This window comes from Gymnogyps californianus, chromosome 3 (genome assembly GCF_018139145.2).
Source record: "Gymnogyps californianus isolate 813 chromosome 3, ASM1813914v2, whole genome shotgun sequence".
NCBI classification, from domain to species: domain Eukaryota; kingdom Metazoa; phylum Chordata; class Aves; order Accipitriformes; family Cathartidae; genus Gymnogyps; species Gymnogyps californianus.
In genome coordinates, this window is record NC_059473.1 from 12,259,313 (window position 1) to 12,520,434 (window position 261,122).

Genomic DNA, 261,122 nt, shown 5'->3' on the forward strand with positions numbered 1-261,122 from the left:
TAAGTAAAGGAGAAAATACTGCTCCGGGGTGCAAAAAGACTGAAAATTATAAATTAAAAAAATTCAATAGTTAAAGTCTCATAAGAGTGTTTCATACTTGAAGTAAAACTACATTCCTCCAATTTGTGAATTTTCAATTTACAGTGGTTTCCATACACCCACACACAAACACTACTCAAGGAAAAATTATCTTCCACCATCACAATTAATGAAAGATGCATTGTAGTAGGCAATCCGTTTCCAATACAGCTAACCAGTCACTGACAGCTACTTAGATCCTTGAAGTCCTTTTTAAAATTAATTTAAGACAAATATTGAAACATAATGACCACCAGGACAGTGGAAAAGTCAGGACCAAGTCTTCAAGCCATCCCCTCAAATTTTAGTATTATTCTCATTTTCAAAATTACAGGAAAAAGTTTCCAGAGAAAATCAAACTATTAAACAGAGCTTCAATGGTCCACCAAGAAAGCCAGACCCAAACTTGGAAAGTTATTTGGACTTAAGACACTTATGCACATTACTTTAACAATTTAAGTGTGGATCTTGCAAGCGTGTCCAAATCTTAATCATTTCTTGAGGTTTTCTACTATGTACTAACATTAAGTTTGTGTAGGAACATATGTTATTTCTGTATTTCTCTTCAATATCAAATGTTTTGAAGCCTTTGTGTTTTTCCGGAGCAAGCCCAAGCTTCTGAAGGCACATTCCAGTATAAACATCATCAATAGGGTAAAGGAGTACCTGGTCAGATGCATTATTCAGTCTTAATGCCAGATCACCAGAGTACAGAAACCCACCGCCTCCTGCATATGGAGGATACGAACCTTCATAAACACTTTCTGGGATGTAGTACTTCAATTTTTTTTCTCTATGAGGTCCAGCATCTTTGATCACATCGCCTACAAATAAGTCTTTGGCTTTGTCCTTTGATAAGCTCTTCAAGTAATCCAGGATCTGATGGGTATTCACAAAAACATCATCATCACCCTTAAAAATAAACTGGACATCTGCGCAACTGCTGCTGACCCACTTAAGAAAAAGCACCTCTTTCAGAGTTAAATTGAAGAAAGTGTCTCTGTAGTTCCAGAGGAGAATGTCTTGGTGGGTTTCACTCTCAAATTTTATCATGTTTGAAAGATCAGGGAAATTATCCTCTGGTGGGGTCTGTCCAAGTAAGAAGACCCTTTTGACTGTCACATCCCCTGATTCTATTTCCTTGCCCCAGGATTCCCTAATTGCTTGCCTTCTATCAAAATGGGGTGTAAGTGACTTAATAGCCAGAAGCAGAAAAGGTTTATGTTTGCACTTGTTTGGCTGATCCATTAATAATGAATAATTTCTACATCTCAAATAAAGTAGAAAGTCTTTGAATCTGTCTGGCAAGTTTGCAAAGTCACTAACCTCTGAAGGTACCCACGGGTCAGGGTCACAGGAACTGAGAACACTCGAGTTAGAAACTAAGTTCTCTTCCACAGTCATATTGGAAAGCAAGGTCAGAATAGGGTTGTACAGCAGTTCAAGCTTCTGTTGCTGTTTGTTCCAATAAGCTTTGTGAGGAGTATATTTTCTCCAGAATTTGCTGCGTGGTATAATAACACGGCCTTTTGCATTCTTCTCTTGGCTGCCACTTTTTGAGACTTCCACAATCACATAAATAAAAATGTTTACCATCATCAGAATTCCCAGCAGCTTTAATCTTCTGCGTCCAACACTCATTTCTCATATCTGGAAAGAGAAAAAAATGACAGATTTTTAGCCTTCTTCCTATCAAGTTCTTGATCTCATAAAAACAAAAACTACTTTCAGATGAAGAATGTGCAAGTTAGTAGCCTAAAAACAGAGGTTACCTACACCCCAAAAAAAGCAAAAACTAATCTACCTCTAATACACACACACCTACAGCTAGTAGGGTTTGAGGTTTCATCAGCAAACAAGAAGCTGGTAAGAATGTAAAATTTCCATTTGCTACTTAGGAATTTTACATAGCATTTCACTGTGTGTCTAAATTAGCCAGCAGTTTTTGCTCCTCATTTAAATCTCCTTGAAACACTTGACTGTATAATAATTAGAATCTGAGCCCTCAGCTTGGCAAAGGCATGCAGAGAAACTTTTTTTCCTGCTAGTAAGGTGAGCTTAAGGGTATAGAATAAATTGCTATACGACAAGGTCAGTTATTTTTAAATTAAGTTTCAAGCTTTTATACTTGCACTCTTATACCTTCCAACTACATAATAGGCAGAGCTGAATTTTAAAGCATACAATTAGTTTCTGTCCATTTCACTTGGCTTTTCCTTGGGAGAGAGGCTGACAAAACTGGCCAGCTGCATTGCTGGTATTCAGATATCTACAGACAGAAAAGGACATTAATTTTGATCCCCCCCCCCCCCCCCCAACTGGAAAAGGAAATGAATGGCAGCAGAAAGTGAAAGTGTAATTATTCCTAGGAAGGAAAAAGAAACTGAAAACAAATCAAAAAAGGAGAGGTTTCCCATATATACGTAAGACCAGGAATAGTAAGTGTACCTCTCTTTGTTGTAGCAAATGTTATTCTGTGACCCATCTGCAGTTTTTACTGAGAGAGAAAATGGATCAATCTCTCTTTCTTCCACAGCTGTCAGAATGAAAGGTGCACAGTACAAGGAGCCACATGAAAACAGTGTGTTCCTCTAAAGTAGTGCTTATCAACCTGTTTACTAGCCCAGGGGTATATCAATGTACAAGCTACACAAAATTTAAGAAGCCATTCTAAATCGGGAAGTCAGACTAGAAAATAATTCAGAATGAATAAGAAAGTTAGTAAGATTACATTTAAGTCAGATATGGAACTCACTGTTGAAGACGCTTTCATTTGCCAGGAGTATAAATGGTTATTGGAAGACCAGAAAAACCTAATGAAAGAAAAGATTTGTAACCACTGTTAAAAGCCCAGCTGTAAACACTGCCTCAGAGGTCCTGAAGTCACAGAGCAACAGCAGTCAGGAAGGTACACTTGAGAAGCACACCTTGTACTTGCTGCTCTTTTCATTTTATTTCCAGCCATCACCAGACACCAGAGCTAGACTGACCTTTGGTCTTCTGGTTTGACCAGTCTTACTTTCTTTTACTCCTCAGCAAGTTAAACACAAAATTTAGTAAGAAAGCAGCAGGTAAATAATCAGTAATCTTTTTTTCTCATTTGACCCCTGGATTCTCATTAAATCCAAAGGGGGGAGGGGAGGAGTATTTTTGAATTTAAATAAAAAGCCACTCCTAGAAACAATGGACTACTCAGAGAAAAATCCCTATTCTTCCTTCATTTGACCTCATGTACCATCTGCTTATTTATCTTTGTATACGCTCAGGCCAGGATCTACTTTATTTAATGTCCTGTTCTCAGCCAGCTATGAAGTTTGCTGTTCTAATTTTAAAGTAGTGTTCTTCTATACCTCAAAGACAAAAACATACTTGTGGTCAGTTTGATGTGACAGTGCCATCATTTAAGCTAAACAGCTGAACTGTTAGAAAGCACTGGCTGGCCACACAGAGTTCAAAGAAACTTTATCTTCCTCTTTCAACTGCCACAGCAGCTTCCACTAAAAACAGATCATTATATACTATTTTTCTTCACTTCCCTTTCAGTACACACAAAAATACTGGAGAAGCAGCTGTCCTGTGTTTTGTACTATTCCATGCAGTTCAGCATGCACATCAGTGCTTATCTCTCCTGTCCTCTATAGCACTTCTCACTAGAACAACGAATGAGGTGGTATTTGACCTATGATCCCAGGAGTCCCAAGACAAGGGGGTCTAGCTAACAAACATAGGATTGTCAAGAGCTCAGCCAGAGCCTGATTTTCCAGGACATGTAGCACTACACAGCCCATCTGTCACAGCCCCCAGCTACTAAGCTATGAGTATGGATGCTTGACCTCAGACTGTTCTGAACACAATGAGACACCATTTGCAAAGACTTCATTTCAATCACTTAAAATCCTTCAAATCACTAAGTCTTTTGGGTAAGCATTCAAATTCTGTAACTACAAGATCTTCCTTAATCTTCCTGTTTTTCACTTGTAGCCTTGCAATCCCCTGCAGCAAATGAGACAGGGATCCTACACAGAAAAATCTCCATTTACTGTTAGACTTGGTATAACTTTTCATCAGAGGTATAACTTTTCATCAGAAAAAGTACAAGTCTGGCAAGATGACAGTGGTTCCATCACATAAAGCACGGTAAATGCTATCAGTCCCACATGTAAATACTTCCAGTATAATTTTCAGTCTCCTTTTTAAAAAGCTATCCAATATGGTGATAAAATTAATATTGCTGAGAAAAGATAAGTAACAAGTGACATTCAATATCAACACAAATAAGAGTTTTATAAGACACTGTCGTGGTTTAACCCCAGCCAGCAACTAAGCACCATGCAGCTGGTCACCCACTCCCCCCCAACTCAGTGGCATGGGGGAGAGAATTGAAAAAAAGTAAATTCGTGGGTTGAGAAAAAGACAGTTTAATAGGACAGAAAGGAAAAAAAAATAAAATGACAACAATAATACTAAAAGAATTAGAATATACAAAACAAGTGATGCACAAGGCAATTGCTCACCACTTGCCGACCGATACCCAGTTAGTTCCCGAGCAGCGATCCACCCCTCCCGACCAACTCCCCGCAGTTTATACACTGGGCATGAGGTCATATGGTATGGAATATTCCTTTGGCCAGTTTGGGTCAGCTGTCCTGGCTGTGTCCCCTCCCAGCTTCTTGTGCCCCTCCAGCCTTCTTGCTGGCTGGGCATGAGAAGCTGAAAAATCCTTGACTTAGTACAAACACTACTTAGCAACAACTAAAACATCAGTGTGTTATCAACATTATTCTCATACTAAATCCAAAACATAACACTATAGCAGCTACTAGGAAGAAAATCAACCCTATCCGAGCCGAAACCACGACAGACGTGAACATCCCCCCACAATTTTGCATGAAAGCATTCTTCTCTTCCATAATCAAAAGCTATCTATATGTGTTTTTATCAATTCGTTAAGAATGTAACTCATTAAGAATATCAAACCAATACTAAGGGCTACCAAGTAAAAAAGGGATAAAAACTGCTCTGTTAAAGCATCCTTTTCCTTAACTAGACAAAGACAGGTTGTATTAAACACTTATTCATAGTGTTAGATTGAGGTTCCTGAACTAAAAGCAATCAGAAGGCAATCAGACTTCAGAAAGGCTATTTCTATAAACTGAAATAGAATCCTCAATTTTGCAGTTAATATGTATTAGCTTTAATCATTTCACCTGAAGACAGGAATTGATAAAAGGATGCCAGTTTGGCAATTCCACATCAAGTGAACTGGATTTATCACAAAACACAGTATTACAACCCTCATCACAATGGGGGTGGGTGTGTGGGGTGGTGTGTGCTGCATTTGTAATGTTGTTGCTAGTGGGGGTTTGGGGTTTTTTGTTTTGGGGTTGGTTTTTTTTGGTTTTTTTTTTTTTTTTTCAAGTAAACACCCACAGCCCATGACTCAAGGCAAATCTCATTTCCTCATCTGCTTTGCTGACACTGCAGTGATTGACCAAAGTGCCAGCAGGATGGAGACTTTGTGCACTGGGCAGCTTGCTAAGGAGCAGCATCATAGAGTACAAGACAGCACCCATTTCCTACTTGCAGCTTAGCGACAACAATCTGGACAGATCACAAGAACTTTCCCCTATTCCAACAGCTTCTTCTATCAGCATTAATATTACAAAAATTCCCAGCTGCCTCCTTTGACTGCTGAGGATGGAAGATCTGTTAGGGAAGCCAAAAACAAACTAAAAGTGATCTGGTTCACAATTAAATCTGATGCTTTTATACTAGCTTTGCTGAAGAACTGAGATGAGCAGTACAAAGCAATACTCTATTTGAAAAATTCCTGCTGCTTTAGGTGTTAAAAAAAGAAGAGGCTAGAACACTTAGCTAGCTAGCATAAAAAGAAGAACACAAGAGTAAACACTATATATTGGTAAAGCAAATCACAGTACACACAGAATCTCAGGAACAGAAAATCCTGCAGGAATTTATTCCAACTTTAGTGGGTAAGGTGAAGAGAGTTACCTACACTCAAAGGTGATCTGATGCACAGGTTTTCAATGTCTGTTTTCAACTTCTCAGCTACACTGATATGAAGACCATTTTAGCAATCAGTTCAAGTTTGTATAAATCATCACATTTCTGCTTATGCAACTTCCAGCTGCACAGAGTTATGCGTCAGTATCACCGCATACATAAAGCCCAAAAGCCTTTAGAAAACAACCATGTGGCTAGGGAAAAAAAAGGGTTAACATTAACCATACTCTGGATAAACTAAGGTTCTGCTACAGATACAGTATTTGGAAAGATTGATTCTGCAGAAATGGGGGGGGGAAGGGAGGAGTTGCCCTTTTCAGCTCCACTCCACTCTTACACTTCACTGCAGTCAAAACTAAGGTATTGATAGAAGGGAAAAGATTTATGGAGCCACAAAAGCAGCACTGGGATCAAGAGACAAATGGAAAAGGCAAGCCAGCGGAACCTGGGAAGAAAAACAGGTTCACTGTGGGACCAGGCAGCAATCAATAAAACAAGATGAACCGCAACAGAAGAATGAAAACAGATACTACAAAGAAGCCATGAGCTACCAGAAAAGATTCCAAATGCCCAAAAAGTTCAAAGTCCAAATAACATTAATGCAAAATGGTGAGAAACTGTTCACAGGTTGTTTTTAAACAGTTTTATTTTATGCTTTATCTCAAGAGTGAATGCATTCCAAAAGCCTACAAGGAACCTATTCAGAAGTCTGTAAGAGTTGGTATGAAATGAGAATGAGAATCACAGAATCACTCTCCTGAGCTGGAAGGGACCCATGAGGATCATCGAGTCCAACTCTTAACTCCACACAGGGCAACCTGAAAGTTAAACCATATATCCAAGAGCATTGTCCAAATGCTTCTTGAATATTGAGTATGTGCACTGCATCCAGTTCCAGGAATTAATTACGCAAGAGACGCTCTTTTCTGGAGGCAAGAATTTACCCAAACAGGGGCCATGATGCCCCCTGACAAAAGACAAGGGTTACATCTGGAGGACGCCAAGCTCAAGGACAAAACCAAGAACAAGCACATCTAAGTGTACCAGCCCCTAACTAAGGGCACATGCGATACATCAGTTTGAGCTTCTCACATTGGAGTTAGGATCCTGCAGAAGAATTCCGATTAGCCCTGTTACAGCACTTGATTTTCTGTGACGACTTCACAAAATTAGTATGTGAAACAAGTGATGACAGTTTTAACTTTTTTTTTTTAAACTGATGCTACTAAGACATTGCTATGCACAAAAACAAGCCTAAACCTCTACTGAGGTTTAGCTGTAGGAGACAAAAATGCAAGAGGAAGAAGCAGATGTTGCAAAGAAGTGGCTAAAAACCCAAAGTATATTTAGAAGTTCAGAAAAAGCAATCCTCTCTAGGATAGAGACAACGAAACACAGTGGATTCAGATGGTGCACTAACTAGTCCTCTATAGCAAGATGTCAAAACAAACACACCTAGATTTGCCATCACTGAGTGCAGCCTATGATCAACAGGCCAATCAATCCAAACAGGAATTCTAAAGACTTGGAACTTGCTTCAACATCCAGATTTTGGCAAATGCTGGACATTGCCCTGAACTACGAAGTAGTTTTTCTTTCCTACAGTTTTTAAGCGAGGCACTACTTCATTTCAGTTGTAGATGTTACCATAGATGGTAAAAACCTTCAAGGTAGGACAGGCAGGTGCTCTTCTGGAAATACCATCAAAACAAAGGAGGGCATTGATAAGCATGAAAGCAAGGGGCAAATGGATAAATTTTGACAGTCAATCCTACCAATTTTACCAATGAAGCAACAAAAAAACTCCTTCCTGAGAAGTCAGACCAAGTTTGTATCTAACTGTCCTGGTTTCAGCTGGGATAGAGTTAATTTTCTTCTTAGTAGCTGGTACAGTGCTGTGTTTTGGATTTAGTGTGAGAATAATGTTGATAACACACTGATGTTTTAGTTGTTGCTAAGTAGCACTTACCCCAAGTTAAGTATTTTTCAGTTTCCCACGCTCTGCCAGCAAGCAGGTGTGCAAGAAGCTGGGAGGGAGCACAGCCAGGACAGCTGACCTGAACTAGCCAAAGGGGTATTCCATACCATGGAACATCATGCCCAGTATATAAACAGGTGGGAGTTGGCTGGGAGGCGCAGATGACTGCTTGGGCATCGGTCAGCGGGTGGTGAGCAACTGCGTTGTGCATCACTTTTCTTGGGTGTTATTTTTTTTTTTGTTATATTCCTTTTCATTACAATTATTATTATATTATTATTAGTTAGTATGAGATTTTATTTCACTTTAGTTATTAAACTGTTCTTATCTCAACCTATGAGTTTTACTTTTCTTTCCTCCTCCCCACCCCACTGGGAGGGGGGAAGGGGGAAGCGGCTGCGTGGTGCTTAGTTGCTGGCTGGGGTTAAACCACAACACTAACTTATTTCATTCTGCTTATATTCAACAAAATGCCCACTGAGTGTTTAAAATACCAGAGGATTAACTGCTTGCTTACATATTAACTGAGATATCATAAGACAACTTGAGGAACACCACTTTCCTAAATGAGTAGAACTTTCTTTTTTTCCAGGTTTCTATTTAGCAACCTGAGTATCAAAGAACCATATATTCATACACCAAATATTGATTATATTTGTTGACTGTTATTGATATTTAAGTTCCTAACCAGTGAAGTCTCTTACTAAGATGCCCAATTGTTGTACATTGAAGCTTCTTCTGCAGCATGCTACACGCTGTCTCAGTCTCTGTAGAGAGACAAATATCCATCCCAAGCTCCCCCTTGCAATGCAATAAGAGTACACCTATAGCATGAAACTGAAGAACAAGCCTTCAGAAGGCAGCTACAAAAGGGAAAGCAACTGTTACCTCATGTGTCTTAATACTGACAGAAAAGTCATCTTCCTTGCTCTTAAGTACTGAAGCACACAATAAATTATGCAATCAGACAGATTGCTGGTGACTATTTAAAACTTAACACCTAAAAAGGTATTACTTGTTATTGCAGGAGGGCGCCATCATTTCCCTTTCATCATTTAAAGGAGTAAATTTTAACACCACCACCACTGGGTACGATGCAACGCAACACTACTCAGCAAGCATCCTTAAAAGCTGTTTCAGGTCAGCAGGTAGGTTCACACAGCACAACCTTGAACAGCGCAAGGGTGTTAGCTTGCGTCCAAAAGGCAGCGTAGCCTGTGGTAGCACAGTGACCCGTGCTGCATTCCTCTGCACAGCACGGGCATACCCACAAACTCTTCCAGCAAGATGAAGAAAAAGCAGTATTCCTGTTTATTGCATAAAAAAGGAAGGTTTCAGGGAGCAAAAGACAGGTAAGACAACAGCCATTTTCAAGGTTATAGTTCTATTTAAAAAGAAGTTTAAATGGTGTTTCTAGATGTACCAAACATCAATTTCTTCACTCCAAGACCAGTCCTTTGCTGTTAAAACATTCTTCCTTTATGCTTTCACTTATGAATGATATCTATTAATCTCAAATCTCAACATGAAAGCTCAACAGCAGAAAAAGTAAGCTGTGACTACCAGCGAGCAGTCTCAACAGCAGTGTATCACACAGATTTGCAGCTAAGTGAACAACCCAAAGCAGAACTTCCTTAAAACAGCTTGAATACTTAGCATTGACCATTAACAATTCCCCTGGGAAAGGAATACCAGATAACATGATGTGGAATACCTCAGGTGGTGTTCCTTCCTACACCGCATATACCCACAAGAGCATTCCTGCACCAGCAAAGTGCTCCACAGCAGATGCAGCCACAGTAGCAAATCTGTACTTCAAGGCACTAAAGCAAACGTAGGCATGCTCATGCAACCCCAGAATGAAAGAACCCCAATATGTTTAACCAGACTACCTGCCTCAACCATTGCCTCTTGCAGCAGTTCCAGGCTGTGGATCCACAAGCAGCTGAACCGATCTAATTGCCTAACCCCTCCTTTTGATGGAGACTTTCTCCTCCTCCCTTTCTGACTCCAAGAACTCAGGCCCAATCCCTCCCTCGCACTGGCTCTGGTGCTCTGCCAGGCCTCTCCATAAATCAGTTCCCATCACTAACCCAGCAGAAAACTAACAATGACCAGAGATGCACACCAGATAAGCACCACAACAGCTACAGTGAAAGCAGAAAGCAGAGAGAAGAAGAGCAGATAGATCTCCCCTCTTCAGCAGGGATGACAACACACCAGGAACCAAGCCTTGGTTCTGGATCCATAATCCCTTCTACCCTCTAACAAGAGGCTACCTAGCATCATAGCAATGACAACATTACACTTACACCCTTGTGCAGTCAGTCATGTAATGCCAGTCTTTGAACAGATCATGCAGACGAAAGGTAAAACATCTAACTTTTCCACCTCCTTCAAGTCTGACAGAAGCCATGACCTTTAATTGCAAATACTTGTATCTTCTACTGAGGCCAGGAGTTATGCTGTATTTTCTAAGTGGGCTGAGTAACCTGTCTACATTATTTGACTGCCAAACCCAAGCATTAAAAGTCCATTTACTCACCTGGGCTGACAAAAGATAAGGTAATCCTCATTACCTGTAGGTATTACACCTACCACTCTACTGGTTCAGGACTAAACTATCAGGAATCTGGCAAAACGAAGCTGTAATTCAGGTACCTAACAGATACCACCGCCTTTCTCTCTTTGCAGAGACTAGCTATAACTGGGGCTACGGCAGACGTGGATCTCGCCACGTAACTTCATTTTGAAGCTTGATATCCCTTATAGCAGTTGTACATGCAGCACAACTTCTGGTAGCGCTAGCAATAGTGACACTACGGTTCTGAAGATAATAATTTTAAAATTATTATTAAACACATCACAAGCCATATGCACTCCCTCTAACCTCCTGTGAGATGCATCAGTTCTGTTCAGTGACTCAAAAGAGATTCCTGGATTGAGCAACACCACAGTTTTAGAACGTGAAGTTGTTAAGAGCCCCACGCTGTTATAGAAAAGTCTGTGCTACTTCCAGCTTTAAAGTACTTGAACACGCTATTTATTTTTCTAACTACACACAATCATATCTCTTTTTCCCCTCAGAACTTTACACAAGTCCACTTTTACACAATAGTAATTAAGAACATCTTAAGAACTGGCAAATATCAACAGATATCAGTATTCTGCTTCTGCAGAAGCATGTCACAGGGTTTATCACTGAATAACAGTAAGTGTTTTCTGTGTTCTTCAAACACCAGTCTGAAACAATGTTCCAGCTGGAGGAAAGTTACCAAGATAACACCACACTACACAAAGCATCAAAAAGTGCAATGAAATTCAGAGCAGTTAATGTTTATTTTAACATTAGTTTTAATTAATTGCATATACCTGCTTTGAGCCATCTTTCAACATTTTATTTAGTTTTGGGAGAAATACTATTCTTCCAATATTTTAATACCAAAAGACACCAGTGCAACCTGGGCATGGAATTTCAAGATCCAGGTAAATAGCAAGATTGGGGAAGGATGCACTTGTATTTTCCTAAAACGCAGCCTGAGGCATAAAGAACTATAAAGAGGATGAATAAAAGCCAATCTAACCTCACATTCTGTTTCCCACTAGTTATCTTCAGCATATTTGCATATTTTCCTCAAAAAAAAGGGAAAAAACCAAAACAAAACAACAAAACAAACCCACAACAAAACAAAACACAAAAAAACCACCGAAAAACCCCACACCAAAAAAACCCCAAGGGTACAGTGAGGCATTTCTCTAGTAATACTTCCGTGGTTTTCTGTAGTAAGGTATTAGAGGGCCAGGAACTGCATTTGAACCATGTTTAACAACGGTTATTGAACCTAATCTCACTTTGTCCTATCCCTCTTTGAACTCATTTATATTTTCAACTTATGAATTCCACTGGTGATGAATTCCTCAATTTTTCACACAGCGAGAACTTGGAATGACTTGCTTTTCTATTACCACACAAGAGGGGAACCCTCGGAAAACACAAAATAACAAAAAAATTACAGTTATTTTCTCTATGTACATTTGCCATACCAGCTATATAATGAACTTTTATCCGTCCTCTGTTCCTTCTTTATCACGACAAGAATTCCTAGTCATTTTATTTCTGGAACTATTTTGCATTTCTGACTAACCTTGTCTTCCCCTCCACTTTTATTAAGTCATTTTTGATACGGCAACAACAACAAAAAAGCGTTTAGTACTTAAAGCTCACAAATAAGAATTTGTGGAGACTTTTTTAGAGCTATACATCAACGGGGCGTGGTATAAGGTGCAAGTCAGATAGTATACTCAGTCTCGCTAAACGTAAGGAGAAAGAATTACTTCCAAAATAACCACAAAATTTGAGAAGGAACTCTTTCCCACACACATCTCAGGGTATTCCCATTAGCTTAGAAAGCTCTCATTTAAAACATCCACACATGTAACTGGTTGTCCAAGACCCTCATGTCAGTTGGATGATGCTGAGCTTTTGCCATTTAATTTTTTAGGCTTTCCTGATTTTTCCATCTTCCCCCCCCCCCCCCCCCCCCCGATTTTTTCATCATTGTCTTGTGACCCATATGAAGTCGGATCTTCTCAATTCAGTTTTCAGCACCCACAAATTTTACCACTAAAATTATCACAAATCAACACTTATTTTGGCTGTCTGGTAAAAAGATTAACTGGACCTGAAGCCTCAATGTTCGTAATATTACACTTAACTAACCCAGTTACTCCCAGACCATGCCCTAAAATTTAAGGGAATGAAGCATACACTGCACAGAATCATAGACCATTTAATCAATTTTGTGCTACACTTTAAAAGTTACTTTGCTTATCCATGCCATAACTCTTTTCCCAAATGGATTCTGGCCCTCTCTTCTGAGATGGACTGATGAAAACAAGTAGTAAAATCCTCATAAATATTAAAATCAATCTGAAACTGCCAGTGTGAGTGTGAAAGAGGATTGTTAGACAGTTGCCAGTCTTCCAATGAAACAAGCATTTTTGTGGTCATCTGCTCAATTCACCCTTTGCCTTAAAGGTATTGCTTCCTTGCTACTCACCATTTTCCACTCCACCTGACTCCATGTGCTCAGCCGCTTCACAAACTAGCTTTACAGTAGCTACAATAATAAACTTGGGCCCTCGTCAGCTCTACCACTGTTTTATCTTATAGGTTACAAACTCGGCAGTATCTTTTCAAGTCTGAAACTGGTACAGAAGGATTGAAGCCTCTTACATGAAAGAAAAAGATCTCCAAACTTCAAGCATTGGAATTACCCTAGGCATAGATAGTGACAAAGCTCTCCACTGTCCCTCCTTTTCTGATAGCCCATTTGTAGCCCTATTCCTACATAAGGGTTTTCAAATATGCTTTTGTTCTTGCTTTGAAATAATGCCTCTGAGCTTCACTGGTAGTTTTCAGAGAGTTCTACATTGCCCCTCCCCAATTACAACAAAAACTTCTGCAGCAGCAGCAATACTGGAGCTACCTAGAGACTTCAGGAAATGATTGCACCGTTCATTCTCAATTCATTTGGCACATCACATTTGCAGTCACAGGGATAAAAGCTTACACCCAGCTTCTAAAAATATGCTGAATAAACATATGTCTGCACACAGATGGGTGAAAAACCCTAGTTTCCAACTGAAATGGTGTTAAAAAAAGGAAAATATATAAACTGTTGCAACTTCCCCACACAGAAAACGTCTCACTCCATGTGGCATTTAATCCAGTATCCTACAGAAACTCTTTTACTTTTTTTTTTTTACTTAATATACTTAAGACAAACTGATCTAATGTACATGTACTATTCAATCCAATGGTAATTAACTGGTTTGAATAAAAACCTTTAAAATGTTGTAACATAGTACTCACAAGGCCCACTGTTTTAAACATCAAATGAGGCCCGCAAACTATTTTCAACAACCCGAACTTTTGCCATCAGTCAAGGAAAAACTATGGTGAAAATGAAAGAACATATTTCTAAACTTTGACTGACTTTATCAAGCGCTAAAGCAATAGTCCATATCTGAACAGCTCTGTTCTCATTCATTCTTATAGGAGCTACCATATTATGAAGGTGACATTCCAAGAAGCCTATTTGGATTATGTTTCCTATGGCGGTTGAATGCAGCAATTAAGGAACAGCCTTAAACAGTACGTAAGGTGGAAATCAACATCACCGTTGCATTTACTACTTCATAAATAAAAATGATTTTATAAAAACATCTCACAAACTTATTACACAACATACGAATCTTAGAAATGCAAGAGAACATAACTTTATGCTTTACAGAGTTTTAAGTGCAGCAGTACATAAAATACATGGCATTTTCTCTAAATACAATCTAGAATTGTAACTCACAGCCCAGTTTTGTGAACCACTGCTGGCTTGCAGAACAGAAGTTACTATTTTAACTACAGAACAGGTAAATATTTTTCTCCACTCAGGCTGATAGTGACTGTCATCTGGCACCATGTAAATACACACAAAATGGCTTTATTATGTCAGTTATACCATCTCATTCATTTCCTATGATCCACAGGGCAACTTCCAAATATTCTAGACAGCTGCTTCCAAAAAACCCTGTGCAATTACTATAGAAGGAAGGCACAAAGACAGTAAAGTCATCAGGCACCCCCCACGAGCTACAGTTCTGAAGTGAAAGAACAAAGCAAGACTCCACTTGCAGCCTCTCAAACCTCATCCAAGTCACAACCACAACCAAGTAGAGAGAACACGTTCCAACAAGGTTCTTCTACAGCATACGCCAGATTTGACCACACTCCATCACCAGGTCTCGCCAAGACTCCAAATCGCGTGGATTAAGTCAGTCTTCATTAGGTAAGAACAGAGTCCTACAAGCTTGTCAGTAGACAATCAGGTTATCATCGAAGCCAACTCTAGGTGCAATACAGACAGACACTGCAGCTATCTGAAGGGACCTGTGAGCACTACAAACACGTAAATTTCTCAGACTACTACTACCTAATGTCAGCAGGTTTATTCTCTGCAGAGTCTGGCTTCTCAAAACAATCAGGTAACACACAACATTAAAGGCATTGCTCAAAGCAGTTATGTCAAGATGAAACTCAAGAAGTTAACTTGTCAGAAGCTGCTACAAAAAGGTGGGGAAATCCCTGCTACATTAAAGTTTGTAAAAGCATAATGAGAATCCCAAACTCCCTACCCCTAATAGCCTACTTGACTGCTGTCCTGAGACTACTGATGTCAGCTTCCAACTGTGGTATTAAGACTGAATAGTCCTTTCATTTACTGCTGAATGGTAAGTTCTGAATATCAGAATCCCAAAGTCTTCAGAGTAAGTTATACTACTGCTATGTTTCCTGTCACCATTTTGACTAATTCCAGGTGCTTTCCCTCTAGCTCCTCAAACAGGAAAGAGAAGTTACCAGAATACCACCTTTTAAGGTACACTACTTAAAATAACATCTATGAAACAAAAGTTTTGTTGACTCTATATTGCTGCTTAGAAATACTGCAGCAACATCCACAAAGTTTGCATCAAGTTATCTTTATGAAGTAATTCAGGACAATAAAAACTTATTTTTAACTTCATTAAAACCAGTTTATGTGAAATTCCTGCCTGACAGAATACTTACAGATGGAAGAGATACCACCAGATCTCCACTATCTCAAACTGAACGCTTCCAACCCTGAATCAAACTGATAGTCACAAAACCTTCAACTGGAGAGTGATCTATTTTTTCATCCATTTTTAATTAGAAAGTCAGCTACCAGTAAATCACTCAGATCACCTCAACCCTGTCTATATTTTAAGTTATTATAGGTGTCTCTCACAAAAGGTCTGGGTTTAATTAAGAAGGTATTTAAATATTGTGTACCTATTGAATTCAATGCAAGTTAGGCCTAAATATTTTTTTACCTGTTAAAATTAAATCCTTGGATTGGCTGAAAGAATGTTTGATTCATATCTGAATTGTTTCAAGTGTCCCTATAGAAGATCAAGGTATATGCAAGAAAAGCCCTCCAGTCATTACGAAAAGTTTTCTGTAAACTCAATCCCAGGTTTAATGTATATTCCAATTTTCCTACTGGTATAAACTACTTGAGTTTGATCATGATTTTCTACAGGGATAAAAAAGCAACAGAGCTCCACATGTACACTACACTTACATAAGGCAATTTAAACCACGGCAGTGTCCTATAAATTAGTATATTGTGCTAATATTACCAGTCTATACTGGCATACCTGCAGCCACACTAAACATCTATGAAGGTGTTCCTAACTGCACGTGAAAAAAAAGTTGTGATAAAAAAAGTTTGGTTTCTTTGTTTAAGAGTAAAAAGGGTTTGGGTTGTTCATTTTGTTTTGGTTTTTTTTAGTAATTGAGACTTCACACTGACAACTGAGGGTAAGATCTCAACTTGCTATAAAAACTAATATTAAAGTTTAATACCTCAGTATTTGAGGGCCTGCGGTAGTGAAAGTGACTTGTTTTTCCCAATCCAGTATACAAAAAAAAAAAAAAAATAAATCACGTGTCATTCTAAGGTCAGTTCAAGCTTCAGAATTATGACATTGTGCAATTTGTTAGGAATAACCCACAGCTGCCAGTTTCTGATTTACGAACTTCGGGTTTTACGTACCTTTGAGAAGGCTTCAGCTTGAATGAAAAGTAAATTATAAAGAATCAAGAGAAGAGGTTTAACTGAGTGGCAGCAGAGAAATATTTCTTAGAAGAAAATTAATTGTCATTCATCACATCGATTACAAGTCAGCAGGTACAGTTCCATGGCAGTTTAAAACAGTTTCAGTCACGGCTGACACATTCCTGTAATTTATTCCTTCCCCTATAAACTGCACAGTCCCATCCCACCTTTGCACTGATTTGGCTGTGGTGAGTCAGTTCAGCGAGCTAAAGAGGACGATAAAGAACCTAGCAATAAAGCAGCAATTAGTTTTCAGCTGGCTCACGTCACTAGATTTGCTTGCCACTGTGCTGCACAAACATGAGTAACAGTGCAGGAGAAGAGGGAAGACTCACGAAGCCAAGACCACAGCAGATCCTATCATTCAGTCATCTTAAGCTTTCACATACCAGCACATTGCTGCTGCAGCCTGACACTACTGATCTCGTCTCCACCACAGAGGTCCCACATGCAGGGCCAGACAAGCACCAGCACTGGTCCACCAGAAGCAGCTAGCCTTTAGGCAACCTCAACTATAACAAGACACACCCTGGGGTTTGAATTTCTGTAACACTTTTTGTAATCAAGTCAGTTGGTTAGCTCTTGAACTAGCATGACCCACCCATCTCTGCTACTCCTAGTGTGGTCTGCTGTGGTACCTTCCTGTAATTATCAGAAAGCTAAAGGAAGTGGATAATGAACTACCTTCCTCCCAGATACTTAGCATGTGGATCAATGCTCGTTCTGGTAATAAAGAATGAGTAGGTAACAGGTTGAAAGCATCAGTTGGGTTTGCAATGGACATTTAAAAAGATAAAGTCTGCTGGAGAGGCACTGTCTTTCTACTTACTTTTGCACTGTATTTGAAATAAAAGAGGTGATTTAGTATACCTATTCCCAAACAAGACAATTCATCTCCTCCTGGCATCTCTTCCAGCCTTATCTTAAAACGAGCAATTACTACTGCCTTAATCATATTCCAACCACCTTTATGTCTGCATAGAGAGCATTCACTATTTAGCCAACTAACAAAACCGTCCTTTAAGCACCATACCTCAAGTCATCAAAATTTTACCTCTACTTTGTTTTCTCACCCACATTAGAGTGTCAGACATAAGCCACACTACTAAAAACTACATTTCAAAAGCAAGGACGGTATAACTTGGTGTGTCAGATGAGGTTACTGCCCCTGATAACCACTGCCCTTTTGGGTTAAAAATAAACAGACACTGGTTTTCAATTTGACTTCCACGAGTTGCTACCTTTGCAGCCAGTGGCTGGGTGATGGGATACACAGCTCGGACAGTAATCTTCCCTGCCATCTCAAGTCATGTTTCCCTGCAAGTGCTGAGAGGTTTGTCAATCAAAAGTCAATTCAAACCAAATTCATACTGTGAATATTCAGGTCAGAGTTCTGGGATCTGCCTCTGAATTTACAGTACTGAACTAAATAAGTGTTTAAGAATGCAAAACCTACATTTTAAAATGCAAATACATGAAAAGACTTTTGGCTTTAATTAGTTTTGGTTTCAAGTGTAATTAACAAGTACAGGGAAAAAAAGTTTTTCATCTTTCTGAAGAATTCATTTAAAGTTCAGAAAATCAGTGGAGTTGTAAGTAGGGAAGTTCATTTTCCTCCTTCAAACTTGCAAAAAGTAAGAAACTTGATAGGCTGGTATGAGATCTGTATAAGAAAAAGGGAACAATTTCTCCAGCAGTTTTAGGCAGCTAAAGATGCATATAAGTACCACGAGGATTTTGTAAAAGATCTTTAAGCAGGTTAGGCAGCTAACTCCCATTTTTATTAATGGCAGATAAGCACCTAACCCGATTAGAGACTTCTAAATCCAAGCAGCAACTTCTTCTGTACCTGTTACCTGCACACAAATGCGAAGTATCATCTTCTACCTTTGAGAGTGGTTTGAGTAATCAACTTTAAGCTCTTTTGCATGTCTTTTAATTGTTTTTATTCAAAAGCAAATCAACATTAAGTTTGCAATAACATTCTCCATCTCAAAGACAGCCTTCCATCACAATTTTCTAACATTCAAATATCAGATTAAAAAAATATCATTGCTCAAGTAAGATGAAACAGCTCTAAATTCAGGGTACAGTCTGACATTCAGCTGCACTGCTCCTTGAACTGAATTAAAAAAATCCCACCCTTCCCCAGTCCATGAATTCCCATATTTGCACAGCTCACTGTATTACATTACATATAACCCCAAAGACAAGCAGAGAGGTTATTTCTCAACCCACTTGGTTCCTCAATTCAGTTCACAACACAGCTGCACAAACAGCTACGCCAGTACAGCAGACCAGGGGTGCAGACAGGAGCACTGCTTTAGCCGCTATGCCTCAAAACTGCACCAGCCTACAGAAGGATGCTATCAGCAGGAAACCCGGTGCAGGCTGAATGACAGGTGTCTGTGGCAGGAAGCCGAGCATCCCACGTGCATGTGCACCTTGGCGGGGCACATAAACTTTCAATACCACACTGCTGCTGTGAATTTCATACAAATATGCATATCCGCTGGTGGTTCATAAACCATTGAGTCACTGAGAATTAATCTTTTATAGAAAAATAATAAAATCACCTCATCCACCAAAAAAAAAAAAAAATCAAGATTTCTTCCTCGTTTGATTTAGTTGACTTACAAATTAAGTGATTTAGCCAATTCACCCTCAGAGTAACTCTTCTGTGAGCTTAAGATGAAGCAGCTGTAAATAACTTCTGAAATTTAGCAAAGATGAACAAAACTAGTTCCAAGTTAAATGCTTTTCAACTCTTACTATTGTATTTCTCTCAAACAACAAAGCTTTCTTAACCAACTGCTGATGAAAGTGTTTCATCAATTCTCCCTTTAAAAATCTCAGCACCACACCCATCACATACTGGGATTCTTTTCCTTATTTAAATGCTAACTGCTTCTCATGAGACATTAATTCATTCTTTTGCACAGTTCATCACAAGACATTTCAATGATCCAGTCTTTTCACTGGGTTTTACATGATCTGGAGACTTGGGGAGCTTTACTTACTGTCTTTTAAACCCTAAAAGGCCCAATGAAATTGGTGAAAAAGATATAAGAGAAGTGCAGGATCGAGCCCAAGATACCTGTCAGTTCTTCCTAAGTAAAAAGCAAAATGTGCCTGAACAGATCCAAGATATTTATTCCCCAACTTTCAGTTAGCGACTTGTTCATCCTGTACTAAAATGATGGGAAGAGCCTGTATTTCATTGTATCATCATCATCATCTTTTCTTGGTTATTTTTTGCTGATTTTTAAGCACATAAGGACTGTGCAATGCAACTCTGAAGTAGTAGCAGACTGATAAAAACATCTAAATATAGGTATGTGAGGTCAGAACATGGCATAACAGGGAGATTACATTAGTAATTTTTGTTAACTGCACTTACAGGCACAAATTCTTCTCTAAACCATATGAAGCACTTGTCTGAATATAGCCTACGACGCACTAGAAACATCAAATACTAATCCCGTGATTTCTCATGCACACAACCGTAACAACTGCACCTTCTTCCTAAAGTAATTGTTAACACTTTTGGTTAAAAATGTTATTTTACAAACAACCATTAGGGATTAAAATTGGGTATACCTGAAAAAGATTTTAAAAGTTTAAATTTGAAAAGCAAATGGATGCCTACTTGCTTCAAAATTACTGATATACTTCTACTGTATAGTAATAGAAAATATAATAAATAGTCATACTAGGAAAAAAATCCCAAACTGACAACCTATGAAAGGGACAAAGATGGTTTCAAGCTTTTGGAAGGTGATCAATCCTAATGGCCTTCCAGAAACATTAACATGCAAACCAGACACGTTAAAAGCCTCGTTATTTTAATGAAATACATCTTTTTTCTATATTCCATGCTTTCTACAGAAACACTCCAATCCAACTAAATAAAACAGATTATTAAAATCTTGTTGCCACAATAAGTATACTCTTGCCAATAGCTTCCCCCCACTCCCCCACTTTGGCCTATTCTTGGCAAGTTTTAGAATTATACAGTTTAAGAAGCTTTAAGCGTGTGACAAACCTACAAGAAACCTACCAGGCTGTACTATTTAGAGTGCAAATGCTTCAAATGAAAAAGAAGAAATTAATGAGATTTTTACAGCAGAAAACATAACCGAATCCAGTAAAATACAGGGATCTGGAACGTCAACCCTTGATGCGTTTCTGACAGAGCTGCTCAGCGACTTTCCATCAAAACCCACAAGTCTGACAGCACACAGAAAAAGCCCATCAAGTAACTAGCTCTGTGAAGCTGTCTGAAGTAAAGATTTTACAAGACAATTTGACACGTATTTGTCAAAAATGAAGTCATCTGCTGAAAAAGAACAAGTAACCAAAGAAGCTGGCTGAGGATTTTAATTGATACTCTTCAATCTTTTTCCTCTCCTTTAGTTAATTTGGAGAAATACGGCTATACAGATTTCAGTCAAGTACATGTATCAATGACAAGCCATCCCTGCTTCTTCACTGTTGTGATAACGACAACATTGACTGTGGTAGGAGACATATGACTATGTCCCAACACGATCGGCACCGACATAGACTGTCTTTTAACACCACCATTTGTTCTCCAAGTGGTTTCACACAGCCAACAGGAAAAAATCACTATCAGAGCTAGTCCCACTACAAAAATAGCTGCACCAGGTGGCAGTAAAATGACAATTGCTAAGGGTCTTGGCACTGACAAGTCACCATGGAGGAGTACTCCTCTGAAAGACTTCATTCTCCAAGGAGTCTGATGGGTAGGGCAAGAAGATGAAGACTCAAATCCTGCTTTTTTTTCCTCCATATACAGTGTAACTTATTCATGCAGACAATTGCATATATTTGTCAGCACAGAATACAAAACCACTTTATCCACTTCTCATTTTTCATCAAAGCCTTTCTGAGCAAGCACTACTTTTATACTGATGTCCTCAGCAGCATCTTCATTACCCAGAAGTATTTAAGAATATTAACTACTTAAGCTCCTCCTAAATTAGGAGGAGCTTACAGGCAATAACAACAAAATTTTTGACCACCAGTGGTATTGTGTTCATTAGGAACAATCCCTAGGGAGATTAGTGAGCTGTATCTATTGTGACACAGGGCATCGGACGGCTAGCTTGCACTCCCAGTCATCTAATGCATGACCTTCAAAACAAGTCCCTTCAGCATTGTTACCTTGCCACTGTACCTCGTTTTCCATTTTCCTTGTCTGTTTATAGTACATGGGGAAAAGAAACAAGCAAAAATCCAAGCAAAACCAGTTTATAGATGGCATAATTTCTTAAATTCTAATTTTTGATCACCTTATGCAGTGTCTGTAGCTTCCATACAACAGTATTGCATATCTCAGGTAGAAATTCATACATTCAAAGCAAGCAGCAAAATCAGGGTTTCCTTTAAGGTAAAAGATTTTGACTCTAAATGACAGCATTATATTTTTAAGTATACGACAAACATTCTGTATTTTAATTCATCTCCACTGCAATATTGTTTTTTAAAGAGTCTATTCTCTTTTCAAGTTGTTCATGGCCCTGGAAAAAAACATTAGAAATTACATCTGCTGAACAAGAAAAGCTGATTCTCCGTTTTGTTTCCTCCATGCATTTGGTAATAATTCAGAGCTGATTCAACTCCTCCGGTGGTTTCAACAGGCACTAGGCTGGGTCACTAAGGTGACAAGGTAGCCGTGGCCAGCAGCCAGTTCCTCGGCTCGTCATTTGAACAAAGCACCAACTGTACCACTCACCGGAGTGTCATCTGCTTCCCCACCCGCACACACACCCCTCCCTGACAGCATGAAAATCTGACGCAAAAGCGGAACTGCAAGAAGAACATGAAACCGTTTTAAGCAACTTTAAAAGAGAACTACATTCGAGGCTGTCTCTCTTTAAGACAGGGGAGGAATAATTAACCAGAAATTTCCTCAAAGGAGAACGCTATAATCATGTTTCCTCAACAACTTTCAGATTACATATTTAGCATGTAATTTATGCATGCATCCTTCCACAGCCAGATTAAACTCTTCTATGCCCAAACTCACTGTGTTCAAAATAATTTAAAAAAAAAAAAAAAAAAACACCACGGGGAAAAAACACAACCAAATCAAGTAAACTCTTAATTTGCATAGTTAAAGCTAAACATTAGTGTTTAATAATCAACTCCAACAGCACCGAGCATTTTGGGAAGTTGGACTAAAGGGTTACTCAAGTAATTTTCACCATAAATTTTTGCAGGATGACTAATGAATTGTGAGCTGCAGTTTGGCCACAATCACAGAAAGTAACGTGAGGTCCCCTCCTGATGGGGTACAGTATGTCTCAGGAAGCTTAAAGGACTAAAAAGCATCATCTCTTGAAGGAGCACATATATTCAGGCCAGCTCTAGCAAAAATCATTTCCCCCCTTTCAGGTTCACCGAAGTCCATACTTTAGAGCCACCACCTCAACACTACACTGTAACAGCAAAATCCTAACGCTGCGCAGATATTCATAATTAACCTACTCGGTTACAGCCTGCTAATTAGCTGACCCCACGAGCTGTGCGAGTCTTCCAGCTCCGCCACCACCCCCGAAGAAAAACCCGACGGCCGCTACCGTGCCCGCGTTCTCCCCTCCAGCCAAGGAGAGGATTGCAGCAGCACCCAGCACTGCAGCAACCCTACGTCTCATGTTTTCTCTGGAAAAAGCTCACGGTTTCAGCATCAACTCCTCCTCCCCACGTTTTAAAAAAAAAAAAAAAAAAAAAGGGGACGACGACAAACATACGGTCATTTAACTCGGGTGAGCTGGCCTAAGTTTCATCCATGCCAACAGATTGCGCCTCTGCCTTCCTCTCACCGAGTTTGCTGCAACATGTGCCGGCTGCCGATGCTCCTGTGCGCCAGGGTAGAAATTTCGCGTCCGCGTGGTTTAACCCCACCCTTTCCACCGGCTGTCACCTCCCCCATCGGGGGGGGGGGGGGGGGGAATAATAATAATAAAAAAAAGCCCCCCAAAATCCCAAACAAATATATACGTCTACGACCGTTCGCCCCCCACCGTCTGCTTGTAGCTGTCAGTACACAAATAAGCTAGGGGCTACGGGGAAGAAACCTCACGATCTGGAAAACGAGAGGAGGGAAAAATTAAGTTAAAAAAATATTCATTTTTTTCTCCCGCCCCTCCTCAGCCCTCTTCGCAGCGCCGATCCCCGCCGCCCCGAGGAGGCAGCGCTGGCGGGGGCGGCAGCCGAGCCCCCTCACGCACGTACCTTGCCAGGCTGCCGCGGATCTCCGCCGGGGTTCTTCCTGCCGCCGCCTCCACATCCACCATGCTTCTGTCCGGCCGCGGGCTGCCTCTTCGCGGTGGGGGTCCCTCCCCTCCACCGGCGCCGGCCTGCCGCCCTACCACGGCCCCAGCGGCCGGCGGGGCTCCATGCCGCCGCCGAGCTCCGCCAGCCCCCGCAGCGGGCGGGGGCTCCGCACCTGAGGGCGATGCCGGGGCGGCGCCGAGGCAGCCGCGGAGGGCTCGTCCCGTCCCGCCGCCTCCCCGCGGGACGGCGCTCGCCGCCGCCCTCTCCTCAGGGCTGGCCGCGCCGCGCCCCGGCGGAGGGGCGAGCCCGCGGCAGCCCGAGCGGGGCTGGGAGGGAGAGAAGGGCTGCGGGGCGGGGAGGGGGGAGAAAAACAACCCCGAACGCAGCGCTCTGGGCTCCGGCAGCCGGGGCGGGGGGGCCGAGGCGGGCGGGCCGGCCGTCGGAGGGGACGGGAAGCGCCTCACTTGTTGCCCTGTGGCAGAGGCGCACGCCCGCCTTCCCGCTCGTCACGCGCGCCTTCCCGCTCGTCACGCGCGCGCCCGCGCGCACGCCGCCCACCAGCCAAGCGCCGCCGCGGCAGCAGCAGCCGCGCGAGCCCCGCGAGCCCCCCGCGGCTCGCACCGCGCGCTGCAGGAGAGTTGGGCAGGGGCGGAGGCACCGCGCGCGGCTCTCCCGCTGAAGCCCCGCCTCTGGCCGGCCGGCGGCGCAACGGATTGGCGGGGCGGGCGGCGCGGCGCGGCGTGGGGCCGGGCGGGGCACGTGGGACGTGGGCGGGGGAGGGGCGGGGGGGATTCTTTCGCCCCCTCTGGCCGCGGTCGTCCCCGCGGTTGCCGGACTGTCGTGTCCCGGAGGAGACGAGCGGGCGGGCGTAGGGGGGAGGCCTGGCACCGCCGCCTCGCCGGCCCCTTCCCCAGCAGGACACAGTCTCCCCACCACCCCCTCGCCACCCCGCGCCTTAGGGCACCGCGCCTCGCCACCCTGCCCAGCGCGGCCGCCCATCCCCGCATCCCGACCCCGCCACCATGGCGCCCGCCCGCAGCCCCGCCTCCCGTCCGCCATGTTTTCCCTCGACGCCTCACCCCCTTCCTGAGGTAAAACACCCCGAGAAGGGGGAATCGGTGTCCTCCGGGTGTGCACAGACACCCATAGTTCGCTGCAAAACACACCAGCGCTGACTGTCGGCACAGGAGGGAGGTGTCACCCGGGACCTCCCCTCCAAGAGGAGGGCGCCTGGTTTGGGGGCCGTTTGTACAGGGAGGGAGCAGCACTTGACCCGGCAGAAAGGCAAACACCAACACATTAATGTCTGCCAGCCTTGTTGGCGGGAGAAGGTGAGGTGGCGCCTCCTTCCCTCCCTCCTGCAATAATAAAAACATGTTTTCTGAGGTAAATACCTGCTAGTTTCACAGGCTGGTGGCCTCTGCAGTCACAGGGGCAGCTGGTCGTGGCTACAAAACATCTTGATGACAATGTTCATTCCTTTGTTTTTTTCCAAATAGCATCAAGCAAAAGAGGAAAACCTCCAGCCATGCTGAAAAATGCCGTTCCACATCACTTTTCCTTAATGTTTCTCCTTTTTAAGCAAGGTAGTTGCAACTGGCTCAGCTTTATGTGGTGGTCTGCAAAGCTTTCATTACTGAGTCCAGGAGGGAGAAGAAAAGGACTGGTTTAGGCTGTCAATGCTTCCCTTAGTAAATACGTTTCTGAGAGTTTCAAATTTTGGAAATTTGCCCTCCAGAGCTGATACTAATCATGCATGACTCACTCATTAGTAACCCTCTTTTTTTGTTGTTTGCTTACTTGCTAAGTTGATGAGACTACAAATCCTAGCCAAACTTCCCTATTGAAACAAACTAGAGATATCTCCAAGACCCAGGATGCTTACTGAAATAAAACATAAAAACGTGTGCTGTTACAGCACGGAGTACAGTCTTCAGTCTCGTTGTGTCCAGATCAATAGCAACCAGCAGACAGATTTACAGTTCCCATGGACTGTGAACCTCACAGCTTTTTGTTCTGTACAGGAAGAAAATGAACACATGCCATTTGTTTCTATTTTTAGCACCTGCATTCTCAATCCAATATAAGGAGAGGCCCAGCCAAAGCAATTATCTCAATGTCACCTGGCACAGTCATTTGAACACTGTTTTCACTGCAAAGGGAGAGGTAAGCATGTCCCCACAATCCACGAAAATACACATTTATGCACTTCCATTTTACAGCGCTCATTTTCGCCAAGACTCAGTAGCTGATATGCACAGCCATAAACGCGACTGGTTTGGTAAACAGCATGAGTATCCACAGCACATACCGAGCTCCCCATACTCTATGTCATTAAATATTGGAGGCCTGTAGAAAACCTGCAGCAAGCCTCCTAGAGCTGCTCCAAAATCTCATTCAGCAGTCTGGAAGGAACATCCCCATCCACAATGCATCGGGAGGGACACTGCATATTTCATTCCTCTTCAAATACTTATATATGTACTTCACGTTTGAGTAAAGCTGTCCTTTTCATTCAAGTAGAAATGTTACAGCAAAGGGAGGTATTACCCTCAGTCGGCAAGCATCTTTGTCCATTAAGTAACACAAGGCTCAAAAGGAGAATTAAGTGTCTGGCAGCCAGGAGCTTGGCTCCACTGCACGGGATATTTCATAACAATATGTTTTGAGATCAATTAAAAAAAAAAAGGAAAGGAAAACAAAAATGAACTAGAACAGTGTGTCACGTAACACTGGGTGCTAAGGAGCCTGGAAAAACACATTAAAGCTGAGAAGTTTGGACGATGGTGAAATGGTCTGCTGTCTTTGGGGGAAAGACATTTCTCCCTCCTCCCGGTCCCACACCCACAGCAGTGCCTGCTCCTCTGTAATCGCACTGACTCGACTGGTCACGGGGCTGCGTTGTGAAACCTTGAGGAGGGGAGGTGTTTTAATCCAGATGTATTCCCTGATCCAATTGGCAGCCAAGCCTCAAAAATTAGCTGAAAGGGGGAAAATACCTAGAACCAACATTGCCATCGAGCACAGCGTATTTTCAAACCACTGCCTAACTGCGATGCCCCCGCTGTGCTTGGTGCAGCTACACCCTAAAAACCCAGCAAGGGGTAAGGCAGGAGCTCACTTTCCAGCCCCGCTGCCCTGAGTGCAGGCGGCTTGACCTTCCCCGAATCTGTGCATCACGCCGGGCAAAGTGTTAAGCCTGGGGAGGTTTCTTACCTGATGCTGCTAGTTAACAGTCCCAGTATGAGTGAGCGTAGCGGCATCCCGGGGCAGGGGCTGCAGGGCTTCAGTGTGCCTCAGCCTGCTACAACGGCACGAAAACTGCTCCATCTCTAAACTCAAATCTCCTCTGTCAGTCATCAGGTTTAATAAAGTTTCATTAGCACAAAACAATCCCACGAAGCAACTCTCCCCCCGTCCTGCCATGACATCCTCCTTCAGGCTTCACTCCAAAGCAGCCTCCTTCCTCCTGCCCCATGCACTCTTGCTGGGGGCCAGGACACCTCCCCATATGTCCCTGTCCCCACTGGGGTTTAAGGGACGAGGCGAGCACGCTGGCTAACACAAGCTAACCAACTCCTTTGCAAAGCGAGGTAGTGGGGGAGCCCGCATTGAAGACAGCCCACCTTATTTAAACCAGCCTCCTTTCTACATCCCCCTCTGCCTGCACTGGCCAGCGTAGCGTCATGCTAAGCCCACGCCAGCACCCCATCTTTTTTAGAAGCACCTCGGTCACTCTCAGATTTATATGTATTTTATTTTATTTATATCTCTTTCTCCCTTTTCAGCAGGCCCTGTTGCTTACAGCCACCGAGACAGGAAAAAACAATGCTGTCAAGCGAGGATGCGAATCCACCTGATGCCCCGCCATCCCGTGTCATGACCTGATACAACCTTGCACATTAATTAATGGGAACTGGTTCCTAACAGCACCCAGACATGCTGTTCCCAAGCTTTCGCTGTTGTTGATATTGTTGCTTTGACAGGGCCTGCTGGGAAAGAGGATTTGGTATCCAGCTGTTGAGACAGGTAGTGGGATGCCAGAGTAAGGAGTAACCTCATAAAAATACACTTTTTAAAGCACTGACGATGGAGCAGACGCTAATTACATCTGCCAGTGTGACTGTCAGGGAGTACGGTCCCTGGGCCACCTCCAGCGTACACGGTAGGATGAAGCAGGACATGAGGGACAGCATCTAAACACAGATGTACAACCTCTGCTGGATGGCTGGTCGTGCTTGGGTGAAACTAAGGAAGCCCTGAAAAATTTGATGTTAAAGTTGTTCTGCGGTTTGCTTCATTAGAAAGGAAGCATGATTTTCATGTTTCAGGTCTGTAGAGCTGAGCTTTGTTACGGGCACAATAGTAAATTGTTGCTTTTTTTCTTCTCCTGAGAAAGAGAGCAAATGCTTTTGATTGCAGCTGTTGTCAGCGGCACATACACACTTTAATTTGGTCTGAATCTGGAATAACTTTTTTGCCTACATATTCAAAAATAGCACCTTCGCTCAGCATCATGATGCAAATTATTAGACCCAGTGTACAGCCCTTGCCAGGGAGTTGCAGAGCATCAAACATTTCGCAGGGGCCGGTTACAGGGAAGTTGTGCGTTCGGGGCATTGGTGTCGTGTCACTTGGTGACAGGAATTCTTGCTGCCTGAGTTTTTCCATAGGTAGCGTGATATGCACGACAGCCAGAAAAGAGAGTCTTTTAAAAGGATTCAAGTCTCATTTTTTATCAAGTTGAAAATCGTTTCTATTTTTTCCAGGGTATTTATTCATTGCTGTCATAGCAATTGGGTTCACCGGAATAAAAGCTGACTGGGGGGCTACCACATTTACAGCTATGGAAATGAGCTATGTACATTGGCCTTTTCTCTAGCATTTGCCTGTTAATTAATAATTGGTACATTGCCAGGAGCAAAGGAGAAGTAGGAACGAGTACCCAGGTTATAAAATTGTTGAGGTTATCTTGCTCTTCCTGTTTCACAGCAGCAAAGCAAGAGCGAGAGAAGTCAGACACAGCCAGGTTGCGGCGAGAAGGGGCCTGGCCGTGGAGTGCTCGCCCCTGGGGGCCGTGGGCTGCTCTCCTGGGGGAGCCACGTCGCAGCGCGTCCTGTCCCGCAGCATCTTCCAGGCTCATCGCAGCAGCTGCAGGCACGTCCTCCCCCAGCTACCAGAAAGCAGCAGACACAGGGTTTATCCCTTGAACCTGTGTATTGCCCAGGATTCCCAGGTACCTGCTTGCAGCCACCCTTGTGAACAAGGTCAGTGCCTCCTCCCCCACAGCAGCTCGCCGCGAAGGACCAGCACCCATCTCATCACAAACACTGACTAGCTCCTTTCCACGGGGAGTACCTGTAAGTCCAGCATGGCTGGTAGTCATTTACGTCATGGATGTGCTTGGCCCAGACCCCTCACACCGCTTCCCGTAATATTAATGACGTCTCTTAGCACCACAGCCCCTGCTCCAAAGCGTGGACCCGCCACCTGGGCTAAAAATGCTGCTGGCTGCAGGCACACACATACTGAAATGCTTCCCAGCCTCCCTCTTGTAAATACTCACCTACTTCTCCTGGATCAAATGCTCCCGTTAAGGCCAGCGTAACTGGAATTAATTTTCTGTGACGGACCAAAACTTATCCAGGACAAAGGTCTATCTGATTTTTGTGGACAGTCTGGTGTGGCTAGAGGACACCTGGAAAGCACGGGACTAACCTGAATGTGCTTCTGTGACCAAGGAGGATAAGAACACAAGATAAGAGGTTAAAATTTAAATAATAACAGGAGCCTAAAGATTGCTCCTGTGGCATGCGAGCACTTCAGCAGCAACCCTGATTTTCAATCACTGAAGATAAGGAAAAAAAAAAATGCAAAGATGACATTCAGTTGGAGCTGAGGCATCTCAGTTCCTCCAGGAATGAACCTGTTTTTTCCCACCCAAATGTTTGAGCCTGGAATTCAGCCAAGCAAAGAGCCTCTCCCAGGGTAGGCAAGGTTTGTCAGCAAGACTTGCCAGCGACATGAACACAACATTTCAGTGGTCTCCTCACACAGTCATTTTCCCCACTTTCTCCCCCCGACACATGCATGCAAACCAGCACAGCAAGAGCAACCACTACAGAGCTGTTTTGCTCCACTTCCCTTTGCTTTTGTGCCTTGGTGAGATGGGGGAGATGCAAGTGGTATGTTCAGCTTTGGCAAAACCACTCAAGTTGAAGAGATAAGCACATCCATCCATGTCCTCCAGAGCACCACTTTTTTTCTGGAGTGTTACAGCTTGCTTTTGCAGGCAAAGCGGGGCAGGATAGTGATGGCAGAAAGAAACTCTCCCCTTCTACGTTGTGTGCTGTCATTTGCAAGCTGTGGGCAGAGCTGCATTGTGCTTGTTGATTCACATTTGCCACGAATAATTGCTCCCTGAGCTGCTTGGATTAAAGTCAGTGTTTCCCTGCTCTAGAAGGACACACCTGCCTTTTTCAGACAAAGGCTGCAGTAACTATCAGTGTTTTCCTCCCAGTGAGGCTCCTTTTCCTTGCAGACAGAAGGCACAGCAGCGCAGAGTGCAGGCAAGAGGATGGAGAAGAATCCACTTGAAATTCAACTTCTGTATCAGCAGAAACCAGACAATAATTATTTTGCAAACAACAAAAAAGCACCCGCTATGTACAAAACATCTTTTTTGTGTCCCAGAAACGTGAGGCCATTACATCTCTCCTTACCTCGGTTCAGAGGCATCCCACAGCGTTTTGCAGCAAGACCTGAAGAGCTGCAAAACCGAAAACTACCAGGCAGTAACGGCTGCAGCCGAGCCTCTTCGAAGGTGAGAAAACTGTTTACACTCAGGAAGAAAAGTACTTGATCCACTTCAGCTGAACCGCTTCCATTTTGCTTTTGTTTTTTAGCAGATGCAGTTTTAAGCACCAGCAAAATCCCAGCTGTGGGAAAACTGCCAGTCCTCAGATGTCACTTAGATTTTTTAAACCATCTTCACCTCAGGTATCTCCTGGACAAGGCTGTGTGATTTCCCTCGGACTCTCACAGTGCCAGCTTGGGTAAGGTGACTTCAATTAAAACCAGTCCTGTATCTGGAAGGGTGCTGATGTCCAAGTTGGCTATTTCTGGGTGGCAAAGAAAACTAAGCCAACACCGTGCACGGGAGGTTTTTCAAGACACTCCCAACTGTTTGGGAAAGCGCTTGCAGCTGCCACCAGAGTGAAATCCTGCTCAGCCCACGGGGGTTGCAGACCAGCAATGGGGGGCACGGTGAGTGTTTTGCCACTGGGGCTTGGGGCTTGGGGCTGGCACTCCTCACTGAGGCCTCCTCCTTTGGGTGGCATGAGCAGAAGGGTCTCCAAAACCAGAGCGGGGAGAGTGGCCCTGTCTCAGGGGGGCAGTGGCGGCTCGCTCCTAGGGCTGCAGGGTTGGGGTGGGACCTAACTGGGCTGTTTTGAAGCTCCCCCCAAGGCACTTGTCAGGCCCTATCCAGAGGGAGATTTGTGCCAGCTCTCTGGGGACCCTGGCAGGACAGCAGTTACAAGCCCTTGTTTCTGCCCCGCTGCTCCCTGCATCCTCTGTGCCAGCCCCTGAGTGCAGGCACCCATCCAGCACATTAGGCACCCAGCTTGCAGAGCACCCAAGGGCCTCACTCCCAGCTGGGAAGCTCCTGTCCCGCACCATCCGGCTGCTGATGGCTTCTCACAGGCACTTGGGTGATTTCCCCCACTGGCTCGTCTGATTTCCCCCAGGCCCCGCAGTTCCCCTGTAACCTTTTTACATGTATTTATGCTCGTAAAAGCCACCTCGGAGGCCACCGGCCATTTGCTGTGCCGCATTGCTGAGTTACACACGCTCATTACCACCCGGACCTCACTGCACTGAGCAGAGGCCAGCAGTACCACCCGGGGTGCAGGACATGGCCCTTGGCATATCAGAATTACAATATATCAAAGAAGGAGATCAGAAAGCTTTTATCTTGTTAGTGTAGGATCTGTAGATAAACTTCAGAAATAAAAAACAGGGCAAAGGGAAATTAAATAATCCACATATCTAGTTTTAATATCCAGCCTCATACCTACGGGTTACTGAAAAATGACCTGGAGGGAGATACCTCCTGCATTAGGGACTGAGATCAGCAACATAATCAGAGTAAATGAAGGGTTTTCTTCATGCCGCTCGATGGAGAAATCCCTGACGTGGATGTGCTCACTATAAATAAATAAAACTTCAGAAACCAGCACGCAGCACAGATGAGATCTAGCTTTGTAAATTAGTAAACCACTGCCCCATGTACGAAATCGCTGCAGGTTTTGTGCCTGATACTGTACATATTTAACCTCTCCCATGTAAATAGTCCTCTGAAGTTAACAGAGCTGTACTAATTTGCAATGGCTGGGGATTAAGCCGTCAGGGTTAAGCATTTCTGCCGGCTCTGATTGCAGCACGTTGTAGTTACAGGGCTGTAGGTTGACTCGGAGATGTTCCTGCTGTGGAAAAAAACCATCCGTGGCCATTACACCATGTTGCCAGTGGCCCTGTGGTGCAGCCCAGGTATGAGTGCTCTCCCTTCACAGGCCGTGTCCTCAGACAGAGAAATCCTGCTCCTGCCCTGCAGAGGAGGGTGCAGACATTTTGTCGGATGCCGCAATGTAAAGCTCATTTCTCTCTTTCATTCTCATTGGGGACGTGCCAATGTTTTCCAGAGACCGTTTCATTACTATTATGCTGCTTGCAAGCATCTTAATTTAAATCACATTATAGATGCACCAAAGCAAAATGATCTATCCACAGCCTAAATAATAAACTGGAGTGAAAACATCCTTGGGCTGCAAGAGGCTAGAACAAGCACTAATTGAAATGTATAAACTTACATAAACATTATTTATAGAAAGGAGCTCGATTGTCAAAGGCCCTGAGAGAGCTGGAACATGGGAATGTGTGTTCTCCCCACAAAGAAAAATTAATTATGTAAGTTTATAAATTCCAGTTGCTTTGCTTGCTCGTCTCCTGATGTGCCCAAGGACTGCTTGAAAGGTATTTATGGTTCCCAGCCGCTGCTTCTTGATGGCATTTTTTAACCTTGTACTTCTGCCTGCCATTGCCTCGCAGGATCTTGGAGCAGGGGATTAGCTTTACACACTGTGTTCCTTGGCCATAGAAAAATGCAGATTTGTCCTGAGGTTCTGCAGTAGCAAATTTATTTTGAGGGGATGCCTGGAGGAGGCCAGGGCTCACCAAGCCACCAGCTATTTTGCGGAGGGTGGTGAAGTGGCTGCTGTGTTTTGGGAGCACGGTGAGAGCCCTGAGCCACTTGCAGGCGGCTAGGATCAAACGGACACCTCTCTCTGCTTGAGCCTGCCATCTCCTCCTGACGTGGCTTTGCTTATTTTTTTCTTTCACTGCCAAGAACAGAGATGCCATGAAGACTCTAATGCTCTACGTGGTTTGATTTGCAAGGCACGAAGAGTGCCACTTATTACTAAAATGCACTATATCATATAATTTCCTGGTAATGCTGTATTTGGCCAGGGCTGCCAACTGGCCAGAAACCTCAGGAAATATGGCAGAGAAATTATGTATCATCAAACCCAAATGATGAATGTTTCCTCCCAGGCTCCGCTCAAAAGCACTATGGCTTTGGGTTTTGTGCTGCGATTGCTGTTTTTCCCCCCATCCACCCCTGCAAAATGTCTCTCTTCAAGGGTCTGAGACACTTGCCGGCATCCAAAAATGCCATTTATTCAATTACTTGGTTTTACATATTCTCCAATACCATCTCATTACGAAAGCTAATGGCTGAGTTTCAGCACGGCCGGCCACTAAGTGAATTAAAATGTAAATTCCAAGTCACCTATGCTCAGAGGAGATAAGAAACAAGAAAACGTCTTTGGAGAAATATTTCATACCTCCCTGTTGGTCAATGTCCTCTGACAGCACCGCATGTCAGGGACCTCCCCTTGCGTCCTGCTTGCTGCGATAATGCTAAAGGCCACCTGCAAAGTGCCCCGGGGCCAAACGCCCCAGGCAGGCTCTCTTGTCCCCAGCTGCCCCAGCCCCCTCCCTCTGACATGCTTTCAAACCCGTTTTCCTGAAATTTCTTGCATTTCAAGATCTGCCTTGCTACCACCAAAAGGAAGGAGGAAGGGCAAGGCATTTGGGGGTTTGAGCGTGGGGATGATCAACCTCATTATGTCTGGGAGGAAAGCTTCATAGCACCAGCCTCTACCACCCACGGATTTTGTGCTGGGACAAGCAGCTCAGGTGATATCCCAAAATAATCCTACCCAAGTGGTACCAGCAGTTCAGAGGTGGATTTGCCCCAGGCTGAGGTTGTAGCTGCATCCCCCTTGCCACCCTTTCATGGGAGGTGACGCATTGTGTCCTCTGGGGACTCCGGTGGCCCCGGGGATCACCCATGGGATTCAGGCTACTGGGAAAAGGCATTTTTGTTGGTGTACCTGCGTCCCTTTTGAGGGAAGGGGGACTCATCCACAGCTTTGGTGAGGCTTGGCTAAACCATCGTGACCTTTATGGGTAGAAACAGCTTTATTTTGCTGCGCTGAGGGAAGAAAGCATCGATGGTGACAGCTGCCTGTCTCCCTGCGCCATCACCTTTACCTCTCAACACGGCGAGGGAGGCCCAGGAGTGCAGTTCTGGCCTCCATGTTGGATTAAACGGCACCCCGAGCCCTGCTTCCCTGGGATTTGCGAATAATTCAAGAGGCAGATTTTAACAGGCCCGGCTCCAAAGCGAGGAGTCATCGGCTATTTTTCTGGTCACAAGCCACATGAAACGTAACGCATTAAAAAGTCGTCAGTGGCTGCTGCGAAGGACCACTGCGTTCCCCCTGCCTGGCCATCGCTGTGAGGTACCGCCTTCTTAAAAAGGCTCCCTCTGTCCCCGGCACTGACTGAGCGCCTCTTTATAAATATTTGGAATAAATGAATAAACTGTTGAAATTCCCCAGAAGGGGAAGGAAACATTTCCACAAGCAATGTGTGGCAAGTGTGAGTCATCAGGTAAAACTTCTCAGACTTGCGCATCTACAAATGGCCGGTAAATATCTAAATCAGGAAATCTCCTCAGAAAAATGGTAAGCAATTTATTTTATCAATAGGTAGCAAAGAACTGAGAGAAGATGATCTCTCAAAATATCAATCAGTTTATCAAAAAGTTAAAGCACAATAAAATGTGGAGCTCATGGACTCCAGCAAAAACCCTCCCGTGAAACACAATAAAAGTACAAACATTAATTCTGATATTTACACTTGCAAAAAGGACCTGTAAGAAAGAAAAATAAAAGAAGAAATGTAAAATAAAATGAGACTAAGTAACCTGAACAATGGGAAAGTAAATCAACACCAATATAAAATAAGTATGCCTCATCATCTGCTGCTTTCCATGGCCCAAAGCTTCATGAAATACAGTGCTTGCTTGGCTTGGATTTGGAAAAACATGGTGTGCCTAAACTACTATTTTTTCAAATACAGATATGCCTAGAAAAATACTCTAAAAATTCAGCAGTTCTGGGAATACACAGACCAAGAAGAAGGAAAATTGCTCTAAGAAGAATTGTCTTGCCAAGCAGAGAGCGAGTGCAGGGTTTGCCAATTGTGTAATGCATGATTGAAGGCGACAGCACTTGCAGATATTTCAGGGAGCACCAGATCATAAACGAGTGGCAACTTGGAGGAATTCCCAGAAAACAAGCAGCAATTGCATTAATAAATTGCAGGGCATTTTAGCAGTGCAAGAGGTGACATCTGAAGAAGAACCAGCTGAAGGTTGCAACAACATGTGGCTGCTGCTTGTAAGTCTTCGGTAAGAAGCAGCAGAGCTTGGGATGGGCTGCACATCTGGAGTTGCACATCTGGAGTCATCACATGCACGGTGCCAGAGCTGCAGCAGCAGCCCTCGCTCACAGCCAGGCAAATCCACCATGGCTTCAGCAAGTTGTCACCCAGGAAAGCGGCAGCAAAACTGGGACCGAAGGAAATTGCTGGTGCTGCTGGGTGCTGTCCCCTGCCTGAGCAGCATCTACCTGGACGCTCCCTGCCCTGCCTCCACCAACACGATGCAGGTTAGATTAAATATCCAGACTTTGATCAAAACCAAGCCTGCCCCAGCCCAGTGGCACATGGCAGTCCCGCTCGCAAGTGGTTTTTAGTTGTTAGTAAACCAGGAAGGATGGAGATTGGGCAGATCGCAGGCAGGTATACCTGCAGGGCGACAGGTATGAAGGGGAGTTTTCTGAGGTTAAGGATACTGGAGCGTGGCATGAGTTGCGTCCCAGCTCCTTCCCTGGCTGCTTTTGAGGACCGGGCAGGGAAACCTCTCCCAGGTGGGACTCAGGCAGGGGCCCTCCTTCAGCCCTTTTTCCCGCTGCTTCCCCATCTCCCTCACTTTTCTCCTCTGGCTGTGCTGAGCTGCTCGTGTCCCTGCTGTAAATCTACAAACTGCCTGGCAGGCTTGACTGGCAGCTCGGGGCACGCTGCCATGTGGCTGCTCCCCTGAAGGAAGGAGGAAGAGGAGGAGGAGGTGACGGCCCTGGTGTCATACTGCTGGCATGGCTCAGCACACAGGCATGGGAGCTGGTGCCACGGCAGGCAGAAGTGGTCTCCAAAACAGGATGAGGCCCCTATGGCCAACAGGGCTGTGCTGGGATGATGGCTCGGACGGACCCACGCAGGAGGCCCGCATCCACGCATGGCCCCAGCCACAGCGGGAGCTGCCCGCCATGTGTTCGGGCTGAGTCTGGTTTACATCTGGGCTTTGCAGAAGGAATCTGAAATCTCTCCTGAAGCACGTAAGCAGCAGCTTTCATTTGCCAACACCACAGAGATATTTAGCAGGACCATCGATAGCAAGTAACGTCCATGAATCCCAACAAAAAGCCACGGGTGCTTGTGTCCTTCGCTCAAGTAAGTAAAGCAGAGCAGCTTTGCAGACCTCTTCTCCTCCAAGTTCAGCCAAAAGTGGCCAATAGGTTCAGAACTCTGTAGGGAGGGACAGATGGACGGACACACACATAAACCATCTCAGTAGGAACGCATGGTCCTGCTCAAGGGGGAAATCTGTTCTCCGTGCCCCAGTAGCAGCTGGGGATTACAGCAGTCTGGGGAAGCACAGCATCCTCTTTCGCTGCCCATGTCAAACCTCATGAAGCAGAGATGATTTTGCTGCCCAGTGACACTCCTGTGCCCTTACCAAGGGCCAGGCAGAGTGTGGTCCTCAAAACGCTCAGCTTTTTTTTCCTCGTTTTGCACAGCAGTTTACGAAGATCCACCAAGAAGAAAATCAGGATCATTAGATATTCAGGGGATGGAGGATTAGGAAGAGAGAGAAGTGGCCACTCATAAAAACATGCCCCTTTTTAACTTCGCACCTCTACTAGGAAAGTATCCAATTGTTTCCTAAATGACCCTGATGTTTTTTGCCTCAGCCTCCTTGCCTGGTTAGCCATTTCACATATTTATTATTCTTTGCATGAAATAATACTTCCTGGCATCTGTCCCCAGTTCGTTTCTCTTTAATTTCCATTTATAGCACATTTTCCTATCCTCTGACCATGTTAAAATAAAACAATAAGTATGTTTGACACGGTGCAAGTTACTTAAGATCATGATCCTTCTCTGACCTTCTTTTTTTTTTTTTAAACATGCTCTAAACTGCAGAAAAACATTTTAATGAACTTTGATGAAAAAGTAAGGGGAAAGCTCAGAGAAACGGCAACCACTCAGCATTTCACACCCGCGCCGGCAGCCGGTTATCCGGGGACTGGCCTGAGGATTGGTTGGTGGTTACAGTCCAGTTCCACTCTGACAAGTACCAGCTGGAGGGAGATGGGGAAAGCAAGGAGCTGTGGGCTGCGCAGTCCCTCCACAAGATGGAAGGGAGAACCAGGTGGCCGTAAGAGACGAGGCGGCAGTGGGACAGGCACGGGAAAGGAAATGTTAATTCCCAATGCAGTGATACAAATTGGCTTGAGTGATGCTTTCCCTTCTGACCAGGCAGATAGGAAAAGGTGCCCTTACCTTGCTCTGAAGAGAGAGTTTGCTTCCAAGTACAATCTGGCAACTCCACAAGCAATAAATTCACAAGGAGGAGCAATGAGGAGTACTTTAGTTATGGCACAAGAACTTTTATGTTGTCATCTCGGTACAAGCCCTCAATATAATTTTAGCTCAGGAGGAGGTTGCTTGTGAAGCTAAAATAAAATGGAAAGAATCAATGCAGCCTCCAACCAAATGTGTGTGCACACCTTCCAGTTAAGTAACAAAGCAAAACAGTGAGCCGGTATCATCTCCAGCTGGTCCGTCACCATTTTATGGACTATCGGGCCGTTCTCTGTTAGGGACCATCATGCTCCATACAAGCGGTAGACTGCTCAGAACAGCCCCTCCAGGTCCTCCTGCACTGATAAGCTGGTAAGCATGGTTATACATCCTGCTGTGACAAGGCCAACAAGGTTGCACCCCTGAACGGAAACATCTGAAACTGGAAACATTTCTGCTCAGTCCTCTTTAGCCGGTAGTGATTGCTCTGCAGTTTGGTGTCATGGCAGAAAGTTTGTGGGTGCCTACGACAGCCACAGCGACCTGGGCAGTTCAGATCGTGGTGCCCTGTATGTACCTTATCAGCCTCTGGAAGCTTTCTTCACGCAACTATTTTATCAATAGGGCTTTAACCTGCCAGGTTGCCACAGGCATTTTCCTTTTACCCAAATCCCAAGCTGAACATGCACACACTGGAAACCCTGGGTTTAACCTGGGGCTTTTTGAGGTCAAAACAAACATCATGACAAACAGGACTAAGAGCAGCCAAGTTAAACTGTGCTCTGACAAAGCACTGGCCTCTCAAACACACCGTGCAGCTTGGTGCCAGGGCTGCACCACTACAGCTCGAGAGCCGGAAGGCTGATGAGGGCGGACGCTCTTCGGGGAAGCAGGTCAGAAGTGGCTTTGAAGGCTTGCCAGCAGGTTGCTGGATCAGGCACTCAGCACATGCAGGAGGGCTGCTCCTTTTGGGAAACCAGCACCTCCCACTGCCCAAGAGATGCTCCCCTGATTGTCCCCTGGCTCCCCATGGCGTCGGTAGGTGTGACTGAACGGGCCAGCAAGGTTGGCCACCTCACACCCTTGGCAACCATTTAATCCTCAGCAGCATACAGGCTCACAATTACAGAAATGTATGTTTGTGCCTCTGCTCGCTGAACTCGCTGCACTTCATCTACTCTCCCGGGCTTTAAGTTCTAAGCAGGCAGAGTTCATGCGGGTGGATTTGTCCTACGTAGCCCATGGTTTGGAAGGATAAACATGAGTCCCTCCTAGCCTGCTTGTTTCTTCTGCTCATCTCTCCCCTGCCACAACTGGCCAATTTACCTTCGCTTTCATCCAGCCTAGTATTTACAGCATCTGGAAGACTCAAAAATTGACTGAGGGGAAAAAGAGAAAAGCTACGCTACACTCAAAGGCCTGATTACGCAAAGCTTTATGTGAACAACATAAAGGCTGCCGCCGCCTTGGAGAACAGGCCTGGAGGAGTGGACGGAGAAAGCTTCACAGTATGACTTGGCCCATACTTGGTTGTGAATGCATTGTGCAGTTATAACTGGGATTTAACAATCATTCCCTATTTTATGTGCAGAAACAGGAATTACAAAAAAGTACCGAGGGTCATTCGTTTTCTGAGTTGCAATCTCTTTATTTGGTTAAGTGGTCTGAGTCAACAAAGTCATGCTCTCCTCTATTTCCGAGAGTTTCTTCAGCATCTGGCTCACCTTGGCCTCATCAAACTCCAGACAGAGAAACTCCGATTCCTACAAAACAAAATTGCAAGAACAATAGTTGACAAAGATAATGTTTTTTCAGGCATACAATGGAGGCAGGATAGCGAGTTCTGGTTTGCTGATGATTTATGTCCTGTGTCTCCTTTTTTCCTGGTACCACTTAAATAACCTCAGTAGACCCAGAGCTTGGCTACACACCTACCGAGCGACAGCACTACGTGCTGGCAGGCCAGCCAGTGGCTGCCAAAGAGGACATAGGAAGGCTGAGCTCTGCCCACCTTTCCTTTCAATGTAGGCATCAGTTTGGGTCTCTCCTTAGCTGCAAACTTCCGCAAAACTTGTAGAAATTTAATTATATCTGAGACTTCCACTTTTCTTTCCAGTCTGGTGATCCCCAAAGCTGTCGCTTGCAGACACTGGGAACTGCAAAACGGTTGGAGCCACCGCACAAAGCTCGTCACATACGAAAAACAGATTTTATACAGGGGAAAACAAGAATCCAAAACACAGTCTTGTACAGGACATTCCAGTCTGGAAATTCAGGAGAGTTTGATACTCTCTTACACACGGGCTCTAGTGTGTAAACTTAGAAGCAAGTTAAGAAGCAGCATTGATTTGCTCTGAAAAGTCCTGCCATATCTTAAAAAGTAGTTATTCTCTGACAAGATCAATATTGAGATATAGTAAAAGGATCTTGTCAAAGGCCCAGAAAATAAAGAATATATATAAAACAATAAAGAAAAGATATATGTGTGTGTGTATATATATAAAGTTCAAATGACATGGAACTCATTAATAAACACCGTTGTGAAAAGGCCTCCTGAGATCTCCAGTCCATTAGCCTTACCTACTGGTATGTCTATAGTTACAAAGTACTTCCTATAGTGAGTCTGGCAGAAGAAATGTTTGAGATTGCCGGAGCATGACTGTGCACTAAAGGTCGTTCCAGGTGAAGCACCATCAGTGATAGAAAAACAAATTGAAAATATTTGAAAATGAAAGTGCAGCCAGTATGGAGGGAGGTTTCCTTAGGAGACATTGGAATAGTTTTAGCAATCAGAATCACTGTATATCCACTGAATTTCTGTATGTAACACAGACCCTGTGGTGCTTATAAAAGCAGAAGGGCATCTCCAGGTCTCATCTGTTTTCCATGAGACTAAAATTTCTATCATTATTTCAAAATACATTTTTTCCATGCAATTAGCATCTACCCAAACCACTGCAACTTCATCCTTTACATTTATGGAATTAATAGTTAATACACAAGGATAAAATCATCGGGCAAATTAAACCTATCAACTTTTACTAACCACATTTTAGGACTGTTACAAGCGTTTTCCCCCAGCCATCAGGAACAGTTTTACCTTTTACCCTCTCTCGTTCTCCCAAGGATTCATGGATTGTTTCATTTTTTGTAAGAACGAAACCAGCAAGTGAGATACGAACCAATATGCTGACAGAAGAAGCAAGGGGATCATTTTGTGTGCAACTATCACAAAAGGCACTGCCAGAAGAATGCTAACGGGAAAGAAATGAGGTGCCAGAAGTCAGCGATCAGGAAGCGAGCATGTGGAAGCGCATGAAAAAGTTGTGCCAGGCTTCTGCTGACATCAGTCACACAGGGAACTACCACAGTTCGAGGCAGAAATCAAAACGGTGATTTAAACCTTAAAACTTGAAACATTCTAAGAAGGAAGACCTCATACAATGACAGCAGTGTGCACTTTAAATTTTTTTTTGTCTTCAAATATCGCTGTCTCTCCCCTAATGCTGGTACTCAGGCACTTATCGTAGCTACACTGGATGAGTCAGTCTTTGTGAAATGTTTATTATCTTATCTGCTAATGACCAAATCAGCCAACAGACAAAGGTGCAAAGATCAAGTTACGTATTTAGTATGCGGGTGCTTCTGATTAGAGAAGGTTTTGTAGAATTAAGGAGTAAAGTTGAGTAATAGTCATGTAACTAAATATATACCATGTAGAATATACAGATGACTATTAGGAAAGGCCTTTGCCTGAGCAAGCAATTATGCTCATAAACAGCATCCTACTGGAAACTATGACTGTAGGTTGTGGGTTTTTTTTTTAATTAATCGTTCATCTCTATAATATTACTTAGTACATTCCAAAACATCACAAAAGTAGCATTAAACATTCAAGATCAATAACAACACAGATATGAAATCTAGGACTTGGAAGCAAGTGCTCTTGCGCACTGTTTTTCTTGTCCTTGACAATGGTTATTGACACGTCCTACGGAAAATACCTTGTATAAAATATCTCTGCAAGCATAATTACAGCAAAGCATAATTACAACTGGTCACTGTGCAGAAAGAAAATGTTTGGTGAGGAATTTGACAGCTTAACTCCATTTGGCAGTGAGTTTTCTTGTATTTTCCTATCTGATTAGGAGTGCACTGAAAAAAATCTAGGTCAGATCTGCCTGAAGAAGATGTGTTTGCAGGAGATTGCATAAGAAAGCCTGAACGAAACCCTGAAATATCTCTCTATACATTTGTCCTGGTTTCAGCTGGGATAGAGTCAATTTTCTTCCCAGTAGCTGGTATGGTGTTATGTTTTGGGTTTAGTGTGAGAATCATGTTGATAACACACTGATGTTTTTAGTCTTGCTAAGTAGTGTTTATACTAAGTCAAGGATTTTTCAGCTTCTCATGCCCAGCCAGCAAGAAGGCTGGAGGGGCACAAGAAGCTGGGAGGGGACACAGCCAGGACAGCTGACCCAAACTGGCCAAAGGAATATTCCATACCATATGACCTCATGCCCAGTATATAAACTGCGGGAGTTGGTCGGGAGGGGTGGATCGCTGCTCAGGAACTAACTGGGTATCAGTCGGCAAGTGGTGAGCAATTGCCTTGTGCATCACTTGTTTTGTATATTCTAATTCTTTTAGTATTATTGTTGTCATTTTATTATTATTATTATTATTATCATTATTATAATTTTTCTTCCTTTCTGTCCTATTAAACTGTCTTTATCTCAATCCATGATTGGTTTTTTTTTTCCGATTCTCTCCCCCATGCCACTGGGCGGGGGGGGAAGCGAGCGACCAGCTGCGTGGTGCTTAGTTGCCAGCTGGGGTTAAACCACAACAACATTCCTTGATTAGGAAGCACTGGAAAAGTCAAATCTCAAGCAATCCTTTAGTTAAGCCCTGAGGCTTTGTGAAGCATCGTGCTGAAACCAGATCACAGACCCTCGCTGGAGTAATCCATTCTCCACTGAAATGAGCAGAAACGGGCAGCATCAGCCCAACCGGTGCAACTGCTGCAAATCGGGACTGCAAAGCCAATGCCTCTTCAGCCCCCCAGCTAAATCCCCCCAGTTTCAGCATCCTCGTTTTCCCAGACCTGGCCAGAAAAAAGTTTTGAGCTCACTTTCACAGAAGAGCTACTGCAGAAGCAGAAGCTTTTCTCACCAACCTAAAATCACCCCAATATCTGTAACATGTTACAAGTCTTGTTTCACAGACAACATCTGAAAACAGCTCTCCTCTCCGTAAGCTTTCCTCAACACGTGTGCCACGGCCATGGGCTGACTTCTATCTTGACCTTTTAGGGAACGAGTAGTAGCACCACGCTACATAGCCCTGGGTCATAGTCCTCGACAGGATGAACTCCAAGGCCAAACTCCTGTTGACTTCTGTGGCTTTCCAGCCACAACTGTGCACCCCAAGTCACGTGAGCCCATCAACAGACTTCCCCAGGCCACGCTGTGCCCATGCAGCCTTTAAGCTCTGCATAAGCTGATTTTATGGCTTAATCACACAGCGAGTGCGAGCAGACAGGAGAAGACCAAAGCTCCCATCTCTGGTAGAGATGTTTTTGCACGAGCCTAAGGCATAAGGAGGCTCTTTTTTTTCCTCTTCAGGTTTTGTCAGTTCAAAGGAATGTAAATTGAGCAAAAGGACACTCTTGGATTACACTAAGTCTCTTCATGCCACTTTATAGAAGTGTAAGTGTACTCATAAACCATACTTTTATCCGTAAAGCAGCTAAAACTTTCCTATGTGGATTGGATGGTATCTAGTTATCGCACTCTCACATGGACCAACCTAAAACGTGACCGAAAGGGCGTAAATTGGGCTGCTCAGAATTGGGCTTTAGTTTTATTTAATGCTTTGTTAGGTTATATCCTCCACAAAGTTCCGAAGGAGAAAAAAGGAAGAAAAAAGAAGATGGAGCTGTGAAATTAAAACTTGCCATCGTTCCCCTAAGGTGTCCTCCAGGAGCAGGACAAATTTGGTGTCTCTGCTCCTTCTCAGCAAGAAACAAGGCATCCCTTTTGATATCTCCTATTGTTACAGAAATTTTCAGCCCACTTGGATCTCTTGTAGTTAAGTAAACCCAAAATGGAATGAGCTGTTCATTAAAAATAAACCCAGAAGCTAACAAACAAGAACATCAACAGGCTACCAAACACTCACTTATCCGAAGCCACCAAACACGCGATGACGGCACCATGAGCCCCTTCACCGGATGGGGATCTGCTGTGGTGAATGTTTCACACCCGAAGCATTGAGTAGCAGTGCCTCAAAGCCCTGAAGCACGGCACGCTTGCCTACGAGAAATCTGGACTTCAGCTGAGCCCTTCACAGAGATGGACGTGGTCTTTGGAAAAAGGCGCGCGTACGCACACGAGCAGGGTTGTTAGAGCACGTGTGTGTGCGAAGGAAATGGCATGTGCATCCCCACCTTCAGGTTGGAAAGCCAAGCTCGATGCTCTCAGAAAAGTGTGGGAATGGACGTCCATGTCCTGCGACCGTCTTGGTTTTCTCCCCACATGGTTTCCCACCCCTCCTCCCATTTCCCTCCTGAGCCTGGGCTATAAAAAGGAGCTGCAAAACAAACATCCAAGAAACACAAACTTCCCCCAGCCATGAATTAGGTCTTCTAGGTTTTTTTCTTTCTCAGGAACAAGAGAGAGCTGCAAAAATATTTATATGAGAGACTAAGAGAAGCACAACTTTCTGTATCTCAGTAACTACACTGAAAAAACCATGTATTTTTAGAAAACCAATCCTCACACATTCAAACTTAAAAAAATACTTTACAATTGTTCTCTATTGCATCAGTTTGACCAGCTACTTGAAATGGTTCCCAGCAACTTTGATACATCCAGTATTTTTAAGTTCTAGCCACTATACTGGAAAAACAAAAATAAACCCCTCTGAATTCTATCATTTTATTCATATTCATTTGCACTTGATTCGGAGACCTCATAAAACACTCAGCATTCAGGGAACTTGGTCACTGCCAGGACTGCAATGTAAGTTGGGGGTAAATTTGCTTTGGATCCCGAAGTGTCTTGACTAAGGCTCGTTCCACGGGCTGGGGTGGTGGCTTGGGGCATCTCCTGATGCACAAGTTAGGAAGTCAGCTTTGTTAGCAAACGGTGGTTGTGAGAGTGATGCTGGTACGGGTGCAATCAGTGGGGTGCCATGCCTCACGCTCGCTGGCCCAAGGACAGTGAAGGTTGCTACATGCAAATATTTGCCTACCCAGGTGGAAACACCTCGGACAAAGCTTTGAGAGAAGTAAGGAGAACCCCTTGCCAAGGGGTAGGAAACAAAATTTGCTCAGCAACTGAACAGATGCCAAGGTGTTGACGACAGCCTTAACAACCCACAACCCAGGTGGGTTCAGAGGACCAGGGACTTTCTTCCATTAAATCAGAGAAGTGCTGCCAAGCAGAGAGCTGGCCAGCTACCAGGAGAGCAGGTCTCCATGGTTCAGTGGAGGTGTCACGTGCAAGGGGAGATGGAGCGAACTCCACCTTCACGCAGGGCGCATTCTACGGCGTTCAAGGAACTGACACAGAGAGAAATGCAGGGTTTGGCCGGTTAGATACTATTTCATATTAAAAGCAATCGCATTTTAAAACTCTACGCAAAGAGAATACAGGCGATGCTGTGTGCCCATCCTCACCTCCGTGGATTTCAGACATGCCCGGAGTGAGCGCAGGGTCCACATCCCATGGGAACACGCCCACTCAGAGCTCCTTGAATTGGGGTCCCAGGGGCCACCGGGCTATGGGTGCCACTACCGAGAGGGGCCTGCAGGAGGAGAACTGCTTCAGATCATGTGGAAGTGGAAGAGCAGAGATGCCATGAACTGGGACCCATGGACCTTGTCCTGAGTGACCGGGAGGGAAGAAGAAACCTCAATGACACCCCATGATGGGCAGCCACCAGCCAACGTGCCAGGCCTACGCAGAAAAGCCTTCTCAACTTGATGTGGTGCTTGTAAGATCATTAATGGCTCTTTGTAAAGGAATTATCCAATCCTTAATTACCAGGAAAGCAAACTCTTTGGATAGTGAAAAAGCATCAGCTTCTGATGCCTGTGTGCAAACACAGCCAGCCAGGCAGCCAGGTACAGACATGGACTTCTGTACCCACACAGCTGCTTCCTGGAGCAATGGGAGTATCGTGGGTTTTTAGGTCTTACCCTTTTGGTACAGGCAATGCAGCCATTTGCTCCGCAGAGGTTGGGAGTCAATGTAATTTCATTGCTTTGGAAGACATTTTATTCTCCTGTCTTAGGTTTTGCCTTAGATTAGGACGTTTTAAATACTTAGCTGCCCCTTGCATAAGTGAAAACCAAATCTGTAATGTCACCAGAAACCAACTTGCCTTCAAACATCCTGGTACCTTTCATTGTGATTAAGAACCCATATTAATTTTCAGCCTTCCCAATTTTTTTGGTCATCAGAGACATTAAGTGATTTTGGAAGGGACTAGCTGATAAAACAGTTTTACATCCGCAGTTATGCATTTGCTTGCTAGCAAGGAAACCTTGTTAATTCTTATTAACAGTTTTTGATACTGCGGTAAGCAAAGTGCTTTACTTACAGAGGTTTTTTTCTTAATTAAAAGAATTGCGGAAGCCAGAATTTCAATAAAAGTTATTAACAAAAGTAGTAGAGGTCAGAAGTGTTGCCTGGTTTTTTGGGCTGAAGCCCAACCATTCAGTGATACGTGATTAAAATAAAAAGGAACTTACTTCTCCACTTCTTAGTCAGATGTGTGAAAGGGTGAATCAAAGAAATATCTAGCATGACATTTCCTACAGAAACGAATTTTGCTGCTTTTTAACAACTTCTGAGTTCCTCATGGCTAAGCAATAAGTAACAAATTTTTTACTACTCCATGTCACTTCCAGATCGCTGAATATTCTGCAGCCAAGCAAACCTCCTACCTCCTCTGTCAACCAGGAAAAACACCAAGTATATATTACGTAAGTAATTAAGTGCATCACTGGTAAGTGAAGACTCTGGAGTCATGACTGTCAACCTCTCAGCATTTTATGTTAGCTTGGATAGTAAAACCAGCAGGGAATACCTCCAAAACTCTATAATATTCTACCGTAATATGCCAGGAGACAATCATGTACAGTTTTCCACCTGAACAGCTGCCCCGGTCTCCTCTGCAGAAGAGGTGGTGGGCCAGGAGTCATTTGCAGATCGCATCTGGCTCACGTGCCGCAAGTCAGCCCACGCTGATCTGTGGTAGGATGTGCGCGGCAGCTTGGCAGGAGCCTGGGAAGAGATAAGGCGGCCCCCGTCAGCCCAGCGGGGTTTCACCGCTCCTCCGTGGACGCTGCCGACTTCCCAGCAAGCGCATCCAGCTGCAGGCACCCTCCTGCTGCAAAATGAGGCGCCAGGCATCCTGCTCAGACAGGCTTATTCTTTGCAGCAGGAAAAAGTACTGAAATATATAGAAGGACAACCTGCCTTTGGAGGATTTCAGGCATACTTATATGTCTAAATAATATATGTCTTATATACATACATTACAAGCTAACCAATAATTTTCTTTCAAACAGAATTATCTCTGTAAACACGTATCTAAAAGCCGCCTTTGACTTTTATTCTAAGCGCACTAAAGAAATTGTGGGCTTTGCTTACATCAAAGCAGCAGGGTTAGGGTTAAATCAGCGATGTATTAACACCAGATGAATATCTTACAATTCACAATACAAGCAAATTAGGTTGCAAACAGAAAAGCTGGTGGGGGGTAAATAAAATAATCCTGGAGAAAGCTGCTCGGCGTGGTGCGGTACAAGGAGCCAGTCACTAAGACATCATGCAAGCCTGAACTTGCGGTCAGCTTGCATCACACAGAAGCGAGCAAGACAGCAAACATGCATGGGAATTTAAAGCACACTCATCTTCTCCAGCAACACCCATAAGCAGAAACAAATGTCACTTTGTTTCCAAGGCATTAATTAAACAGAAAAGACAAAATACTGATTTCAGAGTAAATCCATAGCCTATCATTTTTTTCTTCCACTTTTGCAAAAAAGTATTAAGACATTGATTATCTGGAGTAAAAGGAAACGTATGCATGGGCTTAGATATAACGTGCTTCAGCAGCATGAGTTAGGATTACCAAAAAATCTTCTGGTTTATTTGAAAATGTCAACTCTCCCACTTCCTCCAAATTTGCTCATTCCATTTAAATACTATTCTAGTAAAACACCTGCAGGGACTACCCTGTAAGTAATATCCCACATCACAAGCATAATAATATTTCAACTGGAAAATCAATAATGGCCAACTACCTTATCAGCTCCCATTTTATACCCTGCTACCCTTACAGAGAGGTACCAGTGCTCCCTCCGGGTGCGCTTTCCTCCTTGCCGGCTCAGCACCAGAGCAGGTTTTGCCTGTGCCAGTACGATCCAGCTTCCCATTCTCACAACCAAGAATTGCACATTCTCAGTTATCCCTTTTTTTTTATTTCTTAATCACTAAAACATTACAATTGTAGTTGAAAAGAAAGTGTCTGGAAATAGCCAGTGAGGAAACCTAGAGAACTGGCAGAGGGGTAGTGCAGACCTGACAGTAATAACTGCACCTTAACTTTGCAAGTAAAAATAATACAAACCAGTCAAAGTCCTTTAGACCTTTTTTACACAGTGCTCCATCAGGGTCACTTGGCTAGTTTTTAAGTCAATAGATTTAAAGTACACAGTGGCTCCAGTCATTCCTCGACACATCAGCGCTGCTGGGAGCAAGGGGAGTGGAGGCAGCTCTAAAGCAGCGACAGCGAGCTGCCTGGAGAGCCCACTGGCTCCAGTGTTAAAAGGAAGCTGGCAAATAGCCCCAGTCAGTCATGCCAGTGACCCGGCCACTGCCAGAAGGTATTAATAGCATGCTCCATGTTAGAGTTATTTCTCTAACACGGACAGAAACAATAAGATATTACCTTCAAGGTTTAGCTGGACCTGCTTAGAGGTTTGCATGATAAAGAAATGCAAATTTTAATTTAAAAAAAAAAGAAAAAAAAAAGAAGAGAAAAAGAAAAAAAATCCCAAACACCCTCCCCCATCCCAAAAAAGACAAGAGAAACGAAATAAAAAACCATCCCAACATTACCCGAAATTCAAACTGGAAATTAGACACTTTTAAAAATAGTGCAAGGACACATTTTCCTTGGAAAAGGCACATCTAAAAGCCATTTTTGCAATGATGCCGCCAAGCTCTATCGCAGAAGCCTCCCTTCATTGTAGACTACTTACTCATTACCGTGGGAATTTGCTATCGTACTGTCCGATGGCAGAAAATAAATAAACCCTGATAAATAAACCCTGATAAACCCACCTCAGCATTATTATTACTATTACTTGCTTCCAAACCTTTCTTTGGAGGGCCTCTCCTTGGCACCTGGTGCACACAAGTCAAACGCGACTCACCAGGGCTGCCTGGTTAAGAGGTATTGGGTTTTGTTCTGCTACACATGGCTTTATGTGCAATGCTGTCCCACATCCCTCTTCCACGCAAACATCTGTGGTAGCTGCTGCAGGAATGTCAAAATACACAACGAGCCACACTTGATCTTCTTGTAGATCATCAGGCTGGAAGATCCCTCCCAGCACTGAGCGCTTCCTGGCTGCTCCAGGTTTGCTTCTCCAAGGAATTAGCTGCTCATGTTATTCCTAGCAGGACTGGGAGGGGAGTGAGACAGAAATGACCTGCGTAATTCATGCTAAAAAAAAATAATAAAAGATAATGCATGAGTTACCATGACAATGTTCTCGGAAGCAGGAAAAGATGACCTAAAAAGAAGAAAAATGTTGGATTTGAGCTTATTTTTTCTTCTTCAAAAATCAGGGTAATACCACATTGAACTGGGTGATTCATACTAAGTGGAAATATTTCGTGTCAGATGTTTATGACAGCAATTTATTTTTGCTGCTTAGATTCTCAGATTAGGAACACCTGATAAGTGGTAAAAAGAAAAAAAACCCAGGCTGCCACAAACCAGTGCAGGGCAATAAAAGTACGAGACGCTGCATCGAATCTTCTATCAGATTGCATCAATTGTGATCCCACTGCAAACTTCAGAAGTTACTTTTAGATTCATTAATATTCTGCAAGATACACTGGGGCATAAGGTAATGACAGCAAAGTCTAGATAATTCCAGAAAAATTGGAATGGATGGCAATCCATTGATTTCATATGACCACATTTCTGACAATACTAAATTCATTATTTTCAATTCAATTCAGAGCTATTTTTGCAACAAACCTATAATCATGGCCTTCAAAAACTCTAAAGTGCAATTCATTTCCATAATACTGTATAAAATAAAGCACAAATATTTGTAACTGAAAGTGCCTTCTAATTCTTCTCCATTATTTTGGTATTATATGAACCAAGAATCTCTTAAGCAAATGATTATTACATCCCCATAGAAAAAAAAAGTTAACCCGCTTGCAGATTTTTTAGTACTTTTAATGTAACATCAAGTCTGTAATATCACAGATTAAACAGATAAAGGATTGTAGAAATTGGAATAATTCCAGAAGCATAAGACTAGGTCTCTGATACTGCACAGCAAATGTAATGTCATTGCCTTTACGTTATGAATCTACTGAAAATAGTTCAGCTAGTATTTTACACCTTACATGAAAAACGAGTGTTTATGGATGCAGAGATGCACATGCTTTAACCTGCTGCTCTTTGTGTCTTTTGGAAGAACAGGTTTCTTTTCATAAAGTGTTACAGGAAAAAAAACCCCAAACCATATTTTAATTCGTGTAACTAATTAGAAGGAAGCGTACACTGTAGTTCTTACATGTTTCACATCAAAGAATTAACAAGAATAACATGGAATAAAAAATTAACAAGAAAAAAAGACAGCTTAACACTTTTATGCAAGCTTTATATACTTTCTATATGGCTATGCTGTTTTCAAACTGGTGATATTAACCTGCATTGGTTTCTGTAACTCTTCCAACTTCCTCTCTTTTTGATTTTTTTAAAAAATCACTTTGATTTGTATCCGTTTCCTTTTTTTTGAACTGCTTTAACCTTATGTATTCCCCATATCCCGCCCAGAGAGCGGCATCCTGCCCTGTGTGCTCCCCCTACACAAACTCTTTATTACAGGGGTTACTTATCCACGCTTCCACTTAAAAATATTATACCACAATGCGTAAATACAGAGGCTGACAATGAACAAACGGTGGACGTCTAACACGGGTAATTACCCTGCATTTGTGATTAGTGATCTCCTATTTCTTTTCATTATTGAAAGAGCGCTCAGTCATAACCGCTGTGTTCCAGATGCTGCTAGGACACTGCTCATTCATTATGGATATCGATTAGCCCAAACCCTCAGCTGTTTTGCAGAAAACACCGCAAATGTCTCTCCTACAAGGGCAAAACACATTCACATACCCCGAATGCTGAGCCATTTCATACGGCAACTTGCTGTGGCCAGAAAGGAAAGGTTATAAAAGCCACAGTTCTGCTGGTACCAACACAATTCAGAAAAAAAGACCTGTTCATGTTGACAAAATGCAAATTTCATTCTCATTTATGGATGACTCTTTGCAAGATTATACCTGTAACTTTTTATGTGGGCTTATCTGATTGATTGCCACTTGCTAAGCTTGCTTACCTGGTTCCTCCAACACCCTTTTACAACGTCTTCAAGTAGTTGAGACTCAAATTACCCCATAAAATGCCTTTCCAAATCTGCTGCAGTCATTGGCCATCACGGGAGGTGAAGAGAATGGAAAACCCTTTATGGCTCTCCCTGGCTGAAGAGCAGCATATGTTTAAATGTATATAACATACATAGTATTTTGGCCTCCTGTCTGTTCACAGTTCAAGTCACTAATTATAAACCTGTGAATTTGATAGGGAATTCCCCGTGATTTCTCCAACCCCGTAGTCAACCAGCTTCATAAATGTGGAGTGACTGAAATGCGTTAATAATAATTGTTTAAAAATAGCCTGGTTTGTCCTCCTGAGTCCCACATGCCAACACTGAGCACCAATGCTAAGGCTGCAAAGTCAATCATCCCCATGAAGCTGCATCGGCTTCATCTCAGCACTTGGTAAACAGGCAAAGAGATGCAGAATCCAAAATCGCTCTGGTGCAGCCACAGTTTGAGATATCTACCCCATTTTTCAGAAACCTGCAGTGTTGTTGATAGTGCTCCATACCTTTTCAACACAGCTCCGACCACCTGTGGTTGTAAGCACGTGGCTATTTGCAGATTTACCCGCATCTGCCTCGGGCACCCAGAAAATGGGGAACGACTGAAGTGCTCAGCTGTGGCCAGCTTCACCAACCCTCAAGCCAGGGCTTTGTGGACTGAAATAAGCCGGGAAGCTGCATTTCACTGCCTTATGCATGAGGTTGTCTCTTACCTTCTGGCAATGCCCTGTGTCCCACCCCTGGGTAGCCTCGTCATCAGCCTGAACCCAGAGCCGGGTACCTACAGCAGTGCCCAGAGCATCCAGAGGCTGCATTTCCACTCTGGAACATGTTTGACTCAAGCAAAATTCTCTAGGAATTGAGCTGCTGGACAAAATCTCTACCAAGGATGCACAAATAAGATTTTCAGAGGCTCCTAAATTTTTTAAGGCAATTTTTTTTCATAAGGGCACCAAAAGGCACCTTCATGACCTTGCTGTAAACGTTGAGCTTACTATTTCCAAATTTTTTCCCCCCAAAAGCATTATGGCACTTCCTATATGAAAAGATATTTAAGGAGAAACCCTCAGAACATTTTTCCCTCCTAGTCTTGATGTTGGAAATGGACAAACAAGTTTGGGGAAGGATTCAGCCTGGCATGGGAAATACTGACCATATAAGTTGGTTAAAGCCGAAGGCCACTAAATATAGGGCTGGGTAATCCTAACTAAAGGCGTTGTCATCACCATTGCCTTCTTTAGATAGGAATGGAGTGGTGGCAAGAGAACAAAAAGTCTTACGATCTAACTCCTGCTGCTGGAATGAAAAGTGAGACATCTCTGCATCTAAACCGATTTCTAAAAAATAATGCAAAAAGAACTACCCCCAACTCCTCTCTGCCCCTATGGACACTATCTTGACACAGAAAGCACATCAAGACTGTTTTCAGTTGAATTCCAGCATCTTTGAAAGCACAGCTGAGCTCAAGAGTTCTTTCAAACCCTGAAGCGAGCATGGGATGTTTAATCTTTAACAGGGGCATTTTTCTCCTGCTCCTTGACTGGCTTGAAGTAAAGAGGTGTAACAGCATGCAAAATAAATCACTTCACCTGCTTAGTCCGCTGACACTTTCTTAGTGACGCTGGTATGCAACTCTGGTTGGGTCTCGAACCCAGTTGTTATGTAGAAGAAGGTGTAAACAAGCAGAGAGTTAAAATCACCAACTACGAAATGCATTTGCTTTCTAACTATTCTTTGCACAAACTTGTTTCCATTAGGCAAGCTTAAAAGACCTCCGTGCAGATGGGTTGCAGAGATTTATATCATTTCCCGTGTATGTTAGGGAGAAAGCCCTGCTCTTCTGCTGTCCTACAGGCATGGCCGTTTCCTCCTTACAACAAGAAGAAAGAGGCAATACAAGTCTAGAGAGCCGGGACTCTTCAAGGTCGAGGCTTATTAAGGGAGAATTTAGGGAGAATTTATTTAGGGGCTTGTGGTCAATTTTTGGAAATCATAGAATGGTTTGGGTTGGAAAGGACCTTTAAAGGTCATTGAGTCCAACCTCCCCTGCAATGAGCAGGGTCATCTTCACCTAGATCAGGTGCTCAGAGCCCTGTCCAACCTGACCTTGAATGTTTCCAGGGATGGGGCATCTACCACCTCTCTGGGCAACCCGTTCCAGTGTTTCACCACCCTCATCGTAAAAAATGTCTTCCTTACATCTAGTCTGAATCTACCCTCATAGACCGGTCATGACAGATCTAACACCCATTTGGGAGATGGTACATAAAAGCACTATGTGGAATCATGTTAATTCTGTAACAAACACGGTTGCCAGTCCCCAATCACCCTAAAAGTGTAAATTAGACTGAAAGTTTCACATTATTTTTCCTCCTTTAGAAGAAAGCTTTTGGGGATCCTGTGCAATTCCAGTGTCTGCCATAGGATGCAATCTCAGGGAAATAGAGGCTGAAATATTATGTTTAACATTTGTATGTCTCTTTCTCCATGTGAATGCCCTAGTGCATGCCTACGGATATCTGTCAGGTCTTAAGGGGTTTTAAAAGAAAAAAAAAATACAGTGACACCTGCAAATTTCGCCAAACTGTACAGAGAAGCATATGAAGACAGCATTAAAAAAAAAAAAAAAAAAATTACCTTTGTATCACTGTGAGATTTGAAACAACACATGTATTTAAAAACTAAAGGAAATGTACTATATTTCTGGCAGGCTATCAGGTTCTCATCTTACTTCTTAATCACATTTTTCTCCAGCTCATCTCAGCTCCTCCACCGTTGGTAGTCCTTCCACTGCTGGTACTCACAAGGGTACCAGAGACTAGAAAGCTCCATCATCATTTATTCGAGCTCTGCTGTGTCAGCTCTTAACTAACAAAGAGTGTCTCAGTGGAATCACTGCAAGGTGACGTACTTTCCTCTGAAAGTCCCCTGCAGGGAACCTTAAAGGGTAAATATCCTTCCTCACTTAAGATCATTGCCTTCCTGTGCTGATCTGCATTTTTCTATCTTGTTTGACGGCTGTACTTGTTTTCTTGCACCATATTTTGTTTGCTTGGTGTTTTTAAGCCTGCTCATAGTGCTGAAATATCAGTCTTCAGCTTTCTCTAGACACGTTTAATCTCCAAATACCTAGGCTAGTCTCCGTTTTTTCAGTCTTGTAGCACTTAATTGCAGTATGAAATTAGTCTAAGAACAAGAGAGCCCTTACTGGAAGGATCTTCTGCTTTCACCCTAAATTTGGCTTCTCCAGTGAGAACATGAATCAGACCTGGAATTAATTTCATTTTAATCTCCCTATTATCTAACATGGGAAAACCCTCCATGCCACTGGGGCATGTTTTTGTTACAGGGTATCACCAAGACTGGAGTTTGCAGACTGTGCATTTAGTTAACTCTTGATTACATAAGAAAATGTCTGTGCTTTTAACTTAACTGTTTATTTAATCAAATCAGCGTCAACCATGTTCCCCTCTGTTACTGCAATATTTACTGGCAGGAAAACAGGAACGAGCTGTGGGGTTAAGAATTACTTTTATACCAACTACATAGCTACAGTTTAAGTAATCCGCATTTAAAAATAATCTCACAGTCCAAGAATACAGTCAAAACCTGAGCAGAGAATACCTGACCTTTAGGAGGCTGCGTGACTTGGGATCCTGACATATTCTGGCTGAGAGCACTATCAGCTTGTGTGCTTAATAACTTGATTAGCATCCCCCAAAACAGATCTCTCTTGCTTCCTCGCAGCTCTTTCATGTTTTAGTTTATCTGTTATATAAAGGATTCAAGTGTCCATTAATATCCTGCCTAAAAGTATTACAGCAAATATAAAAGCTGAGTGGAAATTAATACCCTAAGACAGTTCAAGTGGCCTTATTTTCCATGACAGCAGGCAACGCTGGCTCCTGTTGATGGCAATGGCTAGAAGATCTTGGCTTTTCGACTCCAATCTGTTTTCAGCCAAGACCATACCTGGTTTGGTCAAAGAAGAGACCGAAGATTAAAATTACTCTGAATCAGCATTTTGGAATAAGACGTGTTTAAAATCTTCTCTTCTGCTCCTTTCTGAACAGCGCGTACTTGCCCTGCGGTCTAACAGGCACCTGGATTGCCTGAGAGGAGCACATGAGGGGAGTACAGGGCATGTTGCTGAAATACTTCAACACGCAGAGCTGAACAAAAAGTACAACGGTGTTTATTTTGGTTGCTGCAAGTTTCGCAAGTGATTAGTAAAGGCCACGCAAATCCTCTGCTGGTTTGTATCTCTGAACAGTGACAGGCAATGCCCTCAAAAAGTCCCATATTCAAAAAGTCCCATATTCAAAAAGTCCCTCTATTCTTGCACCTAAGCTCTTAGATCAGCACAACCCGGCTACAGCAAATACGTTTGTGCCCACAAAATGGCATTTTTCATAAAGTAATTTTTCAAGGGCAGCTGTTTATGCACATCTATCCTGGCTGTGTTTATAGCATCACAGCGATGCCAGGCATCCATTTGCTCCAGGGTATTTTACCACCCAGAAGAGGAAGAGCACAAAGCCTGGCAAAACAGGTCCTTGCAGGCACACACACCACCAGCAGCATCCCCATCTCGTTACAAAAACATTAACCCTCTGTCCCTGGCACACTGGTGCATCACGCAAATCCTGAATTACACAGGAATATGTCTCCAAATGGAGAGTGAAAAGCTACTCTCATTTGGGCAGAAGGGCTCATCTAAAAATATGAAAACAGTGTACCAATGGCTTGAAAATATGCCTGCAGTTCAATACACATTCAGCTGGGTTTTCCTTCTCAAAATAAATAACAAGACAAAGTGGTCACGCCAAACAGGCTTTTTTTTGCTGTTTTTACGGCATTTATCTACACCCTTTCTGATGATCTGAAAATAGAATTTATGGGGACAAAAGGGACTACTCAGAATTACGTTGCCACTGCAAACACATATTCTCAGCAGGACCAAAATAACTATACTTGTTTCTTTTCAGTAATTCGAATGTATGAACTTACAAGGGGAAAAAAGCCAAATTGGAAAATTGTTTTATTTAACTTTTGATTTTTTTTTCTCATTTCTTTTAGAATGCAAACTGCTGTCCTTCAATTCGCCATGAGAAACCTCCCATGGAAAGGAGGGCAGCCACGTATTCGCAGTCCAGCCTGTGTTACAGCCCCTCCAACCCTGCTGCTATTGCTGTTCCAAAGCCTTGGGACAGGCATCGCACTGGGATTTATCAGCAAAACAGCAGCTCTTGCTGAGTGTGGTGCAAAGCCCACCAAAGATAGTGGGAATCTCTGCACTGACTTCAGTGACCTTTGGATCAAGTGCACTAAAATATCAGCGTTACGTGCCGGCAGGGAGACACCGGAGGAATATAGCGCTCTGCTGAAAAAAAATGGAGAAGCTACAGATTTGCATTTTTCTTTGCCCTTTTTTTTTTAAAACACAGAATATGTCCTTGCTAATATTTGCTGCATGATAACGTAACTCCTTTTTTTTTTCCCCAGCCTCTTTTCTTGCGTAAGAGGAAAAGCAAAGGCTCACAATGAAAGCTGAAGCTGTAGGTGCAATCCTGCAAAGAGATCAGCGTGGGAGGACACTTACGCCTGTGCAGAATCCCACTGAAGTCAAGGGGCCGTAGGCTCTGCCCACACAGCTCTCTCTGCCTCAGCTAATATTACAACTTTGTTTTATTCAAGCTGCAATTTCAAAATTCATCCTAGAAATGAATACAGGTAATAGAATACGAACTCTGCATTACAGTCAATGCACCACACCTGGATTCATCTGTTTAAAAGTCTAATCAGGACAGATCAGGACACCAGTTCCCAACATGATCCCCAAAACAGCCTTGCCATGAAGATTGTTTTAATGCATGGCACTTCATAGTCTTCTTGACAGGCATCATGTTGAACTGTATCTTTTTTTAGAAAGAGAAGATTCAAAGAAAAGTTACCTAATTTTGGTTGACCTCTTGTTCTCAATTCAAGGGCAAGTAGTACCAAAGTAGAAATCATTTCCATAACTGAATTGCAGAGCAGTCATTTAACAATTAATAAGTGATCCGCTCAGCATATGAAAGTAAGCATGTGAGAATCGGAGATACCTCTGCACAAAGAAAGGCTGCAGCTCCTCCACGTCAGATATTTAACTGGTTATCTCTTTCTTTTTCTCCCATGAACAAGGGGAGGAGAGGGCGATGAAATACAAAAGAACTTAACCACTTCTCCTGAGGAAAATGGAGATGATGTGAACGGCTCGTTTAGCTTTCTGTGTCTTTGAAGCAGAGAAGTCTCTCTTTTTTTTCTCTTCACATCAGCAACCTTTCTTTTTCGGTCTGCATCCACAGTTTGGACATCAGCATTTAGCAGAGTGGACACATTTCTCATTGGCAGTAAATCTGTAACGTTGCAGCCCTGTTCTCCTGCATCAACAAAATCTTAAGATTTGTGACCCATTCCCCTTGGCAAATGTAAGGTCATCGCTCTTGCTTTAGGACTGTGAGAAATAGGACGTGTTTCACCTCCTCCCCATTCCTGCGATCACACTAAATGTGTCCTCCTGGGAGACCAGCCTAAGCACCAAGGACTTTGCCTCGTGGACCTTGTGCTGGCCTGGCACATCATGGCCATGAGGGCACAGTGACACCATCCTATGTCTTCTCACTGCAGCTCTTGAATGGAAGAAGAAGAACCACGTCATGTAGCAGCTCTCAGATAAAAGAAAAATGAATCGTGCTGTGATTTAAGGCAGGGAGATGGAGAGCAGCATTATAAAACTCAAAGCCACCCCTTCCTTAAGGAAGCAGGGAACAGGAGGAGGACGTGCAATATCGAATGCGGTTGCCTGGTTTCAGACAGCTGTCCTAAAGTGGAAGTATAATAAAATTTGTGAGTGGGCCTGTGTCCTTAAAATGCACATGTTTCTTCTCCTTTCAAACATCAAAGCACTACACCTTTTTAACCCTTGCAAGCCTAGGGGTTTGTACCAATGGCTGATCTTTCTGCTGCACTCTTAACCAAAAGATACTAACAAAGCCAGGACTAACTGTTGCACCACAGTAATAAAAATACTTGTTTCTGGTTTAAATATCTTGCTTTTCAATTCCCCTGCTTACTGTCCTACCAAGGGGCTGGGAGGTAGTGGAGATTGTACAGAAAGATTTGGACTCTTTTGGGGGCTAGTAGGGCAAAAAGGGGCCTGCATATAAAGGAAAAAATGGCAACGAGAACAGGGAATGTCTGCCTCCCCTCCCTGCCTGCAGGATTTTCATGTCTCTCCTCACCCTGCTAATGCCTATTATATGTTTCTATGTCTATTATATCTTTCTTCAAGGTAAGGAGCCAAGAGCTAGCACAGATTTTGCAGCAGCAGTAAATAATTAAATTTTCAGGTTTATTTCCTCCCATTCTTTAAGCTTGCTTTTATCTGAACCGCTGCTGAATGCCAAATGGGGATTTTCACTGACCATCCAACGCTTGCACCCTTGGCTTTCCCTTCCTTCGCAAGCCTTTACAGCACACACGGAGCTCAGAAAGGTTTACAAAATCCAACCGACTCCTTCTCCAAAGCATCATTCTGCCTCCCCTCTGGAGATTTAAAGAAAATTCATCTTGGCTATATTAATTAGCAAAGCTGGGTTCAACTCATGTTAGCTGTTGTTTGTATCTACCACAAAACCGTAGTGATTAACTTCTTGGACCCTGCCAAACCGTTTGCAGGGAAAGTGCAGGATGCATCGGCGGTGCTGCAGAGAAAGAGAGAGGTGCATTGGCAGGGCTGCACGGTGAATGCCGGCATGAGTTTGCCTGCATTATGCTTGATGCAAAGCCAAAAGCAGCGCTTCATTTTCAGGACTTAAATTCGCTCATAAATTGAAAACCAAGTTTGATAAATAGCTAAGAAGTTCTAAGAAAAATGGACGCGGCGGCATGCTGGGCTTATTGCATTGATTCTGCTCCACTGTAGGCTCGGTAATGTACTGCTGGACGTTATAAAATGTGCCTTAATTTCCTTGGATAAAAGGATTATCCTGAGATAAAGTATCCTGGGAAGCAGCTTTACATTTGGAACAGCCTTTCTCCCCACAGGCCCAATTAACAGTTTTGGAAACAAGTTGTAGACACGTAAAGAAAATTTTACTACAGTGGTATTTTCTAAAATATCAGCCCGGGTTATGAAAAAGATGTTTGTGCTATAACGAGCTCCTAAAATAAACGGGGACTGAAGAGGGCATTTTTGGCCTCCTCCGGCTGATTCTCCAATAAACAAGTTCTTGATGAGAACTCAGCATTACCATTTAATGGGTTTGTGCTACTTCTGTATGCACCCGTTTAACAAAGGGCTGTAATTAAATGCTGATAAAATACCTTATCTTGACATTACAGACCTCAGCTTCTCATTTCAAACCAATGAGGTGGCAGTGATAGGGTTTTGTTTGGGTTTGTTGTTGTTGTTGTGGCAGCAGAGCAGGGGACGACACTGGGCACCACGAGCATCCCCTGCACCAAAAAAGTAACAACAAAAGAGTAACTTCCAAAAGAGTAACTTCCACTACTACTTTAAACAAAGCCAGTCACTCACACGAAGAAATTAAATACATCTTTGGTGTGTTACAAAAACAGAACAACACACCCTTGCTGAAAAACATCCCAGAGATGCTTTCCAGAAGAAACTCTTCTAATTGCAGTAACACAGGATTCAACAGCACAAGGGGTTGATACAGATTTCAGGCCACTGCTGAATTTTAAACAGTAAAATAGGTACAGACCACATTAGACTTGGCTTTTTCTTTTGTAATCTCACTGGTTTTATCTTACCACACCGCTCTTCTCAATACGATTTCACAACATTGCAAACGATGGAGGGAAGAAAGGCTGGACAAACCGTTCAATGGTTGTCTTTGAAGGTGGATATACTGGCTTGGCTGTCTTGATATATAGAAATATCTATTTCTATATTTCTTTATATATTATCTCATCAGATCTGAGGAAATTCTGATACAGCAGTTTTGGATATCATTAAAAAAACCCCAATGTCACCAAACTAAAAAAAAAAGGTTCAGAGATATGTGAACTCTTTGGGAGGACTAATAGCAAAGTGTCTGCAATAGCTGGCAAAACCCTGCCTAACATTTCTTCCCTCTGCCAAGTAGAGTTGTCCTCCATTGACCTGGGAATACTGTATCCTTGACTTTTATAATTTTCCCTGTAACATCAGGCAATCCTATGCAACCTTTTGACCTTACAACAGACTTGGACACCACTGAGGTTGAAACCAGGCAAATTTGAGAGATGCCTGCGGAGTTATACCCGATGACGACCACACCTACACTTCATTTTGCCCAAGCACGTCGGACACTGAATTCTCAGGCAGTCCTGTATTACGCCTCAAATGCATGCTCCCCCGTCACGGTTCACCACCTCTTTTTGACTCAGATGATTAGTCTGTGTTTTGGGGTCTCTTAAGAGCGAAAGCTAACGTAGACTGAGAAGTGCATGTCTGTGCATATACACGCTTTGTATGTACACGCCCGCAAACGTATACCTACAGGTACCGAGTTTTGTTCAGCAAGATGCGACAGGGAATCAAACACCAGGACGACGTTTCTTTGCCTCCGCTTCCAAGCTTCCTTCCAGTCAATGCTCCGTGTGAAAATAAAAAGCTCTTCTCCATTCCCATCACATAACCACCCCAAGGCTTTGTGAAAACCATGCCAAAGGTCCTGCTTTTGACGTGATAACCTCTCTGCATGAAGCTTTGTCGTCTGTATGATCTCTGACTAGCTTTTGTGTGTGCTATTTGTGGCAGGTGGCTTTCTCCAAAAAGAGCTGACAATCACAGCCAGTCTCTTACTGCCAGCCTTCGGGGCGTCATGGGCACCGGGAAGTACACATGGTGGCCAACACCATGGGAAGGTCTTGACCAAAAGTTTAACTGGCACCTGAGAAAGCACATTTTGGATGCGGGGCTAAGAGTTGAAGGTGTTTGCTTAGGGCAGCCATTGCTCCGCTGCATGGGGAGCTGGGCCTGGGAGAGCGCAGTCACACCCTGGGCTGGAAAGACTCAATGGTCAACCCTTAGCAGCAACTTCATGGATGCATTTGAAGTTCAGACAGTGCGAGGCCCCACATGACTTCTCCTCAAAAGAAAAACCAAGTAGGGATGAGAACGGACCTGCCTGCACATCACTTGAGACAAGTGATGAAGGATTTCCTTGCTGGAAACCTCTCCCACATGGTACCCTGGGTGGATAACACATTCTCCTCCCTCCACTGTCCTCCAGCGCTGCTCTTGAAGAATGTGTGCGATGAAATCTCCACCATGAAATCTCCACAAAAGCCAAAGTCTTCCTGAACAGAGGACTAATTTTAGTGCTCCCACTACAGATGAACCTCAAAAACATGGAGTGGTACCTCCACTGCATCACTGTAGAGGAGCTCAGGAGGAGGCAAGAGGCTCATTGCCCATGTTAAAAAAACACCCCAGACAATATTTTCCATATGGACCAGCCCTCCAATGCAACTCCCTTTTTCGTGCTAGTTTTTGGACGCCTCGGATTCTGTGTCTCAAAATGGCCATGAATAGGAAATAATAAGCAAATACAACATCTCCACTTATTCCTACTGTACGTTATACATCCTTTGTGAGCAAAACGACCAGGACTTTTTAAAATTGTGGTGAAGCATATTTATAACTGTTACTAAAGATACAATGAGTCATTAATGATCTGGGCGCCAGAAGACTGTGCTTTCTGAAGTCATCACTGCTCATTATTTCAAGAAAACAATTAGTCAAAATTAAAAACGAAGCCCTAGAGCTTCCAGGAACTGGATACTGTTCTTTGAATCATTCATGAACAGGATGAAGACAATAAAGGCTGTCTGGACCATCCCCTCACCCCTTTGTAATGGGTATAATAACTAGAGACAATTTCATCAGTAAGGGATAATAAAAATATAGATCCCCTTCAGGAGCTCCAGATGGAGAGGATGGAGTGATGGAAACACTGAAAAATTATTCTTATTTACTGACCTGGCTGTGTTAAACTCCAAGCTACATACTTCTTATTTTTAAACAAGAGTCTTAAGCATCTAAAAATAATAGCCTGAGAGGAATACTCATACTGGAAAACCAAGGCAATAATTTTGAATTAAAAAAATGTAGAGTTTAAAACTGGGATTAGAGTTTTTCAAGACAACACATTTAGAAGATAGCGTATTAACAGAAACAGAACAGAATTGAAGCCATTTTTTTTCATTAAAAAAATGAATCACCATACTTTTCCCCAGCTATAACTCATTTATCTGACTGTAATGAGGAGCCAGCATTTGATGTTCTAATCTCTACAGATTCACCCACTAAAATATAACTACTGCAAGAGCAAAAAGACCCTGGTACCTGGGTCTAAAGCACCCATAGCACCGTCTGAAGTTCTTTAGTCTCTGAATAGCCGCATCTGTAAGGACAGATGCACTCTGCTCGATGAGATTTATTGCTATTAGATAAAATGGCCAGAAAAGCAGCTTTACTAATTTTTTGTCTTAGGTAAAAGCTCTAATCACTGTCCTCTTAGTTTTCAGCTACAAAGGGCAAAACCGAGTTGGGCTTTTGGGGTGGGGGAACCCAACAAAATCCCCAAACCCACCATATGTTTGGAGTTTTGGTTACACCATCCCTCCCCATGCCCTCACTGACCCGAGAGACACGCTGCCGCAGCGAGATCTCACTGCAGGCGCAGACATGTGCCATCAGCTGACAGCTCCCAAACAGGGGAAGCAACCAGCACAGTTGCTCACCGGGGTCTGAATTTACTTACAGAAAGAAAAAAATTCGGTTTATTTCTGTCCTGGTTTCAGCTGGGATAGAGTCAATTTTCTTCCCAGTAGCTGCTATAGTGCTATGTTTTGGATTTAGTGTGAGAATCATGTTGATAACACACTGATGTTTTCAGTTGTTGCTAAGTAGTGTTTGTACTAAGTCAAGGATTTTTCAGCTTCTCATGCCCAGCCAGCAAGAAGGCTGGAGGGGCACAAGAAGCTGGGAGGGGACACAGCCAGGACAGCTGACCCAAACTGGCCAAAGGAATATTGCATACCACATGACCTCATGCCCAGTATGTAAACTGGGGGGAGTTGGTCGGGAGGGGTGGACCGCTGCTCGGGAACTGGGTATCGGTCGGCGAGTGGTGAGCAATTGCATTGCGCATCACTTGTTTTGTATGTTCTAATTCTTTTAGTAGTATTATTATTACCATCATTGTTTTTTTCTTCCTTTCTGTCCTATTAAACTGTCTTTATCTCAACCCATGAGTTTTTTGGGTTTGTTTTTTTTTTTTTCCCCCATCCCTCTGGGTGGGAGGAGTGAGTGACCGGCTGCGTGGTGCTTAGTTGCTAGCTGGGGTTAAACCACCATGATTCCTCAAAGGAGGGTTGGGGAATCTGGACCGTGGAGCACAGGGGATATTTCTCCCTAAATATGCCTTTCAGTTTGCAACTTTTTGTGCTTAGTCTGTGATCTACTTTTTACTCCTGTCATAGACTCTCTCTGACATGGCTTGTCTCTGCGTGATTCAGAGCAGGCATTTTGGGACTCTTCACAGACAGCAAGAAACACAATTTTCTAAGTGGAAAAAACAAATCATCTACAAAGCTGAGTTTCACATCTCTTCTCTGGAAAAGATGGCATCAGTGCCCCCCCCAAAATAAATCATTTGAATGTGTTACATTCAATTTATATCTGAAACACCCCCCTTGGTAACTTCTTGGCATCGCAGTTGTGACTGCTGATATTTTCTAGCGGTGAGCAATGGCTCTAATGCCAGTGTTAAAAGCACAGAAACGTTATAGATGTATAATGAGGCCTGAGAAGAGCTGCTTGTTGTTTTCTGTTGGCTCAAACATCACACTTTGGTTTGCAGTCCAGAATGTCCCATAACGAGAGTGTAAGTAAGCAGCTGGCCAAGGATTAAATCTAACACTAAATCTAATGCATCCTCCTCTTTTTCATACCAGTGAAATACCCTCTCTGGTCTCTATCTTACATCATCAATATTACAAGCTTCTCTGTTTTAGCTTTTCTGATTCATATCTCATCTCTCCATCTCTGCAGAAATAGAGAAGACCGCCACTTGCCACTTTGACTACAATACCCCTTCCTTAGGACAGCCTTTGGTATATGTTTAAGGCATCTTTACTTTCAAATTGCAATACAATGTTTACTCCTACCATGGTGGCTATGTGATCACAGCAGAGAGTGGAAAGAAAAAACAATGTAGAAGAATGGCATTTATTATTTTAAAAAAGTAGTTGTTTCTTCCTCTTAATCTTCCCTTGTTGCTTTCCATTAGCAGTTTGGTAACTAGAGATCATTTCTTACAACACATTTTCAACATGCCTAATGCAGCGGGTTTTATCCTGGAATCCTTGAACCACTTTCAAGAGATGAGGGAGAGTTAATGAAGAAAACTAATCTCATAGTTTTGCTTTGGAGCCACCCACGTGTGATGCTTCCAAAGGGTGCAGTACCTCCAGCAAAATATTTTGGGCTCCACAACTTGAAAAAGATGATCCCACGCTACAGGCACCATCCCAAGACTATACCAGCATGTGCTACACTCATTTTGAGATCGTGTCACTTCTGTCCCTAATACTGCTGTTCATTGTTTGGGTCTGTTATCCATGGATTGACCATCTCCAAGTGCATAACAGCAGACTAGTACCTCTCAAATAGAAAAATGGGGCATTTAATAGCAGCAGTATTTAAAAAGCGGTCCTACAGCTACTGGTGGATCTGCTGGTTAATATTTATACCCCAGCTAAAAGCAGCTTTGAAAAGGCCCTTTTTCAGCCACATGTACGGATGTTAATGATCAATGTGCTTTTGCATGAAGAGGGGAGGAGGAACAGGTGTAGTAAAAAGAAAATAATAGTAGGAAAAAGGTTGTTAGGGAAAAAAGGTGTAAAGGTCAAAGAATGGAGAACCGGTCCATCCTTAGAGCTAGTAAGCATAGCAGCTCACAGTAAATGAAGGATGGTATGGTTTCATTTTGGGGAGAAGACAATTTGCCAGTCAGTACAAAACTCCACTACAGCAATCTTCCAACTTACCAAATTGGTCCACAGAAGAAACAATTTTTTCAGGTGCTATGGCTGCCTTTCATTTGATATTTTCATAGGTGACACAACTAGGCAGCACTCTTTGAAGTAATACTAATGTTTCTAGTTGGGAGGGAAGAAAGCCCCTGCAAAACCTTTACCGTTCCTTTTACATGACTAACATCAGGCACTATAGATGTAACTGCCTAACATACATGAAAGGCTTCTGGCTGAAGAAATCAAAATTAGTGTGTATTTTCTTCTTCTTTCTTTTAGCGAACAAGCAGACATGACAGGGCATCTAAATGAGCCATCTGAGACTTAATTTCTATGAAGGACAATACAACTTCGGATGGAAAAGCAAAATTTGAAGCAGCCTTTAAACAAAGTCTCCTATCTCAGAAATACTCTTCAATACCTTAGCATGATTTTGAAGGTTTGTTAATGTGTTAAAGTATTCGTTATTAAATGGCATGTATCAGAAAAAGCCTGAAACATGATCAGACCTTTCAGGAGTTTTACTCCTCATGTGATAAAACACCATTCCTGGCTGGGGAGGGGAGGGCTCCTTCTTGATGGCCCTTTCTGAGAAAGGGCTATCAGAAAGCTGCCACCTCCCACTGTACGACGACAGAGCCACGGCACTGAATTACTCCGCTGGAGATCTTCCTCAACTGCTTCTTAGAAGTTTCGTCTTGCTTAACCCAACAAGTTCTTAAAATTGCCCTGTCGTGTGCCTGGAGCGCTTAGGAAAAGCACAGGCAGGAAGGTACGTACAAAGCACCCCACTCATGTGAAGAGAACAGTAAGGCATGGATATATTTTAAATGTCTAATCAAGGACAGGGTTTATTACCAGAATTTTGTATTCTGCACTATCTGTATGGACTGCACAAGAAAGTAAGCATCCCTAATTCAATAACGTGAATCCCACCGCAGCAAGGAAGTTTACGGAAAGCTTTTGCTTTAATGCCTGAGCCGGTCCAATTATTTGAAACAGAGATGCCAATTCACAGGGCAAGCGACTATCTTTAGAGTTTCAAAAACAGAAATTTAGTAATCCATCAGTAGTCATTAGTCTTCCATTTAATGTCTAATACCCTTACTGTTTTGCTCATGGATTATCCAGCTCTGCTTTAAAAGCTGTAGACATAACATTAGATGCCTGTCAAGATGTTTGTTCTAAAGAATTTAGGAAATGGAGGTCTATGGAATCTGCTAATGAAAGGTTTATTACGTTTAATTGAGGCTGATGCTGCATCTGGGTCAGGTTTATTCATTCATGCTGTTAAACACAGTTGAGCTGTTGGATCATTAGCAGATTATGCAAAACAATCAATATTCTGAAACATGAAAAGCAAAGTTATTTTGGGCAATCAATGTGAAAAAAGGTACAATACATCTCCATAGCCCTTTCAATTTTGCTCCCTGGGTGCATTTGTTTTAGCAGCTTCCCTTGCTATCTACGTCCTGAATCTTCTCACAACTGTGATCCACAAAAACCCTGACAGAGTAACTAAACACAGATTTCAAGTTACAAAACAAAGTTGTTCACATTTGCTGGTAAAACAATCCCTGTTCCTGTTGGAGTGAGCTTCAAAACACCTCAGTTAACTCATGCTGCAGATAAAGCTCTAAAAATAGCTTGCCCTTAAAAGAGTTTTGACCAAAACAAATTATCCAGTTTAATAAGCATCATTCCATCCTTATCCTCTGAACGTTATGCCTGCCAAAGGAATTAGAAACAAAAATAGCAGTTTTACCTTCCTCAAACTACCAAACCTACAGGCTCCTAACAGAGTTCCAGCTCAGAAGAGCGCAGCAGCCTGAGCTATACAGTGTCAGAAATGAAAGACAGAAAATGGTTAATTAGGTCTTCAAGTGTCTGAAAGGGTAGCATATATTATAGTCAACAATTCCACAAGTTCAACCTGAACTCCTGGTCCTGGACCATTGGTTGTTGACACTCTCCTCAAAGCACAGGATTACAAATATTCCCCCTGAAGCTTGTCATTGAGCATCCCGAACAAGATCCAGAACAAACCCAAAACTGAAAATATTTTAAGTAACAGATGACTGTGAAAAATACAGAACGAACACAGGAAAAGACCGCGACTTTCAATGAGGCTTTCATTAAAACATCCATACTTGAACAATCTGCTTTTCTCCCAAGTGTTGTTAAATGTTCACTTCAAGCTCCATGTTTCAAAAATTCCCTCTTTCACTACCAGGGTATTTACTGGTAATAAAACCTGATGGTTTATTCACGCCAAATGTGTCACAGAAACTTTTGTCATAGGTGGTTTTTCTGTGGAGCTGGTTTCATTGTCAGACTTGGGCATCTCACCCAAAACAGATATCCCCCACCCCAAATCCCAGAAATCAACTCAAATTTGCAGATTACCAGTCTACTATGTCCATCTGCTGCACTATTTTAAAATATCACATTTGTTGACAAAACTTCACCTCCGAGTTCCCTGACCTGCTTATTTTGGCCCAAATACTACTGCTTATATTGGTTGACACACTAATGAGAAAAAATCTTTTTGTGTAGCCGTAGTTAAAGAACAACCCTTATTAAATCCCAACATGCACCCTTGCAAAGCTACTTGCTGGTAATTTCCATACTTTGCATGTTTCTTGCTTCAAAATACATGCATGCTTTATGCTATACAATGCATTTCTACCTAATACATTGTCAGAAACAGAAATTATTAATAGCAGATTCATAAGGCTTCAACTTAACAGGAATTTACAGCAGTTTATAATTTATCTCTGCAAGTGAGGGACAAGTCATCAACCTTCTCCAGAAAGACCCTGAAAATCAGCAGAATGACCAATGTCTGAAGATAAAGAATTACAGAGGAAGAAGAGATGTATTCAATTAAAACAATGTAAAAGGGAGTGTAAGTGGTTATTTGCATATGGTTTAAGTACTCCCAGGAGGAGTGGGAAGACAGCTGGATAAATAGTGAATGCGATCAGTTTCTCCCTCCTTAAAGACAGAGAGTATCCACAGCTTATTTTAAGAATTAAGTATCATTTGAAGGAATAACTATGATTTTTGCAGCAAAGCTTAGTAATAAAACAAGCACAAAAAATCAGAATATTTTTCTAAATTTGCAATGAATTCCAAATTTCCTGAAAAACAGTAATCATTAAATATTTTTGCGTTTTGTAAGATTTATCACTAAAGTAGTAAAGAGAATTCTTAGAAACAGGTACTTTCATTTAGAACTAATAAAAAACAAATTTGTAAATGCCTAAGCTGCAATTTTGTTTGTTTTTATGAGGCTGATGATTTCATAAAATACAGCTTTTGCTGGACCCTAACCATGCACTACTTAGCTACGTCTCTGTTCACAAAAAGTATTCGTTAATATACTTTAATAAAAGTATTATCTATACGCTTAGACTGCATTAGCGGTTTGCATTGCATCCTCTTGAGCTCACAAGGAGCCATGCTCCAACAGTTACCACATTTCAGCAGCAAAATGTGCATGTTCAACACGTGTGCCGGAGGATGCAATGACGTGAGCAAGTCCACAGGAGTGCTTCCACATAAGTTAGCACCTTGACTTCAATCCTGAACATTTTTGACTTCTTCAAGAAGAGACAAGATTAATTCTCTTCTCAAAGTGTTCACTGAGAGTAAATAAAAATGAAGCCCATCTTATCAATAGCGTATTATTAAACAGAATAACACAAGTGGGAAAGAAGACTTGTGAGAGTTTGATTATCGGACAGCCAGGGTTGTGGCAAGCAAGCCACAAGAAACAAAAAACATATTTAACACATGACTGAAAGGTCCCCAAACATATTAAAAACCCCTCCTAGAAAATGAAGTTTATCACCTCAGGGATGGGTGATGGACATCTCATGCATCTTCTCAAACCAGGCACGTACTGATGCTGAGGGGCAGCGCTGTGATTGCTCTTCGAAACCACTGGTCTGAAATGGAGCAGTCCTTGTGCAGTAAGGCCAGTGTTTGAGAAAAACATATCACAAGCTAAAAATAATTTGTAATCTTTAACGCACTAACTTCATATCAGGTCTGTGATGGAAACTTTCCAAAACAGTTATTGGATTCATTTCTGAAGTAGTTGGATAATGAAACTTCGGATATTTTGATTTTTCTTTCTCAAAAGCAATCTGAAAACCTAAACACATGCAAAAGACTGGATATAGTATGAGAAAGTGTAGCTCACCTCAGCTTTTTTGTTGTTCATAAACAACAACAAAACCCCAGGACACCGATAGAAACAGCTTTAAGACGTGCAACCTAAGAGTCTTTGAATGCTGTTAACCAGCAGCACAAGAAAATGCACGCAGGAGACTTAAGCCCAGCACAAGAAGACGAAAAGGCATCGCCGAATGGCACAGGTCGCAATCTTGTCAAAGACATTTTCTAAATAAAGAGGCACAATCTGCTGCCAAGGTGAGTCTGAGGTAACTTCAGAAGATGGCAATACACCATGTCTCCCCAATAAACCTGTCTCTTAAACCAAAGGACTGTCTCGGTGCATGAGTAACTTCATGAGGGAAAAGCAAACACGTAATTGCCAATAAAAGCCTCGCCAAACAGTTAATGTGTGTCATCCAAAAAACAAAGACCAAACTAATTACGTTTATCTGAACAGCAGGAGACATAAGCCTTCCTGCCTCACCGGTGGAAGCCGGGAACGTGCCCAGGGCCCTGACACCAGGATGAGGGGCTGGGCTGGTTCACGGTCTGAGCACGGCTTCAGTCACAAAATGTCCCTAAAGCTTTTCGGGTGACCTGGATACACCATGGTTAAGGAACAACATTGCATCCTGACATGGGGATGTCATGGGTGGCTACCATGACACCTGTACAAAGCTCTGGTGCAACAGTATGGTGGACAACACCTTGGAAAAAACAAGCCTTCTCCCTGAGAAAACATACCCTGCCCCGAAACTTTTTTCAACAACTCATTTGTAAACTGTAACAGGCGTCAGCATCTTGACAGTTAAGTCAGCAAGAAGTGGCTGGAAATGGCCCCCATCAGATACCACCGCGGTCCAGCAGGCAAAGCGTTGAAAACCCAAGTGTCTGCAACTGCTGCCCAGCTGGACAGACAGTGTTGCTCGCAAGGCTTCGGCCTTCTGCACTTTACCAGACAAAAACGCCTTTCTTGGGAGATGTGACTTTATAATCAGGCACTATAACAAGGACTGCAATTCAGTGCCCAGAAAACAATAGAAGACTCGATCCTTCCCATGTGAACAAGCCGAACAGCGATCTGAATAAATAAAGAGTAAGGCAAGCTAAGTTTTAGCCATCAGGCCCATGTTTTTCATGTAGCAAAGCCAAAAGGTACTAAATTTAAACACTGAAAATAAAGGAGACGCTGTTCCAGTTTTTCTTCGTGAGATCCTCTCCCTCGCTACATTTCTTTCACCAGGCACCAAGCAAGCCAACATCAGAAAAGCTGAATTTTGTAGGAAAACATCTCTTTCCCTGCTAGAAAGAGGAGAGAGACTCCTCTGACCCCCAACCGCACAGCCGCTGCGATGCCAGGGAAAAGGACTTTCTCTCCCTCCCAGGCTTTGTGCATGCATTACACACCTCTGCAAAAAATCACTTTGCAGAGTTAATTTAGAAATGTTTTACGCCTGGCGTTGAACTAACCTTATGCAAGCGCAAACGCTATGATAAATTACAGCATGTGCGCATGGGACAGAAGGCAGAATATCAAATGACAGAAATAGCCCCGTCTCCTTCATTGTTTTTCTTTAATTTTCATTTAAAATGCGCTTTACAGATAAGCACAAAAGACTTCCCCCCCCCCCCAGGTCAGATACAATGAACTTGTCCTGAAAGAATTTAACCTTACTTTTTAGTTGTTCTCCAGAAACACTACAAAAACAAAGCTTTCCGCATGCTGGGAAGAACAGAAACAAACCTGAAGCTTTAAAAACTGGCCGCCGTGAACTGCAGCTCTCCCTGTCCCAAAGCCAAACGCTTTGCTCATCCTTGCTGGGCTGCACCGTTCAGCTACTGGCCATCACCTCAACACCTTTTTCTGGGGTTTGGGTTTTTTTTTTTGGCCATGCAAATACATGCAGAGTATGACAACATAGATGCGTGGATTTTGGGAAGGCAACGTTAAATGCAAGGGTACAGCTTCTCCCTCAGCACCTGGGTAGAGGGTTGAACAGCAAAGCTGTGGCAGTGCGAGCAGGAGTGAAGACAGGCTTTCCTGCCAGTCGAAACCCTAAACCATGGACTCCTGCACTTTGTATATAAGCCAGCTCTGTTCATTAAGTCCTTCCTGAAGAGGCCCCTAGTCGCTGCTGCTTCTAAACCCAGAAGAGATAGAAATTCAGAGCTCGGTGGTCAGAAACTCCTCAGCCTGACCTGCAGCTTCCCATTCACTGCAGATCTTGTGCCAGCAATCCTTCCACCATGGTCGATAACACTCAAATGTGAGAATTTGAAAAGTCTTTTTAAGTTGGTATCATTTGCACTACAGGATTTGACTAGACAGCTCCTTCCACAGAAAGCCCCAGAATGAAATCCAGCAAGACTTCTTCCCCCAGCAATGAATTAGGGGATATGTAATTTCAAAGATATGTATTTTGTATGTACAAATCTCCTAAGAAGGAGAATTAGGAATTTCCTTCCTAAGAAGGAAGAGTACACAACACTTTTTGTCTGGTTTACTATTAATACAAAATATATTTCTGTAGAGTGATAATAATAAAAAAATTAACAATAAAACCTCGATTAAAATTTCCCTCTTTTTGACCTACACATTTACTCGTATATTTTTTTAAGGAGGGTTCTGAATCCTGAGTATGAGCAGGGCTGCTCTCTGTCATGAAATTCCCTTACCCAAGGAGTGCACAGGATAAACAGGCAAACCAGACTAAGTCAAGCTGGAAGTTCAAGACACAGAGAGGTCAGCAGGCGTTCCTATGGATTTATCCCTAATGGGAAAACTCCATAGATAGCGCTGGCCACTTCCTGCTCAGACAGAAAGGAATTAATTTTACCATTACAGATCATGTTTGAAAGTTGAATAAATGGTTGGTTTTTAGGATACATTGATATCTTCAATGAAAAGATAAAACAAACTGGGTTTAATTCTGTCTGTCTTCACAGACATGCTGTCAAATCAAGTCCCTCCTGCTCTGAACACCACACAGTGAGCAATGTGATACACCCCAGTCTCCTACAGTTTTACAATGTAGAATGTTTAAGTCATTTTATTAACCCTGCGATAAATCTTACTGTAACTGGTATTCACTGTGAAAATATTGATACGATATTAAATTTAAATTATTCCATATTTTCAAGATGGAAAAATATACTTGCTAAAGATTAATAAAGGCAGAACAGTCTCAGACAAAAGAAAGAAAGAGAAAGGAAAACAGAATTAAAGAGATTTAATTGTTTTTGCGGAAGCATTCACATCTTTGGTTGCAAGTTCAGAAAACTACTCAGAGCCACACAAATATTTCTATTGGTGACAGCTGATCAATTTGTGGGTGAAGTTTTTGTTTCATTTAGAGCATTAGAGGAACAAATTCCCTCTTTTTTTATAAACAGAAAAGTATTCTTCCATTATTTCTATTACAACTTCTAGAAATGCGTAATCTTTATCACAAAATTGCACTCATCTCGAATTTCCATCTTGTTTTAAAAACTGTCTGAGAAGTCAAAGTGTAAAAGACAAAGTAATATCGCTTCGCACAGGACGAAACAGGACACCCCTCCAACACCGGAGGGCAACAATCAGCAAACTCTCAGCTTTTATTTAAGGATGATGTTACAGGCACAGCTATTACAATGTCACCGAGATAACATGAGACAAAGAAATACCTCACTAAAAATTCCTTTCGTAGCACACCCTTGCTTTTGACCCCCTTCTTACCACTGGCAACAAAAAGATTAAACAGTGCGACCTACCAAAAAGATGCAGGAAAATGCTGCCACTCAAAGCATGAGTGCGTGTCTTTTTGGAGGGAGCCAAGATCAAGAAGGGGCAGGATAGGAAAAGATGACAAACGGTCATCTTCACTGAGGACAGACAGTAAACATACATATTAGTATCACAAAGAAACTTCTCTTTACTGCATCAGTTGAACTTGGAAGATGGCTTTTTGAGATGCTAGCTGAACAACCAACAGTCTTTTACAAATATTTGCACAATAAACCACACTGAGGAGTATTCACATCAGGTCCAGGTAGCTACGGTGCTTAAGGTAGTCTTCGTCAGGCTAAATTCGCCCTCTGAATCAACCTTGAGTCACTCCCTGGAGAAGCCTCTCCCTCCACTGACTACACAAGGAACCTACAGAGACGAGACTCCACACACGCAGTTCAGAAGCAATTTTGGTCACCAAAGATTAGGTAGGGAATGAATCTTCCCAGCTGTCACCTTGTACTTCTTGGAGGCAGTTGCTGGAATTTTTTGTTTACTTGTTGGTTTCTTCACTGTTTTTATTCAGACGGCCCATCAGGTCATATTAATTTTGTATCCCCCTAGAAAAAGATCTTTTCCAAGGTTCTCTCTGGCACCCTGGATACAAGCTCCATGAACCTGTTCCCACTATCAACAAACTTTAAGGAATAGCCAAAAGGTCTGTAAGTGTATCAGGATCCATAATACAGAGAAAAAAACCACATTACTTGCAGATGAACACTGCTGCAGGTCCAGCCAAGCTGAAGAAGAACGAAGTGCTGCCACATCTCAGGAGAACAGCGTCCGTCAGAAATGTCACTGACGTTCTGGCACTGTACTTTGAAAACAAATCCTCTCCTTCAGCTGCTGGCGGGAGGGGGAACAAACTAAAACCCAAGTAATTCCATTCATTTCACTATAATTCACATTTTCAGATGCTATCCCAAGCCCCTGGGTAGTAGGAAAACAGGCAGCTAGTGTAATGAGGCTACACTAGGGAAGACGAGCATCACACAGAAAAGTTGGAATTGAAGTGTTCACAAAAGTAAATAAACCCCTGCAATATTTTCGAAATTCCTGCTGTAACAACATCTCTTTGAGCAAGTGATATTGCCAGATTTCAGTTACGTCCTCAGTGAAAGACAAGCCATTAGTAACACAGACCCGTAATTCATCGCCTAGAGCCTCTTCTCTCTCTCTGTACTCTTTTACAAAAACCAAGGACAGCCTTAGAGATTGAGCTTTAGGTGAACGAACAAAAAACCGAAGCTTGACCCCAGGTACCTATTGCATGCTCTGGCAGAGCTCTGCAGGAGGAATGACTCAGCAGGGCTGCCAGCATTTAAATACTCCTTTATGGGAGACTATTTCGCTATGAACTCAACATCTATCTCACCATTTTAAATTTGAAATGCTCTGTTCTTCATGTTGTATTCAGCACCCTGTATCTTCACCCAACCCAACCGAATGGGGGGCCAAACTCTACGTGTCTTTCTCCATGGAAGTTGTCTAACGCATGGCATCAGCCCTGGGAAAAGCCTGCGAACCCGCGACTCTGGTATGCACAAGGGACAGAGAAACAGCAGGATCAAACGTCTACTTTCACTAATTCTTAGTAGATTTTCTCTGCTGGAAAAGTGTTTTAGCTGATGGTCCACTGTATCTTTCACATGTTTCTATATTCAGTCAGCTCCATATATTCCTGGCAGCTGATTTTTTTTTATATATATATATATCACTCTTAATTTCTAAATCTAATTATTGCTAATATGACTTAGCTTCACTCTTCTAAGCTCCTCATAAATCTAGAGCGAAACAGGGTTGTTTCTGTGAAATTCAATAGAATTATCTTCCTCAAGCCCATGGCAACAAGCCTGTGGTTTTCTTTTTGAAGGAGGAGAAAAAAACCCCTATTTTGAATCTCAGATCCTGAGATTAGAAAAAAATAGCCCTCCCAAAAATCAGTAAAAGGCCCCTTTTACTTTAGATACTGAAAATTAGTCTTTGTCAAGCCAACATGACAAGTTATTTAGATATAACAGAACTGGATTTTCTGTGTTTCAATGTTTATATTCTTAGAGCTCTCCCAGGAGAAAGCTATCCCACTCAACAGATTTTTTTTTCCCCCTAGCTTCCTGGTATACAGTAAGTTAGTTTTTAGTGCTTCTGACCACTTGGTCCTTATGTGACCCATGGAGTAGGAGAAAAAAAGAAAGAAGTATGGTATGCTTATAGTTTAAGTTCTCATTAACTTGTTTGTTGACTTTACCAAACTTAACAGCCCCTCAAAATAAATCTTTAGTTTATTTTGATTGTTGAAAACTATGCTTCAGGTTAGGAAGAACTAGTAATTACAGCATCACTGGTTCAGAGACAGGATGAACCCTTCAGAATCATGACCATCACAGCCAGCTTATGAGCACCATCACTTACAGCAAGTTTCTAGCAGAGCCTCCTTGAGTTACACAAGGCAGCGAAACAGAGGTCCTCTCCCCCTTTCCAGAAAATCCCCCTATGCCAGTGCTGGCAATCACTGGAGTCTTCTGTGAGCTGATTCTGTCCACTAACCTGGCCAAAAATCAACCCAGTAAAGCAGATGAATCGCTTTCTGGGAGAGGAAAGGAACAGAGAAGGGGAGAGGGGATGAAAACCTCTCTTTCAGCTCTGGCAGTTTGTTAGACCTGCTCAAGCGTGATGTGTAACTTCAATCTTAACCCATGTGGCAAATTTTTCTAGGATAGCATTAGCTAAATCATGGTACTAACCACTCTCCTACCCCGTAAGGAGTAGGATACTGTTGTACCTGTAACTCCAACATGATTCTGGAATCACAGGAGGCTTTGCCACACAGGGAAGGAAAATTATACACCCCCTGGTGCCACCAGCAATGTCTAAACGCAATTCTGAGTTGGTTCTGCTCTCACGCCTGTGGCCATGGCCTTGAGGTCTGTATGCAATGCATTTTCCCATGTTTTAGAAAATTCTGTTTCAGGTTTCAGAACAAGACCATTACGAATTGCTTCCTGAATAAATTAAAGGCCAGGCAAGTTAAGACAACATTGCATTGTTTTGTATTTCTACTTTCAAAGTAGAAGTACAAAAGAGTTCCTTACCAGTGTTCATTTGAAACACATTCCTAGAAGTAGGAATCCATTTGTATTTCAGTGAGCAGCACTTTTACACAGGCAGATTCCCATGTCAGAAGCTGTTCCCCTGAAGCTAAAGCAGTACAAAGGAGTAAGGCACTGATAAGCACTAAGCAAATCATTAAAAATTAGTTTCTTCTAAGGTAAATAGCATTGACATTGCAGCGAGAATTAGATATGCCTGTTGTTTAATCATCTTGGAATCAAAGCAATAAAAAAAAACTTACAAAAATTATTTGACAAGTACATGCAGGCAGTGTGACAGTGTTTAAGATCACCATGGTACCTGACTGCAACGCTGTCGCAATGACAGTGACAGCAAGCCAGAAATCTGGAGGTGTTTCAAATGAGACAGGCTCCAAGGCTCCCTTTTAGATTCTGATTTCCTTGGGTGGAAAAAGAAAGGGGAGGCAAGTGCACAAAGAAAAGATATTCTTGGTACTACTTACTGCAAGAGAAGACACCTTGCAACTTGGGGTGGGGGAGAAAGATAGTTATTTCCTTTAATACTCAGAAAACCTAGTGATGATGATTGTGTTCAGAGTCCCTGGGGATGAAACAACTCCAGGGTGATGCAGCTTACACTAATAAGCAATTCAGTACTTTAAAAACAGTGTGTACTCCCTCCCCTCCCCTTAAAACATTCCTTTAATCTAGGAATTATTAGAAATGAAATGCTAGAGGAGAAGTAAAATCTCTGAAGATACACAAATATAGTACACAACAGCATCTTTGTAAGTTTAGGATTGGGACCCATCGTTCATAAGCATGACATAGGGGACTAACCCATCTGACTTCCACATCCAGAAAGAGGTGAAGAAGTTCTGTTTCCCTGCACTCCTGTGAGGAGGGAGACAAACAAAGAGAGCTGTGGACAGGCAAGAGCTGCTATGACAAATATTTAATGCAAACAGTGATTTTGATAATGAACTAGCAAATGATAAGCTCTGCATTCCCCCCATCTCCATCCCTAACTGGCTGTATCCCACTCCTGTGCTGGGACACATAAGAATTATTATCCACGTGTGACATTTTTAATATGATAGAAATAAAAAATAAATCAAGGGGAACATAGATAGCATTGGTACTAACATAAGTAAAGCAGACCTCTGCATTTATTTCTAGTGACTACTGGATTTCCATTGAAATAACCAGATTTCTAGCCTTGCAGGAACCTCAGAAGAAATGCTCCCTGGGTACCTCCAGGGCCTCCTCCATCCTGGAAATTTCCCTCAGTGTCAGGAATTGATACTTTGCTCCCAGCACACCTACATACAGCAAGCTGGCAGGGGTGCCGCCTTGTGAGTTTGAACACAAGTTTCCAAAAAAGATAAAAGTCCATGTGCATGTATGTTTGTGAGGGGGTGAGTTACAAAAGTACCTGACACATTGCAATGACTCAAATCAGAGTGAAAATTTCAGAGGTAAGAAGGAAGAGGAGACAAAGTGAAGAGCAGGAAAAGCCAGAATAGCTTGTTATACCCAGATGTTTATGCAAATGAAAGGCTGCATATGAAACCAAATATATTCAGAATTTATCAGGGGCATGAAGCTATGTCATTAGCTTTGTAAAGCCTGACTTTTTCTGCCCATGAGCACAGCGCAGCACTTACTGTGCACGAAGGCAACTTCTCTGGTGATGCAACACACCCATAATTGTAAGACATTTTTTCTGTTTAGGTTCTTACACTATCACTTTAATACCCAAAAATACCCTGGAAGGACATGAAAAAGTCCTACTGCTTATCCAGAAATATAGATTGTATACATAAAGCACTTTGCTTTGATCCAAAAAAGCCACAGCTTTTCCTCAACATCTGACTCATTGCTTTCCACCTGGTTTGTCTCTAATTAGTACCAGCCAAGTCTAAAGTCTAAACACAAACCTGAAAGATAAAGATGCATTTGTACAGAGGAGAGAGAAACTATGGTCAAAACACATCTTCATATTTTCAAGTGTAAGAGATTTGAATGTGTTTGTTTTCAGCACAAAAAGTCATGTTCCATCCACTTTGGTGACCCAACCCTTGCCTCCGTCAAAAATATCAAGTGTCAACAGGATGCTGGGCTTTGCATTAACAATGCTTGTAGTGTGAAGTATGTTTACCACCGGGGAAAGGAAAAGAAAAAAATAAATATCTATTTCCATATGCAACATACAGAGCTAGTCTTCTCTAAATAAATGGACCTGTTTGTTCATATATGTCAATCTTCAGTTCTCAGAATTTATTTTCAAGTAAGTCCAACTCAAAGGTCTAAAGAGGAAGACTTTTGTGCAGGCTACAAACAGATGACAGATGAAGTAAGGGGGGGGGGGGGGGGGGGGGCGGGAGGGGGGAAGAGATGATGACCCTGATACTTAATGAGACATCTGAAGACTTCATCCAACACATGGACAGTCGATTCTCTCGGTAAATCTATTAAACCCTTTGATGGCATCCTGTTTGAAGCTAAGATTGCCACATGATCCACTAGTCCAATGGGGAAAAAACATCAGAAAGAAGAATGAGTGTCCTCATGTGCCCTAGAGCCACATGTCGGAGCATTAGCGTGCAGTATCATTTGCACAGTCTGACGTACAATTTTAATTGAGAGCGGTTTGCATACCTTCACGGCAACTACAGCTCACTTAAAATGCAAATATGCTTACTTTTAAGCTGCCCTCTGCCCAATTCCAGCACTATCACTGATCAAGTCTCCAGCGTAATAAGCCTGGGTTGTGTTCACGTGTATCTCAACTAGCAAAGCTGATTCTCAGTATAATCATCATCATGAACAAAATTATACAGCTCAGCTACATAAACTTACCACATAAAGATCATTATTTAGAATACATTAGAACATGCAGGTGCCAAGTAATTCCTTTATGTTTCATCCTTGTTTTTAAAGCTCTGATTTGATATTGCAGTTCACTAAATCCACAGAAGAACTACAGACAAGGAGTTTCACGCACAGTTTCAAGTGAAGATTTCACACACTGCTTTAAAAAAAAAAACAAAACAACCACACACAACCACAAGAACACAACTTAATCTATTCACAGCTTCCTAGAAAAATAAGCTTTGCCACAGAGCAAGAAAAATATGCTGTTTCCGTAACACAGCACTGGTCTCAGTACAATAACGTAGAGAGACAGCACGTGGAGACACCCTGCGAACCTGAACCTTCCCCAGGAAAGCCGCCGTACTTTCATGTGGTCATGGGCAGCTTTGACCTGGGACGGTTCATGGCCCTCTGCTGTGCTGCACAACTCCGATACAGGAAAAAGCCCTAGGTAGCTCTGCTGAAACGAAACAAAGAACCAAATTTGAGAGCGAGGAGGAAGCCAAGGGGATGAAAAGAGGGAGGAAAGAGGCAGAGCAGCACCCTGAGGGTGAGGGGGCAGAAGGGAAAAAAGGAGAAGCAGAAGAAATGAAAGCAGAACCAGCAGAGAAAGGCAAGGGAGAAACAAGAGGACTCACACACAGCGAGGAGTACGCTGCCACTCCTCAGAGGTGACCTGCATCTCAGGACCTGATGGAGTCTGAGCCCTCTCCAGGACTCTGGCTTGGGCAGCTCTGCTAGATCCTCCTACTCCCAACTGACCCTTCTCGAGCAGTCCCCTATTTAGCAGCTAACCCTGGAAATAGTCCCCTGTCTACCAGCAAACCCATCACAACTGATGCCTGGGCAATCTTCAAGCGATGGCTTATCATTTAGAAAAGCAGTGGACTACCTCAACAGCAAATCCTGCATGTCAGCTTGCCACACATTGAACAACCTTCTACAGACGTTCCAAAGAAAACAACCTTTCTCCCCTGTCAAAGATGACAGACGCTTCCTTCGACAAACACAGCCCAGTGCTAATTGTTCTATAATGTGCTTCCTGCCTAGCTTTCCAGCCTTCCAAAATACTCACTTTAGCCAAGAAAAAAAAAAGACAGCACCTGGCCAGGATGTACTTCAGTCACAGCTGGGCAGGCTCAGGTTTCCAAAAGCACAGGTGCATGACACCTATCCTACTACATCAGTATAAATTAGATTTCTCTCCATGATTGCCTACTCCCTTAGCTAAGCCCGAGATTCACCTTATTGACTAGAGTACATACAATATAATTGTATGATTACATTTCACTATGTATAAAATGCTATTGCTTCACACTTCAAAATTTGGAAAAAGAAAGACGTTAAGAAAAGGATGAGGCTGGATAATATATACACTCGCACAGAGCACAAGTCTCGGGCAAACCACTTCAGATAAAAGGCAACATTTGACTTAGGTTCTAACAACAGGGAAAGAAATGAGAAGCACTGAAAGCCATTTCCCAGATTTTGGATGGGCAGGTATTAATATTCTGCTCCAGTATACCTCCATCTCAGATTTTCTTTGGCTGGAAGAATCCCGCTAATATTTTCTCCAGTGGCTTATGAATATCACGAGTGTTCTGCCTTCATTTGCATGCAGCTATTAAGTAAACTTATTTGCCCACAGGTAAATGTTCTTGTGTGCATACAGGAGGTCCAAGCCAGGATTTTCTGCATGCATAATCTTAAGAAACTCTTTCCAACCTCATTCTTGAAAACTGTATTAAAGAACACGAGCACTACAATGCAAAATTACCAAAATACAGAAAATGTCAGGATTACAGTTGCCAGGCAACCTTAAATAACCTTCTGCCCTTTTGCATATGCACTGTAACACAGGCTGCCATGTCAAGATCCAATACTACTTATTTTCCAGCCGAACTCTATTGCAGGCAGTGCCCGGGCAATGAATGGGGTCTGTGTAGCAAAGCAGGCTCTGGTCTGCAGGCTGCCCATGCTCACTCACGTTGCACAAGCTGGAAGGTGCAGAGCGAAGCAGATGGGGAACTGCAGGAAGAGAAAGAAGGATCTTACAGTTAAACCAGCTGAACGATACCCTGGAGAACTGGGCTGTGCCTTTACAGGAAAGCCCGTGAAACAGCGGGCAAGTCACGCCAACAACATTTTTCCAGGTGGTCCCTCACTGTGTGTTCCCTGTTTTCTCTGGGCTCAGTCTGAGGCACCTGGGGTCTGGTTTGCAGAAGGACAGATGTCCGTCACAGCCGTGGGTGCGCAATCAGAAATGTACGCTGGCTATACCACCAAGGCTCAGCACTCTGGGAACTCGGGTTGAGGGTTTTTCAAACTGGGCACCAGAATTTGTGGAAATCCTTGTGTTTATGTTCTCTGCCCTCGGACTGTATCCTTGAAATAGGAATTATAATACCATCATAACTGATTAAAACTATTCATTTATGAGATTTTTACGGCAGTAAGAGGGTTTGCATAGGAGCCTCCAAAATAATAAATACTATTAAAATAAACCACGAAGAAATTAATAATTTTGTATTCAATGCACACTGAAAACGAATGTTAAATAAAGAGAGAATGAATGAAGAAGACAAATTACTTAGCAGCACCCTTTCAACAAGCCCCTTATTATTCTGGGCAGTGAATGAAACAGAGACAGTGTGGGAGAGAAAACAAACACACAACCAGAGCCAAGCAAAGGGCATAAAAGAAAGGAGGGTGCAGAGGAGCCGCACTCAAGCAGGGAACGGTGCCAAACCGGGAAGGCAGTGAGACGACAAAAGGAGAGCCCTGCTGACAACTCCCTGCCCGAAGGAGAAAGCCCTGTCCTCCGAGAGGAGGGAGGGTTGTTGGACACTGCTGTCACTTCTTAGGATGGGAGATCACGAGCCAGGCTGACCCAGAGCACAGCAAGCATTTGAAGTCGTGTGCAAGTTCCTGGCCGACAGCAAATTTCTCACACCCCGTTTGCACGTAAAAGTGCTTACAATACTCAGCCCTCTGGCCCGGCGCTCTGCTTGCTGCCCTGAGAGAAAGGTATGAGTTGAAATCTCTCCTGGGAGCCAGAAGAGCTTGTGGAGCTCTTCGTGTTGTCACGCAAACAGGGGGTGCAAGAAACGCACAAGAAGGGGCAGAAGGAACGAGGCTGTGTCGCAGGCTTGGAGCGCAGCATCACACCTCTGACAACTCCTTCCAAAAATCCTCTTCCAAAAAGCAATGACTGGGAAAAGCAACATCCAAAGCTCTTTGAAATAAAGTACTGCCTGCGCAGAGCAGAAGCTGATGGTTTAGAATAAAATACAAAGATTCGCTAAACGCAGTTTTCTTACCAGGTAGCTTCTGCACGAGGATCATGGCAAGCCAACATCCCCCAGACAACCCCAAGGCCACCGGGATGTGGCAGCACCATCCAACCCCACAAGTCCCTCAGGCTAAGCTCTCCTCCAGCAGCTCTGGGGAACAGTCTCCTTCAGAGGTGAGCGAGTCTTTTCGATCTCCGAGCTCTGTGCCTGGAAGAACAAGCCTCTCTTTTTAACCCCCCCCCCGCAATCTCCTGCCAAGAGAGAAGCTTCAAGCCCTTGAAACTGATCCATTTCTCCACCGTCTTTCAAATCCCTGCTCTCAGCTGGGGGTATTGTCTTTCTTCTGTTTATTCATCCACTAAGCTTGACTCTGTGTGTTTGCAGAGGAAAGTGTTATGACCCGAAGTGGCTTGGTCACACATCATATCCAGACCACGATGACATTTCAGTACTCTTGGATCACCGTTTATCAGTGCTGTTAACTGTCATGCGTAGCATTTGGCATGTTTAAACCTGTAAGTACTTCTGCTCTGCACACTTAATGCTTGTTTAATATGACTTTAAAAAAAGAAACACACATTTAAAAGAGGGTTTCTTTATCCTTTCATTTATATCTTGAATTAATTTTACCCCAAGGGTTTCGATTTAATGCAAATGCAGGTCTCTGTCACCCAGCAGCCTGCACTTCTTTGGCTGAAGGAGTTTAATGACATTCACTCGACTACTCTTCCCCCGGAAGAGTATAAGTGGAGCCTTTCTCTTCTGTTTTTGCTTCCTAGAAAACAAAGGCTGAGACATTTGCCTCACCTGCCCTGAGCTGAACAAAGCAACAAGGTTTTATCCATACCGTTCATCTGAGAAGAGTGGTTGTTAAGCCATCATTAATCAGTATGCAGTTCAGACAAAGGGTGGGATCTATCTCACCAGACTTCAGGCCCCTAGAGCTGAGCTAGTAACGCTTGCTTTCCTTCGGAGTCCGTGGAAACAAATTCTTTGAGGGAATAGTCCAAGACAGACACCTAAACTGAACCAGATTTACCACTCCCTCAAACAGTGTGGGTTTCTCCACGTGCTCACCAGTGAGCTCCGGGTGACCGGCTGGATCCAGACATGGCTCACTGCTCTAACTCCAGCGGTGGTGACCTGAACACCACAGGACAGCAATGGCAATGAAAAAAACAGCACGTTTTACTACACACAGAAGTTGACTGGATTCAATCAGTATCTTTTCTCTTCTAGTGGAAAGGGTCAGTAAGAAGAGAAACAATACAGGAAGATGCTGTTGCCAATGCCTGCACCTTCAGCAAGAGCAAGCATGTGAATCAACAGCTCTTCTTCACATCCTCACAGCAGTAGGTATCACAAAAGCCAATTCTGTCAAGTGTCGTGTTTGTTCTCGTCATATAATCAAGATATTTGTAGGCAGGAACAGGTTCCAGTCTAATTAAGTTTGATCAGACTTTAGCTTTTTCCCAGACAGTCGCACTTTATAGCCGTCTCTGAGCATCATGGTGCTATGTACTGGGAAACGCAAGTGCTCCATTTCCATAAAAGCAGGCAGTTTAAAATTAGCTGCAGATAACTCAAAATGACTGCTTAGAGCAGAAATGTAATTTTCTGGAAGGGGTTATTGGTTCTGAACATGATGCACTGCACTCATGATCTGTCATGCCTCATTACTTCAGACCAAATAAGTCGGGCCAGTGTAACTGGATACGTTAGAGACTCCCCTCAATGCCGAGTTCTTTTAAGATGCTGCCTTCCAGGCCAAAGCCTTAAAAAACCCCAAACCATTATCAAACTCATTTTCTCAGGTCCTGTGGCATATTTACAGGTTAAATGGAATTACATTTTTTTAATAGTTCTTAAAGCACAGCTCCACTTTTGAGAGCGATTCAACAGAAATGGAATCAATTGACTGGAAAGTTTATTGCCTGTAAGCATTCAAATATCACTTCAGAGGTTTAAAGAAATAGATATTATAGCAGCTTTGCATGTTCAACCAAAGTTCAGAAGCTGTCAGAGAATTTATTCTAATTCCAGTAGTAATTTGTGAGTATCTCATTTGGTTAGGCCACTGCAAACTAAATACAGGGCAAGCATGTCCCTGATTTGCATTGGCAGAGCTTAGTCATATTTGAACACAAGGAAACTTTCTTCTTTCCATCTTGTATCTGCCTATCTAACTCCACCTAATACAGTTTGGGAACTCAAATTACAATGCCATAATCTTCACTAGGTCTCCATTGGTGCAATTTATTACAATTAAATCACTAGGAATGTGACAACACATACAAGGAGGACTAAAATTCAGCACAGAGGTCCTTAAGTTGTGCAGGGTCAGGGTAAAAAGCACCAGAAACTTACTTTTGTCCTTAAAACAAGAGGCTTTATACTATCCTTGTGACTTAAGAGAAAAAAAAAGCCTGAAAAAGTGGCATCATTTGTATGGTTACTTTTAAAAGTGGGACTATATTTCAAGCATTTATTAACCAAATTAAGTATATGCAATTTAAATTATGCTTTCCTTGTCTTATTAACATATTAATGAATATACATCAGCAAGTTGAACTAAAAATATATCGAAGATTTGCATGTCTGATTATCTTTGTGGAGTTTTGCAACTGACAATTTGAAAGGAGGACAGAAAAAAAAAATCACTTGTGTCAAGGTCTATGCAAAATTACAGCTTAGAGAGGTTCCTTAATCAAAGGGTTGTTTTGTATCTTTTATAAGCTAAAATGAGAATCTCTTTCTAAATGAAGAGGACTTGCTCTTGAAATTATGTTCAAAGTAGTCATTTCCTCAACTTCTAAAGCAGTAAATAGGACAATGATGTCTTAACCAAAAGCACTGCCAGTGATCTCCTCCCAACCATCTCCTTCAGAGAAAGGCAGGGAAACTTATGCTTCAACACACTGCCTCAGAAAGTATTTTCAAAACAACCAAAAAAAAAGGAACAGAGGCACACAAGGAAACAGGGAAAGCTATTTTGATGATGAAATTGTTGTCAGCAATCAACTTCTTGCAACCGTTGAATGAAAACATAACTAACAAACCAGTTAATTTGTTAAAGCTGTGACTAAGTCGGAACTCGCTTGCTGTTCAGCTCTACTCCTCACTGTTCCCATACTTCTAGCATCACTCCAGGCAACTCAGCCAGCTCTGTGGTTCAGCTTGCCGTATTTCCCACCTAACATTGGAGAAAATAATTGGACAAATAATAAGAGAAGTATTTCAGTCATGTTTCTCATTAATGACCGTCATGAATGTGCGTAGCTGAGAAATTTTCTAGAAACAAAGAATACTAATGCTGCTAAAATACCAAGATTCCTCTGTTCTTGCAATCTTAGCAGGTTCCCACCTCCAGATACCATTGTAGATCATTTCCAAATCAGGTACCTTTTCCACACTTCTCCAGATTAAGTCTACAATACCAAACTCATCTAACAGCCGTGTCTCTCATTTTCTATTCCTCCCCATTCTTTGACGAAAAGCTGGCTCTTTGGAGAGGTTATCCTTAGCACTCAAGGAAACCTGCTTCACTTCTCATGTTCAAGAGACCACTAGCTAGGATTTAAAATGGGTGATCCTTTGAACATGTATGTGTAAATGAGCATTTTTTTCATGGCAAGGCAGAGTTCTCAATTTCTTTTGCTCAATTTTGCCCTCACCCTGTCCCTTCAACAAATTGATCCAGACTAAAAATAATTTGGGGAAAAAAATAAAAAGGGTGGGGAGAGAACAAAAAAATTTCATTTGGACTCACTCAGCCGCTTTAAACTCTGTAAATGTGTAACTACCAGGGTACCGCAATGGTCAGAACAAGTAGCAAAGGTCAGGAACTCTTTTAAGTCCACGTCGCTGTAAGACCTGTAACCTGAAACTACTATCTAAGACCCACATGTGATTTTCTGTGGAAGTTCTATTTACTGCCTTCCTTTTGGTCTATGTTTTTAACAAGATGAAGCAAAGGCCAGTGTACTAAGGTGCACCTGTAAGACAAATCCATTTAATACGGAGGTAAGTGAACCTGCAAATGGAGTTGAAATGTTTGAGCTTCTTCGGTGCAAACTCCCACCAGTCATCTGCTGAAAACCTGACCTATACAATGTGGCAGTTGGTATCTGCAGAAAGAGCCTTGTTTCCTACAGTCTCAATTCACTCCCTTGGGAAGGGGCATGAGCATGTCCCAAAATTTTTTTGCTGGCATCTAGAAGTCCCTAGGTACCGTTGCTAGTAGTATAAACTGATAACAGCAAGAACATCTGCAGCAGGAATGGGAGTTTGCTTTTATGCAGACACAGTGCTAGTATTCCAAACATTTCACGTGTTGATTAACTAAATTTCTGTACAGGGAGCTCATAATACCTCAGCATTAACGCTCAGTTACTGGCTGCCAAGGACAGTTTTGTACACCAACAAATTCCAGCAGCTACCAGCAAAATCCCTCTGTTAGAGATTTTTGTAAAGGGAATGATAAGAAGAAAAGGAAAGGAAAAAAAAAAAGAAGTGATGTTTATAATTTTTTCCATTTTTAACTAGGACAAGACATATGAGTAGAAGCACTAGAAGGATGGAAAGCCACAGCTTGCTAGAAATTAGAAGAGAAATATCTCCTCAATAAAAAGATTACACTGAGAACTGCCTACAAATTGCATTCTCCTGTTGCCCATGCCTTCTGCTGCCTAATGTATTAATAGAACTGTTCACCATGTGGGAATTCAATTCGTGAAGAAAGGTGAAAGAACAAAGCTGCTGGCAGATAACATACAAGCTGCTCAAAAGAAATGACACAGGTTCACTCTTCCCTCAAAAATCTAATACATGCAGAGAAACACGTCAAGTTTAATGGTACAGTTTGCAGTGATTTTGCTTTGCTACTGTGAACTGTGTTGGTTTTTTTGTTGGATCAATTCTTGCACAGCCAAAGCTGGAGTCCAGCTTTTATGAAGAGTGTGTGTGTGTGTGTATATATATATATATTTAGGACAGAATAAAGAGAATCCAAAGGATTAAGCAGCAAAGAAGGGTGTGAGTTACAAGTGTTTCTCCCCAATTACGTGCCAGCTTTCCAATTTTGTATCTTCTGATACCTTCTTCTGCAGCAGCTCTTCCTAATTAAAATAAATTAAGTAAGAACCTGTTCTTATTTACACCCCTGAATGCTAATTTTCGGGGATCTCAAGAGAGACCATGACAAGCCTGGAAGGATCTCCAAAGTGTTTTTCAACGGCAACGTGGCATAGTGTCAAGAGTGGGAAGGCTGGCCAACTGGCAAAACAACAGTTTTAAATGTACTTGGCCAGGCTAGGCCTGTAAAAACAAGATGCTTTGTCAGCCAGTGCAGTGGGCGCTTAAGTTCATAACAACTCCTTTTTTTCCTGAGTTTTCTAAGAACAAATTACTTGCTAATGTTGACATCCAAGTCCTCTGAAGAACACAGATGGCCAGCAACACCAGAGCTACAACACAAAGAGGGCAGTCACTTTGATTTGCTGTATACAGGCTCTCCAGCAAAGAAATTCCCCCTTTTTTAAATGTTTTTTGAGAATCATGCAAAACTTCTGACTTTTATTAAAAAGAAGCTAGCAGAGATTATAATTTTTGGTCCTTCAACCATGTTCCCCTTCCTTGAAGGCCTCCCGGGGTAAATGTATTTCACAAAATATATTTATCCCGAGAGAAATTAATTCAGAAAACAGAACATGTTCACTTTCACACCCAAACTACATGCTGCTGGTTTTACAAAAGGTGGGCAGTGCCAAAAGAAATCACTAACTCCTATATATTTACCCCAGGAGGCCTTACACCAGCAAATGCTCTCTCTGGGTCCTCAACAGTTGGCAACACGGCAGCAAATAGACCCAATCTTTGCATTGCAAAGTTGCTTTTAATAAGCCCGGAATCAATCACATTGGCCAAGCATGGTCCCTTCTGCCTCCTGCCCCAGGCTTGGTATTAGTACAATGAGAAATGGTGGCAGTTTTTAATCCACCTTTTCTATTTCAGTTTTATCTCACCTTCTACATATCTCCAAAGACCTTCCACTTCATATGTTAAAGCTCCATCTTTCCAAGCCTTCCACTACATTTCGCCTCAATTAAAGCCTGATTTTGCTGCAGTAAGGTTGGATCTCTGGCTGGCAGATGTGGGAAATGCAGAGCTGCTCCTCTGCCCTCCAGCAGTGACCCAGGCCAGGCTGCGTGCTCTGAAGAAGGCAGAAGCTCTGACTAGGCTTGTTTAAGAGCAAGGTCATGCAGCCAAACGGTGCCAGTCTGCATGTGGCATTTTGTGCAAATATAATGCTTTAATTTGCACATTTGCAGTCAGTCTCTATACAACTCCAAGTCCATGGTGGTGGGAGATTGCACAGACAGTGGAGTTGTCTGTGATTATTTACATGACAGCAGTAGTGCAAGTGTCACGTTGAAACTGCTCTGCCAAGCTGCCTCAAACTGAGCAATTCCTTTAGTGATGCAGGGTATGCAATTTAGGGTCTCTGAATTACCTAGTTAATGCAAAGTGATGAGGAAGCACAAGAAACTCATAACCATCCTCTAAGCTCATTAGTGACCCAGGAACTTTCTTATTAGAGAACAGAGCCAGAGCTGTGGAGGTTTTGAAGCTCATCAGCCATCTTTGCACCCAGCCTCTGCAATGTGTTCTCTTTAAACGCTGTCAGATTTTTTTGCCCGCCTCCCCCCCATTCAGTGTCACAGTTCCCAAACAACCGCTCTCCCTCTGCTGAAACCAAACTCCCGGTTTCCTGACCCAGAAGTTGACACATTCAGAATGCACTAAAGCACAAAGTACAAAAGCAACAGAAACACGCTCTTCGCTCCATCTTCCATGTGAGGTTCAGTGAATAGAGAAGGAACTGAAATGCACACAGGAACTGAAACGCACACAGGAACTGGATTAAACAAGGAGCATGAAACCATTCATTTCACCTGAAAGTCTGCGGGCTAAATGCTCGGGTCTGTGGTGGTGGGGACCCTGACCGTACGTCTGACCGCAGTGACTTTATCCAGCTTGAGTCTTGAAGATCCCAAAGCGTGCACTGCCGCAAACTCTCAGGGTAACCTACCCCAGCGCTGCAGGAATAGCAAAGGAAAGGTTGAAAAGTTATAGAAATGCTTTCAAGTAGGGGAGCCAGGATGAGGATCGAGGGCTGTTAGCTAAGGGTAGGTTCCAAAAGTGTACCAACCACTTCTGAGGACAAGGGAGCTGGTAGAAAACCAGGGTAAGGACTTCCAGAAAAGCCATGAGTGGACAGGGATAACATAGGGATGATAAGAAGGAAGAACAGGTCCTTCTGACTAACTCATAAATGTGTAGCGCCAGTTCCAGAAAAAGGTGTAGCTGAGTGATGAAATGCATTTGCTGGAGACAATTTTCAACAGACAGGTCTGTTGAACCCACCTGCCCCTGTCCCAGCCTCATCGTAGTCTGTATCCCAAGGCTGCAAGAGACACCTCTGGAGGGTGTTTCATCAAAGCCATACAACATTTTATTGCTGCATGAGAATGCCAGATTGATGTTAGATTGCAAAATATTTGTTGATAGCATGAGAGACATAACAGATGGCAAGTTCCCTGTCATAATGTCCAAGACCTCAATATATTTTCCGAGAAGGTAAAAAATTTCAAGGGTCCAGGACTGAATCTGAATTTAGGCAGATGAAAGGCAGTAAATATGCATCGTTACGATAACACCTATCTTCACACAGCTCACCTTCAATTAATCCAGAATTCTCCCCGTAATACCCTGAGCTCAGCTACAATCAAAAATATTTATGTCTCACTTAAATTATTCTATTTAATTACTTCAGCAAATCCAGTTCCAGAGTAAAAACAGTTGACAAGGAATACATGTGTGTGCGTGCACCTGCACACCCGTATGTGTATATACATGGCACAAACAAACAAGGATGGAAACTGTTAGTACCACTAATTGTAGAATATCCTTGCTTCGTACAGCATGAACAGATGAGTTACTCATGAAAAAAATATTGTCAAATATATACACTGGAAAAGTGACAAATCAAGTTGGCCAGTTATTTACTAACTCAATTTAATGCTCTTATCTCCGTAACGTATTACACCTAAAAATCCCAACAGCCACAAATAACAAAATTCTCTTCTTGTTCCCAAATTTCGCTTTGCTTTCAGGAGAAGGTGACAAAAATTGAACTGTCGAAGCAAAGGACTACAGAGTGCGCCATGCAGAGGATTAAGGAAATAACTGAGTTAAGTCCGTCAACTGTGTTCCAGTTTTCTCTGTGCCGAGTGACCCGTTGCCCTCTCTGGGTTTTATTTGCTTTTGCACTGTACTGCCTTATGTAACTGTTCCCTCCAGCTCATAAATTTCCAAGGTGAACAAAAGCTCAAGTGATTACTTTCAGCTTGGCCACAAAGGTGATTTTTTTCCACTAACTTCTACTTACCGGGTTTTATATTTTTAATCACATCAAAGTACTAAGCCCGTTGCAGTTAAGTTGATCGATTCGGCTTCTAAATGCCCACACTTTCCCATTTTTGACTAGAACGATATTTCCAATAATGTTAATAACTACAAAGATTAAAACAGATTAAGGCTGGAAAGGAAAAATGGTTTGGTGGTTGTTTTTCCTTCCCCTTCGCAGGCCAGGTTACCCTTATTTTGGTTTGGGTACCTAGAACTGCTTTTCTTCTCCCTAAGCATCGCTTTGCCCATACCGATATCCTACAAAAGGCGGTCTTGTCTTTTCAGAATAGATCCTACATAAAAAGGACTAGAAGTCCGTTATCTGAAGTTATTTTCAGCGATATCTCTGAAGCAGCCTGACCTGGAGTCACACAGAGGCAAAAGCAAGTGCAGCCATAATCCTTCCTCCCTATAGCATGAGTTTACTCGTGACGTTTTCTTCATCTGACCTTTCTTCAGCAGTGAAAGCTATTGCTGGAGATAGCCACAGCCTAGGGAAACCAATAGGCCCGTGCTTACAAAAATGTGCAAAACACCGACAGATCCTCAGTGGCATTCAGTCTGTAATCCTAGCCAGGTAATGAGATTTATAGAAACTAAATCCTAAGATTTTTTATTACACTGTGAAAGCATGTTCAATTTTAATATTTCTCAATGTGTGTGAATTCAGCTTATCATTTGTTTATAGCGCAGTTGATACAAATTTCAACCTAAATTTGTGTAGAATATACATAATTAACAAGTCAGAAGCAATTTTGATCTCCCCAAAGTTTACTTTGAGACCTATTTCACTCCTTCCCAGAACATTAAAAGAATTAAATCTTCATAGTCATACAAACTAAAAGTTGATGAAATTTCAAGCTCCAGACCTTCAAAATCCTGGTAGCATTTTACCTCCTATATATAGCACATGACAATTGTCTATGTTCATTATGAATTCTTTCTGCACCTGAATTATCAGAATTATTACCTGAATTATTATTATTTTCTCTGAATTACTAGGGTTTGGACCCAGCCGTTAGCAGAGAGCAAATGCGATATACCTAAGGTGAACTGTGAGCTGACAGTTCTTACTTTTTCAGTATCAGGTAAGTTCTTGCACTGGCAAAGGATCACTTCATCTAGTAAGTCCTTTCATCAGAAAGTATTTCTCTCACTGGTGAGAGTTTAAAGTGACAATCAAAATATAGTCAGAACTAGCAAATATTAGGTTTTCCATTTATCAAAAGTCTATTACTAATGCTTGCCTGTTCTTTAAAGAAAGATGTTTCTTTTATATGAAGATACATATCCCTGGTGATTTCAGACTTCAGAAAAATGATATGGAATGAGAGGCTGCTCTTTGCCCTTAAATTTGAAAGAAATTATCCTAATTTCTGAATTTATACTGTGGCTTTTAGTATTTGCTATACAGTAGTATTTACCTACCATACACTATTAACTAAGTTTTATGACACCTCTGTCAGGTAGATGTTTTAAGAAAGGAAAGAGAAGAGATATACAATGTTTTGGGAAAAAAACCTCCAATCCATAATCCTGATGCAATTTCCTCATGTCTTTCTGGGAAGAATCCTGCAGTGGAATCCCAGACTTCATGTTAAATTAGGGCAGAAAATACTCTTTGCTCATAAAACATGCTTAACATCCCATAAAACTCCAATAAAAGTGCTATTACATGGACTACCAGTATCTTAAACACTGAAAAGAAATGCATGTGAAAATACCCACTCTGTAAATAAGTTCAAGCATAAAAGCCAAGAGCAAATACTCAGGCTAATCTATGACATTTGATCAGTCTCAGATATTAAACTGCAAAATATGTAACGCTGCAAGAAAGTAAAACTTATTGGCAAATCAGCCCAGAATACTAGTGGGAAGAACACAGCCCCAAGGGAGAGGCACACCTCATAAGGAAAATAACATGACAAAGTCCACAAAACAAGTTCAAATATATCTTAATGCCAAGCCACAGTGCAAAACCAACGCATTTATTTTCTATTAATGACAAGGTCAGATATAAATCCGTGACTGAAACCTGCAGGTAACCTAGCATTGCACAGCAGCGACCGTTCACCATATGGAGCAGCGTTGATGCAGTGGGGCAGGAAGGGCACGAGAAGGGCGACTCTCCAGCTCACTCCGCTGTCCCTCCCGGCAGATTTGTGTCCAGTCGAAATTTCGTGCCAAAAGAGCTTTACAGTGATGCTCAGAGAGGGAGAACAAGATTAAAAAGGACATAAAGAAGGGGGCAGGGAGCTATAGATGTTTTAAGAGAAAGCCAGCAAGGTATAGAGATACAGGAGAATAAAACCATTGTGCGAAAGAAAAGATGGGTCTGTTCAAAAGGAAAGAATGAACTGGCAGTGATGAGCACTGAATATCATGAACAGATGAAGGCAAATGCAGGCTAAAGTGCAACTGCTTTAGGATTTTATTTTTAGTCATATTGTTAAAGAAAATGGGCTTTCAAAGCAAAGTACTTCATGGCTAGCATGTTCATCTGCCTTTAACCAGGATGGATAAAGACTACATCACCAGCATAAAGGAAACTTTAAATGTTGCTGTAAAATCTTTACTGACGAAGAGCTCAAACTGCAAGTTACAGATCCTGAACCAAACTTTCCAAAGTTTGGAGCACCAGTATCTCTGAATGTTTCTCATTAGAAGTGTTTTTAGGAGTACTTAGAGGAAAGGGTTCATTTTTTTCCTGTTACCAGTAATGCCAAGGATAGTAAGAATTAATGCATGCAAGTTGCAATGGAGTCTCAAACCCAGAAACATCTCTCTTCCATCAGAAAACATTAATGAAATTTGACATAATTCATGTAAACTTGGTCTACTGACATTTATGAACCAGTCCCTTCAAATTCCCCATTTCTAGCCATATTAGGTCTTACACATACAGTCTTTCTGTCATGAAAGAATTGACCGATTAAAATTCAGAGATGGCAAGCAGAAAGCAAGGTTACTTATTGAAGCAGAAGGAGCAGACGCTCCACCAAACTGCCTGGCCTTCTGCTGGGCAGAGATCTAAATCCAGTCCAGAGACACAGAGAAGAATCAGAGTGACTTTAAATTCTGGAAAGGTACATTTTCTACAGAGCATTTCTGTGCTTCTGTTGAAACATATGAAATATTAATGTCAATTCATTACACATCAATGCATTTGTATACTCCCCTGTTATCAAGTGTCCAAATGAAAACAGTCTGTTCTGAATAATTTACTCCTGAATCATCAGCCAGCTTTCTTCTACAAATCCAGGAGATCTTCACTATTCGCCAAATCACATCTATGACTGACAACCTTTTAGAAAAGATGTTCTCTCTGTTAAGTTTCAGAAAGGTACCAGCGTACGTGTATTTGATGTGCTGCAAAACTTGATATTTAGAACAGATATAAATGTGCTAACAATAAAGTAAAAATACATATAAAGGCTATAAAACATGACGGTTTTAAGTTTGTGGGCTGGATCCAGCGTGCAAGAACAACTCGTTAAACCTCCAACAGTAAAGTCTCTGCAACCATCTTTCCAGGAGGTCTATCTTTCCAGGAGAAACCCAAACACATGTGGGAAGAGGCTGAAGGCTGGATGAACTGTTCTGGCAACCCACTTGCTGGTGTTTTGGTCCCAGGGTTCCCCCAACTCCCCTGCCTCAGTGCATCACATGAGCATGCTGCAGACTGCCTCAGCCAAAAGCTTTGCAGCAGAAAACCTATTTAAACTAAAGCTAAAGACGAGGTGAAGCCACAGCACCTTAAAATGAATGACAATTTTGACCCAAGTGGTGACAATCCTAATTACTCCATGATTATTTCTGTAAGTACCGGTCTAATACCCTTATTCGCACTGATAGTCAGACTTGCCAACAGCTCGCTACTGCACTGTCCTCAGCAAAGGAGACAAAAGTTATGTCTGATGCCAGTTCAAAAAATACATTCACACAACCACTACCCTTTGAAATATGAAGCTGCATTGCTAAAATAATTCATTCTGGTTTTGTTGTGGGCTCTTTGGTAAGAGAAATTACATTGTGTCAGAAATGTCTATTCTTCCTTCACATTCACATCCTCCTTCTCTCTCTGCACAGGGTGGAAGAAATATAAATGTACTTGCTGATTGATGTTACCGTAATAATCCATTACCAGGGAAAAAAGCAATTTCAAAACAAGAGTCACTAACTACATAATTCCCTTATGAAACACAACAGTGATTCTGAGTTAAGGATTACTCTTTTTTTTTTTTTTAAATGAACATGGATATTTTTCCCATTTGCTCGCTAATGTACTCATTCTCGTATACTCACTGTAACCTTTTTTTTTTTAAAACTTTTTCCATTTGTTACTGATAGAATATAATTATTTCCAATCTCAAGATCCTGAGCAGAAAACTCCACTTTTTTTAAGGCTAGGAAAAAAACCTAAAAACACACACCATTATTCTATTGGTCACTGCAGAGATACACAAGTGGAAGGCGGAGGGTCAGCACTTAGGAGGGGGAAGCTTTCAAGGACTGAGAGGAAAAGTGGACTAACAGAATAACTTCAACAATATATACTGTCTCAGTAGGATCCCAGTTTACTTGTACTTTCATTCCGGCCTTGGTGTAGCCACACAGTTTCAGTTAAATCATTCAGTCTGCACAGGTATACTCCAGGTGTGTATATATTTACATGTATATGTGTGTGTGTGTGTGTCTCTGTGTATATAATTTTTTTTTTAGGTATACCTAATACAGGTATGCTTTGCTATAAGCTACTAAAATATTACAAAATCCAAAGAAACATACTAAATGTTAACTATTGACATCAAACCCCCCAAAATTAGCTCACGGTGTGATCTGCAGTAGCTACTGCTAAGAAATGAGGTTTTAAGATTCGCTAACACATTGCAGAGGAAAAAGATACAAAATTGAAACACATTTCCTGTCAGAAAAAGACAGAAAAATTGAAGATGGGAAGCCGTGCCTTTAGTTGTACATTCATATGAATGATAAAGATTAAAAAGAAATGCAGTGTTCAGCACTGATAGAGCTATATATCTCTTTCAGGCAGATAAGACTAGATTGCATAATGTGACTGGTAATAAAGATGTACTTGTAACATGAAAATAAGTGTTATGTAAAGTAAAGAGGAGTCTTTCCCCTCATATATCCTAAAATGTAAAGGATGCTTGATCATTTACAATTTTCAAACTTTATTCTTTTTCAGCTTCTACTTTGCAGATATTACCTAATTTTAGTATTTGATTAGGAAAAAAAAGACCAATCTACTTCGCAGCGCATGGCATCAAATATAATTTTAATAAAACTGCTAGTATGGCTGATTTTGCGTTTAATTTCTACATCCTCAGATTTTCCAAGCTTAACGTAAGAAGAGCTGTCAATACGTGTATGAAGATGTAACATAAGCAAAAATTGCATTCACCACCCAGAACGTACCTTTGTGTCCAAAGATGGACCACGAATTCAGGTACATTAAGGGCTTGGTGGTGGAAAATACACTGACTTGATTTGAATGCAGTGAATTCAGCAATAGGTAAAATCTCTCAGCGCATACGTAGCTAAAACAGATTTATCTATTTTGCAAAAGAAAGCTTACCTGCCCATTTTTCCCCAGTTCCATTTCAACTATTGCAACAGGAGTGTTTATCTGATCGACGTGTCTTGACTGTGACTTCAGATCCACTCGCCAGTTCATGTTTTTCAAGACATTATCCCAACGGCTTTGATTGATCAGGCTCTCGTGGATCTTTATTCGGTGGTTCTTCCAGAATTTTGCAATGACTGCAGCTTGATCTGAGGTGATGCCACCTTGTTTTTTGGTTTGGGCGGTGAGAAAAGCCTCCAGTTGATTCAAATCCATGTCCGCTGAAGCAATTGACTGTAGGGAAAATAAGAGGAGTAAAAGGGAAAAGCTTGCTCAAAAATACTCTTTAACAGCCTACCAAAAGGTCACATCTTTAGGGTTTTACAAATATCAGATTTTAAAGGGCTAGTGCAAACAAATCTGGGTTATGAAATAACCTGACAACTTTCATTAAAACTCAATTTGCAAGTGCCTACCACTGATCCCAGATACCTGCCCCCGGACAGCTGGAGGGTAATGGATTGGTAACGGTCATGAGGAAACTGGGAACCCCTTTGGGAATGAAGTACTGGTACAGGACGAGGCTTCTCACTGTCTGCCTGGCCCTTTCCCCCAGTACGCCCTATGGGTCACTGCTGGGAACACTGGGTCAGGGGCTTGGCATGGGACTGCTGTTCTGATGGTCTATTAAACAGGAAAGCTGGGGCAAACAGAGCATGCCCCTGGCCAAGGCTGAAAACAAGTGAGGAGACATCCCAGCTCACTGCAACATCCACAGCTTCATCTGCCACCTCCACACCGCAGACAAGGAAGCAGAACTAGTAAATGCTGCACCAGTAAAGCAGAGTCTGCAGCACTGGCCACAGTGGTGTGCTGGCTGCAGCAGCAAGAGCGCGAGTCTTCCAAAGGAGAGTCCATGGAGCAATCCTTAAAAATGCAACCACAGCTTCTTCCGAAGCATCAGTGGACTCTGTCAGGCTAAATACTGTATTTGTGTTTTGCAAGGGGGTATAAGGTATCATTTACTCCTCCTCCCTGCACAGCAACAGAAATGATTCTTCCCAAACCCCTTTTTTAATAGATACCCAGTTTTCCCACCTATTTTTCCAAAGCTGATAATCCTACAGCCTCAAATTTGCATTGCCTAACTAGCAATGGTTGCTAAATACTGCTGTGAAGGGAGGAGAGGATGGGAGGTGGAGAGAGGAAACTGTGGCTAAGTTTCCCCATCGTAGTTTCAAGCAGACGCTTTTGCTTCATTCTCACCCAAAATGGATGCAGCTTATTCTAAATGAACATGCCACCTCCAAGCACATGCCGATAGGGAGCACAGCAAGGTGAAGCGCAGCCAACGCTGCCATCCTTAGGATTTGCCTCAATTTAATTTTCCTTGACATGGTATTCCTACTGCTGTACACCATACATTCAGGGAAATAACGATCTCGCTCTTGTTAGCCAAGGGGGTGACACCATGTGGCTTTTGGCCGGACGCACACTGTGTGCTTCACATTGCTTGTCTGCAAAATTGGGTATCGCTCATCTAAAAACTGAGGGGTTAGCACTCTGTGAGCTGGCCGAGGATGTGAGACCTGCTGCTTCATTGGTGATGAACCAAAACTGTCAGTGGGGTGAGCTACCAGGAGGCTTTGCCGCCTTCCTCTAGACCAGACAGATGTCAAAGCACGCGATCTTAGTCACATCAGGAGCGGCCTGAAACGAAACAGCAGGTAAAATAAGCCCCACAAGAACTAACCCAAACCAAAAAGCTCGCGCATCACGCAAGCCACGGAGAACAGCGGCAGATTTGCTGCTTTCAAGGGAGTAAAGCCAACACTGCGACGTGCTCAACTTGCAGCAGATACACCACATCCTCCTTACCTTGAATTTTTTCCAAGAGAAAAGCAAACCAGAAACACCCCCACCCGCCAAAAGCCCCAACAAACAACTTGTGATCTACAATGGTTAGCTGCCTTTTATTATCCAGTGTAGAAGATCTTTCTCCTGAAGCTTTTTTAGTATTTTTTTTAAGAGGGGTGCACTGCCTTCCCTCGCTCTCGCAATGCATCAGCTGCCATCTGTTACGTGATCGGGAAAAGAAATGGCAATCCACACTAGAAGTAACCGCTCGGCTGTATCAGTGTTCCAGCTTAATAGGAGTATCTGCCAATTTATTATAAAATTTGAGATGCCTAGTGCACCGCTGTGTCTTTTCTACAGGGCATTCACTGTATCTGTATATATCGTTTGCTTTTATCATGAAGCTACTTAAGAGGTAATTATCCTGTAATATCTAATTATGCTGTAAGTGAAAAAAGCACTTCATTTTCAAAAGAAAAGCTATTTAGACTTACAGTCCTCTCCTACATCCACGTCCTACATGAACAGGACTGTTAATACGCTGTTACTAGAACAGCAGTGTGGAATAGTTTGTTTTAATTTTTCACATCACTACATCTGTGTGGGGATCTGTTTGCATGTTGTGTGACACCACCTACCGCTTATATATACCTTTTGTGTTGGTTTATGTGAACAGGAGGAGGAATAGAGGTCAATCAACAACCCCAGACCCCAGCACCTTATGTAAGCCCTGTCAAGACCAAGATCAAGTTGAGATGCAGACTTTCTTCTCAGTTCAGCTGTGCAGAAAATTGCCTTCTGTTTTATTCCTGCACAGGAACCAAGAACATAAGCTGCATCCTCTGCACTGAATGAAGCAAAGGTGTCATGGAGAAACATCTAATCTGCATTAAATGTGAACCTAATGCAGATTCACTGGATCAAATAACCAGGTAACCCTTTTCTAGGCTTGACTTTATAACCTTCAAACATTTCACATTTGTAATTCTTCGGATTTTTTTAACCTCACCTCCTTCAAAACAACTCTTTTCGCAAGATGCAGCAAGATTTCTGGCAGTGCTTTGCTAAGCTGATAAAACACACACGCAAAGTTCCTTATTGTGCTTGACACATGATATAAATCTGACTTCGAAGTGTATCTGAAAGAGGAAGCTTATGACCCAGCTTGCAGTTTCAAGCATAAGGAAGACAAAACACTATTACTAGGGCTTTTACAGGACAGTTAAACTTGCCTGTTTGGCAAAAATCAATGGATTGACGATTAGTTAAGATCCGGCGCGAGCTACATTTAAAAACTCTGTATGTTCATGTACTATAAGCACCCTGACATAGCTTGCTACCAAAATACTATCACATAAAACAGAGGAAGGAAACCATGTATCATAATTAGCAATCATTTATCTCTCTCATACAGATACATGTGCACATGTACACACAATATAGATCACTCTATACTGTACATGTACACAGCTAAGAAATCAGAAGATAACGACCATACTGTATTTTGGTGGAATATTTATCAGATAATGCGTGCTTTAAATGATATACCGCTATCGCCCATCATTGAAACTAAAATCTCTCTCAGGTTGGAAATACAACTATTTAAAAACTCCTTTAAAAAAAAAAAAAAATTTTAATTGGAAGTGGGTTGTCCTGGGTTTGGCTGGGATAGAGTTAATTTTCTTCCTAGTAGCTGCTATAGTGTTATGTTTTGGATTTAGTATGAGGATAATGTTGTTAACACACTGATGTTTTTAGTCCTTGCTAAGTAATGTTTATACTAAGTCAAGGATTTTTCAGCTTCTCATGCCCAGCCAGCAAGAAGGCTGGAGGGGCACAAGAAGCTGGGAGGGGACACAGCCAGGACAGCTGACCCAAACTGGCCAAAGGAATATTCCATACCATATGACCTCATGCCCAGTATATAAACTGGGGGGAGTTGGTCAGGAGGGGCAGATCGCTGCTCAGGAACTAACTGGGCATCGGTTGGCAAGTGGTGAGCAATTGCCTTGTGCATCACTTGTTTTGTATACTCTAATTCTTTTAATATTATTATTATTATCATCATTTTTTTCTTCTTTTCTGTCCTATCAAACTGTCTTTATCTCAACCCACGAGTTTCACTTTTTTTCAATTCTTTCCCCCACCCCACTGGGTAGGGGGAGTGAGTGAGCCGCTTCGTGGTGCTTAGTTGCTGGCTGGGGTTAAACCATGACATGGGTACAAACAATCAATGAGTTATATTTCAGTATAGCTGCACGAAGATATTAATGAAGACGTATTTTCTTTGAAATTCCTCAACAAAACCCACCAGCTATAAAGGTTTTCAAGTCACATAAGGACAGCAACTCATTTTAATACTCTTTTTCATCTTAACTTGGAAACATTTCACTGTGGACAGGAAACCTGATAGAAGTTACAAAGAATGAGAGAACAATTAAGGTCTTTGCTGACCTTCCATCTCCTTTATTGTATGAACACTTATACAACTCATTATTTAAACAAGCATAGTTCTACTCCATTGCACACATGACCACAGTTAAATTTCGGACTTTTTTTAAGCTTGAGGAAATGTTTTAATTTAACTTGGCAAAAAACTATATTTCCAGTCATATTCTGCACAGCATTACAAACAGTTCTTTCCATTACTTTTAACAACGCTCATTTATTACACAGAATATCAAATTACAGTGAGTGCACCTAATTGATATTTCTAAAGATTAATTTAAAGTTAAAACATGAGTGGTTCTTCTGTGCTTATAACTAAAGACAGATAAAATATATCTGATTATAGGTCTCCCTCGCATGCTTTTAAGGCCTAGGAGCTTTAGATGAGCATTTACCACCATCAGGACAATGACCAGCTGTTGTCCAGCTCCCCAGCAGTGATAAAGATGGTTTCACTGCTGGAATAAACAACACACACACATTTTAGCATCATAACTGCAAACTTCTCAGGACTTAAAGGTGTTGAAACCTGTTTTATCCATCAGCTCCTACAGCTGAATCACTGTCAGCATTGGTTCAAGAGGGATACATCTTATTAATGTCAATTACTTAGTCCAGACAGACCTTAAAGTGCAGGATCTACTGCTGTACCTTGAATCACTGTACTGTCTGTGACACAGGTCATTACATTATATAGACTTCATATTCTGAGCTAAGTGTGTGTACATGGAGATCCCACCCTAGTTGTTTCCCACCTTGTCTCTTTAGCAGTCCTCAATAAACATGCTTTTGCAATATATTATCACAGCCTCCTTTTTATTTACATCTCTACGCAGTTCTACAGCACATCAAGAAGTGCTGTGTTAAAACTATGACACCGAGGAAAAAAAGTTATGTAGGACCTAATTCCAGTTTTTATTGGTAATCTCAACTGATTTACTATTTCAACGTAAAAATCTTCAACTAACAAAAAGCAGAAAAGTTTTCTAAGCGTGTATAGAATCATAGCTGTTCTATGCCAGCAAGTAATTTAATTTACATTACTATGACTATTCACTCAAGTGACTAAGTAAAAAAAGCCTATTTTCAAAACTAGAGTCTGTAAGAGAACACCATTAGATATTAAAAATTTCCTCACATTAAGTATTTTGAGATTTGTTAAAATATACTTTCTTTTTTTTTTTTCTCCCTAGGAAGCACAGCTTATGGACAGCATGTCATACTACAAGCACACAAATCCTACCCTCAGCAACTGACTACGCTTTTCTTTCCAGAGGCTGGGCAGATGCTTTTGATAAACAAGAAACAGTTTTGGTTATACTGATTTCTCCTTGTGTTCAGCTTCAACACATACCCACTATGTCTTCAAATATAATTCAGACAATAAAAATATGACTTCAAATACTATTTCCTTAATGGAACAATATTTGATAATCTGGAGAGTTTTGTATTGGCTTAATTAGATCCATTAGACATGTGCCTTGGTACACAGAACAGGAAAACAGACTTAAATTCATTATCTCTTCTGAGAAATAAAGCCTGACAAGCATGCGATACTAGTGAGAAACAATTGGTAAAACCCACTGGGAAAAAAGAACACACTTCATTTCCAGAAATAAAATATTACTTGTCAACCATTATGGAAGAGCGCCAAGAGCTGGCCATGCCAGCATGTGTAGGCATTTTCTCCAGCTGACCCTCAAAATTGCAGGCTGCTGCCAGCCTATAGCACAAAGAAATCACAAGCTCAGAGAAACAAACAATTCCATGCTGTGTACCGTACTAACAAACTCGCCTCTTCAGGTTTTTGGAAGTGGGAGTGAGAGGCTATTCCTGTATCACAACCCTTGTAATTCGGATGCTCTTAGAAATATAACCTTGAAAACCGTTTCTCAGACCCTTGGAGCACATGCACGGAGATGGGGGACCAGCTGCAGACAGGAGGAACATGCCAAGGGACCCCGCTCGGCCAAAACACTTTGATCACACAAAGCCAATTCTTGTTAACGTCAGGATACTATGCATTTCTTTCACTTACCATCCTTAGAAGAAAACCTTTACTGGATTTGGGGCAAATAGGGGGTGCCTGCTGCACGCAGCTTTAGGGTGTGAAGTTTCTTTCTCCTTATCTAAAAAGAAAGGCAACCCTGGGAGAGCAGGGGGGAAAACGGAAGCAGCTCTCATCGTCTTTGGGCATAATGGCACCCACGGGTCCTAGTGACACCAAGCTATTTGTCAGTTAGCTCAGCATTTTTTTCTGCAAATAATAGCTTCAGACAGGAGGAATTTGAGAACATCTCTGCAATCCTGTGGTTTCCGGGTCCTCCTTTGTAAGTATGCACTAACCAGACTCTCTCCCAAGGGCTGCTGAGATATCCAGGGAACATCTGTGGGAACAGCTCATTTATTACAGGACTGGATATTGGTCCAGTAGACTTTCCCACGTTTCTGGAGACAGTGGAGGTTTTCAACTAGTTGGTAGGTTGTGCCTCACAAACACTGTTTATTAGAGTCCAAGAGCTCTCCTGAGAATTGGAATTAAGATAAAATTAGATGCAACAGCCTGCTTGTCTGCACTTGAAAATGGTGATCCATCTTTTGGGAAAAAAACCAAAGCCAAAGGCTTCTACCCCCCCCCCGCAAATTTGTAAGTCAGAAATCACAAGTGACCTTAACAAGACATTTAGTATTTCTACATCAAAAGTAGAAGGATTTTAACTAATCTTTAAGTCTTCATCTAATTCATGGGAGATCACACAAATTTCTTTTATTCAAGTTCCATACTATGTCCCAATATTATTTTAGTTTGCTTCTTATTGAGCTGTAATACAGTTAAAGTGCAATGAAACTGCTAATAGAAAAAAGCTAACTGTGAATCATTAAGAGGATAATAATATATATATTGTTTAAAACCTGTAGTTCAATTTTTTTTTCTAGTGTGTAATAGATCTTCTGCAACAACTATTTCTTATTCCAACCTGTACAGCCTTTTGATTCATTGCCAAGGAGACACTATCCAGGTCAACAGACATTCAGCAGATTTGTAGGTATTTTTAAGTTTGAGTTACTCTGACTTTCATCAAGCTTTCTTCTTGGACGGGAGGACTCGCAACGCACAACCACAAAAAAAATTACTGAACTGCTACTGCAGATGGGAAAACTGTGTGTGCATGATGAAGTTTCAGGCAAAATTACATCCTTCCTGAATTTCTAATCTTATTAAGCTTGATTCCACCCAGGCTTGTCAAATGTGCACATGGAAGATAAAACTCTTCTCAATGGGTCACTTCCATGCTTCTTGACGGACTCCTCCATTTTCTCCCCCAAGGTTCCCAGGTTCCCACCAAGCAGAAACCCCCCCAAATGCCTGCCTATTTTTTTTTTTTTTTTTTTTTTTTTTTGCATACAAGCTCACCAAACCCAATGTTCTCTGCTAAAATTACTTTTTCATTTGGACATGAAGTTCAATAACAGGGGAGTAGATATTCAGCTATTTTTGGCCTAGCTTACAATTGAATGCAAGAGAGATCTCAGCATTAGTTTTTAAAAGCATCTGAAGTGACCACAACATTTTTTTCTCCAGCCTGCCTCTGCCATTAGTCTGTGTGTCTGCTGGAAATGACGAGTTTGAACTCATAATTCCATAAAACACCATTTCCTAAATTTATTTGCAGGAGGCGTCATTTTCCTGCGGTATGAAGACTCATTTGATGACAAAGGAGGATGAAGGGTTGATTAAAATAGGCAGCCACCAGATGAACCACAACCTGAGCCATGCTCCTGTGGTCAGATCGTACTTCCTGCAAATCTGCTGTGCTGAGCTCAAAAAAGTGGCTTCCCCAGCCTCATCCTAAAAAACATCTTTAGCTGAAGAAAAATTGAGAATCATCGGGATTACTCTGTCTGGACCTACTTAAAGACTCTGTCTAGGCTTTACACCACTTACAGAACAAGAATAAATAAATAAATAAACAAACCAGAACAAGCCCACTCACTAATAACATTAGTCATAGCTAGATCTCCAAACGATGCCTGCATACTCAGATTACAAATAGATACTAAAAGCTTAGATTTTAAGCAATAAACATAAAAAAACCCACTACCACCCCCTTCCTGAATAACAGTTTCTAAACTACTTAAATTATTTAAAATAGAAAGAGGAAGAGATGTACAAGAAAAAAGGCAATGGAAAGCACTTCTCGGAGAGCACAGATAGGCACTGGACAGGCTAGAGAGAGATAAAACAGGGAACTGAAAATATAAGGAAATGTTCTATTAATAGCAGATATAGTTGCAACTACAAGGGTCAAATAGGAGGATTAAAAATATTAATATATTAAAATTAAAAATACAAATATAAATTGTCTATCCTGGCCTGTACTCAACTGAATTACAGCAAAAAAATCCCAAGCTTTGCTATCAGTTTTCTCCCCACTTGAGCCAAATTCTTTGCCATGGTTTAGAAAGTATTTTGCCACTTGGGGTGGAGGCAAAGAAATGTTACATTTCCAGTAGTTCTTAAACATGCAGTCGTGTTACAGACAAGTTTGACAGGTTCAACCTTTTTCAAAATGAATGTGCATACACACGTGCTCCCTGAACTATACTTCAGCAGAAGCAAGTTGTTTTCTTGGAGAATGTATAAATCTTTGCAGGTTACATTATTCAATCTAAAATGGTTTCTTCTTCAGTCCTCCTGAAGGAGCTGGATTCAGAAATACAAACTCTCAACAGATGGAAGCCATTTAATGCAGTATTGCTAAAGACAGAGAGGAAAATAAAAGGCAGAGAGAAATCCAGATAGGACAGAATAAATACCAGATGGTAAATAGAAAAAAATTCAAGGGAGGGAGTAAAAGCAGCAAAGAGAGACAGACAGACAGACACAGTGACAGTCCCGGAATTGGTGACATGACCTGTTGTTCCCTTAAGAGACCGCGTGGTCAGCCTTCTTTCCTGCTCCTCTGTTCTCTTACAATAAAATAAATGAGAACTGCGTTTATCAGGTTTCTACAATCATTCTGGGAAAATTACTTGCTGCTGCAGACTACTGCTTCATGTTTAATCTTGTTTCACTTAGGAGAGTTAAAAATAGAAGTTGGAGCAGCTCATATTTTGAAGGCACGTGGAAAGAAAAAGTTGTAGCCCTACCTTGAGTTCAGTAATGGTGCAGACATTAGCAGAGCTTATTGTAGCACTCTGCAAGCAGCGATCCTGTCAGTGAAATCAGGCAAAGCACAAACTTGCTTTATTATGAACCAAGCACAGAAAACAGAATTAGCATTGTTAATTAATTTTCACTTTTACTCAGTGTATCTTGATTGTTTGCATCTTAAAAGTTAATGATTAACTCAGCTAATCTCCCCTGTGGTTTACATTTGGACATCAGCTTCCTGTACAGCAAAGCATAGATGCTCCAGCAGTGAACAACATTAAATATATAAGTCACACCCCTCAACTGTATGATGTCTTGCCATATACTCTGATTTAGAGCCAAATTCTGACTCCAGGCTCTACCTTCCTTCCTTTCACAGCACTATTGTATATTACCTGTACTATTCTGGGCAATAGCTGGAGTTACCTTTTCCTATGTGGAAGGAGAAGGGTTTCTGCATTCCTAGACCAGGCTCACACCACAGTGCATGACTGCCTTAGCCCATAACCCTGCAGACACATTTCACAGCAGCAAAGAGATCAGCAAGCAAAGGAGACAAGTTTACAGACTACAGTTTCAAGGGAAGCAAGCAAGAGTGCTTTACCATCTGGTCATTCATCACCTATTTTGACAACTCGTGTTACACATTGACAGGTGAGAGGTAAGCTTCCAGTCTCAGGATACCAGCCAGTAGGCCTTCCTTTCAGCATGGATAAAATGGTCTTACCTCCTGTTGGCTCAGTGAAATATAAAACACGTTCCCAAAACCAGTAGCAGCCATGGTAGTTGTTAACGGCTGAGCCTTTATGAGGAGAAAGGAGCAGCAGGTCAAACTCTTCACCGTAGGAATTACAACTGTTTTGTAAAGGTCCCTGCTCCATCCCTGGTGCTCAAAAACAACACTTGATCGGGAGCAAAGCCCAAACCAGGGAGCTCAGAAGAAACCACCCCTCGCTTTCCCATAAAGATTTAAGTACCATTTGCTGTATCAAAAAAGCCCTTAGAACTAAATCTGATAGATGTTTTTTGGGGGGAAAAAAAAGCTAAAGACTTAATGAAACAGCCAAAATATCAATCTGAAAGTATTCTCCAATAGAATCACATTAAATATTAATGACTGCTTTAATTACCCCAGAGGGGGTTCTCTAATTTCTATCATGTTAGGCTCCTGACAAAGTCATCTATCAGTAGAGCTGGCCAAGTAACCAGGTTTTCCAGTGAGCTTGTAGGAACAACTCCACACCCCTGTGCCTCCACAGACAACGTGCGTTGCTCTCAAGAGCTGCGCATGCATGACAGTGGTTTGCAGAGCTTGCAGACACGCACCACCAGTGAAAACTGTTTGGTGCCGAACAAAATCTGGCTTTAGATTTCACCGTCGCAGGCCTTAACAGCTAAAAACTTCAGCACTCAAATGCTCCAAGACACTGCAGCCCATGCCATCAAAAAGAACTCAATTAATGTTTCCCGTGGCTTTTCTTTGGCTTTTAGTCAAATTGGGGGCTACTCATATTCAATAAACTCCCTACCATTTGTCCACATGAACTAGAAAATTTCTCTAGTGCTTTCTTTTCATTATAAGACTTCTTATAGATTCCCTGACATGTCATAAATTGACATGTCATAAAATGAATCCTGTGAACAAAAGCACTCTCCCTGCCAAGCAAGGAACAACTGACACTCTTCTAACCTGGTTCACAACAAGCCAGAGCCAGATCCCTCTCTTGTGATCATTCAGGAGACTTTATACAATGGACACAAAATAGAGGCACATACATGGGTACTCGCATACAAGGAGGCATGTCCAGTAACCGATGTGGGAAGAGTCCTTCTGCAAAGTTGCATCAGCCACTCGTGCCTTTGAGCTCCTTAGAGTCCTCAAGAGAGGACCATCTCAGAGGTCTCAAGAGGTCTGAAGCACAGCATAACAACCTCTAGCCTCTTGAGGACCCATCAGTAAAGCACAGCTCAAGCAACCCACGCATCTCACCTGTAACACTGGAAAGCAAACCGTGGGGCCATACTGCAAGACCGCAACCAGCCTCAGAACCACAGCTTATCATCTTCATCCTAGGCAATGTATAAAAACTGCGTCACTGAATGGTGTTAGAAGGGCACTCATTTCTGACCTCTCTTCTTATCTCTGCGTACATGCAAACATATTTTGTAAACATGTACGTGTGAGCACCATATGAATATCTGACCATTTACTAAAATAACAGCACACTGCCTAAATGTGCCATTTCTTCTTCTACAGAAAAATGGAGTTATGAATATTTTGTTCACTTCAAAAAAGGTAAAAATTGAGTTTAATGAAAAACGCAAAAGAAATCACAACTAATTCAAATGTATAAAATATTTGTACCGTATTTGACCATGTAAAACTAAAGGGTACTTATACAAACAGCTTGTTAGAACAGAATATAAACTACTCTTGAACCAGAAATGGCAAAAAGAGTACAAGAGTACAGCACATCTGATGTGACAGTCTGAAGAGAGACAACAAAGCCATGTGTAAATGTCAGACAAGGAGTAAAAATGTCTGTTGCTTACTTGCCTTTTACACAGATACTACTTCAGTGTCTGCATGTATCTTCAGAACATGTTTCATAATCCTGGCATCACGGTTTATAAAGACTGCAAAGAAAGGAAAGAAAAAACTACCCACCAAGCTGAGGTAGGAATCTTTTGGCAGAGATCCCAAAACATCTCAACCAGGAAAAAAATCTAACCTTATTTGGAAAAAAACACAGAATTTCACTCAAACTATATTTGTATTACCACTTTTATTGTTAGGGGAGAGAGACAGATATTAAAAACATGCTTTCAGAAATATATTAACATATGCAAAATGAGATAATTACAAAAATATTTTAAAAAATAATTAGAAAAACACTTATTTTAAGTCTAAAAATTGTTTGGACAAGTTGGCTATTATTTCACATTTGCTCTGCACAGTATATTTTATGTCTTCTTTCAGTGAGATTCTGTTGTAATCTATTTTTACTTATGTGGAATTACACATAAACCATCATTGTTAAGAGGTAAATATAGAAGATGCCAAAGAATTAGAGGGATAAAAACATATTCCAAGATCACCGTCACCTTTAGAAGTGAAACACGCAGTCCTCAAGGAGAGCAGATAAACAGATACCGAACTCCATGGGGAGTTGAGAAGGAAGAGGGAGTCACAGGTTTGCTATACAACTATAAAACTACCAACTTTATAAGAGATCGAGTACTCTGAATTAGATCTTGGGCTATCAGCTATAAACAGGTGCTTGTGCACTGTAAACAAAGTGAAAGGTAAATCCCACTTGCTTTGTTCAAACAGTCCAATTTTAAATCATTGGGTGGCTAAAAGAAGTATAGGATGATTTGGTTTCCTTGTATATGACTACTACATACAATGGAACACAATTATGGAAAACCTACTGTGCTTCACCTTCAGGTGTTCAGAATACATAACAAAAATGCCCCAAAATAAGAAACCAGTTTGGTTTTCCCAATAATGAACTCCTAATCCTTCACAATGGAGGCCATCCATGTTCCAGTCAGTTCTGACTCACTCCATATATTAAATCCCTGGGGTTTTTTTTAAGTTATTGTGTAAAAGCATATATTTATAATGATAAACACAAAAATAAAAAAAATAGGATATTTTAGACTCTGCCTTTAACGAACAGCACTCACTTCATCTTGTTCTAAAGCCAATGATCCTCTAGGGTGAACCTGGAGACCTCTCAGTAAGTTGCAGCCAACCCTTCCTGCCCAGGGAGGCTCACAGGGAACCAGATCGGCCATTCAGACCGCAGCTCAAGTTCCCAGAGGTTCTTACCTGTCAACTTCTGCCCCATTGGGCTCAATGACCAAAACATCAATGAACAAAAGACTTCATCTAACAATTGTAGCGCCTGGTATTTTGTGCCACTAATGCTTTTTCTTCTTTTTTTTTTTTATTAAATAAACTATTGCAAAAATCAACATCATCCAAACATGCTGAAGAGTTCAAGGCTCCATCATACTTGGTCACCAGACTGGAAGAAATCCAGAGAGTACAAGTTGCAAAATGGAATAATTCTAGCCACACAGCATTTTTGCCACTCTAAGTTTTTGGTATTGTCAGCTTTTTTTTTTTTTTTGACAAGTTGTTGGACATACTGCATCCACTTTCTACAAACTAGTACAGCAGAAAAACTAACGTATGTCATACCAAGACTGTAGCTGCTAAGCGTTACCGGGAATGGAAAATTTCAGATGTTCAGCTTGTAAAAAGGTTGACTTGTAAGTGTCATCCAAATTTCCTTTTCATACACTAGCTGTGAACTTCAGTGGCTCAAGTGAATGCCACAGCTCTGCATCATTAACAGCTCTTTCCGTTGCTCTCTTCTTATTCTGAACATTCTGTGAAATAAGGATGTATACATTAGCAGAGGAGATTACGCTCACTTCTATGTAAAGGATCCATTGACTAGTCTTTTTTCCTAATAAGATTAATCTTTACTTGCAATGAAAAAAATATATGTATATTTGAAGAAAGAAAGAAGTCTTATCTGCTCAGCAGTGTGGCAGCCTCACATGAGACCAGCAAGGTTGGAATAAGAATTTTTCTCCATTGCCAACATCAGTACTCATATATATATACACACACACATACACACAGATCAGTACTATATATATATAAAATATATATATATACACATCAGTACTATATATATAAAATATAGCTATATATTGGCCTCATTAAGTAACGACCTTTTACCTCTGTCTCACGCTTGAGTTATAGAAAATACTACTAATTAAATGAATGACATTACAACGGTGGAAGCCCTCCTGTTTCTGCCTGCCTTCAGGATTTGCACTTGCGGTTGCACAGCAGTAGGAAGACTATGAGGTTTGTAATGTGGAGGTGTGGATTCCTTGCTCACACCCCGTTGTTTAAAGGACAGCTCAGTTCGTACAGATCTGCTCACAGTGCTGAATACCATCACCTCCACATCCTGCAGCTACCAGCAATAACACCGCCTTCCACACATCTCTTCAGTAATTACAATAGCAATGAAAACAGTATTGCAAATATGAAAAGCTTTAACAACACAAACACCAAGTTTTGCAACTGGAGAAATCACAAAAAAAGGAGTATTAAAAAAATCCAGAACGATGCAGGTACGTTGTTCTTTCTAGCTGACACATGCAAGCAATAAATTGCTGCTCTAGGCAGTGAAGCACAGATCTTACCGCTCCTGTCAACGTTCTTCAACCATGTAACATCCTGCAGCCAACCCTCCTCTCCAGTTCATTCTTTTGAAGAATTTCCCCCCTCCACTTTATGTTATTCCTACAACTGCCAGCTGCACCAGTCTTTATTTGAACTGACCGCACATACACATACCTAAAATCTAAAATAATTAATATTGGAAGCACTAATAAGAATGCTTTGGGGCAGTATTCATGAACATTTTCATTACCACAATACAGCATGTGCTAGTTCAAGTAAACATTCAATTTTCTACCCTCCTAAGACGATGCTGAAATAGGGCAAAAAAAGAAGCAATAACTGTAGGTCTATATACTGAGAAGAGAAAATGTATGCTGCAAGACCAGACACTGCAGAAGTGGCAATCGAGCTGTGTTCAGATTAGCGAGCTATATAATAGTGGTGTTTCGCTAAATTAAAAAAAAGACTAGGATTGTTATGTAGTTGTTCCAGGCAAACATCAATTGAGATAATAATCACCTTCTCATGTATGTCCAATTATAACACTGTAGACATTCCCTCCCTCCCAAAATTCTGTGCAAAGTTATTGTTAGTATATTTTTGCCTAGCCCAATAACAAATACAATTATTCATAATAAGCACAGTCATTTGCTGGAGTGAAAGGTATAACACTACGTAGGATGCATATTTGGGTAGAAAGCACCTCAAATGGTCACAGTACTTGTTGATACTGCTTTACAAGCAACTTGTTTCCTTTTACCTGAAGAAGAATGAGCATGCTTACTGAGTTATCTTTTTAGTTAGCAGATGCAGGCACAACTGCAATTCGAAATAGCAGAAAGCAAGCAGTCTCTCCTATTAACTCTTCCCAAATGATTTTATCTGTCTTCAGACCGAGGCTGTTCTGCCTCTCAGCCTTGCAGAAGCTTGGACAACTGCAAAGCGCTCAGGAGTTCATGACTCAGCCCACGTACTTGAGGAATCACAAGGTATCTGGGCAGAGGGAAGAATGACAACTTTCTTCCTTTATTAGAAAATGCAAGTCGCCGTTTATTTCCCACCAGTGGCTGTCAGCAGAAATCCTGCTGAAGAAGACGCAAAGGCCTGTATCCTCCACAACTGAGTGAACCCTATGACTGTTTTTCTGCTCTGACTTTTCACCTAAGGGCAGACCCCTTTTATGAAGATCAAATAGTCTCTTCCTTCTCAAGCAGGGGCAGTAATGCTCCCTCTCTAGGCAAGAGCAGCAACTTCATAGGGAAAGGACTGCAGTCCCTAGTCAGGGAGTGACAGTCTTTAGGGACAACACATGATAACGACAGTAAGCAGCCTCCAAAGCACCTGCAGTTTGCTCGTGCGACTCCAGAGCATTTTACACAGCGAGTGATTTTATCCACTAGTGGCACCGAGTTTTCCCCTACAAGCCTTTAGATCAGATTTTGATCAAAAGGTTTCTTATTCAACAGATTTTCTCTGAAGGCACGAAGAAAAGTAATCACTAGAAATAGCTGGGCATTTCACAACACAGAAATAGCTTCAAGACAGGACTTACATACACCATGCATGCCAGTGGCGCAGCAGAGCCAAATAACCATGGTACCATCAGCCTCTTGGCTGAAAAACAGTGAAATTAAACATCACAGTCATCAGAAAAATCTGGTAGAAATATCAGCATGATTCCTAATGAAAACCACCGATGGAAGAGGGCTAGTGAATCTTATAAAGTGTATACATAGAGTTTGGGTGCATCTTTTATGTTGGATATCAAGCTCTTGGTCTCACATATTACTTATGTAGAGTCTGATTAATATTTTACCAATGACATACCAGTATTTTTATTACAGATGGTGACACCCTCAGTATTTGTGAAAATAAATACTTATAAGTCAAATATAATAAAATATTTAGACTCCTCATGCTGAAATTTTTATTGTCATTTAGCCAACGTACAGTTTGTTCTGAAGCAGAAGAGCAAACCAGGACACTTCCAACACAGCAGCAAATGATCACGTTCAATAAATCCAATAGCCTACTGCCACCAAAAGGAAAACAGTGGAATTACTCCAGATGTAACTCGCTATTACCAGTGGAACTAATACAGTAAATTAAACTTATGTAAGGAGGAGACAAATTTAGTATTTTAATCAGGATGAAGAAGTCTTTGAAAACCAAAAAAGCTGGGGGTGAGAATTTGCAAAAGCTGATCTCCCCCAGTTTCTCAATGTTTTGCAACCTTATGGGATAGGAGGCTGGGAAGCGTGAAGGCAGAGTGTAAAAAAACAATTGACAGAAGAACATTGAAATGGTACAGTTCTCCAGGGCCAGCCTTCCTAGGGCTTTGTTCTACCGTCCAGGATATTGCACACAAGAAAAGAAATGAGATTTTTTAAAAAGTAAATTTAATAAGGTAACATGATTTCTCTACAAAATAAATTCGGCCTTTTAGAAAGAGGTCAGATGATTGCACATTCATGCACATTCAGCAGACCTATGGGCAGGAACGGAAACAGCTGTAAGTAGATCATAACAACATCTTTTATAAATACAAAACCAGGACTACTCTATACACAAACCAGGGGAAAAGAAACATTTAAATGCTTATTGCTGCAGTAAATATGCTACGCTTTTGCGGCCCCTATTCATTACCATACTTTTCACAGGTGCCATGCTCTGCACAGGTGGAATGCAGGAGGGTACAGGAAAGTCCTTCACCTTATTTATACTCAGCTCTAATACAAGCAAGTGGTTGATTTATGGTACAGATCTATGACTACTACTTAGAAGACATGAAGTACTACAGCAATTAAGTCACAAGGGCAATGAATCTCTCTGCTTCTAACCATCAAGAAGATAGGAGTCAGAGAAAAAAAATCCTCAAGAGACAGGAATGAGGCATTATTAATCCCACCCAATTTAGGTGCTTACACTCCCTATAAAGTCAACAGAAGACAGTATAAGACATCTAATCTTTTCCATATTGACCATACAAAGGATCTGGGCTTCTAAATGAGGTATTTGAAAATAAACAGCACGGCCACCTCCCGAAAGAATATATTTGGTGCAATTAGGTATTATCATCAATGGAGACATATATGGTACCTGCCTTCTTCTGAACTTCAGATGCAGACCACTGCACACAAGGGAAATGGCTGCATAAACAAGTACTCTGCCTTTCTGTTGCTATTCTGCTGTTTGCTCCCCTTCCTCCACCACCCAGAGGAGGAAGGAAAAAAAAAAAAAAACCACAAAAAGATAACACAAGCATTACTGTTAACATTTTCATCATGCAGATTTTTCATAAAGAATTAAATATCAAGACTGGAATAGATTTCCTCAGAAATTCATGTGACAATTGACAAGGAAGGGACAACACTGATCTTCAAGTGGAGCTTGCTCCTTCAGGTGCTGTGGAGACACCAGCATCCAAGATGTGTGTCCAAAGACTAAGATGTTATAAGCACAGAGGAACACTTTTGAAGTTTGCTGTTAGCAGCAAATACAATATAACACCAAAAAAACCCATATTTACATTCACAGAGATACTAAAAGTGTTCCAGGCATATGCTTTGCGGTTCTCAGCTGCTTGAAGATTTAGTTAAGCAACTTGAAGGGCCAAGACAACTTTCTCTTCACCCTCCCTCTGCCGCTCTCCCCCTGCCACATCGTTCAAACAAAACGAAACAGCTCATACCATATCTCTGTATGATGGCTTCAGACTAGTCAGTTTATGCAAGAGGCAGAGATTTGTAGGCTAGCTGTGAGAACTGAAAAGGAGGTATGACAAATAATAGCTAGGACAATGGGTTTTCCCACTAGGTAGATGGAGGAAGGGGAAAATAAGTTTAAGCCTCCTTACTTCCAAAGCACAACCCTAATACCAACCTTTCCCCCCCACATTGGGAAGTGTGAAAGAGAGAGGGCCCTCAAAATGACCAGAAAGCCAAGGGATTTTTTAGGGTTCTCTAGAACAGAGGTCCTGAAAGTACCCACAGAACTTTGATGTTACTTCCTTCAGTCACTCACTAGAAATAAGCACCCCAAAATCCATGCATACTCAACAGGAAGTTGTGTCTGTACAAAGTAGCTTGTGTATTGCTTAGCTCAAAACTTCCAACTTTAAATAGTCTGTTGAACTTTCCCAGGAATTTTATCCACAAGGAGATGAGAAGAGTGGTGGCCATGAAGACCATGAGACACACCTGATAACAGTGAGATGCCAATTTACGTTGGAAGGCGTGACCTCAAAGACCACAGTTGTTACCAGTTTTGGTTCTTAAAGCAGCACACGGGGGAAGTAATATCCTCTCCCCAACATATTGCCATCCTCCTAAGCTATATGCCTATGTTACAACAATGGGTAAATATCCAATAATTTTAATAATCTGTGTTTTCTGGGGCCTGAATTAACATTATGTCCAGAATATGACATCTCAACAGTGCTTGAAGAAGATTTGTATTTGAGAGGGAAAGAAAAAAAACCCCACAGACAAAACCAGAGAGTCTTAAGTCCTGCAAGAATCAATCTTTGATTCAGCTTTCATTCCAGGCTTTTCAGGGCATCATATGAATCTGATCATTAAAGAAACAACAGACCCTTCATAAAAGCAGAAAATGAGTGCCAGCATCCTCATCAAATTCCAAATCTGTCAACTGCATTTGCCTACCTAAGTTTCTCGAGCTATTTCCTCTGGATGTGGCACTGCCTTTTCTTCTGGCCTCAAACACATCATATTGGCTGAGCAGCTGTCATATTTCAGTGATGGCTAAAGAGCTACCTATTTCTGCAAATAGAAAAACAAAGCCTACATGGAGTTTGGAGATTATTCATATGAAGTTATCATTTATCTAAAGTTACTATACTGCAGTACTGCATTGAAATAACTAGAAAAATACTACTTGTGTTTCTTGTGTTATCTGCCACATCTCTCAGAGGTAAGTCAAAAGCACCTCAGAAAAAAGCACCAAGAAAAACAGGTGAGGGAAAAAAAAAAGAAAGAGTATAACCATCAGTCTGAAAAATTACTATCAGAACAGGGGAGAATGGGTACCACAGTAAAATTTGGCTCAGGCAGATTTAGAGAGGAAACTAATTTTAAAAATAAAATCAAAAAGCGAATTAAGAATTGAACAGGAATCTACAGCAAAGTGTTGAAATATCAGCCAGCATACACGGGGAGAGGGGAAGAATGTAAGGAGTATTAGTTTCTTTTTCTAAAAGAATATGATACAGCAGAAAGCCATCTTTTTTTTCAGTGATACTGTCAGGTAGAACTCACAACTTTCTGGCTTTTAGCCATGGATTCAGCCACTGATCCTCACTGGGCTTTGGTTCCTGAGCTCTGATATACGGGTCACCATCACCTCATGAGACAGAGCAGAGAACAGGCAGTGTGCCCAATTCTGAGAAACTCTAGTTCACTGCTCAGTATATCAACAGCCATCGATTTCAGTTTACTTCAGTATACCAGCAAAATAGCTTGCTACTGAAGAAAGAGCGCATCTTGCTTCCCACTCCCCTTCACTCCTGGCTATGTAGTCCCAACCGTCTCCTTTAATCTTCTCTGATGCTCATCAGATCTTTGTCATGAGACAATTTAAACTCAGGAACTTTGCAGTAATTCTCTTTGTCTTCCTCCCTTTGAGTTATTCAATAATCTGACAGAAAACCGTTAGCTCACAGAGCAGTCCAGAAAGCACTGTAGTTGTCAAAAGGTAAGAAGAAGTGACAGCGGATGGGGCGAAAGAGGCAAGACCCCTCATTTTGGCAATAACATACTTCCCAACTGGCATACTGCATCTTGCAGAACACGTGGCAGATCTGACTGCTCTGCCCACCAAGGTGGTTGTCTTCAGGCATGAGCAACAATAAAGAAGTATCAAACTGAATTGGTATGTTTCAGACATGCAGTTCCTTACCTGATCCACAACAAGGGAGGCTGCTGCTAACAGCATTGTGGACACAGCGTAATTATGAGAGACTAAGCCGCATCTGGTGACACCGCACTTAATGATTCGGTCATTTAAAGCAGCAGTTAACTGTTCATCTACTGGGCTAACATGCATGTTTGCACTAACCTACTGACTCCTGATACAGAAGCAGCAATATAGAGGGGGAAAAAAAGAGGACATTTTACAGTAATTTTTCTTTTAAAAAGCACATACACACTTACTTTTGACCTTGTAACAAATAAGAACACAGATAAAAGCAAATAAAGCCAATTCCTTTTAAAATTTCTGACTTTTTTTCATCATACAGACTAACACAAGGTAATCCCAAGGATTCTTTAGAGAACAGTAATTTAAAAGATGTTGTGTTGAAAAACAGATTGATGATCTGCAGCAATACAAATAGCATGCAGTAAAAATAACGTGTAGTGACAGGGAAAGCATAGCAGGCAAACATGTTGCAGCTTTACTTGTACATAAAAAAAGGACGCTTTAGAAAGGGAAAAAGGCAACATAAAAAGCTCACTGCTAAATATGGGCGTTTGGGCATGAAAAATTATCCAGCCAAAACTATGCTACTGCATTTAGTTAAATTTTTTCCTCACATGAGTGTACCAAAAACTACCGACCAAGTTTATAAATCCTGCGGAACAGCCGTGGATTTAACCACCAGGTGGCAGCGGCCATCCAACTATTTGGCACCTGGAGACTCCCTGTGCCACACCGAGCTGCCGGAAACTACCCTACGCTTTTTTCTCTGAACGGAGAGCAAAAAAAATCCATTCCAGAGAAACATACCTTCTCCTCTCTTACACATAAAGCAAAAGCTGTCTGCTATTTAAAATAGCTTGCTTGCTAATTGGTGATGCTTTTCCCGGAACACAATTTTCTTGTAAGAAACCTGTATTCTGAACAGTAGCTCTTCTCAGAAAGTTCTCAAGTAGCGGTACTTATTTCCACGAGCATAAAACCCAAGAGCCGTCTTTTACCCTTCACAGCGCACTGGCCTGACGGGCTCCTGCTTCGGAGGAGACGCGAAAGGAGAGCCCGACCTCCGCCCGGGCCTCGGCTCTCCGCCGAGCCGGGTGTTCACCACGCGATGCACGGCAAGGGATGAAGCCAAAGGCTACGCCGGCTGCTTTTACCCTCCCGGACACGGCAGGGCAGGGCTGCGCTCAAGGCCTTGTCCTGCCGCCAGGCCTGTACCAGAAGCGCCCGGTACAGCTCAGCCCCACGCTGAAGGCGGCCGGTATCACCCCCGCGGCAGCACCCACACAGCCCCGGCTGCCGCCAGAGCCCCACCAGGGAGGAAGACGCTCGTCTTTGTGTGGAGGGGGACGCCAGACACCCAGAGGCAGGGAGGCCGATGAAACGGCTTCCCCCAGCGTAGGCCCCCCTTCCTTCCCCCCAGAGCCCCGTCCCCCGGGCCCCACTCCGGCCCGTACCTGGAGGAGGCCGCCCATCTTGGCGCGCAGGGCGCGGAACTCCTCCGGCGCCGCCTCGGGGTAGAGCTGCCCGCGCAGCAGCTCCTCCGTGATGTCCGCGTTGCCGTAGTAGGCGGCCTGGGCGATGCCGCTGAGGAGGGCGCTCAGCGGCTTAGAGCCCTCGGGCGGCGGCGGCTGCTCCGGCGCCGCCATTGTGGACAGGGCGGAGCCACCGCCACACCCGCCCCGCCCGCGGCTACCAGTACGGCGGCCGCGCGGGGACACTCCACTCCACGCCGCGCCCGCCCCGGCCCACGCCGCTACCCGGGGGGCTGCGCCGCCGGCGATGGCAGGCGCCCACGCGCGTACCGAGTTTTCTCACGGGGGCGAGATGGACTGTGCTCTTAGCAAGCTAATCGTAACTATCAAGTACCCAACACGTAAGTGGAAAAAGCAGCGGCTCTACCATCCAGGCGAATTTTATTTAACACAAATATGTAGGCACGTAACCACCGAGCGACTGTACATTTAACTTATTACCAACACGGGCAATGACAAGTGTAATGACACGCACCAACGCGGAGCCTTCGCTGACCAGCATTCTTCCGTTCCCTGACGATTTCATGCAGCGTTTCAAAGGTATCTGTGATTAAAAAAAGAAAAAAACCAACCCACCCCAATCCCAAAACCCCCAACCAAACCCCAATCCCATTAACCAGAACCAAACAGGAGTGACCTGACTGGGTACGATAAATTTCTGCCTTCTAAACTGTTTCTTCAAAAGTACTCCATTTTACTAAATACTCAGGTATTTTAAGGAAACTTCCACAGGCTTTGCTCTCTGTCCCTTCAGTGTGAGATGCAGGGTAGACCACAAAGCATGGGGACAGTTAAGAAAAAGGTACTAATAAAAATCAAGTGTTTTCTCTGTGCACCATTCTATACAAGTTTAAATATAAAAAAAATATTAAAATGCTTTGTATTTACAAGCATATGCAGTCACAAAAGAGACTGCGTGCTCTCAAAAGAGATGTCTACAGCAACTTTCCTTCTGCTAATAATACAGTGGTATCATTTACCACCCGGTTTCAATTATTTAAGCCCTTTATAGCTGCACTCTCTTTTATGACATACGAGAAACTTCACATTGCTCAAAAATATAAAACATAAGTTTATGATCAACATGATCTGTTCTGCCCAGTTCTTTATTCTGCATCTTTTTGTAAGTAGAGAAGAGGCAAAGAACACGTGCAAACTGTCCTTGCCTGAGGGGGATCACAGCGTACACCTCTTGAAGCTAGAGGTACAGGAAGAATTAACAGTACGTGCATCTAAAAGTTTCTTCCACTCTCTCCATTCATTTGGACAATATTTAAAATGTCCTTTTTCGCCAATGGTATTTAGATTAAACAGCATCTTTAGAAGCTTTAAAGAATCTGGAGATACAGGAGTTTCTTTCAATCTCTAGAAACGAATATATAGTACGAGAAACTTAACTCCATTTGGGTACAGACTCTTCACTGCCCAGCTGACCCTTCTGAGACTCAAAACTCTTCTCTGATGAGTACAGTTCACCGTTGCTCGTATTTAAAAAGAAAAGGGAGCAGGGTAGTAACTCTTCATGGCTTATCCGTATCACCACGGAATATGAAGTAAAATTTCTATCACTCCAGTTTAAATTTCTGAAGATACTGTTCCTCGATGACATGCTTTCTTCTGCTACACGCTGACCTACGTCATTAGGTCCTAATGAGCCATACTGGTTTACTGACTTAGGTTGAGGTACAAAGACGAATTTGTTCTTGTAATTGCTTTTTCTTCTCAGATCTCAGCTTACTCAGTGCCTTGCATGAAGATGGCAAAAAAGCTGGTGAAAAGTGCGTATTTTGACTTCAAAAACAGTATAAAATTATTCAGAATGCACATGGCAGCAACCAGTAACCTGTGTCTTTAAGAATATTATTTATTTGTTTTTGTAAACAACCTTATTTTTAAACAAATTAAAAATACATTGAAAAGTCTCTCTATATATACACAGTACATGTTCAAAACTTCACTTCATTGCGATGCTGTGGTTTAAGCAGAAAAACAAGAGTTCTTGATCCAAAACTCAGTTGCATTACAACCATCTCCGGCAGTACAGCACACCATGCTGCCAAGACCCGGTCCTTTCAGGAATACTTCATTTGTTATTTATCACCTGAACCGTTTTTCGGCCATAGTGGTAATAGCTGTACGCAGATGCTACCGTTGTGAAAGCTGTGATGCACCTTTGGGGAAAACAGTTCCTGTAAGTCATTTGAGTCTAAGTACAATAATAAGTGTTATTTTTAAGCATCTTCCCTATTTTTCTCTACACAGTCAAGGACTATGTCCTACAGAAATGCAGTTTACAGTTTATATGCTGAAATTCAGCGCTAAGTGGAGGGTTAGATAAACAAAGGAACTGCCATCCAGCGCTAAGTAGCATGCTTCAGTTTAATTGCATACTAGGCCAAATTTTTACCATATTAGCACATGTTTTAGAGAAGGGAAGATAAAAGATCTGTTTCAGTATTTGTACCCTGTATCATTTTTACCAGCTTGAAAACTGACTGATGCGAGAAAGTATCCCTTGGTAGTATGGATGGGGAGCATTCAAATCATACAAGACTTGAACTTATCATTTTACCAAGTTCCAAAGCTAAAGCATAAGTTTCAGCTTCAGCCTCTTTTGTTCCCTTCCCAGGCGCTGGGTAATAACCATATATATTTCTAAATTAGCAGCGCTCCTCCGTGTCAAAGGCTGACACCATTCAGGTGTGAGCCACCGCTACAGTCCTGCCCCTCCTTTACCGCTGCCCTCCCTGGACACACTGCCAGACTCATCCAGGTAATTTTTGAGAGTGTTTATAGAGGACCCGCATATGCACCCAGCATTTCTCCATTACTCACAACACGGTAACTCTCTCAGAGTCCCAGACAAGCAGTAAGGGAAGTGTCTTTCACAGATGGAATTCTGGATTTGGCTTTCCAACAGGATGAAAAACCACATTGACTGTTAAGATCAAGGTTCCTAGTTCCTTAAAAGCTTTGGGGTTTGTTTGGTTGGTTTTTTTCTAAAAGACAAGTAACACCGGATTTTCTACTGCTTTAAACTAAGTCACTAAGTAATTCTGCTATCTGCTGTTTGGCCTCTTTGTTCTGAACTCTTACCTAACTGGCTCAGGAGAAATAACTGCACTTGTAACTCCTGCGGCCAGCTACAATTCAGATTCAGATACAGATACAGTTCAGATCTCCAATGATAGCAGTGAAAGGAACAGCTATTATTTAAGGAGGTATGCTCCTGCATGCCTGTTTTCATTCGATCCCTCCCCTTCCTTCCTTCCTACAGTCTAGCAGGAATCACCGATTTCTTCAGGTGCTTTTGAAAGAGGCTACAGAAACCTGGACTTCAAGATAGCAGGTACAGTATAAAACAAAAATAAGAAAATACTTCCTGTCTATTTTTACTGATATCAAGGTTGCTTTTTCAAGGACACTTACAGCATGAATAAATAAAGAATCCATACAGCCTTTCTGCCCACTCCCTTCTTTTCTATTAATCTGAATTTACACTTTGCCTGTGTACAAGTATACATCTGTATACACCTTCTAGTCTGAAGACTTGTTTCTTAGCTATTATTCCTGGATCTTAACTAGTTTCATTTGACTACTTTTTGCTCGTATAGTAAATTAAGTACCAATAAATATCTAGCTCCTGTGTCAGTTAAGAATAAATGTGTAAAAATTCAGGCATATGGGTCTATTACATCATCTGGGCACAGGTTTTTTTGTTCCACACAGTTAGATTAATCTCAATTACCAGTTTCTTTAGGAGTACATTAAATTATCTGAAAAGAAGTGGAGAGATAAGTTACCATAATGTCTGCAGATATATGCTGTCCACATAATTGAAAACAGGAGCTGCTAAAGAAGCTGCCACCAAAATTAGCTGAACCGCTGTATTCATCTGATAAAAGCAAAATAGGAAATGTGACCAAAATGAAGACATGTACTATGCAAGGAATACCAATACACACTTTTATTACTGGTTTTAGTTTATATACAGAAAATTTATTTAGAAGCCTCTTCTAATGAAGCATCTTACACACTTGAGACTAGCATGTGCTCTGACAGAGTATAGTTGAAAATCTTTCAGGATTTAAGTTGCCTCCAAATTAGCTAGCACTATTTTGAAACTGCACTCAGCAGTAGTAGTAAACAGCCCCCTCCCTCCAAACTACACACTACCCCAAGTACTGAGGAGTTATCTTTTGTAACGAGTTACTACTCTTACCTTGCTAATGAATGTTGGTTTTAATTGGGCAGTAGCATAACAGGGGTTAAAATACCTACTGAGTGTCCTCTGTTGGGGGAGAAAAAAGAAAAAAAAAAAAGGCAATTCTAGTATATTCGATTTGATATAGCTCTTCACATGATGCAGAAGTCAATTGTAACACTAAAGAATTATATTGCTACCACTCTTATATGATTTATTACACATCATACACAGGGAAAAAAATTATCAGCAGCTCTGACTCATCTTTATGAAACCTATTTTATGAAATACTGTTCTGCTTACAAATCTGTCTGGCAAAAGAACAAGCACAGCATTAAATCTTAGGCTATCCACCCAAGTTTTGAGCAACCATCAAGTCTCGAGATGAAAATCTCTTGGTTACAACTTTGTTAAAGGCTTATTCATTTTTTTATACTTGTAAAAACACAGAAATTTAATCAAAATAAAATGATTACATGTTCATACAATTTTAATGCTATGCACTTACCGGTGGAGAAAGAGTTTTGTATCGCACATAAAAAACAGCAGCAATGAGCGCTACATCCCTCAGAATAATCATGGAAGTAAGTGAAACTGAAAAACCAAGCCAACAGGATCTACTGAAAAATCACGTCCATGATTAAAAACAAAACAAAACCAAAAGAGCACAAAATATGAAGCAAGAAGAAATAACCACTCTCAAATACTTCTGAACAAGTTTTATGCACGACTGAAGATTTTTAACATGACTTCTGAAAGGGTTTAATCTGAAGTCTTAAAACAATCCAGTCTATCAGAAAATTTTTTATATAGCTACTATTATTGCTTTAATGAAAATATATTTGAAAATGGCAGTATACGCTAGCTGTTTTTGTATATGACAGCACATGCTTTCTGTGAGGTCTATTGGGGGGGTGGGGGGGTGTTTTTTAAGTATTTAACAGGAGCAAATAGCAAAGTGCAACTGACAAAGCAAGAGTTCCCAGCAATATACAGTTTTCCTTCCACAAACACAAGAATTATTACTACACACAAAATTAGCTTCTTTACCTTACATAGTACATGCAATTGAAGTTTTCTCACCTGGGATAAGATTTGCACAAGTTAGGCTTACATAGAGCACACTGATGAGAATTTTATCAGCCAGAGGATCAAGAGCACTTCCCAAAGCTGATTTCTGATTAGCCCAGTTTCGTGCAATAAATCCATCCAACTAGGAAAAACAAAGTTCAATGTTTCTCTGTTAGAAAACTAAGAATAAAAATAGCTTACATATGCTACTGTTACAGAGATATTTCACGAACGACATCACATAATACAGCTAGTTTGATGATAGTTAAGGTGAAATATGATACCTGTTAGCTGATATTTGTATCATGCTTTTTTCACATTACATTCCAGATTCTGGAAGCCTCTGAACATATTCAATTCTCATTATTTTAAGGAAAAAAAAAAGGGGGGGGGGGAGCAAAAAAGGTAACTGATGTTCTAAAATTCACACGATTGCTGTTATGATGGGTGCACTGGGTACACCTGCACATGGTAACAGACCACTAGATGCATAAGCACTGACCGGACAATGCCCACCTGGGGCTGGTCAGGGAACCCTGATATCCCCTTTGCTCCACCAGCGCTGAGCCCCCTTCGGGCATCTGTGAGCTCCCTTCGCAATGTCGCAAAGGATGTATATAGCATTTCCAGAAAGCAACGAATATAAAAACTAATCTGTTTTATTCATTTCCATTCTACATTGGAGCCTAAATTTCAACGCACGTCAATGGGATCACTGTAACCCATGCTATCCCCAAAGTATTTCCAAACTGATGTAAACATACCAAATCCGTTATGCCAGCCAAAACAAAGACACCTAGTGCAACATTGAAATTTTCTTCAACAATCAAATAGCCTAAAACTGGCGCCAAACCCATTCTTGCCATTGACAGTATATTTGGGATCGTCCAGGGGTTTTCATACTGTAAAGCAAGAAAGCAAAAACTTCAGGCCAGGAAGGCAAACCCTAACTTGGCATGTAACAGAATTAATCAAGACAAACACACACTTTAAGTTGAACTAGCCAGAAAGCCTAGTAAGTTCTTGGAAGCAACCTGCTGTTTGCGCAAGACACACAGACACGGCCTCTAACGACTAAACATTAACTCAGCCTTCGAAAGGAGATTACGCCGCCACCGAGAAACCCAAAAAGCCCCTGTTTGGATCCAAGTTTGGGCGCGACACCTGTTTCCAGCAGGCAGCGTGACTTTCGCCGCGTTACGCGGTAACAAGTGCTCCCCCTCGGGCTGCACCGCCTCGCCCCGGCCCGCCAGCGGCGGGCAGCGGTGGAGCGCGCCAGGCAGCTCCGCGCACCGACGAAGGCGACAAAGCGACGGCCGCGCCGCGCCGCACCCCACGCCCGGGCCCGCCGCACCCCCACACCGCACCCCCCGGGTCACGTACCGGCTCAGCGTAGCGCCCCGCCACACGCCGCTCCCGGGGGGGCTCCGGCGGCGCGGCTCCGCCGCTCCCCGCCCGCCGCGGCCCGGCCCCGCCGCTGAGGAGGCGCCAGGCGGCGCCGGGCGCGCGCAGCAGCCGTTGGTGCTCGCGCAGCAGCCGCTGGTGTTGCCGCAGGGCGGGCGCCGCGCGCGGCCCCGCCAGAGCCCCCGCGCCCGCCGCCAGGCAGAAGACGCCGCTGTTGCCATGGCGGCGGCCGCCCGCCCCTCCGCCGCGCCCCTCCGCCGCCGCCCCGGGTCGGCTGGCCAGAGGCCTTGCGCCGCCGCCCGGCCGCCTCCGCCCCGCGCCGCGTAGGAGCCCCCAGAAATCCCTGCCCAGCCAAGCAGCGGCCAGCATGGTGTGGGGTGGCGCCTGCCCGCGGCCCCTACGCGCGCTGCGGCCCTGCCCGCGGGAGCGAGCGGCCTCCCGCCGCCGGCGCCATCCGCCGTCCCGACAGACTGGCGGGCGGGCGGAGGGGGGGGGTCGGGGGACAGGGTACGAGCCGCGGGGTGTGCGTGTGCGGCGAGCGGGACGTGCGACTTTTTGCGGCGCTTTACGGCAGCCCCCTCTCCGCCGGGCCGCGCGCTTTACGGCAGGCTGCCACCCGCGGCGGGCGCGGCGGCTGAATGAAAAAATAAATCGCAGCGGTAAGGAGAAATAAGGGGGAAACCGCTTTTCCGGCCTACCTGCCGGCCGAGGCTCTCCCCCGGGGGTCCCCGGGCGCGGACGGCGGCGTCCATGGTGGCATGGCGGGCGGCTGCCCGGGGTCACCCCGCGCCTCCTCACGGCGGGGCGGCGCTTTTTGCTCCAGCTGTTGTCCTGGAAGCCCTTAACGGAGGAAGGTGAAGGTTTGCTTTACCGTAAGAGACTTCTCAGAGGACCTAAGTAGTCCCTTGTTCTTGGTACTTGCTCTTCACCCTCCCTCGCCCACGTTTACTTTAGCTCAAGGAGAAAGAAGAGGAGTTTACTTTTCCAGGTGCAATCATTTATTTCCTTCTGAGGCTTGCTCCCACCCACCTTCCCTAACACTAAGAGACATTCTTAGTTTTCATATTTCTGGAATCAGTTTATCACCCAGCTAAGGTTTGACCCCCCAGGTATTCAATCAGCTTTAATTACAGCTGTCAATAAATGGCCAAACAAATGGAGGCTCTTAAAAAAAAACCAAAACAATCAATCACATGTAGGGTATTTACCTCTTCCACAGCTGTTTGAAAGAATCATGAAAGAGTAGCTATAATGTGTGTGACCCTGTTAATTTATTAATTCCTCTACCATATCAATTAGATGTAGTTGGTTTTTTCTTTTTTTAAACATGGGGAGGGTGAAGGCAGGAATGGAAGAGCATGACCTGGATGGTGGGACAGGGTGCACCATCAGCAAGTTCGCAGCTGATACAGAAGCGGGAGGAGTGGGTGATACACCAGAGGGTCGTGCATGCATCCAGAGGGACCTCACCAGGCAGGAGAATTGGTTTTGACAGGAACCTCATGAAGTTCAACACCCCACCTGGACATGGGCCTGGGCACCTGGCTGTAGGTGGCCCTGCTTGAGCAGGGGGGGCAGGTGCCTTCCCACCTCCACCATTCTGTGGTTCAGAATTCCAGAGCAGGGCAGGGGAGCTAGAACCCTGCATACCCATTATGTCCTAGTTATATTGTGCAATATATATATATTCTTCTACGTGGGGGAAAAAAAAAAAAAAACAAAACCCAAACTCTACGTTAATCAGTTGGCAAAGGTTGAAATCAATGTCTAACACCTAGTTCCCATTAGTTGATACAGTAGGTTGCCTCCTCATGTAGGATTAGCTCCCACTTTGCAAGAAGGTGTGTCTCCTCTGCTGCCCAAATGCTAACACTCATGGACAGATGACAACTACTGTCAGACCATGCAGACTGACAGTACATACCTTAAAAAAAAAAAAAGCCATTAACCACAGTTACCATAATCAGCAAACAAAACCTGGAAAGAGCAGACTGCTTGCCACTTAAGAGTTCGTATGTAGAGCTATAGTTTCTTAGTTTTCTCTTAAACATCTCATCCTTCAAATTAGTTTTCAATTTCAAGTATATTGAAGTAGATTCATCGAAGGTAGCATTGAGCAGTTTAACACATTCTTTCAAATCTGTAAAACTTGTATTTTCATACAAAATTGCTGTGGAAGGATGCTGTAGATCAGATCCTTATGTCACTTAATAAAAAAGCAGAAATAATGAAGCTTATTTTCTTGTCTTACAATTTATGTATCATATCTTACCTGAGAAATAAAAGGGGAAAAACAGAAGTATCAGCAATGCATTCTTGATTTTTTTTAAGTTGTTTTTTCGGGGTTTTGTTTGTTTGGTTTTTTAATACTTACACTGAAAGCTTCTCATCTGCCATTTTATTGCACTAGACCATGATTCTGATTTTATAAAAGTCAGGAAACATTCAGCACTTTACTCTTGCAGAACACACATTCTCCCATGGCAGCAACAGAGTTACACAGAAACATACATAACACGAACATGTTATGTATCTTGTAACGGCCATTAACACCCACACCAGTGTTCACTGTTACTGTATAACACTCTTGAACAAATCACAGATTTCTTATATATAAAGTTTAATGAGACATAAATAAAGTCCAATTCCTGTTTTACAAATTAAATATTGTAATAAGGATATTTTCTTAAATCAGACTTGCATTTCAAATAAAATCTCAGCTACAAAGACCAGTAAATACAGAGCTGCAAAGCAGAAAGTCAAGTCAGTTTCAATAAGGTATCACTTCTTAACAGCTATAAAACTGTGTTGTCTCAACATGAAGGTTCCCAGCTTTCTATACTTTAAATTCCTCTTATGAACTACAGTGCTAAAAAATGCAACTCACATCATCTTCTCATGAGAGATTTCTGGTTTTAAATTTGTGGGTCCAACGTCTCTTTTAGAAGTGAAGTCTGTTGTGGCACTGTGATAATGTCAATATAAAATACACTTTCCACTCCTCAAGGATGACGAAGTACATGCTAGTCTTACACAGTCTCATTTGGGCTAGCAGACCTATAGGACAAGTCAAGCAGCAATACCATGTGTCAGTTGGTCCTATAGCAGCTTAAAGCAAGCCTGTGGGCACTGCTAGTTTCTGAAAGGGAGTCTCACACCTCAGTAAGCAACAGTGCCAGCAGTACATCGACTACCGTGCTAGAGTGCAGTTCAGCGTGCTTTATTGCTGCAGGTCCGTCAGTCCATTCCAGATGTAATGATTGTGGCTCAAGAAAGTTTATCACAGTGGCTCTTTTCACATAGTCTGAAGCTGATAAACTCTTGAACCTTTTTTCAAAAGATAACCCTGATCATTTAGGGATCCAATAAAACTTTCAAAATCAGATACCTGGGAAAAGAAAAGACAGACAAAAAGAGATTTCAAATTGGAAGAATGACATTTTATCTGATCTAAAGCAACATAAACAGTTTGAAAGAACTTAGTGAAATAAAGTGAGCTAAGAATAGGTTAGTTTCCTCAGCAAACGGCTGCCCCCTTTCGTGCTTTACTTACACACTTTATGGCATGCAGAAAATATACAGAGTAACCTATGTATAAATCTAAGTTCTGAAACACAAGTATCCACCAAAGAGAAGTCTGATTTCTACAACTGCCACTGATTTCCAAGTATTTGTTACAGGTATAGAACTTTGAATAGGCAAAAAATATTCTATATATAAAGGGAAAATTAGAATTAATTGAATTAGCTATAGATAACTAGTCACTGAATGAATGAATGATCATGTGAGAAGAGAGCTGGCAATAACATGTTCTGTCAGACAGGATTATGTATAGTCAACATTTGAACAAGTTTGGAGACTGAAGCTATCTCACCCCAGCAGGCCAAAGTAGGTTAACCAGGTAATAGAAAGAACAGCATTATTGCCCATAATAAGTTTCATAAAGAGAAATTAATTGTCACTACTTTTCACTCATTACACCTGAAATCCAGTTTTAAGTTTTAAATTGGCATTTAAAGCTTTTTATCATGAAGCAAAGAGTAGAATTAGCTATCGATATTTTTGTTTGGCTGAAGTCCCCCACAAGTACAGAATGCAAATCAATTACAGGATAAAACACATTTATGGCCATCTGTCCTACATGATGTTCCTATCAAGTTACAGTATTAGGATGCTTGAAGCAGGAACGAAAACCCAAAAGGCATATTTGGGCCAGAGAAGGCCAAGCAGAAACATCACTGCACTGCTGAACTAGAACATGGACACCACAACAGTCTAAATTTGGGAATTAAAATAGGTGTCTCCCCTGGGGAGCCAGAGGAAGTAAAGTATACTGAAACCAAAATTGCCTTTCACGAAACAAAGCAGAATCCCGTTAAGGACCAGCTTCAGAAGCAGAACCAATCCTTACTAGTGCAAGGAGTTGTTACTGTCAAACAGCTAGTAAGATTAGTAAAGCTTACAAAGGCAATTCAGGAAGATTGTTCAGCCTAAAAGCAGCAAACGCTGCTTATTTCTGTTCACTGCAGAGAGGTACAACAGATGTACCTTTTCCACTTTCCATTTTGAAATAAATAATTTTGACTGCTCTTGCAGTTTGTTGTTGAAGAAATGCTTGATTTCCAAACTTACTCGTATTTGTAGCTCCTTCGCAATCTGTCGAAGCTGTTGCAAGTCAAAGAGATTGTTGTAAGTTCTCTCTGCAATACTGTTAAGGGCAGAAACAAATCTTTTCGCTTGTGACCGATTGCTCATCCCAGACCCATGCTGTGAACGTTCAAAGTCCAGTTTTCCAAACTCATCAGAGTAGGTTCCCAGCATGCTAAAAGTATATATAAAAAGATCAACAGGAGGTAAAAGCAAGAGTACATGAATTTGCTTCCTGAAACATAACTCCTTGAGAAAGCTTTCAGAAGCCACATAGTGACTTTCTTACTAGGGGATGTTTTCCTAGCTAGGGAACTTAGACTAAGAATCTGTCCAAATCACTTTTAAACTTATGTTGTTCAACTGCAACAACAGAGAGTAATCAGACGAGAGAAAGCCTTTGGCAGTGCCTCATGTCTAAGTTACTGTGCACGGATATACATAACCGCTACAGTGATACAACTCAAAGGCGCAATTGTATTCAATTTAGGGCTGCTGTCAGTTTTTGAAGAAGAGCTAACAAATCTGAATGTTGGTATCATTGTTTGGGCCTAAACTTGATAAAGTCATTTCTTCACTGTGTTTGCGTATCTGTACTTAAAAAAGTTTATGCTTTATTTATTTTTAAAGCAGTGTGTATTACCTATATTTCATTATTTCTATTACATCCTCAGCATCTTCCTTGGTAGATTTCTCCCTTAATTCCAGCCTTGATCGTGCCTTAAAACAAAACAAAAAAAACCTCACAAAGATGTATTTAAGATATATTATAGCTGATGTGAAAAAGGGCTACAGTTGCTCTACAACAAGCACAAATTTCAGGAGCAGAGATGGAACCTTAGCCTACAGGATTTAGAGGAAGATTCCTCTATTTTTTCGATAGCATTTCAATGTCATCTCTTGCGTACTTGCATTACTAGGCTGTAGCTTGGAGTTTATTTGCTTTTTAACAGTGTATTCTTGGGAAGCAGCAGATCACAAATAGTGTTATTAAGGCATAGTGTTAGGGAAAACAGCAGCAGTTTAAGTTCAAGATGGGCAGCAGCTTGTTCTTGCCTGCACCTACTTTTTCTCGTGGGAGAATGTGATAGATTCTCTTTCCACCCCCTCAAGGGAGTTTTATTTTGAAGGAGGGTTTAAGCAACAGTAGCTCTTAAGCATTTGTAAATCTCTTGCATTCTCACTTTTTTTTTTAAACAACAAAAAAGCATAGCAGTGAATAAGCTGTCAAAAACTGTAGGATATTTGTAGTGGTTTAGGAATAATCTCTTTGCTTTCAATCCCTTAAGTATTACAGCTTGCATTTACCTCTGTAAGTCGAATCAGTGACTCTAGCTGTCTCGTGGTGATTGGTGTGCTGTCTACTCCTTGGTTCTGTTTCCGGAGCTCAAGGTAGAATTCCTGGAGGACCTGAGCAGCTTCTGGAGATAAATTTGGGTGAACGTACTGCCGAGCATATCCGACGTACTTCCGCAGCAGCTGATGTGGAATAGCATCAAAGTTTTCTCCTGGTAAGATCTAACCCAATTACAAAGAGCTTAGATTTCTGTCTGTCAGAACCCTATACAATACAATTTTTAACATAAAATCTTCATCTTCTATGCTTTATCTGGCAAAATCTTCACTGTAAGGGCTTTAGTGCTTCATATATGAACCGTGTACTTAAAAAGTCCATACACTATGCTTAGACATGTAATTAAACACATTTGGCCATTTCAGAAAAAGCAGCCGAAGCTTCTCATTTGCAATGATAGGAAGTGCCAAATATGGTTTAACTATATCAAGAATTCTTTCTCAAAGAGAGACAATCCAGTTTCCCAATTGTTATAAGATACAGCTCCACAGCAGATTAAACCATCACTGCTGATATCCCATTTCCAAAAGTGCGTGAGTATAGCTCCAGTAGGGGATATTTCTCCCAAAACCTGACATTTGACAATATCAGCCCTCAAACTGATCACTTAAGCTTAATGAGAAATATGCTTCCTCTCCTATAATCCCCAAATCTGTCATGAGTTGCAGATGCCCAAGGATTTGTTTACACATTGCTTTATTTGGATTCAATACTTCACAGCACATAGTGTTATATCAAATTATATCTAGTCTAGTTCTGTAGCTCTTTATTGGAACCTAACACAGCAAATTTGCTTTAGAATATCTCATGCAAAGTGTCTTCTCACTACCGCAACCGAAAAAAAAACAGCTCAGCTAATAAATTATCTTCTGTGTGGAGATGAAGATGGCTTGAGATACATTTTTAGCAGCTCCAGCAGGGTGGGTAATGTTAGCTACAACAGACAATTGGTAGAAACTGGTGGCTGGAGCCTTAAATGCTTCCTCTTTAATTCAGAGCCAATTGTCACGAGAAGAATGGGAGTGTGAGACTGAGGACATCCAGCAGGTCAGGGTTGCCAGGTCCCAATGCAAGGAACACCACAGGAAGGGGCATAGCAACAGTCACAGAACAAGTCCTACCTTTAGTCTTTCAAGCAGCGGTCGATCTGAAACAACTTCGAGAACAGAGCGATCCTGTGTGTTGGTACGAGTCACAACAGCGCTGCTGCATGCTGCCTGCTTTCCAGCTCGGATTGCCATCACATGCTCAGACAGCAAGTGATCGTGATCTTCATTTGGAGTGTCCAGCAAAATGAAAACTAGATCAAATCTTGACAGTAAAGCACTCCCCATTCTAGAGTAAAGACAAGAAAACCACACAGTGCTTATAAAGAAGTGGAAAAATTACAGCAACTCTGCTCCACTTCAAAGACACTTAAAAAATCCTGTCCCATTCATTCAGAATAAAGTAGAACATCAATTTCTCTCTCAAAAGCCACAAAAAATTATTACCATAGGTTTGTGTTCAAGCTCCAGGAAACTAGAAAGCAATTATATACAAGCTACAAGACTGCCAGAAGCATCTACTCCTCAATGTGAACTATATAAGCAGCATTTCAGAAAGTGCTCACTTTAAGTTCTCAGACACTGTTTTGGCTTTGTTATAATGTCCTCCAACTGGGTTTGCTGCAGCAACAATAGATGTCCGAGCTGGCAAACTGCAAACAATGCCAGCCTTTGCAAGGCTGATGCTTTGCTGTTCCATGGCTTCCAACAAAGCCTGATGCTGGTTTCCCATCTTATCAAATTCATCTATTCCACAAATTCCTGGAAGCAATTAACACAGAACAAAGACTTATTAGAAAACACATTAACTGATGGACAAGCATATGCTACAATCCAGTGCTACATCAGAAGTCCAACCTAGAGTCCTAGGCACTGCAGGAGACATCGGACCAAGTCTCCATTTCAGCAAGGTTTGTTTTCATTTCGTGGTGCCGCAGCTGAACCATTATGAAGTTGGCCTGGCTTGCAGAAGCAGTGTCTTGATTACACATTAAGATGACAAAACAAGCTTTTTAAAAATAGAAATAGATGACAAATCTCATAAGCCAACTATTTTTCAAAAACAGTAAGAGTCCAGCAGCTGCCATTAAGTCAGAGATTTCTCAACAAGGAAATCCTAGTTCTTTGACACATTAAGTAAGGCTGGTATGTGAATTGCAGAACTCCTGTTTCATACACATCCTAAGCCGTAGGAAAGCAGGAACCACCTCCAGAGAAGTCACTGGAGAAGCTCAGAACTTCGCAAGGTGTGGAAAGCCAATATCATACTTCAAATGTACATTTTTAGTCCACAGTTATGCAAGCACTGTAGTTAATCTTAGACTCAGTGGCACGCACCCCTCCGCCCCCGACATATGGTCATACAAAGCCTGTAGCATTACATGTATTACCTTGATCTCCAAGCACTAAAGCACCAGCTTCCAAGGCAAAATCTCCAGAAGCGCCATCTCTAGACAGTGTAACAGTCAGGCCAGAGCTGGTGGAAGTATTGCCACAAACATACACACCTCGAGGAGCAACATTACACACTGCCTAGAAGAGAAATAAATACTTTTTCCCTCCCCAAGGTGAAGAATTTCATAAGCCTTATTCTAGAGAAACAATTTAAAGTAAACTCAGATTTGTTTCTTTCTACTTAACGTGGCCCAACAGTAAAGTTATAACTCCTTGCAACCCCGAGACACACTTCTGCAAAACAGTAGGAATAACTTTGGTCACAATACTTGCGGCACAGCCATGTCTACTGTGTTATAAAAACTACTAGGACCTTGGGCACAGCACTTACATTTCAACATACTTTGAAATGCTTGGGGACATGCTATCTGTCACAGAATTGCAGATGTATAGTTGCTGTATCTTCAGACCCCAAGGTCTATTTAGACTAATATCTTGTCCTAGTGCCCAACACATGGTGCTTCAGAGGAAGCATGCATAGTTCTCCCCACAACTAGGGGATAAAGGACAGTCCTAGTCTTCTCCATGCCTCTAGTATCCAGAAAGCAGCCTACAATTTGAAATATGAACTAGAAAAGCAAAGCATGGTAAGCCTGAACACAGACATGTTGCAGTTAAATTTGCCTAGAATACAGTTATAACTGGATTTTCTCAGTAAACCTCTATAGTTACTGGTGCCTCTGTTTTATGTAAAAGGTAACACCCAAAGCATATTTGTTCAGTACCAGATATGTGACAGGCACTGAGTATTGAATAAAACAAACACACACACACACACACACACCTGGCTCCTATACAGCTTTGGTTTTCTCCTTGGGATTTTTTTTTATGTGACAGTGATGACTGAGAGGAGCCTTGTCTCAGGGTCTTATCTGAGGAACAGATTACTAGCTTTTCTTGAATGGCATTCCGTTATTTAGTAACAATATGAAAAAACAAATCATCTACTGTATGCTAGACAGTCCCCATTCAATGAAAAAATAATTTAAAATTTGTTTGCCAAGATGGTTGCATGCAAATCTATCACTTTGGTTAAGTTATTGCGAGTCATATCCTAATATAACATGTCCATATTAGAAAGACACAGACTTTTAAAATGAGGTATGCAATGCTGCAGGTCCAAGTGAACTCTGCCTCTCTTTCACTTCACAGTAACCATGGGAAAAGACATGGAACTTCAAAACTATTCAGTTGAAGACGAAAAAATTCTATTACTAACTGATTTTGTCACAGTCATGCAGAAATGCCCACCAAGATTAAAACACAAAAGCAGCAGCAGGTCACTTTCCCAAGAAGCCGAGATCTGTGCTAGCAACATAGAAAGAAGGTAAGAGGATGGAAGTAAACCTCAGAGAAGGTGAGCAACATGGTATTTAAAGCTGCATTCGTTCCAAGAGTGTACTTATTTTATTTGACAATTGATCAGCTAAATGAAGATAAGGAGTGAAACTCCTCACCAAGGAAAAGGGTTGGTGAAAAAAAAAAAAAATATAAGGGCAGGACAGCAAGCTTATACTTGAAAGCCCACAGGCTTGACCAAGTATACCTACTTTGGTAAGTGTTTTAACAGGCCCGATCCCTTCTGCAAGGCTCCCTGGAAGGAGAGGACAGCAGGGGACACCTTTCGGTACTATGCTACATTTGAGGCATTCTACATGAAAAGCTAGCTCCAGCCAGGCTCACGCAACCCTTTGGTCTTAGCACAGCTATCCTACCATGGTTACAAGAAGTCAAGCTAACAAGGAATTAGAGAAAAATACAATGAGACAATAGAAATAAAATCAACCCATACTTGCAACATTTGACTTTTTCCTAATCCTGGATCTCCAACGACCAGAACATGTGGATCTCCTCGCACTGGGATTCTGTTCTTGTCGTCTACAAACTTCTGACATCCTCCAAATAATGCCAGGGCCAAACCTGCCTTTACAATCTGTAGTGGCACATACCGACACTAATAAGTACTTGATCATGGTGACCAATACTGACAGCTCCTTAGAATTGGCTGTAATAACCCTTTCCTTCTGGATGGCTGAACTTAAGGGTATAAGGCTGCCACCTCCTTGTCACTGAAAGTGACTGTGAGTCACAGTCATCTGTAAATACAGTCCCTGCCCCTTCCCCCACCCCAGATAAGCTTTATAAATCCTTTAAGAGTTTACTGTGGCATAAACATTTCAAACTGAAGTTGCAAGCAGAGCTGTTAAATTACTTACCTCATGGCCATAGATTGCAGGACAAAGAGAGCTGAAAAACAAAGAACACTGTAACATAAGGGGAATATAAATCTTGTGTTACTATTAAATAATCACTTGTTCTGTCTCTCTTGGCACAGAATACCTCTATAAACATACAAAACTTTTGGTTAGCTGTTGCTGAATTTCCAGCAGAATCAGTTTAAAATCAGCAGCATCAAATTTCTTGAAATTTTCAGATAACCAGATATGCTTGAAATAAGAAAAGCCTTTCATCCGAGGTCACACAAACACAGAGGAGGACCAGTTCCCCAGTATTTTCTGCACCCATTCCTGTGTTAATCAAGTAACTACCTGTAACCCTCCTTTTAAAAGTGCTAGTTTCATGTTCTTTGACTCCACTGGGAGGGCTTGAGGGACACTCCAGCTAGAAGAGTACTTCTCGGTCTGAACTGAGGGTCTTTCACACCCTCTGCTCAGTTCTTACACCTCTTTCCTCTGCTGTAGAAAAGCAGAGCTAAGAACAAAACAGTACTCATGAGTTGAATTTACTCAGTGAGAAGCAAAATTTATTAATTGCCTTTTTTACCCATAGCTTTCTGTCTCAGGGTTGAACTAAAACACTCCTAATTTTGCTGCATCCTTAAATCCCTCTCAAAGTCCTAACATCCCCACTGCAATACTTTCACTTCCTCTCAAGCCCCTTGCCCACTAAAGTTTGTTAAATCTCTGTGGTATCTATTGCACAAGCCTTAGACATTTCATAGCTTTAAGATTAGCTGTCACGTTTGTCTGAAGGTGGTCATGCTGATTCAGAAGTCTAATCCTAGACCTAGTCTAGGTCTGACACAACTTACTTCACAATGAGCCTGAACAGATTTTCCTCAGCTTGAATTTCTTGAACAGCATAGAGATCTTTAAGTGAAAACTCCATGAATGATCTTTGAAAAGTCTCATCATCAGAATTCTTTGGTTTTTGTCCTTTACTGTTGCTGACAGAATTTGCCTCAATGTACAACAAGAATATACACTTGTCATTCTTATTTTTAGAAGTTCCTGTTAGAAAAATTGAGAAAGGATGAAGGAATATTTTTTCTGTCATTACGTACTGATGTTATTTACAAATGGCATAGGGTAATTCAGAAGTATTAAGCACAGCCATGTGCAAAATGTTCATATTTAAGTAATTGAACTTCTGCATTTTCAAGAATTGATGCAAAGTAAGTTTCTAGTTACATTTGTTCTTTGAGTTCCCTCCATTTAGGTACACAATCAAATATTTTGCTGCATTAGGAGGGTATATGTATATAGAGAGAATTTTCTCCCAGAATAAATGAGGTTTTCCAGGAATTTTAAATTACGTTATTCTAGTCAAATAAAAATTGAATAGAAAATGTTTCCACTCAATATTTAGAGGAAAAAATCCACAGTGCAGAAGAATTAAACATGTCGCTTAATAATTAATCATTTTCTATATCACCCAATGATTACTGAGCAGAGAATGCGGTCTCACAGTAAATCAGTACTGCAGTTCTCTGCAATATATTCTATTACAGCTGTGCGCAATGTATTTCTTCACTTTGGGAAAAAAAAGAAAAAAAAAAAGAGAAAAAAGTTATAAAATTTCTCCAGGGAAGACTAAACTAAGAAAGATAATACTCCTTCACAACAGTGTGGCAGTTTTCCTATTGTTTGAAGGAGACATTATAAAGGAAAAGGTTAAGCAAATAATGAGTCTCAGTGAGACTTCAGGAAATAAGGATGTCCCCCCTACATTAGTGGGAGAAGGCTTTCCTATCAGCTGACATACTAAAACATCAGATGTCAGACTGGCACTTTGGATTCAGGACCATAGTTGTGCATAGACCAGTGGGTTGTGAAACCCCCTCTCAGTGGGCATTAGACACAGTGCTCCTCTTGGACAGCACTGCTTCTGGCTTTTTCAAAATAACTCGTCATTATAAAACTTCAGGAACTTCTGAAGAAATATACACTTAATGCATTTACAACTTTGAGAGCTCAAATTAAGGGGGATGGCTGTTGTTCTTCTTGCGTAATCACTAGAAAAATTCCCACCCTAGGAAAAAAAGGTGTTCTCAGATGATGTATTTTACCTTCCTCAGTGCTCAACACCTTTACTATCCCTGTAATTGTGACCATATCTCCTGGGACACAGCTGTCCACAAGATCTTGAACCAGTTCACATTCAATTGTGCGAGGGATTCGGCCTGCTTCTCGCTGATCATCTGACATGAGCTCCTGCACCCTGCAAAACATGAGGTGAGCGTACACTCCATGCATAACATTTCCAGTTCAATTCTGGCATACAAGATCTGCAGCTGTGTGCTTCCAACCAACCCTTTCCAAACTGAAAAAGGAGACAGCAGAAATGCCCTGATAAACTCCAGAAACAGCAGTGCTGAATTTGGAGAAACAGACTTTTTCTGTTCAGACTTTAATAAATGGGCATACATTATGCATAAAACCCAGGAAGACAGTAACTATGAACTCCAGAAATAATAATCAAAGTTGAAATTCAGATTTTCTAGCACTGATGAGCATGTTCATGTAGAAATAAGTACAGCACATGAAACAAGATGGACCTCATATACAAAAATTAAGAGGACAGACATTACAGACCTGATGAATACTTAACTGGCATTTTAACCCTAGCAAAGCCCAAGAAATTCCTTAGACCATAACAAGAACAGTAGCTCACTCTTTGTATAGTTGTAAAAGGCTGGCAACTAACAAGTTCTTTAAAAGGTTCCAGTTTTGGCTCTGCACTTAAGAGGTCTGACAGTTTTCCTTGAGTCAAGCTTTTCTGAAGAAGCTGTGATAAACAGCACCCTCTAGAGCTGCTGACAAGAATGTCAGCACTATTTTTTTACTGAGTTTTTCAATGACTTTTATTACAGAACGTTAATAAAGAAAAACATATTTAGATGTAATTTGGCACAATAAGACTTGATACAGAGCACGTGAACTTACAGAATCTGAATGTAAGAAGTGAGAAAAAGTGAGCAGAGTCCTGTTTTTTCCAAGCTGACACGCTTACTGCAGTAAGCTAACAGGATGGACAAGAAACACATCAAACTCTTCTGAACGTCTATTACGGGACAATAGTAGGAGGTTCATAGTGCTAATAGCACATAGTAAGATGGAAGTGATGAAAACCAGATCCACCATCCACCTTCCTACACTTGAACATTGTTAATTTCTGCAAAACCAGTGACTTGTTCCCCCATAGCAAAGACCTCACAAATTTTAGGCATACCTGCTTGCTCGTCAGACATAGAAAGTAGATGAATGGGCAGGCGCAGCACTATTTCCTTCTACGGAGTGTACCTTAAGGACTGGGGGACAAAATATCACTTCAAACTAAGATTCTTAATCCTCAAAGTTACTTGCAGTTCATTCAAGTCAACTGTCACAGCTGACCAATGTAATTTAATAGGGCTTTTCTAGCTGACTTACAGCTCATTAAAAGGAATCATTAAATAATAGATGCAATTGGAAATGATCAAGAAAAGCTGCAAAGAGCACAAATTGAACATTTCTCAAAGAACTCAGTCATGGTAGGAGGAATTTCCAAGGAGCTATTATATTGTGTAGGTTTAATATACAGAGTATACTGGTGCTCAGATAAAACAACCGCTTTGTAATACAAATTTTGAAGAGCGCTTGCTGCAAAAGAATAAGATTATTAAAATTACACAGTGTAACATGGAATGAGCCATCCTGTCACTTTTTGACTACCCTGTTGCATTACATTTTTGTGCAGAAGGGAAGACATACTTACTTAACAGACTGCCAGTCCACTGTAGTGGTTAAAGGAGAGCTTCTGTCAGCTGTGAAGGATCGGCCACGGCACTCAGGAATAAGGCACTGTAACAACAGTAATTCTAATTCATTCTCAACCTTTTTTAAAATCATAATTTGAAATTGCCTTATTTGATTTAAAAAAAAGAAAGTAAAGCAATGTGATTCATTAACACCATTTCAGGAAAAAAGCTAGTTAAATGAGGGCTACATACATAATTAATGAAGAGCTATCAAGCAGACACCTGAACCCTGACTCATATTTGTTAGAGCAAATACAGCTGAATTGTATGATGCCCTGGGTGAACTGGTTTGAGATTTTGGGTGTTGGGGTTGTGGGGAGGGGAGGTGGTGGGTGGTTTTTTGTGCGGGTTTTGTTTGTTTGGGGTTGGTTTTTTGTTTTGTTTTTTTTAATACTTGCAGATGTTCCAGGGGAGATAGTTTTTTCACTTGAGCACGTCAGGTAACATAAAATAACTGGGCACTGTCCTATGTCTAATGACTTTTTAAATCCAGATAAAAACTAGTGAAATTAAAATAGAAAGTTCTAAACAAAACCCACAACCCCCCCCCAATCTAAGCATAGAAAACCACTGCAGCAAGGTGGAGGAGGCTTTTTAAACATAACTGGTGAAATGGAAATTAAAAGATTCCCCCCCCCCCCTAGATCTGAGGGAGTTTCTACATACTGCTTTTGTTTCAGCAGGATACAGTTTTTTCAAATAACAAGGGTATGCAGTAACACAAAGTTAGTTGCATGGTAAGTTTAATTTTTTTCTAATATGTCAGTTGTTTAACCTAGCTTTAAAGATTAGTTTGTTGTTTTTGGTTTTTTTAGTACCAGTGGTGCTGCTTTTTGTCAAATCATTACAGATAAGGGAAAAGTATGAAGTTAAATGATTTTAACTTACCTTAGTTGGAAGAGTATACTTTCCATCAGGTAGAGGAACACTCTGAACATCTCCACATGTGCCACATACAAAAGCTAGCTTAGTGCACAGAGGCTTAATGTTACTGACACGCACCACAGTACCACGCAAGGCAATATATTTTCCATAGCAGTTGGCCCGAACGTTTTTCAGCTGAGTTAGCGGATCATAGTTGTACACCCTACACAAAAGTTAAGCGTTAACATTTTGAAAGCTTACCGTACTTAAATGCAGAACAAAAAAAAACGAAACAAAAAACCCCAAAACCCCACTAAACCCATACAAACAAAAAAATCCCACACCCAACAAAGAAAAGTTTACACACCAATTATTAATGGTAATCCAGAACAATGATTAGAAATATTTTGTCTGGGGACCCACGGCATAGTCTTTGATTCCTATTCTAGAAAGCAGCATAACATTTAATATTCCCCAAGTGCATATACCTCAACAGCTGTACAGTTTGTTTATAGTGACACCTCCCTCCTGTAAACAACTGAGACTAGCTATACAACAGAAATTACGTTATAGTCATCTATAACCATCTCTTTGAATTATTTCAGATTAAGACCAGAGTTTAGGCTTGCGACACAAAAAGATCAAAGATTTATTATGCCTATGTTCCAAAAGAAAGGGTGAATTTTTCGTGTTTCAAGGACATAAGAACCTGTCGCCAGGTACAACACACTGCACCTTGTTAAGGACAACAAAGAATACCTATCCAAATAATTCAGAATAACAAACTTTAAACAGAATTGTTTATCATGGAATGGACCTCATGAGATTGTCTAGTCCAACACCCCTGCTCAAGCAGGGTCAGCTAGAGCAGGTTGCCCAGGTACATGTCCAGTTGAGTTTTGAATATGTTCATGGATGGAGACTACACAACCTCTCTCACAGTAAAATACTGTTTTCTTGTGTTCACATGGAATTTTAAGTGTTTTAATTTGTAGCCACTGTCCCTTGTCCTGTCACTGGGCACCAATGAGAAGAGTCTGGCTCCTGAAATCCAGGGTTTTCCCTGCTCCCTCTGCTTAGGGCCCTGAACACCACCATCTCATTGTTCAACCCTGCCTAAGCTGCAGAACCATTTTAGGAGCATGATACTTTATAGACTTTCCTTATTGAATACTTTCCTCTACAGGATAATGGTCTGTAACTGTCTCTTAGAATTTGAGAGCTTGTATATACGTTTTTTGGCCACAGGTTTTTCCTAAACACATTCTACTGTGTAATTAAAAGGTTGCAGTTTTATAACAATGCAAAACTTAAAAATATATCATAGTGCGACAAACCCCCAAACTAAATCCACCTGCCGTGCCAAAACATGCTGCTTTCCCATACCAAGCCATCACCAGCAGGCGAAAGGGGCGGGGGGGGGGGGGGGGGGGGGGGGGGGGGGGGGGGGGGGGGGGGGGGGAAGTAATTTAAACTCAAATAGGGCTTATACTCCCAGTCCCCCTCAGACTCCTGAAGTCTGAGATGCCATTACTTCTGATAAAGACAAGAAAACCCCAATTGTGCTAAGGACTTGTTTCATTGAGAACTCAAAGGAAATCACATTTTTTAAATTATAACAGTAATTATGATTCTTGTAAGTACATGCTTATTCAGAATTAGTGTAACCTCAGCTTCTTAATTTCAAATTAGTTTGATTAATTAGAATTAATATTCTTGAGACTGTCTACCAGTAATAATTTAATAGATTTAAGCTAATATGAAATAACAAGTCCTCATACACCACTGTCAAAACATCCATACAATAATAAATATTACCAGCTGTAGTTTACGTCCACACTCTCCAAATCAGCCTCCTTACAAAGATGAGCCTTTTGCTAACAAAAAGCTAGATCATAATCACTTCCTAACTGCTCCAGTAAACAGCAGAAATTTAAATAGTTCTGGTTTTAATCAATACATGTTTCATAGAATAGTTGTTCTACTCATAAGTTACTTCTCTACTTATAAGCTTTTCTAGTTACAAGCTGTTTTTTCAGCTTATAAGCAGGTTTCATTTCACTTTTTTCTTCACAAGGACAGTTTAGCCTTTGTCATGGTGAAGAAAAAAGCAAAATGTAGACTGTTCTTCTGGAAATAGCTTTACAGAGTCAAGTCTCTCAATAAAATAAATGTAAGCCTTGAGCACCGTGCATGGACACTGACAACCATTAGACAAGAAGCAAATAGATCTTCCTGGAACAAACCCCCAAATACTCAACACCCATTACCTAGCATGAATGAGAGGCACATTTATTATAGGTTCTCCATCAAGAGGTAATCCTTCCTGCACCTGCAGCTCTGCAGCATGCCTTTCAAGGTCCTTTGTTAGCACCTAGACAGAACAGAAAGGCAGACACAAATGCAGTGTGCCATGCAACACCAATTCAATTTGCTATTAAGTTTGATTATCATCCCTTACAATCAGATCCCCCTACTGAAGTCTAAAGAGCTCTCTGCTGTCCAGTGACCCCCCAACTAAACAGTGTTTTTCTGCTTCTGAGCAGTTTTAAGCTTCATTTTAAATGGAATTTAAAATCAACATATTTGTTGTGTTTGTTTTTTTAATTAAAAAAAAAAGTATACAATAATCTTTAATGCTGTGGTACGTGTGGAGTGCTGTTTGACTAAAGCACAAACGTCTAAGAACTTGGCTGTCAACAAGGAGTGAAATGCTACTTTGAGAGACATTGAACAGAGCCAGGAATTCTTGAATCCGCTCACCATTCACCCACCAGCCGTGGTTCTGCTGCATAAGGTGGGACGCACAGCACAGGTAACTCACAGTATATTAAAAAAACCCCAGGAATTACAACTCCCAATAGGGAGTAACATAAGTGTTAGAACTACATTTAGTTTTAGTCAACTGCTTTGACGATAAATAAGCAAAATGCACCAAGACCAAAGCATTTTCAAAACGTGATTTTGTGGGCCATACAGAAATGGCAGAGAGATGGAAGAGTTTGAGTTTTAAATAAACAGTAATTTCCTGTAAGACAGAAAAACATAGAGATTTGGGTTTTATAATGTAATTGCCTCTAAGTCCCACTGATTCTTTTTCATTGTGAGGGTTATGCTTCTATGTATTAGAACATCATATTTACCTGATGTATTGCCAGACCCATACAGTGCAGTATTTTCTGAGGCATATCCCTTAATTCAGTAGATATATTTGGTATTGATTTAGTCAATTCTCTGTCTTGTATTAGTTCCTTATAATCCACAAGAATACTTCCTTTTCTTTCTATTTCATCCTGTGAAACACTTTAAGTTATAAAATACACTTCAAATTATAAACACAACACATCCAAATCATGTCATAAACATTTCATATCTATGATGGAGATTATTTTTGATGGAGAAAATACACAAAATTTGTAATGTTATTGTACCAACAATAGGCTGTTGGGGTGGGATACGTTTTGTTTTGTTTTTACCTTATCATAAAGCTCAATGCGTTGCATGAAAAACTTTTCAAAGGCTTGAGTCTTCTGGACAAAAGGAGACTTGTCAGCATAAGCTAATTAGAAACATGCCACGTTAGTAACTGACAGAAATAATTATTTCCATTTCACAAAATACATAAACAGGCTATTTCTCTTCCATTCTTTTTCTGCATTCCAAAACTGAGGAAGGTGATAGATCTCTACCGTATCACAGTAATGTTCTATTATAAGACCTGTTACAAAATAGAACTTTGCCTAAGATGACATAGGACAAGCACATAAGATCAAGAAAAGTACAGTAGAGGTATGTATATTCCAGACTGCAGGTTTTATGTGGCTAATTGAACAGGTTTAAGAAAGATCGTATTTTAGACTATTCAAGATTCCTTTCCAAGGATTGGAGCCCACAGAGGTTACAGTATGCCACAAGATTGAAATCTCTATTGTATTCATGTTTTTATATAACAAATATGAATTTCAGTTGCTTTCTGTTGAACTTATCCCCTCTACTTATAACCAATTCTAGAAAAAATGGAATAAAATACTTGCTACATATAGTTTTGGTCGAAAAATACCTTCAGAGAAATAAAGTTTCCAGCCCTTATAGGGAATAAACTGGTCCAACGTTGACTGAACTAGTCGAGATCTTACTGAAAAAAAAGATTAAAATGGAGATTAAAACAACGTGGATACTAAAACTTTGCAAGTTTTATTCTCAGTGATTCTTTTGACCACCAGGAGGCAAACAGCTGTAATTGCCTAGTGCAAAAGTAGGTCAAAAGAAAAGCATTATGGCTTCAGAAAACAGGTAGAAGCACAGGAGCTGGCTCACCAGGTTCGGGCATTCTTCTACACTCTCCCTTCTGTCCTCTGCCTCGCCATCCACCTCGCCATCCTCCTCTCCATCCACCTCGCCACCCCTGAAAGCCTCTTCCCCGGGCGTATCCCCTGCTTCTGAGGTCCCTACTCATCTCGCTCCGCAGGCGTCAGTTTGGGGACGTGATAGCAAACTGAGCTAAAGAAACAGAAATTTTACCAGAAGATATTTAATTTAAACTAAGGTTACTTGCCAGGGGGACTTCGCCTGCGGGGCTAGGAGCGAAGGCCCTGAGGAACCTCGAAGGCCCTGCGGGAGACCCGGCCTCCCTCTCCCTACCACAGGGCCCGGGGAGGCAAAGAGGAGCCCCGTTAAGTGGCCCCACCACGCAGCCCCGGCGATGAGGGGACGAAACAACGGGGCCGACTTCCCGCAGCAACGGCCGCCGCTCGCGAGGGCCTTTGTCCCGCGCAGGGCACCGGGACACCGTGGTGGTGGTGGTGGTGGTGGTGGTGGTGGTGGTGGTGGTGGTGGTGGTGGTGGTGGTGGTGGTGGTGGTGGTGGTGGTGGTGGTGGTGGTGGTGGTGGTGGTGGTGGTGGTGGTGGTGGTGCCGCCGCCGCCCTGAGGAGACAGGGAAGCCCTCACCCTCCTCAGCATTCTATTTTGGCGCCGATACGTTCCTTCCGCCGCTGCAACCAATCTCGAGGGAGCATGTGGCGTCGCCATGGAGCAGGGGGCGCGGCTCGCCCGTCCTCATTGGCCGGCTCTTTCCCTTCCGAGGGGAGTCTCACCCCGCCCACTCGCCCCGTCGCTTCGGCTTGTACTGCTTCATTGCGCAGGCGCCGCCGGCCCCTCGCCCGCCCTGCCATTGGCAGGCGAGGGGCCGGCGGCGCCTGCGCACTGGCTACTCTCGCGACGGAAAGCGCACGAGTGGCGGCGGCGGCGGCGGCGGCGGCGGCGGCGGCGGCGGCGGCGGCGGCGATGGCGATGGAGGATGGCCAGAGCCTGGGCCCGCGCATTTGTGAGGGGGATTGCGCCGTCCTGAAGCGGGACGACGTCTTCAAAGCGGTGCCTGTGCTACGGCGGAGGTGAGGGGCCGGCCCGGGGCTTTCGATCCCGCTTGTCATCTCCCCCTCGGCTGAGGTTTGCGTCTTCCCCTCCCCCCACCCACCCGCGAGGCGACTCCAACGGTCGTCGCGCGGCCGCACCTGAGGGAAGGGGGGTCCCAGTGCGGCCGATGTGACCCACAGCTTTCCTGCCGTGCCAGTCAGAAATAACGGCCTCGCTAGGCCGATGTGACAGGTAGCGTGAAAGATTTTAATGCTGCCTCAGTTCCTATGACGAAAAAAACCCGGAAGATCTCCTGGCTGCGTTTCTTGTAAGAATTTGAAAGATATTTAAAATGGTTTTGTGTTGTCATTGTCAAACTGGTGCCGATTGAAGACGAGAAAAGGTGCAGCAGCCTGAAAAGTGTATCTTCATCGTACTTATCTCGCTGTGGCATGTAATTTCTGCGAGACGCAGCATTGCCTTGTTAATAGGGATTGGCTTCAGTGTGCTCATCGGTGTTAGGAAGATGATAGCTGTCAGTTCTGGATAGTTACTGCTTTGGAGAGGATGCTATGAAAGGTCTCCTATTTCTTTTTCCTAGGCCAACTGGCATAGCAAGAAGCGCCTGCACCCCAGCAGGAAATACTATAATCAGTGGACACAGCCTGGGCTCTTCCCATTGCAGCAGACAATTTTATAGACCAATCTGTAGAAGTCAGTATTGGGTAATGTGGCCAGACATCTGATTCAATAGCATGGAGATTTAAAGGTACTATGCTTGAATGAGACTGGTTTAAAAATGGCATAGCTCATACCTAGGAATTTGGGAGTACTGGTTATTGACAGGCTTAATGTTCACCCGTAGAATCTGGCACCAAAATCAGGTAGTTACTCTGTTAGCCTGCAGAGCACTGCCAAGATCTGTTCATTAGGTCCCTCTTCAGTTCTTGTTTAAAACCCCTATCATAAAAGAAAGAATAAAGAAGTCACAGACTAAATATTGCCACAGGAAATTAAATAACTTTTGCATTAATTTTTCCTTTTCTATAATCTGATGAGGGTAAGGACACTCCAAGAACATGTGACAATAGCTGTGGTTGGTTATTCTGTTTAGAATGGTCATAAAAATGAAATTTGAGCACATGCACACAATTTTTTATCTATGTAAATTCTTTTCAGTCATTTCAAGTCTGTTATAATCATTTATTAGTCTTTTAAAATCTGGGTTGGCAGGGATTAATAGACTTTACGTGAGCAAGTATCAGGTCGTTAATTTTTTATTAAGAGGATTTGGTGATGTCTTTGGCAACTTTATTCTTATGCTTTATTTAAATTCTGGATTGTATTTGGGGATATAAATATCATATGTAAAATATATGCATGAATTGTGTACTTCAGTCAGTAGAAAACTGGAAATAACAAAGAACTCAACCTTTTTGCTTAGCTTCAGAATTAGTGATGAGTATAATGGGCATAAGACCTCATATTGGTAAGTTTTGATTCAAATGTGAGTGTGGTGTATACACTGGTACCTGTTTCATTTGACAAGATCGGTATTTCTGTGGTCAGCAAGGAAACCTTTGTAGGTCAGCCTAAAAGTTAAAGGCTTTGTGGATCCTGTTTTGTGTGAAGAAGTAAAAATGCAAACCTCCCTTAGTGCCATCAAAATGAAAGGGATAATAAAATCCTCCTTCTTTTTTTTTTTTTGTATTAAACATTTCTAAGATTACAAGACACTCTGCTGTCTGTTTTCTTCGTAGTCTTTTGGCAAATGTTATTTCAAAGGAGCTCTGCAAAATGCGGGTTCATCCTCATCTTTTTGCATTAATCTGCATGACCCAGCCTAGATTTAATATACTTTAGATTAATTTCTTTCCTTGCCTTGTTCTGACTTTCTCTGTTAAAAATAGTACTATGTAATTCAAGTGCTATATCCTTGCTTTATCTGCCATTTTAGAATTCTTTTGAACTGAAGAAAAAATATTTTTCTTACTATATGCTCGATTTAAGTTCTTTGTTCTTTTCCTAACCAGTTTCAGTTTAATGTGGTTTTGTGGTTAGTAGTAGTTAGCATTTCACTTTTTATGCTTGTCTTGGTTTTCTTCAAGGATACAGATAAAAATGGCATATATGAAGCTATAGTTTAGTTTCAACTATTGTGGGTTTCAGACATAGTAAAAATAATGCTTTTAATATCATTAACTTTTCTATTATTTCAGAAAAATTATTTTTGAGAAGCAGTGGTTCTATCTGGATAATGCCATTGGACATATTTATGGAACTACATTTGAAGTAACCAGTGGTGGAAACCTCCAGCCAAAGAAAGAGGTGGAAGAGACTACCACAGGTATTACAGAGGATTGACTGGTGTTTGGAAAAACGAGTTCCAATTAATTTGTTTCTTTGATAATACCAAAGATGATGGAAAAGCTTCCTATTAATCATTTGTTAACTTAACGTTACTTATATTCTTTCCGTCATAAAAGTGCATGATTTTGTCTTGATCTGCTGTTTCAGTAGTCCTGTAACAAAAAAGCTTTTTAATATGGGAGAAAATTTGAACCTTAGTTTGGGTGAATATATATACACACACAGATGTATTTTACATATTACATTTCATTGATTGCTTAGGCAATACTTTGCAAGGCTATGAAGCATGTGGGTTTAATCCTGAGAAGTCTGCTTTCTGTGAAACTAAAATCATATGTTTCTCCAACTTAAAGATATTTGGAGCTAGATTTTACAAATCTATATCCTTTTCCTTTAGAAACAAAAGAAGCAGGTACAGATAATCGTAACATAGTTGACGATGGAAAGTCTCAAAAACTGACTCATGATGACATAAAGGCTTTGAAGGACAAGGGTATTAAAGGACAGGTAAAAATAAGGTTTTGGTGTCATTTCTGTGCTACCTTGATGGTTATATTTTAGTTTATGAAATAGGCTTTTCTTTTTATCGGTGCATAGACTTCAGTGCTTTTTCTTTGTTCTTCTGCTCAAGCGATGTTTTTCCTAAAGATCTGTTTTTACAAAAAAGAAAGGCTATTTTCAGAGAAAACTTCATGTAAGGTTGGCAACTTTGTCAATAGAGAGTAAAGTATGAATTTTTACAGCATCAGAATTCATAACAGACAAAAAGAAACACTAAAACCGTTAAGGAAATACAGCTTACATTATCACCTTTATAGTTTTGTTTGTTTATAAGATTCAAAATGCTATTTCTGTATTACAGACGTATTAAAGTCATGCAATAATTAAACTATCAAAGGTGTAGGAAAGGATTATGGATAAACACCAAAGTATTAACAAGTAACTATGTAACAAATGTACTATCAGTGTGCCTCTAGGTGGTACCTACCAAACACATGTGATGCCTGTGTTTTATCTGCACCTCAAAAGCTAAGAATATTCTCAAGAGATCACTTCTGCTCTGTTAGAAAAGGGATGGGTTTTTACCCCGCACTTTGTCAAAAAGAAGTGAAGTCATCTTAAATGTTAATAAACCATTGCAGCCAGTTCTGTTCTGCACATGTTACCAGGCAAAATTCTCTCTCATCTTTGGTTTACCCTTTCTAATAAAAATAAGAAATTGCTCATGCTTACATCAAGTTCATCTTCTCTTTGCATCTTGCTGTTTTTTGCTGCTCTTCAGAGCAGCTGTTCTGCTTTTGCCTGCTTAATAATGGATGGGTCCAACGAGTTTAGAATGGTATTTCTTCTGTTTCCATGGTTGTGCTGCTCATTTTGTTATCAACTTTGAGAAGAATGTACTAATCAGTCTGATACCTTTGATGTTTTCTATTTGTTCTCATTATCCGTGGCAGAAGATCACTCTGGCTTTTCTGTATGTCCTCAGCATGTCTGTGCCGTACATCTACCATACTTTTATTTTAGGTTATTAAAATTTCCTACTTTGTTAACTCTGGTTTCTGAACTGTAGCTGAATATTCATTTTAAATTGTGTTATATTAGCAGCAACCGATACTATTCTTCCATAAACATCTGGTAAAATCTGAACTTGTTTGTGAATGGTATGTCTTTGTGACACAGGCTCAGTTTAGAGATGATTGTTATTTGAAATAAAACAACCTCAGTCAGTGTAAATGGGGTTTGATTTCCCATCACTTCCCAAATCTTTCCCATGTCCTGAGGGATAGGTGTTGGGATGAAGACATGAAGTGGCATGTACTCCCAGGACATTGCTTAGCGCTTCAGCTTCCTTTTGGCTTTTGCTTACCCTAGAGAAATATTCCCCAGTTTCCTCACTGTAAATTTTACTGAACAAAAAAAACAACAAAACAATCCAAACAACCCAGACGCTGCATTTAACTTTTTCCAAGAATAAGGCAAAAAAAGAAAGATACGCTGTTTCACGCCATTAATAATACATTTTCAGTGTTTGAAGGACTTTACGAAATAATGGCTTGAAAAGCAGCAATAGCAAGTGAGAAGTACTTGCACCACTATTTTGGAGCAGGTTCTTAAAGCACAATGGGAGATGCAGTGTCCACATTGAAAATACTCCTTTTGTCATCATCCCCCCCCCCCCCCCCCCCAATTCCTGCGAGGCCAGGTTATACTATTGCTCTTCCTACATGTTTAATAGAAACATACAATTTTAGCAGTTAAACTACTTTGATCACAACAACCAATATAGCACTCTGCAGCATTTGTTCTTGTATTGCAGGCATGGAGACAAACCCTGAGCAATGAAAGTTGTTTGGTTTTTTGTTGTTGGAGGTCTTAATGATCCTTCCAGCTGGAACCCGAAAGTATGCGGAAGAGTTGGATTGGCAAAGGGAGGGATTAGAATGAGGAGACCTGGAAACCAAAACTGGAATTCTGGGAAAAACTGGGAGCTAGAGAAGGAAGAAGTCAGGGGAAGTATTGTAGGAAATAGTAAATGCTAAGGAGTTTGACATCGTGCAGGGAGTTGGTACAGGAGTCTAGCACAATTTGGGAGGCAGACAAAATTAAGTGGGGTAAGGGAGATGTCTGGTAAGTGCCAGAGTATAGGGGAAGAACTAGCACAAGATGGGAAAAAAGATAGCCTCAGAGATAGAGATGCTAAAGTGAGACAAGAGACCCAAAGAGGAAGGAGGGAGTTGGATTGAAGTAAATATTACATACGACATCAGGTTCCTTGTTTTGTTTTTGTAAAATATTTTTGCCTGTATAGCTTCACACAGGACTCGGTGTACTGTCATGCAATCCAGTTACTATGGGGAATGTTAGACTGACTGAATATATGTCAGTTGTTCCATAATAACTGACAATAAACATAACTCTGCCTCATTCTAAATACAGGATAATCTAAAGTAGCTGGTCACTTAGAGAAAGCAGGGTAGTCTCATTCATATTCAGCATGGGATAAGAATATTTAGGTACTGAGACTTCACAGTAAGGGCTGAAGTAACGACTTGCTGATGCTGAAAGGAACAATCCTGCTTTTTCTTAATTTCTGGCCATACGAGTACCCTCTCTCATGACTTAGTTCTGGCATCTACCAGACTCCACAAAATACCCTGTTTCCACGATTTTCAGTTTTATCATTTTTATGCTGGCACACCTAGAGACAAAAGTATATGATTAAATTCCTGCACATAGTCAGGGTAGTGCCTCACTTGTCATGTTGATTAATAGAAATTTACTTTGCCATTAATGTCAGTAGAAGTTAATGGTATACATGCCTCTACTGGAAGAAAATATTTTCAGTGTTTGTTTAAAAAAATACTATATATGAAATGAATGAGAAATAAATACCAGCTATAATAAAAATAAATTGTCTCTTCCAAGGAAATAGTTCAGCAGTTAATAGAGAACAGTACAACATTCAGAGACAAAACAGAATTTGCTCAAGATAAATACATAAAGAAGAAGAAAAAAAAGTAAGTGAATTTTAAAATGTGGAAAATATTTAGTAGTTCTCTAATTTGTTGAGCTTGAAGTAAGACTATTACTACGTGTTTCTTACAGATACGAGGCAGTTATTACAATTGTGAAACCATCCACTCGCATTCTTTCAACAATGTATTATGCAAGGGAACCTGGAAAAATTAAGTAAGTTTTCATTTTGTTTCTTTTTTCAAATTATAACAGAAAGATATTTTAGTATTTTTCAAAATACCTGTATTATACCAGTGTATATAATATTCACATTTCTTCTTTTTTCCTCTGTTAATGGAAAGATTGCAAATTAATGAAAAATAATGTGATACAGAAAATGAATCAATATGCTGTTACAGCAAAGAGGAAAATCTTTTGCATGCAGCATCAGCTTTTACCATTTCCCTACCACCACTATCTTGCTAACTGCCTACGTAGACAGGGGCTCTCTGTATTTTCAGAGGTGTCTCTTACCTGGTTTTGGTCAGTGGCATATCGTCTCTGTTTTCTGGCTCAGTGATCAAAATAACAAGCCGCCTATCAGAAGCAGGAATTTTTGTCTTTAATGTGTTAGGGATTGAAGATCTTCTTCAATCAGAAGTCTTGAGAATTTAAAAACATGTGGTTAACATTGAGGGGTGGCAGTGGGGGGGCAACGACAACAGAAATCTAGCCACGTTTGACTTTCACTTGCCTAAATTAAATGATACATTGTTACAGACATTGTTTAATATGGACTGATTTATTGTTTTTAAAGTAGCAATAGTAGATCTAAGATGCTGAGACTTAAAAACCTCAAATTTATGTTATTTAAGGCTTCTCAAATTTTTTTTCCTTCTCCTTCCCCATCTCCTTCACTTGGCTTTATTTATCTGTTAAGATTAGTTGTAATTTCCTTGGCCATCACTGAGTCTCTTCAGTGCATGTGCTGCAGTCAGCAGAGTTAGGTTTTGATCCTGGATTGCAGGTGGTGTGTGCTACTGCAAAACAGATGAAAATCACTAAGAATACATTACTGGATTAGGAAATGCATTCAAATACCATTTGTTCTTTACAAAACTGACATGTCAGAGAAAACAAAAAAAGAAAAGAAGTTTAAAAAATATTTTGTCTGACTGACACAGCATGAGCTGTCCACTTTAGTATGTGCCCCCTACTTCATATCCTACTTTTGCTATTCTCTGCTAATTTCTTGTTGGCTCTGGTTCTAGTCCTTCTTTATTACCAGATGGTTAATTACAAGTTTCCGCAGGGTGACTCTGAAGACCACTGATGCTGTTCCTGAAAATCTACCTGTAATCCAACTTTTTTTGACAGGCTCCTGAGCTAATATGCAGTATTTCTAACTCTAGGAAAACTAATTTGATACTCCTTAAAACCCTCTGTCTTCTAGCCACTTGCGATATGACACCCTAGCTCAGATGTTGACTTTAGGAAACATCCGTGCTGGCAACAAGATGATTGTAATGGAAACGTGTGCAGGCCTTGTGCTGGGTGCAGTGATGGAGCGAATGGGAGGTAAGTAACACAGTAGCTTTAGTAATGTACAGACTGAGGGCTTATTTGAAACTGAAAATATATGCAGCTCTGTGATACTTTTAAAAGGCAGTACTTCAAAATAGTTTCTCAGTTTTTAAAATCTACTTTTACTGTGTCCACTATTCAAAGAGATACTTGTTTTTTCCATTGGAGAAAGTTGTATTTTGCATATTTCAGTTGGACTTATTTTTCACTATTTAAAAAAAATATGAAATTTAAAGTTGATAGCACTGTATGTAGATCTATTTTAGTTTCTGTCTTAGCATAATGACATTGTGTTCAGAAAAGGCTGTAAGGAGCTTGTATGCAGATTCTTCCCAGGCACCTGGGAAGTCCAGTAAAGTGAATGGCAAAAAACAGGAACAGTAACACTGGAATTCACACAGCCCGCAGCACTGAAAATGTTGTCCTTCCTCTTGTTCACTGCACCAGAGATTTAACATCTGCAAAATGTCTATTTTAAAAGTAGTATATGATGTTTTCTTGAGCATATTCTAGGAGAAGTTTGACTTGTTTTTTATTTCTCAAACTCAGTTAGTTTCATCGTAAATCATTCAAAGACACTAGACAGAGGTGACAATTATATTCCAGAAGCCTAGAAAGGTAGGAAGTGTGATGTAATGTTGTGCACCCAGATGTGCTGTCTGTTGGTTGAGAAGCACACAGGCAGTTGTACTATAAATTATTTTTGTTTCAGCAACTTTTGGCCATAGGGATGCTTTCTGAGGTAAATTAAATAAGATGCGATTTCAATATAACTATTGAAATGTTCTTTTTAGTATGTTTAAACATCTGGCATTTCTTCCTTTAGAGTCTGGATGTTGAAGAAATTCTTTGCCTATTAATGCTGTTTAAATTAGCTTTTTTTATCAAAACCCCTACGTGGTTATAAGTAACAAATACTGTACAAAATTTGTCTTTTAATTCTTAATTAAATTAGTTTTTCTAACAATTTGTCACTTGTTATATGTTCAGTGCTAATCCTAAATACACGTTTAATACATGCATAATCTTTGAGTTACCTTGTCCTTTTGAGTTGCAGTAACTGTTGCCCTTCCAATAAAGATTTTCTACCTTGAGGCATACTTCAGCAGCCTGTTAAATTTGATGAAGGTTGGATTAAGAGCAGGCAATTTACTTACCTACTCTTAAATGAATGCTTCATTTAAGCATTTTAGAAGTTTAGAAAATTTAAGCAAGTTAAGAAATTCTGGCTTTCCAATGTGTTTTTGATTCTTTTGCTCTCGTAGGCTATGGATCCATTATTCAGATGTATCCAGGAGGGGGACCTGTTAGAGCTGCTACCAGTTGTTTTGGATTTCCAAAACTTTTTTTCGATAATCTTCATGAATTTCCTCTCAGCAAAGTGGATAGTCTCCTCTCTGGGACATTTTCTACAGAGACTCTGCCTTCAGAACCTGAAGATAACGCGCTAGTAGAAGAAGAAAGCAATGGATTGACTGATGAGAAGCAGACTTCCCTACAGGAAACAGAAGAGGAATCTACTACTGAAGCAGCTATGGAGATCAACCAAACAGAAGAGCAAGAAACAATGGACGTTAATGCTGAAGATGTAGAATTTAAAGAGAACAAAGAAAAAGAAAATGTAAGACTATTTATTATGGCTATTCAAGTTTTACAACATCTATATACTTAAAATTCTGCCGTCTGAATCAGACATGCTGAAATACAGCTTATTCAGGTGTTAAAATGGAACTCTGGAAGTTGTCTTTTGTCTTCCATTACGCCATCTAAGATGCAAAAAATGAAAATTCAGTCCATGCAATACTGATCCAATACATAATTACCAGTTAAAGTACAAACTATTTGTTTTGTTGTTCAAAGGTTCGGGAAAAGCAAAGGAAACAATGGGAGAGAAGGAAAAAGCTAATAGAAACTGCTGCTTTGTTGAGAGAGAAGAATGCTGATGGGTGAGTTTGTAGTCAGAAAGGTTCTTCTGTTTGAAAACACATCTACAGAAAATAATTTCCTTTGAAACAAATAAAAGTGTTTTGTTTTTTTTTTTAAATACCCTAACTTTTTTCTTAATATTTACAAGCAAGCATTCAACTCAGGTGTGCCTTGGGTCTTGTTTGATTCTTACCTGGTTGAGATTTTTTTTCTGTTATTTAAATGGTTTGAAATTTCATGATCTAGAAGTCATAGTTTCCTGACTAGCTATGAGTAAACATTAAAAAAAAAAAATCCATCCAAAGAGAAACAGAATCCAGGTAGAATCTAATACTAAATGACTGCCGATAAAAATCACAGGATTCTAATTGGCAAAGTAGAAGCTGAGGTTTTAAGTTTATTAAATTTGAACTAAGTTTGTTGTTTTGCGGGTTTGGTTGGCTGGTTTGGTTTCAGAAACTCATTTCTTTTTTACACAGGAAAAAAACCGTAACTTCATTTTACCTGCTTTAGCCGGGATCGATTGTTCGCAAGGAACAATTTAACATGAAGATTCAATATCAGAAGTTTAAAACAAATAAGATAAACATATTCCTAGAAATTCAGCCCCACAATAGTGTAAGAGCATTTGGTGGTTGTGACTTTTTCATGATGTCCTTAGCAAATGCTGAAGTGATTTGAGTTAATCAAGTAACATTGATTCAGTTAATGTAGTAACATTCATACTCATTTTTTTCCTCCTAAGAATATTGGCTCACTGGGAATAAAGCTGTTCTCCTTGGATAAATTTTAATACACATTTATTGGTTATGTTTAAATGCTTGTGTAATTTTTGTTTTTATTATTATGAAATGTTTTAACTCATGCTCATTCATATTTTAGTATATCTCATCTAGCATATTTAAGTCATAGAATTAGCCTTTTCTATAAAGATGCAGAGACAGGTCATTCCATGTTCTCTGAAGCAATAAAATGGTAAAGGAGGTTTGTAAAAGTACTGCACATCTGTTTGGCGGCGGCAGCAGCAGCATCACCACTGGTGATGCCTGTGGATGACCATTAAGCTGCCTAAAACAGTGGTAGTGTTTTGTTCTAGTTTTACCGCTGTCTCCTGCACCCATCATTATAATTAATGTCTGTGCATGGTCTGGCAAAGTGAAAATTAATATTTGACTTTACTTGATTTTTCCTGTAGTGTAAAATAGTATATTCGCTTGTTGATTAAGTTTGAGTTCAAGGAAGCCTATTTAGTATTTGTCTTTTGTTCATTTGTTTTCAATGACTTGCATACTTCTTTTGTGCTTTGTAATGCATGAAAGCTATAACAAATAATATACTTGAAGGGATGAGTGATTTCTTGCTCTAGGAAGTCTTCAGCATGATGGGGGGGAAGAGAAGTTTATGGTTGCCTGAAGGCACTCTCCCAGAGGGCTTAGTCAGGATCACCTTTCTTTAGTCATCTGCCTTTTACAGCCCACCATTTGTTTAGATCAAGAACCACAGGGTACATATACTGCTAAGCCAGGAAAAATTGGCATGGAATAAAGAAATGCTTCGAAATAACAACTTGGCACGTGAGTAGAAGCAGGCAGGGAAGTCAGAATTTTGTTTTGTTTTGCAAGAGAGAAACAGGGAAAGGTTAGGTAAAAGCTGGTTAACATTGGAGGTGGGGAGAAAAATTAGGACTTACTGTCAGAGTAAAGAAAAACTAGTCGTTAGGTAAAGATGAGCACCAACTTTAGGAGAATGACTTCGTGAGGTCCTGAGTTTTACAATATTTACTACTTAATGTAGAAGATACAATTTTAATAAAATTTATGTCTTCTGTGCTGTTATGTGGTAAAACAGTCCTTCTACTAGACCTATTCATTAGGGATTTGGTATTCTTCTAATGAAGACTTTTTTAAGATAGATTATTAATTTTTTCTGATATGATGAAAGCAGAAATTGGTTTATAGACACTCCATGTGTTCAGAATTAGACCACACCCCCTCTCTCTACCCTTCCCTGCCCTTCCTCTACCTCCTCCTTCTCCCCTCTCACCCATTATATAAATTTTGCAACTGGCCAGACTACCTGCTGACAGCAATATGTGCTGCCATATGAGAGAACAGAATTTGAGTTTTCACAGCCTCTCTCATCTCTCACTTATCTTCCTGTTGTCTGGCAGAGCTCCTGGCAGCGTCAGTGCAGCACTCCAAGCCTTCTGAGGCACAGTCTGGAGTCTTTTTTCTTTATGGTCCACTTGGTTAATTACTGAGCACAAATTTTTTGAAGTTTGGAATTAGGGTTAAATCTGTAGCCTGCAAGGCCATGGCCAGCAGAAAACCAAAACGGAAACAACTGTAAAAGAATTGTCTCACCTCTTTATCTCCATTGTGTTTAGAAAATTGAACATCAATTTTTACCTCCCTTTTGTTAGGTAAGTTTGATGGTATCTCCAGTGCTGTACGTTCCCCTGGAGAACAAATGTTAATTAACTGATGGGTCTTTTCATATAGTAACTGTATACTAGAGAAGTAGTTTAATTAGCCCATTCTTTCTGCACAAGTACAACTTACTAACTCATTGAATCTTAACCATTTCTTGCAGTATAGTTTAGCAATTTTTTTTTTTTTTTATAAAAAATGAGGATGAAGAATAAAATATGAAGCCTTTAAGTTAGCAAGGACATAATTTCTTTAAAAAAGATTTTTAGTCATGCCCATTAAGGGATTGTTTTCTTTTTAAATAATAACTTTTTAATATAAAACTGTATTTAGTGAAGACTACCCAGTCTAAAGAATCACGACTGAGGTTACATTCTAAGCAACAGTTAGCAGTCACAAAATTTAAATTATATTTGGACAATGGTCTTAGGGTAGAGAAAGCAGCATGTAAATTCCTGGGTTGTAAGAATTACTGTGGAGCTCAACACAGCTGAAACGAGTGCTTCTGCAATGCATTTAATATACTGCACTTTAGGGAACATGTGTTTCATCCTCTTAATTATGCAAGTAGGAAATCGTGATTTGTTTTTATATTTGGGGAGTTGTTAGAGCCATGAAAACATGCTGATTAGCAACATTTAAGCTATAATTGATCGCTGTGCTAAGTAGGAGAAAATGTCACTTGATGAATAGGTTTTAGAAGCAGAAAACTAATGCGTGTGAAATTTCTTTTGCAGCTTAATTGTAGCCAGCAAGTTTCATCCCACTCCTTTATTACTTTCTTTATTGGAATTTGTTGCTCCTTCAAGGCCTTTTGTTGTCTACTGCCAGTATAAAGAGGTAAATCAAGTATGTTACTTTAGCTGTTATAGTTCAAGTTTGAGACTATTCTGCTGTATAACCTACTATTTGGTTTTTTCAAGCCATTATTAGAATGTTACACAAAGCTGAGGGAAAGAGGCGGTGTTATTAACCTAAAGCTGTCTGAAACCTGGCTACGAAACTACCAGGTAAGGATTACAGTAAGTGGCTGTCAAAACTGCATGAATACTGGGGAGCAAAACACTCCCTGAAAATATGTTCTTTGGACTCACTGAAACTATGTCTAAGCTCATGCATTTGTTTTACCTGAGAGCAGTGGGAAAATATTCTGAAGAGTTTTAATGCCTCATTGCAACAATTTCAAATGGAAATACTTTATTTTCTTCTTCCAAAGCATTTCATTTAAACATTTGCTGAAATATTTGTAGCACACTGACAGATTTAATAGTTGTGCTGCTTTAGGGGCTAGCCTAAAGTGAGGGACAGTCTAATGTCGTGTAAGAGAGATGTAGCAAAATATTACGAGTGTTTATTCATTTCTAGTTGGTTTGACAGCTGAAAAAAAAATTGTAATGTTAAGAATGATGGTGACTTACAAAGTCAGTGTCTTCAAATAACACGTTTCCTGGAACTAAAGTAACAAGAAGTTTCTGGTCTGGGAACTGAACAATGAAAACAAGATGAGAGGGGAAAACATCTCCACAGTGAAAAATGTCAGTTCAACTAACTTTGTTGGAACAAGATGTTTGCAAATGTGGAGTACTCTCTCAACTATGAAGAAGCAGAAGCATGTCTGATCTCTGAGCAGCTCACCGCCTCTGAAGAGGTTCTTGCATTTTACTGACTGTCTCCTTGCCCATAGGCTTCTGGAGTCCATAAGGAATTATTACTTAGGGGATGGCTTAATTCAAGAGTGGCCACAATTACTGACTATTGATCAGGCAACCAAATTGGGAATGATTAGGAGATTCATAGATGAAGATGTTTACACAAGTTACGCTTGGCAAGGGTTACTATGTCCAGGTGCAGTTAGGAACAATACTGCACCGTCTCCTGGTCACGTGTAAATCAGCTTAGACCTGTGATGGCAGACAAAGCAAGGAGGAAGCATAACTGAAGAGAAAGTGTTTACAGAAAAGTGTAATGTAGCTGAAAGTGATGGCTCATTGCTATGTCTTACCTTAAGAGTAGCTACGTAAAGATTATAGTGACAGAACTGGTAATTACTGTATTACTTAGTGCTGTTGTGTTAGACCAGCTGTGGTTTCTTGCAGAGTACACCAGTTCTGAACACTGAGACTTTCATGTATCCCAAACCTTGACTTTATAATTTTGCAGGAAATGCTATGAAGAAGTAATCAGTAGGGCAGTAGCCAGTATTGTTATGTATTTCTATAACTGGTTTCTGGTATGCAGATACTTTGCCCTTTGAAGATAAATACACTTTCCAAATGGCTGTTTGTTGTGGTGGCTGGAAGAAAAAATTACATCTTACACTGTAAGCTTAAATTGCACAATCTGATGTGCACATATAGAGTGAGTTTTTACAGATGCTTGGTTTTTAGTTTGTTACAGGTTTTGTTTTTTTTAAAGGTCTTACCAGATCGAAGCCATCCAAAACTGACAATGAGCGGAGGTGGAGGGTACCTTCTATCTGGTATAACTGTTGTCTTGGATAAGGGCAAATCTGATTCCAGTAATGTAGAAGCACTGAAGATGGAAGAGCCATCATCTAAAAGATGCAAAGTTCAAGACCTTCATTGTTAACATTTGAAGAATTGATTTGGTTTTCAGATCTCAGGAGTCTTACAGTTAGTAACATAACAAGTATACTTTTTGTGCTCTTGACAGCACAGAAATTGTACCTGTCATAGATCTGTCAGCAAAAAGCATCAGAAATGCGTGGTAGGGAGGATTGTCTCGCTCTTTACCAGTTTACATAGTCAGAATGAGAAGAAAAACCCTTGGAAGCAAACATCACACTGAAAACACAGTGTGAAACACAGTGTGAAAACTTTTCTTCAAAAAGAAGAGAAGATCAAGAGAGGATAAAGCATCAGTGAAGGCATTCTGTTTGTTTGTTGCCAAAAGTGGATATGATGAAGTAGTTTTTTAAAAGGTTGAGTCCAAATCAACACATCTAACTTAGCTTCCCATTCTCCCAGAACAGCATCAGGGTAAAACATTCTACGTAGTGATCTGCTCCCCCTTTGGACACAGAACCTGGCTGCATTCAGTGGTTTAAGGAAGTAGAATGAGCAGCTAAAATCATACACTTTTCTTTCTAAAGGAACAATAAAAAGAGAATACTAATACCAGAACTTTACAGCATGACCCCATGTTTTCCTGAAATAAATACAGAAGAGAAATTTCATAAATTAAAATACCCAATATTTAAAGTGTCTCTGTTAGTATTGCCTGTCATTTTCCTGAGAGTTGTTATATGTTTTTATTTTAAGAGACAACTATTTTGAAAACCACTATATGTATATATATTTATTCTGCTGTTTTATCTTTCATGATGTGTAGCTTTTTTTATTATTTTTTTTTTAACTTTGCATTTGCCATTTCAATTAAACTGCAGGATGTTTTTCCTAATGAGATTTCTTTTCTTTTTCTTACTTTTCCCTCTTTTTGGAAATAAAAAGGCCTAGCAGAGGCTTTAGGAGAATACCCTTGCTGGCTGCACCCCACTGAACCGCCAGTGGGGAGCTTTAGGCCCATATGGGAGCTCGTAGAGCCAGCAGGACTTGGCTTCCAGTCTTGAACTTACTCGTCAGGGGGAACCTGGAGCTTTGGCATCAAGTAATCAAACTTCATAAAGCTGTAAAATTCTGTATATTGATAAGAGTAATGCTCTTTTAGGATGCCATTAGCTCAAGATAAAATCAAACAGGTCATATTTTGTGTAAAGAAGCAGTTAAAGATTTCTCTTAGGTGATCAGGTACAGTATATCTTCAAGTTTTTGTCTACCTCTGTTCTGTTTTTTGTAAACTTCCCATCTTTTTTTTCTATTTTTATGGAAAGCTCTTCTTCTCTTACTTATGTGGAAAAACCCATAAACGGAGAGATTGTAGAGAGATTTCACCATCTCCTCTGTATTTCACCAACCATGTAGATCTGAAAAATGTGCTTTGCCCCTCCGTACCTTTCCGTACAGTGTAAGTGTTGCAAATCACATGTAGGGAATAGAAATGTGATGTGTGGTTTTTACTAAGTTTTTTTAAAATTCTGGATTTTTCAACTTCTTTCAAGAACTAGTGGGGAAGAGTGGGGGAGGGAAGATAAGCTTTCCTTTACTATATGTCCGCACATGCCTACTGAAGGTAAACTGGGACTTTGAAAGCAGCCAACACCCAGTATGTGGTGAAATTCTGAGACAACCAAGCTTAGAGCAACGGATCGGAGCCTGGAAGCTAGGGAAAGGCAAGAAAATGATGAAATCAGTGTTAGCCAGGAGATTAATACTGAAAAATTACCAGTTTTCTTACCTGTAAAGCAGGCATGGGTACTTCTCTGCCACTTCCATTGAGCTGGTAGGTACACGGCTGTCATATTTATAGCACTACAAAGGTGTAAAAATTTACACAGTAAAAATTAGGTTAAGCAGCCAACATACATACATACATTTTAAGTCCTACTTCTTATCGTATATAATGTGCTAAAAATAATAACCTGAGAAAAAGATCTGTTTTATTTGTATAATAAAAAGATCCGTTTTGAGAAATAAACAATATTGGAACACCTGAAAAATTACTTTAGATCAAAGCCAAACTGGCTTCATTTCACCAGGATTAACACTAGCATGCTCTCAGTACTGAATCCTGTCCCCCAATTTTTAAATGCACCGTAATGCTTGTACCAACGGAAGACAGTAAGAAACCAAGAAATAATTCATGTAAAATATTTAAAATTATTGTTGTTTCAGATTGATGGAACATATCCTCTATGTAATAGTGGAAGAGCACATCTCGCTATAACATTGTTCCTATTTTAATTGAAACATAAGAATAAATGAAACTCTACATGAGAGAAGCATTGTTGAAATGCAAGTTATGATTGTCTGAAACTCTAGGGAGCCTTTGCATTTTTACAAGTAACAAATCAGGGAAAGTACAGAACAAATGAGACGAAAGAGAGCGCGTCCCGTAAGATCTTCACGTAAGTTGAAAATAACGGACGTAATGAAAAGCATCTCCAAGAGAAAAGACAAAAGCGGGGGTTGAGGAAAAGGAAGGCGATACTTGCGTACCTGCATTTAGTTTCCATAAAGCATAGCTCAGGAACCTGATCATCACAAAAGTCCTTGGATGTTCTGCCTTGAGGATTTAATCTCCGGAAGTATGAAACATAACAAATCGGTATTATTTAATTTCGGTCAATGATGTGTAGATAAGGAGTGGGGAAAGGTAGTGGATATTAAACCAGAGATGGATTCCCTAAGGCAGGATTAACATTTAGACCACTGCGTTCTGCAGAAGCCACCCGTTGGAAGAAGTGGAGAACTTGGTTCGGACGGGCAGTCTGAAAAGCCAGCTTCCACCACGCAGGCCTGTTTGCTGTACGAAGGGCTGCTGCCGGGATAGCACAGCACGTTACAGCCCAAGTGCTTGTCAGACCTGTCTCAGCTGTGGTTACGGTCACCTTAGCTGAGCTGTGGCTGCCTTCAAATGATTTTTGAAAAAATTTTTGTAGGCACTTTTTCAAAAACTCGCCTACAGCTTGAAATGGGCCGCTTCCATCAGAAAAAGAGCAGTTGTTACTTTGCGGTCTGGAAGTGAGTGCACTGTGTTTGTCTGCCCATGTTGTGTCTCCTGATGTACTCATCCAAGCTTGAAATCTGCCCAGTGAGGGTGACAGGAGATCCAGGTGCTGTTTATGGCTCAGAGGAACTTCAGCCGTCCTCCAGCAGTTGGCAGTGTCCAATCTCAACAGCCAACTGAAATGCTCAAGCCTCTGCTTCTGTAATACACTGCGGATGTGTGGCAGGGTCAGGGCCAGGTCTGGTAAAGGTATTGCTGCACGCAAAGTGACTTCGTACCTCTTTTTATTCCTGTCTTTATTCACAGAGCAGAATATACAACTGCCTTCACCATGCAAATTAGCTGAAAATAGCAGATTGGAAGAAATAAGTAGTTATCAAGATTTCCATTCCTGTGTTTTACTAAAACGACACATCAAATTTACCATTAACCAGAGGTGCACGAACCAGAAGCGAGACAACACTTTTTCAGAAGCCAAAACCACCATTTGTGCTTCATTTGATTTCCCGGAACAAGGTTATGCATCTTAATACACCGATACTTGTTTTAAATTGCACCACCTAGCTTCAATGCCAAAAGCATGCAATTTGCCTTTAAATAATGCAATTTGATGTAAATTGTATTGGAGGGCTGTTTGTTTAAAAAAGTCTTGAACAGGCAATGCAAATGTGTAGATAAAAATGGAACAGGCAGGAGCAGTCAAAACAGCTCCTCCGCTCTCGGTGCTTGTGGCATCAGCCCCGCAGAACAACGCAAGCAGAAAAGAGAAAGGCAACAGATAAAAGGGCTGTCACAAAGCTCTTGGAAGCCATTGAATGATACTTGGTTTTAAAGTCTTTCAAGGGACATGTTTTTAAGCAAAACATTGCTGATTCGTGAATGCATATTTGCATAAGATTAGCTTTTAAAAAAAAATATTACTAAAGGTGCATACTTGAACAATTTAGAAAGTTTTCTGTGCTACAACTAAAGCTGTTTGCTTCTAGGTATTTACATACTCACAGACATGCTTTCTCTCATACCAGCTGGGGGAAAAAAGTACCATCCTGCCATACTTATTGTACGGTATCGTAAATTTTAAAAGGGAGAGTCTCAGAATTTGAAGACTGCAAACAAAGTATTTCTGCAGCTGGGACACTTTCTAACTTTCCTTACTGTTGCTGGAAAAGTCTAGTGAAACCACGGTCCTACTGAAGCCAAAATTCTGTCAACAACTTTGAGCCAGGATTTGATCTTCATGTACCTTAACCAAACAAGATGAAACATTTGAGTGGTCTTACCAAAATCCCTAGGCATAGGCATGCTCACACAGTTCAAGGATCAGCAGCACACCTGAGTATTTTCAGTTCATATTGCCTTACAGTTAATTGGAGAGTATGTTTGTGTTTTAATGAGCAGGTGGATTAAATGGGTTAAGCTGAGATGATACTGCACATTTACTGATAATGTGACAGCTGAATTCTTTGTATAGCACCTCTCTCCTGTGTGTGGTGTTATAGAAGCAACTGAAGACGCTGTCACAGCAGAAAGTCTGTAAAACACACATTTGGATAAGTTAAATTAAATTGAACCCCAGATATTTGGAATAATTGAAACTAATTATGGGAACATTTCTTTTACTGCTTCATAGTGTCGTAAGATTACCAAGTGGCTCCTTCCACACACCACTTACTTACTCACGTAAGGCATTGTACAGTTTATTACTCAGAGCCCATCCTGCCTGCAGCTCGCTGGCTGCTGAGAAACTCGCCTTGTGCAAGACCAGCCCGGCTCCAATGCAGCGCACAGGCTCTGTAACACTTCTCACCACAACCTGCTTGCCTGCAATAGGCAGAAAGAACATGTTAGCAAAGCGTGTTCGGTAGGTGATTAAATGAATGGGACTACTTAGTCCGAGTTAACTGGCAAAACCAATCCACTACGTAATGCATTGATTCTGAAGCACCACGTGCTTTCCAAATTAACAAGCATCCATTTGGTGTTGCAGCCTCTTTGCTTCTTTAATGACTGATTTCCAGAACTAAGTAATTCACAGGACGTTTCTGAGTTACTGGAGCAAATTAATTGGCATTCCTCCTTACCTCTCGTGCTCTTGCTAACTGGCAAATAAAAGGCACAGATAGGCTCCTTGTAACTTTTAACAAATATTGGTGAACCACAAGTCAGCATTTCGTACACAATCTATCCATCCAATACAGCTTACTTTAAAATAACCCAGTCAAATAAGCAAGGAGAAAGTTTGGTCCAAGATCAATGGCTTTTATTATTTCAAACTCAGACAAATATATTTCTGAAGAACACTAACACAATTATTTTCACAAGCATATTAAAAATATCTGCCTTGCATGAAAGGTTATAATACTAAAATTCATGCTATTCAGATCTCAATAGCATAATAGCAAATTAAAGACATTTTCAGCTGTATAAATCACTACACTATAGTGGACAGTAAATAGTATTTCCTGTTTTTAGGGCAAACAACAATCCAGTGGCAGCAAATTTACCACAAAATACAGGTATTCTGAGTACAGCTACACCTAGCTTTGAAACGCCAAAGCAGATCATCTTCAGCCTCTCCTGTTCTCATTAAACTTCTCAGCTATTTTCTGCAGCTCCAAATCCATAGCGGCCAGGTTTTCCAGTTCTTTTTCCTGTGAAGACATAAAGAGTGTTTTACACATCAAATAATGTTGGCAAATGTTTTGTTCCACGAAAATGAGAGACAAAGACCATTTCTGAGGCAGACATCTCCTGCTACTTCCTGGGCAGATCGCTGGGGTGAGGGATGTTAACAGGAGCGCAGCACATATTTTGGAAATTTGTGCAATTTCCTGCTTTTAACCAAATTAGGGCTGGGGAAAAGTATCAAAATACTCATTCTGAGAGCTGGCCCTAATTACACCTTGATCTTTTTAGCTTTCAAGCACCATTATCTAGTATGCTATGTCACAGCTGCCGCCTCCTGCAGCGTGCAGTCACTTCTGCCCAGGTGAAGGTCCCTTAGGAGGCTACAACCTTACGATCACAGTGGTTCAGGCTTACGACACCCAGCAAGCACAGTGTGCAACAAGAGGAACACCTCCACATTGCCAGATGCTAGGGGAAAAAAAAATTTATGCAGCCAATTCTTGTTTGTTATGATGACTTGCTAACACCATTTAACCTCTATATAAATCAGTATTAAACCTCCACTGCTCCCAGCCCAGCTTTGTGCAAGAAGATACAGCGACATATGTGAGGAGCATCTAGCTGATGGGGGTAGACTCAGTTTTCCTGGACACTGAAGCAGAACAGGAAGTCAACAAGAAAAGGATTCACATACATGGGAACTACACGCACGAACTGGGCTTACAAGTGCAAGCCAGGTTCTACCCTGCAATTACAGCCGGGAAGTCAATGGACAGCTGAATTTCACTCTAAATGTCCAACTTACTTTTCAGCTGTACATTTTAAACAACCCGACAGACCAAGTGGTGCTTCCTAATTACCTCTCTGCTCCTGCTGCCATGGGCATCTTTGTTTCATTAGTCTGTAAGACCCTAGAGGGAGAGGTAGGGCCCAAAGAGGAAGAAAATCTCCTTTCTCTTCCTGTCTTGCAGCAGACAGAAGCTAATGAGGATGCACACTGTCTTTATTTTACAAACTGCCCTGGGGTAGTTCCACTGAATTCATTCAAAGAAAGCAGAATTTTAAATCACTGAAGATCTGGCTCTCAATGTGACTTAATCTCGTTTGTGTTTTTCCACACACAGTTTACCAGCTGCCTTGGGAATGGATTTAGAAATGTGCATGTAAAGTCAGCTTCCCCTAGCTTTTCAGAGAAACACCTGTACACATACCTCCTCTTCTGTCAGAGGCCTCTGGCTCAGACTTCTTCTGTCATTCCTGATTACGTGATGTTTTTTCATGTCTTCTCCAGAATTGTACAACTCTGGGAATTCAGCCGATTTCTTCCTGTAATTCAGAAGTTGTGCGAGTTGATCCATCTTGTTGTATTGCCGTTTCATATCGTATCTGTTCATTTTGCCAAGATTCCTCTTCTCGGTGCGTCCGTGGTTCAGAGCACTTAGGATTTGCTTTTTCTCCCACCAGTCATAGTCATTATATTCAGGGAAAAGACTCTTCTCGTTCAGGGTGGGCCTGCCTTCCTCTTTGCCCTCCAGAAGCTGCTCTCCTGCACTGTCCCTTTTCTCAAAGTGCTGGCTTTTCCACCACAGCAGTGGGTAGAAAGGGCTGTAGGATGCCGTGGTTCTCTTCTCATTCTCTGCAGGGAGACGGCTTCTGTACTCTTCCCTCTCTGAGTATCTTCCCTCCTCCGTATTCTCCTCTTCATTTTCCATCTGATCACTGCTGTGATGCTTCTTTTCTACTTCCTCCTCCTCCTCCTCACTGTTGCCAGGGTAGCGCTGCTGCTCTACACTGTCCTCAGTGCTGTAGTGTCTTCTGGCCTGCCCTTTGCGCTCTCGAGCGTATGCTTTCTGTGACCCTTCATCTTCATTGTCCCACAAGCGGTATCTCCCTCCCACAGGATGCTGCTTCTCCTTGCTGCCACCGCTGAGATACCTGTCCAGCTCTTCCTCACTTTCATCTCCAAGATACATCCTTCCCTCAGAACGGTGCCTCCTCGCCTCATGTGATCCATCATGGTGTCTCCTCTCCTCACGCCATTTCTCATTACTTTCTTCACTGTGGCGATGCCTCTTTTCTTCTTCACTGCTCTCTTCACTCTGCTGCCACCTTTCTCTGTATTCCTCACTTCCCTGGTCTGCATGCCTCTTCTCCTCCACCTCTTCAGACCCATGCCTCCCATGATAACCACTCTTCTCCTCACGCTGCTGCTCAGATTCTTCATGATGTTTCTGATGGTGGTTCCTTTTGTCCCAGAGACGGGACTCCTCTGTGTTTGATTCCTCAGCTAGTTCCTCTTTCTCACCACCATGGCCCCTCTTCTCTTCAGAGGAGTCACCCATTCTATGCTTCCCGTGATAACGTTTGGGTTTGTAGGGTTGCTTTTCCTCCACTGTTTCTTCACTTTCATCAGATTCTTCATTCTCTTGCTGATGGGAGAATTCACGTTCCTTAGACTCATGGTGGTATTTTTCACTTCTTTCTTCCTCTGCCTCTCCCTCTTCACCTTCATGAATTCTTTTGTAAGGGCTCTGCATTCCCTCCTCTAAATGCCAGTGGCCCACGGGGTGCTGATCGTTCCCATCAGGGAATTCCTCTGTGCTCGTGCCTCCAGAGTGGGACTTCTTGTTGAGAACAGCATGCTCTACCTCTTCATCATGATGCTTGCTCTCTTTGCTTTCTTCTTCACTGTGGTAGCTCTTCTCCTCCTCTCTTCTAATTTCCTCGTAGTGTTTCTTTTCTTCTGTATGAAGTCCCTCTTCTTGACTAGGTGTGTGGTGTCCATCCTCCTCTTCCTTGCTTTTACCTTCCTCATGAGCAAGTTTTTCCTCGTCACTTCCTTTCATGTACTTTTTAGATTCCTCTTCTGCCCGACTTTGTTCTTTCTCCACACTCCCAGTACGATGTTTTTCAATCTCTGCTGGGTCTTTCAAATGCCTCACTTCAAGTTGTTTGTTTTCGCTTCTCTCTCTGTCATTTCTACCACCTACAATAACAAAAGCAGCATCGTGAAGTAATCCAACTCTCCGCTGAAGGGTTATTTTAGTTTAAATAGGTAACTGGCTTCCCAAAGTAGCAAGAAGATTTGGACAGAATTAATTTTTTAATTCTGCTTTTTAAATTAGTCATTTTCTAATATTTTGTATGTTTGCCTGGAAAAGCATTAACTAATTTTCATTTAATTAGGCATTTTAAAAGTTCCACTGAAATTTCCAGAATAATTTTTCCTCTGGCTTTTTTCTTTGTCTGTGATCACATTTTTAGTATTGAATTAAATTAACTCTTATTCCCATTAAAAAATCAATGGGATCTGGAGTTGTGTTCAGTTTTTTGAATGTCAGGCCTTATCCATCAAGTATGCTTATTCACAAAAAAGACAACCATCTACTTCAAGCTACTTGAAAATATCTGGGGCTTTTAGCAAATTTTAAAAGTTCTAAATTGACTGAAAAAAAAAAAGGAAAGAAATCTCTTGTTTTGCAATAGTTACCTTTAATCAAATCATGCTCCTTCCACTATTTCCAAAATGCTAAATGGAAGTCTGACTCTGACCACAATGGTAACAGTATATTTCTATGAAGATATTTCTCCTTCACTTGTGCCTGAGTAACATCAGAAATAGATCACAAATCCTAAAAGTTTTCAGACAATAGCTGCACAGATTTAAAAACAGCTCATTATTTCTGAAAAGCTTCTCATTATCTGATATTCTTGGAGGAGATCTGTCTAATGGCAAAAATGTGGTCCTTACCCTCTTCCCAGTGTTTTCTCATTTTCCAAAACACGGCAAATATACAGTTTTTTTCCTGAAACTAACAATGTCATAAACAAAGCTTGATGCCTGATGGCATTCAGCACCTCCTAGAAATCTGGGGCTGAGTTAAATACAAATACATATATTCCCAAAGCCCCAAACCCACCCTCTTCTGATGGCTGTATTAGGGCCATGCATTATTCCCTCTATAAACAAGCAGGAGACAGATGGGTTTCATTATTGCTTCTTGCTGGCAGGTAAGTTCAAGAGCCTTTTTATTGTTCTGTAATCAAATAAATATAACTGGGTAGAAGAGAAAGATGTGCGTTCTGCAGTTTGGCACAGCGTCAAACTTAACCACACTTCACTACAGACAGTAATCAAGCATGCAAACAGGCTTACACCTCAACATCGAGGCAGCTAAGCACCATGCTGTAGGAATGAGCTCATCTGAAATGATCACTCCCACAGGGAGTTTTCAGCACACGTCGCCAGACCTCCGGAATCAGTACCACAAACTTAATCATTTCTGGGCTGAGCAAAGACGCGGGCGTGGATTCAGTTTCCACCAGGCGCAGGAGCCTTGTTGATTTAAGTGCCGGTTATTTGAAGCCAGCTCCTACCCTCTGCGATGCATTCAGCATGTGGTCCAAACCCGGTCACATCTGTTGACCTCTCAGGCTACCTGAAGAGCTTGTCTAGTTCTCTCAGACTCTCCATGTGGCTTAAGTAGAGAGCCACACGTGTTAGCCAAGAATCCCTGACAGTTACAAGGTCAGGCTGTTTGCTCTTTGAGCAAGATAGACTAAACAGAAGGAAATCAGAATTTTGACAGTGAAAGAGCAAGACAGACTAAACAGAAGGAAATCAGAATTTTGACACTGAAATTTGGAGGCACCAGTTTCACGCAGGCTGAAGTAACAGTTCACCAGCTCCAACACAAGAGAGAATCCATCTACCAAATTCCTTTCACAAGTTCAGATAATGTTGTACTTACTCTTCTTCAGGATTTCTTTGCATTCAGGATTAATTGGTGGTGCATTTGGCTTAGATAGAGCATTGGACAGAACTTCCACTATGCACCGTGTTACCTAGAAGAAACAAAATAGGAGAAAAAATTCTCATGGCAAAAATGGAAATCCTACTTCTGACCCAGTTAGTAAGGAAAGCTAGTTTAGGATTAGAGTTCAGGCTAATATTTATGAGTTTTGAGTAATCCCTAGCTCTACCACAACTTCCTGTGCATTTGGGCAACAAGTGCTTTCCTCCCCACTCCCATACCAGTAAGAAGAGGATAGTCATTAGCTCTTTTTATCTCCCCTTTTGTTTGCACAGGTAACAGGCTCCTTTTGTACATTTTTAAATATTAAATACCCTATTCAATACAAAGGAGAGTCAAACAACATGTGGTTAACAGCATCCTACAAAAAAAAAAAAAAAAACCACAACACACATTCAAAAGATGAGGATCATCCTGTAGGATCTGTCCAAATGAGGATGCTGCAAAGGTGTCACCAGAAGTATGCTTGGATTGCCAGTAAACGAAAAACACCTTTATATCCTCTGTAAGTGACATGCTCCACATTTTTTCACGTGTGTGTGCTGTAAGCCTCTTTTAGCACTTACTATCCAGCTGGATAGTATTCTGGAAGCAGAGGAAATTGATTGATTTAGGAAAGTCACACAACCTCCTCTAATGCTAAGCGCTACCAAAGTAGCTCTTCTGTACAAATTCAAGCAAAATGATTTTCAAGTGTTGAAGTTGTTGCTTGTGAGCGAGCGCTCAGATCGTCACGGGTACAAGAGACTCAGGCTGACGATCTGGGTGGCTGGATGGGAGGAGACAATGAAACATTTATATAGCTGTTTGTCTTTTAACTGTTTTTAGTTATTATCAGGTGTTCACTAATCTAAATGACCACACTATCAACCAGTGGAGAGGGTCTGATGTCAGGTTACAGGGTCTGATGTCAGATTACAGGTGCTGAGAGCAGCTAATGGCATTTATTTAATCAAACAGGTTACAAATCTATTTCCAAAGGAGGAGATGGGAGGACTACATTAGAAAGTCCATTACATAGTTGGTAACTGTAGATATTTCCTCTTTCTTCAAAGTTGCTATCTCACTGTTTACAGTCCAATAACATGTACTAGCAAATAATATTTCAGATCATTTTTTGGGCAGCTGTACAACGTAGAGTTTCAAAAGTACCACACTGACACAAGAAGCCAGCTTCCATTTTCATCAAATGCACTGAAGTGCATGCAGGTATCTTCTGACAGCTAAAGGGACTCCGAGTTCCACATCACCAATGATCTCTAAGAGTTTACCCTCAGGAAAAAAAAGTATTACCCCGAGAGTTTAAAGACAAAATACGGAGAGCATGTGACTGATATTTTCTGAAATTTGCTTTGACATACAGGTACTCACCATTTCTTCAATATGGTCTTTTTCCACTGGAACTGCACTGACACCTAGAAGAAAACCAAATTATTACAGACTCCTTAATCTTAGCAACAAGCATCACTGACAGGAGTCCTCAGTCAAATTGGCCTGATGAGGTGGCTTGAGTTTTGGGTTGGCAGGTCAGTAAGCCAGACACATTTTGCATTACATCTTTTCTTATTCAGGATGGAAAAGCAATGTAAAAGTTGCAACCTAGCATGAGAGAAGAGGCACGTTGACATTGCTAGCACAAAAAGAATATACACCAAAAAATAGAAAGCAACGCTTAAATTCCAAGACCAGAGCTTTACTGCAAGTCAGGTCTTCATGTAGTTGTACCTGTTTGGTGGTAAAAAAAACAGGAAACAAGAAAGGCCTGTTTGCACCACAAGAACCTTTTGACTTCTGCAAGGGGCTCTGGGTGCCCCACCACCACCTCCCCAATAGGAGACCATTCTTCAAGGCTTTAAAGCAACCCCTGTCCCAGTCCTACTGGAGAAATCCTGTCCTACTTGGATAGGAGGCAGCTCCTGGAGGGAAGGACAGAGCCAGAAGGGACAGGCAAATTTCCATTCACTGAGTGGTCCATAATCACCCCAAGAAATAAGCAAAAAAAAATCAAATCCCAGTGGAAAACACTACTCCAGAAGGAAGCGGCATAACCCGTCTCTTTCTCTCTCTCTCTCCCTGTCCTGAGGACACGTGGGGTAATTAACACCTCCTTGCACCAGTTCTACTGTACCTGGTCCAGGGTATTTGCTTTTGGAAAGAAGCTGTTGCAAATGAAACCTCCATGCTGCTTTATTTTGCCATCACTGCTGCAATATGTCTCCAGCTGGTTAATGAGCTTGGCTGCTGTGCATTATTAATAAACCATGTCAGTTCTCATCCACCTTGAGATTTGCAGAAGTAAAGTTAAGCAAGTCTGCCAGCCACACACGAGTACACAGCAGCAAGGCTTACTGTATCATGGCTTCACAGACTTACCGCATGGTATATAATCACAGTACACAAACGTACAGCTTGGGGTGCAGTTCTGAAGTTCTTACACAAGTCAGGATAGTCTTTAATACATCTATCACCCTCTCTGCAATACTGCTGGGTTGGGACAGTGAGAGATCTTCTGTAACAGATGAACACAAAGCCGATTATGGAGACGAAGGGGGTGAGTTTACCTTACAGCATCAGGAAAACTAACACTGCCCCAAGGAAGCTTCCTGCAGAGCAGACAGGAGCATGTAGCCTTGCGCTACTGAAAGCGGCAAAACCTTTCTTCTTTTCTGCGTCTGCAGAGGAAGCAGACATCCCCTTGAGCACTGACTCTGTGTGTAATAACTGAACACAATACAATAATAACTCTCTTGATATTTCTACTGTCCTCTATTTTTGCTCTCCCAAACACATATGTAGGAATGTGCTTCTCCAGCCCCTGTCTCTTCTCTGCATATACAACTGTGATCAGAGAAGGGAACCCACACGAGGATAGCACAGAAGGGATTCCCCTAAAATAGCACTACATCCCTACCCCATCATTTCCCCAGAACGCCAGGTGGTGTGTGGGGGAGATGGTGCTATACAGAGCCAACCCTCTCCCCCATCTTTTGCATTCAGTGCTGACTGGGCCAGGCTTTAGGTTACTTTATTTACTAACCTAGTATGCAAATAACTACCACACTGCACAGTGCTGACGCGGCTGCAGTCTAACCTGCCTGCATCCTCCATCTGAGCACAAAGGATAAGGATGTACGTACACGTGGGGGCAGGAGACTAGCGGCAAAGTCCTTTCTACTAAAAAAAAAAAAAAAAGTTATCCACTAAAAAGACATTCTCCCAATCCCACAGGGGTTGGAGACGCTGCTCTTATGGCATGAGCTGCTCACAGTCACCACTTAGACGTAAGCAGAGGGCATAGCCTGCTTCATTGCCTCTTCTTGACGAGGCTCCTCTGGTCCTCCAGCCCGTAAGAAATCATGACATGCAGAAGGGCAAACATCTGATTTTGTCCTTTTAGTAATGCTGCCACAGCACATCTCCTGTGAGTTACACCCAGTTGACGGGATAAAGCACAGAACAGACAAACTTCTGAATGTCTTTTGCTATTAGAGATACCAACTTAGGGCTGCCTCTCAAGCGCTATGTCAGTGATATGGGAATATAAAGTCAGGTTGTACTCACTGCCTTTGCCCTGTCACTCCAAACCTCCGGCCTCTCCATGGAGATTTAAGATAGATTAATGACCATTAAGCAAGTGCCTGGTTAATGATGAAAGCTGACATGCACGGACAAAGAGGAAGCATTAGGCTATCATAACAATGTCAGAAGAAGCAAATGGTATTGGACATATGTCGTATTAACCTGCCCGGAGGAACAAAATGAGTATCCAATCCATCCCAGAGCCTGAAATAATATATTGAGGCAGCTGCTCTGCAAGAGCTGAGATAGCAAGCCTGTGGGGAGCCAGCATGCCCCACTTTACACCAGTGCTGGCAGCGCTAGCCTGTGCCAGCTGGCAAAAGCTCCCTCAGGGCCACCTGCCAGCTGGAGACGGCTGGCCAACACCTCTGCCTTCCTCTCCACATGTGCTCAGGAGGGGTGAAGCCATCACCCTGGCACCGCCAACACAGTCAGGCAGCAGGGCACCCACCCACTGGGCTTGAGGGGACACAGCAGACGGTACAACTGCAGGGTGTCACAGCAGAAACAAAGTCAGAGCACACACCAAGATGGAAACCCCCTACCCATGCAGAAAAGCCAGACCACAGACCCACAAAGTAAAGCAAAGCCCTGGGTCTGCTTTCCCCTCCTGAACCAAATCTGCCCAGGCAGTTACGATCAGATTGTTTGATTTTGCAGAAGTGCTGAGAGCTGATGAAGATCAGAAAAAAGGATGAGAAATGCAGGACAAATTCACATGGCTTTTGCTTGCATCTCCAAGATTGGGACAGATCTTTAGGTGGGTCCCTGATGAAATTCCCACATGGCTTTGTTTCTTTAATGCCGATGACTCAGTGCCATGCCATTGCTCATCAAAATGTCAGCAAAAACCCGTCCTAGGGAAGATCACGGAAACTTTGGCATATTGATTTGCAGAAGGAGCCCTAGAAAGTTCTTGAAGTTAATGTTTCACCGATTGTCAGCCCCAAACAAACTCCTTAGTTCATTGATTCTGGCTGACATTTGAAAGCAAGATAGCCAAAAAGGATGTAAAGAGGTACCTGACCTGTTTGCTGGCATAAACAGGAAAAAATATTTGGTAAGAAATCCCCATGGGGTCTGTGGAATAAGTCTGGTGAGCTTCTCTGGGTTGGGGTCTCTCCCCCCATCTTCCACCCTCCCCTTTGATTACAATAAAGGCATTTGAAGGTAATCAACTTTATTATAGAGTTTCTGTACAAGTCCCAGAAGCGTTTCCATGTAGAGACCTTGAATATAACTAAAGATGAATTACTCAACCCAGAATGACACCAATTCTTTCAAGAAATGATGTAGTATGCATAAAAAGCTATAAAGCCAAGTGATCACCTCATCCTATTGTGTTTAATCTTCATTTCACACTGTGGTTTTAATATTTAATGCCGCATGCCAAAAAAATTTTCTGTTAGTTAAAGCTGCAGAACTGCCACTTTACAATCATCTCCCCGTGTCAAGAACTAGTTGGCAAAAATCTAGCACCACCGCTCGAATAAAATTATCCCGAGAAGTCTTTGTGGAACGAAACTGTACCGGGGGTGAAAAATGAACTAAAAGTAGCCGACTAGCCCTCGCACAGCGTGAGGGAACATGCCGGTTGCCGTTTGCCCGGCAGCGGCCAGCAGCAGGGTGGCGGCAGCCGGGGCACAGCTCCGGGCAGCCCGGCGGGCCCCCCCGCTGTGGCGCTGACGCCTTCCTCAAGCCCCGGCTCTACCTCACCCTCCCCCGCACCGGGCCGGCCGGAGGGGCGACCCCGGGGTGACGCAGGGCGGGCCGAGCATGACGTCATACACCCACCGATGGCGTCACCCCTCCGGCAGCGGGGGGCTCCACCGCTTTTCAGAGGCAAACCCCTCCAACCCCCGCAAACCACCCCGCGCCCGGTGGGGCTTTTCACTCGCCTCTCCCTCACGGCGAGGGCGGGCTTCGCCGGTCCCGCCGCTGAGGGAGCTCAAGGGCCGCCCTCCCCTCGGGGCGGGGGGGAGGACCGCGCCCTCGCTCCCGCTCACCTGCCAGGGCGGCGGCTCCCAGGAGGCCGAGCAGCGCCAGCGGCCCCATGCTCGGCTCCGCTCCGCTCAGCTCCGCTCGGCGCGGCTCGGCGGCTCACCGCTATTTAAAGGGGGGAGCGGGGGCGGAGGAGACGGGCGGGGGGCCCCGCCGGCAGCGTGCGTCACTCCGAGCCCCCGGGGGCGGTGCCGCCGCCGCCCCCCCCCCCCCCGCCCTCTCCCCCACAGCGGCGCCGCCCCCCGCAGCCGCGCGACCCCCTCGGCCCGCGCCGCCCCGCGTCCCCCCCGCCGCAGGCCGCCCCCTCCCTCGCCCCCTCCCCTCCATCCCGGCCCCCGCGGCTCGCCAGCACGGGGGAAGTTTCTCCCAGTCTGGGAAAGCCGAGCTCATTTTCCCTTCCTTTGCAACTACCGCACCTCTTCCTCCTGCCCGCCGCCCGATATTCCTAATACCCCTTTACACCCCCGCCCCGCCCCGCCGTCCCCTCAGAAAAGGAGAAAAGCGGGGTTTCCCTGCCCCTTTCTCCACCTCAGAGGATGCGGCATCATCCTTAGGTCTTTCCCACCGTCAGAGGATGCTGAGCCTCTACCTGCAGGGAGGACGTGCGGTAATCCATCCCTCTGGAACAGCTTTCACCAGAAATCACCGCTGTGTTTCCACATCCATTCCCGATCAAAGCCTTTTCAGGTGCTACGGCAGCCTTTTTTTCCTGCAAGGTTTCTGTCCCTTCCACTCAAATCATTGCCCCCTCCCTGCACACAGCAAACCCAGAACCAGAGAACGACTGGAAAGTGATCCTTGTACTTATGTCATCTGGCGAGTGAATGACACGCAGCGTTCCTCAAGAGTTTTACCGGGAAAATCACTGCTCTTAGCATCCATCTCCACAGGCAAACCTCTTATTTACTGTGATGATGCTCCGGGGAGCCAGAGCAAACCTACAGAGATCAAGTTTTACATAATTTTCTTACACAGCCCCACTGTCCCAATTAGTCCTTGATGGACTGGAAAGCACAGATGACAAGCTATGATGAGCTCTCCACAGAGCAAGTCTGAACGCTCCCCCCAGTTCCCTTCAGAGCCAGGCAAAGACTAGGACTTGTTTTGCTCTTCCTTTCATTAACTCTTAGAGGGCCATCTCCAAATTATGTGTATTTTTCAGTTGTTCTTTTTTGTTTGTTCTCAGTGCTAAGCAGGTGGCCCTCTAATTGCCAGTGTTCATGGAGGACAATGGATCTATATATCAAAATGGCAGTTATCTCTATTATCGTTCTGTGTACTGACTATTATATTGTGTATTAACAATGCCAGGCTGCTATAACCATATGGCCTTTAAACATATAAAACAGGACACAAGGACACAACACTCCAGAAAAACTCACATGCAGCTTCATCTGTGCATGAAGGAAGCCAGGAACTTCAGCTCCATTTGAAGCTTGTTTCAGAAGACAGCCTTTAACTCCCGGAGGCAAAGCCAGATAGATACCCTGTTCCCCTTGCATTCAGATTACAGTTTCTGCAAAATAACAGAACCCAGTTACCTGGCCACCATGAAAAGCAAATCAACACTGCAACATCTTCTCTTCTTCCTCAGCCTCCCCCTCCTGCATGCTGTTCCCGTACTGCCTATACAAGCCCCATCTCCACAGGCAGAATGCTTCTTTGGAAATACAGCTTGACTGTGGGAAGTGGAGAGCCCAATTCAAAAGACTATGAAGAATTTCACTGGCTCCAAGGCCCCCATGTCCTCCTCTGTCTGTGTGAGGATTCAGCCTGGCCTCAACCTCCTCAGCTGCTCACGAGAAAGAATTTTAGGTGAAACATTTGCCTTTTAAGCGTTCTCTGCTTCCCTAGGCATATAAATAGCACTCTCTGGTTATCCTTGCGTAACTGCTCTACTCCAGCATTTGCTCGGCTCTACTTATCTTGGACATGACAGTCAAAAGGGGCAAGTGATACAAAGATGCTGAATAAAAATAGCCAGCTATTTTAGTATCTATGAGGTATTTGTACTAAGTACCTGTATTGCACAAGTCCTGTTGCTGGTCAGTACAACTACCACTACAGAAGCCTTCTTGCTGCAGGACAGCTGAGATTAAGCAGTCCCACACCGCTGCCTCACGTGGCTTCTAATCCATCCCTTGCACTGCAGCAGCAATCACTGGGGCTTCATGGCTGTTTCTCTGTGCCAATATTTATATTTGACTTGTAGGATTTCTCTGAAACGCTCCCTCACCTCAGCATTGTGTGGGCTGATCCTGAAGAATCAACAAGTCCTGTATTTGCCGTTGATAAGAGAAGATGTTAAAGCACTGCCGGGGCATGTTTTGCCATCAGTTACATCAGGTCTACGTGGGAGCACATGTTAATGCCTTCAGATTTGATCAGAACTGAGGTTACAAAGATTTGCAAGTTTTGCAGGAGGTCACCCAAGAGGTCTGTGACAGGAGCAGGGACAGAACTGGATGGAGTATTACTAATTCCATCTTCAGCACCTAAGGGTAGGATTTCAAAACATGATCCCACAGACTTCTCTGCCAGTGCTGGAAAACCAGACAGAATCCAAGCACCTTGCCTGCAGCTAATTAAGCCAGCCTGTATTTTCAAAACAATGTCGCTTCACATGGACTTTTACAGCCAGGTATCAGCTGGCACGAGCTTCCCCTCAGATTAGGAAAGAGACGTGACTGCATTAAGTCAGGATTACAGCAGGCAGTGGCACATTTCACTCGATCGGTTGTGAGTGGCACACCCCAACCTCCCTTCTCAGATGTGTCAGAACTTCGATTGCAGGGATATACACGCCTCATAATGTTGTGACAATCTATCACTCTATGAATAAACAGTATTTATCCTGCTGGATTCTCTCAAATACAAACGCTTTAAAAAAAATACACATTTGGCTCATGCTAGAAGCTAGAACTTCAAAGGATGACAAGTGAGTTTCTGTGTCGGAGCTCCTTCTCAATTGAGAGGAGACTGCTCGGGGAATATGAGGATTGCTCTCCTCTAATTAGATGTGCTAGCGGGATTATCTTCATTCTTGGATGCCAATTAGTTTTCATGGACTGAAAATCCTGCAGCCCATTTCATGAACAAACTCATCTCTCTCATTCAGAAGGTGCTAAGGGGATGGATCTGGAGAAAAACACCAATCAAATCTGAAAAGCCAGCACCTCAAGGGACACCATCCATCCAGCTTCACTAATATTAGGCAGCAAAAATCCTTTCAGAGGTCTTATGCATATGCAGTGCTGGTTGCAACATAACAGATAATGGAGTTGCACAGATGCTTAGGCTTTGCTGCCGTTATACATTACCACATATATATTTACCCATAGCTCACTAATACCAGTTGTTACAGTGGCTTAGAGCTGGTGCAGTATGTAGTTGAACCATGCCCCAGGAATTCAGTTATCATCTTAGTAGCTCTACAGTGAGGCAGGATCAGGTGCCTGGCTCATCTCTTTGTTCGTATGGTGACGGACTTAGAGGAGTTAAAATCCATCAGACACATCCACTGGAGAGGGAACAGGCCAGTGCTCAGCTGGATCTCTTCTCCACTGCATCAAGACAGGGGGCCTGGCAAAGCAGAAGGGACAACCCTTCAGGGGCGCATATGCTCATATACACCCCAAAATCTTTGCACACCTCCAGCCAAAGCCTCTGTGAGAGGTGGCAGCCAGGACCACACTCAGACCTCCTCCTTCTTATTGAGCAAAGACTATTTATCCTGTACCAGGCACCTACAGTGATGCTGATGAAAGGAGCTTGCTTGTCGAGGATCTGACAAACGACAGGGACAGAGGTATCAGGAACAGTGTCTGCTTGAGCTGAATCCATGGGAGATGAAATGATACTGCTATGAGATAAACCAAAATGCTTCTAAGCACACCTTGCAGCAGCCCGTGCTTGGGCAGATAGGGCTGGCACAGTTTGTTACTTGTAATGGGTGGTCAGTCTGCACATTTTGATTTAGCCTCTGTCATCCAAAACCCAACAGTGATAAAAAATGCACCCTTATAGCAGAGCTGAGTCCATGGGATGCAAATCCCCTGAATGCACTGAGATATAAAACCACCTAATTCTGTATTCACACAATAACCAGCTTCCAATTTAAATCTAAAACGCACATCTTTTGCATCCACTGAAATATTTTTGAGTCATTTTTGCCCTGAAAGTTAAACATGCCTGTCACTGCCTGTGGCCTTAGCGCATGGTATCAATGAACTGCCCAGGAAATTGAGCTCCAGTTCAGAGACAGAGGAGCTGTGAAGAGACCCTGTGTGGTACAGATGTGTAATTTCTGTAGTGTGGGCAACTATCTTTTTTTCCTTTCTATATTTATATAGTACCTCACACAGTGGGGTTTTGTTCATGCCATGTGCTCTTAGGCAGTACAGAAACAACTGCTGGAAACGGACTGCTAGTCTTTAGTCTCAAAGACGTTCTTCAAAGAAAATCTAAAGAATCTACAGGATATTTCTGCTTCAGAACCAAGAGAACCTTAAAAGTTCAGGTTGACTCTTCTTGAATTGTCTTTCTCAGTCTTCTTTAAAAAAAGAAGATTTTGCTCACTTGTAATCCTCTTCTCTTCCATGCAGGATCCTTCTAGCTCCAGCTCTTCAGTGATATATCTATACCACAGAAATAAGGTCAAATGTTATATGGCCAAATTGAAAAGAGGTTTAAAATACGCCTATAAGACATTCCATAATTGTTAAGGGATATTAAAAAAATATGCACAGACTCTGCTATGGTCTTCTGGAAAAAGCCCTATGCCAGCTGATATAAATCTTCAGGGCCTCTGGATACACTCACAGGCTACAGAAGCTGTAAAGATATCACCAGAATGAAAAAAAAAACAAAAACAAGTCAAACCCAAAACACAGGTAAGTGAGAGAGGGAAGACCAGGTCTAAACACAACCATTTCCCTGACATCCCAGGTTTTCCACATGAACATCTTCACATATGTCACTCACATACACCTGTCTCCCCTGCCCAGTATTCCTCTCTCTGTCAGCTCAGATGGGAGAAAACCAGATTATGCTGCAATACATAAATAAATACATAAATAAAAAACAGACTTTGGGGCCTACAGCACAAAGGACAATTTTTCCATACTGCACTGTCAGCATGATTACTACTAAAAAGCAGTGCCACTTTCTAGGTCCTTCCCTGACAGCAACTCGCCGACCTTGCTTGCTCCAGGTAGTAAATGCAATGTAGCTCTTGCAATTACACTGGTATGGCATCCATGGGAAAGATGACATTGATGTGAAACAACATGCACGTTTCCTGCCTTCCTACAAGAGAAGGTCGGAATTTGCCTAATACTGTTGCACCACTGGGATTTTTAGTCACAAGTCTCTTCATTTTATCTGTGCTGCCACTTCTCACCTTGGTATAAATTCCCGATTTGCTGTCAGAAAATGACGTGCTGGAGTCCCAGTCAAAACCTGCCACTCCAGATGAACTGATCATCAAGCTAAAATGCAGCTTGGGATCCACGGGAGCTCAAAAAGCCCTTACATGATTACTCATGGCTTTATGAATTTGGCTATGACTAAATGCTCTCCTAGCCTCAGCTGTTGCCTTGCTGACAACAGGAGCAACCTCCGCAGCCCCAGACACCTTCTCCTCTGCAAGGGGGGAATTAACAGCACCCCAACACCCTCCTCACCAGAGACGAGTCCTGGACAACGAGCAGCCCCCAAAAGCTGCCAGCATGTCTCCCTGGCCCAGCTTTCGGATGCTTGGCATTGCTGCAGGACCGGAGCTCCAAGGCTGCTGATGCCCAGAGAGCAGCCCGAGAGCTATGGGGCATCTCACCCTCCAGCCTGGGCACAGTGGAGCTGCAAACCTAGGCCCGCACCGCCCCCCACCCCAAACAACCCCTGCCCAACCCCCCCAACATTTTTTTTCACATATGCAATTAACCACACTGGTAACCTCACTGGTGAAGAAGTTTGGGGCTTGTGCAGCAGACTGTAAAACAGGATGGAAATTTCTTTCAGCAAGCAAAATGCTGACTTAAGCCCTCGTATTTTGAGCGCTGCTTGTCATTAAGCAAAAATGACTTTTACAGTTGCCTTTGCACTGCAAATAATTTCATTTAGGCAATGAAATAGCCCCATTCAGTGTTTCTGCCTGCATTTTGTCATCTGTGTATGTTCCATTTAATATTTACAGACTGGGGCACTAGTCTGGCTTACTTAGTAATTCATTTCTTTAAATATTTATAGCACTTTGACTCTCAGCAAGGGTTCTGTTTGGTAAGAACAATATTGTTCTGTGGTTGATAGTGTCATGGAAATTTCAGAGGCAAATTTCAATTCTGTAAGATAAAAATATATAGATTTCTGCAACAGACCGTAATGATTTCAAAGGAAACTTTTTATTGCTGAAAGATGTATGTACTGAAAAAAAAATCCCATTATACCCTTGCACATAATTCCAGACTGAGAACACAGTGCTGAGAGATCTATTTCATGACACCAGTAGTCACACAGCAAAAGGAATCGCCAAAGAAATTTTCAATCACCTCTTTTCAATTGCCACTGGCACTAAAAACAGAAACCCAGCTGCAAACGGACCCTATGAAAGAGAGCGCAAAACCTGCAAAATGCAAGAGGAGTTTTTGCTGAGATCTCTTCCCACTAGAAAATCCTTTTTTTCTTTTGCATACCCTGATTTTAAGACTTTTAGGCTCTCTGCGTGAAATGCTGTGTGCTTATAAAAAAGGCTTAAGAGGCTTAAGTTTAAAGGCAGCCCTGGGAACTGAAAATACCTGGCAGATACTCCGTCAGTGTAAATTTGTCTAGTTCCATCGACTTCAGAGACTACATTCAAATGATACCAGCTGAGAGCCAGGACCAGGGAGCACATCCCTGGCCTGTTATTTTAGGCTTTGCTGTAGACGTGTGAGTTTTCAGGCATTCCCTCCTGGGTAAGATGATAACTACCTATATTTGTGATGTAGGGACAATTTTCCAGAGGCAAATGATAGTTGTAATTCCTCTGCAAAGTGCCATACAGACAAGGTAAGACCTGTCAGGGATGTTGCCTTCCTCACACACAACCGCCCTGTTCACTGGACACCACCATCCTTCTGCTCCTGAGTTTTTTCCAGTCTCATCTCCCCCATTACGACTCCAGGGACCTCAGATAAGTCACCCCGACAGCGAGGCAGAGGAAGCAGAGGAACTGCATTTCAGCACTGACTTGATGTTTTGCAAAACACCCTCCCTGCCACTGCAGCATGCCAGCCAGGAGAGCAATCCGCCCTGGCTCTGGAAAAGCAGCCACCATAATATATAAAGTCAGTAGGAATGAGCAGCTGGGAGTGAGAATGATCAGTGGGAAAAAGCCCAACAGATAGCAGCTCTGCAAGCCAAGTGGCAGTAACCACTTCTCCTTGCAGGAGGAGTGCCCAGAGTTTGGCTCCCCAAAAGCGAAGGCTTTCAAATGCAACCTAAACCTGCCCTCCAACCCTGCAATAACCAAGAAAGCACCCTCTCAAGGATAATCAGAATCTTTTCAGAGTAGAAGAGCTATTCTGCAAGAGGCAGAATTAACGACACATGAATTCAATGATCTTGAAGGTGTCCCCTTTCTCCCAGGGATCCCAGCTTGCTCCTACATCCCAGCCTGGCCATCCGCCTGCTCCAGTGCCCTGTCCCACCTCTCTCCCTCTTGTCCCAACCATTTTGGTTGGGCATGGTGCAGTCTGGAGCCATGCAAGTGCTGACTGGCTGACAGGACAAGTGCTGATGGATGGTCACAAACCTTCTGGCTTTGCCACCTCTGTACAAACAAGCCAGGCAGCACTGGCATACCAAAGCTCCAAGCATAGATGCTACACATGGATCCCATGGCCCCACACCAGGGCCACCGCTCTGTCCCTTCTCCAAAGATCTCTCCCTGGTCAGAGAGGGGAGTACGGTCTGGCAGAAAGTCACCTCCACGCTGCCTGGCACTCATTCTCCATCCCATCCGTCTAGCTGGTCTTGATGAGAAGATTATGATTTTGTGGCTGCCAGAGAGCGGATATTGGGTTCCTGTTGCGCTCCCTGGAAAAGCACCGATTTTCAAGGAGCGGCACCTACTGCAAGCAGCGGAGGTTCACTGCAGCTGGCACCTGGCAGCCTACGGGCAGGACCAGGCAGAGAGAAACAGGCATCTTTGCTGATGTTCAAAATCCCATCACACACGTCTGCCTCTGCAGCTTTCCAGCCAAAAACCCTTGCAATGTGCTGCAGGCCCCCCGCCAGGGACACAGAGTTAGCACACAGCCTGCCAGGGAATATAGAAAAAAGCTCTTTCAAGATTAAATGTCCTCACAAGGTGGAAACCAGCAGATGCCAAGAGCTGTGACCTGTTATCCAGGGGTACTAATGTGGGAACCTGCCACTGCTTCCTTCTCCAGGCCTTGACCAACTGGGAGCCAGGCTCACATGGGAAGGGGGCAGCGCCAGCTCTCCCTGGGACCCTTAGCACCTTTGATGCTGCACTACCTTGTCCTCAGGCCTGTCTCTTGAAAAAGCATGTGTGGGACATTCTCTTTGGCACCATCTCTCTGGATTTCCAACAAGTGGCCAGGCCTGCTCCCTTGGGTTTGGCCCCATATCTCAGCCTTAAGCGACGCCCCAGAGTTTCCTCAGCCTTTCTGCTGGCAGCTGGTGCTGGTGACACTCTGACAGGAGGCCCTTGGGGGTGACTCAGTCCAGCCACTCCACATGATGTTTGAAAGACTGAGCAGAAAGCATTTTAAACACTCTGGGAGGAAAAAATGGTATGTGCTGGTGCAAGCCCTAACGAAAGGCCCAGCATCCAGTTGTAACCCTGGGGGTGGAGAGGTGATGCAAGCGGGAAAAGCAGAGAAAGTGACCCTGGAAGAGACTCTGCTACCCTACAAATGGGGAAGAGCAAGCCATAGTAGGGGGCTTCACCAGCTCTCACGTGAGGCATACTGAGCCTGCAAAGTGTCATGCCCTGGCTTTGGGAAGAGACAGTTCCCACACGCTGCCTCCTCCTCCATGCAGATCTGTGTTAGGTGGCCCCCTCAGGGGGGATATTTCAGCTCAAACGGGTCAAGTGTGGCAAACTTACACCGGGAACAAAGTTAAGAGGACACCTCCGTTCAAGATTAGGAGCAACAAATGCTGGCCAGGCAGTGTATATGGGTGACTGTCCCACCCAGGCTGAGTAGCTCTGAGGACAACCCGGGACCAGGGCTGTCGAGGGTGCCTGCTGCACTCAGACGCTGAACAAGAAACATCTGCGCTTAATTGGCTTCATTTCTTTCTCCTTGTAGCAGGCTGGGCACTGATGCCATCTCCTCTCGTCAAGCGCTAGCGCCGCAGAGGCACCCCGTGGTAGCAGAAACAGGAGGAAGGGGCCCAGAAATCAGTCTGACCCTTGTCCAGCACACCACTGCATTTTGAGCCTGATCCACTGCTGCCTCTGGAAAGACTCCCACAAGCCTTCAAAATAGTCTTTAGCCACAGTCTGTGTTTCCTCATCCCAGAAGATTTTTTTTTCCTCAGTAATTCACGTGCAACAAGTTTATTCCTGAACACCAGACAACCAGCATTAACACTCGCGGAGGCGAAAACCCAGACATGGGTCTTGTCTACACACACGTTTCTCATCGCTCCATGTGGTACTCACCTCGTGGGCACCTCCTTCTGCTTCCAGCACCAACAGGTCTCAAAACTTAGACCGACCTTCCCTTACTGAAGTGTGAACTCAGATCACAAAAAAAGCCACCCCAAAATACAAAACAAAGCAACTCCCCTATAGATCCAGCCATCCCATGGAGGGAAGAAGTGCTTTGAGAACACATAGGCTGTTATCCCACAGCCACCTTTGGCTGTGTCCTGACTCTCTTGGCCCCCAGCCCATGCCTGGAGCAGAGATGCTCCCTCAGGGACCCCGCAGACCCAGGGAGGATGAGGGGACAAGGATGCAAAAACAAGCTGGCCTCACAGAGCACATGCTGAGTCGCTTCTTAAACAAGGGGTCCTGGACCAGACACAAAATCGTATTATTTCAACCTCTAACTGCAGCCTTTTTAGGGGAGTTGCTGTTAGACAAAGATGCGGGTGTAAATGCCCTGTCCTCTCACTCCTTCGAAGCTCTCAGATACCCAGAACAAGCTGCTGGGAACTCAGAACAAGCCAATTTGTGAAGGTCACACTGAAAACGTGTTGCAGGGCATAGCACTGATCTCCTCTATCCCCACCTCAGTATCTTTAATCACAGAATCATCCTGTTTGCCTCGCAGGAGGTGCTGATTTTAGCACCCATTTAGCAGCATTCCTGGCCCAGGTACTGCATCTTACCCAGATATGCCGTCATTACAGGCAACGCTGGATAACGTTACCTGCCCTGAGGTTGACTGACATTTCCCATTACAAGAACCTACCTTCTAGCACGAGTGAAACTTTGTTCAGCTTGAACTGAGGTGAGATTTTCCATGCCAGATGTTCTTTCATTACAAGACCTTCCCTCTTAATTCACAGCACCTGCAAATAAATAGGCCATTGCAAAGGCAACTTAAATAACGGTTTGACCTTTCAGCCATGAGTTTTCTGGCTTTGGTTAGCTCCAGCTACTGTCTTAATCACATCTTATTATTTCATACTCTGTGTGCTACGTGCCAGTTTTTACTTTTAAGGAAGAAATGCTGGCATATGTTGTTGGCTAATAGATGTGTGGGGAAAAATAGTCATTAGGGAAAGCCTACAGAACGGGTTATTTTTAAAATGAACTTTTGTGTTGTGGGAAAACATATGCCCCCCACAAAATCACCTACGCTCAATAATGAAATAGACACATTTATATAGGATGTATACTGCCTGTTGTACGCTGATTTTAGCAACCATATGTCCCGATATACCCACGCATACCAAAACACCTCAAACTCCTGGGAAAAGATTCTCCACTGGTGTAAATGGCCCCGGCTCCATTCACAGGCTGGGAGCTACTTCATTGACGCCTGCTAAGGATCTGCTCCGGCACCTGTCTGTTGCAGGAGCTTAGCTCTCTCCCTGGCTGCCTTTTGGCTCCAGGATCGGGCAGGTCGTTGGTATGAATCAGTTCCTCCCACTAGCAGCTGTGTGGGAGGGAAAATAAAAATTCTGTCGGAGTAGGCATCAGTGAGGCCATCAATACCAAACATCCTGGAGGAGCTCCGAGCTGAGGAAAGCGGGGAATGACTTAATAGCAGGAGGATTCGTTAAGGATGACAAAATAGTTTGGATCAGGCGTTTATGTAAGGGTCATTCTGGGAATAGAGAGGCAGCGCTCGCTGCCTGCCAGACTCAGTCCGAAGATGAGCCCCAAGGCAACGCAGGTGGCTGGTGCGCATGGGCAGGGGGCTTTGTGCCTGCAGCAGCGTGAGTCACCCCTCTGAGACGCTGAGGGATGCTGGTCCAGCTCAGCTGGAAAATACCCAAGCCAAAGTGCACACATCTCCAACGGACCTTGGATCTGGGCCACGCAGCAGGGAAACCCCTCAGGCACTGGCTGTCAAGTCCTCACCATGTCCTGTGTTCCTCTTACCTGGCAATGACGGATCAATTCTGGCCTTGCCTGTCATACCCTATGGGGCTGATGTTATTCCCCATCGTTTACTTCACTTACACATTTCACTTGAAGATCTTGTATACACACAACCCCAAAGGGTGTTGTAGGTTTTAGGTGTTGTCCTAACCCAGGCTTGGAGCGCTGCTCCTCTGCTGTGAGCCAGGACACTTTCTTGAACAAGCAGAAGGAAAAAAACCCTCAGATTTGTTCTGCAGGGAAGGCACCAAATGCCTTTACAAAAGCAGCTTCCGCATATTACCGGAGTGCACAGGGGGACGAACAGAGGTGTCAGCGGGCTCATGGGAAGCCCAAAGCTCAGGCATGGCTTCTTGGGAATAGCCCTGGGATGGTGCAGGGCATGCAGCTGCAGGGGCTCATGCTGGGAGATGGAGAGGAGGTGGGTGGAGGGAACACAGGCTGCGAGGGAGGGACACCTTCGCTGCTTTAGCCAGGGTCATTGCAACAAGGGAGGAAATAAATGTGACTTGCATATGTGCTACCTTCGTAAGAGGAATCAGGAGTCCCTGCTCTCCTTTCCGTGCAAATTGCCAGAGCCGCAGCAGCATGATTTAGGGAAAGTTGGGAAAATTCCCTCCTACAGCTCTTGAAGTGGGCAGGAAGCAGAGGGCAGGAGGGTGCTGACAGACCCTGGGATCATCCTGCCGGGCAGCTCTGCCCTGGGATCACGCAGCCGGCCCCACTGAGTGGCAAGTCGTGCTTGGGCTACAGCAAGGGAAAAACAACAACTCGGAGGGATGTTTCCTGCTGTGCAAAGGTGCCACTTGCAAGCCATCCTGCCCAGAGCGTGCACACAGCACGGGCAACAACTGGCAGGAGAGTTTCAAGGAGATAATAACTTAGGGTGCATTTTTTTGCCCAGTGGCTAAATGTTCAGCGGTTACAGCTAAGTCTGCTTTTGAAAGCTGAACCAAAGCAGCCCAGCTGTCTACTGAGCTCACAGTGGTGGAGCATGTTTGGGTACAAAGCAGTCCAGCATCACCTGGTTCCTCGCCTCCAGGGAAACAGGTTATTTCCTGCCTTAAATAATGCAGTGGAGAAAAAATAAAATGATGGGGTGGGTCACAGAAGCAAAGTGAATGGAAACCAACAGCAAAGGGTCTCTGAGAAGATGATGATTTGCACTTCGCCGAGTGCTGAAACCACAGAAGCGTCAAAGCTAAGTCAAGTGCAAGCCAGGCAGAGAGGAAAGCACTTCACCTCAGAAGGAAATGCAATTTGTCAGAGGTTATTGCACAGGCTGGGGAGAAATGTACAGAATGTGGGACATTTCCATGAGGGCCTCATACCAGTCTTGGTACTTAAACATCCAGAAAAAAAATGTTCTTTACCTGGAAGAAGCCATCATCTATCCACCCATGGATGGCCATACTTCCAGGCCACTATTTCAGTCCTTCCGAGGGCAGCGAAGCAAAGTTAGATCAAAACTAATGAGGCTCTGACCGTGCTTCTGTGGCTTCCTCCAGTCACGGAAGGCAAAAAAACCCACCCCCGCCCAAAAGGCAACAGGGCTGAAAATTCTTGAAATACTTGAAATTCAGGGAACAGCAACATGACAGGAGAAGGCAGATATTTTGCATAGTAACAGATACCCAGATAGTGTAAACTCAGCAGTGTATCAGGGGTCATGGCAGCAGCAAAGCTGGGACATGAACATTGGGACCAGACATGTCTAAGGGCAAGAACATTTGCATGGGAGTGTTCATCCTTTTGTATACGTAGGGATAGGGCAGAGGGAGAGTTATGTCCCTTCAAAAGCATTGGGCCTTTGGAGTAAGAGCATGGGTTGATTCATGTCTTTGACTTCAGAAAAGATGAAAAATAACCACAGTGCAAGGCCTTTCTATATGTAACTGCTACAACTATCTGAACTTAGATATCCTAGTTACAGATTCCCTCCCATCCCAGGAGGGAATTTCAAGCTTCATGAACTTTCATTTGTTTTCTAGGAAGGCACCCCAAGCACATAATTTCTGGTTTTATTCGCAAAGGCCACAAGTTTCCTCTCCTTCATTTTGCAACAAGTGTGGGGGCTCTGTCTGTGAAGGCAGTGAACCTAGAAGTGCTTTGCAGTAGCATTTCCAACCATGCAAAGAGAATCACTTTGGCCAACTATTTCCAAACCACATCCCAGGATGCCAGATTATCACCCACCTAAACAAGTGCTGAACTGAGAGTTATGCCCTATTCGTTTTCCTTGTAGGTAATCTACCCGTCCTCAAAACTTAGCCTCTAAATCATCTACTGTGCAAATCAGCATGGACAGAGGAATCAGACTCGTACTCCAAAGAAACCAAATACAGTTATAAAAAAAACCCTCTCCTCTAGACAAGACCTGTGTCAAATTTATCACCTGCTCCACAGATGTTTATTCCAAGAGCCTCTGTCTTTGCCCTTCCTTCTGTCTCAGCGTGAGACACACATCTATTTTTGGCAGGCTTATTGGCATGAGCTGAACATTGTACCTGGAAGTGAGCACTGCACAGAACTACAGGCGCTCCTGACCGTGAGGGGCGCAAACTTTTCAAAAGACTGCGTGTTTCAGTAGCACAAACCTTACCACGTCCTCTGCAAGATGCCAGCCAAGATTTGTAGATGTGAGTCACAATCCAAATTTTTCAGCTGCATCCAGTCTGTTCTGCCTACGTTGCTCTTTAAAATCGAACAGTTTCATGCTCTCCTCTGCTGGTATCTATCTTCATGCTCTTTCAGCAGCCGCCTATTCTCTGTTTCATCATTGCTTGCATTTTATTTCCTAAAGGGTTGAAAAGTAATGAGTCCTCTTATCCCTTTTCTTGCTGCACCAGAAATTTCTAATAAGAAAACTGGGATGTTAAAGGCAGTGGCTGTGCAGCCCCAAGAGCCCGGAGGAGCTGAAGCAGAAGCATGACCTCTCTGGGGCACCTCGCCTCCCCTCTGGCCACCAGTGTGCAGAGAAGCAGCATGATCCCCCCATGAGGGACCCCAGATTAACTTCCTGCATGGACACGCACCTTCCAAACTAAGATTGCCTCATTTTGCCATAATTTAAAATCCTTAACAACAAATGAACAGCTATTCTCTTGAATGTTTTTGAAATCTCATTCAAAAAGTGGATAAAAAGACAGCAGCTCAGGTTTTTCCAGGCCTTAGGAGGAGCACCCTGTGTGCACCCATTCTCCTCACAGCCCCAAAGAGGGGCTCCAGGCAGATACCTCACATTTGTTACGAGTGGGGAAGGCCACATCTGGCTCTGGGGCTGATCTAGGGTCAGACTAGAGTCCATTAGGGCTTCTTTTCTCTTCCATCAAAACCCAGCAGGTATCTCTCAAACATCATCATCAGCAGGACTCTCCTAAAGAACAGGAACTTCATATTTTGCTCCAAGCTTTCTTTGTGGAAATTGTATGGGTGTGGCTTTTTTTTTTTTTCTCTTTTTAAAAAACTGAATAGGAGACCAGGTGGTTTTAGAGCTAACCCAAAGCACAGACCAATTCATCACCAAACCCAATACAGCAACGGAAGGGATTCAGATACAGTCCTCTGAGTTCTCCATCTCTCTCTTTCTGGGAGGTTATTTCCCTTAAAATGGCAGTTAAAAGTTTTGCACAGCAACTCATATTTAACTGTGTGGAATAGCATAAATGCTGGCAAAAAATTATAAGCAACAATATCTGATTCACACTGAAGACCTTCTTTCCTCCCTGTACATCCTTAGCAATAGCTCCCTACATCCGTCAGTATTAATGTCCTTGTAGCCGTGATAGATCTGTGGTGGTTAAGCAATGCAAGCTGTCAAAGAGAGGCTAGTATTGTTACTGTAATTATTGATAGCACACTCAAGAGCATGTTTGTTTTTTCCAGCTGTATCTATTGCTGAAGCAGTTGGTACTACCTTTCTCCATAATTTTTGCCTGCAGGATGCTTTTCTCTGGATTCTGACAGACCAGCACCTGCGGATATATTTACTACTACAGAAATGATGCTGGATCCTCATCTCAACTCCTTTTTTTCTCCTAGCACCATTAACTTGAGTAGCCGGGCGAGCAGCTGAGGGTCTGCTCCAATATTTTGCGTGCCCTCCAGCATGTGTGCAACACCCCTGCCATAAAAGCAAGCAAGCAACACATCAAGCAGAACCACCAAGAAGCCAGATGTATCAGTTTCACGATGACTCAAGGACAGCAACCTAAATCCAGACAGTTCCAGTATAAATGTATTTGTAAAGAGAGATTGCACCAAGTCCAAAGATCTTGGCCATAATTTGCAGCCAGCTGGGCTAGCAGGGCCTCTTCCTGCTCTGGTTAAAGTCAGCAGCCAAATTTCCATTGCCTTTGCTGGAAACGCCTGCAGAGCACAGCAGCTGTGCCAATCTGCCAGGGGCAGCAAGGCAGAAATAGCAGCCCCATGTGAAACTGCAGCAGGGAATCTGACGTGCATGAAACACAAACACCTGTGCTGGGATCTGGCCAGCGCGGAAAGGGAACAGATGAGAGGTCTACGCAGCTGGACTGGCAGAGTAAGAGCCATGTCCAAACTGAAATGCTGAAGATCAAATGGTAAAACTGGTGCAAGCCATGTGGCTGTACTGGAGTAACCACATTAGCTGGGAACCTTGATGCTGACCTTTGAGATCCCAACTGTCCTTTCTTCTTTCTTCTTCGCCCATATGGTGTCACTTTCCATACATCCCTTCCTCTTGCTTGCCGTGCTTCCTTGAACATGTCCACATTGAAGAATGAATTGCCTCCCCAGTCAGTGAGCAACATCACCACAGCAAACCACCCCTCCAGTTGACAAACCAGTGGGTGGAAAACACGCACAAAGGCACGTCTTCCTGGCAGAGGGAGTAAAGCAGCAAAGAAGCCACTGAGCCAGGAGACAGGAGACCTCCAAGAGAGAGACCTTAAGTGGTTGTATGTGGGTTCATTGCTCTGTTGCTGGCTGACATCAGGCTCTTTGGGCGCAGAGAGATCTGTTTCATTTTAAGGGGAAAACTCCTCCAGGGATCTCATTAGCACCATCATGAAACACAGAAAGGAACTGGAGGTTGGTGGAGGGGTGATGGCAAGGAGGGAAACAGGACAGAAGTGCTGTCAAGCTGTGTTTAAACTTGCAGGCGAAGGAGCCTGGGAGCACTCTGCCCTGTTGGGACAGCCTCACTGCCCCAGGGAAGGGCTGCCTCCTTCCCTAGTCCGCAGGGTGAGTGGCTGGGGTGGGGGACAACGTCCAGAAGAGCAGCTGCCCAAAAGCTCAACCTGAGGCACCTACTCATCCACCTGTGCTCCTGGGGCAGTTCTCCCCCTGCCATATTCCTCCTCCTCCTCCCTGTGCTCTCACTCTGCCTGGGGTCTGTCCTCCTCCTCTCTCCCATCACTGGCTGGACATTGTTGTTTGTGGGGGGCAGCAGCTCCACCAAGTTCATGCCTCTGCAACTGTCAGCAGAAGACAAGGCACCCGTGGCTGTGTTTGCAGTGGTGGGAGGTGCGTTGGCGTTGTTACACAGCCATCCCACTTTGCAATGCTGAGGACCGGTTTGATACAGGATCCTGGCAGCCCTACACATTTTAAGCTGATTGCTCCTTGAAAGCTGCTTCCATCTTTCTGAAGACTCCATTGCAAGAAGAGGGTGAAGTAGTTTGTGAAAGAGCAGTTTAGCGGATCCAGAACATGCGTAGATTCCCCTCTATTAGGCTGAGAAAAGTCACAAAAGCAACACCCAAAAAAAGCAAAGAACTCACAAAAAGAGGAGGAAAGAAAAAACCCAACTTAGTTAATTTGAAGCAACACATCTTAGTTCTAACTGCAAATCAACTTAAGAAATTCAAACAGACATAAGTTAGGTCCCCTGGGCTATTGCTCACCAGAGGCAGTATTTGTTACTACAATTTCTTCTATGTAGCATCATAAAATGCCGAATAGGACTGTGCTTCTTTCAAGTACAGCCTCTTCAAAGCAATTGGTGAGTCTTGCTTGGAACACGTGGCAAAGGAGAGAGATGCATTCCTCTCCTTGTATCTTGAAGAAATCGAGGAGAGATGTTTATCAAGGAAATGAGTAATACAAGCGGTTTGGCTTTCAGCAGACTTGGAAATACATACAGCAGGTTCCAGCACAGGTTTGTAAAAAATTAATTAGCAATGAGTGGGAAAAGGAATGATGAGTGTTATTGTCTGTGCTGCAGTCTTGTTTAACTTAATAGAAGTGATTGAACTATAAGATCCCAGTGAAACACCTCCTAAAATTAAGTGTTTCTCCAGAAATGGAGCTGTTCATTTCACAGTAGAAATGATCAGGTATTCTAAACTCTATCATGTTTTGGCTCCTAACACTAGGTATCTGACAAGACTGTCAGACTCTCCTAAACATTTAGCTTGTTTTGTTATCATTAAAAATCAATGGGATTTTGGAGCCTAATTTAACCAGTTGAGCTCTGCTCTGCTTCTGTAAGCACCAAAAATATGAAAATCTGCTATAAAATAATTAGGTTTATTCTAAATTTTAATGAAAACCTAACAATAAAAGTTTGGAGAAGACAAAGCTCAGAATTTTTCTAGAAGGTTTCTTTGACTTGCAAGCCCCCCAAGCAAGCTGTGAAACAAAGCAAAAACTATATCAAAGCAGTGGGCCTGGCAACCCTGGTAAGGACTACCACGTAACTATCTTCTCCCACCCAAGTGTCTCTTTTAGAGCCTGATACGTTATTCAAGAACAGAACATTTATAATTGCAGACAGTAAAGCATAGCTTTAAAGACTGACAACGTGTCCAGAGGGGGATCGGAAGCTCTGCTTGCTGCTGGCTGACCACTTCAAAGGGCTCCCACTTGCTGAGCAGATGGGCCTGAACTGCAGCCCCATGTGACAGCAGCACCCGTCCCACCAAGGCTTCAACAGTGGGAGCCCAGTCCCACATCCCTTGTGCGGCTACTTTCCTTGGGATTCACTCCTGGTTTCCATAAGCACAAAGCAAAGGAGAACTAGGTCTGCCAAATTCATAGTGATGCATCAGACCCAGAGCACTTTAAATTCCCCAGGTGGCAGTGACCAAAACCAACTGCTGGGAATTAGTCCTTCAGGTCACCTCTTAATGTCATAGGGCAAGCAATAGTCACCAAAACCCAAGCTGGGCAACCAGTGCATTGGGCCAGTTCCCACTGCAGCCAGTGGTGATCATGCCAACTAAAACCAGAGCAAGAAAGTTCTGGGTATAAACAGCAGCAGAGCTTGTTAGAAGAAGCAAACTTTTGCTGTAACCAACCAATGCCAGATGATCCCTACTGGAAAGCAACCACCTTCATGGTTCAAACATCTCACAGAACATTTTCCCTCATCCATCAACACACCAGGAAAATAATCACAAGGTCTTGTGCAGTGCCAACAAAGATAACAGAGTGTACTCAAGCAATGAGCATTAGCTTTCCCTCTGTGAAAGCTCTAGGCTCAGACCCTACGGTAGCAGAAATCTGCAGGGGCTAAGGGTAGGGAGAGAGCTGGAGAAAGCAGCATTGCCCCTAGAGAATCAACCAAGCGACCCACATGGACATGCTGATATGTGAGCTCTGCTTTTCCTAGGTACTCTGTATCTTACAGCAGGCAGCTACCACGGCAGCTGGCACCAAACTCTGCAGCTTCCCTATGGACACCTCTGCAGAGCCCTCACTCATGAATCTATCTCAGGTTGCTCTTAAACCTGCTCACATAGATAGGAAAAAATCCCCAGTCTGCTTAGCTAGTGCATTTGAAGTGTTAGAGACATCAGTAAGGCAATAAAGCTTTTCTTTCTCTTTTTTTATCCCTCCTGTTAAAAAACCATAACCTGCTCAGAAGCTGTATTTCCTCTCTCTCTTATGTACACACACACTTTTTCTGTCAAAAAAGCTCACCCGCATTGCAATCATGATCTGTGGGATCATGTCTGTAGGTAAACACACACAGCTCTCAGGCACTCCTGAGGAGGCACAGGTGTTACAGTATCAGTCAGGTACAGCACAAAATCTTAAGGTTCCTCCCTAGGTCTAGGGCATACCGTGCCAAGCTCATTCAATCAGTCTGTCATAGTCAACAGCACTCGGACATCCATGCCTACACAGGGGCTGAATTTGGGCTGGGCCACTGTTCAGCTGGGGTAGGGATGTAGGTCAATTTAAAAGCCTAGTAGATACAAATCATCATGTTTGATGTCCCAGCAACAGACACTGTATCACCCATCACCCATCCCAATTAGTCAACACATCCCAAGCAGTTACATGGGGACCACAGATGCTCCTTATGTGGTGCTGCCCTGCAGAGGCCAAGGTGGCAAGGTCTGCTCCATATGAATCCCTCCATGGAATATGTGGTGTTGAAGGTGGTGCTAAGAGAACAGTGTCTTTCCAAGAAAGTCACCTCTTTTCGGAGTGAAAGCCAAGCCTCAATGACAGAAACAAACCAGCACCTTGCTCACTTCTCATGTGGCATGTCAGGACGATGTTCTGTCCGTGTTTGTTTCAAGAGGAATCGCAGGACGTCATCTGAGAGTCCGGGTGTTCTCTTTCTGTCTTCCAACACAACTTCTCCCTCAGCTGGCTTTGAAAAACAAGCAGTAGTGGGGTGGTTTGGAAAGATCTTACACCCATCTCTGTTCAAGACCACCTGGGCCATTTGCAGGCAACGTGATGCATATTTTGTTCCATCCCGGTTTGCTAGCTCTGAAATCTTCTGCAACAGACATTGTGATGCAGCCTCGTAGGTGGGATCCATTCTGTCTGGCCATTTTTTGCAATACATTTTGTAGAAGCCATCAAGAGATTTCCTGACACCGGTATCTTCCGCACTATCATCTTCATACATCCATGAGAGAGCAGCATCGTTAGGTTCAGTGGGCTCACACAGCCCTGCTTTTGGATAACATCTCTCGTTTGCTTTCTCAGAGCCTCCAGCAGAAAAGCTCAGAGGAACTGCAGAGGGTAGATTGTTCTCTCCTGCAAGCACAAGATCAATGAAATTCATTAGTCACCAGGTCATCCCTGTGGCAAAATCCTTTTTTGTCCCCCCTCACTGCAGTCTGGCAAGCAGGCTCTGTGCAGGAGTCAGCTAAGTACTGCTTTAAACTCATCTGGACTGCCAGAGGGGCTTGCTGCATAGATTCATATACGATGGGCTGTATTTGGGGATCTCGTAGTTGTCCCAGCCTCAACCCACTGCAGCGATTAAACCTACTTGGTAGTACACGCCTCCTAGCTCCTCTCAGTCATACTTCCAAAGAGGTGGAAATTGGGATCTGCTGGTGCTGGAGACAACGGCTGACCCACAGGAAAGTCTAGTTTGCAGCTGAAGCAGTTCTGTGTCTGTTTCCTTTTTCTCCCTTTGTCCACGGGTCTAATCCTTTCCTTTTCATACTTCTCAATTTTACTCCTACAGCACAATGTGCAGTCCTGTCCTCCAGCTTTCAGCCAGATCTAGAGCCTCCAAACCAAAACTGCATGGAGTTTGGGAATGGGGACTGCAAAAGGGGACCTCGTGCTTCCCCATGAAGTCCCATTTTTGCAGCCCAGCTGCACTAAAGACTCTTCTCACATCCTGAAGGAATTTTTATAGATAACATTTATGTAAAGGCCAAGGACTCATTCTTCCCTAGCTCTTCTCCTCCTTCCTTGCTGACCCACATCTCTGGACAACAGTCAGGGCTGTGGTTCTCTTCTGCTCCAATGCAATCAAGGGGGATGCTTTGTATTTGCACATAATTAATACAGCATCAGCACAGAGACACTTGGCAATGACGTGACCAGGACGATCAGCAAGCCACACACAGCTTCTAGTAGGAAGAGCCTCCATAAAGAGACTTTGAACTGGGCTCTGGTACCCAGGGAGTGCCTCTAACTGCAATCTCATCTCCGAGCCTGCCGCGCTAGCCTATTTGCCAAGCACCTGAGTCACCGACAGGAAAATTTTCCAGGATGCAGCCAGAGGTTGCACAGCCGTCATCTGCAAGTTACATAAGCAGGACGCAGGGAGTCAGAAAACAGGTTGGTCTTTTCTAATTCTGTGAAATATGAAGCAGAGTGCAGTCCTTCATTTCGGTAAGAGATCATGTTCAAAGGAAATCTCAGTGTGGTGGCAGAAGGCAGTTCTTTCCCTCCCAGTACACAAAGAGCTACCCTCCCCTTCCTGAGTGGTTAGAGATTGATTAAAATGAAATTAAGATGTCTGTGCAGCCATGCTGTACATTGCCTCTTTCTTCCTCCCCCTACTTTCTATCTTTGATCTTTCTTTTCAATTTCACTTCATCTCCGATTCTGCAATTTTAAATAGAACTTTTCCTCCTCTTGCAATGTGTCAGTTCCAATGCAGTACAAAGAAAAGCTCAGTGGCCTTCTTTTAACATCAATATATGCCATCAGAGTAGCAAATCAGAGCTAATCAAAGAGAACAGGTCCATTTTGCCTCAATAATCTCTCAGCCTTGGTGCCTATGTTAAGTTAGAACTGAAGCCTCATGCATCTCTGATAATCCAATCAAATGGCACTTGCGCTCAGACTCCTGTGGCAATTGCAAACCCCTGTGCCGTGCTGTCATCTTGCTACTCCTTACACACAGCTCACAGCCACATTTTGTAAAAGAGCAGCAGCTGCCTCCAGCTACAAATCTCAACCCTACATGATCCGGGAAGAGCAAAATCCTGTTGGTTTCATGGCGTCAGAGGAGACCTTTGCAATGCTGTTCTGCCTTTCTCCCACCATCTTAGATTGGATATTAGGAAAAACTTGTTCACTGAAAGGGTTATCAAGCATTGGAACAGGCTGCCTAGGGAAGCGGTAGAGTCACCATCCCTGGAGGTATTTAAAAGATGTGTAGATGTGGCACTTAGGGACATGGCTTAGTGGTGGACTTGGCAGTGTTAGGTTTACGGTTGGACTCGATGATCTTAAAGGTCTTTTCCAACTTAATTGATTCTATTCTATTCTAAGCCAGTATGACCTATAAAGCAGCCATCCTCTATTAAAGCACAATCCACTGAAGAAGTGACCAGTAAGTATTTCAGGGGTATATTTTGGGGTTTGATTAGTCAGAAAGTACTCAATTATATTATTGGGAAAACAGTTTTCTTTCAGTTACTGATTCAAATTTATGTATCTTATTTTTCAACAGTAGGCCCTATCCTCTTAGTGGATTACTTTTCCAGCAAAGCCTTCTTAAGGCAACACATGGAAAGTTAGATGCAGAATTCCCAAAACCAATCTATATCCCACGAAGCTGCACCTTTCCTCAAGCTTTCCTGACAATTTCCCAATACCTTCTCAAACTATGTGCCAAGACTGATCTTTGCAAATACACTCAACCCTTTTCCTCCCTAAAAGATATCAGTTGAGGTAGAGGTCCTTCCTTGACACCCTCTAAAGAGCTGATACTGCTGTTGTAATGCACAAATCTCCTGAATGATTTATAAACCACAAGGCACAAGCCCTGTTAGCTGGATGCCTGCAGGGTCCAGAAAGAGCTTCTCAGCTGGGGCACACATACAGCACGCAAGAACACCACGCAGGCCAGCAAACATGCTGCTAAAGGCAAAGGCAGCATTAAACTAATCATTCCCTTTCCCTCTCCATGCACCTGCACCCCTCAAGAAAGCCGGGATTCCCTGATAACACACAGCAGCGTTGCTTCAAAGCTTAGACCTCTCTGGCCAGCTCTCAGCAGCAGGAAAAATGTAGTTTTGTAAACTCTTTATCCTTCCACGGCAAACTTAACAGCATAGCTGTCACACACCCTTGTGCTGGCTTGGCCCAACACCTACAGAAGTCAATGCAAAGACGAGCAGGGCTGAAAACTTGCACTACGTTCACCTGCAATGGAGTTTCATCACCAGAGAATCTGGCTCAAATTATTTTTAGCTATTTTCACTCATTTATGCTACCAAGTGTGTGTTAAAGGGAAAAAAAATCCAACAAAAAAAAACCCAAAAAACTGAAAAAGGTCATTACTCATGTCTTGATTTAATTCCCACATGATGGATAATCATCAGTAAGAATGTATATTATTTCATCTGTGCCTCCACTCCATGCTAATTGAAGTTCAGCATTTGCAGCTTATTAGTAAAAGACCTGAGGGCTGATAAAAGGATATTATTTGTGTTTATAAACCTGCTGATGAAAATTTAACGTCTCCATCTGGTACAAGCACAAAACCCTACCGCCCGAAGCACACAACCAAATCCTGCTTTGGACTTGGGCCACTTTCAGTGATGCAACAACTCTGCAATACTATTATTTGCACTTCTACAAAAGCAACTCGCATAGTGGTCTGAGTCTCCGTATAACTGTGTTCAAGCACATAGTCAGAGTGTAAAATAAGACATCCTTCAAACAGCAGAGCTCCTACACTGCTGGCTTTCTGGGGAAAGAAATCCCCCCCCAATTCAGGTGGGCAGCGATCCCTGCAGCTGCTGGTGCTTCACTAGAGCTGGTGTTGCTGTGATCTCTGCCTCTCCCCCTTGCAGGGGCTTAGCTGGATGCCAGCAGCTGCTAATTCTCTAGTTACATCTGTAACTGGATTTGTCCAAGCCTCCAGCCGTCTCCCACACCATCTGACTGCCTCTCGGGAACCCTGAATGTAGGACATGTGGTTCCCCTCCTGCCCAGTACACAAAGGCCCATCCTATTATGAGGGTCTGTGAGATTCATACTGTAGATCTGAGTATGGGAGAGCTAAACCACAGTGTTTTGTCATCAGCAGTTCTGTGAAAAGGGCAATTACATCGCTTGTTTCAGGGCAGGAATCATTTGCCCTAGGGCTTAGGAATGACTCATCCCTTGCACAGATGGAGCTCGAGTCCAAGCCTACCAAAATGAATGCCAATCCCATACCCACCCCAGAGCTGCTCTGGTGCTCTGAGGTGTTAGACACTACTGGAGCAGCCACGTTCAACAAGGGCAGCAAGCCCTGTCTCTAAATGGTTCAAGCCCTTGACCCCTTTCGGCCATTTGATTGACCACATACTTGTGGATAAGTTGGAGCAAGGGCTGAATTTCTCTGGGTACCTCCATTGTGCCACTCTAAACAAGGACCAAGAAAACTACGAGACTGAGAAAAGCAAGTAATTTTTTTGAACAGAACGAAATTAATCTGGAGACATACAAATAGCCCTTATGTTCACAGTAGTGACTGAAGTTCAACCAGATGTTGGTTAGATGATGCTAGAGCACATCTCTATGTTGTAAAGTCAACGATAGGACCGTTATCCAGAGTATCTCAGAGTGACACAGATCATTTAGGTACTCAACTCTGAGATGGTGTACTGAGAAAACATGTGTCTGCTTCCTGCTACAGCCACCCCGCCGGTTGTGAAGGCCCAAAGAGACTATTAGGATCAGCTTGTCTGAAGAAACATCCCCGAAGACTACCAGAGAACTGAGCAACACAACAGTGGAAAAGGAAAACAAAGGAAAGGAGAAAGCTAAATGAGAGAGAAACTCTTTCCTTGGGTGAGACTATCCCAAAAGTCACCAATACTTTACCTACTCTCCCTTGGAGTAGATGGGGCTGAGCATAACTGAATACAGCTTTTTTTCAGAGTAGCTGAAGAGCAGAAGCAGGAGACATAGCTGGGGAGACAAACTCCAGCTATGGACTCCCATGTCAGAGCTTAAAATACTGCCCTGCCTGAGGCACCGCCATGATTTTATGCCAAGTTCAAGATCTGCAAGAGACCACAGATCCTGCCTCTTGGCACATCACAGTTAATTGGTGCTCCCAAACTTTTCCTCAGAGAGGAAGACAGAAGACTCTCCTCTGTCGGTCACAAAATCAGCCACTTCTTGCCCTGGACACCCCACCTGCCCTGGACACTGCCACCTGTACCTCCGTGTGCTCTTTCTACCCACATGAGTCTTCTCCCCACTGTGACTTGTTACAGTTAAAGTCAACACATTCTTGCCATCCAGGGGCAATGATGAGTCATACAAGGACAAAAGTTACCAGTTGTTTTGGTTGATAGTACCCATTAAAAAAGGGCCATTCAGAAGTTCTCACGGATTGTATTATTTCTCTTTTCCCATCAACCTGCCAGGATGTACCTTGGGTGAAAGCAATCATCTACAAATAAGAAAGAGTCCCTAATTTTGTGGTTGCTATTAAGTGATAAGACAAGTGAACACAGGTGCCATCCCTGAGGGTTGCTACAGCCCTCTCACCACTCCTAGAAAATCCCTTCTTGCCTCTCCATCAGACATGTCCATATGGCATGGGAAAGCTCAAACAGAGGCGATACTACTTCGGCTTGAGCAGAGCTCCCATCTGACAGCAAATCTGTGCCAAACCACATCATTTGGGGGATGTATCTATCTGCATAGGAAGCAAGAACAGGTCCCATGTCGCAGCAGAACTCCCTACATGCCCATACACCTTACAATCACGTGTTGAGCACTTGAGACAGCTAATGGAGAGAAAACCATCTTTTTTTTCTTTCCACCTGGCTGATTTCCAGTAGGAGTGTGCATATCATCATGGTAATGCAATTCCACTCTGCTCTGGGAAGAAAGAAGAAATTTAAGGAGAATTTAGCAGGAGCTCATTATACCCCAATCTCACACAGCACCTTAGCCTTGCCAGTAATCACATACCAGAGTGCTCAGGCATTGCAAAGCTACACATTTTGGTACGAAATCCTATTGCCCTTACTTGCATTAACAAAATTTCCATTGATTACAACAGTTAAAAACCCATGTGTGAACTGCTGCTTACATCCCTTTACATGAACTGGAATGTATTTGCATTGTATGATTTCCATTACTAACATTTAAATTGGAATAGCACCAAAAAAACAAGTATCAAAAAACCAGGTATCATTCTGCTAGGTGCTGTACAAACACCTATCACTTTGAGTAAATGACAGATCCTAAAGCCTTTCTTGTACAGTACTGAAGAATTATGGTAGAGTTTACAATTTCTCTGCAAACATCTCTGCCTAGCAGAAAACAGCTGTTTTCTTCTTGCATTGTTGTTTGGGAAACCTTCCAGCATTTAAAGCAAAGGCAAAATGGAATTTTCAATGACATTATCATTCAAAAAGACTGTTGTAAGCAGAGAAAATTTGTTCCTTGTGGGTATTTAAATTGTGAACTGAAAGTGAAAAGAATATAATAAGCCTTGCTACTTTGCTGTCTCCCTGATGACACACAAACCAGCCTTCTCATGCCATAATATGCAGTAGGCTATAGCTCACAAGACAGCATCTGTGAGACTCTGCTTTACACATGACATAACTAGCTATATTCTTCATCCACCAGCCCACGGGAGAGGCACATGTCGCTGTGTCTGACTGCTGAGGAGCTGGCCGGGAGCTGTGCAAATGCTGGCTGCTCTGTCAGGAGACCTGGAGGAGGTGAGCATGGGACGGTGGGCGAAAGGCAGCAAGAAGGGAAGGAAGAGGCTGGAGGGATTTGGGGTATGGAGTAGAAAAGGGAGGCAGTGATGGAGAAATAGCACTGGGTATAGCCCAGTACTGAGTCAGGCTCCCTGCTTTTTTCCTCTACCTGCTGCACATTTGTGGTGTGAAAAGTTGGGGGGGCTTAAATTTGCATGCAATAAGACATAAGCAGTTATTCTGGGGAAGCATAAACCCTTCCCTTTCTGTCTAACTCCCTTAGGAATTTGAAATTCAAGAAAAATAAAAAGCCTGGCAAATGGTAAAGTGCTTTTGAAATGCAATAAGCAGGCATAGCACATTCCCCTAGACACTCTTCCAAATGTCACACTTGGTATTAAGCTCTGCCCTGCTCTGAGAGCTCACAGCTGATGCCTGCTGCGCCATACTTTTAAGACAGCTGGAAAACTCAGCTAAATGAAATCTCTCAGAGATCACACTAGTTAAACATGCTGGATTTAATAAACCACAGAGCAAGTCAGCTACAATATGAACTCCTACAAATTAACACTCTATTTGCTGAAAGCCAAGAGATATGCACCGCTGTCATCTCACAAACCTGTTCCTAAGCAACCAGGCCCCATGGTCCAGGGCAACAGGCATGGGCAGAAGCAGTGGCAGCATCATAAATACCATCACTTACGGCTGTGCCCCAAGAAGCTGCTGCTGATATATCCTCAGCCAGGCCTCAGAGCAATGGGTATTGGATGTAACTGTCTGTGAAAAGCTGCTGTAAGTGCAACAGCATACGGGAATATCTCTCATTGCAAAGATCCCAAGTATCTCTGAAGAGATGGCCAGCAACATAACTGGGGTGCCTGAGATTTTATTTTTACAAGGCAAGTTCCTGCCTTGGAGCTCATCACCATTCTAAAAATAGAAAGAGCAAAGTTAAGAACTCTTCAAGTAGGTATATTTAGAGTTGTTTAATTTACATGATTCTGTAGCCAGTAAAAACCTCTAAAGCATCCTATTTGTCTCAAACTGTGATTTTTAAAAAGCTTCTTAAGATCTAAGGTTAAAGACCGTACTATCAAGAGTAACCTTTCTCTGCTTCGTGGTTTAAGCCCAGCCGGCAACTAAGCACCACGCGGCTCCCTGGTGCAATGGGGAGGAGAATCAGAAGAAAAAGGTAAAACCTCGTGGGTTGAGATAAGGACAGTTTAATAGGACAACACAAGGAAAGAAGAAACAACAATAACAATAATACTAATAAAAGAATGTATAAAGCGAGTAATGCACAATGCAATTGCTCACCACCCGGAACCTGACGCTCAGCCCGTTCCCAAGCCGCAATCCCCGCCCTGGCCAGCTCCCCCAGTTACATACTGAGCATTATGGTCATATGGTATCAAACATCCCCTTGGCTAGTTCAGGTCAGCCATCCCAGCCATGCCCCCTCCCAGCTTCTTGTGAAAATTAACCCTATCCCAGCCAAACCCAGGACACTCCAAAACATAAATAATAAAAAAAACTGTTTATGTAGCTGAAAACATTAACTGTCAATTGAAGTTATTATCCAGCAGATGAGGGCATCAAGGGGCTTTATTAAACTGCAACTATCTGCTGCTTTCCTATTACACATACAGTCTTGGGAACTGACAGCCAGACTCACCTTGTCTATGTAACACTAAAGGCACCAATTTCCAAAAAGAAACTCTGACAAGGCTTCTTAAGCTAATTGCTCAGCTTCCAATTAGGCATTAGGAGAGTGCAGGGAAGCGACTGCAAGAATAGCACCATGCATGTTCACGCGCACAGGCACAGCCATGCTGTGCTAGACCAGCCTCTCCTTAGCCACAGCAAAACATCTCAATGGGCTTTCAATCTTTGACAGACAGGATCCAACACGAGCATCCTCAAGCCAAGCCTCTGCCTTCTCTGTAGGTGAAAGTAAGAACCATCCTCTCATGTCAAGTCCCTTACTCACCAGGACCACAACATCGCTCTGCCCACAGGGAGGATTCACACCATTTGAGTCAAGTTTGACCACTTTCCTCCTGTGAGCAGGCAGAAACCTTTTATTAAAAAGATCGATTTTTCCTTCTTTCAATCAGTAACTTGCAGTGTTGCTTTTTTATACGTGGAAGGCTCTAATTTAGCCCCAGATCATATTTGTCTTTAAGCTCATCCTATTTCAGAATAAAAGCAAACATCTGGTGCTTGAAACCAGTGAGAAACAATTCTGCCTGCCTGATTTTCACTGCTTAAGATTTGTAAAGAATTTTATGAAGGAAAACTGGGGTTTGTGTTCTATGGTGCCTGAAGGAGCTTTCCCACTTTATTCACACCGCACAGCTAAAGCAAATGGTAGTTGTTTCCCTTCGTATTTTTTTCCTGCCTAAAAATTATAAATGACAGTCTTGTCTATTCTCTTTTTTCCAGCTGACTCTATAGAGTCAGGTCTTCATGAACTGTTAGCTTTCTGACATAAGAAGAATTTCCCAAAGAACCCTAATTATCTGAGAGGGAAGGAATTTTTATTCAGCCCCTCATTTCGGTTACTAGGTAGTTAACTCCAGAATTCAGAAAAGGATTTGCTATGCGCACCTCTTCAGCTAAGAGCTGAGAAAGTCCCTGGGGAACCTGAATCATCCAAGGAGACCTCTGAAGAGACTAAGAGGGACTGATGAAAGATAACATTCTTCATAGTTCTAAGGTAAAAGACGCATAGGGAAAAATCCTTCCTGTTTCTGGCAAGACACACAAAGGAAAGATACAGTACTTTTGGACATTCTGCAGATGTTGTCATGCAGAACTAATGAAGCTGTGAGCTGAAACCAAAAGAGGACTTGAACATCTATCTGGATGACAATTAGTGATCACAGACAAGTCTAGCAAAAAAAAATCTGGAAGAGTTATTAAATCCCGTTCTTCGGGGCTTTAACAAATCCTCTGCTAGAGGCAAGAATGGGGCCCATCAGGCAGCACATTGCATGCTGCAGACACCCGTTTTGGGAGATGGGGATGAAACAGAGGGAAACTGCCTCTTATTCTGAAATATTCAGTAATGGCCACTGCCAATGGCAGGAAGCAACTCTAGATTACAAGTATTACTGAGTAAGACAATATCACTGTATTTGCAAGTATTAAAAAGAAAACAAAACCCAAAACAATATCCTTTCTTGATATATTAAATACTTTGTCTTTCATTCAGTCACACATTTTCAGTACTCAAGAGGACCGACAATCCTCAGCTGATGCCTTTGGCAAGAATAGGAATAAGCAGACAGCTCTCACTGGAGATCAATAGCTCAAGTTTCAACATCAGTTTACAAAAATTCTACCTTCTGCATCTCCTTGCAGAGTGACATGCATGACAGTTTGCCTGGAAAAACAAGAATATTATGCTATTCATACAGATAAAATAGAAGAGGAAGAGCCTGTCATGACAGTATTTCTTTACTGAGAAGAACAGACTAGAAGACCAAAATATTATATAAAATCTAGCTAAAGATTTGCTTTATTTACAGATTGTGTTAACTTGGAAAAGGAGAGGTGGGGGGGATTGTTCAGTGTACACTCCCTTCCCTTGCCATAATAGCACTTGGAAGTCCAATTCATTACAATGTTAGCACCCACAAACATACATACAGTTTACGTTGCAGAGATTCACATGCATTTCAGCTCTACTTCCAACCAGCTACGCACAACCATGGACACAACTGACATGAGAATCACAGGCACAAAGGCAGTTTCTAGACGAAAAAAATACTGCAAAGCAAGATATTTTTAAGCATCCTTCTTGAATTGTAGGTAAAATTATACTACTTGTAAATATTTTTGAGAGCAAGAGAGTTATGACCTATAATACTACCATTAGCCATCTTCATGGGAGGCCCTGCACTTGGAGGCCTGAATCCTGATGTGGAATTGATGCCTGGGTACCACAGGGCATCTACTGTAGAACAGCTGCTGTGGGGAAGAGAAAATGCTCTAAAAACTGTGGAGGTTGAAAACTGAGTCAAATAAGGCAGATGAAGGTGAAGGCTGACTTAAATATAACTTCCTCCCAATTCTTTATCCCCTCCAACCTGCACACCTGTATGTCTCTTAGTCAAATGCATCGGTGTGAGTTTGTTCAACTTTCTACCAATTTATTATTTAGGTTCAGATCCCAAATCAGTGGATTGATTTTCAGAAGTGCTGAATACACAGATGCTCTCACCAAATTTAAAAGAAGCCATAGAGATTTTAGCTTTTTTGAAGACAATGCCATCTAAGCTTTAACTTTACTAATTCTTCAGCAGCAGATCACTACAAGTTGTACAACAGAAAAACAAGAGAGGTACCCTTTGGTTCTCAGATTTTACAGTCCTGATCTTTTACAGTCCTGATCTTTTGTTTTTGTCTAAGGCCAAAAGTATGAGTGTGGGAATACCACAAGAAATGCTTACAGATGGACTGATTCTCTCTAGATATGATAGAAATAGCTGAATGTGTGCAGTCTGCCCCTCTTCAGATCAAAGCTCTTTACCTCCAGCTAGGATTGATCTTTCACTAAGAACAACGGAGGAACACTTGCAGAGGTGGTTTCCTGAATTTACTTGCAGTAAGATGATTTTAAAACCACACTTCTTGTCTGTGTCATGCTCCTGAAAATATGCTGCATGTCAGACAAGCACAAAAAGGCTTGCACTTCTTTTAGAAGCAGGAGTAGGAAAAAAAAAAATCAAAGAAATAATCTTAAAAAGCACAAGCAAATAGCAGGTACAAAGGTAAAGAAATCTACTGATATTCTGGTGAATATTTGAAGGTAGAGCGAGGCATTTTCCCAGTCTCCCCGCAGGCCTGATGTGGCTGCGCACATTGAACAGGCTGTGCAGAGACGTAGCCAGCCCAGAGTGCCTTGGCACAGAAAGAGCAGACCTACATCTCTGTCCTCTCCCCAGCCCCACCGTGTGGGATGTGGAATCACGCAGCTTGGGGCTGTTTTTTTCTGCATTGCCAGAGGAAGCTTGTGCATCAGATATTGATCAAAAATAAAAAAACAGACTCAAAAATAAGAATGGAAGCAAGATACCAATCTCTACCTATCAGCTTTCCACGGGCTAATAAATGAAACATCCTCATATTGAAGAAACCAGAGAGTCAGATATATCAGTCATCAAGGAAATTTTCAAGCAACAGAAAATGCAATTTCAACAGAATACAATGAAAAGCAAGCAAGATACACAAGTTTAATAACTTGGAGGTATTTGTTCATCACTAGTCTGTGGCATTTTGGCTTGCCACTTTAAAAGTACACTGAATAAGCATTTGAGCCATCTAGTTTTGATGCAGTATTACTTGAAATCAAGTAATGAGTAGAAGGATTATTGGACTAGAGCGATAGCACATTTATAGACCATTCACAAATGCTGGAGGCTTGAGAACCACAAGGGCTTTTTCTTAATTATCTACATGCTGTTTTGGGAATCACTGAAAATCTCTTCCATCAGAACCAGCTTGATAGAAAATTAGGTTTTGAACAGAAATGTTTTGCGATTTAATCAGTCAGCTTTCTGCAGGAATTGCTGTGTTGCTAATAAACCAAGCACCTGAAAACTGAAATTGGAAATTATTATCATGTAAGAATTGCATTGAGAGTGAATTCTCAGGCCCTTAATGGGCTGCACTCACCTGCCAAACTTTTCTCAGGTGGTGTCATGGCTGTGGGACTCTATATGCCTCTGAATGGACTAAAAAAAACCTGAAGGGCAGAGCAGAAGGGAGAAAGCAGAAAGTCCTTAAAAAGGAGTATGACTTTAAAAGCTAAAAAGGAAAAAAATCACTGAGCTAGCAACTAGAGCAGTCTCCATTCCTATCTCCTCATTTTGTCCTCTAAGCTCGTCATGAGAAAGGCTTGGCAATACAGGCATTTCCCTGCTATAATTCAGCTTTGACCTTGAAGGCCAAACAGTAAAAGATTTCAGTCACTCCAGATTTGTTTGCATCCCTTCAAACCTCTCAGTTCTGCCCCAAACCAAACAGTTCACCTGAATTACTAGTGGACACAACTCTGGGTAAACTATGAAGGTCAGTGAGAGCCCAAATCCTGTTTAAAAAGCAAACAAAATAAAACTCCACTTTGCCCATCCCATATTATTACTCCACAGCAATTCTGCACCGGGATGGCTCTGCTGAGAGGCTGCACAGGCTTTATGTGCTGCGTGTGAACCACTTGCTTGGACAGTTTTTCAGTAACACCTTCAACTACTGACGAACTGTGGTTAGTGATAGTTACTGCAACCATGTAATGTTTGTTCACCACGCTTTTATGACACAGATGTTTTTAAGCCGCACAAGAGATATTAAGATCTTGCATTACCACACGTAGCTTGAAAACATCTTGTGATGTTCACAAATACTTGAGAACAGAAAAATTAACTCATTCCTGCAAAACAAGGCAAATAAAAGGACAGATAAGCCAGAGCAAGTTAGAGCAATTAAAATGTTCCTTCGTTAAAGGAAACATTTTTGACCCACCTTAGGCCATGAGATTGCCTAACAGAAAATACCTACTTCATTCAAAAATAGTCACACAAGTAGCAAGGTAGGGAAAAAGATAAAACTCCTTTTAAAAACGTAGGAGAGTTAGGGCTTACTGCAGGGATCTATAAACACTGTAATGCGTGTTTTTCATCATCCATCTGATATTTGCATGTGTAAATATTTGCACCAATTACAAATAGTAAAGAACCACACTCCAACTATTTTTCAAGGTGATGTGAGAGTGTTTGTATGACTTGCAACACAGTAGTGAGATGAATTATGATCATGTTTGTTTAGAATTTGTTCTCTGAATATGGGCTAGAGAGACTATAGCTAGAGAGACTATAGCAACAGACACCCACATACTGGGAAACACCAGTAAGTTCAGAATTTGTTGCTTATTGATCAGACTCTCAAAATTGCCTGGCTCTTTTTTCAAATGTGAAGCATCCAACGTTATTGGGGCATTTAGCAATTCCCATTGCTCTTTTGTCATCTGAATGAGAACACAGGTCCCCACATGCAACTGCTCCTCTCTCCAAGACAATATCAGAGGGGAAAAAAAGACAAGAAATAAAAATTATGAAAATAAACATGAGTAAAGCTGAACAAATGGGCAATCAACAGATAAAAGAGAGTGGTTTTGAGTCCAGACAACCAGCGGCTGCAGCACATGTGCTAAATGCATGAAAATCATGTTCCTAAAAACAACATACAAACTAAAACCAACCCAGCTCTCTGGGCATGCAACGAGCTTTCTGCACCAGGAAAACCCAATCAGATGGGTTTAGAGGTATCCTTGGACTAGTGATGGGGATTCTTTAAGAAACAAAAAATTCCTTCAATACAGTCACCTTGCTCAAAGTTGGGTATTTTTGACTCTGATCTCAACAAGAGAAGACACCTCAGCGTCTTGCTTTTGGATGTACATTTTAAAGAGGGGGGAAGGACAGCATGCTTGTGAATATTGCTCTACTTGTTGAGAAAGGCTTGCTGGCCCATGCGAAAAAATAATCGGAAAAGAGAACATATTTGGAATGAGTCTACACTGAAATGGAAGGCAGAGGTGTATATAAATTAAACCCCACCAGGGTGGTATTTAGTTACTTTTAGTACTCTGGGAGCCAGTTAACTAGGCAAGGTGAAAAAGCCATTACAAAGTGGAACGTCTCACTGAAACATGGCGCAAAACGGTTACAGAAGCCTGAAAACTTGGTTTATTTAACAAAATAGCTTCAAATCCATGAAGCTCATAATTCCTAGGTAAGCAGCACCAATCCAGGCCCTGAAATCGTTCAGGGAGTGTCTGGGAGCAGGTAAGTTTTACAGACCCATGTGCACAGCCTGAACCGCTGGATCACTTCTCAGTGATGGAGAAAGAAGGGTTAGAACCACCTAAAAATTTGGCATGACAGGGCTGTGCAAATTTTGCTGGACCATTTCAGATTTTGCTACTTGTAGTCAAATTATAATGTGGCTAAAATTAATACAGCAAAATGAAGATAATTTTGATCAAGCCATGAAACTCACTCATGCCAGCAATGGAAACGCCTGCCAACTTCAGCTATCAAATCTCATTTTCAGACAGGTGTTCGAACAATGGAAGTTTACACATATTGGAGTAACACTTCCTCTTCTTTTAAAAATGTCAATGAATTAATGATGGGTCATCACTGATTAGAACTCCTGGCAAACATTAATACAAACATAATTAATAATATTAATCATATTAATATAGCCATTCACCTATTCAAAGGAAAAGGCAAATATTTAACGTAATGAATGCCTTAATATTGGACATTTTTATCCAATGATAAAATTGGATATGTATGATAGGCGTATGATATAAAACAGATCCTTAACAGTGAAGGTGGATTCCATTTTTCAAATAAAACAGTAAGTTTACCACTATTCAACTTCCTGTATCTAGGCTGGAGATATTCCTGACAGCTGTCATTCTAGTACAAGCTAAAGTCTCCTGGTTGTTATTTGAGTTTGGTTCATGGGGTGGGATTTGACAGTCCAGATAATTTAGCCGACCATACATTCGGGTAATTTTCTTTTAATTTTTTTAAGCCCAAAAATTTATGATCAGCTTAAGAATTTTGTTTTAAAGGGCCTAAAGAAAACATAATTCAAACAGATTGGATTCTGTGATTGTAGTAAATACATCTGTTTTATTTATAAATAAAGCAGGGAATTCTGAAACAAAGATTTCAGTGAACATTTTCAGCTCAAGCTTTGGGATTCGTCTTCAAAGACTACTTAATAGGGTTTTTTTAGATCAAACGTGGACAACATGAGGACATAAGTAATTAATTTGTATTCCACTACCTTGACAACCCACTTCCTTAATCTCTTTCATTTTCTCATAAGCCATCCCCAAAGCCTCAGTACCCTCGTAAGGGAGGACACTTCTGCAGAGTGTATAGACACTTGTGCCTCTTAAAGATTGTGTAGCTATAGATATAAGGGCATACCAGAAAATGCTCATATCCAAGAATGACTTGGACTTGAACATTATTAACTTACAAATAAGGTGGGTAGATGCGTTTCCCATTGATTAAATTAAGTCAGGAACAGCTGTCAGAAAATAAAATTGACATTCAGGGGATCCTCAGCTGTGAAGTTTTAAAACCTCTACGATCATAGCGCTAGAGTCCTTCATGTCCTCCACTCTACAAACAAATCCACTTTCACATTCTTCCACTTCCTCTTGGTCACATTCACTGCTGAAGGTTAATTGTGACTCTTAAGACAACAGGAGATATATCTGACGCTTCCTTTAGCTGGAAAAATGTTTAATGCATTCAGGGCATAAAAAAGGCTGGTGCCCTTGAGTGAGCAATTGAATCGGGATAAAATAAAGGTCATTGAGAATTAAAATAAAACAAATATCTGTCTGTCTGCACAGAGGCTCAGTTGTGCCCTTAGTGACCCCCCCGTAGTGACTGTCACTCATTCTTTATAATAAAAAAATAAGAGGCCAGTCTGCTGCAGCACAGACTTGAAAGAATTCAGAGATTAAGGTATTCAAACAGAGGTGGAGAAAAAAGGTGCCTTTTAGTGACAGCAGCACTTGTGATCTAATGCCAACTTATAAGCACAAGCAGAGCACAAAGAACAAACAAAGTGAAGCCATCCTGAAGAAGGCATACAAGGTTAATCATGGGGTGTGATCCTGTTCTTTTTAAACACAACTGCATCATCACTGCCATGTATTATAGAGTTTAAAAGTTCTTGGGGTTTTTTCTTTTTTTTTTTTAAACCTCCAGTGCAACAATGAAGGCTTATTCATTCTCCTGCCAAGCCACGAGGAAAAGGAGGCACAGGAAAAGTTATTTAAATTTGCTCCTGATCAACAAAACACTGACACTACAGGGAGCACAGTGTCAATCTGAAGACAGCAAAGGAGTGGTCTGGCCTGGAGGAGCAGGGATTGTGCAAAGCAGGAAGAAAGACATACGATGTTTGCTACCTTGCAGAGAGGCTTGGCAGAAACGATGGCATCAGCCCGTGCTGCCTCCTTTCAAAGCCTTGCTCTTTGTGGCAGTGTTCACATGGTGGTCAAACGCGTGATGAGCGCTCCCATGGCTCAGTGCATGCACGTGAGGTGCAATGCCCGCCTGGTCCAGGCTCCAGGGAAGCCCTCGGAACAGAAAACAGGTTCACCACAACACCATCCGTGTGCTCCCTGGCAACTGCAATCCCAGGGAGGAAGCAGGCTCTGCTCCTCTGGACCATGAGGGAAGCGGTGCTCTCTCTCCAGGTCTGCTGCTGTCCACTCTGCACAAGTCATTTCAGCATAGGGGTGGGATTTATCCCCCTGGGAAACCACAGCATGATACTGAGCCACACTGATGCAGCTGGCAAATCACACTGAGGAAAATCTCTATTGGAAATCCCACAGTGGAAGTCCGCTGGGAATTTCAGATGTGCTTCTAGGAATTAGGCGCCATCGTCAGTAGCTGCTTTCTAACATCCACTGCCTGTCTCAGCGGGGTCTCCTCTACCTGCGTGCACTTACATGCTGCACAAGTGTCTCACCGTGTTTGAGAGATCAGACTCCCAACACAGATTTTCATAGATTACAACCAAGGTAGTAGCAGCGTTTATTTTCTCAACTACATTACAGAATTCTTCCTCATGTTGCAGAAAATGAATTTAAAGGGAATTTGAAATAAATGCAAATAATGGCAGTTCTTACGTTTGTACAAAAAGCCCTAAGCTTTTTAAATGCTATTTACGTGAAAGGAGACAAAAGGATTTTGAACTCTTTAGCAAAAAACAGCCCAAGGAAAAAAAGGTGATTGAAAAGAAATTACATCCTAGCTACAGGTAAATTATATTACAGACAGCTAGTTGTCCAACAGGAACACTTTGGACTGCGATACACATCAAAATAAATCTAATTACCCTTAAAAATCAGAGAATCTGTAAGTTTACCTAAAAAATAGGAGATGAGCTTTTAATTGTTTTCACTGCAGACACAAACAAAAGACACTGATTAACTTACTGGGCTCAAGAGAGGTAATTATTTTGCAGCAGATGCATCTGTAAGAGCAATTCTGTGACAGCTCCAGATTTAATCTGCCTTTGTTTTATGAAGACCATCTGTACAAATTATTTTTTCCCTTAGATTTTAGGTTTTGAGATGAACTCTGCTCAGACAGAATGCAAAACTCAATTACAGCCTAGTATCAGGACCTCCTGATGCTAGACACACATGCTACAGACTAAGTCTAATGAAAGCTCCCTAGCTGAAAACAGTTTAATTTCCTTTAAAAAAAAAATAACACACTCCCCAGTTTTGTAAAAATATTAAAAAGATGATGGAAAACTGATGAACAGATTACTGAGCACATATGAAAAGGAGAATATTTTAAAAGTTTTTTGCCTGGAAACAAGTTAAGACGTACTTTAATAAAATACTCTCTTACAGCTAATGTGCTGTTTCATTCTGCAGTATTACCCAAAGAGCAGAGCATCTAGGTAACAATATTCTGTTATACTCTAAATCCACAGACTTGAAAAAGTGTTTAGCAAGAGATGCCAACATCTTCATATCAACTTTCACATGCTCAGGGATAGCAGGGGAGGAGAAAAGTGCAGTATCATCACACAGTAAGTGTGGATCAGTGCAGACATCCATGACACTACCCCAGACCATCCTAACCTGGATCTTGAGTCTTCCCTCAGCAGCCACTAGATTTCGCAGTGCTCCCACACTGGCCACCTTGGCAGCGGGACTGGGCTGGGGGCTTCTTCTGGTAAGAGCAAAGCAGACTGCGCTGAAGAGCTGGCAGTCAAAGAGATGGGGTGACACAGAGGCCAGCATAAAGTACGGCCACAGGTTAAGTCATCAGACAGGGCTGCAAACTTGAGCCTCCAAAACACTGCCCCAAGCTCCCTCCTCTGGATCAACAGCCTCACAAGCTATTTAACCGAAATGGCCGACTGTAACCCAACACGCCAGCTCGCTGTCACACTCGTGTCGTCTGGCAGAGCCCTTAATCCCCTCGGATTTGATACCTCTGACCTGGACTGTGCTAAGATTTTTCTGTTCTCAATGTATTCCATGCTGCATTTCACATGGGGCAACACCGTGCCCCAGCTCACCAGCATCTGTTTTACAATGGACTATTAGACCAGCTCAGGGTTATTTGGCTGGCTTTGGCACTGGGCAGACCCACAAGCAACTCAAAGCCCCCGAGGTGCAGGGAGCACTCCAGCTCCAAAACAAGGGACTGGCCATAGGGTCAGCACAGGAGTTGACTATGAAGAAAAAAGCCTTAGTGAGCAGAATTATAACCGGGGTCTCCATAAAAGCAGAGGAATCCTTTGGACAGCTTTCCCACAGACGCTTTTAGCCAAAACCTATTTGCCCTCACCATTATTTTAAAGGTAAGGTCCAAGGTTGAAGGCAGGGCAGGGCACATTGGTTTCAGCAGTTTTGACAAACAAAAGCGTTAGCTGTGTGTGACCACCCTTCCCAAATGCATTAACGACTGCTTCTCAGAATCCTAGTCATCTCCCAGGCAGGGCTTGAACTCTTCTCCAAGCATCCATACCCATGCGCCTCCACCAGCACTTGTCTGCCGTACATTTAGTGCCTGGAGCTCCACACAGATAGGAAAAGTGCAGTAGATTTTATTTATTCAAATTAATCCACTGAATGAACAATACCATCCATGTCAAGTCTTCTCTAATGGGCACTGAGCAGTATGATTTCAGGAGGCATCCACAGAGCAAGACACTGTACAAAATGAAGCGATCAGTACTCGCTTCCATGCTCTCGTTTGGATGCACATGCTCTGCAGGGTGTCACATGCTGTATGTCATCCAGCCCCAAGAGTGCTCTTTGTATCAAGGTAAGCTAAGGTACAACAGATGGTTTATTGCATCTCCTTTGTCTTAGTTTTTTGCTTTTAAGCAGGACTTAACGTGCACCAAAGCACATTTGGGACAGTGATATTTTTCAAAGACTGCACTGAGCTTTAGGGAATATTTGCATGAACATTAATGAAACCAGAGATGTTCCCGCAAACACTCCCAGAGGAAAAACAAAGATGGTTTTGGGCAAAGTGTTACAGAAAATGACAAAGCAATAGTTCAATCAGCATAGTCACGTAGATGATGTTCTAACAGATGCAGAACTGAGAACATTAACCTTTTCTCCAGGTTACTAACAGCAGCAAGAAGAGGCAGGGACAACTATATTAAAATTTTAGTGAGTTATGACCAACCAGATGTAGTTCTAGATACCATTTAAGTTCCATAAGTAGTTTAGCTCTTGCCTAATTAGTTATGTTCTGCGATAACATGCAGTAATGGTAACAACCTATCTGGCAAGACCAAGCAGCACCCAGACCGATGGTCATGGTCCAACCGTGAGAAGAGGAAACAGAGACCAAAGGGTGCTACTTGGCATACCATCTCCTTTCGCATTTTGGTTCCTCTCACTGTTGCAGCCTTACTATCCAGGCAACCTGCCACAGGTAAGAGCAATACGCCCTTCCAGGTACATTATTCCACAATAACTGAACTCCAAGTGAAGTGTTCTAGGCAGATGAGCCTCTGGAGTATTGAGTTGATAGTTGATATATTCATATTCCCAATAACATGCACTTTACCGTCCCTACAGTGTTTATTCTCACAGCATTACTCCTTGTACAGCCAGGAAAGGTGCAGAGAGGGAAAGCCTGGCAGGTGCTGTATGCGGCAGTAAGCTGTCCAAGCAGAGCAGTGGGGTGCCTGCAGTGTTCTCCCAAAGCTCAAGTCCTTGTCTGGTCCCTGCACCCCTGAAGAAGATGGGCTCTGCTTCTGCTTCATTGCTTGCTCCCTTCTTTCACCACAGGTGGAAACGCAGTATCAGCCAAGGCACAGGGATATTCAGATATGCATCCAAACTCTCCACCTAAGTTTCAAGCAACAGACCGTTTCTGTTGCTCATTCATTAGTCACTAAAGCAAGAGCAATTAGGGATACTATGGTGTCCAGAAGAGAAGTAAAATCCACAGGAACACATTGGTTCCTCAGAGAGGAACAGAAACAACTGTTTTCAAATTGGCAGTAAACGGTGTTTTGCAAAAGGAAAACCCCAGACACATTATGAGATGCAATAGCTTCCAAAACAGCAGTGAAGCCTGCTTACTTTCTCATGCAATAATCAAGGGAAGGAACCAGATTCCTGCAACAAGCCAATAACTTGCTGGCTGAGAAAAGCTATGGAGGTCTGTTTGAGAGGTGAGGAGAAAGGCAGGGCCCAGCTATTGCCCGGCAGGGCTTCAAAAAGCGTGGAAGATTCAGAGTAAATCCCTTCACTGAGGCTGCTGAACCAAACCAAGCTTCCCGTCTTCTCTCAAACTTGGCCACCCCACTGTTTTGGCATCACTCTGGTCTTACTAATATCTACTCCAAGAACCCACAGGAATCAAGATGAGCAGGATCCTGAGGCACGTAGAATTATAATATTTCTAAGGAGGCCAAATTTGCCCCTAGCTGCAGCAGTCCAGCTCTGTAATAATGCATTCCTTTCCATGGCTTAGCTGCAAAGAATTTGGCTAGGTTTGATCACTACTCATTCATTTAGTACCAGTTTGGAAAGGCAAATTCTGGTTTTAGTGCACAGCTGAGAAAAGGTGAACTGGCAGGAGAGACTCCTGCCAGATCCTTTCAGAAGGATTTCCTTCTGAAATCATCTTACTCTTAAGAAGTGGTTAGACTGGTTTGTTTGTTTTCTTAACAGGAGGATCGAGAGCGGGGAAATCATTGCTATGATCCCAGAAAGCACAGGCTGCAACACTTCAACACAAACGCAGTTAGACATTGGCATCTAGAAACAGCACAGTGGTTTTGTTCTGTGCTACAGGGAGGAATATTTTGGCAAACTAAGGATGTAGCAAAGCAGGTTACTAGTCTGAAGTCTTAAAACCAGCCACATGCACTTTTTAAAGGTGGATTATTGCCTGAAAGATACCATTAGGTTTTGTATCACCTCATTCTATGACCAGCTCTTCAGCATGCTGTAGAGATAGCAGTTGACTAATCCATAATTGAACAGGAAGGTTCATCTACAAATATTTCATTGCCAGGTATTGTTAATATAGGAGAAGTCATGAAGAATTTAATTTTGTGCATGTGTGTGGGAACAGCACAGGCAAAACCAGCATTTTGTTTTCTGTGTGAAGAATCACATTTGCCAACAATGCATGTTTGCCCTCTTTCGCCACATGGTTTAACTCATCCTGTTGGGTATGCATTTCACAGTTGCTAATTATGGAGCATGATGCTTACATTCTGAATATCAGATCCAACTTTAAGCCTCATTTTTGCTTTCATCCTCTGCAAAAGAATGATTCCTCTTCTTTCTCTTAAGAGAAAAAAATCCAGAGCTAGATCCTCATCAGGAATAAATCACTGTCTCCATTAACTATCAGGGGATTGTTGAAAGCTAATAGCAATATGCTACTTCTTAACAATGCAAAAATATTTCCCTTTATATTCCAAGATTGCTGGGCTAAAGAATACTAATATTTCCTCACATTCAATCTAACACAGGAACGAAACCCCCTGGCGCAAACTCAGTGACTCAGCCACTGGAGCTAACTTCACTTCTGGAATGCTGCCACAGGCTCTGCAGATGATTCACATGCGCACACATGCTATTAGACAAGTGCCTCATATAAAATAATAATTAGCAGCAATAACAAACATCCTACCACGAAGCACTGGTGCAGCATGAAATGGATTTTCTCAAGTTATTTTATTTTGCATCTTCTGTTGTCTTAATTATATTTTAATTAAAACTGCATCAGGAGAAAAATTAACCTAGGAATAACCTCATTAGACATCCAGAGAAGAAGCAATGTAAAGCAATGTTAAATTCAGCTGGGATTGCAGATGGTAGCTCTGTAAATCAGGTTCTGCTTCAATTCAGCACTTCAACAGAAAGTTCATCACTTCAAGAAATTGCTGCTGAATTATAAGATATCATGAAACAGATCCCACTTGTGCTGCACCATGACCAGGAGTAAAGATGATATATTTCTCTGCAATCTTTATAGACCATAACTGCTTAAATCATTAAATTCAGAATAAGTTTGTATTATGAACAGTACAGAAGGACTTGGGGCTAGGCACTGGGTCAGCATATTAAGGGTGAGTATTCCTTAGGTCTGTACAAGTTACCATATTTTTGATGTATGCTATCTGTGGGTTATCCATTAACAAAGTAAAATACCACTGTAAAATTTACTCATGCACAAATATAACCTAAGCTGTGGATCAAAAAAAAAGTTTGTCCCCTCCTCCAACTCTGCATTGCCTGCTTTTCTATTCCAACAACCCCCTCCTGCTTCTGCTTTTGGGCAGGTCATCCAAGGATTTATTTTCAAGTAACAATACTTAAGAGGTACATACTATTGAAGGCAAGAGCTGTACACATTAAAGCATTGGTATCAGCTTTGCCATCTGCAGAATGGGAATATCTCTTACTCTTTTCTAAAGGGGAAGGGAAGGAGGTGCCAGGCAGGATCAGATCAGAATTATATCTAGTCTGGTATGTCCCCTCCACTTGTGGTCTGTTCTAGGCGGCAACAGGGAAATGTGGTAATGGGGATATGTAGGTCTGATCTGACACTTGAAATTAGGCAGCGATTAGTACAAGCCTTGAAACACCACCCTACGTATCCAGTATCTCAGTAACATTTGTGTCAGCAAGAACTATTGACTTAGCTTGTTCTTATTATCCAAATCAGTGTATAATCCCCTTTCTTAATACTGCTAAGCTCTTAGCCTCAATAATTTCCTGTAGCACTGAGTTTTATAATCTAATTACCTGCTGTGTAAGGAAGTGCTTGATTTTGATTCTACTACCTTTCCTTTTCCTCTTTTTCCAACACATGCAGAATCAACATCCAGATTCCTCTCTAGATCATTATTATTTTCTGGATTTAACTTTCTTTAAAAAAAAATACAAGTTTTGCATAATTCTTTGAGATAGAAGTATGCATATAAAACGGACCACTATGGAAGTACCAGAGCCCCCATTCATCTAGAAGACATTATAGTGTACTTGTCTGCTTTCCCATGCTTACTCTTTTCTGGTTCTTTTTGTCTCATCTTTTCAGATTTAAAAAAAAGAAACCTTTTCCTGTCAGGCATCACAGCCTCTACAAAGCTGGGACCTCCTTTAGTACTAACATGCATCATATTATTACTTAGAGATGCATAAAATAGTCTGTGGGCATTTATGGAAAGTAGGAATGCAAATGGCTTACTACCTTGACAAACCCAAATAACTTTTGGAATAAGATCATCTCTACAACATAGGCAGCGCTATCTTTATAAAATACAGTTGCAAAATACTCTTGCAAAACTCAAGCCACCACTTGCTTCCACCCCTACCCTGGAACGAATATTAACAGAGTACAGCTAGAAATCCCTCAACATGGTGAAAAGAACAGCAAGCAGCACATAGCACAAAACATTGTCATTTGCTTGCCAGTGCTTATTATGGCAATAAATAACCAGCTGCCTGCTACCCTTCACATATACCCTTAGCATGGAGGCTCGCTGCAAACACAGAAGCACTGCTCAGCCTGACAGCATTCCATCTGTCTGTGGACGAGATTTTATAGGAATATATATGTGCATGCGTAAGCCAGCCAAGGGGCTCAGCTGCTATGAAATCTGCAGCATACAACACCAAGAAGGAAGGGCAGTGGGGTGGGGGGTTGTTAAAACTCACGAAATGAAGGAAGAAATCAGATGCAGGATAAAACTTCATGTACTATAACCCACACTGATGCTGAATCACTGGCCGATGTTGTTTTGTTTAAAAAAATATTGTGGATGATGAAAGTGTGCTATATTTTATACTTGCAGTCTGCTACCAAAGGGTTATGAGTCACTATTTTTTGTGCTTTTATGCTGCAGCCTCATCAGCTGCACACCAATGAGCTCAGCAAAGTAAAACAGAGAAACAGGAAAAAAAATTGAGGCCTGAATTAAGACACACAGAGAACTAGTTTAAATCCAGTGCCAGATCCCCCACTTACGTAATTTATTTTTCTGATAGGTGCCTGAGCTGGGAGGCTTTAGGAATATTTCATCTGGCCCCAATCCATATGGTGTGGTACAAGCCAGATGTTACAGAGGGGAAGCAAGGAGACAGAGAGAGCAGCATGTGAATGCAAAGGCAGGGACTAAATAACTACACAGAAAACCAGGAAAAAACTCCACAATGATCCCCACAATCCTGGGATTAATCCAGGCTACAGCACTGCAGAGAGCAGGGACCTCCAGTCAGAAGATGGTAATGGCTGTCCAGGCAGTACCGCTATGTCCTACCTTGTCACACAGCTATGGAGCCCCCCCTGCAACACTCCAGGCACTGGATCCACCGTAAGATCTACACATGCACAGGAAATGAAGGCATCCCTGCCTACAGCCTCCCGGTCAGCTCTTACTCCAAATTTGCCATGGCAGAATTGGGTAGGAACAAGTTGCATCCTCTCACAGCAGTAAGTTTGGCCTCCACACTAAGCAGAGTCCTGGGAGCACAGCAAAGAATACAGCTTCTCATTTCAACAGCACCAGCATCCCTTTTTTCTCCTCCTCCCTGCCACCAGCCACAGAGAATTCCCCGAGATGTGTTTCTCTGTTGCCCATTCACAGCAGCACCTAAACAAACTTCAAAGTCAGGGAATAAATTCAGAAGCAATAAGAGCCACAGCAATCAGGGGAGATGTATCCTGTTTTCTCTTGCTGCACTTCAACAACAACTGTCAGGGCAGAGCCTTTTGGGTCCAATAAACTCTAGATCATTTTTTTAGCACGCAGTCACACTATATGTCTCAGAAAAGGTTTGAATGATAGAGAGACATGTGTAGTGAAAGCCTCCCGGTGAAAAGGAGAAAGTCAAGCTGTGCATAAATGATCATTGGTGTAACAGATGCGCAAAAGCAGCTGAACTTCATACAGAGAATTTAGGTCTCTGAGGGTCCTCCAAGGCGTTTTGTGTAACAGGACAGGTGAATCTGACAAATTACAAGGCAAAACCCCTACATTTAGAATCAGACCAGGGATATAAAAAAAAAAAAAAAAAAAAAAAAAAAGAGTAAAAATCTTGCTAACAGATTAATGAAGAAACATCCTTCATTACTGTACAAGTTCACTGTACAAGTTCACTGCTTAGGCCATGCAGGTACTTCATACAGGCTCATATACCTTATCTCAGTGACATTCAGACACGCTCAAGAGACATCAGTATTTCAGCACACAGTGCTCTGGCACATGTTGGTTACATAAGTTATCCCTGTAAACTGGTAATAAAAGAACATTCTCTGATTATTTATTTATGCAGCTCTAGGGGGCTGTTTGCTATCTCAGCAATAACTATGATGAATTACATAAAAGCACCGTCAGAGTGGGAGGAACACTCATGTACAAACATGCTCCAGCATGGGGCATGATGCTAATCACTGTCTTTCCGTGGACTGCACCAGAGGGCAAAGCTTCTCAGTGTAGGCAGTGAGGCTGGGTGCAGGGCAGGTGAAACATGCATCCACCAGAGGCATACACTTGAGAAAATCATTGTTCTGTCCTAGCCAGACATCCTTCATGATTTAAACTGGGATTTTAAGCCATTTTCACAGATCTTTACCACCCACACATAAGTGATGCAGCTGACAAGCTGAGACACCAAGGCATGCTCTGCAGACAGCAGGGAAGGGTAATGCTGGTTTTACATAACAAAGTTATCAATCAATCACAGTCATTTCATGTTTTGCCACTTGCTGGCTGCTCAACACAGATATATATGTCTTGGGTCATTTTTGCAGTATCTGCACTACAACAAGACCATAATGCCAAGCTGCAAAAAGCAGCTTTATTATACAAGAAAGGAACCAATATCTTGGGAGCCCCACACAAAAGAATCTAACATTGATGAAAGGATGCCATGAAAAAGTGTCCAGGTAACAGGAACAGTCACACTCCTATACAGCTTTCCCCAGTTATTTCAAGTACTTAAGGATTCATGGCATGCATTTTCATTTTTCTTCAAGAAAAAATAAAGTATTTTGTGGAGATGTTTCAGCTGTACAGCAGTTCTTGCACTCCAAAATGACTGGAAACATTCACACATACACCAGCATGTTTTACAGCTGCTGTTACTGTATTATCGTAGCACTTCATAATAAAAATGCATACCATGGCTTACAGGCCTCATGATTGCTTTGTAGCTTCTCCTCTCCAGCTGTTAAGGAAAACTGGAGTTTCACTGGAATTGTTTCCTACCAAAGATGCTTCTCTTCCTGAAAAGCAAAACTAAAAATGGGACTAGTCTAACCTGGACACCCTACAGCAGGGTCTGCAGGAGCTACAGTCCAGTCCCTTTGTGTTCCCATTCTCCTCTGTGGTCTTTGCCCCTGGTGTAACTCTCATGTCTGTGAATCTTTTAATGCAAACTTCTTGCATGATTTTAAAGCTAAAAATACACCCTAGAGGTTTTGGTCTTTTTAAAAAAAAGGAAACCAAACCTTTTTCTCCACAGTAGTAGAGGAAGTGAACTTCTTTCTTTGCCTCTCAATGTTTCAAACATAGAGCACTCACTGCTCAGACATACATTGAAATCTGGTTCATATTATCCTTGTTTAGACATATACCAGCACGAAAAACCTAACCCAACTTTTACAGGAACACAGCATTGCAAGAGGGATGGAGCACTTGCTGGATTTCACATCAGAACGAAGAGATGAAGGGAACCAGACATTCAGTCTGCTGTAGGGAGGGGGCAGCTCCCAAGCCAGCACAAGAGTAGACTTGGAAAGATGCATTCATCTCCAGGACCTGCTCTCAGGTGTCATAGCCTCTGTACATCAGATGATGGGGAAATCCTGTCAAAGCTTTGGTGTTGTAAAGAAGGGTCACTTTATGAAATCCTCTCCTATAGGCCTCTGAAGAGAGATTCTCAAAGTTGGGAAACAACACAGCAGAGAAGGAAAGTCTGTCTCCCTGTAGCACAGCCTTCCTCCAGACTCTGCAAAGAAGCCTGGGAGAAAAAACGATGATTGTGTCCTCCTGCTGCACACAAATGGCACCCAAATTCACTGCTCATCAGCAAAGGAGAGGACATTCTCCCAGCCCTCTGCACTTTGCTTGGTGAAATACTTTTTGGATACCTCCATCCAAATAACATGAACACACTGATCAATAGTCACTTCTCAATGTTAGGAAGTACAGCAATGGAGGGTTATCTAGGAATTCAGCATATAAAAACATAACTTGCCTGAAAAAGAGGAAATGTACTGCTGTTAAAATGGTAATCCAAGGTGATGGGTAAAGAGGGAATGCTGCCCAGCTTCCACACACGTGTAAAACATTCTCTCCATCACTGCCATTGCTATCCATCTTCCTATACCTTTTCAGCCCCACAATTACATCAGTGATTGTTCCTAGAGCTCCTCGGCTTTGAAATAATGACAACATGAACCAAAACATATTAGCTAGAAATTAAACAACAAAATGCATTTTGCATAGGCTTCCTGGCCTCTCCCTCAACCTCACAGACACTTCAATTTCCTCCTTCCCTTTCCTGAATCCTGCACTTTCATTCAACCCATATCCTTTCTATTGGCACTTCAGCACCCTTGCACAGAGCCACAACATTGCTGAAGGGAACGCAGTCAGGCAATGAAGCAGATGAGGATCTCTGCAAGAGCAGCCTGTGCTTTTGATTCTAATCATGTGAAGGAAGAGGCGCCCGCTGCTTGCTCAAAGCCAGCACCTAAGGGAGAAGCAGGTGGTAAAAACAGTCCCTAGACAAGATCGAGCCAATGAGGCAAAACAAAACATTTATCGCTTTTATAAAAATCTAATAGAATTTGAAGAATTTATACTACAGCTTTGCACTAAAATAGCTGCAACAGGAAATAAGCATCTCTAACCCCTGTCTCTCTGCCTGTGACAAGCTCGTGTTGTGGCAGGCCAGACGCCACTGCTCTGGAGCATTCAGTAAATCCCTTGCAGCCATACACAGAAGCATGGAAGAGCACCAAAACCAGTGTGTGAAACTGGTATCATGGGCATTAATACATTTTGGAGTCATGCTCTTGAAGGACTAGACAGGGAATTATATTTACTTGCTGAAACATTCTTCTAGGCCATGGCTTCCACGCTGGCTACCTAAAGACATACCAGATGCCACACAGATCTGTTAACACAGCCTTTCCCTGAAGATTTCAGAGCCCAACTAAAGACAATTTATAGACAAATTTGTTTCACATGGGAGCTCAGTGTAGTGAAAGCAGCCATCCCGAATGTACCTTTGTTTTACAGGGGACTATAACTTCAGTAAGCACTCTGTTCCCTCCAGCAGCATCAGCTGACTGCCAACAACTGGCATCCAGTTGCTCCAGGACAGATCCACCTCCACTGATGACTCCAAGGGGTGAGGAACAGAGCTAAGGTTTTTGAAAAAGCTGAGCAGGGCTCCAAAAGAAAGCTTCAAGCACAGCAGAAACTTTGCACTACATACGCGACAAAAACCTGTTTATGGAACAGGTAAGCCCAGGGAAGCACCCATTAAGGAGGAACCCAAAGCAAGGATTAGCTTTTGAGCCATGTCTGCACTGTATTTTGCAGCTTTACAGAGCCAGTAGCATCTGGCTACCCAGAGACACCCCCATCCCAACCTGGTATCAGTCTGTATCTTGGTCAGCAAGAATTCTTGAGGTCTTCTTGTACTACCTTAGAAATTCTTATTTGTCCCCATAATATTTAATGGCATCGTGGTGGTTACAAATGATGGCTGAAAGGCACAGGCTTTATAGAGTCTAAACTTGTCTATGATTCCTCTGTAAAACACGTACTTGAATGGTTTCTATTTCCAATCTACAATTTTCCGTCTCAAAGGAGTCCACATCTGCACTTCAGATGATGGAAAATGATCCATAAAGAATTGAACATCTTGTTTTCTGTCATTTATTTACAGGATTTAATTCCTTCTTATTTAAACAGCTAATGCTCACTAACTGGCCTGGTAAGATAAAACAGCACTGGCATAAGTATGTACAAAATTGCCTCGCAGCCACCTTAGGAACAATTGCCATAATGACATTACTGCAGTCTGAATTAGATTAGGTCACAGCAATGGACAAACACTGATAGCTATGATGAGAGAAATAAAAGCCCAGGTTGGCATGACAGTTTAGATAAAGATAACAAAGAGATGGCCCACAGGGACTCTTACATCACAGCTGCAGGGCAAGGCAAGATTAAAAGACCCCAGTCCCACTGGTGGGCAGACACAGCTCTACATACCTATTACAGGTGCCACTGTCTGGCACTGATGCGTGCTGATAGCATGGCTGTTATTGCCAGCAAATGAACTAGGCCCCTCTCACACCAGACAACTGGTAAAAGATTAATGAGATCTAAAATAGATAATATATTGTTTCTATATGCCATGTGTGCACTTTTTAGAGCTTTGTGATACTCTATAGCTAACAGCCAGGCTGCTGTCATCAGTGTGAAGTAAAGCATTCATAGTCGGCTATCTCCAGTAGATGGAGCTTTAGGAAAAGCTACAAATGCATTTGTTATAATAATGAAATTAGCTATATGGCATCTTGAAAGCAGGTACAAGCTTTTGTGCAGCCTCCTTTTTGAAATGAATGCCAATAATGGTTTGTTATCGTGACATTTTATATAGATACGCAGATTCCTCTCCTTGCTCGACATTCAGTAAATCCCTGCACTGGCTACTGAAGTAGGATCACATTTATTTTCCTGAACCTGACTCATAGGCCTGTCTGACCTTTTTAAATCACTAAAACACTGTATTCATATTTTAGTTTTGCCATTTCAAGTCTAAGCCAAACCCTTGAGCCTTATAACCAGGAAGGACTGGAAAACCACCTTGGAAAATACAAGGACTACAAGCACAGCAAACATCAAAGGCAGATGCAGAGCAAACATTTTATTGAAAACTGTGCCAGCAAGGCTTTGGAAGTGAACCCAATAACAACCACGAGGTTTCCTGAAATAAAAGTCCAGCAATGACAGTTGATTTAGGGATCATGAAGACTCAGCACACAGCACAGGGTAGGAGGATAGCATCTAGGACTTCTAGTCTTTAATTACAGGCTGACAGACTAAATATTTCCATGCTGTTTCGAGGACCATCTACTGAAAGGTCTGTATACATTTTGGGATAAAAAGGACCACATTACCCAGAATCCACAGCAGGTAGGTGGCTGTACGTAGACAATGGAGACACGGGGGAAAAAACACCACCACAATTTAGCACAGAATAGGAAACAAGGCAGTGAAAGTGCAAAAGTAAGGAATATTACAAGGGAAGGAAAGAAGAGAACAAAGCATGTGAACAGACTGCAGTGAACAAAAAGAACAGTAAAAGAGCAAAAGACAACTTTGATCTACCTGCAGAGATCCTAGACCTATATTACTAGGTAGTAAAAGACCTTTCAAGAGAGCACCTTTTTGAGACCACTGTACTAGCCCAGGCATAGTTCAGTGCCCAGCAAGGAAAGACTTCCCTTCCTCCAATACAAGTACCAAATTGGGGACAAAAAGAGAGAAAAAGAAAAAAATCTAGCAAAACAATGCACAAAGAACTAAAAGCAAGGACAGACTGCTCTGAGCCATGTCACACACATTGCACTGTGCACGGTTCTTGACCCCACATCTCTAAAAGATCATTGGCAAGCTAGAAGGGACACACAGGACAGTCTAAAGCTGCGTGAAGTCTTGGAATGGCTTTTCTTTGAGATAAAAATAAAATACACTAGATTTCTTCAGCCTGGAAAAATACAACAGGAAGAATATGTAAAAGGCCTGTAAGACCACAAATGGCTTGGAGAAAGAAACAGCAATGATCATACACTGTTTCTTAGCCTGCAGGAACTTAGGAGATTCAGGGGGTCAAACGAAGCAAAAGATGCAAAACAAAGCCAGTGGTTCCCCACAGTCCCACTCCCACATCAAGAGAGAGAGGTCCAAAAGCAGTTAGACAAATTCCCGGAAAGATCATTCATCAGGAGCTAGTGACACAGCAATGTGCCATCTGTGTCTCCTAAACCAGCAGTCCTGGAAGCTAAAGGCTTGCAGGGACAGGATCACTTCTGTTTGTACTGCTCTTAAATATCACTGTTACCTGCTTGTCATGGTTTAACCCCAGCTGGCAACTAAGCACCACACAGCCGCTTGCTCACTCCCCCCACCCAGTGGGGTGGGGGAGAGAATTGAAAAAAGAAAAAAAAAAAAACCAAAACCAAACTTGTGGGTTGAGATAAAGACAGTTCAATAGAACAGAAAGGAAGGAAAAAAAAATGATAATAATAATAATTTTAAAATGACAATAATAATATTAAAAGAATTAGAATATACAAAACAAGTGATGCACAAGGCAATTGCTCACCACTTGCTGACCGATGCCCAGTTAGTTCCCGAGCAGTGATCTGCCCCTCCCAACCAACTCCCTCCAGTTTATATACTGGGCATGAGGTCATATGGTATGGAATATTCCTTTGGCCAGTTTGAGTCAGCTGTCCTGGCGGTGTCCCCTCCCAGCTTCTTGTGCCCCTCCAGCCTTCTTGCTGGCTGGGCATGAGAAGCTGAAAAATCCTTGACTTAGTATAAACACTACTTAGCAACAACTAAAAACATCAGTGTGTTATCAACATTATTCTCATACTAAATCCAAAACATAGCACTATAGCAGCTACTAGGAAGAAAATTAACTCTATCCCAGCTGAAACCAGGACACCTCTGCTGAAGATAAGTTACCACTCAAGCAATCTTCACTCTGACCCACTTTGGGCACTCTCATACTACCCTGTCCTGCATTTTCTTCTTTGGAGATGCTTCCCATTGTATTGTGTGTCGATTAGAACTGACAAATCCAGTAATCTAAATCCACTAATCCAAAAACCGCTTAAATCCAAAGTTCATCTGTGTGAGGCCTTGTCAATCAGGCTCTGACACCTCATGTCTCCTGGCAAGGTGGCTCAGTATTTGCGAAAGAGAAGTCTGAAGCATTTAAGAGAAATCTCCACAAAGTGAATGGTGTCTGAAAAAATAAAATAATCCAACACATTTTTGCACACAGGAAGCCAAAATTTCACTAAAAATCTTTTATCAATGTAAGGGATGCAGCTGCATTCAGTTAGTAAGCCTTGCTATGTATAAGCACATTTGGCAACTCAGTATCCAGGTTCTAGACCATATAGCGCACCACAGCAACTCTGCATCATCTTCACAACATACGGACTTTACATTTAAAATGGAAAATAACCCGAAGAGTTACAAGCTATCTCAGAAACACATCTTGTTCTCAACGGTGAACGGGTTGAATGTGTTCTCTGATTCATGGCTTAATGGTTCCATTGGGAGTATTTACTGGTCCTTACTCTGAACTTTGTTTCACCTTCTCTGACCAAACACGGACTAAACTTCCTTCAAAAGTTTAAAACAACAGGTTCTTTGTACGTGGGTCAGACACCTACAAGGTGCTGCTGGGCTCTGTTATCCCAGAAGGCAGCTAGAGACTTCACTGTCCTCTGTATAGCAGATAGCTATTGGAGCACAGCGTGGTCGCTGCCCCATGGAGCTCATCAACCATGTGAGAGAGACACGCAGAGCCCACAGGTACAGACACAGACCACAGCAGTGAAGAGCCATGCCCAAGATCACAGAGCAGACCAGCAGCAGTCAGTGCGACTGATTCGACGGGAAAAGGACTGTAAGAAGGTGGGATAAGAGCGGAATTTGGCTTTGAACAAACACATTCAGTCTTGAATGTGTGGCATATTTGTTTGCCACTGGTTAACTGGTCAACTCATTAACTGCTATAGAAATCCTAGGTATATCATCACCCTTTAAATACATGGCAACATCTTTGCAGAATGGTGATTTCAGGAAAAGAAAAAGACCACCTCTGGAAGTCTGGCTCAGATCACAGATCTAATCAGTTCTTTGCTATTAGATATCACCTGAACTACTTCCTGGGTAAGAAACTGGCAAATCTCAAGGTGCATGCATCTTCAGCCACAAGGTCTCCCCCCTTCCCCATCAGGACTTAGGGTTAAATACTAGAAAGCAGGTATGTTTTGCTAGCTTGAAGAAATATATCAATGCAAGGTACAGAAAGTTTTCAGTCCTGCAGGGAGCTGAGCAGCCAGCTCCCTGGACAGTCAGGGGAAGCTCAGTTACTCAGCTCTTTGCAGGGCTGTGCTCTACAGACCCAAACCAGTATTAGCTGGCATCAGCAGGGAGCTCTGGATCAGTCCCTACCTGTGAAAGTTACTGTCCAGTACCAGAAACAAAAACTTCATCTCTGTCGTGCTTATTAGAGCTGGAGAAGCTCTAAATCCAGCACCACAAATGCATACATGTATCATTAAAAAGAACCCCCAAACCAGCACCCCCGTTACCTTCCACAGATATAGTCTGTTGCACTTATTAACGAAAGGTGACTGAGCAATGGCAATTTGTTACAGGTCAGGCCCACTCCTGAAGCTACCATGCGGATGCGCCACTAGCTCCTTGCTCTACAGCAATCATGCAGTAGTTCTCAGTACAAGGCTACAACATCCAGTTACAAATTTGATACGCAACTGCTTAGGACCGGCTTTAGGGAGGAAAGAAAACTCCTGCCAACATTTAGAACCACTTAGAAACATTTAGAAACTTAGAACATTTAGAACAATTTAGAAACCACTTCACTGTTTAAAGTTTGATGGGAGCATCCCAAATTGGAAATCAACCCATTCTGTTTCTGCCTCTACATAGAGAGGCTGGTAAGGGTTTAATTAGCCTATATGCTCAATTAAAAACAATGAATGCAAGGAAACAACAGTGATGGTCCCTCAAAGTCACCCTCAAATATACAAATTCCAAGTTCTGTACTGTGCCAGCACTTTGTAAGGATTCAGGGATAACATGCAGAACACGTATTATGCTCCTTTCCATGTTGAAAGGCTTGGTAATTAGACTGGTGGATACAGCTGAAACTGTGTGCCTAATGACAGCAAACCTACCAAATTCTCTTTTTCTGGGAAAAAAAATACGAGCTGAGTAGCAGAAGAAAACTCACTGTGAGCAGAAGATGCAACTCCAAACAAGTCAATACAAAACCTCAGACCACAGCACACAGTTGCACTGCACAGTTGTTCCCCAGCACCTCCAAGAGACAAACTCCCAAGCTCTCCTTTACGCACAGAACCACAGAATCCGATCAGACAACTTCAGTGCGTAAGCGCAACTCCTTGTCTTTGTTACTGAAGCATTTCCTCTGGACTTGATTTCTAATTATTAATGGTTCAGTACAAACTGTTCATTTTCACAGAACACAGAAGTACTCTGAAGCATTAAAGTCTAAAAGGCAAGTCAAATGTCTCAGTTTTTTCCCTTACTGATATAAGTATAGTGCTCTAATTCTCCTTAAAATAGGATTAGTTTTCTTCCTCAGATTGTGAAGAATAAAGCACTGTCTTTTTCTCTTCCAGGATTTATTTTTGGCTGGATGCTTTATGTAACACATTCCTGAAAAATTAATTTACAAAAGATGTAAGACCTTCAGCTACTCGGTGGTGCTGAGTGCTTTATTTTTTGTGTTGTGCAGTTTCCCCGTCTTCCTTTTATGTAAGGTAGCATGAATTCCACTTTGCAGCTTCATTCAATATTCAACGCAACTGGGCCACAAAGAGATGCCTGGGAAGTTAACGCTGCCAAACTCACCAGAGCCATGTAGCTACCCGACCCAAGGGCCTGCCCTTGACTTCAGTGGAGCTGCCTAAATTCAAGTCCACTGAGCATCTGCCCCACTGGATCACAACATCTATATAAAATTATTAGTATTTGAAACATTTCACCTTTTTTTTTCCTCTTGAGAAGACTAGAGTATTAAGAAAAATCTAGTATTTTGATCGTATTTGAGAGTGTACTTGGTTAAAAAATCATCAATTAAAAAAATACACATTCACTTGAAAATAGGTGCTCCTTTGCTTTTGATAAGCTAAACAAATCACCTGCCTTGACAAATAACTGGATGTTTATACCAGTATCAGGGATAAAAGAGAAAGTTGCTAAAAACAGAAGTTTTGGAAAGGCTAAAAAAATGACAGTTGCACCCAAAAAAAGCATAATATAACCAAGCTTTAAAGACTCTTCATTTCCATAACAAAATCAGATCCCAGCACGGCTGCAACTGTAACAGACAGAACTAGGAAGGCTATTCCCAGACAAAAACAAATACTTCACCACCAGGCAACATTAGCCACCTTATGCCAACATCCATGCAGTAAACAATGAGCAGCCAACTCCTCAGAATTATTCCCACATCAGCCATGGGGATTGTTTAGCATCATTTCTCAACAGCAGTAAACTGACACAGAACTGGGCTCAGTACAGTGACATACATCCCCACCACCAGCTGAAAAAAAAAATTTAAAAAATCACCAGCCCTCTAAGTTCCAAGCATGCAAGGCTGGTGGCATCAGAAACGGGTAACATTGCTCAGTAGAGGGCAGCAGGAAACAAACCAAAACCAATAAAAATCCACTAATTCCTAAAATAGGGGCCATGATCTTCATCAAGGCCAAGGCAGTTATGCACAGGTCATCTGCCTTAGAAAAACAATTAATTCTGATGGTGTTTGGGATCACAGTTCAAACTGAAGTGGGTTTGCAAGTGGGAGAGCATGTTAACTTCCTGCAGTCAAAGGAGACTCTTCATAACAGCACAAAGCACCTTTGTATGGCACCCTCCCCTTCACCTCCACATCGAGCCAAAAAGGAAAATATTCTCAGGGCGATCTGTGTCTTTTTGGTAAAGGGAGACTATCAGAAGTTTCTGCACCTAATCACAGCAGCCTGGAGTGCAAGTACAAGTCCTTTTTAGCTCAGCTTTGGCTCAGTCTGAAAGTGATTTAAAATATCACGCGTGTTTGGGATTTACAAAGTTACATAGACCTTTTAAATGAGACTATATATAAAGGCCTTTAGCCTTCAGGTTGTCTTCAGCATGGCCAGACAAAAAAGCCTTTTTGGAAATTCTGCAACTTTTGGTAGCAGTTGTAGCTCAGACAGCCAAGCTATAATTTCTATACCAAGTAATGAATGAACACACTGAGTTCTGGGCTGAACTGAATCTCCAAGTGCCCATCGAGTGCCAGCCCTGAAAGGTTGCTGCTGACATGACAAGTACAGCCTGCTCCTTTCTTTTTCAGCTTCTGTGTCAGCACCCATGCACAACTCCCACACAGAAAAAGCACAAACTATGCCAGACTTCTTCAGTAAACACGACCCACTTTTGCAAAAGAGATTAAGCAACTCTTGACAGGGCAAGTGGACATGGTAAACAGGAGAGAGCATTTAAGGACAAGTCACAACACATGCACCAACATTAGCGTGACTCCTCAGTTGCTAATAAAAGATGTAGCAACCCACTGCAAAACTAGGCATGTAAATTCACTGGGTATGTGCAGCATTTTTTTCAGAGGAATCCCAATTGCCTATAGAACTGACAGCTGTGTTAACAGGTTGGAAATCTCTGCTTTGTTTAGCATACATGTTCGGTTGACTGAAAACCCAGAAAGCAACTGGAGTAGTCCAAAAACCATGATGGCTTTTATTTTTAAACTGGGATAATCTTGTGATCAAGTGTTCTCTCGATCTGAGTGGCAATTTCAGCAGCAGTGCCATCGCCCAGACTCACTGATTTGCCTGGAGCCAGTGAGTGTCCAGTGAAATGGTTCTGCTCCATCTCCCCCAAACGCTCACAACTTGTTCCAAATGGACTATTTTTGAAGGAAGCCTACAAAAAACAGTTGATCAAAAAGAACGTACAGCCTCGCTCCCCACAAGGGAAAAGTGATTAATACTTTAACACTACTTTTTCCAGAAACCACCATTCTGGAAAGACTGTAACCCCATATGAAAGACAGGACACATTGCAGACCGCTGTATCTTGCCATATACCTGTGTTGCTGCCAGAAAGAGCAGCTGTCCCCATCTCATCCACACAAATATTCACGTGGCTGCCCACTGCGCCAATTCCCTGAGCTGATTCCTCATGTGGCCATGTGAGTACCAGTGCTAAGGATGGAACAGGAATAAGAAGCACGGTCAGGGGCAGCCTGGGACTCTCGCTGCATAAGAGAGGTCAGGGCAGTCCATGGAAAATAACCAAAGATAAGCCTGGGCTCAACCCTGAAGCAAATTGCAGGAACAGAAGTAGTGCTTTTGGAGAGGCAACTAAAACTTGGACACCTCTATCCTCCCAAACTGGCTTTTATTTTTTTTTAAAAGGCTAGCCAGCTTTTAGATACACACAGGCCTCTCCAATCACACAGTGAACTCTGTCTTCCTTCACCATCCCATCTCTCCAGCATCATCCTTCCTCTCCTACTGTCATCCTTCCTCTATTTTCTCTGTTCCTGTGATGCTACATTTTCCAATTACCTTCCTCTTCCACTGGGTGACCCTGTCTACCCATCCATTCTCCTAAGGACACAGCTTTTTAACTACTTTTCATTACAAAGAAAAAGCGATTAAGAGACAAGCTACAGGACAAACAAAGAGACCCATCGCCTCCAAGATCGCCAGCCCCAGGGAACGACCACGAAGGCAGATGGGGCTGAGCTCTGCCCATGCTTCAGACAGGCATTCTCCCAAGCATGGCACTGCTCTCAAACGCTGCCTTCAAGCTTGGCAGAATCACTCCGGGGCTGCGCTGGCAAACCCAGCTCTGCCAGACCACGGAGTGTGGGAGAGCCCAGGACACTGCCTGCACCAATCTGTAGAGCACATCTGTAGTCTATTCTCTAGTCAGTTTTTAGGCTGCAATTTTTCCAGGCAAAGACTATGTTTCCACTGTCCCTGGTACACTCTGGTTTAGCGCCCTACAAGAAAAAACGAACATTGCCAGTGATTTATTTCATTGGAAACAACCTTTATTAGCTACCTTTCAAATATTAATCCAAATAATTTAAGGCTTCCCCACACACACACCTGAGCGCTGCCAAGTAAGAACTTTTGCTGGCAACTTTTCTTAATCCAGAGGAAGTAGTAAGGTGTTGATGCAGCATTGTGTGAGTGATGCAGATTAGAAACATTATAAACAATTAAATTTTATTTTTTATTATTTTCCAGTATGGGGTCAAAAAAAAAGGAAGCATACTGAAAGGTTCACTGATCCAATTTAATTTTCTCAGTCTATTGCCACTTCAACACTTGAATTCACTATGACAATAAGCTAAAAGTATGCATGTTTGTTGCAAGAGCAGAACCCTCACTCCTGCACAAATCATAAAACCACTCACTTATACATAACTTAGACATTTCGTAGTATTCCCACAAGACTACTGTTTTCTTGCCTATGGATGCCTGCTTTCAGAAGGCCCTGTTTTCATGGCTAATGGATACTATCTTCTGCTATTACAAGTGATGGAACCTCTCTAGACTAATACGACCTATTACAAGTGACTCAAGCACTAGGAATACCTCCATATCCATTTCCGACTCCTGAGGCTCAGACAGCGTGGTATTTTAGTCAGTCAGTCCAGTTCATGTGACAGATGTCAGAAAACACAGCCTGTCCTGTCAGTCTGCCTCTTTCCTAAGGAAGCTGTCACGTTCCCAGAGACCTAATGGCCTTTTGGAAATGCTTTGAATCACTAAGGAAGATCCTCACCCCTAACAAAAATCTTTCAAGTTTGATGAGAAGACTCATTATACATCCTGCCCAAGTCCCAGGATGCAATTTTCTGGTCATACTGTGGGGTACAAGCTATAGCCACACCCGCTCTCCTAATTTATCTTGTGTCACAGCAGCTGTTTACAATGTCTCATGAGAAAACAAACAAGCAAAGGAGTTTCCTTTCCCAAGATACATTTGACAGAACTTGCTCATCCAAGAACATCTGACACAGGCAGACTGTTTTTAAAACCATCCTCCCACTTCTTCTGCCACACTGACCAAACTCAATGGCTTAGAAAGCTGAAGTTGCATCAAAAAGAGAGTTTAAGTGAGTATGTATATTGGTTTGACGCTGTTCTAAGGAGAAAGGAACCGCGATGTTCAGAGCATGAATTGGGTCTGATGTGATACTTGGTTATTTCACTCGCAGGAGCACAGGGTAAGGAACCATTTTACAGCGTGCATCCCACAGTTATTGTCAAATGGTTTCAGTTGCGAGGGGTCTCTAAAACAAGCGATGAAGGAGGGGTTCATAGGCCTGATCTGCCCTCCTCAGCACACCTGGAACCCCCACTGGCACCAGGGGGTGTTGGAGACAGCAAGGAGGCAGGACCTGGCCTCTCAGCATACCTTGGTACTGAGCTTCATCTACGTATTCCACACATGCACCGTAAACGACTTGCCCAATGCTGTCATTTGGGTTTAGAGCTGCCTATCTTCATTTCCGCATATGTCACTGCCACTATGCCTCAGACCAGTCTTAGGACTGCTGAGTGGTTCTTCTGTGCATCCCATTCATCAGAGCAATCAAGTCCAGTTGCCCCAAGCCACACTAAATGGTGTTTGAGCAACTAAGCCACCCTACACACATTGCAGGAACTGCCTCACAGCTCCCAGAATTTCTTCATACCTGCAACACAGGGCTTGTGAAATCTGAGTAGACAAATGCCTTCCAGCCTGTTTCACTGTTAGAGGAACCTCCCCATCCTCCTTTCCCACTACAGCGGAAAAGGCTTGCTCAGGACATTCCTCGTAGTGGTGGTCACTCTTATGCACAAAAAATAAAGCAAAACCTCAAACCAGATACACTATGCCTCTAATGCAATATGGATCATGGAATGTGATACGTATCATGGTTTAAAGTAGAGGTTACAGTAGAAGATTTGCATCATTAGTAACATAAGACATGTGACTTCCTGGTCTGCATAGGAAAACCAAAGCAAGGATTGGTATCTACTGTTTGCAGATTTCATTACAGTTCTGGATGTCCCACAATTAGAGGTGAAGACAACTGCACAGGCAAGTAGTCAACATCAATAGAGCTACATTAGTTGGTAGATCCCGCTGCTTACCTGTTTAGCATGCAAAATAGTGGAATTCCCGCTGAAAAATCTCACCCGTTGAATTCCAAGCTAACTTCTTGGAACTAGGTCGAAGTAAACCACCCAGTGCCAGAGGAAGAGGAGTTAAACTCTACTTTTACACTACTTAAGACTCCAAAGCAACCAGAAATGTCATGAGTGACGTTTCATCTGCTCAGGTGCCTTGACAAACCATCTCCACACATTATTTGCTGATCAGATTTTATTTTCCCCCCACAATATTAAATGTAATTACTACAACCTTCAGCCCAGCCAGTATGAATATATGGCAAGAAGTGTCACTGGGCCAGTGCATTTTGATTTCACACTTCTTGCCATATATTCACACTGACGGGGCTGAGAGGTGTAGTAATCAGAGTGTGCCAGCTATCCCTTGATCTTCTTGGATACACCATTACTCCTAAGAATCTGGAGTAGTGGCTGACCTAAAATGCTACTTCTGCAGGAATCAGTCCTCCTTCAAGTGAGGAAACTGCTGTCTCCCAAGAGTTGAACTGAAGCAGTTCTCATCGCACTCATGTCATTAGCACAAGCAAACATTCACTGTTATAATTTTAAAATAACTGGCTACAGAGGCCACATCCTGAGTTCCTGACTGGAAGATATATGATGAGCACATGAAGAACATAAGGAAAAGTTTAAAAACATTTCTTAGTGACTATGGTAATTTGAGACAGTATTTCCTACTGACGTCTGGAGGATTGCTCTGTGAGTTAGTTCAAGTAACTCTCTTCCTCTGAGAACACACTAAACATGAAGAAACAGTGTGGTCAAAACATCAGCAGCTCATAGTACCCTCTGAATTCCTCTCCTGTGTCTCATCGACCCACAGTTCACACTGTATCTGTCAAGCTGGAACAGACTGTAGTTCTGGTAAACTGTGTTTTAAGACAAGCAGATGCACCAGTATCAGGCTGCAGTTACACAGTCAGATGACACACTGCCTAAACAGATAATGCACTGGGTAAAGAAAGAGCATGTGGAGAGGCAGAAGCTGTTACCTGTGGGTGGAGAGGGAAAAGTATCCACAGAACGAAACAGCTCCTCGCTGTCTTCAGAGCTGTGTGGAGGCAGAAAGCGCTCTGCTAGGTCACAAACAGAGGGTAGGTCCAATATGCTGCTCTCCTCCAAGTGATGACTTGGTGATGTCTCTTTTCCTTCCATGGTCCCACTGCAGAGACACAAATGTGACCAAGCTGGGGTTCTAGAGCATCAAAATCTAAGCAGAAGTCAACACAAATGATTGCACATTTTTGCACTGCTTTATGAGCTGAGAGAAGCTGTTCTAGCATATTCATACTTCATTTAAGAAAATAAGAGCAAATTTAAAGATGTAAAGGAAGAACAACAGCAAAACCCATAAACAACAGCCCTCAGCCCTAAGCAGGATAACGAGGAGTCCACAACAAATCTGACTTTCCTAGAAGCTTCCCAGAAGTACAGATTCAGGCCCCAAAACTAGAAAGCTATGGATTTGTCGTGGTTTAACCCCAGCCGGCAGCTAAGCACCACGCAGCCGCTCGCTCACTGCCCCCCCACCCCTGGGATGGGGGAGAGAATCAGGAAAAAAAACTCGTGAGTTGAGATAAAGACAGTTTAATAGGACAGAAAGGAATGAAAAACAATTATAATGATAATAATAATATGACAATAGCAATACTAAAAGAATTAAACTATACAAAGCAAGTGGTGCACAATGCAATTGCTCACCACTCGTTGACCGATGCCCAGTTAGTTCCCGAGCTGCGATCCCCCCTCCCAGTTAACTCCCCCCAGTTTATATACTGGGCATGAGGTCATATGGTATGGAATAGCTCTTTGGCCAGTTTGGGTCAGCTGTCCTGATGGTGTCCCCTCCCAGCTTCTTGTGCCCCTCCAGCCTTCTTGCTGGCTGGGCACGAGAAGCTGAAAAATCCTTGACTTAGTATAAACACTACTTAGCAACAACTAAAAACATCAGTGTGTTATCAACATTCTTTTCCTACTAAATCCAAAACACAGCACTATACTAGCTACTAGGAAGAAAATTAACTCTGTCCTAGCCGAAACCAGGACAGGATTATATTCCCTTCAGGGTATATTATGTGTGCAATTTAAAAGGAAACATGTTCTATAGAGTCCCTTTCCACTGATGCTTCTAGAAGTCACAAGTTAAACCCATCCCTCCTGGCTCTGTTCATGAAGTTCATCATGCTCACTAGCAGAAGGAAAGAGCATCTTAAAACTTGGTAGTCTCAATCTCACAGGGATGGCAAGGATTTTCCGGTGTGGAGACACTAGGGCAGCTGTGTTGTATACCCTGTGCACAGCACTTTGGAAAGCTGCAGTTGAAGCATCTCCACATCCCAACGCACTTCTGAGCTCCCTCAACCAGTCCACCACCACAGGGGGCAGGAACACACAGCTGAGTGGAGAGTAAGACCGGGCTGGTGCCACTCTGCTCCACATCAAGCACCACAGTGGATGGGCAACTCTTTTGGAGAGGATGAAACTAAAGTGTTCCAGTCCAGCAGCTCCAAGCACAGCCACACAAGTGTCTGGGGCAGGAGAGGAGTGAAAGGCAAAAACTTGGTGGGGCAGGAGCTCACAGAATGACAAACGGAGAGAGCGAGTAGGAGTCCTTGGGCCAAAGCATGATTAGCACTGACTCAGTAAGAGGGGCTCTCAAGGAAAGACATCTGCAAGGAAAGATGCAGAATAGTCCCTAACACCCTCAGTTTCCACTTGATACCTCAGCCACTAGCCTTTGGTCACCCTGTACAACCCCTTGCAAGGCAGGTGAGACTCTCCACTAACAGTAAAGGCTCTGAGCAGAGCACTGTTGTACTCCAGCTCACACCTGTAGCAACACCAAATAGAGGAGGAATTGACCCAGTCCTTACTGCAAGGCCTTATGCCAGGAGGACTTTTAGGCAGGAGCTTCACTTAAACACCCACTGAGCACTGATGATGAGATTGAGTGGGGTAAATGTGAGCTGACATCATGTGTTTTTCCCCTCACTCAATCTGTTTTCACCCTTAACAGATGAAGCTTTTCATGGAAAAAACATGGACAGAACAAGAGAGTTTCTTGTGACATGTGAATTTAGTTTCCAGCTCTTAGAAAGACTCCAGGAGATTTTGTGCAAGTTTCTTCTTTCATCTGTTTTGTCTACTTACATGCAATAAGAAAAAGCAGATTGTGTCTAGCTGCGCTGCCCCCTCCACCAGCTGTATCCTTCTGCTATTTTGGTAAAGAGTGATAGGACAGAAGAACCACATCCAGTGGTCAGGCAATGGCTCGGGACCATGCAGGCTCACACTTGAAATTTCCTCTTCTATAAAACAAAGAGGGCAACACACTCTTATCTCAGGGGTATTGTCAGTGAGGAATGTTACAGCCACAGGGGCCAAAAAAATCCCTAGAAGGCATTAATCCTGAAAAATGAAGTAAATACCTTCATGCAGACTTTTTTTTTAAAAAACACCATTCCTTAGGTGCTTCTGTGTTGAGTAAGCTAAGACACACCTCTGACCTTTGCAGAATGCTGACTAACTTACTAATGAACTGAGTGGAGATGTTGGCTGTGATATGGGAGGAGGCCAGCTGCCTTGCCTTGGAGGGACAAGCAAGGTCAGTGCATTCACAGAAAGTTTCCAGGAAAAACAGAGTGGAAGGTTAAAAACAAAACAAAGTACACAACCCTCTGCCCCCTCAACAGTCACTTCAGAGGGAAGCTTCTCCTCCCTCGCTCTTCATGTCCCAAAACAGAGATGATATGTGTGTAACGAACACAGAGAAGGAGAAACTTTCCTCAAATACTGTCTTCATGATTTCTGCTACTTTTTAAGTACACAAATATTTTAGAGAACAAAACTGCCTATTTCAGTCCTTAGTCTGGAAAAAAAAAACCCACACCAAAAACCCAACCAATCCTATCCCTCCGAGGGCAAGTGGGAGATTATAGCAAGAGGAGCTGCTGGTGTGGTATCACAGCAGCTTAGGGCTGCCGTTGATATGGGCTGCTGTGATCCTGGCCATCTCTGCCAGCTGCCTGTGCCGGCCTCCTTCCTCATATTGCTATGACAGGGCTAACAACATGTGCAGCCATGTGATGATCAGGTCCAGCTAAAACAAATCACCTTTTTAAAAAAAAAAAAAAAAAAAAAAGTTTTCCCTTGGATCAGCTCCCTCTAGTCCTCCTAAGTCAACTATACAGCAGTTCTACTCCCAAAACTGATGGTGAGACTTGTTTGTTAGGATAAGCAAGACCTCAGCCCTGGGCCTTCACACATGTGAAAGAGACACACTATGACCTCTGTGCCATACCTGGGAACAGCACTGATGTGGAAGCAGTCCGCTTGGACGGAGTCCAGGAGCAAACAGTCTGTTACTGCTTCAGGATCCCCTCCTTCTTCCTTCATGGTTTGTCAATCCCAGCTCGCTGGAATGAAACAAACAGGTCGGTTACATGCTTCGCATCAGCTGATCGGGCTGATGGATGGTGTGACCTTTCAAAGCACATATGCCAGCCGATGTCAACAGTCAGTCATCGCATATACCACTGTTTGTCAGGTCTGGTACAGAGAAAATTTTTTTCTAGGAATCAAAACCAGCACATCTAGTAATGCCCTTGAACCTTTTGACAGCAATGGAGACCTCCTGGAAAGGGGTCAGTACAGTCTAGAGATAAAGCCAAGATTTTCTTTACAAGAAGCTGCCAGATGGGCTGTTTATTCAAAACCCCTAAAGCAGAAAAGCAAATTACAGCTGGCATCCTTTCCTCCCTCTTGCAGAGGAGCAGGTATTTCCCCAACAGGTTCATCTAGCGGTGCTTTGACACCAACACTGATAGCTTGTGCTGCATCAAACTTCAAACAGGAAATGTGTTTTAAGAGGGCTACGTAACCCAGTGTGTGGAGCAAGCCACAGGCCCACGAAACCCAAATCCTGTTTCCCACCCTCTGCCATTACCTCATTATTTTCAGTGAGCAACTATGACAAACATACTTTCAGGAGGAAACTGCATTTTCCTCCGGGCCACCCTTGACCGGTGGCACTGCACTCCTACCAGGAATCTCCGAAATGCACGCCACCGGTCCTGCACAAACACGCCGGGTCGACGGCGTGCCGTGGGACGTGCGATGGGCACGTCAGTGTGTGCGATGCGCTGGCCTTACCGGCTGCCCTGCTCAGCTGGTTTTGGGGGGTGCAGGAGAGGAGGTTCTCTTCCTCCGAGCCTCGTTTCTTTCCCCCTTTCCTGCAGGCAGAGACACGTGTTATTTCAACAACCGCTCCCTTAGCAGCAAAGGGAAACAAGAGCAACACAGGGCAGCCCCTCGTCGGCCTGGTGCGAGCCAGCCCCCCCCCAAGCCAGAACACCCTGCGGCCTCGCCATGGCTGCCGGCGCCGCCCCCTCCCCCCCGAGGAGAAAAGCAGGGTCCAGCACCCCACGGACAGCAGAACATCGTGGAGGGGAATAAGGGGAAAGCCAAAAGCACGCCAGGGCTGCCCCGGACCGGTCCGGGCCATACGCCCAGAGCCCCCCTCAGGCCCTCCTCCCCGCGGCCGGGCGGGAGACGATGAGCCCGAGCACCGCCCTCCCGCTCCGAGGACGCCGGCCGCCATGTCGGCGAAGGGCGAGGTGAAGCGGGCAGAGCCATCTTGGCTGCGGGCAGGCGCAGCCGGAGGGGCCCCGGGCACAGGGCTGCGGGCCGGGGGCGGAGGGGGGACCGGCGAAGCCCACGCTGACACGGACCCGGGCGGCAACGGCAGACGCGGCACCTCCGGGCCGGCGAAAGCGTCTGTGCGGGCGGCGGGTCCGCCCCTGGGGGCGGTTGGGCCGGGGCGCCCCGCGGGGCTGCGGGCGGGCTTTGTGTGGGGAGAAAGAGAAAAGAGAAAAATACATAGAGAGAAATATGGGGGGTGGGGGTGGTATCAAAGCTGTTTCCAGTCATGTTTTCCTCAAAACACATTTAATTCAGTTTTAAATCTCTGAATTCAGAGGGAGAGAGGTTTTGGTACCACTGCCCCTCACCTGGGCGAGGTGAGGCAGCAGCAGGGCTGCCAGCGGCACCATCCTGTGCCTGGCACACAGGTTTTTGTCTTGGCCAGCTCAGGACTTGGTCATTTTACACGGCCGCTGTACAAGCCCCGACCCAAGACGCAGCCTGGAAAAGCCCTGAGCAGGTAGGGCTGTGCTGGGTCCGCAAGGTGAAAACATCATAGTGGGGCCCGGAGAAAAAACAAACACAATTCGCACCCGGGACGTAAGCAGGTGGGTAGGCTGTGAGTCTTCCTCCTAGGGCTTACAGAGCTCATCTACAATAATTCATATGGAGGTCAAGGAAACATGAGGCCTGTCATCAGCTGATGCACACCAAGGGTGTCCACGCTTTCCCACGTGGCACAGAGGAGCTTAAGAGGCAGCACGGTGGAAGCACTGCAAACCCTGCTGAGAAACAGGATACGAACCACACTGAATTTGGGTCATACACATCGCTTCAGCACATAGCATGATCGTCGCGTGCTACGATGGCCACGACAGGCGTGGTGACAAGGACCCCAGCAGCAGTCATGGAGGAGTGACACAGACCTCCTGACCCTCTTAACAGGGGTGCAGCGAGTGCTCCCAGACACATGCTGGATGCTTTCCCAGCAAAGAGAATATATTGCAGTGCCGCCTGACAGAGCATGCGTGGCACAGCCAGACATCCTGGGACACTGCCGCCGGCAGAGGTCAGGGAGCAGCCCCTTTTATTGTCTGGGCAGGTAGTCGGGGAGGAAAGCTGCCGGCCGGCCTGCCGGGGAAAAGTGCTGCCAGGGGAGAGCTGGCTGCGCTTCTTGGCACGCACGCTGCCAGTGGGACTGGGAAAGAGCTGATAGTTTTTTCCAAGAGCCTTTGGACTGCGAAGTTACTGGTGGCAAACTGATGTGTTTACAAGGAAGTCGTTAAAAGGAAGTTGTTAAAAGGAAGAAAATAAATTTGAAGTCCCATGGCTGCCAAGAGGGCTTGATTTTTCTCCCAGGTGAGCTGGCTCGAGCCGGGGAAGGTTCCCACGGGGAGAGCCTTTGAGTCTGCTTTTCAGGCACAGCAGCTGCAACTCTGCCTTGTACTTACAGCCCCCCTTGAGCCAGGCCTGGGCTTTTGGGGTCACCACGCAAGTAGAGATGCAAACCTAGCCACCTCCTGGGCTGTAACTAAATGCAGACACTGTTCTAGTGCCAGGCTACCTCTTGCCATTCACTGTCTGTCCCCAAGAACTACCCATCCCTCTGGGGAGTGGGATGGCACCTTTTCTATGAGCTGGAAGGCAGCACCCCAGCGCTTCATTTCCTTGCAGGGAGTGGGGCTGGAGCTGAGCTGGGGAATGCAAAACATCAGCCCATCTGCTTTATTTAGCTATGGGTGCACATGCAATATTACAGCATCCAGAAGCCAGCCATCTCTGTGATTTCACCCCACTGGATCATTCCAAGTCTCTGCCATTAGAAAAGCTCTGGCAGTGGGGAACACCACTGGTAGATACGGCTGGCTCCTGGAAAAGCAAGGAGCTCCAGCAAGCAGAAGTGACAAGGAAGCCATAGTGCTTATTAACAAACATCTCCAGCTTACCAGTTTCTATTTGTCATATTAGGTGGACAACCAAATCTTTGAACTTACCTTCATTTCCCTCCTCTCCCTCACCAGAAGGGAGAGGTCCTGCGCCCTCCTGATAGAGCAGTGCACTCCCCTGGTCTCCCTGCCATTGTAATCTACACTCTTTACCTTTATTCCTTACGGACTGCATTATCAGCAAAAAGATTACATTTGCCTACGGTATTTAGGGCAAGTCTGTAAGTGCGTACTATGCTCCTTCTTTTTATCAGTGTGTTAATGTTAACCCATGATAAACTACGCCAGCAGCCGTGTCTGAAATTGGTTAAAATGGAAGGTACACGAGAGCCAGGAAATGCAGAATTAAACCCCACACTTGACATTTACCAAAGATCAAACTACTGAGAGTCACACATGGGGAAAAGGAAATACATTTTCTGGCTACTGCAGCTCTGTCGCAATGTGACTTTTCAGAGTGTTGACAGTCTCAGAGCCAGAGTCTTAAGCTGTACAATTTCGTGTCATTGAAGCTAATGTGTATCTGCTGACTTACCATCTTAAAAACTTAATACATAACATAAAGAAAAAAAGTCTGTCTTCATAAACAGCAGAACTAGCAAGTTCATGTCTTTTCAGTCCTTTCCCACTGTCACACCACAGGGGAGCAACTCTGTCTACTCACTTCCTTCTTTCACAGTATCTAGAAGTGAATTTCATACGTGAAAACAGAGTAACAGCTGCATAGCTTCTATTCCACAGGAAGTGCCCAGGGCAGAGGGGATGCTAAGGAGACATGAACAATGTTGATTTTCTCACTGTTGAATTATACAAAGATTGTTCTGTTGTTTAATAGAAATTATTAAACCAAAGTTTGTAGTCTGCATACTTAAGTCTTTTGAGTTCACTTCCTCACAATGAACTAGCCCCTTGTTCTCAAAACTGAAAGCAAGAAAGAATGTCAGTATATTTAAATGTATTATTTGGATGCGTTTTACTTCCCAGCTCTAGAGACTGTTACTAAAACAGATGGAGGATCAGGCTGTGCTGGATTCATGTTCTGAAGTTACCCTCAAGCCCTGCAGACAGTGCTTTAGTGGCCTTTGCTCTGGAAAAGCCTCTTGCGGTTACCCCAGGAATGAGTGTTTTCAGGCTTCAGGCAAGCCAATGTGAAAAACAGCTCTTCGAACACATGAGATTAGAAACTGCAACTGGCAACTCATCTCCACTCCTTCCAGATCAGTGAGGTTTGCTGGTGGTACTGCAAATAGCAAAGGGCAGAGGAAGGATGGAAGAAAAGCTCTTTTCCACCTCCCCACCATGCCATAAAAGGTAAGACACCTGGCATTCTCAAGTAACTTTTTGCATGATCATCATGCCTTCACCTATAGCTGTGTCCTTTGGGTGCACACCATAGTACAGCATGGAAAGTGCAGCTCAGAGGCAAAAGGCAAAAAGCTGCAGAGGCAAAAGATATAAAAGCTGCATTATGACAGCAGACACACAAGGAGCATCTCCAAGCTCCCTGGTCTAGGTATATTATCCATCCTGATTCCTACCAAGGCCAGACCTGGGTTAGGATACTTGGGGGAATATACTTGCTTTCCTGGGAAAAAAACCCAAACCAAACCTGTGCAACCCCACCCAAAAAAGGGTTTGGGTGCCCTAAAACTCATTGATTTATCCAGCTGTGTTAGCTGGTCAGATGAAGGGTATTACTAGTCCCTCCAGATTTGCTGCAGTTAAGTTTCCAGGACCACATAAAAAGACATTGTGTGTTTCATGTTTCGCCACATCAAAGGCAATCATTCAAACCAGCAAGCCTCCCTCTAAAGGGTCAGTTCCACTTAAACTGAAATACCCCTCCTTGTCATTACTATCTCCAAACAGTGATAACTGCGGGGCTAATGCCTTGCAGAGTTTGGACTGAACTATCACAGAGCACTTAGTGCTGATTCAGGTTCCTGGTTAACACTAAGGTCAACGTATAAGCTATCCTACTTGTCTCTCTCATGCATAGTCAAGTAGGCATCTACCAAGTTAACCCAACCCCATAAACTGTACTCTGGTAACTGTACTTCTCTTCAAGACAGATTAAGGTTAGGAACAGCAAGCAGTCATCTGCATTACAAAAAGTGGGTCAGCCAGGCATCTGAAAAATTCTTGGCCTCTTCCCTGGCCATAAGACAAGTAATGCTTTTTGCTTCCTCCTTCAGTAACTAGGAGCTTAAGCCTTTTGCTTGCTGCAATCAACACCCTAAGGTACAGGAAGTTGCAAAGACCAAATGTTATTTCTGTTGTACCACATGCCAGTAAACTGACTTTTTTTCCCCCCTCCCAGGAATCGGTTGCTGTGGGTCTGCCAGCAGTATCTGACTTTTTAAGGTGCCACTTCTAAACTCAACATGAAATCATTGTAGCCAGTTCATGTATTAATACGTCTTGGAATTTTGTGATTTCAGGAGAAACTCGCCCTCTGGCAAAGGCTTGAAAATGTAAATTTTGGGGATATTCCAGCACAAGGAGAGGCCAAGTTTTTTTTCTTACAATCCTGTACTAAATCCTGTCTCTCTCCTTTGAGAGCCTTTGCTGCAATGGGTGCAGAAGCATGGCTCCTACCCCTCACTGATACTACCTCTCTTCTTTTTTGGGCTGCCCCCTTTGCATCTGCTGTTGCTTGAATCCACTTTGCTAGGGTTGAACCACGACACCTCCCTACAAAGAGCCTTTCTGCATCACCATTCACTAACCACAAAACAAAACCATTATGTGACTCAAGGACAGACATGAAGCACACTGTAACTTCGCTCTCATCTTGCACCTAAGCACAACTTGGTTCTGTCTTAACTAGCATTGTATTTCCTTCGTCCAGACTTCCCCTCTTGCAATGTATTTCTATTTAAGTCTCCACACCCATGCTCTTCCCTTGCGTTCTTCCTACCCAGTGATTTTGTACATCCTAATTGCTCTGCCTGTGCCGATAGTTTGTTTTTTTCCCCAGTCTTGGAGGAAAAAATGTCAGAGCCATGAGCACAGCCTGAAACCTCAGAAGCCTGAGCTGGCTGTGGCCCTCTGCTTTGAACAGGTCTTCAAAACCAGCAGAGGGCAGCTCCAGGGCCTGGCAAGCCACAGCTCTTCTCCAATAATAACAGAGGGTCTGGGGTGTTTGTGTTTAGAGGCATCAGAAGCAGCTGGGAAGTAGGATATGTCTGTCTGCTACTCAGCTACCTGAGCAAAGAAAACCCCTGTGTGTTCATGAAATACTGTCTTGGCTTGTTGTTACAAGCCCTCAAAACCCTATCAGGCTGTTACTACCAATTTTTCCTCCTAAAGGAGACAACCGTGCTGGATCCCAAGCGCTCAGATTCACACAAATCTCCTTTCTAGGTGGAGAAGACAGCAGCCTTCTGCCTCTTCTGCCCCACAATTCTGCCTGGAAGTTACACAGGGACCAAACCACGCTGCCAGTCACCGCGGCTTTGCACTGCAAGGCTTTCATACCCCAGTCCAGAAGATTGAAGTCAAATGTTTTCAAATCTCATGATGACTGAACTGACAAAAAATGCTGAATTTTTGGAATGCAGACATTTTGGAGGAAAGTTTGCGGCTTCGTGGCTGTTAAAGTAGATGAACTTCTATATATAATTCTTTTTTTTTTTTTTCAACCTGACAAAGGTAAGCTTAGCAGCTTTTTGCTAATCATCTCAAGGAAAAACAGTATACAGTAGGGCTTCTGATGCACGATCACAGCATCAATAATGAATCTCTGTAAGAAAAACACTATTCCCCAACTACCCCAAAGAGAAAACCAAATTGGCTTGGTTATAGCCCAGGAGCTCCAGCTAGTCCTGTTCTTCCAACCCAGGTTACTCAGGGCTCAGCATCAGAGGGCAGGTGTTGCTCATCACAGTTTTTGCTGCAACTCTGAAAGATTCAAGCCAAGAGTTCATTCCAAATAGCAGCACCAGTACAGGCAAGCAAGCCAAGAGATTTGTAATGTATTTTTGAAGACCAAGAAGGAACTAACCAGTAACTTAAGAGACTGAAGTAACTGCATTTAGGCCTCCAAACCACTGCTGAAACTTGTATTTAAACTGAGCATAGGGTTTTCATGTTTTTAATGCAAAAAGCAAGGGCTGGAATGGTTTCTATACAGTATCCATTTTTACTTTTGTACTGTGGTTTCTTCTTACTAGAGCTAATGTACCTTTCTTACTTCATTTATCCTATGGTGGGAAGTACTTGTTTGCTTCTCCAGGTGGCTCAAGTCACTTGAAGCTGGGAGAGGTCAGCCAGTTCCTACTTTGGCCACATTAAAGTCTGTGACTTGCTTTCCAGTGTCACAATGTTGTTCAGAAAGCAAGCCAGCCTCTCACCCTAGTGCATTAAGTGGTTGTGCCTACTATGGCAAAACTGTCACAGCCAAACCATGCACATCTGTAGCTTAGAAGTGCCAAGCAGGTATTTTTACCTCCATTTGACCTTTTAAATCAGAAATTAGAGCAGTGGTATATTTAACATTTTGGTGGGATCTGTCACTGAGTCTAAGGAACAGCTGCTCTCTGGAACAGCCACTCCACCTACCAGTACTGTATTGCCATATGTCAGTCACTTTAGGTAGCCAGGACTGTTTCTTTGGTAGGTACCACACAGGGACACGGGGGCTAGGCACCAGAACTGGATCTCCACAGAGCTGTCATTTCCATGACTCACATTATTTAATAGCAACTCACTGTCAGGGGAACCTGGAGTTACTAATAACAACAACTTCCCATAGATTGGAAAGAAATCATGTCATTTTAGAGCACAGCATGTTTCATTTTACAGAAATTAAAACAGCTACATGATTCTTGCAAGACCATTGCTCTGGCAATACATGCATCCTCCCTTCCTCCATTTCCCCCCTCCCTTCCAGTCCCTGTCCACCAATCTTTGAGGAAGAGGATAGTGTTGGCAAAGCAGGCTTTGTTTCCTTTACAATATCCTCATTATTCTTTTAGAAAATCCCTTCATTTCTTGGATAAATTAAGAAAATATTTAGATACTTAGGGTAACAAAAGTGCAAAGCCATAGGAACCTGAGAAAGGCTGGGGGAGGGGAGGAGGCAGGGAGAGAAATTTGATATAATGAAAGTACTGATGCAGGTTTTTGGGTTTACATGAAAGGAATTCCACCTTCCACTTCCCTCATAAACATCATGTCTCATGACGCTTCCCTCCCACTCTTAAACTCTGCATTGGCATTTGCTTAGCAGTCCCCTGGCACTAATACAAGTTTCCATAGCAAAGGATGTTAAATGCAACTGTAATGACAAACTCGAGGAACTACTGAGGACTGAAAGGCAACTAAAACAGACATGAAGCAGCACAAAAATGCAAAATATCCTTGGAATATCCCTGCTGGGAACTCCCTGTTAGCATTCAGAGATGGTGGGAAAAATATTCCCTTTAGAAATCCTGCCCTAAGTAGAGCATCCAGAAGTCTACGAGCCACAGTTAAAAATGCCAGACTAGATCTGAAGTCCAAAACCGTGACTGGATCAGAAGAGATGCTATGTATCTACGTAAATGTCAAATCCATCTAAAATCTTGTGAAAACTTATGATAATGGGATAAAATTTAAAAATCTATGAGATTTTCCCTGCAGAGGTTTCAGTGGAGCACTGAAACCATTGGCCATCAGAGCTCGAGTTGGCATCGGCTGGCATGATTCATGGGCTTCAGTAAAGAAGGCTTCAGAAATGAATGAAAGCTCTATTTACAACTCTTAATGCCCCTTAAAAGGGCTTCTGTGTAAGAGACCCCCGCCTGTATTAGTAGGAGCACATCACTCAAACCAAAGTTTAACCCTAATGGCAGCAGAAAGAAGATATTCCTTCCACAGGGAGATAAGACAATGATGTCTCCTTGAGTGCTCAAGTAATTTTCAATCAAAACTGGCAGGGGGGAGGAAAAATAAAATTTTAGTTTTGAAATTTTTTAAACAAGTAGCAGGTCTAATGCTTCTTAGTGAGTGGGATCTCCCATCACTGAGAGCTACTGTGAAGTTTATAGGGGTGTATATACCTCCCCTCCACGTGTATTGCAATACCAGGGCTGGTGCTAGTTTCTGTGCCATTCATGCTTAGCACAGAAGGGAAATTTGAGTCATAATGAGTTAAAGGTCTAAAGAGACCATGGGGATGGTCCCAGTGGGAGAGCCGTCCCAGTTTTTAAACAGGGGTAGTGGTAACGAGATGCTGGCAGAGGGCTGTACCCTCACATTTGTCTCCGGCAGCTCCAGCATCAGGTCCAAGCCCAGGTTTACAGGAGATTGCTGCATTCATGGCTGCATCTCAGCCCCCTCCATCATGGTCCCTGGGCTGTTGGGTGCCATTTCACAGCTGGCTGCCACCAAAATCAGCAGCCTCACCCTGTTCCTTGCCCCCACTGCAGTGTTCCCCAAGCCCCTTGTTTGAGCCAATTCAGTGTGCAGGACCACCAGCCCGACTTTTCTCCCCCCACAGCAGGTCAGTTTTGTGCCAGATAAACCATCTCACTGTGGAGCACTAGAGGTAGCACACAGGGCTAGAGGGGCTGCAACAACCAGCTTTGGGGGAAGAAGCTCTTTGGCACTGGAGAACCATTTGATCACCTCCAGCATCTTGCAGGACCTCACCCTTCAACACAGCAATCATGTCTCTAAATACTTGCCAGCAGAGTGCTCTTGCTGGGCCATTGCTGGTGAGCAACCCCCCAGGGGCTAAAGTCCTGCAGTCCTGCTTACACCCTGCATTTACCATGGCTCAGGATATCCATGCTACATGGCCTGCAGGGAAGTGGATCATAAAGACTGCTGAAGGCAACAGAAAACCCCCAAACCAAACACCTTGGGTTCAACTGCAACAGCCAAGTCTTTAAGAGGTGCGTTGCTGAACTCTCACAGGTAGGGCAAACCCTAGGGCAGGGAACGGAGCACAGCCAAATCTGCCCCTTCTGCCCTAAAATGGCCAGGGACTGCATGCTGAAGCAGCACAGACAGGTCCAAACCAGGGCCACCTGCCCCTGGTGACAGGCAGTGATGCCTGCTCCAGAAGATACACAGCTACATTGGGCCAAAAAGTGAGCAAAGGATGGACTTCCACAGTCCAAAAACTGGTGCCAGCAAACCCCTTGCACTGAAGGCTGTGAATTGATCCCAACAGTTGCCCAAATTCACCCTTCCCACCTGGGGTACTATCAGAGGGACAAAAATTCACCATGGAGAGATTGCTCCTTGTTCCTGTCATCTAGCACTATCTCTCAGCAGGAAAAACATTACCTCATTCAGGACAAACATGAATACTGATTCATTAATTTGAGACTTTTTAGTGCTAATGGTACATTTAGGTGCCCCTGAATCAAGTGAAGTGCAGTGGATTTTTACATTAGCACTAATAGAAGTTACCCATCTAGTTCCCTTGTGTAACTACAAGATGCAGGATTCATCTGAATTTTCCGCTTGAAAATACATTTTTGTGTTGTGTAAGATTTTAAAATTACAGATAAGATTCCATCTTCCCAAAACCAAGGACTAGCATACAACTGCCTCCCAGTAACACATGCTGCTTCCGTAGTGCTCCAATTCCTTCCTCAAAGGCGTAGCACACTTTAAATTAACCTACCACACCCCCTCCCCTCGCCTCCCCTCCCCCCCAAAAGCAACATGACATATTGTTTACATGGTCTCTTGCCCATTAAGCTTTTAGGTTATACATGCTGTCTTATGTCAAATATGATTCAAGACAGTCATTTTACTTCCCTGCCAAGAAATAACTGACTACTGATTCATTATACTGAATGCCAAAGAGACGAGCAATCCGTAATGATATAATATAATAGTTATTTTTTAAAACACATTTAAATACAATTTTTGGACAAAATTAAGCCCAGAATAGGCTCTAGATAATGCGCCGCATACCTCCAGGGATGGTATTCCATTTCTGGAGGTAGTACAACTTCTGAATTACTGCAGTCATTAGCACTGACCAGCTCTAGAAGTTAATATATTACATGTCAGCATAAACTTCAAGCAGGTACACATGCATAGGTACTGGACAGACTTGGATAAGATATGGACAGGGAGGGTAAGGGTCATACGATCGGTTTTAATCAACACTTGGACTTTCACATTGATTTTTTACTAGCACAGAAAGTCAGATTCACTGGCCACGATGCTCTTTAGCTCTTTCCTCCCCCTGCCCCCATGACAGCATCAGAAGTGGGCAAAAATCTTGCCTGTCTGCTTGTAGCTCTAGTGCATCCCATGCTCCAAGGGGTGTTTTCAGAGCACAGACCTGTACTTGCAGCTGTCCCGTGTCTAGACAAAGGCCAGAGGGTTTGCTTGCTGGTGGAACAGCACGTGAGCTGCCTGGGAGCCAGCTGGTATCTGCTGCCATTTGGGTCCTTCCTTCCTCCCACTACATGGGCTCATCAGACTTGGCAGTCACAAATCCACAGGCTCCACCCTAGGTCTTCCTGCAGCACATGCCAACAGGCGAGATTGTCATCCTGTGAGTATTTGGTTGGAAGGGACCTCTGGAAGTCTCTATTCCAACCTCCTGCTCAGAAAAGGATGATTGCTAGTGCTAAACCAGGTCAGCTGTGGCTTTGTCTAGCACATACTTGAACCCCCTCCAAGGATGGAGGTTCCCCCAACCCCTCTCGTGATCTGTCCCAGGGCTGCACACCTTCCCCATGAGGAAGTTTTTCCCCAGCATCCAATCTGAACCTCCCAAGCCACAATTTGTGACCTTTGCTTCTTGTTACACCATCTGCCACCACCGAGAAGAGTTTGGCTCTGTCATCTTTTCAACTGCCCTTCAAGAGGTTGGAGGCTACTATTACCTTGTCCTTTTGCCTCCTGGTCATGCCAGGACTTTGTTGCTGGCACCAGCGATGGGACATTCTTCACAAAAGAGGTCACCAACAACATTCTGCTGGATGCTTGTGAGCACTTGGCACCTTTCAGCTGGAGTCGCCAGTATTTGCAAACAAGCCACATAGCATCCACGCAAGTGGGTGTGTGTAGACAGAGCCAAGCAATCACGTGCCTTGAGTCAGGATGCCAAGGGCAAGATCCTTTTCAAGGAATCTCTTAGCAGCTGCCTATTCGTTCCCCTGCATCCCTCATGGAGGGAAAGGGTGGGAGATAGTATTTCTTTGAGCTAAGAGGTTCATCAAGCATCACCATGTAAATAAAAAATACAAAACCTGTAATAAAGACAAGAAGCATCACAGAAGGATGTCTCTTTCCAGGACCAGGTTAGCTCAGCTATATTCACAGAACTCTTGTGCAAGGACATGCCAAAGGAGACCACTGTGGAGCTAAGCCCAAACAAGCATCATTGGGGAAAGGTCCAGAGTTTGGGAAGTACTCGTGGAAGAAGGGGGGAGAGCATCGCTCCCCATATGGGCATGGACACCACCACTCAATACTCCGCAGTTTTAGTGACAGAGCTCATGGGGTGCCCTTCTCGAGAGGGGAGGAGGAGCGTGCAAGGCGTGCAGGCAGGAACCAAGAGGAGAGATGGGATGTGCAAGGTAGGACATCAGCAGCCCCACAGAGAAGAGGTCTCATCAGCATGCTCACCTACCTGGCAGGTGAGAAGCGTCTTGTTCTGAGGGTGGTTGCCACAGCAAAATCTTCCTCAAAAAGTGAATGTGCCCCACAAGACCACATCTTGGTTTCCTTAGTGCAGACACATCACCTCCTCTGAGGGCAGCCAACAGCTATCAGAACAACTAGTATTGCCTTTTAGACATGGCTGGGGCATGTTGACCTACATGACTTCTGATCCTGCTTAGTGTGCACAGCCTCAAGCAGAAGGGATCAGCTGGGCCCTACAAAAGGCCAGGCCCTCTTCTCCTGTGCCTCCAGAGGACAAGAAGAAGGAACTGGAAATCAAACATGCCCCAAGAGATGCAAGACAGGGGTCTTGCAGCACAGTAGAGCACAGGCTGGAAGCCGCTCCAGGCTACCACAGGAATACAGCACAACTTTGGTCTTCAGCCACCCCCCAGTGCAGAAGGGTGAAGGGGACCAGAAGCAGGCAGCAGGAGCATCTCAATTCAGGGAAGAAATGGAGGAAAACTAGATAAAATGGTAGAATATTCAATACAGCAAGGGGAAAGGGAACAGCAACAATATTTAAAATAAGAGTAAAATAGATAACTGAAGGTGGGCAGCCTACCTTCCCTACCACCCAGGACTCAGCACCTAAGTCCTTCAGGCTCTTCTTTGAAAGCCGTTGGTCTCTTACTCAGGACAAAATTCCAGCAGCAAGAAACTAAAGCTTCCCCTAAGGCTATTTACAAACACTGATCAACTCCTTAAGAGAGCTGTATGTGGCTCTGCCTTCTCTTGTAGGAACCTGCCTCCCCTACCCAAATCAGGTGCTAAAGGCAGGGCCACAATTCATTAACCCTTTCCAGCCTTGGTGTTCTTTGAATGCCAACCAGACAACATGCCTTATTTACATGTTCCTGCAGAAAAAGGAGAAAAGAGATATTTGGTGTATCCTCGACAAAAAGGGGTTTTAATAGGGTTCAGAAAGGTCTAAACATATTCCCCACCTAGGATTGGGCTGCATTTTAGGGAGAAGTCAGATCCCAAGGGTGTGTAATTCATGCCTCCCAGGAAGGAGTCACCTCAGGCTTCTGACAAAACATTAGGCTGTGATTTGCAGAGAAGGAATTTTATATGTTTTTTTGTGAAGTGACCTAGAAAAGGCTGTGAGGCTCCACTAGTAGAGTGTACAAGCCACCGCTTATCTATGGAGTGACCTAAACAAGGATGTGATGCTCAGCTGCCAGATAATAGTTTGCTTCAGTGATTCAGTGATTTGCAGTAATTCAAACAGAGCTGCTTGCCTAGTGAGTCAACATTTCACAAAATTTGGGTACAGGATCTGACTCCCAACCACCTTGATGAAGCTGTTTATGAAAAGGAAGAGATTCTTACAAGACTGTAGTTAACCTGATGTACTAATTTTAAAGTTAGGTCTTTCTGTGCCCTTCCAACTGCAATAATCCCAACTGCACTTTGCCAGCTGAGAGGAAGATGATGTAATGCTGAGGAATGGGCAAAGGATGGGATGGTTTGACTCTGCACTGCTGTGACCTTGGTAAAGTCATTTCATGTCCTTGTGCCTCAGATTTCTGCTTGTGAAATAGGAGTGAACTAAAACGTCCTTTCTCCCACAGTGTGGTTATTCTGCCTGTTCAGATGGCTAACTTTTCAAGACAGGGGCAGTGCCAAGCAAAACACAGCCCATGAAGAATAATAAGGCAATAATCAATGTCCTGCATTCATTGGCATCAGTTTCCAAAAGTGATTTGGTGGTTATAAATAGCTGTGGGCCCAAGGCAAGAATCACAGAGGGCCCTGGTTTTCAGAGACGAGGAGAAATCTGCTTTTATATGAAGAATTTACAGATGATCAGTAAGATAGATCATCTTTTATTTCCCAAACAAACAAAAAGATTAAATAAAATCCTGAAGTGTCTTATTTTCAGTAATGGGAAAATAAATCAAAGCAAAAGTTATTAATCTGAGACACATATGATTAAAACAGATCTGGGAAGAACAAAAGGAAGAAACCCAGAGGTAGTTATAGTCTCGTTAAAGAGATAATGAGTTATCATAAGGATGCTTCTGTAAACCCAGCACATTTTCCACGAGGTGCAAAATACTGTCCCCCAGGAGTACAGCTCTTACAAGTAACACTGAGCAAAGGTATTGAGGTCTGCTCCCACGTGCTGGGCACTGGCTTGGTCCCACTGCACGGTTCAGCCGGACTGGTGCTACCCAGATCTGCCTCCTGGCTAAGCAGTAGAGCCCATATCACCCATCACATGCCCTGAGCTGAGCTCAGCCATAAACCAGGTGCTTGGTTTGAGCAAGAAGGGCTTTTTCCTCTTCTAACTCAGGTGTTTTCATGAAGAAGGAATTATGTTTGCCTTGGAAAATACTTCCTTATTTCTTGTGTGTTCACTAATTTCTTCTAGGTTGCTAATTTAAGTGGTGTGGATCACATGGGAGGACTCATTATATGGCTGGTAATATGGATGCTAAAAGATCCATAAGTGGTTGATGTCAACGTCCCCCCAATTTCCACTTAAGCAACACTTTAAACTAGGTCAGAGCATTAATTAACTTTTGTATGAAATCTCTCCTCAGCCCATCCTGCCTCCCATTGACTACTTAATTAAAATCAGCACCAATATTAGGCTGCTACTTTGCAGCAAAAAAATTGCTAGTAATTATCCTTTGGGGGAATAAATTAATTATAGATTACTATGTCTTAATGCTCAGCTGCTCTCCTATAGCTAGAAGCCAGAATCCTCTCTGTCCTGCTTGGGTTTTCTGAAGGTAACTGGGTCACAGGAACACGTGCCTTGGCTTCACCCTTTGCTGTGCTTTAGCTTGACAAATCTTTGTTGAAGATAATCTCCTTAAAACAGAGGCTAGTTTCTTTCAGCTTTCTTGTTAGAAACTGGCTCCCTGAGCACCTTACGAGGACATAGCTGACCTTGGAAAAGTTTGGGTTCGTGCTTGCAATGAGCTGGGCTTTGTGTTCATGGAGCAATAGGGGAGATTCATCTGTTTTTACTTGAAATGCCAACAGTGTAGGCTCCTGGGTCTAAGTAAGCTGAGCAGATTTTCAGTCAGTGGAGGGCAACAACATGTCTGACTTGCTGCTTATTACATCCTAAGAGAAACACCTGAACAATTCACAATAACCCTGTTGTAGAAACCCTTTCTCCTCCCTTGATGAGGAGAGGAGGGTAAAGGAGATGCTTGGCTGTAGATGGGAATTATGTGCAGTGGAACAAATCTTACCCTTAAGAGCATTCCTTTCTTCCTGGGTAAAATGATGTTTGTGCCCTGTGGTGTCCCTGGGAGAAGGGTAGCAAGATCATTGCCTGCCTGAGGGTCTTTTTGCCTGTGAGGTGTAAAATATCTATGTGGCTTCACGAAACTGTAGCTGATATTCTTGGTCAAGGAAATGGTCATGGCTTCCCTGAATACACAAAAAGACAATATTTATAATTAGTGGCTTGAACTGCACTGACCTGGGTCTGGCAGCTCCAATTCTTCTCCTAAAGTTGGCCAGCCAGGCTGCCACTCCTCCCTTGCTCTGCAAGGATGAGAAGAAAATCAGCTGGCAGCTGTTTCCCAGGGACAGAAAGACCATGCTTTTTGAAGTCACCCATCACGACAAGAAAATCTATTTATAAATATAGCTGCCTTTGTTTCGTATGGTGATAACACAAAATAAGCTGTTGCTGAGATTATGTCTGTGGGCTTAAATTTGGCATCTGAACCCTTTCCACAGCTTTGAAAAAATCTAAGAAAAGATAAGATCTTATCACAATTTTACATGTTAACTGCCTGCAGCTGAACTCCAAAGATGTTTAGACAGACAACAAGGGTAGCAAACAAAGGGTTTGGGGTTTGTTGGTTTTGTCTTGTTCCCCCCCCCCCGTGTAAACTCTAGCTACTTCAGCCTCTGTCTTCATCTATTTCCTTCCCCATTGTATATATCTGACTGCGAGCCCAGGTAACTACCTACACAAATAACGAAATGAGCTGAATTATTCACGGGGAGAAGATCTCTGCTATAGCTGCCGTTTCTTTCAGTTTAGGAATTGTGCAGGCCACTCTGGGAACTGTATCAGAAAGCAGTTACTTCCAGCAACACAGTACCATGGCAAGGCTTGTACAAGGCAATACACATTTTTGATGCTGGTTCTGGTCCGTGTTAGAAGCAGAGGGAGTTTTGCCAGTGAGCTCAACGGGAACAGGACTGAGGTTTTGATGAAAAACAAGCAGAATTGTTTAATTCACCATGAATTTTGAGCATTCCTCAAGCGGTCTTTCCCAAGTTTGCAGTCTTTCACCAGCACTTCAGCTCAGGGCAAGAGGACCATATGATGGTTTTTTAAAACTTATCCCTAACTCATTTTTGTTATCTGGCAGACAACATTTCAGACCTTTTCTCGATCACCTTCCAAGATCAAGGCATGAGGATTGCTGGCCACCCACTGCAGGCTCCTCCGCAGTGTGCCCCAGATACCTATCGCTCACAAGTATTACACCAAGATAACACCACTGGACCTTGCCAGTGTTGACTTAGCAACTGCTATGCAGCAATACTTAGGCAAGAATCTGCTTCCTGTTTTGGGATAGATCTGTGCCACTCAACTGGCAAAAAAGTGCTGATGCTGACTAGTTCTTTAAAAGTGTGCCAATAAAACGTCACTTATTTCCTGACTGGTGAATTTAAAAGGTGAAAAAGCTATTTCATGCTTTGGATGTATGAGGAAGAACTGAAGAGATCAAACAAGATAACTGCCAAGGTAGTATACTTAGAAACACTATGGCAAGCAGATAGGCTGAACTAGGGATTAAAAGGACAGATGTATTGGAGGTTGTCCCCTAGCTGGCCATCAGCACAGTTTCCCTGCAGCTGAAGGAACTTGTCCGTGTTGCTCCAGAAAACTCCTGGCATTTGAAGGTGTGCATTTTGTGCTGACAATACAGTTGAGTCCTAGAATCAAGCACTATTTCCTCAGTTCTTCACGTGTACCTGTTACTGGCAGTATCCAAAGGAATATGCCTTTATGCAGCAGCTCTGGGACTGACCGCCACAAATTTGCAATCAAATCCTACATTTTTGTCCTTGCTAAACCTTTCCCACTGGTAACTGAAGTCCTAACGCTAACATTCCTCTTCTTTCTTCCTCCTCCTCCTCCTCTCTACAGAAAATTGCTGGCAGGTTTTTTTGACAGGTTGTATAAATACAATCTCCTTAAGTGGAGAGGAGATTGTATTTATAAACCGTATTTTAAAAGAGCAGTCCCTTAGGAAAATCCATGGCATTGTTGCAGAGCAGAGATCCACTTGGGGTGAAATAGTGCTCTGTACTAGGAGTTAAACCCACCTGGGCCATTAGGTAGTGGTAAGTCTTCACTGTAAGTCTCTGTGAAACAACGGAGACACCCATCTGCCTGCCTGTCACCTCACTGGAGACATCACTGCCTAAAACTCATATCCTCATTGCTCTTCTTAAGCCCATGGAGCACAGTGGCCAGGATGCTGCTCTCAAGTGCTGGCCCAGCACAGCTGGAGCCACAGAGCCCAAGTGCTGGATTCAAGTTCTGAGACTTCTAGGAGGGGTCTAATGAGATTTACTGAGCTTTCTGGGGGCTAAAAGCCGCCTAAGTTGCCATATCAGCTTTCCTTTTACCTTTCAACGTTTGTGTACTTTTCTTTGAGAAGCAAGGGGTTCTGTTCGTCTACATCCT

At 42.7% G+C, this 261,122-nt stretch overlaps 7 protein-coding genes and 1 long non-coding RNA gene across 15 annotated transcripts in view; 1 reads left to right on the plus strand and 7 right to left on the minus strand.

Annotated features, from left to right (window-relative positions):
* The window catches only part of B3GNT2 (UDP-GlcNAc:betaGal beta-1,3-N-acetylglucosaminyltransferase 2), a 24,878-nt gene extending 749 nt beyond the window's left edge, over positions 1 to 24,129 (minus strand). The window contains exons 1-3 of one of the 2 annotated variants that reach the window (XM_050893861.1): positions 24,037 to 24,129; positions 2,834 to 2,891; positions 1 to 1,728 (exon numbers count right to left, since the gene is read on the minus strand). The exon at positions 1 to 1,728 is cut by the window's left edge and continues 749 nt beyond it. In XM_050893861.1, the coding sequence (XP_050749818.1) occupies positions 526 to 1,719 (1,194 nt within the window). In that variant the 5' untranslated portion in view covers positions 1,720 to 1,728; positions 2,834 to 2,891; positions 24,037 to 24,129 and the 3' untranslated portion in view covers positions 1 to 525. The remainder of the gene's footprint in view (positions 1,729 to 2,833; positions 2,892 to 24,036) is intronic. The other variant, XM_050893862.1, reaches the window with a different exon arrangement.
* Positions 24,130 to 27,873: 3,744 nt separating this feature from the next.
* Positions 27,874 to 31,168, minus strand: LOC127014946 (uncharacterized). Of its 2 annotated transcripts, none has more exons than XR_007766252.1 (4): positions 30,801 to 31,168; positions 30,549 to 30,685; positions 29,645 to 29,776; positions 27,874 to 29,251 (listed from the first exon to the last, which is right to left on the minus strand). It is a non-coding gene; the product is annotated as an uncharacterized LOC127014946 (long non-coding RNA). The 2 variants fall into 2 exon arrangements; XR_007766253.1 differs by lacking the exon at positions 27,874 to 29,251 and adding an exon at positions 29,391 to 29,436.
* Positions 31,169 to 39,767: 8,599 nt separating this feature from the next.
* COMMD1 (copper metabolism domain containing 1) lies at positions 39,768 to 119,450 on the minus strand. 2 transcript variants are annotated; one of them, XM_050894150.1, is made up of 3 exons: positions 119,259 to 119,450; positions 97,202 to 97,483; positions 39,768 to 39,896 (listed from the first exon to the last, which is right to left on the minus strand). In XM_050894150.1, exons 1-3 carry the CDS (start codon positions 119,448 to 119,450, stop codon positions 39,789 to 39,791), a joined length of 582 nt encoding a protein of 193 aa, XP_050750107.1. In that variant the 3' UTR covers positions 39,768 to 39,788. The 2 variants fall into 2 exon arrangements, with proteins under 2 accessions (XP_050750107.1, XP_050750108.1); XM_050894151.1 differs by lacking the exon at positions 119,259 to 119,450 and adding an exon at positions 108,640 to 108,694.
* A 1,719-nt stretch (positions 119,451 to 121,169) lies between these two features.
* Positions 121,170 to 126,471, minus strand: CRLS1 (cardiolipin synthase 1). 2 transcript variants are annotated; one of them, XM_050893837.1, is made up of 8 exons: positions 126,196 to 126,470; positions 125,995 to 126,135; positions 125,376 to 125,513; positions 124,624 to 124,753; positions 124,049 to 124,134; positions 123,559 to 123,627; positions 123,140 to 123,231; positions 121,170 to 121,507 (listed from the first exon to the last, which is right to left on the minus strand). In XM_050893837.1, exons 1-8 carry the CDS (start codon positions 126,382 to 126,384, stop codon positions 121,420 to 121,422), a joined length of 933 nt encoding a protein of 310 aa, XP_050749794.1. In that variant the 5' UTR covers positions 126,385 to 126,470; the 3' UTR covers positions 121,170 to 121,419. The 2 variants fall into 2 exon arrangements, with proteins under 2 accessions (XP_050749794.1, XP_050749792.1); XM_050893835.1 differs by having other exon boundaries at positions 125,995 to 126,471.
* Positions 126,472 to 128,624: 2,153 nt separating this feature from the next.
* Positions 128,625 to 146,118, minus strand: MCM8 (minichromosome maintenance 8 homologous recombination repair factor). The gene is made up of 19 exons (XM_050894127.1): positions 146,063 to 146,118; positions 145,739 to 145,921; positions 145,482 to 145,556; positions 144,898 to 144,980; positions 144,565 to 144,714; positions 143,692 to 143,795; positions 141,446 to 141,644; positions 140,515 to 140,600; positions 138,827 to 138,978; positions 137,570 to 137,768; positions 136,734 to 136,764; positions 136,310 to 136,450; positions 134,454 to 134,595; positions 133,629 to 133,824; positions 133,138 to 133,351; positions 131,971 to 132,180; positions 131,306 to 131,382; positions 130,648 to 130,837; positions 128,625 to 129,403 (listed from the first exon to the last, which is right to left on the minus strand). Exons 2-19 carry the CDS (start codon positions 145,875 to 145,877, stop codon positions 129,311 to 129,313), a joined length of 2,481 nt encoding a protein of 826 aa, XP_050750084.1. The 5' UTR covers positions 145,878 to 145,921; positions 146,063 to 146,118; the 3' UTR covers positions 128,625 to 129,310.
* A 587-nt stretch (positions 146,119 to 146,705) lies between these two features.
* Positions 146,706 to 161,959, plus strand: TRMT6 (tRNA methyltransferase 6 non-catalytic subunit). Of its 2 annotated transcripts, XM_050895005.1 has the most exons (11): positions 146,706 to 146,812; positions 148,994 to 149,121; positions 149,542 to 149,651; positions 152,571 to 152,662; positions 152,751 to 152,834; positions 154,054 to 154,178; positions 155,450 to 155,805; positions 156,045 to 156,130; positions 159,277 to 159,379; positions 159,463 to 159,549; positions 160,955 to 161,959. In XM_050895005.1, the coding sequence occupies exons 1-11, from the start codon at positions 146,706 to 146,708 to the stop codon at positions 161,126 to 161,128; spliced, it is 1,452 nt and encodes a 483-aa protein (XP_050750962.1). In that variant the 3' UTR covers positions 161,129 to 161,959. The 2 variants fall into 2 exon arrangements, with proteins under 2 accessions (XP_050750962.1, XP_050750963.1); XM_050895006.1 differs by lacking the exons at positions 146,706 to 146,812; positions 149,542 to 149,651 and having other exon boundaries at positions 149,084 to 149,121.
* Positions 161,960 to 166,358: 4,399 nt separating this feature from the next.
* Positions 166,359 to 188,122, minus strand: CHGB (chromogranin B). 3 transcript variants are annotated; one of them, XM_050893747.1, is made up of 6 exons: positions 188,062 to 188,122; positions 187,578 to 187,677; positions 172,939 to 172,982; positions 171,505 to 171,598; positions 167,965 to 169,739; positions 166,359 to 166,776 (listed from the first exon to the last, which is right to left on the minus strand). In XM_050893747.1, the coding sequence occupies exons 2-6, from the start codon at positions 187,645 to 187,647 to the stop codon at positions 166,693 to 166,695; spliced, it is 2,067 nt and encodes a 688-aa protein (XP_050749704.1). In that variant the 5' UTR covers positions 187,648 to 187,677; positions 188,062 to 188,122; the 3' UTR covers positions 166,359 to 166,692. The 3 variants fall into 3 exon arrangements, with proteins under 3 accessions (XP_050749704.1, XP_050749705.1, XP_050749706.1); XM_050893748.1 differs by lacking the exon at positions 188,062 to 188,122 and having other exon boundaries at positions 187,578 to 187,719; XM_050893749.1 differs by lacking the exons at positions 187,578 to 187,677; positions 188,062 to 188,122 and adding an exon at positions 177,153 to 177,204.
* Positions 188,123 to 196,005: 7,883 nt separating this feature from the next.
* On the minus strand, positions 196,006 to 243,449 carry SHLD1 (shieldin complex subunit 1). Its single transcript, XM_050893750.1, has 5 exons — positions 243,381 to 243,449; positions 242,530 to 242,644; positions 241,380 to 241,537; positions 239,222 to 239,391; positions 196,006 to 197,698 (listed from the first exon to the last, which is right to left on the minus strand). The coding sequence occupies exons 4-5, from the start codon at positions 239,382 to 239,384 to the stop codon at positions 197,178 to 197,180; spliced, it is 684 nt and encodes a 227-aa protein (XP_050749707.1). The 5' UTR covers positions 239,385 to 239,391; positions 241,380 to 241,537; positions 242,530 to 242,644; positions 243,381 to 243,449; the 3' UTR covers positions 196,006 to 197,177.
* Between the last annotated feature and the right edge of the window lie 17,673 nt (positions 243,450 to 261,122).

Excerpts from the sequence above, each read along its gene's own strand:
- CRLS1 (XM_050893835.1), bottom strand. The coding sequence starts at position 126,384 with ATGCTGGCCGCTGCTTGGCTGGGCAGGGATTTCTGGGGGCTCCTACGC. Across the intron at positions 124,135-124,623 it reads TTGTGCAAATCTTATCCCAG|TTTCACTTACTTCCATGATT; the intron begins GTGAGAAAACTT and ends TTGGTTTTTCAG. Across the intron at positions 123,628-124,048 it reads ACAAAACTCTTTCTCCACCG|AGGACACTCAGTAGGTATTT; the intron begins GTAAGTGCATAG and ends CTCCCCCAACAG.
- MCM8 (XM_050894127.1), bottom strand. The coding sequence starts at position 145,877 with ATGAGTAGGGACCTCAGAAGCAGGGGATACGCCCGGGGAAGAGGCTTT. Across the intron at positions 144,715-144,897 it reads GCATTGAGCTTTATGATAAG|GATGAAATAGAAAGAAAAGG; the intron begins GTAAAAACAAAA and ends AGTGTTTCACAG. Across the intron at positions 140,601-141,445 it reads AGTATACTCTTCCAACTAAG|TGCCTTATTCCTGAGTGCCG; the intron begins GTAAGTTAAAAT and ends CTGTTGTTACAG.
- SHLD1 (XM_050893750.1), bottom strand. The coding sequence starts at position 239,384 with ATGGAAGGAAAAGAGACATCACCAAGTCATCACTTGGAGGAGAGCAGC. Across the intron at positions 197,699-239,221 it reads TTTTCCCTCTCCACCCACAG|GAGAGAACAATCTACCCTCT; the intron begins GTAACAGCTTCT and ends TTGTGCTTGCAG.
- CHGB (XM_050893747.1), bottom strand. The coding sequence starts at position 187,647 with ATGAAAGAACATCTGGCATGGAAAATCTCACCTCAGTTCAAGCTGAAC. Across the intron at positions 169,740-171,504 it reads CAAAGAAATCCTGAAGAAGA|GTGGTAGAAATGACAGAGAG; the intron begins GTAAGTACAACA and ends TTGTTATTGTAG. Across the intron at positions 166,777-167,964 it reads GGCCTCTGACAGAAGAGGAG|GAAAAAGAACTGGAAAACCT; the intron begins GTATGTGTACAG and ends ATGTCTTCACAG.
- COMMD1 (XM_050894150.1), bottom strand. The coding sequence starts at position 119,450 with ATGGCGGCGCCGGAGCAGCCGCCGCCGCCCGAGGGCTCTAAGCCGCTG. Across the intron at positions 97,484-119,258 it reads AGATGGGCGGCCTCCTCCAG|TCAATTGCTTCAGCGGACAT; the intron begins GTACGGGCCGGA and ends TTTTCCCTACAG. Across the intron at positions 39,897-97,201 it reads AACTGGGGAAAAATGGGCAG|GAATCGGAGTTTCTCTGTCT; the intron begins GTAAGCTTTCTT and ends TTTGTTTTGTAG.
- TRMT6 (XM_050895005.1), top strand. The coding sequence starts at position 146,706 with ATGGCGATGGAGGATGGCCAGAGCCTGGGCCCGCGCATTTGTGAGGGG. Across the intron at positions 155,806-156,044 it reads AGAACAAAGAAAAAGAAAAT|GTTCGGGAAAAGCAAAGGAA; the intron begins GTAAGACTATTT and ends TGTTGTTCAAAG. Across the intron at positions 159,550-160,954 it reads CCTGGCTACGAAACTACCAG|GTCTTACCAGATCGAAGCCA; the intron begins GTAAGGATTACA and ends TTTTTTTTAAAG.